We start from the raw sequence: 288358 nt of genomic DNA on the forward strand, positions 1-288358 counted from the left end.
AATGATCTTATCGCTCGAATAGGTCCACAGACGATGCAATCGCCATCACACTGCACACTGCCCTATCCCATCTGGACAAGAGGAATACCTATGTAAGGATGCTCATTGACTTCAGCTCTGCATTCAACACTATAGTACCCTCCAACCTCATGATTAAGCTTGAGACCCTGGGTCTCGACCCCACCCTGTGCAACTGGGTCCTGGACTTCCTGACGGGCCGCCCACAGGTGGTGAGTGTTTATTTAACAACATCTCCACCCCGCTGATCCTCAACACTGGGGCCTCACAAGGGAGCATTCTGAGCCCTCTCCTGTACTCCCTGTTCACCCACGACTGCATGGCCATGCACGCCTCCAACTCAATCATCAAGTATGCAGACTACACTACAGTGCTAGGCTTGATTACCAACAATGACGAGACAGCCTACAAGCAGGAGGTGAGGGCCCTCGGAGTGTGGTGTCAGGAAAATAACCTCTTACTCAATGTCAGCAAAACCAAAGAGATGATCTTTGACTTCAGGAAACAGCAAAGGGAGCACCCCCCTATCCACATCGACGGGACAGCATTGGTGAAGGTGTAAAGTTTTAAGCTTCTCTGTGTACATATTACCGACAAACTGAAATGGTCCAAGCACACAGTTTGGTGAAGAAGGCGCAACAGTGCCCCTTCAACCTCAAGAGGCTGAAAAAGGAGGCTTGTCACCGAAAACCCTCACTAACATTTGCAGGTGCACAATTGAGAGGATCTTGTCGGGCTGTATCACCGTCTGGTATGGCAACTGCACCGCCCACAACCGCAGGGCTCTCCAGAGGGTAGTGCAGTCTGCACAACACATCACCAGGGACAAAATACCTGCCCTCCAGGGCACCTACAACACCCAATGTCACAGGAAGGCAAAAAAAATAATCAAGGACAGTAACCACCCTAGCCATGACCTATTCACCCCGGTTCCATCCAGAAGGCGAGGTCAGTACAGGTGCACCAGAGCTGGGACAGAGAGATTGAAAAATAGCTTCTAACTCAAGGCCATCAGATTGTTAAACAGGCACCACTAGCACAGAGAAGCGGCTGCCTACCTACAGACTTGATATCACTGGCTACTTTAATAAATGGAACACTAGACGTTTTTAATGTCGAAAATGACTGTTGTAGCTGGAAACAGCTGATTTTTATGGAATATCTACAAAGGGGCCCATTATCAGCAACCACCACTCGTTTGTTCCAATGGCTCGTTGTGTTAGCTAATCCAAGTTGATCATTTTAAAAGGCTAATTGATCATTAGAAAACCCTTTTGCAATTATGTTAGCACAGCTGAAAACTGTTTAAAGAAGCAATAAAACTGGCCTTCTTTAGACTAGTTGAGTATCTGGAGCATTTGTGGGTTCGATTAAAGGCTCAAAATGGCCAGAAACAAAAACTTTATTTTCTCACCAGTCTATTCTTGTTCTAAGAAAGGAAGGCTATTCCATGCGAGAAATTGCAAAGAAACTGATGATCTCGTACAATGCTGCGTGCTACTCCCTTCACAGAACAGCGCAAACTTGTTCTAACCAGAATAGAAAGAGTGGGAGGCCCCGTTGCACAACTGAGGAAGAGGACAAGTACATTAGAGTGTTTAGTTTGAGAAACAGATGCCTCACAAGTCCTCAACTGGCATCTTCATTAAATAGTACTCACAAAACACCAGTCTCAATGTCAAAAGTGAAGAGGCCATATCTCAGACTCGCAAATAAAAAGCTAATATTAAGATGGGCAAAAGAACAAAGACACTGGACAGAGATATGGCTTTTTCTTTGCAACTCTGCCAAGAAAACTGTGGGTTCCATCGAGGTCTTTTGAGCTGAATTTCACTTCATGGATGTTGATGACATTACATACTGTCAGTGGCGGTTCTAGGTTGTATGGCTCCCTGGGCGAACTCCCCCCTTCAGCGTCACCCAACCTCCCTGACTGCCCCCCCAAAGAAACACCATTCTGCACTACCCGTAATTTTTATTCAGACATTTGGAACAACACAAATCATTTACAAAATATTTACAAAATAAGACTCATAAATATCAAAAAGAAGTAACAAAGACAAATAGAAACAAATTTGCATTGATTTGGCACTCGAGCATCAATACATTACCCATCCCCCAACACTGTCAACCAAGAGTCAAGACTACATTACCCATCCCCCAACACTGTCAACCAAGAGTCAATACATTACCCATCCCCCAACACTGTCAACCAAGAGTCAAGACTACATTACCCATCCCCCAACACTGTCAACCAAGAGTCAATACATTACCCATCCCCCAACACTGTCAACCAAGAGTCAAGACTACATTACCCATCCCCCAACACTGTCAACCAAGAGTCAAGACTACATTACCCATCCCCCATCACTGTCAACCAAGAGTCAATACATTACCCATCCCCCAACACTGTCAACCAAGAGTCAAGACTACATTACCCATCCCCCAACACTGTCAACCAACAGTCAATACATTACCCATCCCCCAACACTGTCAACCAAGAGTCAAGACTACATTACCCATTCCCAACACTGTCAACCAAGAGTCAAGACTACATTACCCATCCCCCAACACTGTCAACCAAGAGTCAATACATTACCCATCCCCCAACACTGTCAACCAAGAGTCAAGACTACATTACCCATTCCCAACACTGTCAACCAAGAGTCAATACATTACCCATCCCCCAACACTGTCAACCAAGAGTCAATACTACATTACCCATCCCCCAACACTGTCAACCAAGAGTCAATACTACATTACCCATCCCCAACACTGTCAACCAAGAGTCAAGACTACATTACCATCCCCCAACACTGTCAACCAAGAGTCAAGACTACATTACCCATCCCCCAACACTGTCAACCAAGAGTCAATACTACATTACCCATCCCCCAACACTGTCAACCAAGAGTCAATACTACATTACCCATCCCCAACACTATCAACCAAGAGTCAAGACTAAACCAATTCACCTTGGTGGTGTGCAGACTGGTATTATATTATTCTTAATGATTTCGCACAAACCAGAAAAAAATGCATCAATATGTCTGTGAAACTATATATTATGAATTATGAATGAATATTAGTATTATGAATGTATTATGAATAGCATTATAATAGTATTATGAATAGTTATGAATCGTTATCAATGTATGGATAGTTATGAATTGTATTAATATTATTATTATTATAATAGTATTATGAATGAATTGGGGTTTATTTGGTAGCATTTGGTAGTGGGACTGATTTTACTAATTGCATTAGTACTGTACAAAGTTAGAGGTGTACGATTTGATACATTCCCCCGCTCCACCTACCCAGGGCTTCCAATGGCGAGACCTGAGGTCAACCTACCCCTACCCCCCTCCCCTCCTCGTGCAAATGTCATCATTCTGAATATGTTTTGTGCCCCGTGCCGCCCCTGGGCGGCTGCCCATGATGCTTGTACCTAAATCCGGTACTGCATACTGTAAACATACATAATTTCCCCCGTGATTCATACAGCTAACATTACCCAATAGCCTATGAGCTGAGAACATGGTCAGGTTATTACCTCTCAGGAATAATATTAACACTACAGATATTATTACTTCTCTTTGTATAGCCGGTATATGATAAATCACTCTTCACATTTACAGTACAGCTAATGTAACTGGCTACCGAGACCATGCATTTTCTCACAACCACTGTTTCAGTAATTCATGCAATCAGGGTAGCTATACTGAGGCCATTTCAAGCTGTCGAGTGTGGAGTATCTGTAATGATCTTCGTCTGTTGTTCGTAGAAAGTCAGACCGAAATGCAGCGTGTAGGTTACTCATGACTTTTAATGAAGCTAATACGGTACATGAAATAACGGAGAAGAAAACAACAAACGAATGAAACTAATACAGCCTATCTGGTGACAAACACTAAGACAGGTACAATCACCCACCAAATACAATGCGCACTCAAGCTACCTAAATACGGTTCCCAATCCGAGACAACTAGAATCAGCTGACTCCAATTAGGAATCGCCTCAGGCAGCCAAGCCTAACTAGACACACCCCTAATAATACACACTCCCAATTAATACAAACACAATACGAAATAACAACATATAAACCCATGTCACACCCTGGCCTACCCAAACATATAACAAAAACACAAGATACAATGACCAAGGCGTGACAGTATCAAGGCTTATGCTTGAGACTTGGTTTTCTATCCACATTTTAGATGTGCATAATCACACATTAAAACATTCACACTGAGTATCCATTCAAGAGCTTCAAACCGGATGCATCATTGTAGATAAAAAATGCTACTAATTAGAATTAATTGATTTATTTCCATCGACAAGTATGAAACAATAGTCTAATTCAGCCATTTCCACAAAGCTTATATGATTAAACACTGTATGCAGTCTTTAAAATAGACAACTGGGATGCAATGTAAATTCCTATGAGAAGTCACAGCTTGTTCCTGGCGACAATTGCACATTGCCCCCCCCCCCCCCCCGCTCCAGGTGTTATAGTCTACAAACACTTACACATTTCAAGTTTCCATGTAAATAACATCTCATGCGGATTTGGAGATTTCATTTTTTCCCAGCCTTTCCATAGACCAACATCGTGTGTGTGTTCCACCAGTAGACTCTAAACCTTTAACGGCCCTGCAGAAATCAAATAAACATCATTTAAAAAAAAATCCCCATCAAAATCATTCGGTTCAAAGAGTTTTTAACATGAACAATATCTTGTGTGGATTTGTGGATTTGTTACTTTTGTGGCCTTTCCATTCATCAACATCATGCGTCTGAATTCACTATATGGCAGTATAAAGGGCAGCAACCTCAACGACAACATGATTAAGAGGAGTAGGAGGGTTCGTGACTACAACGATTAATTATTATAAATCAGAGTAATTCATTTGGCTTTCAAATTCAAACATTTGAACAGTTTATTTTTTTAAACTGAGACACTAAATCCATGATTTCCCCTGGGTTGGGCCACGGACTAGAAAAACAAAGGGCCTTATAAAATTCCCCTTATAGCTTGATAGCATTGTTTGCTGTACACCTGTAAAAATCGAACAAATGATGACTGGTAATTATGTGGTACTACAACATAAAAGGGAGTCTGGGGTGTGCTGTTGTTGTGAGAATGGCTTTACCTTGAGATGACCTTGTTGAGTTCTCTCTTTGATTCTCAACCCCTTGCTGCATATTGGAGAGTGTGGATATTGGCTACACAGTAAATATCTGAAGTAATTGCATTATTTACATGAGAATAGTTGGTCTCATAATGCAAATTAAACAGGGCTGTAACAATGTTCTAAAGTAAAGAACCAGTCACCACAAGAAGTCATACAGGTCAATACCACAACCAGCTTTTTTATATAAGTGCTATTGTAAACAACATACACAACTTTAACACAAAAGCAACCCTGGCAGTCACACATATAGAACATTTTGTTTTGTACGGGATCAATCAAAACAAAAAGTTGCGAGCACCAAGTAAAGTAGCCTGGAGGAGGAGTAGAACTCTGTCCCCTCCCTTTGGAAAGTCTGGAGCATCTCAAAGGAGATGAATAACAAGGACGGTTAGAAATGTCCTGCGGAGGACCCATCAGACCGTTTCAGCGACAATCTATTTGCTCAGTGTCAGTCGGAAATATTACATTGAGGAGATAAATCTCTCAGCTGTCAGTCCCGACTGATGATCCAGTTATGTTTAAGACAACCACCGTATACCGTGGTTACTTCAACACTTAAGATTTTTAGAACTGTAAAAATGTTAACATTTTTCTTAAGTGTTGAAGCATTTGGTATGCAGATGAATAATTTCATAATATTGAGTGATCATCTCTGGACTGTGACCAGAAATGGTGTTGTGTTTGACCTTGTGTTTGACCCGTGTTTGACCTCAGCTATCTCAATGCATTTTACAGCATATAAACTACAGGACAAGAGAAGTAGCACTGAATGCCAAACTAATACATCTTCTTATAGCAACAGCAGTGCACTTACATGTCTCTTTTCAAAAAACTTTCACTTGTATTCTTTGATTGAGGTATTGTCCGGAAATAAATACTGTTTTTAGAGTGAAACGTACATTTTATTGTATGGACCTAATAATTGTGCTTATCAGATATTCCAGTAATGTCATTGGAAAGTCCTAAATATTTCAGAGGCACTTAAATTGGTTATGGAAATGAACTGAATAATTAAGATCAACAATTGCAGATTGCGCAAGAGCTAGCAATAAACAATAGCATGAGAAGTAGAAGCATGACAAGCTGAGAACCCTGTCACTGTCGGTGTCTATTGTACAATCCTCTCATCTGCCTTACTCCACTAATGTGGGTAGTAAAAGTTCAACTTGCATATTCTTAATTGAAGGATATATATTTGTACTCACAACCTTTTATAAAAATAGCACATGAAGAAGGTAATTGTAGCCTCTTAATATTAGAAACCCTTTCTTTGGATCACTTCTCCATCTGCCTTGCCATCCCATCACATTTAAATATCAGTGAGATGGGTAGCAACTCTGTGTCAGTAAATACAGCTCAGTAATTGGTGCCCTATTTTGCCACCTCATGCATAAAACATGAGTCTTTACTCTTGTACTGCGTCTTTAAGTTCCTCGTCTGGTACCTCGTCATAAATGGTCCATGGAGAGATTTATCATATATTTGAAGTGGAGCCTCCATGGAGGATCAGCTTCATGATAAATACCATATTTATAATGGCTGGAGAAAGATGGTGACAGCTGATAATTTACTCTCTTGGTGTCTGACGCAATGCTGACTCCTGGTTGGGAGGAGTGATGGATCTTTTCTAAATCCATCAGGGGGAATGTAGTGATTATTGATGAGTAATGTGTGAAATACTATGGAGACAAGTGGATCTTTTGTTTAGGTGCTGTTGTCTACTCCCGACAGATGGCTTACATTGACGAAAGCATATGGGCCAGGAAATCGCAGAGTCGTCGAGGGTTACTTTAGTCTATGGTTCTGGGGATGCAGGGATACACATTTGTCTTCTTGCCCAGCATGAATACCTAGTTAAACTAATCCAATTTTCATCAAGCCCTCACTGTTAAATCTTGCAGTCCCCCAAAAGGTCAAATGTGTCATTATTTTGAGTACTTTGTTCAGCAGCTACTTACAAAAAAAACACACAAACTACCATGATTCTGTGTTAACATGGAGGACTGAAAAATTATCCGTCTTTTGTATACTAGTGGCGCATGGCTGAAAATGTTGACTCAATAGTACACTTTTCACAAAGATGTAGATGTATTTACCCTGACAATATCTAGAAATGGAGTCACAGCAGATTGGGCCCCTCGAGTGCGTGGCAGCCACTATAAAAATAAAAAAAAATACTGAAACATTTGAATACATATTTAGCAAGGGCACTCATATTGCCTATATTGGTGACCATTTTAGGTACTACCGGATATGTCAGATTAGCTAAATTGTCAATTTGTCAGCCTCTGCGTATCACAGAAACACAACACTTTGAATGAGTAGCAGACACATGTTCATGACAAGTGGCAATGGATTAAGTTGATCAAAATAAATGTTAAAGTCATGAAAAACTTATATTTGAAAAATCTAGATTGATTATATGGGGGAATGTAAACCATTTACTTGTGTTACAAAATGTTTTTTTTTTATGAAGTGGTACTGCTTAGGGGTAAAAAAATTAACCACAGTTGTCTCCTTTAAGCAAAATATGTTGTTGCTTTTAAGCTTAACTTTAAATTCAATCAATTAAATATCGCTGGCATTTCTTCTGAAGAAGGTGCCACCATTTTGTTATTGATGCTAGACTGAGCGGAAACACCTCCGTGGTTTTTAACCTTTACTATGTGATAGATAAATCTCTTTTATTAGACTTTCTGTCATAACACAGGCAGTTGACCCCTGTGTTTATCATTGACCCCTGTGTTCTTGGCAGCAGGTCAGTTGCCCTTTACAAGGGCCTTTAAATCTGACTTTATGTGCGGATCTTAAAGAGACCAATCTGTTAGTGCAGAGGTTCCCGAACCTTTTATAGTCCTGTACCCCTTCAAACATTCAACCTCCAGCTGCATACCCCCTATAGCACCACGGCCAGCGCACTCTCAAATGTTGATTTTTGCCATCATTGAAAGCCTGCCACACACTCACTATACATTTATTAAACATAAAAATGAGTGAGTTTTTGTCTCAACCCGGCTCATGGGAATTTAAAAAGAGCTCTCATCGGACCAGGACACAAATAATAATATACTAATAATCACTCGTTTTGCTCTTTATTTAACCATATTACATATAAAACATTTGTTGGTGATTAATTCACCACAGGTTAATGATGGTGAATAACTCACCACAGGTTAATGATGGTGAATAACTCACCACAAGTTAATGAGAAGGGTGTGCTTGAAAGGATGCACATAACTCTGCAATGTTGGGTTGTATTGGAGAGAGTCTCAGTCTTAAATCATTTTCAACACACAGTCTGTGCCTGTATTTAGTTTTCATGCTAGTGAGGGCCGAGAATCCACTCTCACATAGGTAAGTGGTTGCAAAGGGCGTCAGTGTCTTAACAGCGCGATTTGCCGAGGCAGGATACGCGCAGCCCAATCCAGAAATCTGACAGGGGCTTCAGATTAAGTTCAATTTTCACAGAACAGCTTGTTGCAATTTTGATGAGGCTCTCTTGTTCAGATATCGTTAGGTAGACTGGAGGCAGAAATAACGAATCCAGTTGTTTGTGTCATCTGTTTCGGGAAAGTACCAGCGTATTTGCGCACCCAACTCACTCAGGTGCTTTGCTATATCAGATTTGACATTGTCCATAAGCTTTAGTTAATTTGCACACAGACAAAAATCATACAATGATGGAAAGACCTGTGTGTTGTCCTTGTTAATGCAGACCGGGAGGAGCTCCAACTTCTTAATCATAGCCTCAATTGAGTCCCGCACATTGAATATAGTTCAGGAGAGTCCCTGTAATCCTAGATCCAGATCATTCATGTGAGAAAATCACCCAGATAGGCCAGTCGTGTGAGAAACTCGTCATCATGCAAGCGGTCAGACTGGTGAAAATGATGGTCAGTAAAGAAGACTTTAAGCTCGTCTCTCAATTTAAAAAAACGTGTCAATACTTTGCCCCTTGATAACCCGTGCACTTCTGTATGTTGTAAAAGCGTTACATGGTTGCTGCCCATTTAATCGCATAGTGCAGAAAGTACACCAGAGTTCAGGTGCCTTGCATTAACAAAGTTAACCATTTTCACTGTAGTGTCCAAAACGTCTTTCAAGCTGTAAGCCATTCCCTTGGTGGCAAGAGCCTCTCGGTGGATGCTGCAGTGTACCCAAGTGGTGTCGGGAGCAAGTGCCTGCACGCGCCTTACCACTCCACTATGTTTCCCTGTCATGGCTTAAGCGCCATCAGTACAGATACCAACATGAGCAGCAGCTACGTCTGACTACATACGGACCGTTAGTGGAATTCCCACGAGGGAGTAACGGTTAATGTGATTGGAGGTTAATTATTTGACTAGGCTACCTGTATTTTGACATTGATGTTATTTTGCTGAACACCAGATGGTTTCATTTTATTTTTAGCAGTGAAACAAAGTTATTTAGGCGGGAAAAAAACTCACCTAAATGTACAGCCCGGTTGGAAAATATAAATGGACTTTTTAGAAATGTTTTTAAAAATTCCCCAGTTTGGGAATAAATGTATTAGAGGATACATTTTCCCATTGTTGTTCATCATATCAAAATGGTGGACTGTTCTGTTGCCCCCTTCAAACTATATATATTTTATTACTTGATACCAAATTATCTTTTGGCATTCAGGACTTTCTGTACACATTTATAATTTACAGTAAACAGAAAGCCTTTTATGAGGCATAAGGGTTAAATGCAGAGGATGCAAACATGGTAACCTTGTTCATCCAAGGCTGTGGCATTAAACTTTTAATTACATTTCCTCTAAACCTGTGGACTGAATAACCCCACAAAATAAATACTAAACAGCCTAATAGTAGTCTCATGGGCTCTGTGTATAGTCAACTTACTATTTGCCATCCATTTTCTATGGTGTGACATTCTCTTTGACGAGATATAGGTCTATCCCAGCAGCGGCGCTGCCTTATGAATGTGGAATCACATTTGGGTGACAATAATGGCACACTTGTTTATTTCCAGGCTTCTTCTTGGAGATGATTTACAGTAGCATAATAAATGACCAGTGGCATGAATCACATTGTAGCGTAATGAATACTGTGAGTCACATCTCAAGCCTGATAATGCTGAGGTTTAAGACTAGGGCTGGATTGTCTTAGCTCTTAGCTCGATTCCAACAATACAAGAGTGTGTGTGTGTGTGTGTGTGTGTGTGTGTGTGTGTGTGTGTGTGTGTGTGTGTGTGTGTGTGTGTGTGTGTGTGTGTGTGTGTGTGTGTGTGTGTGTGTGTGTGTGTGTGTGTGTGTGTGTGTGTGTGTGTGTGTGTGTGTGTGTGTGTGTTTCCGTGTGTGCGTGCTTGTGTGTGTATCCATTAGACCTGCATTTGTTTCCAAAAACTGCATTTAATCCTCTGTTGTCGCTGCGATAACTAAAATAACGTTGGTCTTGGAATAGCTTTCCTTTTTTCAGCTGATGTGGAACATATCTTTGCTGGCTTACCTCCTACAACATTAATAGTCTAGTCTATGATTGATGACCTCAGCTTTAGCTGCTTTGCTCCCATTCATCACCAGCAGCGTAGGAAGATGGGACCCAAAATCTTTTTTTCCTTCTTTTTTTTCGGTCCCTTCTTTTTCCCTCTTTGACATGAATGGAGCCGGAGTGGCGTTATGTGACAAAGTAGTCACAAAAACGCTTGTTGATTTGATCGAGTCGGGCTTGTTGGTAAACATGCTGTTGTTGTCCTACAGAGGCAGTTTGCCGCCAATGAATCAGTTGCTGTCATATTGTTTCTGGTATGAATTATGTAGAATTAATGTATCTGCTGTAGTACTATAGTTTGGTCTGACAGGGATACATTTATCACATTATACACACATTGTAATAGGTATAATACAAGTGTTTACTGAATGATTTATAATAGCTACAGAATCAAATCATACAAAGTAGTGATATTACTGAAGTTATTCAATTGTGTAGATTGGCAGTTCAGTATATACCAACCTGGACTCAGCGGTGGACATAACGTGGAAAATGTAAGTCTGTCTCTCTCCATTTTGTTTGATATGTTACATTACATGTGGTATGTATTATTTTGTGGATGTCCATCATATATTTTGTTTGATACGTTACAATCACAATTCGTATGAAAGATTATGAATTCCAATTTCCTATTACTAATGTTAGCTAGGTGGCTAAGTGCCTAATGTTAAGCTAGGCTAGGGGTTTGAGGAAAAGGGTAGGGTTAAGGTTAGGTTTAGGAGTTAGGAGTTAGGTTAAAGGCTTAACTTAGGTCAAATGTTTCCCCTGACAGAGCTGGTGTAACTGAGTCAGGTCTGTAGGCTTCCTTGCTCGCGCACGCTTGTTCAGTTCTGCCCACACATTTTCTAGGGGATTGAGGTCAGGACTTTATGGTGATGGACACTCCAATACATTTACATTTACATTTAAGTCATTTAGCAGACGCTCTTATCCAGAGCGACTTGACTTAGTTGTCTTTAAGCCATTTTAACACAACTTTGGAAGTATAATTGGGGTCATTGTCCATTTGGAGGACCCCTTTGCAACCAAGCTTTAACTTCCTGACTGATATCTTGAGATGTTGCTTCAAAATAACCACAACATGGTGCTGCCACCCCCGTGCTTCACAGTTGGGATGGTGTTCTTCCGCTTGCAAGCATCCCCCTTTTTCCTCCAAACATAACGATGGTCATTAAGGCCAAACAGTTCTATTTTTGTTTCATCAGACCAGAGGACATTTCTCCAAAAAGTATGATCTTTGTCCCCATGTGCAGTTGTAAACCGTAATCTGACTTTTTTATGGTGGTTTTGGAGCAGTGGCTTCTTCCTTGATGAGCGGCCTTTCAGGTTATGTCGATATAGGACTCGTTTTACTGTGGATATAAATTATTTTGTACCTGTTTCCTCCAGCATCTTCACACGGTCTTTTGGAGTGTTCGGCAATTGATTTGCACTTTTCGCACCAAAGTACATTCATCTCTAGGAGACAGAATGTGTCTCCTTCCTGAGCGGGTATGACTACTGTGTGGTCCCATGGTGTTTATACTTACGTACAATTGTTTGTGCAGATGAATGTGGTACCTTCGGGAATTTGGAAATTGCTCCTAAGGATGAACCAGACTTGCGGGAATCTATAATTTTTTCTGAGGTCTTGGCTGATTTCTTTTGATTTTCCATGATGTCAAGCAAGCAGGCGCTGAGTTTGAAGGTAGGCCTTGAAATACATACACAGGTACACCGCTAATTGACTGAAATGATGACAATTATCAGAATCTTCTAAAGCCATGACATAATTTTCTGGAATTTTCCAAGCTGTTTAAAGGCACAGTCAACTTAGTGTATGTAAACTTCTGACCCACTGGAATTGTGATACAGTGAATTATAAGTGAAATAATCTGTCTGTGTCATGTTTTGTCTTATATCATCTTGTCATTTTGCTTTTCCTTCTGTTCGTTTCCCCCTGCTGGTCTTATTAGGTTCGTTCCCTTTTTCTATCCCTCTCTCTCCCCCTCCCTCTCTCTCCTCTCTCTATCGTTCCGTTCCTGCTCCCAGCTGTTCCTATTCCCCTAATCATCATTTAGTCTTCCCACACCTGTTCCCGATCCTTTCCCCTGATTAGAGTCCCTATTTATTCCTTTGTGTTCCGTTCCTGTCCCGTCGGTTCCTTGTTTAGTATTCACCATGCTGTGATTGCGTTTCGCCCTGTCCTGTCGTGTTTTTGCTGTGATTGTGTATCGCCCTGTCCTGTCGTGTTTTTTTGCCTTCATCAGATGCTGCGTGTGAGCAGGTGTCTCTGTTACTTCCTGGCCTGCCGAGCCTCCAGAACCTAGGGTTAATAACCCACCTTGCTACTCCGGGCAGCCCACTGAGTGCCGCTCCTTTCTCACGCAGTGTGAGATTGTGTTCTCTCTCCAACCCAACACATACTCTAGAGAGAGAGCTCGGGTTGCTTACGTCATTTCACTCCTTACTGGCCGGGCTCGAGAATGGGGCACAGCTATCTGGGAGGCAAGGGCTGATTGCTCTAACAAGTTCCAGAACTTTAAAGAGGAGATGATTCGGGTTTTTGACCGTTCAGTTTTTGGTAGGGAGGCTTCTAGGGCCCTGGCTTCCTTATGCCAAGGTGAACGGTCCATAACGGATTATTCTATTGAGTTTCGCACTCTTGCTGCCTCTAGTGAGTGGAACGAGCCGGCTCTGCTCGCTCGTTTTCTGGAGGGACTCACGCAGTGGTTAAGGATGAGATTCTCTCCCGGAGGTTCCTTCAGATGTGGACTCTTTGATTGCTCTCGCCATCCGCATAGAACGACGGGTAGATCTTCGTCACCGGGCTCGTGGAAGAGAGCTCGCATCAACGGTGTTTCCCTGCTCCGCATCGCAACCATCTCCCTCCTCTGGCTTTGAGACTGAGCCCATGCAGCTGGGAGGGATTCGCATCTCGACTAAGGAGAGGGAACGGAGGATCACCAACCGCCTGTGCCTCTATTGCGGAGTTGCTGGACATTTTGTTAATTCATGTCCAGTAAGAGGCCAGAGCCCATCAGTAAGCGGAGGGCTACTGGTGAGCGCTACTACTCTGGTCTCTTCATCTAGATCTTGTACTACTATGTCGGTCCATCTACGCTGGACCGGTTCGGTTGCTACATGCAGTGCCTTGATTGACTCTGGGGCTGAGGGTTGTTTCATGGACGAAGCATGGGTTCGAAACATAACATTCCTTTCAGACCGTTAGACAAGCCTACGCCCATGTTTGCCTTAGATGGTAGTCATCTTCCCAGTATCAGATTTGAGACACTACCTTTAACCCTCACAGTATCTGGTAACCACAGTGAGACTATTTCTTTTTTGATCCGTTCACCGTTTACACCTGTTGTTTTGGGTCATCCCTGGCTAGTATGTCATAATCCTTCTATTAATTGGTCTAGTAATTCTATCCTATCCTGGAACGTTTCTTGTCATGTGAAGTGTTTATTGTCTGCCATCCCTCCCGTTTCTTCTGTCCCTACTTCCCAGGAGGAACCTGGCGATTTGACAGGAGTGCCGGAGGAATATCATGATCTGCGCACGGTCTTCAGTCGGTCCCGAGCCAACTCCCTTCCTCCTCACCGGTCGTATGATTGTAGTATTGATCTCCTTCCGGGACCACTCCTCCTCGAGGTAGACTATACTCTCTGTCGGCTCCCGAACGTAAGGCTCTCGAGGATTATTTGTCTGTGTCTCTTGACGCCGGTACCATAGTGCCTTCTTCTTCTCCGGCCGGGGCGGGGTTCTTTTTTGTTAAGAAGAAGGACGGTACTCTGCGCCCCTGCGTGGATTATCGAGGGCTGAATGACATAACGGTTAAGAATCGTTATCCGCTTTTTATGTCATCAGCCTTCGAGATTCTGCAGGGAGCCAGGTGCTTTACTAAGTTGGACCTTCGTAACGCTTACCATCTCGTGCGCATCAGAGAGGGGGGACGAGTGGAAAACGGCGTTTAACACTCCGTTAGGGCATTTTGAGTACCGGGTTCTGCCGTTCGGTCTCGCCAATGCGCCAGCTGTTTTTCAGGCATTAGTTAATGATGTTCTGAGAGACATGCTGAACATTTTTGTTTTTGTCTATCTTGACGATATCCTGATTTTTTCTCCGTCACTCGAGATTCATGTTCAGCACGTTCGACGTGTTCTACAGCGCCTTTTAGAGAATTGTCTCTACGTAAAGGCTGAGAAGTGCTCTTTTCATGTCTCCTCCGTTACTTTTCTCGGTTCCGTTATTTCCGCTGAAGGCATTCAGATGGATTCCGCTAAGGTCCAAGCTGTCAGTGATTGGCCCGTTCCAAGGTCACGTGTCGAGTTGCAGCGCTTTTTAGGTTTCGCTAATTTCTATCGGCGTTTCATTCGTAATTTCGGTCAAGTTGCTGCCCCTCTCACAGCTCTTACTTCTGTCAAGACGTGTTTTAAGTGGTCCGGTTCCGCCCAGGGAGCTTTTGATCTTCTAAAAGAACGTTTTACGTCCGCTCCTATCCTCGTTACTCCTGACGTCACTAGACAATTCATTGTCGAGGTTGACGCTTCAGAGGTAGGCGTGGGAGCCATTCTATCCCAGCGCTTCCAGTCTGACGATAAGGTTCATCCTTGCGCTTATTTTTCTCATCGCCTGTCGCCATCTGAGCGCAACTATGATGTGGGTAACCGTGAACTGCTCGCCATCCGCTTAGCCCTAGGCGAATGGCGACAGTGGTTGGAGGGGGCGACCGTTCCTTTTGTCGTTTGGACAGACCATAAGAACCTTGAGTACATCCGTTCTGCCAAACGACTTAATGCCCGTCAAGCTCGTTGGGCGTTGTTTTTCGCTCGTTTCGAGTTTGTGATTTCTTACCGTCCGGGTAGCAAGAACACCAAGCCTGATGCCTTATCCCGTCTGTTTAGTTCTTCTGTGGCTTCTACTGATCTCGAGGGGATTCTTCCTTATGGGCGTGTTGTCGGGTTGACAGTCTGGGGAATTGAAGGACAGGTTAAGCAAGCACTCACGCACACTGCGTCGCCGCTGGTCCTAGTAACCTCCTTTTCGTTCCTGTTTCCACTCGTCTGGCTGTTCTTCAGTGGGCTCACTCTGCCAAGTTAGCTGGTCATCCCGGTGTTCGAGGCACTCTTGCGTCTATTCGCCAGCGCTTTTGGTGGCCGACTCAGGAGCGTGACACGCGCCGTTTCGTGGCTGCGTGTTCAGACTGCGCGCAGAAGAAGTCTGGTAATTTTTTTTTTTCTGCTTCTGCTCCTGGTCTTGCTGGGTCTCAGTCTGTTCCCTGCCATCGCATCTCTCCTGTTCTTGTTCCTGCCCTTGCTGTGTCTCAGTCTGTCCCTAGTTCTCATTTTTTTTTTTTTAGAGTAGTACCCTAGTTTCCCTTTTTATCGTTTTTCGTTACGGTCCTGAGGAGAGGAGTTGGGTTCTTTCTCGGGACGTGCTGGACCGTTTGATCTATGATTTCCTCCGTTGCCGCCAGTGTTCCTCCTCGAGAGCGCCAGGAGGCGCTCGGTGAGTGGGGGGGTACTGTCATGTTTTGTCTTATATCATCTTGTCATTTTGCTTTTCCTTCTGTTCGTTTCCCCCTGCTGGTCTTATTAGGTTCGTTCCTTTTTCTATCCCTCTCTCTCCCCCTCCCTCTCTCTCTCTCTCTCTATCGTTCCGTTCCTGCTCCCAGCTGTTCCTATTCCCCTAATCATCATTTAGTCTTCCCACACCTGTTCCCGATCCTTTCCCCTGATTAGAGTCCCTATTTATTCCTTTGTGTTCCGTTCCTGTCCCGTCGGTTCCTTGTTTAGTATTCACCATGCTGTGATTGCGTTTCGCCCTGTCCTGTCGTGTTTTTGCTGTGATTGTGTATCGCCCTGTCCTGTCGTGTTTTTTGCCTTCATCAGATGCTGCGTGTGAGCAGGTGTCTCTGTCTACTACGGCCTGCGCCTACCCGAAGCGACCTGCAGTCTGTGGCCGCTTCTCCAGTTATTCCCCTCTACAGACTAGAGGATTTCTGTTATTCCCTGTTTGGACTTAAATAAACTCTGTTTCTGTTAAGTCGCTTTTGGGTCCTCTATCACCTGCATGACAGTCTGTAAACAATTGTTGGAAAAATGACTTGTGTCATGCACAAAGTAGATGTCCTAACCAACTTGTCAAAACTATAGCTTGTAAACAAGAAATTTGTGGAGTGGTTGAAAAACAAGTTTTAATGACTCCAACCTAAGTATATGTAAACTTCCGACTTCATCTGTATCTTCCCGTCCACCCTGAACTTTTTGATGTTACCATACCAAACTTAACAAATTATACTCATTTGAGTATCTCGGATTTACATTTACTATGTTACGTCTAATCTATGCGACCAGCCTGTATATACAGACCAATAGGGAATTAGTTAGCCCAGCGCCCTTTAGCAGAAAGGTGGACGATTCGATTCCGGGGCTGAGCTCTAGAAGAAGGGTGGAATTGATCTGGTATCTGGATTTCTGCTGGGTTCACCTCCTCAAGACATTCCACTACCGTGGGGCCCTTGAGAGAGGCCCTTAACCCTACCATATGCTCTCCATCCAGGGGCATTGCAGCTTGACCCTGTGCTTTTCTCAACTGTATGTGTGCTGTCTGGGGACTGAGGGTTGAGGACGGAGCAGAAGATTTCCGTTGTTCGCTGTAACTGGGACAGTGAAGTTGTATTGTATTCCACATGTAATAATAGTTTCATGTATAGTTTCATTCATAACTCTTTGTGAGAAACTGTCAAACGGTTCAATGGTGTTACGTTTGGAATGCCCCCTACCAGCTCAGTGTCACACACTCAAACGCTTGACTGACGCGCTGTCATTCACGTTTGACATAATCTCCAGGGCGCCACATGAAATAAAGGTTTTGATCATATTTATTTAAGAAAAAAACAGTGTTACAATCATTAATTCCCCCCCAAAAAGCAATTTGATTTAGTCTGTTGTTTAGTATTCCAACAGGTAATCTGGACTTCTTTGTAGCCAAAATACTGCAGTCTAATGGCTTATGTTAATTACCAATACATGATCTCGTTTAATTATTTCTTCTGTTTTCTATACTGACTTTAGTTTAGACTGGTGAATCAAAGTTGGTGAAAACTCCTGACTGTCCAATTGAGGTCAATGAAGATTTAATAAACATTCAATGTTACTTCACGATTCCACTTCTTTCAGATCTGGCGATTTATGAAGAGCTAAAAATAGAGAGAGGCAGCTATTTAAGAGTGACTCCAATAGGGTTCAAGGTTGATTTAAAACATTCTTTAGCCCCTGATTCCAGTCCCTCAGATCTGTCCACTTAGGAAAAGCTAAAAAGGAAAATGCAAAGAGACGCAGCTATTTAAGAAGATTGGGGCGTGGCTGCTCTAGTTCAATAACAGCTAGTGTGACCTCTACAGCTAAATTCAGTTAGGCCTTTTAATTACGGCGTTTGGATGACACGGCTAATGATTATCTGTTAGCGCTGCCAATGTGATATAGATTGAGTTAGCCCCAGAGACACAGGGCGATAATGCATCTGTCTGATGCCTGTGTAGACGTGGTGAGGGCTAGCGGCCACCTCGGTAGCAACAGAGGGAACTGAAAAACACACTTAATGTGGTACGATTATGATGCAAAGATGTGTCACTGAATACAATCTTGTCTTGGCTTCTGAGGATGTCAGCTGTTGATATGACTCAGATGTGTGATATAATTAGAAGAAATGGAATGATTTGAAAATGTTGGAAGGATTAGAATTTGAAAGTGATTAGAACATTTTTTATATACCAAGACATGAAAGCTGACTTCATTGTGTGGTTCTTGTCATTTTCCGGTGACAACAAAACAATAAACCTAATTAAACTTGATCATTTAAACTGTAATATTGTAGCGGACAGGGGCCAGGGAAGTGAACCTGGGTCATTGCCGTGAATGGCAAATACCATACACATCACACCACTAGTGTTATTCCGCTTGATTGGAATTTGTTAAATGGCTCATATAGCGTGTAGCACTACTCAGCCCAAACACCCTTCCGGGCTATGCTATTCCAATGGCCTTCACAGCCGCCATCCCACTTCTGACACCAATGTAGCAAACGGCAGGGCAGGATCCTGCGACTCTGCTGTGAATGGGAAACAACCTACGCGTCGTGCTTGTAGGGTTAACACACTTGGTGGGAATAGTAACATGGCTCATATAGCGAGGATCGCTACAAGATGACAGATCTTTGTTTTATTGACAGAAGCACATTTGTTTTTTGAGCTGTGCAAACCAAGACCTGTTGACTTGAGTTTTGACCGCTTGTGCAGAATAGTCATCTGACATTCCTTCTCTGGGTGTCAAAACAATATCCATAACTGTTCTTTAACCTTGCTACTTGCAAAATAATACTGCTAAAAGACATAATCTATTTTAGCTTTGAGATATCACCTGCCTTGGCTTCTGCTCTATTTTGTAGGTAAACAATTTTTTACTCAGGTGTTGACCATTTCCCCAGGAGAAGAGAAATTCTTGCAAGATCATCAATTGGTTTCTTGAAGGAACAGTCTGTTTATGTTCTTGAAATTACACAAATTGAGCGTGTATATTGGACCAACTTGACTTCACTCTATTTGGAGATGCATGCTCAAAGCAAAACTTGTGATGAGGCATATTAATTGATAGTAATTATCTAATCCAAAGAGGAGAGGGTGGGTGCAGAAAGAGAGAAATAGGAGAGGGGGGGCAGAAAAAGAGGAAGGGGTAGAGAGAGAAAGAGGAAAGGCAGAGAGAGAGAAAGAGGAGAGGGGGGGCAAAAAAAGAGGAACGGCAGAGAGAGAGAGAGAGAAAGAGGAAGGGACAGAGAGAGAGAAAGAGGAAGGGGCAGAGAGAGAGAAAGAGGAAGGGCAGAGAGAGAGAAAGAGGAGAAGGGGGGCAGAAAAGAGGAAGGTGCAGAGAGAGAGAAAGAGGAAGGGGCAGAGAGAGAGAGAAAGAGGAATGGGTAGAGAGAGAGACAGAGGGAGGAGGGGCAGAGAGTGAAAGAAAAGAGAGAGGAGGGGCAGAGAGAGAAAGAAGAGAGAGGAGGGGCAGAGAGAGAGAAAGAAGAGGGAGGAGGGGCAGAGAGAGAGAAAGAGAAGGAGGGCAGAGAGAGCAAAAGAGAGGAAGGAGGTGGGGCAGAGAGAGAGAGGAGACGGGGCAGAGAGAGAGAAATAGGAGAGGGTGGGTCCATAGAGAGAGAAAGTGGAGAGGGAGGGGGCAGAAATAGGAGAGGTAGTGGGAAGAAAGAGAGAAAGAGAAGAAGGGGGGCATAGAGAGAGAAGAGGGTGGAGGGGCAGAGAGAGAAAGAGAAGGAGGGCAGAGAGAGTGAAAGAGAGGAAGGAGGTGGGGCAGAGAGAGAGAAAGAGAAGGAGGGCAGAGAGAGCAAAAGAGAGGAAGGAGGTGGGGCAGAGAGAGAGAGGAGACGGGGCAGAGAGAGAGAAATAGGAGAGGGTGGGTCCATAGAGAGAGAAAGTGGAGAGGGAGGGGGCAGAAATAGGAGAGGTAGTGGGAAGAAAGAGAGAAAGAGAAGAAGGGGGCATAGAGAGAGAAAGAGGGTGGAGGGGCAGAGAGAGAAAGAGAAGAGGGTGGAGGGGAGGCGGAAAGAGAGAAAGAGAAGAAGCAGGGGGAGCATAGAGAGAGAGAAAGAGGAGAGGGGGCAGAGAGAGAGAGGGGGGAGGGGTGCGGAAAGAGAGAAAGAGAAGCAGCAGGGGGAGCAGAGAGAGAGAGAAAGAGGAGAGTGGGAGCAGAGAGAGAGAAAGAATTTAAACTCTTGGAATACACTACAATGTAAAACACTACAATTGAAAATACACTACGATGTAAAACACCCTTAACAAATGTTGACAATGTATAAATAAACTGTTCATTGTTGGCATTAACCCAATGAGTCCCACCGTAACGCCGGCTCTCTTTGGACTTCTAACCCCTTTTAAATAATGTGTGTTTGAGCTACAGACTTATGGGATGGACCATTGGATGAATCTATTACTTGATTAATGAGGTCTGAGCTGGAACGGTGTTTGAGAGACAACGGTGGATACCGTAGAGTCTGAATGAGCTAAAAACTATTACAGTAAAAGCTATCTATTAAAAACTGACTCTCATAATCATGCACATGTAACATGTTTCGCTCACAAGACTTGTCTTCCACATAGAAGATCATAGGAAATCCCATGATGTAGTGTCTTATAATACTGTAATGAGCTTATTAAATTCCCGGCGCCGACAGAGATGGCCGCCTCGCTTCGCAGTTTTTTGTTTTTTTTACGTGTTATTTCTTACATTAGTACCCCAGGTCATCTTAGGTCTCATTACATACAGTCGAGAAGAACTACTGAATATAAGATCAGCGTCAACTCACCATCAGTACGACCAAGAATTTGATTTTCGTGACGAGGATCCTGTGTTCTGCCTTTCAACCAGGACAACGGAATGGATCCCAGCCTGCGACCCCAAAAAAAACGACTCCGTAAAAGAGGGAAAAGAGGCGGTCTTCTGGTCAGACTCCGGAGACGGGCACATCGTGCACCACTCCCTAGCATTCTTCTCGCCAATGTTCAGTCTTTTGACAACAAGGTTGATGAAATCCGAGCATTCCAGAGGGACATCAGAGATTGTAACGTTCTTTGATTCACGGAAACATGGCTCACTGGAGAGACACTATCGGAGGCGGTGCAGCCAGCGGGTTTCTCCACGCATCGCGCCGACAGAAACAAACATCTTTCTGGTAAGAAGAGGGGCGGGGGCGTATGCCTTATGGCTAACGAGACGTGGTGTGATCAAAGAAGCATACAGGAACTCAAATCTTTCTGTTCACCTGATTTAGAATTCCTCACAATCAAATGTCGACCGCATTATCTACCAAGAGAATTCTCTTCGATTATAATCACAGCCGTATATATTCCCCCCCCCCCAAGCAGACACATCGATGGCTCTGAACAAACTTTATTTGACTCTTCGCAAACTGGAATCCATTTATCCGGAGGCTGCATTCATTGTAGCTGGGGATTTTAACAAGGCTAATCTGAAAACAAGACTCCCTAAATTTTATCAGCATATCGATTGCGCAACCAGGGCTGGAAAAACCTTGGATCATTGTTACTCTAACTTCCGCGACGCATATAAGGCCCTGCCCCGCCCTCCTTTTGGAAAAGCTGACCATGACTCCATTTTGTTGATCCCTGCCTACAGACAGAAACTAAAACAAGAAGCTCCCACGCTGAGGTCTGTCCAACGCTGGTCCAGACTCCAAGACTGCTTCCATCACGTGGACTGGGATAAGTTTCGTATTGCGTCAGATAACAACATTGACGAATACGCTGATTCGGTGTGCGAGTTCATTAGAACGTGCGTTGAAGATGTCGTTCCCATAGCAATGACTAAAACATTCCCTAACCAGAAACCGTGGATTGATGGCAGCATTTGCGTGAAACTGAAAGCGCGAACCACTGCTTTTAATCAGGGCAAGGTGACTGGTAACATGACCGAATACAAACAGTGCAGCTATTCCCTCCGCAAGGCTATCAAACAAGCTAAGCGTCAGTATAGAGACAAAGTAGAATCTCAATTCAACGGCTCAGACACAAGAGGTATGTGGCAGGGTCTACAGTCAATCACGGACAACAAGAAGAAAACCAGCCCAGTCACGGACCAGGATGTCTTGCTCCCAGGCAGACTAAATAACTTTTTTGCCCGCTTTGAGGACAATACAGTGCGACTGACACGGCCTGCAACGAAAACATGCGGACTCTCCTTCACTGCAGCCGAGGTGAGTAAAACATTTAAACGTGTTAACCCTCGCAAGGCTGCAGGCCCAGACGGCATCCCAGCCGCGCCCTCAGAGCATGCGCAGACCAGCTGGCCGGTGTGTTTACGGACATATTCAATCAATCCCTACACCAGTCTGCTGTTCCCACATGCTTCAAGAGGACCACCATTGTTCCTGTTCCCAAGAAAGCTAAGGTAACTGAGCTTAACGACTACCGCCCCGTAGCACTCACTTCCGTGAAGTGCTTTGAGAGACTAGTCAGGGACCATATCACCTCCACCCTACCTGACACCCTAGACCCACTCCAATTTACTTACCGCCCAAATAGGTCCACAGACGATGCAATCTCAACCACACTGCACACTGCCCTAACCCATCTGGACAAGAGGAATACCTATGTGAGAATGCTGTTCATCGACTACAGCTCTGCATTCAACACCATAGTACCCTCCAAGCTCGTCATCAAGCTCGAGACCCTGGGTCTCGACCCCGCCCTGTGCAACTGGGTACTGGACTTCCTGACGGGCCGCCCCCAGGTGGTGAGGGTAGGCAACAACATCTCCACCCGCTGATCCTCAACACTGGGGCCCCACAAGGGTGCGTTCTGAGCCCTCTCCTGTACTCCCTGTTCACCCACGACTGCGTGGCCACGCACGCCTCCAACTCAATCATCAAGTTTGTGGACGACACAACAGTGGTAGGCTTGATTACCAACAACGACGAGACGGCCTACAGGGAGGAGGTGAGGGCCCTCGGAGTGTGGTGTCCGGAAAATAACCTCACACTCAACGTCAACAAAATTAAGGAGATGATTGTGGACTTCTGGAAACAGCAGAGGGAACACCCCCCTATCCACATCGATGGAACAGTAGTGGCGAGGGTAGTAAGTTTTAAGTTCCTCGACATACACATCACAGACAAACTGAATTGGTCCACTCACACAAACAGCATCGTGAAGAAGGCGCAGCAGCGCCTCTTCAACCTCAGGAGGCTGAAGAAATTTGGCTTGTCACCAAAAGCACTCACAAACTTCTACAGATGCACAATCGAGAGCATCCTGGCGGGCTGTATCACCGCCTGGTACGGCAACTGCTCTGCCCACAACCGTAAGGCTCTCCAGAGGGTAGTGAGGTCTGCACAACGCATCACCGGGGGCAAACTACCTTCCCTCCAGGACACCTACACAACCCAATGTTACAGGAAGGCCATAAAGATCATCAAGGACAACAACCACCCGAGCCACTGCCTGTTCACCCCGCTATCATCCAGAAGGCGAGGTCAGTACAGGTGCATCAAAGCTGGGACCGAGAGACTGAAAAACAGCTTCTATCTCAAGGCCATCAGCTTGTTAAACAGTCACCACTAACATTGAGTGGCTGCTGCCAACACACTGACACTGACTCAACTCCAGGCACTTTAATAATGGGAATGATGTAAATATATCACTAGCCACTTTAAACAATGCTACCTTATATAATGTTACTTACCCTACATTATCCATCTCATATGCATACGTATATACTGTACTCTATATCATCGACTGCATCCTTATGTAATACATGTATCACTAGCCACTTTAACTATGCCACTTTGTTTACATACTCATCTTATATGTATATACTGTACTCGATACCATCTACTGTATCTTGCCTATGCTGCTCTGTACCATCACTCATTCATATATCTTTATGTACATATTCTTTATCCCCTTACACTGTGTATAAGACGGTAGTTTTGGAATTGTTAGTTAGATTACTTGTTGGTTATTACTGCATTGTCGGAACTAGAAGCACAAGCATTTCGCTACACTCGCATTAACATCTGCTAACCATTTGTATGTGACAAATAACATTTGATTTGATTTGATTTGACATAGTTGCAGTCACAAACTCCAAAATCCACAGTTGGATATTAATTTCCCACTGAGCAAACAATTTCTGTACTTACAGGATTCATATAAATTCATTTTTCTCAGGTTTTTGCTTTGGCAGGTCTTATTTTTTACATTTGTCAATAATACTCATGAATGCAACCGTTTATGTGAAATTGTTTAGTGTTGTACTGAAAAGAAAATGGTAAAATACTTCATTGTGAGGCTAAATATAAAGGCTGGATATGTAGATAAATGAAAGTCAGATAAACTAAAAGCCCATTTTTGCTGGGGTCTCAAGACTAAGATAGTTAAGGGGAGAAGTTTTTTTCATCCCATAATTTGCCTTTTCTTAATTATTAATGAAAGTCATTAGAATTGCTGCCGGCCTGTGGGTAACTGTATTTGTACATCCCCCCAAAAAACTATGTTTCCTGGCTACGTTGTGTGTGTACTCGTGTGGATGGTAACATTAAAAATGCTATCTAATTTGGGCAGGGAAACCAATAAGTTGTTGCTATTCCTGAGTCAACATTTAGTTTTGTGTCGATGTCTGGAATGCATTTGATAATGTTCTCTGAACTTTTGATGAGAGTCATACTTTTAATTGATTGCACCAGGTTGGTTAGCATATGATTTTCTACCCTGCTGTCCATTGTAGGCTGCTGTTTATGGGTAAGACCCATATTAAAGTACATATGTTGGATCTTAAATTGAGCCAGTTTTCAACAGCAGAAATATAATTGTATTATGCAGATAATAATGAATGGACATTTTTGTAGGGGTTGATGCATTTTTCAAAATGTAAATCTTAAATTTCATACATTACAGGAAAGTTATCCAGCAACCGGGTGATTAATGTAAGATCCTACATCTGTATTAGCCTTATCAAACTATAGGTCAGAAAACATACTGTACATCATTGCATGCATTCTGAGGTACTCTAGTGAAATTTCCGGTCACAAATTGTAGACTTGTTAACGTGCTGCTGTGTGGTTTGTTGCTAACCTGAATTTGCTACCTGACAACTTGCGGTTAATAACTTTTAATTACCGTTTTATATTTGACATTTTTTCCCCTCGCTCAACTTTTTCACCCTGGATGATTTATCTGGACGTGATTCGTCAAGTAGTTACACCAACGATGTTAGGATGAAACATTCAGAGGTCAACAAGCGCAACATAGCTTCAGCGTGTAAATTAGCTAGAAAGATGTCACATTGAGTAATTGTCTCTGGACCCCTCCCAGTCAGGGGGAGTGATGAGCTCTACAGCAAAGTCTCACAACTCAATCGCTAGTTGAAAACTGTTTTCTGCCCCTCCCAAGAGATATAATTTGTAGATAATTGTCCCTCTTTCTGGGACTCACCCACAAACAGGACCAAGCCTGGCCTGCTGAGGAGAGACGGACTCTATCCTAGCTGGAGAGGTGCTCTCATCTTATCTACGAACTAACTAACTACCCTAGCTCCACAATGAGATAACCAGCCTGCCAGTGGAGTCTGCCGCTAGCAAAGTCAGTGTAGTCAGCTCAGCTATCCTCATTGAGACCGTGTCTGTGCCTCCATCTAGGTTGGGCAAAACTCAAGATGGCAGTGTTCGCCTTAGCAATCTCACTGAAATAAAGACCTCAATTCCTGTCATTTTTGAAAGAGAATGTGACATCTCACATCTCAAAATAGGGCTACGCAATGTTAGATCTGCCTCTTCCATGGAAGTTATAGTCAATGAACTAATCACTGATCATAATCTTGATGTGATTGGCCTGACTGAAACATGGTTGAAGCATGATGAATTTACTGTGTTAAATGAGGCATCACGTCCTGGTTACACTAGTGACCCTATCCCCCGCGCATCCCGCAAAGGAAGAGGTGTTGCTAACATTTGCGACAGAATATTTCAATTCACAAGAAAGAAAAATGACTGCGTTTTCTTCTTTTGAGCTTCTAGTCATGAAATCTATACAGACAACTCAGTTTTTATAGGTACTGTTTACAGGCCCCCTGGGCCGTTTACAGCGTTTCTCGCGGAGTTCCCTGAATTCCTGTCGGACCTTGTAGTCAAATCAAATCAAATTAATTTGTATAGCCTTTACTACATCAGCTGATATCTAAAAGTGCTGTACAGAAACCCAGCCTTAAACCCCACACAGCAAGCAATGCAGGTGTAGAAGCACGGTGGCTAGGAAAAACTCCCTAGAAAGGCCAAAACCTAGGAAGAAACCTAGAGGAACCAGGCTATGAGGGGTAGCCAGTCCTCTTCTGGCTGTGGCAGGTGGAGATTATAACACAACATGGCCAAGATGTTCAAATTTTCATAAATGACCAACATTGTCAAATAATAATAATCACAGTAGTTGTCGAGGGTGCAGCAGGTCAGCACCTCAGGAGTAAATGTCAGTTGCCTTTTCATAGCTGATCATTGAGAATATCATTACCGCTCCTGCTGTCTCTAGAGAGTTCCAAACAGCAGGTCTGGGACAGGAAGCACGTCCGGTGAACAGGTCAGGGTTCCATAGCCGCAGGCAGAATAGTTGAAACTGGAGCAGTAGCACGGCCAAGTGGACTGGGGACCGCGAGCAGTCATCATGCCAGGTAGTCCTGAGGCATGGTCCTAGGGCCTAGGTCCTAGAAAGAAAGAAAGAAAGAAAGAAAGAAAGAAAGAAATATTTTCTGGGTCAAGGTTTGGCTTTTTCAAGAGAGGCTTTATTACTGCCACTTTTAGTGAGTTTGGTACACATCCGTAATTTTATTTCTAATGATCATGAGGGCCACACCTCAAAGAAGTTAATGCATGTATTACTGCTAAAGTGAAAGCCATCCTCAGTTGGGGAATGCTGCTTTTTAGTTAGCTTTGCAACAGTATCAAAAATACATTTGGATTGTTCTTATTTTCCTCAATTATGTTGGAAAAATAGGATGATCGAGTAGCAGTGAGGGATCTTCGATACTCCACGGTACTATCTTTCCAAGCTAGTCGGAAGACTTCCAGTTTGGTGTGGCGTCATTTCCGTTCCAATTTTCTGGAAGCTTGCTTCAGTCCTTGGGTATTTTCTGTATGCCAGGGAGCTAGTTTCTTATGACAAATGTTTTTAGTTTTTAGGGGTGCGACTGCATCTAGGGTATTGTGCAAGGTTAAATTGAGTTCCTCATTTAGGTGGTTAACTGATTTTTGTCCTGCAACATCCTTGGGTAGGCAGAGGGAGTCTGGAAGAAGATAATTTATAGCACGACTTTGATGATCCTTGGTTGGGGTCTGAGCAGATTATTTGTTGCGATTGCAAGCGTAACAAAATGGTGGCGCGATAGTCTAGGATTATGAGAAAAAAACGTTAAGATCCACAACATTTATTCCATGGGACAAAACTAGGTCCAGAGTATGACTGTGGCAGTGAGTAAGTCCGGAGACATGTTTGACAAAACCCACTTTGTCGATGATGCCTTTTGGAATGGGTCTGTGGACTTTTCCATGTGAATATTGAAGTCACCAAAAATGTGAATATTTTCAGCCATGACACAACACATTAATTCAATTTTGTGTCAGACTTCAAAAGCCGTGCTATAAATTCTCGCACAACTCAAAGATTCCTATATTCCCTTCCAGACTCCCTGCACCTACCGAAAGACGTCAGAGTACAAAAATTAGTTAACCACCTAACTGAGGAACTCAATTTAACCTTGCATAACCTCTCTGGGATATAGAGGAACGCTAGCGTCCACACCTGGCCAAAAGCCTGTGAAAATGCAGAGCGCCAAATTAAAAAAATTCTAACTTTCATGAAATCACACATGCAAGATTCCAAAATAAAGCTACACTTGTTCTGAATCCAGCCAACATGTCAGATTTCAAAAGGATTTTCGGCGAAAGCAAACGATGCTATTATCTGTGTCACGACTCCGACCGAAGGTGGCTCTCCTTCCCGGGGGGGGGACATTATTTCTGATCGGGGCCCCAAGTTCACATCCCGAGTATGGAGGGCGTTCATGGACTGTCTGGGGGTCTCGGTCAGCCTGACCTCCGGTTATCACCCCGAGAGTAATGGGCAGGTGGAGAGGGTGAACCAGGAAGTGGGTAGGTTTCTGCGGTCGTATTGCCAGGACCGGCCAGGAGAGTGGGGAGGATACATCCCCTGGGCCGAAATGGCCCAGAACTCACTACGCAACGTGTCCCCCTTTCAGTGTGTGTTGGGGTACCAGCCAATCCTGGCACCATGGCATCCGAGCCAGACCGAGGCTCCTGCAGTGGAGGAATGTGTGCAGCGCTCCAAGGACACCTGGAGGAATGGGTGCAGCGCTCCAGGAATTCCTCCAACAATCTAGTGGACGGCAGAAAAGGAGTGCTGACCGCCACCGCAGTATGGCCCCCATGTTTGTACCAGGGGACAGGGTATGGCTCTCGACCCGGAACCTGCCCCTCCGCTTGCCCTGCCGGAAGCTGGGGCCGCAGTGTGTAGGGCCCTTCAAAGTCCTGAGGAGAATAAACGAGGTGTGTTATCGATTACAACTCCCATCGTATTAACCCCTCGTATCATGTGTCTCTCCTCAGGCCGGTGGTAGCTGGTCCCCTGCAGGACGGTGAGGTGCCGGAGGTCACTCCCCCCCTCTGGACATCGAGGGTCCCCGGCATACATGATATGGGCCATTCTGGACTCGAGAAGCTGGGTGAGAGGCCTGCAGTACCTCATGGACTGGGAGGGGTATTGTCCGGAGGAGAGGTGCTGGGTACTGGTGGGGGACATTTTGGATCCGTCAATGTTGAGGGATTTCCATCGCCTCCATCCGGATCGCCCTGCAACTCGTCCTCTGGGTCGAAGTGTTGCGGCAGCCGCGCGTCAGGGGGGGGGTACTGTCACTACTCCGACCGAAGGTGGCTCCCCTTCCCGTTCGGGCTGCGCTCGACGGACGTCGTCACCGGCCTACTAGCTGCCACTGATTCTTTCCTCCCCCTCCTTAAGTGTTTATTGGTTACACCTGTTTTTAGTTTGTTGTAATTAGTCGGGCTTTATTGTGCGGGACTAATTATTGTAACCTTTGTGTTTGGTGAAGACAAGCGTGTTGGTTTATGTTTGTGGAGTTTGCTGGACAGTCCCCCGTGTCTGGGGCATTTGTTTTGAGCACCCAGTGTTTTGTGGGGTGGCCGTTGTTCCCTGTGTGTGCATTAAAAAAGCACTATATTGAACTCTCTGCTTCCTGCGCCTGACTTCCCACTCACGACACCCAGAACGTTACAATCTGAGGGTAGCACATCCATAAACAAAGAGAGAAAACATATTTCAACCCTGCAGGCGCGGCACAAAACGCAGAAATAAAATTATAAATCATGCCTTACCTTTGAGAAGCTTCTTTTGTTGGCACTCCAATATGTCCCATAAACATCACAAATGGTCCTTTTGTTCTACTAATTCCGTCGATATATATCCAAAATGTCAATTTATTTACATTTGATCCAGTAAAACACCGGTTCCAACTTGCGCAACATGACTAGAAAATATCTCAAAAGTTACCTGTAAACTTTGCCAAAACATTTCAAACTACTTTCGTAATACAACTTTAGGTATTTTTTAACGTAAATAATCGATAAAATTGAAGATGGGATGATCTGTGTCCAATACAGGAGGAAAACAAACTGTAGCTAGCTTTCAGGTCACGCGCCTCTAACAAAGAGTCTCTTCACTCTAGCCTCGTTCTGAACAGTGTTACTTCTTCATTACACAAAGGAAAAACCTTAACCAATTTCTAAAGACTGTTGACATCAAGTGGAAGCGATAGGAACTGCAAGAAGGTCCCTTGGAAATATGGATTCCCAATGAAATCTCATTGAAAAGGGAGTGACCTCAAAAAATAAAATCTGAATGGTTTGTCCTCGTGTTTCACCTGCCAAATAAGTTATGTTATACTCACAGACATGATTCAAACAGTTTTAGAAACTTCAGAGTGTTTTCTATCCGCCCAACAACCTGCCCGCTTGACCCTATCCCCTCCTCTCTTCTCCAGACCATTTCCGGAGACCTTCTCCCTTACCTCACCTCGCTCATCAACTCATCCCTGACCGCTGGCTACGTCCCTTCCGTCTTCAAGAGAGCGAGAGTTGCACCCCTTCTGAAAAAAACTACACTCGATCCCTCCGATGTCAACAATTACAGACCAGTATCCCTTCTTTCTTTTCTCTCCAAAACTCTTGAACGTGCCGTCCTTGGCCAGCTCTCCCGCTATCTCTCTCTGAATGACCTTCTTGATCCAAATCAGTCAGGTTTCAAGACTAGTCATTCAACTGAGACTGCTCTCCTCTGTATCACGGAGGCGCTCCGCACTGCTAAAGCTAACTCTCTCTCCTCTGCTCTCATCCTTCTAGATCTATCGGCTGCCTTCGATACTGTGAACCATCAGATCCTCCTCTCCACCCTCTCCGAGTTGGGCATCTCCGGCGCGGCCCACGCTTGGATTGCGTCCTACCTGACAGGTCGCTCCTACCAGGTGGCGTGGCGAGAATCTGTCTCCTCACCACGCGCTCTCACCACTGGTGTCCCCCAGGGCTCTGTTCTAGGCCCTCTCCTATTCTCGCTATACACCAAGTCACTTGGCTCTGTCATAACCTCACATGGTCTCTCCTATCATTGCTATGCAGACGACACACAACTAATCTTCTCCTTTCCCCCTTCTGATGACCAGGTGGCGAATCGCATCTCTGCATGTCTGGCAGACATATCAGTGTGGATGACGGATCACCACCTCAAGCTGAACCTCGGCAAGACGGAGCTGCTCTTCCTCCTGGGGAAGGACTGCCCGTTCCATGATCTCGCCATCACGGTTGACAACTCCATTGTGTCCTCCTCCCAGAGCGCTAAGAACCTTGGCGTGATCCTGGACAACACCCTGTCGTTCTCAACCAACATCAAGGCGGTGGCCCGTTCCTGTAGGTTCATGCTCTACAACATCTGCAGAGTACGACCCTGCCTCACACAGGAAGCGGCCCAGGTCCTAATCCAGGCACTTGTCATCTCCCGTCTGGATTACTGCAACTCGCTGTTGGCTGGGCTCCCTGCCTGTGCCATTAAACCCCTTCAACTCATCCAGAACGCCGCAGCCCGTCTGGTGTTCAACCTTCCCAAGTTCTCTCACGTCACCCCGCTCCTCCGTTCTCTCCACTGGCTTCCAGTTGAAGCTCGCATCCGCTACAAGACCATGGTGCTTGCCTACGGAGCTGTGAGGGGAACGGCACCTCAGTACCTCCAGGCTCTGATCAGGCCCTACACCCAAACAAGGGCACTGCGTTCATCCACCTCTGGCCTGCTCGCCTCCCTACCACTGAGGAAGTACAGCTCCCGCTCAGCCCAGTCAAAACTGTTCGCTGCTCTGGCCCCCCAATGGTGGAACAAACTCCCTCACGACGCCAGGACAGCGGAGTCAATCACCACCTTCCGGAGACACCTGAAACCCCACCTCTTTAAGGAATACCTAGGATAGGATAAGTAATCCCTCTCACCCCCCACCTTTAAGATTTAGATGCACTATTGTAAAGTGACTGTTCCACTGGATGTCATAAGGTGAATGCACCAATTTGTAAGTCGCTCTGGATAAGAGCGTCTGCTAAATGACTTAAATGTAAATGTAAATGTAATCTTCTAATGCATATCTTATCTTCTGGGGATGAGTAGCAGGCAGTTTAATTTGGGCACGCTTTTCATCCAAAATTACTTATGCTGCCCCCTATCCTAGAGAAGATAATAATACCCTAGATGCAGTCGCACCCCTAAAAACAAAAGAAAATTGTCATAACGAGCTCCCTGGTATACAGAAAATACCCGAGCTCTGAAGCAAGCTTCCAGAAAATTGGAACGGAAGTGGCGCTAAACCAAGCTGGAAGTCTTCAAACTAGCTTGGAAAGACAGTACAGTGCAGTTTCGAAGAGCCCTCACTGCTGCTTGATCATCCTTTTTCCCCAACTTAATTGAGGAAAATATATAATTTATTTTTGATACTGTCGCAAAGGTAACTAAAAAGCAGCATTCCCCAAGAGAGGATGGCTTTCACTTCAGCAGTGATACATTCGTGAACTTCTGTAACGTCCGTCGTTGGAAGGAGACCAAAGTGCAGTGTGGTAAGTGTCCATGATTCTTTATTTACTCAGAACACCAAACAAACAAGAAAAGAATAACGAACATCACGTTCTGCAGGCTTCACAGAGGTAACAAAAAACAAGATCCCACAAACACCAAAAGGAGAATGACAACTTATGTGATCCCCAATCAGATACAACGATAAACAGCTGCCTCTGATTGGGAACCACACTCTGCAAAAAACAAAGAAATAAAAAACATAGAAATAAATTAACTAGAATGCCAGCCCTAGTCACACCCTAATCAAAATAGAGAATAAAAGCCTCTATGGCCAGGGCGTGACAACTTATTTGACAAAAAGATCATAATCATGCTTCAACATAGAGATGGTGCCAGGTTTCCTCCAGACGTGACGCTTGTCATTCAGGCCAAAAAGGTTCATCTTGGTTTCATCAGACCAGGGAATCTTGTTTCTCATGGTCTGAGAGTCCTTTAGGTGTATTTTGGCAAACTCCAAGCAGGCTGTTATGTGCCTTTTCCTGAAGAGGGGCTTCCATCTGGCCACACTAGCATAAAGGCCTGATTGGTGGAGTGCTTGGTTGTTTTTCTGGAAGGTTCTCCCATCTCCACAGAGGAACTCTGGAGCTCTGTCAGAGTGACCATCTGGTTTTTGGTGAACTCCTTGACCTAGGCCCTTCTCCCACAATTGATCAGTTTTGCCGGGCGGCCAGCTCTAGAAAGTGCTTGGTGGTTCAATTTGATAAAAATGTTTATTTCACCTTTATTTAACCAGGTAGGCCAGTTGAGAACAAGTTCTCATTTACAACTGTGACCTGGCCAAGATAAAGAAAAGCAGTGTGACAAAAACAACAACACAGTGTTACACATGGTGTAAACAAACCTACAGTAAATAACACAATATGAATATATGTGTGGAAATGAAGTAAGGAGGTAAGGCTATAAATAGGCCATAGTGGAGGAGTAATTACAAATTAGCAATTAACACTGAAGTGATAGATGTGCAGATGAGGATGTGCAAGTAGAAAACCTTGTGTGCAAAAGAGCAGAAAACAAAAACTAATATGGGGATTAGGTAGGTAGTTGGTTGGATGGACTATTTACAGATGCAGCGATCGGTAAGCTGCTCTGACAGCTGATGCTTAAAGTTAATGAGGGAGATATAAGTCTCCAACTGCAGTGATTTTTGCAATTCGTTCCAGTCATTGGCAGCAGAGAACTGGAGGGATCAATCTTCTTCCATTTAAGAATGATGGCCACTGTGTTCTTTGGGACCTTAAATGTTGCAGACATATTTTTGTACCCTTACCTAGATCTGTGCGCCGACACAATCCTGTCTCAGAGCTCTACTGACAATTCCTTTGACCTCATGGCTTGGTTTTTGCTCTGACATGAACTGTCAAATGTGGGACCTTATATAGACAGGTGTGCCTTTCCAAATCATGTCCAATCAATTAAATTGACCACAGGTGGACTCCAATCAAGTTGAATAAACAACTCATCAATGATCAATGGAAACGGGATGCACCTGAGCTCAATTTCGAGTCTCATAGCAAAGGGTCTGAATACATCTGAATAAGGTATTTCTATTTTATGTTTTTTATACATTTGCAAAAAATTCAATCTACACAGTATATGGGGTATTATGGTGTAGATTAATGATGAACATTTTACATTTGATCAATTTTAGAATAAGGCTGTAACATAATAAAACGTGGAAAAAGTCAAGTGGTCTGAATACTTTCCGAATGCAAAGTATAGGCCTAATGAGAGAAATGTCTTCTCCTTTCTTTGCCCAGCAAAAATGTTGCCTTAATTTCATGCAATTATACTTCACTTTATATGGCTGGAGACATAAGCTGTATATATTTTTTTAATTAAGGCACAAATTAGTAGCCTACTATGCTGATGCTGACAAACAGATCAGTATAAACAACCTTGTCTTGAACACAAATAATTTAATCTAGGCCTCGAAAAGGGGAGACACAAATTGTACAATATCACCATCTAGACAGGAAGAGGAAATGATCGTCTTTAAAAACCTTTCCAGTGGTACTGATCTAATGATAAAGACTGAATATGTCCTCTGCTGGTGCCAATAAAATAGGCCACTTGTCGCTCAATTCAGAGTTAAGAATTTTGATAAGGAGAGACAAACTAGAGAGTGTTTTCTTGTATTTCCACCAAAAACCATTTGCTTTCTAAACTATGTTTTTCCTAAGATTGTATGTTGAAAAAATGTAATGGGCCTAGGGCTATTTTACTGCTTTTCACTGAGAGCTGTAACTCAACAATCAGCTATTTGGTAAAGTAGGCTATTTGTCAGGCATGCTGTTCAAATTGCAGGCTTAAAACAATCCACAACTCATTGCTTTGTAGTATTTTGAATTATTGTATTTATTTCTGTAAAGGCACCAGTCATTAAATATATGTTTTTTAATTCAATTTAATTCAGGGAAGCTTCCCCTAGTTTATTTGATGCACCGCCTATGCCGACTTCAACAACACAACATGACATTAAGGTGAAAGTAACCGATGAATATCTGTCTCAAATGCCGACATCAAAATCAAAACAATAGGCGCCTTGCCTAAACGACTGACTGGTTATTTAACCACTATCTCTGCTCTCTGAAAGAAAGGCGCACAGGGTGGTAGCTTCACTCAGAGTGATCTACATGGTATTTTAATAGAGATTGGAATAAAGTAAATTATTACTTTTTTTTGTAGCCTACTTTTACGTTGATTGTCATGATCTGAGATGGACATGCCCATCTGATGCCCCTGCTTGAACTTAACTCTGTGTGCCTGGCTTCTGATCTCCGCTCATATCCAGCTAAATGCCAAGGCGGAGATAATTTACGCATTGTGACCGTCGCCGGTCCAGCTACACCTGGAGGAATTACAACTGGATACCCGTACGCATAGAGCTGGGTCCGAGATGGGTGACAAGCTTTGGAACTAGTCCGGGTGGAGTACTAACCAATTACTTGAGTACTAAGCGACACCCAACATGCAGGTGTTTACGAGGATGACACGAGGTTCACTGACGATGGAGTTACAGTAAAAGTCGCTCTGGAAGATTCATCTGGACTTAGTGAAAACGAGAGAGCGAAGCGGTCCCGAACTCCCGAGTATAGCGTGTCTGAGGACTGATGGCCCCGACTTGGAAGGAGAGACCTCGGATGAGCGAAGGAGTCCTGGTCCGTTACTGGACGGAAAGACTGGGCCGATTCAAGTGGAACACGAGGAGAGGAGAGGGACTTCCAGAGGAGAAGCCTCAGGCATCAGATGAGATTATCCCAAACTAACCAGCACTACTTTCGCCTTGACGGGGGACACAATCATGCAGTGGTTTGCTGTTTGGGACAAAACCGCAGTGTAAGTGATGATTATTCACCAAATGCGTGTGGTTTTATATTATGACTGAAGGGAATTATGTCCTGCTGTCCAAGCTGTGTTGCGCACGGAAAACTCGCCTGTTTTAGCGAGTTCTTTGTCCACTGTAATAGGTGTATTGGTTCAGTTGGGCACATAGCCCAAATACTGTGTTTCGCCATATCCTGAATGAAGCATTCGGGACCACGTTGGACTGGTCTTGCGCACCAAGAGATGCGTGCTTGCTGCAGACTTAGTGACCGTGCATACAGATTGCTTCACATAGCGGTTGAAAAACATTCACTATACAGTAGGTTGCAGGTAGGCTAGGCTACTCTGACAGGTGAATTCCAATATTAGTTTGAGTGTAATATGTAATGAAAACGACTGCAATAAATGCTAATCCTAACTTGTCTTCTGTTTTGCAATAGATGTGTTTGCTAACAGGCTACATAAATTATACCTTGCTTGGGGTCCAATTTAATTGATTGGGCAGAGGTGTAAATATTTTTGACGGGGCAATAAATTATTCTAACTCTTTGCTTGTAATCAAATTTCCATGAGAAGGAAAGCCTATGTTGTCATCTGAATTGCTTACTAGTTCTTACCACTTCTACCTTCACAATTCCTTTACAAAAGCTATAGATTATGCCTAGTTGAATTATTCGATTCTATGCCGATGAATTATGTGGACTTTGTAGGAGACGATCATTAAGCATCCTAAAAGCAACATCTGCAGTGGTGTATTATTGTAGGGATACAGAGCCTGAGACAATGGTCTCTAATGGAATCAGAGGCAATGACATCATCTAGTGAAGGATCTCGTCTTTAGCAAAACATCCGCAGCACTTATAACACTGTTGTAAATATGCCTTCTTATTATCAATATATGATGGCCAAGCGTGAAATTACATTGATTGGCAGTCTGTAATAAGTGTGCTTACACATTCAAACAGAAGCATAGTTAAGTAATATTTGATTTTGGTCCATAACTGTTGCATGTTGTTCTTCCACCAGCATCTGTCAGTCTACATAAGGGTATTCATTGGTGATGCACTACAACCCGTCTCATCCTCTGTGAGTGAAGACAGCTTGTACTTTTTAACTGAGGTCACAATTGAACGTGTTAGGCCATGTTAATGATAGGACCTGTCCCTGTTCTGGCTAATACTCCAGGTTTCTAATAAATACATGGTTGTTATGACGCAGATTATCCATCTTCCAGTAGCAGCCAGATCATTCCATCCCATTTATTTTGAATACTGAAAATATAGTGAAAAGATTTAATCCCCCAAAATGGGATAGAGGCCTTCATTTGAAACAGGATAGTGAAGCAAAATGAATAAAAGTCATTTCCACAACCATGAAGATTCAGAGTAGAGAAAACCACTGGGCCCTTTTATCATTCTTACATGTTCATTTGTTGTTGTGGCTGCTCCTTTTTGCTCGAATTCATTTGGATGAAGGAGGAAAACAACTAATCTAACAGTTTCCGTCCTCTTGTCTGGAACGATGATGACATGCTGCATGAACTTGTTTTTTAATCCATTTGGGGGAAGTGTGTGTGTCTCTCTCTTTGTGTGTGCACTCGTGTGCCTTTAAAACAGGGTTGCTGGGTGTCCTTGTGCAATGTGAAACTGTGCAGATGTGCGTTCTTTGACAGCTAAGCTAGATATAACATTAGCGACGAAGATGGCTGAATTCAGTTAACCACCACCAGCACCATTCCTCGCCATGCAAACATCCAGTCCCGTGGAATAACTGGCTTGAACGTTTTAACACTTATCTCGAAGCTATGGACTTTTCTACAGTCTCCGACAAGCGGAGGACAGCAATGCTCCGTCACTGCCTTGGTACAGAGGGACAGAATATTTTCAGTGCGCTTAGATCGGCTCCTACATTCACTGCTGCAGTCAGCCTCCTATGGAACCACTTCCCCGGGAAAGAGCGTGTGCTCCTCCAACACTACCGGTTACGGAAAAGACACCAACGCCGGGGTGAGTCCATTCAAAGCTATGTGGCTAACGTGAGGGATTTGGCTAGCTCTTGTAACCAACTGTGGGACACTTCAGGACGAGATCATCAGGGAACAGCTGATATAGAGGGGACGTTATGTGAAATGACAAGGGAGAAACTTATTTTGGAATCGGATCATTTACAACTTGATGGAGATAGCACTCCAGGTTGAAACGGCTTTGGAATGCTCTACTATGCTAACAGACAGCTCTGCAGCATACACTCTGCCTCCAGCCATTCTCACACAGCAGCTTCAGCTCGAGCAGGCGCACTACAACAATCACGCACTGCGCACTCCCTCCCACGTCGATAGCTGCATGGACATACACCGACATGCCCGTGCAGCAGGCACACAGACACACAAACAGAAGTAGCTGTGGCAACTGTTTATTTCATTTCACCTTCATTTAACCAGGTAGGCTAGTTGAGAACAATTTCTCATTTGCAACTGCGACCTGGCCAAGATAAAGCAAAGCAGTTCGACACATACAACAACACAGAGTTACACATGGAATAAACAAACATGCAATCAATAATACAGTAGGACAATCTATATACAGCATGTGCAAATGAGGTAGGATAAGAGAGGTAAGGCAATAAATAGGCCATGGTGGCAAAGTAATTACAATATAGCAATTAAACACTGGAATGGTAGGATGTGCAGAGGCTGAATTAGCAAGTTGAGATACTGGGGTGCAAAGGAGCAGGATAAATAAATAAATGCAGTATGGGGACGAGGTAGATTGGATGGGCTATTTACCGATGAGCTATATGTACAGGTGCAGTGAACTGTGGGGCTAGCTCTCACAATTCAAGGGCTTCAAACTGCCCAGCCCGTGGGAAAATATGCAAGAACTGTTCAAAATACAATCACTTTGCTAAAGTGTGTCGTTCTGCCCCAGCTACTAGCTCCACCCAGAACAGGCCCTTATTTTCATCTTGCTCTCAACATAATTACACTGACATCCGAACCATCGCCACTAAACATGTGCCATTCAATATATGAACCGTACAGCTGGGTGAGTTGGGTTTGCCTTTGCTACTGGATACTGGCGCTGCAGTGTCATTGCTCAACCTTGCAACTTACTACACATTTTTCTGTCACCTACCACTCTAACAGCACTCCACTGCCCTGTGTGAGTATGGTAGATCCAAGAGACATTGCAGGCACCCTCCAGGTACCAGTACACTGTGGTGCCAAGCACCTGCCATCATTTACATTTCATGAGGCAAAGCGGGGTGCCAACCTCCTGAGCCTCGACGTCTTCACAGGCTTGGGGTTCACACTGAGTGATGAGTGGATCAGCTATCCAACAAGTTACCGGCACATGGCAACAGAACTGGCCAACTCTGTTTGGTAGACTGGGCTGCCTCACAGTTTTTACTCACAGGCCCCACTTTGACCCCGTCTGCCCCACCATTGTCAGCTGTGACGCCTCAGTTGGAGCACTATGAGCTGTCCTTTTACAGCTACAGAATGGCATTGAGAGGCCCGTCACCTTCGCCTCAAGGGCCCTGAGCCCAACTGAACAACAGTACTCTGTGGGCGAACGAGAAGCACTGTGTGGCAATGAGAAGCACCTGTGTCTGGGCGTGCAAAAGGTGGCACCTCTACCTATACGGCCGGCTGTCCACGCTCCGAACTGATCACCAGTCCCTCACAACGCTACTGTCAGCATCAGGAACTGGCCACAAGCCACTTCGGCTGCACAGATGGACCGACCGCCTCAGACAGTATGACTCTCAGCTGAAGCATTGGGCAGACCTCCTCTCACGCTCATTTGACGCTCCTACTCCGACCGTCTTGTCAGACGACAACGAAACACATTACCAATATCCCACTGTATCTTCAATAGGAGCTGAGTTGAAAATCGACCAACCTCAGATTTCCCACTTCCTGGTTGGATTTTCTTCTCAGGTGTTTGCCTGCCATATGCATTCTGCTATACTCACATACATTATTCAAACAGTTTTAGAAACTTCAGAGTGTTTTCTATCCAAATCTACTAATAATATGCATATTCTAGCTTTTATGTCTTTGTAGCAAGCCTTTTACTCTGGACATGCTTTTCATCGGGATGTGAAAATAATGCCCCCTACCCCAAAGAAGTTAAGGGTTAATGTTTCTTTCTTGCAGGCATCACTCTAGGTTCTTGCCCGATTGACATTTTTACATATGGTACCAGTCTCTGGTTTTAGACAGGGGGGAAATGTATGGTATGACGCGCTGTTTGTCATACTGTACGTTGTTATGGTTTACAACATTGTGCTGCATTACGGATGGATGGGTTGTCAGAAGACTTAGAAAATGTATATTTGTGTCTTTCTCAAAGCTTTTGGCTACGGCTGTACACTGCTGCTACTCGCTGTTTGTTTGTTTGTTACCTATGCATAGTCCCTTCACCACCACCTACATGTACAGATTATCTCAACTAGCCCGTACCCCTGCACAGTGACACGGTACCGGTGCCCCCTCTATATAGCCTCGTTATTGTTATTCTTATCGTGTTGCTTATTATCATACATTTTTATTTTAGCCTACTTGGTAAATATTTTCTTCATCTTGAACTGTACTGTTGGTTCAGGGCTTGTAGGTAAGCATTTCACTGTAAAGGCTACACTTTGGCGCATGTGGCAAATAACGTTTGATTTGATTTGATTTGGTAGATCTTAGAGAACAATTATGACCTGGCCCGACCAGAGAAAGTTCACCAAGGTAAAACGAGGACCCTTGATATAATTCCATCGTCTTTCACAAGTTTCTCTCAAACAAGTCCATTAACTAAATAGAAATTACATTGGTGTAGACAATCTTAATAAAGCAACTGAACAAATTGCTGAACACAAACACACAGCTCGGTGCTAGCCTGAAAAGGTTGGGCCAAGTGCCCCATTTGGAATCCCGGCCAAGACGTTAGCTCTGGGGGGCAAGTCAAGATGAATCCTCTGTCTAGTCGTAGCGGCGCATGGCGTCTTGCCACTAAGCTTCACTGGTTCCACTGCGGAGAGGAAAGGGCTGGGAAAACACATTTGTAAACACAAAAAAGTCCCTTTGGAAGAGGGCATTATTTATGACACCCCACCCTATCTTCCTCTCTTCCCTTATTCCTTCAGAGCAGTTAGTTCCACCATAGCGCTAGGAAGCAAAATAGTGCCACTTTATATCCATTAGCATCACTAAATGGAAGGGATCCAAGGGGTGAGAAGAGACACAGACAGGGCTAGGAACAAGCCCCTGTGTACCTCCTAAATCATGTTCCAGGCCTGCATGGATGCCAAAGCTGTGTTTAGCTATGCCAACCAACTACGCCACCCTCTCCTCACTGTTGGGGGGTGCAATAAGGGGGTTGGCAAACAAAAATATTATTCCAGATGAGTGGATGTTTTTGAGTAAGAAAATTATTTTCAGTTCATTTCAGTTTAGGTCAAGATTTTCTAAGTTTAGTTCAGTTTATTTCGAGGGGAAGAATCCATTTGTACCAGGATATTCCTTTGTTCGGGTTGAGGAGCCACGTGATTGAGTCTACTAAATGTACTGCAATTATTGAAACAAATTATCCAACTATGGTCTATACAGCATGCCTACGGTATGGCAATTAGGACTAACGGCCTAAATATTGCAGGCGACAGTTACTTACTGAATGTGTATGAAAGACTTCCACATGTACAGTAGCCTTACAAAATGGGCCTCTTAGAGTAATGAATTCTCTCCATGAGGTTTCTTACATTAAAAACCACTCACAGAATATGCAAATCCATATTTAGATTTTCCCTACTGGATGTATGAAGAACAATGAGAAAACCGTGTGTTGCATGATGAAAAAATAACATAAAGAGAAAATAATTGACATTGATCACGCCAAGGCTGGCAGATTTTCGTGCAATATTGACAAACATGTAGATATTTACTACCAGTGAAGTGCGTTACTGGAAGCATCTTCATGGCTTTTATGATAATAACGATCAGCATGAGGCACAATAATGGCGGCCATTTTAAATCCACACTGGCAGGAAGAAGAAATACTGCCATTATAGTTATAAACACCACTGAGACTGAGAGACCCGACACTCAGACCATCTCTCTCCCCATAGGGAGTCTAGGCTAGTATCCACCCAGAGCTCAGGCACACACACGGACAGACAGATAGACAAAGAAGAGACCACATTATCCTTGTCTACACGCTTCAGAGGACACAACCTGTCTTGGGGAACATAACACCACTACTACCCAGGTCATCCTAGAGGGAATAGTGGTAAAACACACCACAGCACAGCTCAGGCAGCACAAGCAGAGCAGGGCATTCTGGGAGAGGTAGGGAATAGAAGAGAAAAGGAGGGAAAAGCAATGGTGGCACAATGACAAGTGAGTGAATGCATGGGTGCAGTCAGACTAGACACAGTCACCCACCCACCCCCGCCACACACACACACCAACCCTAAGTTAGAGTTAGAGGACTTCAGGCTCCATCAGGCCATACTTGAGGGCTTAATTCAACACCCATTCAATCATGGTCTAAAACCCAATGAAGATAAAGTAGCCCAGTACTCGTGTCTGAGAGCTGGAGAAAACATGCTTGAGTAGGCAGTCAGTCCCCCTCACCTGGCCATAAGAAAATATTTCAAAACCAATGCCAGTTTCCATCTTCAAGATCATTATTAAAGAGGAAACGGAGGCAGGAAGGAAGGTTGAAGTAGACAGGACTGTTATACAGTGCCTTGCAAAAGTATTCATCCCCCTTGGCGTTTTTCCTATTTTGTTGCATTACAACCTGCAATTTAAATTTATTTTTATTTCGATTTCATGTAATGGACATACACAAAAGTCACAATTTGTGAAGTGAAATGAAAGAAATAACTTGTTTCAAAACAACAACAAAAATGGAAAAGTGGTGTGTGCATATGCATTCACCCCCTTAGCTATGAAGCCCCTAAATAAGATCTGGTGCAACCAATTACCTTGAGAAATCACAAAATTAGTTAAATAAAGTCCACCTGTGTGCAATCTAAATGTCACATGATCTGTCACATGATCTCAGTATATTTACACCTGTTCTGAAAGGCCCCAGTGTCACGCCCTGACCTTAGAGATCCTTAAGTCAGGGTGTGACTCGTGTGGGAGAATCTATGTTTTCTATTTCTTTGTTGTTTTCGCCTAGTGTGGTTCCCAATCAGAGGCAGTTGTCTCTGATTGGGTATCATATATACACGTTTGGGTTTTGTGGGGAGTTATTTTCTGTTTAGCTGTTTTGTTGCATGACAGAACTGTGCGCGGTCGGTTTTTTCTACTTTGATATTTTGTTGCGGTGTTCAGTTCAATGAACGCCTACCACGCTGCACCTTGGTCTACTTCTTCAACCCACGAGAGCCGTTACACCCAGAGTCTGCAACATCACTAAGCAATGGGCACCACCAAACAAGCGGCACCATGAAGACCAAGGAGCTCTCCAAACAGATCAGGAAAAAGTTGTGGAGAAGTACAGATCAGGGCTGGGTTATAATATGTTTTATATCAGAAGCTTTGAACATCCCACAGAGCACCATTAAATACATTTTTTGAAAAATAATGGCACCACAACATACCTGCCAGGAGCTGACCGCCCAACAAAGCTCACGGAGCAGGCAAGGAGGGCATTAATCCGAGGCAACAAAGAGACCAAAGATAACCCTGAAGGAGCTGCAAAGCTCCACAGCGGATATTGGAGAATCTGTACATAGGACCACTTTGTGGCCAGAAAAAAAAGTATCTTAACCAGTTGGATTTAGGGGGTGCTATTTTAATTTTTGGATGAAAAACGTTCCCGTTTTAAACCAGATATTTTGTCACGAAAAGATGCTCGACTATGCATATAATTGACAGCTTTGGAAGGAAGACACTCTGATGTTTCCAAAACTGCAAAGATGATTTGGTTGCTTTTGTTATTTTCGTGAAAATGTTGCCTGCTGCCAGCAGAGCCTAGCATAGCATTATGCCATGATAAACTTATACAAATGCTTGTCTAGCGTTGGCTGTAACGCATATTTTGAAAATCTGAGATGACAGTGTTGTTAACAAAAGGCTAAGCTTGTGTTTGAATATATTTATTTCATTTCATTTGCGGTTTTCATGAATAGGAAAAGTTTATAGGGGTACTTATGTGTGTTATGCTAATGCGTTTGAGGCTATGATTATGCTCCCGGATACTGGTTAAAACCTGTTGCGACTCTAGGGGCAGTATTTTCATTTTTGGAAAAAAAAACATTCCCGTCTTAAACGGGATATTTTGTCAGGACAAGATGCTAGAATATGCATATAATTGACAGCTTAGGATAGAAAACACTCTAACGTTTCAAACTGTAAACATATTGTCTGTGAGTATAACAGAACTGATGTGGCAGGCGAAAGCCTGAGAAAAATCCAATCAGGAAGTGCCCTATATTTTGAAAGCACTGCGTTCCAATGAGTCCCTATTGAGCTGTGAATGTGCAATCAACCAGCTTATGCTTTCTATGTATTCCCCAAGGTGTCTACAGCATTGTGACGTAGTTTTACGCATTTATGTTGAAGAATAGCTGTAGGCGGCTACATTGCGTAAGTGGTCACCTGATGGCTCCCAGGGTGACTCTTGCGTAAAATACAGAGGTAGCCATTACTCCAATCGGTCCTACTGAAAAACTAATTGTCCCGACGGATATATTATCGAATAGATATTAGACAAACACCTTGAGGATTGATTATAAACAAAGTTTGCCGTGTTTCTGTCAATATTATGGAGCTAATTTGGAGTATTTATTGGCCATTTCCAGACGATTTCTCAGCCAAACGTGAAGAACAAATGGAGCTATTTCGCCTACAAAAATAACATTTTTTGGAAAAAAGGAACATTGGCTAGCTAACTGGGAGTCTTGTGAGTGACAACATCCGAAGCTCATCAAAGGTAAACGATATAATTTGATTGCTTTTCTGATTTCCTTGACGAAGTTACCTGCTGCTAGCTGGACAAAATGCTTTGCTAGGCAATCGATAAACTTACACATGCTTGTCTAGCTTTGGCTGTAAAGCATATTTTGAAAATCTGAGATGACAGAGTGATTAACAAAAGGCGAAGCTGTGTCTCAATATATTTAATTTGTGATTTTCATGAATAGGAATATTTTCTATGGGAAGTCAGTAGATGTTAAAGGGAGAAAAAAAAGCCAACACCTTTGGTGTTCGCCAAAAGTTGTGGTAGATGCCATTATTGTGCCTCATGCTGATCGTTATTATCATAAAAGCCATAAAGGGATGTTCAGCCTTGATAATTTATTTCATCCATCAACTCGTTTTTTAAGTTGATGCTTCCAGTAACGCACTTCACTGGTAGTAAATATCTACATGTTTGTCAATATTGCATGAAAATCTGCCAGCCTTGACGTGATCAATGTCAATTATTTTCTTTTATGCTATTTTTTCATCATGCAACACACGGTTTTCTTTGTTCTTCATACATCCAGTGGGGAAAATCTAAATATGGATTTGCATATTCTGGGAGTAGTTTCTTACATTAAAAACCTCATGGAGAGAATTCATTAAATATTTGGCATGTTATCAATGAAGTGAGCTGGCCTTCTGAAATGTTCATAAGCAAACACACACACACACACACACACAGTAATTGCTCTAAGAGGCCCATTTTGTAAGGCTACTGTACATGTGGAAGTCTTTCATACACATTCAGTAAGTAACTGTCGCCTGCAATATTTAGGCCGTTAGTCCTAATTGCCATACCGTAGGCATGCTGTATAGACCATAGCTGGATAATTTGTTTCAATAATTGCAGTACATTTAGTAGACTCAATCATGTGGCTCCTCAACCCGAACAAAGGAATATTCTGGTACAAATGGATTCTTCCCCTCGAAATAAACTGAACTAAACTTAGAAAATCTTGAAATGAACTGAACTCAACTGAAATGAACTGAAAATAATTTTCTTACTCAAAAACATCCACTCGTCTGGAAGAATATTTTTGTTTGCTAACCCCCTTACTGCACCCCCCAACAGTGAGGAGAGGGTGGCGTAGTTGGTTGGCATAGCTGAACACAGCTTTGGCATCCATGCAGACCTGGAACATGATTTAGGAGGTACACAGGGGCTTGTTCCTAGCCCTCTCTGTGTCTCTTCTCGCCCCTTGGATGGCTTCCCTTCCATTTAGTGATGCTAATGGATATAAAGTGGCACTATTTTGCTTCCTAGCGCTATGGTGTAACTAACTGCTCTGAAGGAATAAGGGAAGAGAGGAAGATGGGGTGGGTGTCATAAATAATGCCCTCTTCCAAAGGGACTTCCTCTTTTCACCCCTCCATCCCCTCCCCTCTTCATTTAATTTGTGTTTACAAATGTGTTTTCCCAGCCCTTGTTTCCTCTCCACAGTGGAAGTAGTGAAGCTTAGTGGCAAGACGCCATGCGCCGCCACGACTAGACAGAGGATTCATCTTGACTTGCCCCCCAGAGCTAATGTCTTTGCCAGGATTCCAAATATGGCACTTGGCCCAACCTTTTCAGGCCAGCGCCGAGCTGTGTGTTTGTGTTCAGCAATTTGTTCAGTTGCTTTATTAAGATTGTCTACACAACTTTAATTTATTATTTAGTTAATGGACTGGATCGAGAGAATTGTGAAAGACAATGGAATTATACTAAGGGTCCTCGTTTTACCTTGGTGAACTTTCCCTGGTCGGGCCAGGTCATAATTGCTCTCTAAGATTCATCAAATCAAATCAAACTTTATTTGCCACATGCGCCAAAGTGTAGCCTTTACCGTGAAATGCTTACTTACAAGCCCTGAACCAACAAAAGGTACAGGGATTGGACTGCTGAGTACTGGGGTAAAGTCATTTTCTCTGATGAATCCCCTTTCCGATTGTTTGGGGCATCCGGATAAAAGCTTGTTCAGAGAAGACAAGTTGAGCACCACCATCAGTCCTGTGTCATGCCAACAGCAAAGCATCCTGAGAGCATTCATGTGTGGGGTTGCTTCTCAGCCAAGGGAGTGGGCTCACTCTCAATTTTGCCTAAGAACACAGCCATGAATAAAGAATGGTACCAACACATCCTCTGAGAGCAGATTCTCCCAACCATCCAGGAACAGTTTGGTGATTAACAATGCCTTTTCCAGCATGATGGAGCACCTTGCCATAAGGAAAAGGTGATAACTAAGTTGCTCGGGGAACAGAACATCAATATTTTGGGTCCATGGCCACGAAAGTCTCCAGACCTTAATCCCATTGAGAACCTGTGGCCAATCTTCAAGAGGCGGGTGGACAAACAAAACCCCAGAAATTCTGACACCTTCAAGCATAGATTATGCAAGAATGTGCTTCCAGTCAGGATGTGGCCCAGAAGGTAATTGACAGCATGCCAGGGCGGATTGCAGAAGTCTTGAAAAAGGGTCAACACTGCAAATATTGACTCTTTGCATCAACTTCATGTAATTGTCAATAAATGCCTTTGACACTTATGAAATGCTTGTAATTATACTTCAGTATTCCATCGTAACATCTGACAAAAATATCTAAAGACGCTGAGGCAGCAGACTTTGTGAAAATTAATATTTGTGTCATTCTCAATTTTTGGCCACGACTGTACAAGGGGGGGGGGGGTCAATGTGGGGGGGCAGGTAGCATGGTGGTTAGAGCGTTGGACTAGCAACTGAAAGGTTGCAAGATCGAATCCCGAGCTGACAATGTAAAAATCTGCCGTTCTGCCCCTGAACAAGGCAGTTAACCTGTTGTTCCTAGGCCGACATTGAAAATAAGAAATTGTTTTTAACTATCTTGCCTAGTTAAATAAAGGTAAATTGTCCTTTGGTGAATTTCATGAATTTTTCAGCAGTCTAATGACTTGGGGGTAGAAGCTGTTGAGGAGTCTTTCAGTCCTAGACTTGGCGCTCCGGTACCGCTTGCCGTGCGGTAGCAGAGAAAAGTCTATAACTTGGGAGACCGGAGTCTCTGGCAATTTTGTGGCCATGGACCTTTCCTTTTATGGGCTTTCCTCTGACATTCCTATTATATAGGGTCTGGATGGCAGGAAGCTTCGCCCCAGTTATGTACTGGGCCGTATGCACTACCCTCTGTAGTGTCTTACGGTCAGATGCCGAGCAGTTGCCATACCCATGCAACCGGTCAGGATGCTCTCGATGGTGCAGCTGTGAAACCTTTTGAGGATGTGGGGGCCCATGATAACTATTTTCAGTCTCCTGAGGGGGAAAAGGTTTTGTTGTGCCCTCTTCATGACTGTCTTGGTATTTTGGACCATGATAGTTCATTGATGTGGACACCAAGGAACTTAACTCTCGACCCACTCCACTCCAGCCCCGTCGATGTTAATGGAGACCTGTTCGGCCCGTCTTTTCCTGAAGTCCATGATCAGCTCCTTTGTCTTGCTCACATTGATGGAGAGGTTGTTGCACTGGCACCACACTGCCAGTTTTCTGACCTCCCTATAGGCAGTCTCATCGTTGTCTTGATCAGGCCTACCACTGTTGTGTCATCAGCAAACTTAATGATGGTGTTGGCGTCGTGTTTGGCGGTATGCAAATTGGAGTGGGTCTAGGGTGTCCGGGAGGATGCTGTTGATGTGAGCCATGACCAGCCTTTCAAAGCACTTCGTAGCTACCGACATGAGTGCCACGGGACGGTAATCATTTAGGCAGGTTACTTTCGCTTCCTTGGGCACAGGGACTATGGTGGTCTGCTTGAAACATGTAGGTATTATACTCTGTCAGGGAGAGGTTGAAAATGTCAGTGAAGACCCTTGAAAGTTGGTCCGCGCATGCTTTGATTACACGTCCTGGTAATCCATCTGGCCCAGTGGCTTTGGAAACGTTGACCTGTTTAAAGGTTTCGTTCACATCGGCTACCGGGAGCGTTATCAGAGTCATCCGGAACAGCTGGTGCTCTAGTACATGCTTCAGTGTTGCTTGCCTCGAAGCGAACATAAATCGGCATTTAGCTCGTCTGGTAGGCTCGCGTCACTGGGCATCTCGCATCTGGGTTTGCCTTTGTACTCCGTAATAGTTTAAGCCCTGTCACATCCGACGAGCATCAGATGTGTACCGATGAATCATACCACAATCTTAATCGTGTATTGATGCTTTGGTGGTTCGTCTGAGGGTATAGCAGAATTTCTTATTAGCGTCCGGATTAGTCTCTCGCTCCTTGAAATCTAGTTAAATGTAACTACAGTTGGCTTATCAGCATTTGAGAGCCACCAGAGGAGGTTTGTGCAACCTTAATTGGGGTGGATGGGCTCATGGTGATGGCTGGAGCGGAATCAGTGAAATGTTATCAATTACAACTCTCTCTGGTCCAGACATTATTGTGATTTGTCTTCCCGTCAGCAGCCTCCATTGATTTACCACACATTTACCAAGTATGCCTGCATTGATGCCTGCTTTACAACACATTCAGGGTCAATTGCAATCACATTACATAGTACTTGGTTCTGAAACTAAATATAATCTAAGACTACAGAAGTCCCTAAAAGCCTTGAGGCTCATGTCTCCTCCATGGCTCAGAGCTACCCATTGGATGAAAGGCTTTGAAGGTCAGCCAATAATCAAGCTAATGGTCTCATTATGTTTCCTGTACCATTGCCATGGTAGCGGTACTAGAGTAGGCCTTGGTGGAAGGATACGTTAAGACTGTTTGACTTGAGTAGTAATACGCTTGGCCACTGATCCCGTTCTGCTGTACAAGGGTGCCGACAGAGCACCGAGCCGAATGTCTTTCAGGTGTGTGTGTGTTAGAGAGTCTGTGTGTGGGTGTTAATTAGATTTATATAAAAGACCGTCAAATGTAATTTAGTGTCATCTTCATTCTATTAAACTCCTTTTTTCCACAGGGTCAAGATAAAGTAGCGGCTGACCGTGACATTGTCTCTAGTTCTCTAACAGCTGATCCCAGTACAGTTTAGATGGTAGTGGTTGGACTGCATGGTGCAGTGTAGTAGGTAGATCGACGCAGGTGGTATACGCAGCATGCTCCCCATGGGCATAGATTCTTGACCTTTACCGCCTGCTTTTTTTTAGACAAAGTGGGATACTTTGTAACGTGGATCTCTCTTGGCATTTCCTGAACATTATCACACTAGGCAGAACGAGATGAGTCATTCATGATGTCAGAGGGGATGTTGAGGGAGGAGATCACCTACCTCTCAATCTCTCGTTCTCTTCTCACTCTCTCTCTTTCACCCGTTCATCTCTCTGTATCTCACACACACAAACACTCTTTCCCTCCCCTTCCTCTTTCTGTCACTCTCTCCCTCTCTTTCTCACTCGGTCAGGTGAATGGTGTCATGCTTGTGAGGGGTTGCCGTTGGTGCAGACTAATAATGACACATTATACCCCAGGACACACACTCAATTAACACACTGTCTAATTAGAATAATCTAGCGGTTTATCTATGAAAAAGACTGCGAGTGGTTGTAAAACTGGGCCACGCCACATTAACTTTACTATCCCCTTCTCCTTCCCTTTTTATTCCCATTTATATTTTAATGATAATAACCTGCTCAAACATTGGCCATTACCAAACATATTGCGTAAGCATCTTTCATTTAGTGGAGGGAAATGGATGCGGCTCAATGATAGGCAATCAGTCCGGGGAAGCAAGAAGTATGTGACTTTGAACTCCTGTCTCTCCATTGTATTTGCTAAAGGAAGACTCCATTTCTATTTGTATCTCTCTCTCTTTCTGATCTTGACTATACTCATGAAAGTAGCCTCTAAAATAAATGATAGTCAAACAACTTTTCTCCTTCTCCCGAGCCTGCTATTTACTCACGGAAATGGATCTCTTTTGTATTTGTATATCTTATTTTACACTATTGTTTCTTTCTTTACTCCACCCGCTCTCTGCATTCACACATTTACATTTTAAATTTTTAAGAGAAGTAAAGACGAGCTTGGTTTGAAACCTAATAATAGAGCAGTGCTCAGTAAAACAGAGCGAGAGCGAGATATCATAGATATCAATGCATTATTCATTTGCCATTTCTTTAGATGAGTTTTGCTGAGTGAAAGGGGCATCAAAACATGAGTTGCTAGGTTTAACACGTTGGAATAGTTTTTTACAAACTGTGGGATTGTTATGAATGAAAAGGGCCTTGAGTTATCTCTGATCATGTAACCAGACCAGGAGCTACTCTGAGCCCTTGTGATAGCCAAAACTAAGTGCATAAAGTAATAATCCGGGCCCTTGTTAATTAGACCCCACAGTTTAATCAAGTTAGGAAACGTTCAGGGGCCTAGTCATGAAAACACTTTGTTGTCAATGTGAATCTTATGAAGGCCTTGTGTGAACAATGCCCTTAGGTAAGGTGTTAATTGCTTCTAAATCTCTTTGATATGTAGGCTAGCACCTGTCTGCTCCATTGGACAACAGTCTATTTCTACCTCCAGACAGTCTACATATACGCAGAGAGTTGTTACCGATTTACTTTTGTATCTTGCCTGTCTAGGCATTCATCTCAAATGGCACCCTATTCCATATGTAGGGCCCATTGAGCTCTGGCCAATAGTAGGGCACTATATAGGGGATAGGGTGTAATTTGGGACTCAACATAGCAGGCGTCAATACAAAGACAAGGAAATTGCCAGATATCCTGGTATGTCTGGGTGTGTGCCTTGAAGTTTCCTCAGTCCCCAGATTGATTATAAATAGCCACTACCACTGTTGCTATTGAGTTGTAAGGCCATAATAGACTCACACACAGACAGATATTCACACAGACACAGAGGGACATTATCAGCTGGAGTTCGCTCAAGTTTAATATCCCTAGTCTCAACCACCATTGTCTCAGTCTATTTAAATAGCTTCCTCTTGCTCTCTGTTTCCTGTCTCAGGCCGAGGTTGTTTGTTTACCATTCCCGTTCACAGCTCACTCGCCACATATGAAAATATTTATGTGCGCCAAATTGAATTTCATGATATATGGCTTGACAGATAGGGAAGCATTTGTAGGGCAGGCCGTCTATGAATGATGATGGAATCTAACATTGTCCTTCTGTGTAAACCTAACTGATTAATGTAATTTAACCTTGTGTAATACCCTAGAGGCAGTGGCACCCCTAAAAACAAAACTTTTGTCATAAGAAACTAGCTCCCCGGTATACATGAAACACCCAAGCCCTGAAGCAAGCTTCCAGAAAATTGGAACAGAAATGGAGCTACACCAAACTCTGAGTCTTCCGATTTAGCTTGGAAAGACAGTATCCTGTAGTATCGAAGAGCCCTCAGTGCTGCTCGATCATCCTATTTTTCCAACTTATTTGAGGAGAATAAGAACAATCCTACATTTATTTTTTATACTGTCGCAAAGCTAACTTAAAATTGCCCAAGAGAGGACGACTTTCACTTCAGCAGTGATAAATTAATTAATTAACTTCTTTGACCGAAAGATCATGATCATTATAAAGCAAATTACAGACTCTTCTTTAAATCTGAGTATTATTCCAAAGCTCAGTTGTCCTGAGTCTGCACATCCCTGTCACGACCTAGGATCAAGGGAGATACTCAAGATTTTTAATATTATATCTCTCGGCACATTGATGAAAATAGTAATGGCCTCTAAACCTTCAAGCAGCATACTGCACCCTATTCCAACTAAACTACTGAAAGAGCTGCTTCTTGTACTTATCCCTCCTATGTTGAACATAATCAATTTCTCCCTATCCACCGGATGTGTACTAAACTCACTAAAAGTGGCAGTAATAAGCCTCACTAGAAAAAGACAAACCTTGACCTAGAAAATATAAAAATCTATCTGCCAATATCAAATCTCCCATTCCTCTCAATTAAAAAAAAGCTGTTGCACAGCGACACACTGCCTTCCTGAAGTCTAGTGATGTATACGAAACGCTTCTAGCAAAGTATACGAAACATGGTGGTTTTAGACCCCATCATAGCACTGAGACTGCTCTCGTGAAGGTGGCAATTTACTTTTTAATGGTGCCAGACCATGGCTCTGCATCGGTCTTCGTGCTCCTAGACCTTAGTGCTGCCTTAAATACCATCGATTATCACATTATTTTGGAGAGATTGGAAATTAGTCTACATGGACAAGTTCTGGCCTAGTTTAGATCTTATCTGTTGGGAAGATATTAGTTTGTCTCTGTGGATGGTTTGTCCACTGACAAATCAACTGTAATTTTTGGTGTTCCTCAAGGTTCCGTTTTAGGACCTCTTTCACTATATATTTTACCTCTTGGTGACGTCATTTGGAAACATAATCTGAACTTTCACTGCTATGCAGATGACACACAGCTGTACATTTCAATGAAACATGGTGAATCCCAAAAATTGCCCTCCCTGGAAGCCTGCGTTTCAGACATAAGGAAGTGGATGGCGGCAAATGTTTTACTTTTAAACTTGGACAAAACATAAATGCTCGTTCTAGGTCCCAAGAAACAGATCTTCTGATGGATCTGACAATTATTCTTGATGGTTGTACAGTCGCATCAAATAAATCTTTAAAGGACCTCGGCGTTACTCTGGACCCTGAACATATCAAGACTCTTTCAAGGACTGCTTTTTTCCATCTACGTAATATTGCATGAATCAGAAAATGTCTATCCAAAAATGATGCAAAAAAATCAATCCATGCTTTTAGTCACTTTTAGATTAGACTTCTGCAATGCTCTAGTCAGTGCTAAACACAGCTGCTAGAATCTTGACTAGAACCAAACAAATGTGATCACATTACTCCAGCGCTGGTCTCTTTACACTGGCTTTCTGTTAATGCGACCTTTTTAAGTCTTTATTGAAGACTCATCTCTTCAGTAGGTCCTATGATTGAGTGTAGTGTGGCCTCGGTGTGAAGGTGAACGGAAAGGCACTGGAGCGAAGAACCACCCTGGCTGTCTGCCTGGCCGCTTCCCCTCTCTCCACTAGGATTCTCTGGCTCTAACCCTATTACAGGGGCTGAGTCACTGGTTTACTGGTGCTCTTCCATGCTGTCCCTAGGATGGGTGTATCACTTGAGTGGGTTGAGTCTCTGACGTGATCCTCCTGTCCTGGTTGGCACCCCCTCTGGTTCGTGCCGTGGGGGAGATCTTCGTGGGCTATACTCGGCCTTGTCTCAGGAAGGTAAGTTGGTGGTTGAAGAAATCCCTCTTGGTGTGGGGGCTGTGCTTTGGCAAAGTGGGTGGGGTTATATCCTGCTTGTTGGGCCCTGTCCGGGGTTATCATCGGAATGTGGCCACAGTGTCTCCCGACCCCTCCTGTCTCAGCCTCCAGTAATTATGCTGCAATAGTTTGTGTGTTGGGGGGCTAGGGTTAGTCTGTTATAACTGGAGTATTTCTCCTGTCTTATCTGGTGTTCTGTGTGAATTTAAGTATGCTCTCTCTTTCTCTTTCTCCCGGGGGACCTGAGCCCTAAGATCATGCCTAATGACTCCTTACTGTCTCCACTCCCCCTGGTCGTGCTGCTGCTTCAGTTTCAACTGTTCTGCCTGAGGCTATGGACTCCTGACCTGTTTCACGGACGTGCTACCTTGTCCAATACCTGCTGTTTTCAACTCTCTCTCTCTCTTTCTCTCTCTCTCTACCACACCTGCTGTCTCCAACTCTGAATGATCGGCTATGAAAAGCCAAGTGACATTTACTCCTGAGGTGCTGACCAGTTGCACCCTCTATAACCACTGTGATTATTATTTGACCCTGCTGGTCATCTATGAACATTTTAACATCTTGGCCATGTACTGTTATAATCTCCACCTGACACAGTCAGAAGAGGACTGGCCACTGCTCTTAGCCTGGTTCCTATTTAGGTTTCTTCCTAGGTTCTGGCCTTTCTATGGAGTTTTTCCTAGCCACTGTGCTTCTACATATGCATTGCTTGCTGTTTGGGGTTTTAGGATAGGTTCCTGTATAGTACTTTGTGACATCTGCTGATGTAAAAAGGGCTTTTTAAATACTTGATTGATTGGTGATATTGTAAGCATTGTTTTAGCAAGTGCAGGATAAGTTTGAATGGAATTGGTTTGTTTGGTTTTGTTTTGGCTTTGTGTTTTTGCATAAACTTTGCATAAACTGCAGACATTTAAGTATGACAGCATGGCTATAGTTTGTTTATGCTTGACTTAACCTGTATTGAATTCAAACTGTATGTAGGATTGTACAGTGGGATACTATTTTACAGATAGTGTATGCATACAATATATAGGATTGTACAGTGAGATCCTCTTTTACAGATAGTGAATCCATACTGTATGTAGGATTGTACAGTGGGATCCTCTTTTACAGATAGTGAATGCATACAATATATAGGATTTTACAGTGGGATCCTCTTTTACAGATAGTGAATCCATACTGTATGTAGGATCCTCTTTTACAGATAGTGAAAACATACTGTATGTAGGATCGTGGTCCTTCTGTAGCTCAGTTGGTAGACCATGGCGCTTGTAACGCCAGGGTAGTGGGTTCGATCCCCGGGACCACCCATACGTAGAATGTATGCACACATGACTGTAAGTCGCTTTGGATAAAAGCGTCTGCTAAATGGCATATATTAGGATTGTACAGTGGGATCCTCATTTACAGATAGTGAATCTATACTGTATGTAGGATTTTACTGTGGGATCTTCTTTTACAGATAGTGAATCCATACTGTATGTAGGATTGTACAGTGGGATCATCATTTACAGATAGTGAATCTATACTGTATGTAGGATTTTACTGTGGGATCCTCTTTTACAGATAGTGAATCCATACTGTATGTAGGATTGTACAGTGGGATCATCATTTACAGATAGTGAATCCATACTGTATGTAGGATTGTACAGTGGGATCATCATTTACATATAGTGAATCCATACTGTATGTACGATTGTACAGTGGGATCATAATTTACAGATAGTGAATCTATACTGTATGTAGGATTGTACGGTGGGATCCTCATTTACAGATAGTGAATCCATACTGTATGTAGGATTGTACAGTGGGATCATCATTTACAGATAGTGAATCTATACTGTATGTAGGATTGTACAGTGGGATCCTCATTTACAGATAGTGAATCTACTGTATGTAGGATTGTACAGTGGGATCCTCATTTACAGATAGGGACTCTATAGGGGTCAGAACCAAAGCCCTACACGAGATATGGAGATGTGAACTCTGTGCCACTCTGTAGGCTACACATGTATTGACATATACGTATGATGGATCAGATAGACAACACATGGGTTCTACTTCTAGATTCAACCCCCTTAGTTCCCTCAATTTCCCAATCAGATTCCCTGCGCTTATTATCTAATTGTAGAATATGGCTGAGGCATTGTGAGAATGTGTGCTTGAGGTTGTGTTTCTCTGTTTTTCTGTTGTGTATGTGTGATATGGAATGCTAGCGTTTGTGGTCCTCTTTGTCTGTTTTCCACTCCACTGAATGCCGTCCCATGATGCTACAGTTCAACAAAGCAGGAAATGATACTTTGCAGAGCCACCATGTTTTCAGATCTTTCAAATGTATTTGTCTCTCTCTCTCTCTCTCTCTCTCTCTCTCTCTCTCTCTCTCTCTCTCTCTCTCTCTCTCTCTCTCTCTCTCTCTCTCTCTCTCTCTCTCTCTCTCTCTCTCTCTCTCTCTCTCTCTCTCTCTCTCTCTGTGTCTGTGTCTGTGTCTGTAGTCAGCAGATGTACTGTGAGGTCTATGAGAGTGGCTTTTGTTGCAAGGTTTGAAATATTAATTGGTTTTATGGTTAAACTGGCTTCACTATAAATGTTTCCTAGTTTGCCTTCTGTATTGACTGTGTTCATTTTTACATCTTTGTAGAAATAAAAACCCTGAATTGTTTACCAATCTATTCAATGAAAACTAGAATGTAACTCTACGAAGTCCTACAGCAGGCGTACAACAGCATCATAACACCTAGGACTGGCATGGTAATTGTACAATTGTGTAACCGCAGCTTATGAATGAAGACTGTCATGAAAATAAAATAATTGTTCTAACTATTTGAATACATCTGAAGGTTATTGAGGGTCAAATATCATACCCCCAAGACATGCTAACCTCACACCATTTGTAACAGCGTTCGTCTGTTGAAGGAGAGTCGGACCAAAATGCAGCGTGGTGGTTACTCATGTTCTTTAATAAAAGTGAACGAGACATGAAATAACTATATATATTACAAAACAACAAACGGAACGAGAACCTATACAGCCTGTCTGGTGAACAACTACACAGAGACAGGAATAATCACCCACGAAAACACTCACAGAATATGGCTGCCTAAATATGGCTCCCAATCAGAGACAACGAAAAATCACCTGACTCCGCCTCAGGCAGCCATAGACTAATTAGTCACCCCACAAAACCCCAAGACAAAAAACACACCACAATAACCCATGTCACACCCTGGCCTGACCAAATAAATAAAGAAAACACAAAATACTAAGACCAAGGCATGACACCATTACAATAACAGGGGAGCTTAACATGTCTTGGGCAAATGATATTTGACCATATGTAACTTTCTCAGTCATTATTCACGATTCATTCAGGATTATCTGTAAATATGGTAGCATCCACATGAATGTAGAAGTGTTTCGAAATATATTACATTCTTATTTACAATAAAAGTGACTCCTAAAATACACTACATTATTTAAGATTAATTTCTATTTGGCACTAAATCTGAAACACAACCAAAATGACCTGCAAATGCATCCAGGTTTGTAGAGTCACAAGCTTGATGTAGTCATTGCGTGCTAGGAATATCGGACCAAATACTAAACTACTTCATTTTTTTTGACTACTTTATTTGTTAGAATCTTTAGGGGTTCTATAGTTTTTACCCCTACATTAATGAGAAACATAATTTACTTTATCTCTTTCTCTGATCAATTGTATTTAGTGTAAGAAATATAAATGTCACGTTCTGACCATAGTTCTGTTATTTTATCTTTGTTTTAGTATGGTCAGGGAGGAGGACGAGGTTCGTTACAACAAAACAAATCCAACTGTTTTTAACAGCCAATATATTTTATTTAGTCATTGTTCATCTTCATCAAAACTGTTGTCAAGAATACAAGTGAGGTTCCAGTGGCTCGGATCAGCTTGGCAGTGGTTGACAAATAACCAGGCCCTCTCTCACCCACAGAAGGGGGGGGGGGGGGCTGTTCAGCTTTTTAACATATTGGAGCCTCCGTACAAGGAATCTAAGACAGAATTAGGCCTTGCTTTTGAATTTAGTCTATATGAATTGTGTAGCAGATTACATTAAACAACATTAGAGCCGTAGGCAGGATTTGTTAAGGGTGTGTATGTTTCAATTTGAACACGATACTAGAAATATTGCCTCCGGTATACTGAGTAAGGATCAGTGTAGGGTGATTTACTACATTTCTAAGAGCTAGGGCATATTGGGCTATCCGATTTTTAAGACATTTGAGAGAGATATCTGTTGGTCGAAGAGCGATAATGCTTTGCTATCTCTCTTCAGTAGTGTAAGTAGACCACAGAGTATTTCTTTATGATACTGCGTGTTCCAGAAAACATTTCTAGCAAAGAAACGCCAATTGAGTTGAACGTGAGACATCATTAGTAAACCCGTTCCTGAATTGAAGGACCTGTGTGTGCGCTTGGAAGTTAACATTTCCTGTACAACAATGGCTAGCTCTGAATTCGATGCTAAGCTAACAAAGGGAAAGGAGACATTTCCCTTTGTTCACAGCAAAACCCCACCCTTTGCGAGAATCCCTTGTGAATTCAGCTTTCAGGGTTAAGTGACCCCTTCTGCTGAAGAATCGCCAGTAATTATTTTGTGAAAAAAAGCAGAACTCATTGAAGTCGCTGATCGAATAATTTATGAGAGAACCCAGGTGAGAAAGATGGAAAAATTGATCTCCGAGCAAGCCGAGGAAATCTCATCACTGAATCTCTCGCTCCGCACTCAAGACCTCTACCTGCAAACCATGACATATAAGTATAAGGCTGAACAGAGCCAGTGTTACAATCACGTGTCTAAAATAAGTGCTCTAAGCACCCAAGTGGAACACCCTTAGGTACCATCTGGAGGAATTCCAGAACAGTCACACACTAAAGCGTGACTACCCAACCAAGCTCGCAACTGGAGCTCGGTGAAGCTGACAAGGTTTCAGACTTTGCCTATCTTAGGTGTACATCACTCTTCTCTTCTTGGCCATTCGGCACAGTCATTTAGCGCCTCCTCGCCAACAAAGCCAAAGCTTGGCTTCTCCTCTTGTCCTTTCGGACACAATTTCCCCACAGGATGAAGTCAACCCTCTCCGTGCACTTGGCATGGAACGCCTTGACAAAATTGTCAAAAACTTTTGCACCTTTGATCCCGTTCCAGGATAGCCAAACGACACTAAGACGTTCTTAGCAGACATAGAGGACGCCTTGGATGGCTACCCGAACTACTGACAGGATTTACTTGTTGAAGCGAATGTCGAATATACACATGACAAGGTTCATCCATCTACAACAGCAACACATGCAAAACGACTGTGCGAAACTGGCCACGGCTTTGAATATAGAATTCAGTGCTCCGGCGACTCACAAAAAACGACAGCTTGCTGACTAACACTGTCAAATTAGCTCGGAATAAACACCCACAAGCATATTATCACAGGCTTCGTTCAGCTTACTTTGGCATACTCACTGAAACAGGAATGGAAGAGCTGTTCTCTCTTTCTTTCTCTCTCTCGGAGGACCTGAGCCCTAGGACCGTGCCCCAAGACTACCTGACATGATGACTCCTTGCTGTCCCCGGTCCACCTGACTGTGCTGCTGCTCCAGTTTCAAGTGTTCTGCCTTGTTATTATTCGACCATGCTGGTCATTTATGAACATTTGAACATCTTGGCCATGTTCTGTTATAATCTCCACCCGGCACAGCCAGAGGAGGACTGGCCACCCCACATAGCCTGGTTCCTCTCTAGGTTTCTTCCTAGGTTTTGGCCTTTCTAGGGAGTTTTTCCTAGCCACCGTGCTTCTACACCTGCATTGCTTGCTGTTTGGGGTTTTAGGCTGGGTTTCTGTACAGCACTTTGAGATATCAGCTGATGTACGAAGGGCTATATAAATAAATTTGATTTGATTTGTTCCCATTCAAACAAATGTTTCTGTCAAACATGTATCCCCGCTTCATTAACTACTTGCACCCTACAGACCACGTTGGTTTGCCAATCTCATAACTCAGAGCTTGAGGTCACAGCATCTGAGGCATCAAAAAAAAGAGAGCCACGCGAAGAGCCCTGAAATCTCGGTTTTGAACATTTATCAGGAGTACTCACTCCAGATAGAGGATGCGTTAACAGAGATAGGAGCATTGAGTGATGACGCACAACAAAGGTATCTACCATGAAACCACGATACCAGTAACCACTATGGTCAAAATAGCTGTGAAGTATGTCTCCAGCGAAACGACTACCGCTACAATCAACCTGATCGCTACATTCCTGCACCCAACCCACACAAAGTGTCATGGCACAAGGGTAACAAAAGGTTCAATGACGATCGAAGCATAGAGCAATACTCTCTAGAAGCTCTGCTAAGAGAAGCACCAAAGCACCAACATTTTGAGACAGTGGAAAAAGACAAGTCACTATGACTAGATGTGGAATTTCCGGACAACAGGTTCACCGAAATTAACACCTTTAGCGAGGATGTCGACAATCAAATTACTCCCACTCTCTCGAGACCCTAAGTCAAAGATGCCATACTCCGAAACAGTCCTGCAAGACTGCTTAACCTGTGACACACTAATTGATACAGACTTGACAATTTCGCTCATCTCTCAAAAAATGTTCCATGATCTCAAAAGTTCTTTGAACCCAGCTAAATGCTGGTTAAAAACTAAACGATGCGACACTAAACTTCACCTCTCACAATGAGACTCATGCTGAAAGTACACTTCCAAGACGTATCGCTTGTTTACCCTGTGTATGGTACCAGCCTCGAAACTGAACATCTGCTACTCGGAGCAGACATGATGGATCGTTTGGTCCAACTGATGGATTGTAAACGCAACCAATTGTGGTCACAGGTAATCTTGCCATCTCCACTGACCACGCGTCTTCTCCTGACTGCAACACAGTCATCCACAAGGGGCATCTGTCGACAGCACCCCTTGCAAAAAAATAGGTTTCGGCACCTCTTGGTGCAGAATCTGACTCGAGCAGATATTACGATATCTAGTCACATTCAATGAGTAAACCTGATTGACTATTATTTTCATGATTGCGAGCCTACAATCTCTGCGATTGAGCAACTTCCCTCCTCCTTGGAGTCATACAATACTGTAGCTAAGATTAACTTAGATTAACTACAGTGACACTTCCGCGTGCACTGCATCTGTCTCAGGAAACAAAGCATCAACGTGCAGAGTGGACGCTGCTTCCGATGATACATTTTACACTTTGAGAGGGACTGAAACACCTTTCTATGGAACTAACGGTGTCAGTTCCGCCACTGACCCAATGTCTCCCACTGGTGAAACGGTGTTCGCAGACAGATATCCTCGTCTCAGTTCGCAGGTACTGGAAGGGTTGCCACATGTGGACGCGGTGGTGACTGGCAGACCACAACAGCCACTGAGCGTTTTGAAGCACAAACATCAGGAGATCTGGATGAAAGATTACAGCCAATCCAGTAACAACGCAGATGCTGACAACTTGTATAAAGGGTCCAACCTTTTCTTTTGTGCCTTGGACACCAACACCTGAGACACAAAGGCGGGGGAGGATACTAGCCCAGACTCATGATGAGCCTTGTTGAGGCTGGTGGGGGGAGGTCGAGACTACATGCAACACTGTACGAGGCCGCCCGATCAGGAAACAAATCTAGTTATAAACTTCCCCATAATAACGGAGAGGAGCGGATAAGCCCCTTGACGGGGATAACCTTAGAATACATCTGAGATATGACTGAGGTGTACAACACTGGTTGTAAAAGAAGTCCAGTGGACTTTCCACCTCCAAAAACAAATGGTAACAGTAATATTTCCTTGCCATGTTATTAAGTTTTCATCCAACACGTTGTCTATGCGATATGAAGATGAATGAAACTATTTCTGTTAGATATGAAAGTGATTTTAGGAGTCATTAGAGATAACTTCTAATCATATCCTTTGCACATTGTGTCAGACGGACAGAGCCGCCCCCTTTGGCCAGAGTGTTTAAAAGAACTGGCTGAGAATTAACATCTCAGACCAGAAAACCGTGAGGCCGTGGTCCACATGTTGAAATGGTTAGATACTCTGAAGCTCTCAACACGAGGTGAAGAAAATGAACTTACCAGACCAGGACACCGCCTGTCTGCAGCTACCAGTATAAAGTGCTTTGGAACTTTGACTATCTACCCGAGGAAGAGGAGAAGGAAACTCCCCTCTCAGACAATCACTGGTACGGCTAAGTAACTGACCTTAAGAAACAGCCCAATGGAGACCGGACAACTAAGAAGAAGGACAGTGTGACCTCTGGTGGACAATCAGAGCATGTACAAGGGGCCCACAGGAAAGGCTCACCAAACTACATTCTTCCGAAGGAGGGCTCGTAATGACAGAGAAACGATGAACGGCATTCAACACGTAAATACATATATTATTTCCAGTGGTGGAAAAAGTACCCAATGTCATATTTCATTAAAGGTATAGATTATTAGAACGTTGCTCAAGTAAAAGTCACCCAGTAAAATACTACTTGAGTAAAAGTCTAAAAGCATTTTCTTCTAAATATACTTAAGTATCAAAAATAAATGTAATTGCTAAAATATACTTAACCTCTCTGGGGTAGGGGGCAGTATTTTGACATCCGGATGAAAAGCGTGCCCAAAGTAAACTGCCTGTTACTCAGGTCCAGAAGCTAGGATATGCATATGAGTGGTTGATTTGGATAGGAAACACGCTACAATTTCTAAAACTGTTAAAATAATGTCTGTGAGTATAACATAACTGATATGGCAGGCGAAAGCCAGAGGACACACCATCCCCAAACAAACAAAAAATTCAGCTTACCACTATTTTCAATGGCTAGAATTTTAATAATGAGGTCCTCCCAGATTGCAGTTCCTAGGGCTTCCACTAGATGTCACCAGTCTTTAGAAAGAGTTTCATGGCTGATTTTTGGAAAAATGAGCCAGAAATTGTAGTTATTCTATGTGGCTCCCATTTTGGCTGTAGTGTTTCCAAGCGTGTGGAGAAAAGCGCATTCTTTCTTATTTAACTCCAGTAATGAACATACCATTCGCTGTCTTAAATGTTATTGTTTATTTGCGTAAGATATCTAAGGTTTGATTATAAACGTTATTTGACTTGTTTGGAAAAGTTTATTACTAACGTTTGGGATTCATTTTGTATGCATTTTGATGGAGGGAAACTGAGTGGATTTTTGACTGAAGCGCACCAGCTAAATTGAGTTTTTATGGATATAAAGAAGGACATTATCGAACAAAAAGACCATTTGTGATGTAACTGGGACCTTTTGAAGTGCCAACAGAAGAAGATCTTAAAAGGTAAGGCATTTTTTATATTGCTATTTCTGACCTTTGTGTGATTTTTATGTTTTTGTATGCGGGGCCCTGTCCTCAGATAATCGCTTAAATGGCTTTCGCCGTAAAGCCTTTTTGAAATCTGACACAGCGGCTGGATTAACAAGAAGTTAAGCTTTATTTTGATATATAACACATATATTTTCAAGAATGTTAAATATTTAAATAGAGTATTTTTGAATTTCACACTCTGCAATTTCACCGGATGTAGGCCAGGTGGGATACCACCGTCCCACGTACTTAAGTATCAAATAATAATAATTTCTAATTCTTTCTTTTAAGTAGAGCAGACGGGACCATTTTCTTGTTTTTAAAATGTATGGATAGCCAGGGGCACACTTCAGCACAATTTACAAAAGATGCATTTGTGTTTGGTGAATCTGCCAGATCAGAGGCAGAAGGGATGACCATGTGTTGTCTTGATAAGTGTGTGAATTGGATCATTTTCCTGTCCTGCTAAGCATTCAAAATGTAACGAGTACTTTTGGGTGTCAGGTAAAAATGTACGGAGTAAAAAGTACATAATTTTCTTTAGAAATGTAGTGAGTTAAAAGTAAAAGTTGTCAAAAAATATAAATAGTAATGTAATCTACAGATACCCCAAAAAACTACTTAAGTAGTACTTTAAAGAATCTTTACTGAAGTTCTTACATCACTGATTATTTCTTATGCCAAATGGGCGGTGAATTGTGTGCAAGGTATATCATTAATGTGAGGACAGCACTACAATGTATCCCTTTGTATCTCTCTTCCCCCCTCCATCTAACTTCACGTTGTAACAAGCCGTCATATCTTGTCAATCCACTAAGGACCTTTTGTCTCATGTAAGTGTGCATGTGTATTCTTCGTTATTATTTAGTTTGCTAGTAAATTAATAAGTAAACCAATGTGGTACGCAATGATCAGTAAAGCTGGGGTTCTTGCAGATCCAAGAAGGTTGCGACAGTTCATATTATGATAATAATATGAGGTAATGAATAATAAGTGACTGTGATCGATATATAATTTTTATATCTTTCGAGTTCAGTTCGGAAGATGGTAACTCTATAAACACCTTCTTCCTTGATGCCTCAAATTTCTAATGAGTTAATTGTTACATGATTAATTTAATCGGGTAACAATTAAACATGGTTATTGGATTGAATAAATAACAGTCGTCAGATTAATGAATGTCACTTAACGACACTGTCAATCATTTTGAACCCCATCGTATAAATGTTTTATTTTAGAATGGAGACAGCGGTCATTTAGCTGACAGAAAAAAACGTCACTCTCACAGCCCTAACACCCAGTATATACAGTAGCATCATGTCTTTTAAACAGTAAACAGATGCCAGTTTCTGGTATGAGATCACCTCCAGAGGTTTGCTACAATGTGGTAATCCCAACCCCCCTCAACATGTCAGTGAATGGTTTGACTCAGCCCTGTCTGACCTCACGTCAGCGGTTTATTGCCCATCACTCTGAGCTCGGGGAGGGGGGTGACGGCGTGTCACCGTGGCCTTTGTACCTTTCTTTGACAACTTCAAGCACCCTCAAGCTGCAGCGATAGCGGCTCATACAACTCATGAATATTTCAGATGGCATGGCGATGACATAAAATATTATATTTATTTACACCCAGGAAGGAAGATATTTTAATGCCTTTCCTGTTGAGGTATTGGCACTGGAGTAATAAGAAAAGGCAGAAAGAAGGTAAATATGCAAATAGGAAGAAAAATGGTGATTTATATAATCCGCTTTAACCTCTGTCTTCTTCTAGGTTAATCCTGAGTCGTTACAGTACCAGGAAAGTTTTTTTCTTCAAATCATAGCAGCCTTGACTAATCTCTATTCTACACGGGGCATGTCAAATGTCAGGCAGAGTTCAAATTAAGTATAAATTGAATTCTGCATGTACAGTTGAAGTCGGAAATTTACATAGATTTTAGCCACATACATTTAAACTCAGTATGGGCTTGCAGAATTCCTGATATTTAATCCTAGTAAAAATTCCCTGTCCAAGGTCAGTTAGGATCACCACTTGATTCTTACAAAGTGAAATGTCAGAATAATAATAGAGAGAATGATTATTGTCCGCTTTTATTTCTTTCATCACGTTCCCAGTGGGTCAGAAGTTTACATACACTCAATTAGTATTTGATAGCATTGTCTTTAAACTGTTTATCTTGGGTCAAACATTTCAGGTAGTTTTCCACAAGCTTCCCACAATAAGTTGGGTGAATTTTGACCCATTCCTTTTGACAGAGCTGGTGTAACTGAGTCAGGTTTGTAGGCCTCCTTGCTCGCACATGATTTTTCAATTCTGCCCACAAATTTTCTATAGGATTGAGGTCAGGGCTTTGTGATGGCCAGTCCAATACCTTGACTTTGTTGTCCTAAACTATTTTTTCACAACTTTGGAAGTATGCTTGTGGTCATTGTCCATTTGGAAGACCCATTTGCAACCAAGCGTTCACTGACTGATGTCTTGAGGTGTTGCTTCAATATATCCACAATTTTCCTGCCCCATGATGCCATCGACAATGGGGCAAAAAAGTATTTAGTCAGCCACCAATTGTGCAAGTTCTCCCACTTAAAAAGAAGAGGCCAGTAATTTTCATCATAGGTACACTTCAACTATGACAGACTAAATAAGAAAAAAAATCCAGAAAATCTCAATGTAGGATTTTTTATGAATTTATTTGCAAATTATGGTGGAAAATAAGTATTTGGTCACCTACAAACAAGCAAGATTTCTGGCTCTCACAGACCTGTAACTTCTTCTTTACGAGGCTCCTCTGTCCTCCACTTGTTACCTGTATTAATGGCACCTGTTTGAACTTGTTATCAGTATAAAAGACACCTGTCCACAACCTCAAACTCCAACCTAGGTGTATGTAAACTTCTGACTTCAACTGTACATGAATTGGCTGTACTCTCCAAGTCCCCAGATGGATCCAAGTCCCCAAAAGGACGAGGAACTCAGGAAATAAATTGTCTGTGGATTATTGAATTCCATCTTTCCCTCCCTTTCCTTCCACTGCTTCACGTTTGCCTGTCAAGCCTACTATTTGGCTCGCTTTATCTCACAATCAACGATATCTGATATTATTAACAGCGTCGACGCAATCGGAATACATGCAATTAAACTTATGAATTTGGCCCATATTGGGAAATATGCAATATGTGGGAACATATGGGCCAGAGAGAGAGAGAGAGAGAGAGGTTGAGAGACCTGTTGGACAAAATTGAGACTTAGGTTCTTGCTTCGGTTCATGTCTAACAACATCCATACATGTGGAAAAAAACATCAAACTCTCTGTTGGGAGCCTCCCCCAGTTCACAAGTAATGAATCTGGTCATTTATCTTCGGGCCTCTTGCAGCTATGTCATCATAAATCTGCTATGGGGATGTGAGATGAATGGTGATGCATTATAATACTGCATTAGGGAGTCAAGATGGAGGAGGCTTTGCAGTCCCCCTCCCACTATATGATTACAAGCCAATGCATTGGCCATGGGTCCTAAAGCTTGAGTTCCAATTAAGTTTCTAGTTTGGAATACACATTTTCAAGTCTAAAATGGAATAAACTGCTTTATTTATGTTCTCCCTTCCCAGCGGAAAAGACTGGTTGAGACTACGTCATTAAAAGCGTCACTATGACATTCGTTCAACCAGATTTCTCCAGTTTGCCCGCTGGATTCCTTCTAAGAGTTTTGCATCCTTTTCTCTATTTTATTTTATTTCACCTTTATTTAACCAGGTAGGCCAGTTGAGAACAAGTTCTCATTTACAATTGCAACCTGGCCAAGATGAAGCAAAGCAGTTCGACACATACAACAACACAAAGTTACACATGGAGTAAAACAAACATACAGTCAATAATACAGTAGAAAAATACGTCTATATACAATGTGAGCAAGTGAGGTGAGATAAGGGAGGTAAAGGCAATAAAAGGCCATGGTGGCGAAGTAAATACAATATAGCAAGTAAAACAATGGAATGGTTGATTTGCAGTGGAAGAATGTGCAAAGTAGAGATAGAAATAATGGGGTGCAAAGGAGCTAAATAAATAAATAAATAAATACAGTAGGGAAAGAGGTAATTGTTTGGGCTAAATTATAGGTGGGTTATGTACAGGTGCAGTAATCTGTGATCTGCTCTGACAGCTGGTGCTTAAAGCTAGTTCGGAGAGTTTACAGTCTAACCAGACACCTAGGTATTTGTAGTTGTGCAAATATTCTAAGTCAGAGCCGTCCAGAGTGGTGATGCTGGACAGGCGGGCAGGTGCAGGCAGCGATCGGTTGAAGAGCATGCATTTAGTTTTACTTGTATTTAAGAGCAATTGGAGGCCACGGAAGGAGAGTTGTATGACATTGAAGCTCGCCTGGAGGTTGTTAACGTCTTTGAGATAGGGGGCGCTCTTTTAATTTTTGGATAAAAAACGTTCCCGTTTTAAACAAGATATTTTGTCACAAAAAGGTGCTCGACTATGCATGTAATTGACAGCTTTGAAAATAAAAAACTCTGACGTTTCCAAAACTGCAAAGATATTATCTGTGAGTGCCCCAGAACTAATAGGGAATCTGGTTGATATCCCTTTCAGTGGCCAATAGGGGTGCATAGGAAGACAACGGTTTCAAAACATTAGTCACTTCCTGATTGGATTTTTCTTAGGCTTTTGCCTACAATATCAGTTCTGTTATACTCTCAGACAATATTTTGACAGTTTTGGAAACTTTAGAGTGTTTTCTAGCATCTGGTCCTGAGAAATAGGCGGTTTACTTTGGGAACGTTATTTTTCCGAAAATGAAAATAGTGCCCCCCAGTTTCAAGAGGTTAACACAGTGTCCAAAGAAGGGCCAGAAGTATACAGAATGGTGTCATCTGCATAGAGGTGGATCAGAGACTCACCAGCAGCAAGAGCGACATCATTGATGTATACAGAGAAGAGAGTTGGTCCAATAATTTAACCCTGTGGCACCCCCATAGAGACTGCCAGAGGCCCGGACAACAGACCCTCCGATTTGACACACTGAACTCTATCAGAGAAGTAGTTGGTGAACCAGGTGAGGCAATCATTTGAGAGACCAAGGCTGTCGAGTCTGCCGATGACGATGTGGTGATTGACAGAGTCGAAAGCCTTGGCCAGGTCAATGAATACGTCTGCACAGTATTGTTTCTTATCGATGGCGGTTAAGATATCGTTTAGGACCTTGAGCGTGGCTGAGGTGCACCCATGTCCAGCTCTGAAACCAGATTGCATAGCGGAGAAGGTATGGTGGGATTCGAAATGGTTGGTAATCTGTTTGTTGACTTGGCTTTCAAAGACCTTAGAAAAGCAGGGTAGGATAGATATAGGTCTGTAGCAGTTTGGGTCAAGAGTGCCCCCCCTCTTTGAAGAGGGCGATGACTGCAGCTGTTTTCCAATCTTTGGGAATATCAGACGACACGAAAGAGAGGTTGAACAGGCTAGTAATAGGGGTGGCAACAATTTCCAGATTGTCTAGCCCGGCTGATTTGTAGGGGTCCATATTTTGCAGCTCTTTCAGAACATCAGCTGACTGGATTTGGGAGAAGGAGAAATGGGGAAGGCTTGGGCGAGTTGCTGTGGGGGGTGCAGTGTCGTTGACTGGGGTAGGGGTAGCCAGGTGGAAAGCATGGCCAGCCATACAAAAAAGCTGATTGAAATGTTCAATTATAGTGGATTTATCGGTGGTGACAGTGTTTCCTATCTTCAGTGCAGTTGGCAGCTGGGACGAGGTGTTCTTATTCTCCATGGACTTTACAGTGTCCCAGAACATTTTTGAGTTTGTGTTGCAGGAAGCAAATTTCTGCTTGAAAAAGCTAGCCTTGGCTTTTCTAACTGTCTGTGTATATTGGATCTCTGGACTGTTTGAGAAAGAGAGAGAGAGGGGGGGACAGAGAAGGGGAGAGAGATAATGTCAGGTAACATTGGAAACAGACAGCCCATTTCTGATATTTTTTTATACTAACTGGTCATTTGACCAATCACATCAGATCTTTTCACATCAGATATTTTTCGGAGCTGATCTGATAGGTCAAAAGAACAATTTGTGAAAAAATTACCAGAATTGGGCGGTCTAAATACAGCCAGTGGGGGAACAAATCAAATATTATTCATCACATGCTTCATAAACAACAGGTGTAGGCTAACACTGAAGGGGGGATGTGGTAATTGAGGTATAGTCGATAGGTACATATTGGTAGGGATAAAGTGACTAGGCAATAGGATGCGGTGTACAGTCTGTCTCCGCCCCGGGAGGCTGTAGTGGCGTAGGATCCTGGCCTGGGGCATGATCACTACAGGAGAGAGGGAACAATGTTTTAGAACTGTCCTGGTAATTAAGCACCGTTGTACAGAGTAAACCTCTCTCCTCTCCTCCGCTCAGTTCCTCTGATCATCCCTCCATCTCTCCCCCTGTCTCTCCCTTTCTCTTCTGTTCTCCCTCTTTTTCTCTTCTCTTTCTTTCTTTCTCTCGTTCTCTTCTGCTTTCTCTATTTTAAACTTTCTCTCTTTCCCTCTGTTTTACACTCTCTCTCTCTCCCTCACTCTTTCTCTATTTCTTCCCCCGTTCTCTCAATCCGCTCCCCTCTTTTTCTAAGTGGGTAAAGGAAAGGAGGCCAAACAAAGGGTATTAATTTAGCCTTGTAATTAACGAGGACCTTCAGGTTCTTGCTGGTATATTTGATACGTCTTCAAATTCTATGAAACTCCTGCTTTTGCATAAAGGTACCTTGCAGTTAATTACTGAATGTTAATTAATTTGGAGTTATACTTCACCATTTTTAGATCAAGGTCAGTGATTGGTATATTGGGGTTACTGGTGACTGAAGTGTCACCACGGTTTTTAATCATGCACTGATACCTGTTTGATCTACATAATGGTGTGCTGTAGTCAGGGGTGAATTGGGACAATAATTCATCAGCCATTCAGCCATTTTATCCATGTGCTCTTTCTACTGTACGTTTATTGGCACCCTTTCCGTTTTACCATCTATGATCTTGTCTGTCTCTTTGCTGATGCCGGTGATGCGTTTAACTTTGAATGTGAGTTAGTATAACAGAGAAATTACACAAAAAAATCAAGAAAAAAATATATAATCAGGCCCATATGAAAATATTTTTGTTTCGACCAGCCCACCCAACAAGAAAATGGTCCAGCACATCTGGCATTTGCCAGACTTGCCAGATGGCCAATCTACACCTGGCTGTAATATGTCTATGTGGTGTCTTTGATGATACTGATGTTGTATTCGTTTATAGAGTACTGCATGATATCTACATATTTCCTGCTTATCTCCACTTCCTACAACTGACTCTAACGAGAATGTATAGGCCTAGATTCTAATGTTTCGAGCCATAGATAATGGTATGATGCTATAGTTTCATGTTATCCATCCAACGTGGAGAAAAACTGACATTACGGCGATATACTCAATCCAGTGATGTTCCCTCTTTGATGCCATAGCAGTACATGACTGTTGGCACTCAGAACTTCTTAAACTGTATTTATGAAGGAGGGAGAGAGAGAGAGAGAGAGAGAGAGGGAGTAAGAGAGTCCTGTGGGAAGTAGCGAGGGAGGTTGTAGTTGATAGTTCCTCTAACCCCCTGGAGGACAGGTACAACATTGCAATGTGGCTTTTCACTCCTGTTGTGAACTGTACTGGTCCACATACAACATCTTGGATACAGGATGATATTACAGTAGCTCTTACATTCTGTAAGGGTTTCACTCTGTCTTGATCACTGTTATGTAATCCTGGTCCTGGGGACCCACAGTATGTGCAGGGTTTTGTTCCAGCCTAGCACTAACACACCTGATTGTACTAATCATCTAATCACCCTTGTAAAGTTAAATCAGGTGATATAGTGCAGGGCTGAAATAATAGTCTGTGTGTCTCCTTGGCCAGAATGGGACAACATTGATCTAGATAGTACACCATGGTATTATAATCATACATGGATGACATTCTGTTATTTGTTCCAAACACCTGGCAGACACTAATTCAGTTTAAACCACAAAGTTGTTGCATATTTGTGTCATTTGAACCATCTTGCTATGGCCAGTGGGGAAAGAACAGGGTTCAGGAGGTCACAGGTTAATATGTGAGAGCTTGTTGGGTTCTTGTTTTTACCAGGGAGTTATGGAACAATGTAATAAGTGAGGAGTGTGTTTAGTTGAATGAAAATGAATGGATTGTGTATATTCTGGATAAGGAGGCCTATAAATCATTTCAAATGATTTTCACTGTCTTCGTTCTTGATTTTGTAATGTGCAGTATGTTTGTAATTCACACCTTATCCTCCCTCAATTACTCCCATGTCTCATTTTGCAACCAACTGAAATAACCACACTCATTTCACACTAATGACTGAGCACTCATTCTACATGGGCTTCAAAAGGATTCAAAAAGCCCCAAACTAGCAGAGAACTCATGTTTACACAGGCTTCATCCGAGATGGCATCGTATTCCCTACATAGTACACTATTTTTCACCAGGGCCCAAAGGGTTCTGGTCAAAAGTTGTTCACTATGGAATAGGGTGCCATTCAGGATGCAGTCACAGTGTGAAAAGTTCACCTCTTTCTGAATCAGTGGGCTGATTCATGTGTTTTAATCTGCAATTTGAATTGGTTGGTGCTGTGATGTGAAAAGACTATGATCTTCCAAATGGCCATATCAACAGTGGGGCAAGACTTATGCTGTTTGACGTAAATGCTTATGGGTGTTGGGCAAGGCCACATGAATGGACTTGCCCAATGCTACAATAATGATATGCCAATAAGAATTGTAAATACCATCTGGCATTGTAAAGACCACACACACATAACATATATATTTTTTCATACTAGTACTATGCTTCCTAAACACTGTCCACTGTCATTACTCTTGCTCAGCACAACATAACAGCATGTGAAGCAAAATTGCACCCCAAATGCTTTTTAACATTAAACCATTGTTCCTTTGAAACAATATAGCCAACAACAACCTACCTCTTAATACATGGAATAATGTGTTTGCCTGTAGCTTTTTATGTTCTTATCACTGTCACTTAATTAAACCGAAAAAAATGTTCCTCATTCATTCTCCATGTTTACAGATACAAACCCCAGAAATACAAACTGCATGCAGGCTTTGAGTAGAAAAAGGATGGTTTGTTAGCTTAAAGAATTTCTCCCTTTGTTATCTAGACCAAACAAAATGAACGCTCCCAGGAGAACGCGCTAGCAACAGCAAGAGGATGTCGGTCCTTGGGGGCAGAATCCTAATGAATGGGAAATAAATATATAATTGTAATATATATATAGATATATAATGTGATCTCTTCATTAATTGTAGCAGGGAGACTGCTGAGAAGAGAGTTTTCTTCCCACATCGCACCAACACTGCCACCCTCTTATCATATGGGAGGAATTTGAGGAAGGAATGGGGGTTCGAGGGAAGAGGGTGGGTGTGTGTCTGTGTATGCACGTGAGGTAAGTGGACTCATTGGCATATTGGTTCATCTCTGGAATTTGTGTATCTTTTCCTCAAAATAGTTGCCAAATTATTATTTACCTGATATATTCATATGGGTATTTTTACCTTTTGAGATGTTTGTTTACTTTGCTGTTATGAAGTGTTAGTGTCTGGAGTATTGATGTTAGATACTGTATGTGGTATTGTGATGGTAGATACTGTATGGGGTACTGATGGTGGATACTGTATGAGGTATTGATGGAAGATATGGTATGGTGTATTGATGGTAGATACTGTATGAGATATTGATGGAAGATATTGTATGAGGTATTGATGGTAGATACATTATGGGGTATTGATGGTAGATACATTATGGGGTATTGATGGTAGATACATTATGGGGTATTGATGGTAGATACAGTATGGGGTATTGATGGTAGATACAGTATGGGGTATTGATGGTAGATACTGTATGGGGTATTGATGGTAGATACGGTATGGGGTATTGATGGTAAAGACTGTATGGGGTATTGATGGTAGATACTATATGAGGTATTGATGGTGGATACTGTTGGGGGTTATTGATGGTGGATAATGTATGAGGTATTGATGGTAGATACAGTATGGGGTATTGATGATAGAGACTGTATGGGGTATTGATGGTAGATACAGTATGGGATATTGATGGTAAATACTTTATGGCATTGATGGTGGAGATGCTTGAGAGATGGAAAATGTATTGACATGGGGAAATGTACAGAGATATGCATAGATAGGTCAAACTCTTTTTGAAAATTGTTGTCACATTTCATAAGCCAACCATATTCTGTTAGACATTGTTGAGATCAGTCTGCAGTCTATTGCTGCCATCAGTCTTCCATTGTTGTCATCAGTCTGACATTGTCATCACAAAGTGCTCTAAGATCAGCTGGTGACCACTACAGTAGCTACAGCTAAAGTAGACCATAACACTATAAGTTTGATGTACTCTAGACTAAAGGACTAAGTGACCCAGATCACACATTCACAAAGCAACTCAGCACAATGTTGATCTAGGATCAGCTCCCCCCTCTTAATCATTGTGATTTTAAAGGCTAAACTGATCTTAGATCAGTACTCCTACTCAGTGGTGTAAAGTAGAGTACTTACGTAAGTAAAAAAAATACTATAAAGTACTACTTATGTAGTTTTTGGGGTATCAAGAAATACAAAATTGTTACAGTTTTCTTCCTGGGAAGGAGAGGAGGACCAAATTGCAGCATGGTTATGGTTGAATATATATAACAATATACATATGGTTCCCAATCAGAGACAACGATCAACACCTGCCTCTGATTGAGAACCGCTCTAGGCAACCATAGACTTACCTAGAATACTACACTGAACACAACCCCATCAATCTACAAAACCCCTAGACAAGACAATAATCATAATCACCCATGTCACACCCTGGCCTAACCACAATAATAAAGAAAACACAGAATACTAAGGCCAGGGCGTGACACAAATAAAGAATTGTGCATTCGGGTTTTCTTAATATAAGGTATTTCAAATTATTTCTACTTTTACTTTTGAAACTTATGTTTTATTTGAGTAATTCCATTTATTTTTATACTTATGTATATTTATAAACAAACACTTTTAGACTTTTACTCAGGTAGCATTTTACTGGGTGACTTTCACATTTAATTGAGTCATTTTCTATTAAGGGATCTTTACTTTTACTCAACTATGACAATTTAATCATTTTTACACCACTGCTCCAACTCTGATATGCTTTGTTTACACGGGTCCAGGAAACTAGTCCAACAAGTAAACACTGTTTTCCATGATCCGTCTGTTTCTTTAAATACCAATTTGTATTCTTGGCGTGGGTGTAAGACAAGGCTGGCAGTGCTTTGCTCTTAGTCTGGCATAGTGGGCCTTCAATCTGGGGGCATATCCACTTAGTTTCACTAGGTGGTGAAGCAATTAACTATACACAGTGAAACTGGCATACTTCTCTTCATTTTAAATCTTCTCTGTAGACAAATAGCTACATTGAAGCAAAGATGTGAAGGAAAACGTAATGTGAATGAGGTTTATTGACATGTAGATTGACATCAGGGAGGCAATTAAAGCCTACAAAACAACAAAATAATGTATTTGAAAAAACTTCTGTGAGTTTCCATACATTGAATGACTAGAGTATGTATTATGGACACTTTGCAGAAACCCACTTTCTTTCAGACTCGGAAATAACAATGTTTATCGCTGACTGTTGGCTTCCGATGGGCTGCATATAGGCTACATTCAAGTTGACAAAAGAGACCTATAATATACCGAGCCAAAGATAGACTTTTGCCGTGACAATCTGGTTAGTGGTTAGCTCCATTAGTGTTAGTGTGTTCTTGAGGTGTCGTATGCAGATCTCCTGTGGACTGACACATTGTTAGTTATTGACTCCCCTCCCCTTAGGGCCCTTCAGCGGGTGGCACTTATTGCCTAATGTATCTCCCCACTTGAGGAATATCTCTTCTGAAAGGGCTGGCTAGCTGTGATAATGTCATATAAATTATTCCTGTGCTCACAGACACAGAATGACATACATGTATAATAAGATTCTAAGGAAATTCGTTGGAATCGTAAACCAAGATTCTAAGGAAATTCGTTGGAATCGTAAACCATCTTGGCAAGTTATCTGCTTATTTTATTTTCAAGGGAAATCACGCTGTTTATGAGTCAACTTTGCCTCAGTGGCAAGATTGTTTTCTTTTATTTGTTGTTGTTGTCCCTTGGTGTTACGACGTCCGCCGAAGTTGGTGGCTCTCCTTGTTCGGGCGGCGTTCGGCGGTCAATGTCACCGGCTTTCTAGCCGCCACCGATCTACGTTTCTTTTTCCATTTGTTTTGTCTTGATTGTATACACCTGGTTTCCATTATGTTATAATTCATTCCCTATTTAACCCTCTGCTTCCCACATGGGTTTGTGCATGTTTGTTCTTTGTTAAGTGGTCGCTCTTTTGTGTCGAGCTGGAATATTTTCCCTGTATGGAATTAGTTTGTGATTTATTAGAGTAAAGTGCATTTTACTTTACTCTAATAACTGCTGCACACTGACACTTGACACTGGGTGCCCTTTGTGCTTCTGAAGTTGTCCCTTAATCACTATATAGTGCATTATACTTTTGACCAGGGCCCAAAGGGATCTGGTCAAAAGTAGTGCACTTCATGGGGAGTCATTTGGACAGCCCTTTGACTGACAACACAATCTTATTTACAACAACGCCATGGGGAATAGTAACAGGGGAGAGGAGGGGGATGAATGAGCCAATTGGAAGCTGGGGATGATTAAGTGGCCATGATGGTATGAGGGTCAGATATGGAATTTAGCAAGGACACCAGTGTTAACACCCCTACACTTATAATATGTGCCATGGGATCTTTAGTGACCTTAGAGAGTCAGAACACCCGTTTATGGTCCCATCCGAAAGACTCAGGGCAATGTTACCAATCACTGCCCTGGGGCATAGGGATCTCCTTAGACCAGAGGGAAGAGTGCCTCCTACTGGCTTACCAACACCACTTCCAGCAGCATCTGGTCTCCAATCCAGGGACCGACCAGGACCAGCTCTTCTTAGCTTCAGAGGCAAGCCAGCAGGATTACTCAGTCAGTCACCTCAGTGAACATTTTATTTTCCCGTTATGCTCGGCGGTGCAAGTGCACACAGAGGACTAACAATGGGCTTTCTATTGACTCCCCACACTGATTAGCTTGATAATTTAATTCAAATGGAATAATCACCAAAAATAATGAACAATTAAACACAGTATTTTGAAGTACTGTGCTTCATTTGTCTTTTTAAAAGCTGTTAATTGGTACACATTTAATTGTACATTAATCATGGTTCTAAAGCCGAATCAGATGTCCAATCATATGTAGGCAACAGTAACATCATACCATAATTCAATCTACTGCATACGACCTTAATATGACCACTGTTTTGTTGCTGAGAATTTTGAGCTTTGTTATTTACATAAATTCACTGAAAATCCACACTAGCACATGGTTATATCAACAGTATTGCACTTTTCATGCAGAATTCTTTTGGCCAGCTTCTAGCTAAACACTGATCAAGCAACATTGTGGACTAAACGTTAAAATCCTGTTTCTGCAGGATTATTTTGCTGTGACTGAATATTGGTCAAATTAATATCCTACATCTGTATGGAATCCTTTGATGACGACGTGTCGTCTTGATGTTTCTGATTCACAGCGTCTAATTAGGTTGTAAATGTCTTTACTGTAGCAACGTTTGTTTGATTCCAACACATCCAGTACATCTAGTACGACACTTAAAATGATGTAACCTTTTAAACCCCTTCTCTTGTCTAAACTCTTGAACAATCATCCTCATTAAGCAAACAACACGTGGTACATGAGCTGCATTGGATCAGGCTTTCATTTTGCAACATGTTCTAAGACAAATCGCTATATCAAGGACTTGATGGTTATATAAGGTGGTTGATGGTTACTTTTGCCCTGGCTGGAAAAGTTTTTATTTGTTCCCTATCGGTTTGTACCTTTTATATTCAGAGAGGTGGGAGGGAGTTGTTTAACCTCCTGTTCTTTAGAGTTGCTGCATATTACATACAGTATAACTGGCAGTTTTATTTTATTTTTCATTTATGCGCTGTGATGGCTGTAGCGCTAGACATAGACAGGGGAGAGTATTTTCAAATGGCTCTCACAGGGATTCAATTAAACAACTCAACAGAGACGGAGGATAGAAGAAGAAAATAAAATGTCCCTCCCGCGTGCTTGCAGAGGGGTCATCCTCTCTTTCATTGTTTGTGTTTTCTCCTCCTAATCTTCTTTCTTTCCCTCTCTATCTCTCCTCCTCCTACTTCTCCTCTCCTAATACTATGTACTTAAAAGGATCATACAGACACAAGCTCCCCTGGAGTTTTGACTGAACACTCTCTCCTCTTTGATTGTTTGGCACAAGCCAGGTTCTTTTGAATTACGGCAACTCGGCTCATTAAAAGTCCGACTAGAATGTATGTGTCAAAGTCTACTACTCAACTGGGCTGCAGGTCTCTACTCTACAGAAAAAAATGACATCTCTGTATCTCTCACTCTCTGTTTCTTTCAGATTGGCCGTCTCTGTTCCCATTCAACTCGGTACGATGTAGTTGTGATTATCCTGGACTTTTGTGTTTCATCTCCTCCCCCTCTGTAGGCCCGAGGAGAAGCCTGGTTTAGAGTTGTGTGAGGTGGATGGTAACATCTAAATGGTACATCTAAATATTTTAAAAACAAGAGACAGCGACAGGCACTTCATCATTAGATAACCACTGACAGGGGACTCATGAAAAAAATGTCAAATTCTCCCTCTTCCTAAAATAGTCCCAACGCAGTTCAGCCCGCATACTGTTGTCCCCAGTACCGATTCAGTTTGGACCCATAGTCAAGCCCTCTGTCTTATATGATGTAGGCCTAATGGACTGGGTATGAAGTTGACATGAAATGAAACAATGGAAGTGGTGGTCATATTGACAACATCATGTTGTTCAAGGATGATGATCTTGAAAATGATGCTTTCTATAAGATCCTTGCACTTCTATGTTGCAGTTCAGAAAGGGGGGCCTAAATACTGTCCTTATTAGGTAATATCATGCTGAACTAATATAACCTGGCCATGATCCCAGTCTCCAGGGTGTCTCATGGAGAGTGGGATATGCAAAAAACACATTTACAATTCACACGTGTATTAATACACTTGTACATGTGTGAAATAGGACGAATATCAGCATCCACCGAATTATTATTAATCTAATATCACGTAGTATTAGATGTACTGTATTCTTAAGAGTGTATTCTATTCTCTCACTGCAGAAAAAAAAATCATACTGGCCTTGTTCATTTATCAAATGAGGGGCCAGGAAAAAAATCTCAAGAGTGTTTTCTCCCGCCAAGGATAGGATGCTTAGAAGACAAGTACAGAGTTAAGGCATTTTCTTGGTTGATATCATCCCTAGTAAAATATAAATACAATAAAAAGGTACCTCTGTTCTTTTGCCTTCCTCCGCTTTTTGAAATGGGTCTGGGTCTGCGTGCTGTGTGAGAGTGAGTCTTCCCCCTAGAAAACACTATTCAGGCAATATTCCATAATTGGTTTCAGAGATAAGGTGTCCCTCATTCACAATGGGGATAACTCAATCCCTGATCTTGTTAGAGAGCTTTTAGGGCATAGAGAGGATCGACAGAGTCTCAGTCCAGCCTTTTGTTTTTATCTCACGGACACCATCTTCTCTCTGATGGCTCACCTTAAACCCCATAATGGGCTGGGGAAAGATTACATTAAGCATTCTGCTACAAATCAGATGAAAAGATTGTTCTGCTAGCCAGCCACATACAATGAGACGAGGACAAAACGGCACTGTCTGACTGTCTGCTCGCTCAGATGTTTACAGTTTCTTCACACATCTTTCTGAACTACAGTAATTTGAGCTAGCCAAGTAGCAGTACAGACCAGCATTGCTTTGGGGGTTGCAATTCAGTCCTTCAGTTCAACCATTGTGACTTGTGTGTAAAATAATTGTCAGTGCTTGCCCATGGTCCTGTGAGGTCCCCTCTTATGGGAGTTATTAAGGAAATTGGAATCATTATTTCATCAAGCAGATGAAATGTTTTCAGGTTTTGTGGCCAGGGCTTGAAATAAAAATCGATGCGGTGGATATTGAACCGTGGCCTCCCCTGAGAGAGCACAGAGATCTGACGATGCCTTAAATACCTGCAGTGTATTGATGACTGGATGTAACGGCTCTCTGTCAATTACACCAGACTCAATGCTGATGTATAGTATCACATGTGTAAAACACGTATAGGTGATTATGTTGGTTCAGAAGCACCACTGAACATCATAATAATTGTGTTTATATTTTTTAAGTACATTTAAGTACCCATGGTTACCACCTACTTTCCTAGTAAATACTTGGTAAATACCACTGGAAATAGTACCGCAATATAAAGTACCAATAATTGGTCAGAAATCTGTTTTCGAGGTCTGTTTATTGAAGCAGTTTTGGGTCATTTTAGGAAGTCTAACGATTCTTAGATCAAATCAAATTTTGTTGATCACACATATTTTAGCAGATGTTCTTGCAGGTGTAGCGAAATGCGTAGTGTCGACTGTAGAGAGACACCTATCTTTGTCCCACCCACCCACACCTCCCTTCCTTTTTAAGAAACTTCTTACTGTACAGGGGGGTTCTGAGGAGAGAGAACGTTTGTCTCCGGTGCAAACCTGATCAGTTGGTATACTCACATAATCTGTTTTTCAGGAATCATGTGGTTGTATATTTCACTGGACAATCTTTGACAATAGTGGTTCCTCCTTTAAAAGTTGTGAACCCCCCTTCCTATCACAGACCAGATGTGCCCTAACGACCAAGGGGTAGCTTGCTACTCAATGTAATAAAGTCATGACTTTTGAAATATGTTACCTTACACGTTGTGTGGGTTGACAATATGTTAGCTAGCTACCTAATGTAAGTAGTAATACATCAAACTTGCCAGTATATTAACTATATAGGCTAACTAACTAACTAACTAACTACCCAATGTTAATTGACTTGATTATTTTTGGCATTCTGAGTTTAGCTAAATGGTATAGTTTCTCATTGGACATTCTGGTGCTTTCGTAAATTTGTGTAACAGTTTTGAGTCTGTCCCTTTCCTCACCCCTTTCAGGGCTCAAACCAGGGACCCTCTGCACACATAGACAACAGCCACCCTCGATGCATCGTTACCCATCACTCCACAAAAGCCACGGCCCTTGCAGAGCAAGGGGATCAAATACTTCAAGGTCTCAGAGCGAGTGACATCACTGATTGAAATGCTATCAGCGCGCACCCCGCTAACTAGCTAGCCATTTCACACCGGTTACACCCGACTTGAAAAAAAATAGAAATATACACATTGTGAGATGTTTGGCGAAATAGACAGACATGCCTATATTTCCCCCATAGGAAACAATGGGAAGGACGCAGAGTTCCAATATTATTTTTCTTGTTTACATTTTGTTGTTTACATTTGAACTATAAAACAACATGAGCAGGTCTCATTGCCAACAATAGAGAAGCAGGCCGTTGTCACGCCCTGGCCATAGAGAGGCTTTTTAGTCTCTATTTTGGTTAGGCCAGGGTGTGACTAGGGTGGGCGTGCCATGTTCTTTTTTTCCATGTTTTTGTTATATGTTTTTTATTTCTGGTTTTGGCCTGGTATGGTTCCCAATCAGAGGCAGCTGTCAATCATTGTCTCTGATTGAGAACCATACTTAGGCAGCCTGTTTTCCCACTATGGGTTGTGGGTAGTTATTTTCTGTTTAGTGTGTTTTGCACCTGACGGAGCTGTTTCATTTGTTTCTTTTGTCCCGGTGTGTTTACGGACATATTCAATCAATCCCTATACCAGTCTGCTGTTCCCACATGCTTCAAGAGGGCCACCATTGTTCCTGTTCCCAAGAAAGCTAAGGTAACTGAGCTAAACGACTACCGCCCCGTAGCACTCACTTCCGTCATCATGAAGTGCTTTGAGAGACTAGTCAAGGACCATATCACCTCCACCCTACCTGACACCCTAGACCCACTCCAATTTGCTTACCGCCCAAATAGGTCCACAGACGATGCAATCTCAACCACACTGCACACTGCCCTAACCCACCTGGACAAGAGGAATACCTATGTGAGAATGCTGTTCATCGACTACAGCTCGGCATTCAACACCAGAGTACCCTCCAAGCTCGTCATCAAGCTCGAGACCCTGGGTCTCGACCCCGCCCTGTGCAACTGGGTACTGGACTTCCTGACGGGCCGCCCCCAGGTGGTGAGGGTAGGCAACAACATCTCCTCCCCGCTGATCCTCAACACGGGGGGCCCCACAAGGGTGCGTTCTGAGCCCTCTCCTGTACTCCCTGTTCACCCACGACTGCGTGGCCACGCACGCCTCCAACTCAATCATCAAGTTTGCGGACGACACAACAGTGGTAGGCTTGATTACCCACAACGACGAGACGGCCTACAGGGAGGAGGTGAGGGCCCTTGGAGTGTGGTGTCAGGAAAATAACCTCACACTCAACGTCAACAAAACTAAGGAGATGATTGTGGACTTCAGGAAACAGCAGAGGGAACACCCCCCTATCCACATCGATGGAACAGTAGTGGAGAGGGTAGCTAGTTTTAAGTTCCTCGGCATACACATCACAGACAAACTGAATTGGTCCACTCACACTGACAGCGTCGTGAAGAAGGCGCAGCAGCGCCTATTCAACCTCAGGAGGCTGAAGAAATTCGGCTTGTCACCAAAAGCACTCACAAACTTCTACAGATGCACAATCGAGAGCATCCTGGCGGGCTGTATCACCGCCTGGTACGGCAACTGCTCCGCCCTCAACCGTAAGGCTCTCCAGAGGGTAGTGAGGACTGCACAACGCATCACCGGGGGCAAACTACCTGCCCTCCAGGACACCTACACCACCCGTTGTTACAGGAAGGCCATAAAGATCATCAAGGACATCAACCACCCGAACCACTGCCTGTTCACCCCGCTATCATCCAGAAGGCGAGGTCAGTACAGGTGCATCAAAGCTGGGACCGAGAGACTGAAAAACAGCTTCTATCTCAAGGCCATCAGACTGTTAAATAGCCACCACTAAGATTGAGTGGCTGCTGCCAACACACTGTCATTGACACTGACCCAACTCCAGCCATTTTAATAATGGGAATTGATGGGAAATGATGTAAATATATCACTAGCCACTTTAAACAATGCTACCTTATATAATGTTACTTACCCTACATTATTCATCTCATATGCATATGTATATACTGTACTCTACAACATCGACTGCATCCTTATGTAACACATGTATCACTAGCCACTTTAACTATGCCACTTTGTTTACTTTGTCTACACACTCATCTCATATGTATATACTGTACTCGATACCATCTACTGTATGCTGCTCTGTACCATCACTCATTCATATATCCTTATGTACATGTTCCTTATCCCCTTACACTGTGTATAAGACAGTAGTTTTGGAATTGTTAGTTAGATTACTTGTTGGTTATCACTGCATTGTCGGAACTAGAAGCACAAGCATTTCGCTACACTCGCATTAACATCTGCTAACCATGTGTATGTGACAAATAAAATTTGATTTGATTTGATTTTTATTTAGTGTTCAGTTTATTAAAAATAATGATGAACACTTACCATGCTGCATCTTGGTCCTCTCCTTCTTCCACCAACGGTCGTTACAGCCTTGTGACGTTGAACAGTAAGCTGGGAATGGAACGTTAGGAAGGCAAGTTGGTGAAACGGTTCTCAATGGAACTAATAGGAGCTGGCAGGGTGAAAAATGCACTAAAATAAGGCCTGTTTTTTAGTGATTAGTTCAAAACGATGGCAAGCTTGCAAGGCCAGGAACGCTCAAATCAACCCTAGTCCTCAGTGCTAACGTCCAGTGTGTGCTCCGAGAGCGAAATGGTCTGAATTTACAAACTGACAATTTTCTCTGAATGGAAACACCATAATATGTATCAAATTAATTAAGCCAAATTTATTCAAATCAATTCCGTAAACTATGTTATTAGAAAAAAGTTTTTAAATTCTCTGGTAATGCCAATATGGAAAACTATCAAATGCTTCTCAAAGATGCCCCCTGGTTGTCAAACTAGCAATAACATGTAGTAACAGAAGAAATGGTTGAGAATGAAATGCCACAAAATCCTGCAGCAGCACGCAAGTTGTGCCGCAGTATGACAACTTTTAAAGGAGGAACCAATGTAGCTATGAAGGGCTGGACCTTTGGGATTGGAGCCCAGTTGGTACCCAGTTGATTTGATTTGACGGTAGAAGGGAAGCTCTACGGAGAGAGAGACGGTCTGGTGGTACAGATCGACCCCTGTTGTCAGTCTGTTGTCCCAAGCAGGCAACTCTCTCTATCTCCCTTAATTGCCAAACAGGGTAGAAAGTGTATCACAGGTTATACTTTCCAGGAGGGCAAACTATGACAATGCTGTTCTGTACCCTGTGTCATGGTTCCATGTTCTGCACAGGCAGTCATGGAGAATATTTTGTTTTGTAACATTTCAGATTATAAGCCCCCACCCCATTCTCCCTTAAAAGGATAGCAGTAATAATGTCACAATGTGTCAATGTGCAGTGACAACAATGTCTAAGTGTTTAAGAAATCATAACATACCATCTGATTCCATTCTTAGACTGTGAAAGATAATTTGCTAGATATTTTTAGGTCCAAGGGTTATCTGTACATTTTACCCGGGTGTCACTCGCCATGCAATCGCTTTGTCTCTCTTGAATGCTTGTAAATTATAATTTTGGTCTCTGAATCAGTCATTATATTCCATCATACACATTATGTGTGACAAAGAGAGGATTGAGACACGAGGTCTCAGACAGTTTACATCATTGTACTCCACCACCTACAATACAACTCTCTGTGCAAAGTGAGATGTTATGCTAATTCAAAACAATGAATCAGCTGAACACAACACAGATCTTGATTAAGAGGTTCAGTGCTGAACTTTTAGTTTAGAATAATAGTCACCGCATTAATGTACTTCGGAATCTCAGAAGCATGAGTGACAAGGCATGTTACGGGGTTCATTGCCATGTCATGCTAATTGCTAATGTTTTCCAACCATGTAAACAAATTAAACACACATAAATTGTGCTTTAATGGGTGTGTCAATGTCGTAGTAAGCAAAGCTGTCAGCCATCATATGCATGCATTCTCAAAATTAGGGTTATATTAATTTAGAATGGACATTTTGACTCACACAAGGGTCGCCATTGTAGAAATGGCTTCCATCTAACCATTAAATATGCAATATGCAGAAATTTCTCTGCCATTTACTGATTGCTAAAATTCAAATAGTTCACAAAATGTCAGTTTATGTGACAAAACAAGCAAGTATAGTGCATAGAATCATTATAGTATCTAAACTAGTGATGCACCGATATTACATTTTTGGTCGATGCCGATATCCGATATTTTCCTTGCCAAAAAAAAAGAAACCGATAAGTGATATTTAACAGTTTTGTGGCCTTCTAAGCATTCTAATACAGTTAAATAGTTAAAACACACACATGGACACAGTGGTCTACGCTACTGCACTGTCTACGCTACTACCACTGAGTGTATGAGGCGTCACTACAGTCCCCGGTTCGAATTCAGGCTATATCACATCCGGCTGTGATTCGGAGTCCCATAGGGCGGCGCACAATTGACCCAGCCTAGTCCGGATTTGACCGGGGTAGGCCGTCATTGTAAATAAGAATTTGTTCTTAACTGACTTGCCTAGTTAATTAATGGTTACACACACACACCATACTGAACAAAATATATTTGGTTGGCATTTACGTATGTCGCCATTACCAGCAAAACATAATCAGAACATATTTCTTTCATTTACTTGCTGTGCTGTTTTGTTGTTCATTTGTTCAGTAATTTCATTCTCAACCAGGATTTCTATGGAACGCCGTTTGGGTCTTTGCGTGTCAAAATATACAGTATATCACAAAAGTGATTACACCCCTCACATTTTTGTAAATATTTGAGTATATCTCTTCATGTGACAACACTGAAGAAATGACACTTTGCTACAATGTAAAGTAGTGTGTGTACAGCTTGTATATTTGCTGCCCCCTTAAAATAACTCAACACACAGTCATTAATGTCTAAACCGCTCGCAACAAAAGTGAGTGCACCCCTAAGTGAAAATCTCCAAATTGGGCCCAATTTGCCATTTTCCATCCACGGTGTCATGTGACTCGTTAGTTTTACAAGGTCTCAGGTGTGAATGGAGAGCAGGTGTGTTAAATTTTGTGTCGTCGCTCTCACACGCCCTCATACTGACTGGTCACTGGAAGTTCAACATGGCACCTCATGGCAAAGAACTCTCTGAGGATCTGAAAAAAATAATTGTTGCTCTACATAAAGATGGCCTGGGCTATAAGAAGATTGCCAAGACCCTGAAACTGAGCTGCAGCACAGTGGCCAAGACCACGCAGCGGTTTAACTGGACAGGTTCCACTCAGAACAGGCCTTGCCATGGTCGACCAAAGAATTTGAGTGCACGTGCTCAGCGTCATATCCAGTCTTTGGGAAATAGACGTATGAGTGCTGCCAGCATTGCTGCAGAGGTTGAAGGGGTGGGGGGTCAGCCTGTCAGTGCTCAGACCATACGCCGTACACTGCATCAAATTGGTCTGCATGGCTGCCGTCCCAGTAGGAAGCCTCTTCTAAAGATGATGCACAAGAAAGCCTGCAAACAGTTTGCTGAAGACAAGCAGACTACAAGCATGGATTACTGGAACCATGTCCTGTGGTCTGATGAGATCAAGATACACTTATTTGATTCAGATGGTGTCAATTGTGTGTGGTGGCAAAGGTGAGGAGTACAAAGACAAGTGTGTCTTGACTACATTCAAGCATGGTGGTGGGAGTGTCATGGTCTGGGGCTGCATGAGTGCTGCCGGCACTGGGGAGCTACAGTTCATTGAGGGAACCATGAATGCCAACATGTACTGTGACATACTGAAGTAGAGCTTGATCCCCCCCTTTCGGAGACTGGGCCGCAGGGCAGACTTCCAACATGATAACGACCCCAAACACACCTCCAAGTTGACCACTGCCTTGCTAAAGAATCTGAGGTTAAAGGTGATGGACTGGCCAAGCATGTCTCCAGACCTACACCCTATTGCGCATCTGTGGGGCATCCTCAAACAGAAGGTGGAGGAGTGCAAGGTCTCTAACATCCACCAGCTCCATGATGTTGTCATGGAGGAGTGGAAGAGGACTCCAGTGGCAACTTGTGAAGCTCTGGTGAACTCCCTGCCCAAGAGGGTTAAGGCAGTGCTGGAAAATGATGGTGGCCACACAAAATATTGACACTTTGGGCCCAATTTGGACATTTTCACTTAGGGGTGTACTCACTTTTGTTGCCAGCGTTTTAGACATTAATGGCTGTGTGTTGAGTTATTTTGAGGGGACAGCACATTTACACTGTTATACAAGCTGTACACTCACTACTTTACATTGTAGCAAAGTGTCATTTCTTCAGTGTTGTCACATGAAAAGATATACTCAAGTATTTACAAAAATGTGAGGGGTGTACTCACTTGTGATATACTGTATACTATTTAACATGATTTGACGTGTCAATTAAGCTTGTTCACCATTTTTTACGTAGTTATTACACATTGATTACACTATCATTCATATTTCATATGTCACAATAATTCATAGATACGTATGCTATAATGCTGGTGCTGGTAAAGTTATCTCGCGCACCTACAGTGCTGGTCATAAAAATATATGTATATATTTAGCTCATAGATGCAAACAATGTTCTTCCCCAAAAACATGGCAAAACAACATTCTGTTTCAGTAGCTATAGTTAGCTAGCTAACTAAATAGCTAGGTGTCAACATCTAAAATAACCCTAATTTATAAGACAGTTCTTATTTGATAAATGGTGGTCGGACCCATCTATGTGAAGCTAGCCACAATAAGGATTAGCCACACGGTTAGCCTTCAAAATAGAAAAGTATGGCATAATTCTACTATTTGTATTCATTTGCATCACTGTCAATGACAAACTTTTATTTTGAAGGCTAACTGCAAATTCCACTATTATGCCTGATCCTTATTGTGGCTAGCTTCGCAACACATAACCCGGTCCGGTCGAGCGTCACAAGCCAGATGAAGCTAACTGGCTGCTTACAATGTTAGCTTTGGGCAACAGGGTTCAAATCAAATCAAAGTTTATTTGTCACATGCGCCGAATACAACAGGTGAGGACCTTACAGTGAAATTCTTACTTACAGGCTCTAACCAATAGGTATTAGGTGAACAATAGGTAAGTAAAGAAATAAAAACAGTAAAAAGACAGTGAAAAACAGTAGCGGGGCTATAAAAGTAGCGAGGCTACATACAGGCACCGGTTAGTCAGGCTGATTGAGGTAGTATGTACATGTAGATATGGTTAAACCAAGATGGCGTAGCAGTGAAGACGTGTTTGTTTGTCCTCTCATGTACTTTTGTATTTTTTTGTATATATATTTCAATTTATTTTCAATCTCTTTTCGATTTTTTATTTGATTATACCTTCCGGTAACCTGCCTCGCCCAATGTGATACGGAATCGCTATTATTTTCACGAACCTTGTTAGCCACTGCTCGTGGCTTTTACCTTCTGCATAGATACCAGCCCTGTTTTTAGCCTGGATAATACTCGCTAGTCTACCAGTATCGTACTGTCTCTCCACAACAACGCCGTATTCCTTCCGTAATCCCTGGACCACTACTTCTGATCTTCACAGCTAGTTTGCAGCTAGCTAGCTCACAGCTTGCAGATAGCTAGCTCACACCGTGGCACCCAGTACCGAAGCTATCCCTGAGGCCCACCTCCCGACCTACTCAGCTGTTCACCCGAACCCCACTCATACACGGCTAGAGCCCAATACTCCACCGGATCCTTGTTGTTAACTCTGGACCTTGGCACCGGATCTCCGCTGCTACCGATTGGATATAGTGGCTAACGCCACTGCCACGAAGCTAGCACCAGTTAGCCGTGAGCCAGGAACGTCTCCCGGCTAGCAAACTAAATTCCACAATACGTCTTTCGCCATCTGGCTTGGATTCTCTGTCGACATGGCGCCCCGCCGCACCCCCACGACTGGTCTGCCGATGAATACTCCATCCACTGTGCCTTCATCCGGCCGCCGTCGGAGCAGACACTCCTAATAGCCCAGGGTTACTAACTTTAAACGCTGTGTCGCTAACATAGTGGCGGCTTCCCTATTCCATCTACTGCTGCCCCCTGGACACTGATCACTTGGTTACATAGCTGATGCCTGCGGAACTGTCCATTAATCACGGTACTCCATTCTGTTTATTTATTTTTTTATCTGTCAGCCCCAGCCGCGAACTCAGGCTCTGTGTGTAGCTAATCCAAACCCTCTCTGCCTAGTCATTGCCATTTTACTTGCTGTAGTTGTTTTAGCTGATCAGCTGTTGTTGTCTCACCTGTTTTAGCTAGCTCTCACAATCAACACCTGCGATCACTTTATGCCTCGCTGTATGTCTCTCTCACATGTCAATATTTACATTTACATTTAAGTCATTTAGCAGATGCTCTTATCCAGAGCGACTGCCTTGTATACTGTTGTTCAGGTTAGTTATCATTGTTTTAGTTTACAATGGAGCCCCTAGTTCCACTCTTCATACCTCTGATACCTCCTTTGCCCCTCTCCCACACATGCGGTGACCTCACCCATTACAACCAGCATGTCCAGAGATACAACCTCTCTTATCATCACCCAGTGCCTGGGCTTACCTCCACTGTACCCGCACCCCACCATACCCCTTTCTGCGCATTATGCCCTGAATATATTCTACCACGCCCAGAAATCTGCTCCTTTTATTCTTTGTCCCCAACGCTCTAGGCGACCAGTTTTGATAGCCTCATCCTACTCCTACTCTGTTCTGCGGGTGATGTGGAGGTAAACCCAGGCCCTGCATGTCCCCAGGCACCCTCATTTGTTGTCTTCTGTGATCGAAAAAGCCTTGATTTCATGCATGTCAACATCAGAAGCCTCCTCCCTAGGTTTGATTTACTTACTGCTTTAGCACACTCTGCCAACCCCGATGTCCTTGCTGTGTCTGAATCCTGGCTTAGGAAGGCCACCAACAATTCTGTCAAGATAGAACTGCCAAAGGGGGAGGAGTTGCAGTCTTCTGCAGAGAGAGCCTGCAAAGTAATGTCATACTTTCCAGGTCCATACCCAAACAGTTTGAACTTTTAATTTTAAAAATTAATCTCTCCAGAAATAGGTCCCTCACTGTTGCCGCCTGGGAACGAATTGAAAAATCATTGAAGTTGGAGACTTTTATCTCCCTCACCAACTTCAAACATCTGCTATCTGAGCAGCTAACCGATCACTGTAGCTGTACATAGTCTTTCGGTAAATAACCCACCCAATTTACCTACCTCATCCCCATATTGTTTTTATTTATTTACTTTTCTGCTCTTTTGCACACCAGTATCTCTACCTGCACAAGACCATCTGATCATTTATCACTCCAGTGTTAATCTGCTAAAATGTAATTATTCACCTACCTCCTCAGACTCTTTTTTTATTTTTCTACTGTGTTATTGACTTGTTTATTGTTTACTCCATGTGTAACTCTGTGTTGTTGTCTGCTCACACTGCTATGCTTTATCTTCTCAACTAGCCTACCTGGTTGAATAAAGGTGAAATAAAAAAATAAAAAAGTGACTATGCATATATAATGAACAGAGAGTAGCAGTAGCGTAAAGTGTGGTTGGCAGGTGGTGGGTGGTGGGACACAATGCAGATAGCGCGGTTAGCCAATGTTTGGGAGCACTGGTTTTTCAGGCCAATTGAGAAGTATGTAAATATGTACATGAATGTATAGTTAAAATGACTGTGCATATATGATAAACAGAGAGTAGCAGCAGCGTAAAAGAGGGGTTGGGGTGGGGGGGCACACAATGCAAATAGTCCGGGTAGCCATTTGATTACCTGTTCAGGAGTCTTATGGCTTGGGGGAAAAACTGTTGAGAAGCCTTTTTGTCCTAGACTTGGCACTCCGGTACCGCTTGCCATGCAGTAGTAGAAAGAACAGTCTATGACTGGGGTGGCTGGGGTCTTTGACAATTTCAGGGTCTTCCTCTGACACCACCTGGTGTAGAGGTCCTGGATGGCAGGCAGCTTAGCCCCTGTATCATTTTTGACACGCAAAGACCCAAACGGCGTTATGTATGTCGTGAAGCTAATAGCAGTGACGCTATTATTGTGTAACTCTGGTAGGGTAACATCTGAAGAATAGAGCATTTGGTAGTGTGTACCGGTGCTCGACCAGTCGGTGAAAGCCAACATCACCCACGGCAGAGAACAGTTGATTGTCAAGGGCAATGGATTCCATTATCTTGGCTTAAATGGATTTTGCCTTTGAGTTGTCTAGCTGGAAATATCTTACTCTTTCAAATGATTGCTCGACTTGTTGTCTGCTCGATCCACACAGCAGACATTGTGGGATATGTTAGGAATGCTGTGTTGAACGTGTAGCACCAAATTGTATGTGCCATAAATACGTAATGTACTGTACCTACGTTATATAGGTATGATTGGTTTCGCTCATAGGTGTTAATCTAGACATCAGCCGATACCGATGTTGGCATGTTTAGTTAATATTGTCCGTTTCCGATATGTTCACCAATATATTGTGCATCCCTAATCTAAACCACTTTGAAATAAAGGTTCCATAACCCCAAATCTTGTATTTTCAGCTGTTTGAAGCTGGTGTACACAACCTGAGGTAAAAAATGCACAAATTTTACTTAAGAACATGAAGCATAGAAATAGCATACATAGAACAGATCTACCGCTTCTTAGACTTGCTTTCAATGAGAATGCCAATTATTCTATTTGAGTTTGGTTGGGTCGACTAAAAAAGTGTCATATTGCTGCTTTAAAGATTTAGCAGCATTATCTAATTACTTCAGTATGCATCTCATGTTTCTTTTAGCAATTACAAACTGAGAATTAGCAGTGTTCAACATTACCTCATCTCATATTGATAATGTTAGAGCATGTCACAATGAGCTGGAGTAGTGTATCATGATTGTCTGGCCATCATGGAGAATATGCCAATGAACTCCCTCACTGACAATGAGATAATTAATTGCAGTGACACTCATCTCCTAACAGCCATTTGTCCACATGTTCATTTGAAAATATTTCCCCACGGAGGCAAAAGACAAGATGCCAAATTATATAGATTATCGAAAACATGACGTCCAGCTAGAATTATAACCCCCAAACCAATAAGGACATGACTTAAACTCATCATCAACTAAATTATTGAGAGAAGGTTGACATTGCCATCCTAAGCCTATTACTTCTCTCCTCAAATCTAAAATAAGTCCCCACAGGAGGTTTTGAAGAGAAAAAGGGAGAGAGGGAAGATTTTTTTCTCTTTTAGGGTTCCTATAAGAGGTCTGGCCACAATGATCAAGAGCCATTTAGTTGTAAAGACATCACTTCTGATGCAATCTGTGTTTTCCTTCAGTAAGAAATGAAATCCCACAATGCACTGTAATGAGACATGGGGAGAAAGTTACCTGCATCTCAGTAAAAAACAACATTTCTTATATTCACATTGAGTCCCGTACTCACATGGTAAGGGTTATTTTGTCGTCCTGACATCCTGAACAAACTTTATCTAAAGGACAATTGTGTCAGCAAGTAATTTAGACAAATCAACTACTTTCAAATTGGACCTACTTCAAATCTGTTGAACAACTCTAGTTTTCTGAATCAGCTGTGGGTGATCAGCCAATTATCAAATTAATATGTCAATCTGAATAAGCAGTTTATTTTTCATAGTCAGGGTTAAAGCGCTGAGTGTCAACAGTCAGTTCTGGAGGCAAAGAATGTGAATAATAGTCATTGTTGCAGTGATACAGCAAAAAATAATTTAGTCAGGCACCAATTGTGCAAGTTCTCCCACTTAAAAAGAGGAGATGAGAGGCCTGTAATTTTCATCATAGGTACACATCAATTTTGACAGACAAAATGAGAAAAAAAAATCCAGAAAATCACATTGTAGGATTATTTATGAATTTATTTGCAAATTATGGTAGTACATAAGTATTTGGTCACCTACAAACAAGCAAGATTTCTGGCTCTCACAGACCTGTAACTTCTTATTTAAGAGGCTCCTCTGTCCTCCACTCGTTACCTATATTAATGGCACCTGTTTGAACTTGTTATCAGTATAAAAGACACCTGTCCACAACCTCAAACAGTCACACTCCAAACTCCACTATGGCCAAGACCAAAGAGCTGTCAAAGGACACCAGAAACAAAATTGGGAGCAATTATTAGGAAATGGAAGACATACAAGACACTGATAATCTCCCTCGATCTGGGGCTCCACGCAAGATCTCACCCCGTGGGGTCAAAATGATCACAAAAACGGTGAGCAAAAATCCCAGAACCACACGGGGGGACCTAGTGAATGACCTGCAGAGAGCTGGGTCCAAAGTAACAAAGCCTCCCATCAGTAACACACTACGCCGCCAGGGACTCAAATCCTGATGTGCCAGACGTGTCCCACTGCTTAAGCCAGTACATGTCCAGGCCCATCTGAAGTTTGCTAGAGAGCATTTGGATGATCCAGAAGAATATTTCTGGATTTTTTTCCCTCATTTTGTCTTTCATAGTTGAAGTGTACCTATGATGTAAATTACAGGCCTCTCATCTTTTTAAGTGGGAGAACTTGCACAATTGGTGGCTGACTAAATACTTTTTTGCCCCACTGTTGATGAGGAGGAATCCTCATCAGAAAGTGAAAAACAAGTGGAGAGAGGGGAGACGGAAGTGGAGCAGGTGGTGGGATGGAGGGAACAGGGGAGAGAGGAGACGGTTGGAGAGATGAGAAAGAAGAGAACTAATTGGATAGCACCTCCGACGGGTATTGATGGTTCATATTGTGTAAGAGTTGGGAGAAAATATGAGTTGAGGTGTTGAGATGTGTGATGAAGGTGGGATGACGAGGGGATCTGGAGAGATGGCAATCAAAACTGAAGAAACTTGATTGGATCTCCTGCGTATTGGTTTCGGAGGGAATGCAGCCCGTCTGCCGGCTTTCAACCGGCCGGGGGGATCCTGAGAGTGGGAGCAGGAAGCAGAGGTGTGAAAAACAAAAGAAGTCTGTTGAGGATGCAAAGAGAAGACCACATTGGCTATGACAAAAGTGTGGGTACACCAACTAAAACACAATGATGAGGATATGATAGGAGCGGATAGAGAGGGAGTGAGTGAGTGGGCCGGGGTTCAAGGTTGTTGCCTGGAAAGTAGTAGAGTGTTGTTAGAAGTGAAGAAGGACACAGTACTTGAGGCAAGAAAGGCAATACAAGTGTTTTGACATTATAACAATGTGATGTAACATTTTCTTACACTATTGGATAGAGAAGGTTCTGAGGAAACCAATTAACTTGTTGAAATGGTTTGTTTGCCCAGGCTTATTGTGCTGTTAAAGACAGTACATGACAGTTTATTAAGATGTATTCTATTAAACAGGCCTTAAAAAAATGTATCAGCCATTAAATGCCTTCACCATATTACCACCATGGATTTTGATTCACAATACATTCTGGGTCCTTCTCTCATCTCCTTTTTACAACCACAAAGTATAGTGCTCTTACACATGGAGAGAGAGAATCTTGGGTCTCAGCAGTTGTAACATGAAAGTCGTTTTTGTGAACGTAATGGATTCATTAATGTTCTACTCACATTCAAGCCCAAGGCAATGTTTAGTCACTTCGTTAAAATGGGACACAAACGGACAGTCCTGTAGTTTCTGCTCCATTTGACTCTGAGAAGTTCAGCCGGAATTGTCCTACTAGAGCTACACTAAAGATCCAGTGTCTTTGAGATTCTTTACTGGAGAACAAGGGTGATATGAAATTACTACAACTCATGAGAGATGTGAAGCTAAACAGTTAACATCTATGTGTAGAAATATATCTGTTTCTTCAAAATTCTCAACTAAAGAACCATGCTGATATAATCAGTACATGAATAAAGAGCAAAACATTGCCTTGCTTGAAGTCTCTTTGCTGAAGAACTCTGATTATGCAAAATGATCACAACTCTCAACTTATGAAAGATTGAGAATGACACGTACAAGTGTGTACCGAGAGTTCATTATGTCTCTGACGATTCCACTTTTTTATTTATGACAGGGAAAACAGAATGCATTGACATTCCCATTTCCAAGCCCTTGGTAAACGGCTCACACCATCTGTTCCTAAATCCAATGAATTACCTTTCAGTGGAATACATGTTGAAATGCCATGGCTCCCAGTTTGCCAGACGCATGGAGCTTCCAAAGCCTTTCTCTCCGTGTTCCTGACATGGTTTGGGCAGGAAGCCGACAGTGACAGAAAGTTGTTGTATGGAAGTGGCTTGGTTTCATATCTCTCAGATTACATTGTAGAATTGACTTGGGAGTGTAAGGCTGCGTAAGACCATAGACATGCAAGCTAAACCTGCCCTTGATGTTGTCTTGGTGTTATCTCAAAAGTCTACATTTAATCCATTAAGTCTATCATTCTCTGAATCAGTCTGATCATTAAAACAAAAAAATACTGTATCTTGGCAAGACGCATCTCAAGAACTTCAAATGTGTCTGAGCTTGTAAATAGACTTCTAAGAATCTGTATTGTGTGTTTTTCATATCAGAGTGTAGCTCTGTAGAAATATAGAGTGGGTTTAAGGTCAATTTCAACTCTAGATGGAGATATTATTTTGTCATATTGAAACACAATATTAACACAATATTCACTCTTTGAAATTGACAAAGGAGTAGAGGGGAAGGGAGAAACTACTCAGAGAGGATGTAAATGTGGTTTAATGTGAGAGAGGACAGCAAGAAGGTGGAGGACACTCTCAGGTGGTTGGTTGGTAGAGATGAACAGGAGGAGAGGAGTCTGTGACCAGCATGATAGAAGGACAGAGGGAAAAAACAAAGAGCGGAAATAAAAATAAAAAAACATGTTGAAGAAGTACACAAGTATCGTCTGCATAGGAGTGATAGGAGGCAACTGGGAAAGGCAGCGAGATGGCCCAGTGAGTGGGCGTCGAGTAAGAAAAAGCAGAGGGCCGAGAGAGGAGCCCAGGGTTACAACGGTGCACTGAGGGTAATGAGCAGTGATACTCCCCAGGAAGCCAGAGGAAGTGAATGCCATTGCAGGCGTGCATTGCAGGAGTGCATACAGCCTACTGGCAGGTTCAGAGGTCTGCGCCACAGCGGGAAATTGAGAGCAAAGACCAAAACATTTTTTATTTTTTTTTGGTTTTCAAAAACAAGTGTGAAATGTTTGTTCTGTATATCCCTGTTTGATGAAGGACATAGAGGTCAAACTCACCCTTGGATATTTCCCCCCAGTATTAAAGTGATGAATGGCAAATACATCACTGAGATTTCATGAAAATAGAAAAGCTCCAATGAAATCAACCATCTTGAGCGATTCCCAGAGTGCTTCCACAGCAACAGTAACAACAAAGGAATGCAAGCATTAATTATATTACTGTTTCAAACAAAGTTGTGAGTAGGACCTATTTTTCTCACAGTCCTGGACTCTGGTGACTTCTCGCGTAGGGATTTGTGCAAAATATTCTGCACAAGTAGACATACTTTTTAGAATATGAATTCGTCATCAAATGGTCATAAAGGCATTATTTTTTAAAGTTAACATTATTATCAGGTTACATGGTATTATTGTTCATAATCTTCACAATTCTATAATGACATTCAATATTCATTCTCCATTGTTTTTATTTTAAACAGGCACTGATGCAAAGTTAGGGAGGTGTGATAGCACCATCAAGGTCCACATTGAGATGTGAAAATGATCAATGCAATTGACTAAATGACAGAGAGGAACATATCCATTAAACCTCTTGTGGGACAGGTGTTAGCTTGAGTGACAAGTCACAATTATACCCTGACTAACAAGGGACACTCACCCAGAGTAAAACGAACTGACGCAAAAATGTTTTATTCTGTGAAAGTCGGTCACTGTAAATCACAGTGTTGAATTCGTGTTTTAGTGACAGCAGAACCTAGAAGTTACTCTAAAACTCTTTAATCTACATTGAATACCTGCAGCCTTCTTTACACTTTTGTTGCTGATATCACTTCTGAATGCGTACTCATTGGGATGAAACATGTTCATACTGATGTCAGCTGCTTTGGAAGTGTTGCAGTCTCACAGTCACGCTGACTGGTTGCACTTGCCCTTTTAAGGCGCTCCTCTCTTTCTGTCTCTGTCTCGCAGACTTGGAAAGCAGGTGTTTGACAGCTGATGGCTCTAGCTGAGTCGGGAAAAGAACGCTCCAGATCCCAGTAAAGAGGTACACGAGAGGGATTGTGTCCTTCATTTGACTTTAACACAAAAGTCTTTAAACAAAACTGTTTTGATTTTGTCTTGGATTTTCTTTGTTTCTTCTACTTTCAGGCTAAAGAGAAGCAAGTGTCTCAGAAAGGTCTCATAAGGTGTTTTCAATAGTTATTTTTTGTTGCCTTTAATCTATTTCCCCATCTGGTTGAATGTACACAATGTGTTTTATCAGTATACGCATCTTTGCTGTGTTTCCAGACTCGAAAACCAGTGACATTTAAATTAGACGATCATGGGATATTGAATGGCTGTTCTGTGGATAGTATGGGCTTAGGGGGTAATGCCATTTGACATAAATCTCTGATCCACATCAAAAAGAGAATAATCTATCCTTCATACTGCATAATACACCCTTAGTTATAATAGGTGGAAATGTTGAGGGCTGTTATGATGTCAAATAACTAAACAAACTCCATCCTCATCTGTCATTACACAAATATAATTATTCAAATGGTTCCATTGTGCATCACACTTTGTTATTGGACTCGAACCAGGAATCTACAGTACAACATATTCTGCTGTGAAGAAGTTTTTAAAAAAGAAGAAAAAAAGAGAAAAACAAAGAGTAAAAAAACAATGTCAGATTACTGTATCTTGGCTAGTCATCGTTGAAACCTGGTTAAGAACACATGATGATAGAGGAGAGTCCCAGACGGTCTCTTTGTGAAACAGTGATTGTCTGTGGCGTATGGACATCAGATGAGGATACACACTAAGTAGACACACAAAGTGGTTTTCCAAATATCTCTATGACTCCTTCCTTGTTCGTACATTTAGTTGTCAAGGAGTAATGACTGAAGGTGATTTAGCTGCAGGCTCTTAAGTAACTAACACTCCCTTGACCCAATTGGTTATTTTAACATCAAATGAATACCCTCAGACTTTCGGAAGTATTTGGAGTATTCATTAAGGTATAGTAGTTAAGTGGTTAATTATTTATATGTCAAACACATGCAAATATTTATATATATAATATTTATAATATTATATATAATATAATATTTTTTACATGTAATTCTGTATTTGGAGATCAATGGAGGGCAAGTCATTTCCAGATTGATGTGTGATGTTGTACAGGTGCACTGATGCATTCCCATTCTCTGCCCTAGTTTATAACTCCTTTGTGGCTGATGTGTTTCTTAAGGACATGAATATTGCTTTGTGAGGCAGCCTCTGTGACCTAGACACAGACACCTACTCCATTTGAACACACACAGACATTTAACAATGCATTTAAGAACACACGAGCATGCGCACACACACACACACACACACACACACACACACACACACACACACACACACACACACACACACACACACACACACACACACACACACACACACACACACACACACACACACACACACACACACACACACACACCCTCCATTTAGAATCTCCTCCATATCCTTGGCATTATGAGGTAATAAACACAGTTTCTCTTCCCACAGAACATGCAGATTCATCTTAATAATGTTCCATTTTGTGTAATATTTAACCTCAATTTGTTAAAGTGCAACTCCACCACTTTTCATCATCTCCAGCACCAAACCGGTGTCTACATACCGTATGTGATAACCCAGATAACCCAGATAGCCCAGAAGTAAAGTCCTAAAAAATGGCTTCTCCATGACATCACAGGGTAGGATTAAAAGTAAAAACCTGTGATTTGCTCCCCACGTCACTGCATATCTCATAGTGTTTGAAAATCACTGTTTTTAAAATGCTCATAAACTTTGATGACATCATCGGGTGAAACTTTTTGAATGTTCATTTTCTTCTACAAAACGTAGAAATGCACTTTTTTTCACATATTTTGACATTAGTATTGTGTAGTAGATATTGAAAATGTGGTGGAGTTGCCCTTCAACTTTTTTATTTAATAAAGAGGCCAGTCGAGAGAGGAAAAGGTTAGATATGGGAGGATGAGAATAAGTACTTTGCTATGGCACACAACTAACATGAGTGAAATCCAGCGGAGCCATGAGCCAAGGCGGGAAGAATGATGGATTGCGTCGAGGTTAAAAGCAAAGGAAGTGAAGAAATATGTTTTAGCTGCAGAATAGAGTTAGAAGGATCCATTTAGTACTTGAGGGTGGGTTCACAACCTCTTTCATTGTATAGTCCCAAACTCTCCCCATCAACCACCCACTGCGGCAAGAGTGGTCAAGGTTTGCGGCCTTGGTCAGGGGTCTGTTTTCCTAGCCTCTGGTCCAGCAGAATGAACCCGAACAGTGGAAGGTTGCCAGATTGGATTTGTCTGAAAACCCCTTTTGTGCTGTGCTGGTGGTATCGGGGTAGTCAGGGTGTTCAAAATAAAATAAATGACCAGGATGGTTGCGTTTCCACGGAGTTCTACTAGTCTCTACATAGTGGAATATCAGAGGAATTTCAATTGCCTGAGCAGCATGGGAGCTGGAACTAGGAATCAAATAATATAGGGGAGTTGGCATCGAAATGACAGAGATAGTTTGTTTCTGAAATAGTCTTGTTATCTGCACATAGTCATTATACATCCATTTTCTGTCACTGGTAACTGTCTTCATGTGATAACTTAAACTTCGATGAACGTAAGATCATCCACCACTTTTCTGCTTTCGTAGCCTCTTACAGATTAGATCCTTTTTTTCAATTTTCTCCGAAAAAGACATACGCAAATCTAACTGACTGTAGCTCAGGACCTGAAGCAAGGGTATGCATATTATTGATACCATTTGAAAGGAAACACTTTGAAGTTTGTGGAAATATGACATGAGTGTCGTAGAATATAATACATTTGATCTAGTAAAAGATAATACAAAGAAAAAAATCATGTTTATATTTTTATGTTCCATCATCTTTGAAATGCAAGAGACCTGCACGAGCCTGTGGATTTCTGAACAAAACGCGCCAACCAAATGGAGGTTTTTGGATATTAAAATGAACTTTATTTAACAAAAGGAGTCTCGTGAGTGCAAACATCCGAAGATCATCAAAGGTAAGCGATTCATTTTATTGCTTTTCTGACTTTCGTGACTAATCTACTTTGCTGCTAGCTGTTTGTAATGTTTTGTTTGCTGAGAGAGATGTCCTAACATAAACGCTTGGATAGCTTTTGCTGTAAATCTTTTTTGAAATCTGACACACCAGGTGGATTAACAACAAGCTAAGCTGTGTTTTGCTATATTGTACATGTGATTATGAAAATAAAATGTTTTGTCATTTAATTTGAATTTGGCGCTCTGCAATTCAGCGAATGTTGACGGAAATGATCCTGCTAATGGGATGGGTGTGCCAAGAAGTTTTAAGGAACATATTCATACCGAAGTACCTTAGAACACCTCACAAAACAACACGATTGCCATTCAAGATTAATAAGACTGCATATCAGATATCATATTTAGCATCATGTTACATGTCCTTAATCACTGTAACTGTACTGCCTTTCACTTTCCATCAGCGGTTTCTGATCTGAATTTGACCTTCAGACTAAAGTTCAGCCTAGAAGCTGGTAGGAGCTTGTAGTCCGTCAGGCTTGATGAGGTGTCATTAGAGAGAGTTAGAGTGATTAATATCTTCAAATGGAAGTGTGGCGGTGAGAAAAGGCAACGTTTCCCCCTCAGACAGACGTCTGTATTAATAAAACATTAGTAGGAATAAATCACCAGCTCTTTCTGTGCCCTCGGAGGTAAGTCCTAAAAGAAAAAACTCCTGTGAACTTGTACCCACGTCACATTTCAACAAACATCTGTTCCGTCCTTGATTGCTATGCAGCAACACTTCTTCTGTGTATAATTATTTCCCCGCCTAGCTATGTTTTTCATGCATCGATTTGACATTTCAATCATTTGTCAGTTGCACACAGGTTTCTAAAAACATTTTCATTAATTTGGGTGTGAATGGAATCATTATGCTAGTGGGTGACACAATGTTTTAACAGCTCTCTGGCGGTGATATTGCAGGAGCTTGTCATTTTGTTTACTGCGAAAGCATTTGGAGGTAATTAGTTGTGCAAATATTTCCGATTTAATCTATATTCATTGTCCTGACTTGCTGTCTCATTGTATTGTGCCTTTGCATGATGAACAGGGCAGTAACGATGAGGAATTAAATTCTGTCTGCACAGCACCGTTCTGAATCTAAAGTAGATTCACACACCAGCTGAAACAATTACAATGTGAAATTGTAAAACTTCAAATTCATGTGTAGCCTTCTTAGCTATGTTTCTCATACATTACACAGGATAATTTCCTTTCCTATATGGATAATGTTGGCTGTGTGTCCTGTATAATAATGTTTTTAAAGTAATGTTCAAGGTACTGTAATAGAGGTAAGTAAATGTGATTCTTGTTTTATTAAAGCCTATGTCCAATAGCTACAATAGAAATGGACCGAGTGTACCCTCAAAATTCACAAAATAAAATATCCTGATTATTAGACATGTCACACATTACATCTGAGGTGTGCATACAAAGAGGAAATGACAACAAAACCTTATCCTCTATAATTTCCTATTCCATTTGTATTCATCAGGCCTCTCAAATCCTCAGTGACAGAAAATGACTCCCACTGGTCTCTCTGAAAGGATGATCGTCATCAGAAGTTCATCACAGTGTAATGATGGGGATGAGAGTCGGTACGAAGCAGGGAGGAGGGAAGCCATAATAGAAAGAGATTGGAGTGGTGGCTACACTGGCAGAGCTCACAGTTCACTGTAATGTAAAAAATACATTGTTGGAGAGGTGCCACCATACATTAAATAAAGTGCAATCCTGTACTCGCTCACTAGGTGGGTTAATATGGCAATCTTCATGAGGAGGGGACTGTGGCAAACCCCCGTCTGGGAAAACAATGGGCCTCATTCAAATACAACCCAATCAGAGAAGCCATCAACCAAACACTCGCTCCTACACACACACACACACACACACACACACACACACACACACACACACACACACACACACACACACACACACACACACACACACACACACACACACACACACACACACGCACGCACGCACGCACGCACGCACGCACGCACGCACACACACACAAAGACGCACACACAATCTGAAAAGCCATGAAATGGCATCTAGATTTGAGTTTTTCCAAACCATTGAAAATATGTTTTCCTGAGGACCTCTGTCTTTTTAAGTGACGTTGGTTGACTTTTATAGAAGCAGGCAGGTAGAGAGGGATCGTGGAAGAGAAGGGATGGAAGAAGGCTATTCGTCCCTTGTCACAAACAATTCCATTGAGTTACAACTAGTAACAGCTGATATCCATGTACTGTACCAAACTGATTCGGGTCATGAGTTTGTCCTCGTCTGCTGTGGTTTGCTCTGTAAAAAATTATCCACGTCACTGTGAACACATGGCATTTCACACTGTCTATACAGAGTCATCAGAGTACTGTGCTGTGTCATGAACATTCACATTCATGCTGGAAACATTGACTTCTCACTCTCCAAATGGAAAAGTATAGGCCTAGTATATTTCTACTGGGGATGGTGAGAACAGCTTGTTGGACACACACACACACACCAGAGTCCAGTGTCCCCACAGCGATGCTCTATTACCTGTAGACTCCTAATCTGAGATGACATCATACAGTAGATTTGGCACGGCCACGCAGAGAAGTGTCCCTCACCATGGGATAAAGAGCTGTGAAGATTAACCTCAAACCACAAAGGAGTTCCTTACTGAGTGTCAATAAGGCTGTTCAAAGGGTCTTTCTCTTAACGCTTATAAGGTTATTTAGTTTTACACTGTTTACTAGAAGTGCGAAGGCAACATAAGAGGCTGTTTTGCTCATATAGCAATGTCCTTAAAGGCCAAATGGGATTGGGTTGAGTAAACGCATGTTGCCAAGACAAATTTCCAAGACAAATTTCTTCAGCCTCCTGAGATTAAAGAGGCGCTGTTGTGCCTTCTTCACCACACTGTCTGTGTGGGTGGACCAATTAATTTTGTCAGTGATGTGTACGCCGATGAACTTGAAGCTTTCCACTTTCTCCATTGCAGTCCCATCGATGTGGATAGGGGGGTGCTTCCTCTGCTGTTTCCTGAAGTTCACGATCAGCTCCTTTGTTTTGTTGACGTTGGGTGAGAGGTGTCTCGTCATTGTTGGTAATCAGGCCTACTGCTGATGCGTCATCTGCAAACTTGATGATTGAGTAGTTTGAGGCGTGCGTTGCCACGCTGTCATGGGTGGAAAGGGAGTACAGGAGGGGGCTGAGCATGCACCCTTGTGCGTGCTCAGCGTTGAGGATCTGCGAAGTGGAGGTGTTGTTTCCTACCTTGCCCACTTTGTGGCGGCCCGTCAGGTAGTCCAGGACCCAGTTGCACAGGTCAGGGTTCAGAACAGGGCCTCAAGCTTAATGATGAGCTTGGAGGGTGCTAGGGTGTTGAATTCTGAGCCATTGTCAACGATTTGTATTCTTACATAGGTATTCTTCTTGTCCAGATGGGATAGGGCATTGCGATGGAGATTGCATCGTCTGTGGATCTATTGGGGCGGTAAGAAAATTGAAGTGGGTCTAGTGTGTCGGGTAAGGTAGAGGTGATATGATCCTTGACTAGTCTCTCAAAGCACTTTATGATGACAGAAGTGAGAGCTACGGGGCGATGGTCATTTAGTTCAGTTACCTTTGCTTTCTTGGGTACAGGAACAATGGTGGACATCTTGAAGCAGGTGGGAACAACAGACTGCGATAGGGAGAGATTGAATATATCCGTAAGCACTCCAGCCAGCTGGTCTGCACATGCTCTGTGGACGTGGCTACGGATGCCATCTGGGCCAGCAGCCTTAAGAGGGTAAACAAGCTTTAATGTCTTACTCTCATTGGCCATGGAGAAGGAGAGCCCACAGTCCCTGGTAGCTTGTTGCGTCGGTGGCACTGTGTTATTCTCAACGTGGGTGAAAAAGGTGCTTAGCTTGTCCAGAAGCAAGCTGGTTTTCTTTTGTAGTCCATGATTGCATGTAGAGGCTGCCACATACGCCTAGTTTCTGAGTGTTTGCATTTTGTCTCGATACTGATGTTTTAGCTGTTTGATTGCCTTACGGAGGGAATAACTACACTGTTTGTATTTCGGCCATATTCCCAGTGACCTTGCCATAGTTAAATGCTTTTTGTGCGAATACTGCAATCTATCCATGGTTTCTGGTTGGGTAGGTTTTAATAGTCATAGTGGGTACATGGTCTCCTATACAATTCCTGCTCAACTCAGTCACCGTATCAATGTATTCGTCTCTGTTTTTCTCTGAGGCTACCCGGACCATATCCCAGTCCGCGTGATCAAAACAATTTTGAAGTGTGTATTCCAATTGGTCAGACCAGCGTTGAATAGTCCTTAGCACGGGCACTTCTCTTTTCAGTTTCTGCCTATACGAAGGGAGGAGCAAAATGGAGTCATGATCAGATTTGTCAAGTCCCAGTCTCAAATCTCTGGAAGACTAAAACAGGTTTACCTCAAGAATTTCCCTATATTTAGCGCCATCCAGCATTCCTTCAATTCTGACCAGTTTCCCCGTCCCTGCCGATGAAAAACATCCCCACAGCATGATGTTGCAACCACCATGCTTCACTGTGGGGGTGGTGTTCTCAGAGTGATGAGAGGTGTGTGCCAGATATAACATTTTCCTTGATGGCCAAAAAGCTACATTTTAGTCTCATCTTCCATATGTTTATGGACTTCCACACATGCTTTTTCGCAAACACCAAATGTGTTTGCTTATGTTTTTGTAAAGCAATGTATTTTTTCTGGCAACTCTTCCGTAAAGCCCAGCTCTGTGGAGTGTACGGCTTAAAGTTGTCCTATGAACAGTTATTCCTATCTCTGCTGTGGAGCTTTGCAGCTCTTTCAGGATTGTCTTTGGTCTCTTTGTTGCATCTCTGACTAATTCCCTCCTTGCCTGGTCCGTGAGTTTTGGTGGATCGTTGGTTAGTTTGTTGTGGTGCCATATTCTTTCCATTTTTTTAAATAATAGATTTAATGGTGCTCCGTGGGATGTTCAAATTTTCTGATATATTTTTATAACCCAACCCTGGTCTGTACTTCTCCACAACTTTGTCCCTGACCTGTTTGGAGAGCTCCTTGGTCTTGCTTGGTGGTGCCCATTGCTTGGTGGTGTTGCAGACTCTGGGGCCTTTCAGAACAGGTGTATATATACTGAGATCATGTGACAGATCATGTGACACTTAGATTGCACACAGGTGGACTTTATTTAATTAATTACGTGACTTCTGAAGGAATTGGTTGCACCAGATCTTATTCAGGGCTTCATAGCAAAGGGGGTGAATACATATGCACGCACTACTTTTCCGTTTAAAAAAATAATAATCTTTTGAATTTCACATCACACCAATTTGGACTATTTTGTGTATGTTCATCACATGAAATCCAAATAAAAATCAATTTAAATTACATTAGGAACAACGAAAAGGGGGGGTGAATACTTGTGCAAGGCACTGTACGTGGCATGCTGAAAATCAAGGAGCACAGCACACAGGACCATGTCGAACGAATCACAGCCACTAAAGAGACTTAATAGTCTTAATTCTCCTCCCTCCATATTACATCCTTTATTTTCTAGTTCATACTCAGAGTTATACCGTTAACTGGAGCCTTTTAAGAACAGGAGGCCTGATATTTAGGTATTTTGACGTGCCTAAGGAGATAATAGTAGCTTGGAGGATTGTAATTTGAGCCGGTTAGTTGTTGCAGACGTGTTATTTACATGAAAGGATTGCAGAAGCAGTGAATACCTACTTTGGAAAAAATATTTCAAAGAGTGAGGTGAAATGATTTTAGAAAATGACATGTTCTTTGAATGGGGTTGAGTTTGTTGTGGAATAGAATTTTCAAAAAAACACAGAGACCTTAGAAGAAAAATAAAAGAACACTGTGGTTTATCTTGCTATGGAACAAAAAATAGACCTGTACTCTTCCATTATTCAACACTATACTTTCTCAAATATGCATTTACGTGCCTTAATATGTTATTTTAGCTCCAGTTGTACTTGTCAACAGAGTAGAAATTGTCCAGCTTTTTCTTATTAGCTAACTTCTGAAATAGTCACATTTTTGTTTTTGAGTGCTCTTTTGAGAATAAAGAAAAGCTACTTAACGTATGAACGTTGTCAGATCCTTCGGAGCCCAATCTTGTTAATAAACAACCTACAGTATGTTCCAATTCTCTCCACTGCTTAAATCTCAGATGAAGAGGGAGAGAAGAAAGGAGCAGATCTCTCACACCATCTTATTATCATGCTCGATTGAATTGCTAAGTGAAAAGGCTGTTTTATCAAAATTAGAACATGGGCCCATTTGGGTTTTATCTTTTCCCCTCCAAGGCTGTGACCTTTTAGACTTATAATTGGTTAATAAAGAGTCTCTCTAACACACGAGTATTGCAACTTCACTAGATGACTGTTCAGTTAGAGTCCTGTAAAGATACCTGAGGTTTAACTTACCTTTATATAGTTCTCTTGTAGGACGAACACTTTACTATAGTATTCAAGCAACTTTCTGTATCACGGAAATAAATGTTTTAAAAGGTTCATATGCTCTTTAGTGCTCATAGACCTACAGTTTGGGTAACCACTAAATATCTCTCCAAAGCTCAATGGTATAGACAGTACAGTTGGTACCATAGCCTTCAGCTAACCCGACTTATTTCTTTATGCAGTTGTGATGGATCAAATATTGAACCTTGGTCATCTGCATGACTCAAGAGCAGACTGCATAGCCTTCAGCTCTAGGGGCTAACTAATCGGTCTTTAGTGGCTGTCCCCACTACACTGTAGCAATAACTGACCTCAAATCTGCACAAATCAACATAGCGCTAGCTGTGAACCTCCATAGTGATTGCCCTACAACCCTGCGAGTGTATCCCAGGCCTAGTCCGCTTTTCTGGGGTGTCTTTTCACTGAGCTACAGTATGCTGCCCTAATATGGACACCATAGTAATATTCAGTATAATATTTTTGTTGATTCTGGCTTAGTTGTGTTTTTAATGAGAAAAAATAGTCCTCTAATTGAACAATAAATTATTTAAAATCTCCTAAAAATTAAAAAACACTTTGCTTGTTTTCTTATTCCTAAGGTTTATTTTTTATTTTATTTTAGGTTTATTGTAAATATGGAGTTAGATATTCATGTTCTGACATTAAAATAGTGTACAGATTTGCCTTCAGGACCATGTCTCTCAACAGGGGAAGATAATGGAAATGAATCTGTGACAGACAGACAGACTATGTTTCCTGTAAGTGTATTAAACACACTGTTTTCATCCCCTCTGTGATTCGCCAACATCTCTCATCGTTTACTCTGGAAAGACATAATTATTAAAAAGTGCAGGGAGCAACTACTGCCAAAGCTATTCTCCAAAATGGCTGATCAATCATAAACAGACACAAATAGCAATAATGGATGGCATCGTGGCTGGTGGGATGGTGGGAAAGGATTGGCACGGTAACGCACAACAGCCATTGTCTACCTCCCTGACACTGCCTTATAAGAATGTTAATGCTGGCGGGTGGCCCCCGCCAAGTCAAGCCGCGTTATTAGTGGGCCGTATCACATTGAGCCAATGGATCACTTGGTTGATGGATGACAGTGACCATTCCCCCCGGGGTCACTTGCTGAGGGAGAAACCATATCTCAACGCAGGCCTCTAAAAGGACAACATATTGCATTTTTAATTGCACCTGACAGATGTTATGACTACACCGGCACACTATCGGTAACACTCCACTTTGAAAAGGGTCATCTTTATTTTTTCCAACTCCTCCTCCATATTGGATACAGCTAGGTGACTGACAGGAAGAACAAAGTTGAAAAAATATAATTACAATTTTAAGAGATGCGGCTCAGAGTTAATCAGGTGCCCTGCTGTCGCCTCATCGTGTCACCTCTGAGGAAGATTGACAATGACACACACTGGTATGCCTGTTGTGAAGAAAGACTCCCTTCTTCTTTCCCTCACCTCTTCTCTGCCTGACAGGTGGAACAGAGAAAAATACCAGAACTGTGAAAAAGAGAAGTTGAAAAAAGACAAACTCCAAACTAATTCCTGTCCCTCATTTGATGAATAAAGTAGAAAATGTCTCAGTAACCACAAATGATATGTCAGTGGTTAAATTAAATGGGAACGTGAAAGTGTTTGGGATTTGTTCCAGGAGGTGTTCGGTCAGAGAAGATGTTGAAGATTAATCTAATTGCACTTTGAAGACCGTATTTATACCATTCCGTTGTCTTGCTACTTCTATTGTAGTGAACTCTCCACTTATGACCTTGTTCTTAGACACTAGTCTACTTATGTCTTCTACCCTGATGAACACTGTGCATTAGACCATACCAACGCCCCAGTATATCTCCAAACCTGGTCTCACATCACCCTGCATTTTCTCTGGCACCTACTCTTTACTTTCTTGTATTTTAGTCCTTTACTTTTTTAGTATTTGTCCTGTGATTAATGTACCATGAGAGACATTAAAGTCTCTGGCCAGAGGTTCACGGTTCAAAGTTGAAGGTAGAGAAAAGGATGGAGGTAGAGAAAAGGATGAAGGTAGAGAAAAGATATCTCACCACTCAAGACTGGAGATAAGATGGAGTCAGAGAGAGAGAGAGAGAGAGAGAGAGAGAGAGAGAGAGAGAGAGAGAGAGAGAGAGAGAGAGAGGGAGAGTGTCTGGGTCGGCCAGGCCTGGCTTGTGCTTTTATCCTTCTTCCTCAGTGTGCACGTTCAAACCCCCACCAAGGATTCTACTGTGCAGCCAGATAGCGTTTGATTCGCTTGAATTACCTCAAGGGCTATCTCCAGCCTGAGAGACAGTTGCACCATGGGAAGGGAAAAAAGGGTGACCATAATGTAAGGTAAGAGAAAGACACAGCTTGTGCCCTCACTCTGGAAATGTCAAACATACAGAGCAGAGAGTATTGAAAGAACACTTTTGATGACACGTAAGTTCGCATTAAGTTAGCTTTTCCAGAGTTCCTGTTTGCCAGGGATTAGGGTTGCATTATTCTGACTCTAATCTGAAATGGAAAAGGTGTTAATGACAAGTGATTATGAAGTGGAATGCGACCACAAAGAATTCAGATCAAGATGGAAGAATGTGGTGTTGGGATGTGCCACTTAATGGGAACATGTGGAAACTAGTGCATTTCAGTTGGTGTGAAAGGTTACATCTTACAAATATATACGAAAAGCAGCTATTTCTCTTGAGATGGTTTAGTTAAATGAAAATAAATATTGACTGTGTTGTGTATGTTTCAGGTGTATTTGTGTAATAACCTATGACAGTGGTGTGATCAATCAATCACATTTGAAAAAACAATAGTAGTGATAGATGAGAACGCTGTCATTCAACATTTCATGGGAGGTCTTTAATTAAAATTCCAAACAGATAAGCACCTCCATTCCGGTTTAACGAGCATTCACTAAATGTACATTGATTTTAATTAGGCCTCCTCCTGGCAGTGTGTAACTAACTCAACTCCCTTCTGCTGGAGGGAGAGAGAGAGGGAGAGGGAGAGAGAGAGATGGGCTGAGGGAGGTGTGGAGAGGGGGAGGGAAAGAGGGAAAGAGGGAGGGAGGGCTGTGGGGTGATAGAGAGAGGGAGGGACGGAAGAGACAGAGGAAGGGAGGGAGAGAACGAAAGGATATGATGACAGAGGAGAGAGGCTTGGATGAGAGAGAATGAGCAAGAGGGGAGAGAGGGATGTGTGGGAGGGAGAGAGATAGAAATGAAGGGAGGACAGAGGTGGGCAGATAGAGGTGGAGGTAGGAGGAAAAATTGAGTTTAGAAGGGAAAGTACTAGCGAGAAAGAGGCAGCATAGGGGAGAGGCATGGGTAGAGGGAGAGGAGTGTTGTAGGACAAAGTAGGGAGGTGTCACATTCTGACCATAGAACTTTATTATTTCTATGTTTATTCTATGTTTTCTATTTCTTTGTTGGCTAGGTATGGTTCCCAATCAGAGGCAGCTGTCTATCGTTGTCTCTGATTGGAGATTATACTTAGGCATATTTTTTTCCCCACTTGTTGTTTGTGGGATCTTGACTATGTATAGTTGCCTGTGAGCATATCTGTAGCGTTTCGTTCGTTTATTGTTTTGCTTTAAGGTTCACATAGCAATAAAGATGTGGAACCCAGATCATGCTGCGCTTTGGTCCAGTTATTATAATGATCGTGACAGGAGGGAGATAGAGGGTAGGAAGCAGAACACCATAGGGCAACCTTGGCTTGGCTACCTCCCTAGTTCTAATCACACTCGTTGGATCGTACGCGACAGGGACCACTACAGTAAGATCACACCCGTTTGTTGATACGTGTGAAAAGGTTTAGAACACACAACCTTCTGATCCAGAGATATGGGATAGGATTGTATGTTCGATGCCAGTCGTAGACACTGTTTTAAATTGTTTTGTTTGAACCCTATCCAAAACCCTTACCATTACCTTAACCATTCAGAATGAGTGACTAAACTTAATCCTTAACTTAGAAATGTAACTAAGGCAATAAGAATCATCATCCCTATAATGGTGAACAGGCAAAGCTCCATCCAGACCTACTCTTTCATACTGTGTTAAGCACTCATTCTGAATGGTTAACCCTATCCCAAACCTTAACCCATGGGATTACACCCATCCACCACCCTGGTCCACAGCCTGTCCTCGTATAGCTCCTCCCACCAGCCTCCATTGGTGTTTGTGTGTGTGTGTGAGACCGTTGGCAAAAATTGTTAAAGCTGCACATTATATTCATGTGTTACATTTTAATGGGAGATCTCCCACCGTTTCCCCTACCACCTGAGCCTGCGTAAACATGCTACCGAACAGACTATTTAACAGCCAGCACATCCCCTTGTTTCAGGCAGGGTTTAGGCATAGTGCTACAAGCTCATGTTGCTTCTCTCTGTCTCTCCCTCTCTCACGCACACACCCACACACAAATGTACTCTATGTACACACACACATACACAGACACTTTTTTTCTCTCACTATTGATTTATTTAACCATTATTTTACCAGATGAGTTCACTGAGAACACATTCTCATTTACAGAAACAACCTGGGGAATGGTTACAGAGGAGAGGAGGGGGGGGGGGGTGAACCAGCCAATTGTAAGCTTGAAGTAATTGTGTGGGGGCCATTTGAAAGGTGCTTAGTAAATGCAATTACTGCCAGCTCTATAGCATACATGTCAGTCAAGGCAAATCATGACATGAAAAGGGATCCTGTTTTCCAACGACAGTAGCTAAATAGAACACACACACACCACTCGGGTAGAACCATCAAACCTCTCTTTTTGTGGTGTGTGTGTGTGTGTGCCTGGATAGAGCCATCAAACATCTCCCATCTCCCTTTCTCATAATCAATCCTCTCCCTCCACTTGATGTAGTAGTTGCTTGGCCGCTGACACATTACTAAAAGGCTGGGGGCCTTAATCACTTTTGGATGAAGATAAGCGTTTCGTTCGGCTGCCATTTTGGTGTCATCTGCTCTTAGGTTTGCTTTTTTGGGGATCTGGACAGTCAGATGTCAGTCATAGCCTTTTTTTGTAGACTTCCTACTTGAGGAAGCATTGGATTCCAAAAAAAATGTTATTTAGCGCCTCTGAGGTTTTGAGGTCAAAGTCCAAATGTAAAAGGCCAGAGACATCAGGTAGGTTCCCTTCTCTAAGCGACACAGGCCTTATTATGTATAGGCACTGACCTGTGACACATCAGCCGGCCTGTGAGTGAGCCCACCCTGAAAAATGATGTCATTTGGAACAATGTCACTCCTCACCCCTGCCTGACCCCATGATGGCCCATTGGGAGTTGGGGATGGGAGGCATTTCTCTCTCTCTCTCTCTCTCTCTCTCTCTCTCTCTCTCTCTCTCTCTCTCTCTCTCTCTCTCTCTCTCTCTCTCTCTCTCTCTCTCTCTCTCTCTCTCTCTCTCTCTCTCTCTCTCTCTCTCTCTCAGATTCAAATGGTGCTGTTCCTGGGCCTTCAGAGTAGAGTGTACCAGATCAGTAGTGTGGTTATGGGGGTTAAACAGTGTAGCTACATTCTAAGTATGCAAAATAGAATAGGTACTGAAGTCTTTGAATGAGAGGAATTACTGTGTAAACAGGTAGAGGTCTCATTAACATACACCTATACAGGTGTCTCAAGAAAAATATATTAAAACAAACGGTCAACTAATGTTCCCCACACTACGTTTATGTTTTAATGATTTTTCTTTGACATGTTCTATAACACAGCTTCTGTATAGTTAATTCAACCATGATGCGACACTGTTGTCACATGCAGCACCAGTTATCCACAAGGACACATTCTGAGGTGTTATTTTATTAGCCAGCGTTTCCGCCACCCAGCACAGATTTAACACTCCTGAGGGACTAGATACTCATTCAGGCTAATACAGTTAGACTTCTGACTGGCTTGGAGGAGTGGTGAACTAGCGACCTATCATTAGCGCGCCACATAGCTAAAGTCAGCATTCAAAATTGCGTTTGGCACTTTGTATTGCTCTTTGTGGCCATGGACATTTTGTTATGCGAATAATATATTTTGCAATGCAACCAGGGTGTTCGGAGGGTAACGCCGCTGACATTTTCTTCCATTCATTGCAGGCCAATTGGGGTGAGTGTACTTGAAAAATGGCCGCAAAGTGAAACTTAGTTCTTTACAGTTTGTGCCATTCTGTATTGCATTGAATCAATTTTCAGTCAACGAAACAGGGCCAAAAAAAGATTGGCATTATGTAAACCAACTTATGTTACAAGGATATGCTGAAAGGTCAGTATTTTTCAAAACCGCCCCTCATTTATTGCTTTCACCATTTGTATTTAGTTTGTGGTTCGGCGAGCAGGGCATTCTCTGAGACATGATTAAGATTTTCATGAGGGTGATACAAGCTGACACAACAAAAGTATCCTCTGGGATTTCAGCTGGTGTCCCAGTTATTTGATGTAAATTTTCTATTCATGCTGTCATGGAGGGGAACTGCTTCCTGTCTGTGTGGTGCCACCCCCTGGCAGAGGAGAGCGAGCTTGTCTTACGACATCAGGCCCCTTCAGGAACTTACACACACACACACTCTTAAGCAAGAACATGCAAGCGCACACACACACACTATCAACACTCCAAGAAAAACTCAGTTTTGCTTTGCATTTTACAAGCATAGCATGAATCCAATTTTCTTATTTTATGTTATTCTTCTTCTCTCTCTACACTGCCCTCTGAAAGTGTAATCTTGCTGCACCCGAACCATCTGCTCACAGTCTTAGGAAGAGGAGAGTGTTCCCGGAGTGGTGGCACCATCTCTCAGAGAGAACCATCAGTGGCTCCCCAGTGAGGTCCAGGCCAGTCCTTGGGGCTCTTAACCTTTATGGGATCGGTGTTTCCCCCGACAGACGGTTGCGCTAAAGTGGTCTAATGTGATTAGCATGAAGTTGTAAGTAACAAAAAATAGTTCCCGGGACATAGACTTATCTTATATGGGCAGAAAGCTGAAATTCTTGTTAATCTAACTGCACTGTCCAATTTACAGTAGCTATTATAGTGGAAGAGCACCATACTATTGTTTGAGGAAAGCGCACAATTATGAACTTGAAAATGTATTAATAAACCAATTAGGCACATTTGGGCAGTCTTGGTACAACATTGTGAACAGATATGCAATGGTTCATTGGATCAGAATAATATAATAATAATAATAATATATGCCATTTAGCAGACGCTTTTATCCAAAGCAACTTACAGTCATGTGTGCATACATTCTACGTATGGGTGGTCCCGGGGATCGAACCCACTACCCTGGCGTTACAAGCGCCATGCTCTACCAACTGAGCTACAGAAGGACCACATAGAACTTTGCACATACAATGCTGCCTGGGCTGTAATAATACATTATGACCTTTGTCTTGCATTTCAAATACGTATTTTTTTAATTCTATGATCTTTTACCATATCTAATGTGTTATATTCTCCTACATTAATTTCATATTTCCAAAAACTGCAAAGTATTTCCTTTCAAACGATATCGAGAATATGCCAATCCTTGCATCGGGTCCTGAGGTACATGCAGTTGCGTATGTCATTTTCGGTGAAAATTTAAATAATGGGTCTAATCCTTAATGATCAAATTCCAGCGTCAACCTCGAAATTAACAACACAACCCGGAGGTGGTAATGTCAATCATTATTGACACTGTGACCATCTGACTGTTGTGGCATTCATATAAAGACAGTGTTGTCTCACCAGTATCACTCTTTATTTGTCTCCTCCATCTTTGTTTGTCTCCTCTGCTGGGGTGGCAGCGTAGCCTAGTGGTTAGAGTGTTGGACTAGTAACCTGTAAGGTTGCGAGTTCAAACCCCCGAGCTGACAAGGTACAAATCTGTTGTTCTGCCCCTGAACAGGCAGTTAACCCACTGTTCCCAGGCCGTCATTGAAAATAAGAATATGTTCTTAACTGACTTGCCTGGTTAAATAAAGGTAAAATATATATATATTTTTAAATATAAGTAAAACAAAGTCAAGGTATTGGAGTGGCCATCACAAATCCCTGACCTCCATCCTGTCACGGCTTTCTTCTGTTGAAGGAGAGGCGGACCAAAACGCAGCATGGTTATTATTCATGGTTCTTTAATAAAGAAACTATACATGAATAGACTAACAAAACCAAGAAATGTGAAAAACCAAAACAGCCCTATCTGGTGCAAACACAGAGACAGGAACAATCACCCACAAATCCCAACACCAAACAGGCGCCTAAATATGGTTCCCAATAAGAGACAATGACTAACACCTGCCTCTGATTGGGAACCATATTTAGGTAGCCTGTTTGGTGTTGGGTTTTGTGGGTGATTGTCTCCTGTGTCAGTGTTTGTACCACACGGGACTGGTTTTGGGTTTTCACATTTATTGTTTTGTAGTTTGTTCATGTATAGTTTTTCTTAATAAAAAACCATGAACTTCAACCACGCTGCGTATTGGTCTCTCCTTCGACAGAAGAACCCCGTTACAATAGACAATGTGTGGGCAGGACTGAAAAAGCGTGTGCGAGCAAGTAGGCCTAAAAACCTGACTCAGTTACACCAGCTCTGTCAGGAGGAATGGACAAAATTCACCCAACTTATTGTGGGAAGCTTGTAGAAGGCTACCCAAAATGTTTGACTCAAGATAAACAATTTAAAGGCAATGCTACCAAATACTAATTGAGTGTATGTAAACTTCTGATCCACTGGGAATGTGATGAAAGAAATAAAAGCTGAAATAAATCATTCTCTCTACTAATATTCGGAAATTTGCGGAGCCCCTAGTCCAACTGTACATGCTTTAGGTTCCTCCTTTGTCCCACCTCCCACATATGCGGTGACAACACCCAGTATAACCAGCATGTCCAGAGATACAACCTCTCTTATCATCACAGTGTCTGGGCTTACCTCCACTGTACCCGCACCCCACCATACCCCTTTCTGCACATTATGCCCTGAATCTATTCTACCACGCCCAGAAATCTGCTCCTTTCATTCTCTGTCCCCAACGCACCAGACAACCAGTTTTGCTAGCCTTTAGCCGTACCCTCATCCTACTCCTCCTTTGTTCCTCAGGTGATGTGGAGGTAAACCCAGGACGTGCGTGTCCCCATGCACTCTCATTTGTTGACTTCTGTAATCGAAAAAGCCTTGGTTTCATGCATGTTAACATCAGAAGCCTCCTCCCTAAGTTTGTTTTACTCACTGCTTTAGCACACTCCGCCAACCCTGATGTCCTTGCTGTGTCTGAATCCTGGCTTAGGAAGGCCAACATAAATTCTGAGATTTCCATACCCAACTATAACATTTTCCGTCAAGATAGAACTGCCAAAGGGGCCAATCTACTGCAGAGATATCTTGCAAAGTTCTGTCATACTTTCCAGGTCTATGCCCAAACAGTTCGAGCTTCTAATTTAAAAAATGTATCTCTCCAGAAATAAGTCTCTCACTGTTGCCGCCTGTTATAGTCCCCCCTCAGCTCCCAGCTGTGCACGGGACACCATATGTGAATTGATTTTCCCCCATCTATTTTCAGAGTTTGTTCTGTTAGGTGACCTAAACTGGGATATGCTTAACAACCCAGCATTCCTATAATCTAAGATAGATGCCCTCAATCTCACACAAATCATCAAGGAAACCACCAGGTACAACCCTAAATCCGTAAACATGGGCACCCTCATAGATATTATTATCACTCCAGTGTTAATCTGCTAAATTGTAATTACTTTGCTACGATGGCCTATTTATTGCCATACTACCTCATGCCATTTGCACACACTGTATATAGACTTTCTTTTTTTCTATTTTGTTGACTGCACGCTTGTTTATTCCATGTAACTCTGCGTTGTTTCTGTCGCACTGCTTTGCTTTATCTTGGCCAGGTCGCAGTTGTAAATGAGAACTTGTTCTCAACTATCTTACCTGGATAAATAAAGGTGAAATAAAAAAATATATACAAAAAATTCACATTATTAAAATAAAGTGGTGATCCTAACTGACGTAAGACAGAGAATCTTTACTCGGATTAAATGTCAGTAATGGTGAAAAACTGAGTTTAAATGTATTTGGCTATGGTGTATGTAAACTTCCAACTTCAACTGCACATGGGTAGGATCTTTATTTGGATCAGGAAAATACTTCTGCAGCAACAGGAATGTGAATTATTATATGGATTATAAAGATACATTTTTTAGGTGCTCATACAATTTTCTTAAGGAAGAAATCTAGTTTGAAATTTCAAAGTGGAAATGGACAAACTACATATGTCACGCCTTGGTCATAGTGTTTTGTGTTTCGTTATATATTTGGTCTGGCCAGGGTGTGACATGGGTTTATGTTGTGGTATTTCGTATTGGGGTTTTGTAGTTATTGGGTTTGCGGCTGAGTAGGGGTGTTGCATAGGCTTGGCTGCCTGAGGCGGTTCTCAATCAGAGTCAGGTGATTCTCGTTGTCTCTGATTGGGAACCGTATTTAGGTAGCCTGGGTTTCACTTTGTATTTCGTGGGTGATTGTTCCTGTCTCTGTGTAGTTTCACCAGATAGGCTGTAATTAGGTTTCACGTTCCATTTTGTTGTTTTGTATTTGTATCTGTTATTTCATGTACCGCGATTCATTCATTAAAGACATGAGTAACCACCACCCTGCATTTCGGTCCGACTCTCTTTCGACAAACGAAGAACGACGTTACAACATAAGCCTTTTTAAACGTCAAATACAAGTTTAACATGTCCTACAGGAGTGCATAGGGTTGACTTGGGATTCAGTGATAGATAAAAAACCCACTGAGTTCTCTGGTCTTCTGTTTTGATATCAAGTCTGACCACTGGGTCTCTAGAATATGGTCAGCCATCTTGGTCTGTGATTCACCCGTCACTGTGTACAGTGGATTATCAATGACCCCCTTCCCTCCTCGCTCTCTTTCCCGCTCTACAAACCGCTCAGATCAAAGCTATCTGAACAGAGAGACGGACTGAAGGATTGTGCTTGTCAGGGGCCAAGACTGGCAGCACTGAGGGATCGAGAGAGAGAGAGAGAGAGAGAGAGAGAGAGAGAGAGAGAGAGAGAGAGAGAGAGAGAGAGAGAGAGAGAGAGAGAGAGAGAGAGAGAGTTCAAAGTGGGATACAGGTTGGCAATGTGCCCGTTGTCTAGTGTCATGTTAAAGACAGAGCCAAAGGGACAATCATAACATGCCAATGTATAAACAAACACCTGTTATTGGTATTAATTCTGGTTTTGATTGTTTTTTATGGAATACGTAGGTTGGTGTTCTAAGAGAATATAGATTAAGTTTGCCCAGTCGGTCATGTCTTCTAAGAGAATATAGATTAAGTTTGCCCAGTCGGTCATGTCTTCTAAGAGAATAACCTGTGGCATACTTAAATGTTTCTGTTTATTATCTAATAGCTTTGAGTTAAAGGCTTATTACATACTTATAACACCTGTGATGTGTTTTTTTGTTTCCAGTTGTTCCTGAATCTGACCAAACTCAAGGACTTTCACCTGGGGAGTGTTACAGAGAGCACCTTGTGGAGGTAAGACTAGTAGCCTTTCTTCATATCTCCTTCTCTGTCTCTCTCACTTCCTCGCTTCCTCTCTCCCTCTTTCTTTCCCTCCCTCCTCTGACACGTATTCAGAATCATCATAGGAACAATAGTGCAGTCTCTCTACACCCTCTTTCTCTTTTCTACTCTCTCTCTCCCCTCCATCTTTCTCTCCCCTACCCCTTTTCTCTTTCTCTCTCCCTCACTGCTTTGTACAAGACTGCTAGATAAATCAGCATTGCACTACTAAGCATTGGGCAGGGTTCCTCAGGTGAAAGAAGACTAGTCTCTACTCTTTGAAGCTATAAGCCATAACCACCATCAATATATTTTAGTACCGAAAAGGTTGTCTTCATTCATTACTTTTGTTGCCGTTTTTCTTGTCGTTTTGCTAGCGGTGACTGTAGTGGTGACACAGCAAGAGCTTGCAGTCCTTTCAGGCAATTTGGTGTGTCAATACAATGAAAGTTTAATGATTCTTGTAAGATTATAGTGATGCAGCTCCTGCGTGTGTTTATGGAACCTGTTGTATGTGCCAGGCTGATGACAAGGAAGAGAGAGGGGGAAGGAGAGAGAGGGAAGGAGAGAAGGGGAGAAGAGAGGGACTCAGTGATTTTGTTTAGGGTGTGGTTGTGGTGGAGAGAGAGCGAGAGAGATGAAAAAATGAACAGACTTTCCTAATTTAATGTTGTGTTTTGTTATTCCAAGACCTACATTTAATGAAAACTATAAAACCCTATTTTTGTATCTGTTCAATTCATATTTATATTATTATCTGTATGTGTTACACATAATACTGCATCATGTTTGACTCCAGTACAGACTCCAGTAATTTGACTTGTTTAGATTGCCAGCTAAAACCCTTTATCTGTATGTGGCTATGGGATTTCAAGGTTAATACCTCTCTTCAGAACACAAAACAAATCTGCCCTGTTACGCTCGTTGTTTGAATGAGGAGACCAAGGTGCATCCTGGTAGGGGAACATCTTACTTTATTTCAAATGAACACCAAAAAACAACAAACAAAACTAATGTAAAGTTCTGCAGGCTACACAGCAACTATACAAAATCAAAAAAAATCTGCCTAAGTATGATCCCCAATCAGAGACAATGATAGACAGCTGCCTCTGATTGGGAACCATACCAGGCCAACATAGAAAATACAGCATAGATTGCCCACCCTAGTCACACCCTGACCTAACCAAATAGAGAATAAAAAGGCTCTCTAAGGTCAGGGCGTGACACTCCCTTCATGTTTGAGGAGGTTTTCAGACAGATATTCAAACTAAAATAAGTCTGACAATGACAACTGGTATGTAGGGTTTTTCCTTGAGGCTAGAGAAAGCGAGCTGGTTTACTCTTTGAATATCTGCGAAGATTAGCAGTGTTCTTTAATGGTCCCGTACTGTTGAATGTCAAGGTATGAGTCAGTTGCTGGAAAATCAAAGTGACACAAAATCTTTCAAAATAGATATCCAGTATCTAACCTAAGACATTGTTCAATCGCGAAGCTCTGTTTAAGTAGTTACAGAGCAGAGAACAATCTGCTTCTGCGAGTCAGTCTCCAAGAATAATCCAAAATGAATTGTTTTAGAAAATATATATTTCAACATTCACCGACAGTGAAGCTCTTCAAAATGAGCCACAGGGGAGGAACAAGGATAAATAAGCCAGGTGTTTTTGTCAGCATTTAAAGTAATTGAAGTCAGATGTAGTCATTAAGAAGAGTAAATAGTCCAGGGTGTTAGGAGAACATTGACATCCCCAAGCCTCTGAGATGTGACCTGGCATTCATTCAGCCGAGTCATATCCCTCCGCCGTGAGAAGGCAGTTAGAGCAGTAACCCACCCGTTGTATGAGACATGTCCTGCTTGGCTGGGTTTCTGATACGTCACTGTGACGTTTGCCACAGTGCTGGGATTCCGAATATACAAAACAAGGGCACAAAATATCATATCCGACTTTGTTCATATGAGTCCTGTTGGGACCGAGAGACAGAGAGGGAGGTTGAGAGAAAACGTGTAGAAAAAGAGTTAGAGAGAGATCAATCTAAATACTAGTCAGAAACTTCCAGAACATGATAGTTCATAACCATGAATCAACAACTGATCGTACTCATAAACTTTGCTCTGTTTCTCTCTGTCCGTAATGTTAATTGTTAATTGAGATCACAGCTATGCTAAGAAGATTTTGGGTCCGGAGAGACCGTTAGTCTGTTTATACCACGGCGTCCATGCTGTTGGCCCACATGGCAGGACAGATGTTGACTTTTCAATAAAGGTCAAGACACCAGCCAATGCCTTCAAGTATCTGAAAGTCAGCCTGTCAATTTTAATGAAGGCCCTGACCTTAAACTATGGAAGAAGATCCTTAATTCCTGTGAATAGTATTCAATGGACGGGTCCCATATCTCAATGGGATGATTTGGGGATGTGAGCGAAATGAAGCCAGACTGTACCGTCTACCCCAACAATGATCATCGAATTCTTGCAACAATACTTTCTTTTAAGTTATTCAGATCTGCCTCCTCTTTTCATCTAAGTCTTCTGAGTATCTTCCCTTGGCGGTTGAGCAGTTTATTGCTCCTTAATTATTTAGTCTTATTAAATAGGTGCACAGGTATAGAAACAGAGAAGCTTTTGATGTACATTGTGTGATGATTTGCGTATTAAACACCCAGGTGGGATATTTCATTAGCATGTGATCAATGGGGAATTTGCTTTGGTGTACCCTTTTCAACTTTGTGTAGGTAGCCAAAAATGATCTCCCATACTGGAGATTCTAGCTCCTAAGGGCATTTATAGTGTGCTAACTGAAGAAACACTCACAGTATGTACCTTGTCACTTAATCACTCAGTCGGAAGTCTGGAGGGAATTCAGAAAAGTCATGTCATCGGCTGTGCTACTGCAGCAGAGCAATGTGATGTAAAATTACAGCCTACAGATGCCTGGATGCCAGATGCTGAAACCTCTTAGAGATGATAATAGATAGATATCTTAGATATCCCTGACTCCAATCCAACTCAACAGGACCAACATATCGTCCAGGAGTAGTAGTAATCTGCTCATGTCAGTGTTCTATGAATATCTTCCCTACTGAAATGTTTCATAGTTCAACACATTGTGAAGCTCTCCTGCTGTGAATTGTTGCGTGTCCATTCAGTCCCTAAATTGTTCGAGAAAGAAAACCTTTAAACATGACTGGATAGGCAGCTATCAGATAGGCTGCTATGTCCACTAAGAAAAAGGTAGCTTCAGTGGCTTGCAAACGTTTTCACCCCCCTGGGCATTTTTCCTATTTTGTTGCCTTACAACCTGGAATTAAAATAGATTTTTCTGGGGGGGGGGGGGGGGGGTTGTATCATTTGATTTACACAACATGCCTTCCACTTTGAAGATACAAAATATTTGTTATTGTGACACAAACAAAAGATTTAAAAAACAGAAAACATGAGCTTGCATAACTCCCCCCCCCTAAAGTCAATACTTTGTAGAGCCACCTTTTGCAGCAATTACAGCTGCAAGTCTCTTGGGATATGTCTCTATAAGCTTGGTACATCTAGCCACTGGGATTTTTGCCCATTCTTCAAGGCAAAACTGCTCCAGCTCCTTCAAGTTAGATGGGTTCTGCTGGTGTACAGCATTCTTTAAGTCATACCACAGATACCACCATGCTTCTCTGTATGGATGGAATTACGGGGTGATGAGAGGTGTTGGGTTTGCACCAGACATAGTATTTCCTTGATGGCCAAAAAGCTACATTTTAGTCTCGTCTGACTAGAGTACCTTCTTCCATATTTTTGTGTAGTCTCCCACACGCCTTTTGGCAATCACCAAATGTGTTTGCTTATTTTTTCTTTAAGCAATGGCTTTTTTCTGGCAACTCTTCCATAAAGCTCAACTCTGTGGTGTGTACAGCTTAAAGTGGTTCTATGGACAGATACTCCAATCTCCACTGTGGAGCTTTGCTGCTCCTTCAGGGCTATCTTTGGTCTCTTTGTTGGCTCTCTGATTAATGCCCTCCTTTCCTGGTCTGTGAATTTTGTTGGGCGGCCTTGTCTTGGCAGGAATGTTGTGGTGCCATATTCTTTCATTTTTGAATAATGGATTTAATGGTGCTCTGTGGGATGTTCAATGTTTTGGAAATGTTTTGTAACCCAACCCTGATACTTCTTCACAACTTTGCCCCTGACCTGGTTAGAGAGCTCCTTGGTGTTCATGGTGCCGCTTGCTTGGTGGTGCCCTTTGCTTACTGGTGTTGCTGACTCTGGGGCCTTTCAGAGGCAGGTGTAAATTTACTGACAGATAATTTGCCACTTAGATTGCACACAGGTGGACTTTATTTAACTAATTGTGTCACTTCTGAAGGTAATTGGTTGCACCAGATCTTATTTAAGGGCTTCACAGCAAAGGGGGTGAATACATATGCACGCACCACTTTTCCTTTTTAATTACATTTTTTACATTTTTTTGAAACAAGGAATTTTTTTCATTTCTCTTCACCAATTTAGGACTATTTTTGTGCATGTCCATACAATGAAATATCCCAAAAAATATATTTAAATTGCAGGTTGTAGTGCAACAAATGGTAAAAAAAGCAAAGGGGATGAATACATTTTCAAGGCACTGTTCGTGGAACTCAGAAGGCATCAGTGCCATTGTGAAAGGTATACAGTGTATTGGGAATGTATTTAGGTCCCTTGACTTTGTTTTCTTAAGTTTCAGCATTATTCTAAAATGGATGATTATCATTTTTTTCTCATCAATCTACACACAATACCCCATAATGACAAAGTGAAAACATGAAGATATATATTTTTTACACAAGTATTCAGACCCTTTGCTAGGAGACTCTAAATTTGGCTCAGGTGCATCCCTTTTCCATTGATCATCCTTGAGATGTTTCTACAACTTGGAGTCCACTTGTGTTAAAATTCAATTTAGAATAAGGTTGTAATGGAACAAAATGTGGGAAAAGTGAAGGGGGTCCGAATACTTTCAGAATGCACTGTACTCTGGGGAACGACTTTGGCTGGCTAGACACACAGGTCTTCTGAAGGTAACGTCTAGTGAGTTGGAGTGGAGATGACGCAGCAGCAGAGAGAGAGAGGGATGAGAGAGACATAGATAATACATAGAAAAACAGAAAGGCTGAATTGGGCCATCCCTTCCATCTTTGCCTTTCCATTTACACCCTCCTGTCCCCCATCCCCCACTCCCAATGGGCCATCATGGGGTCAGGCAGGGGTGAGGAGTGACATTGTTTCAAATTACATCAGTGCCTATATATAATACGGCCTGTGTCGCTGAGAGAAGGGGACCTACCTGATGTCTCTGACCTTATACAATTGGACTTTGACATTACCTCAAAACCCCAGGTATCCAATACTTCCTCAAGTAGGAAGTCTACAAAAAGGGCTTCAAAAAAGTTTTCAGAACGATTCTTGTATTTTGTAGAATATCTATGTTATTCATATTGTGTTATCGCCAAAGTGCATACAGTACATTCCATATCAGAGCAACTCAGTCTTGATTATTCATGAACAGCTGTCAACCAGGACTCAGCTGAAAACACAGGATTTGCCAACATAGTCCTTTGGGTCAACAGATAGGCTTCAGTCCATGGCATTGTAACGATTTGAAGGAATCCCTTGATTCATCTACATCTTCCGTTTTCTGAAAATCTATATTGTGTTTGTAGTCATTTCAATGGGCACATCCTTCTCCCCTCCCACTTCCTGGGGTCTGTTACATTAATCACTCATTCTATTATAGAAGAGGTCATTTATATAGCTCCTTTCTCACAATATTTAAATTCAAACCTTTTCAAATTAATGACATACTCTTGGGTTCCCCCCTCCTATCCTGAAGCACACAATAATTGACGTTCTGTCATAACAGTAAATGGTTGGATTTCGTCACCAGCTCTAACTGCCAGCAGGCTTATATTACAGGTTTTCAACACAATAGCGACAGAAGAGCAGCTCCCATTTGAAGCCGCAGCTCTCGCCACCACGTGTCAGTTATGCAGGCAAAATCATTTTACTTCTGAGCATGAATGCGTGATTCATTCTTTGTTTTTTCGTGTGGCACAGAAGTTGCCGTTCGACTTGTATGACCTTCTGCCTCGTTGATGAGATACTAGTTTATTTTTGGATTTTTGTTTAAACCACTGGACTGGTCATGAATCCAAATTGGAAATGGGGTCTTTATCATTTGTCCAAGGATGTACAGGCCAGTGTGTACTTGTATAAATTGTACACAGACCAGTGCATGCAGACTGCACTGTACATGTTGCCTCAGATTTTAGTCTACCAGGCCTACAAGTCATGCTGTGTGTGGCCTTAGAAGTAATAAATTACATAAATACTACAAGAAATGTCACTTCCTGACAACCGTTGTGAGGGATCCTGATTGGTTGTCTGTGGTTGCTAGTGGGTGATGTGGGCCTAGGTGGGTGTGTTGTTTTTGATTTGCCTACCAATTGTCCCTACCACATGAAAGTGAAACCTCACCGCAATGGACGCCAAGGACTTAAATCCATTGAGATTGTGGATGGACTTTTGCCAAAGCTGTGACAGAGTTCTGAGAGCATTCTCAGGGGACTGAAAGAAGGTAGCAGGGATGTGTCGAGAGAACAACGCCAGCCGGACTTATCTGATCCCTGTGAACCTGACCTGGAAAACAACATTATCCATTTCAATGAAAGAGATTAGTCAGAAAGTTGCTTCTTCCCCCTTCCTGAAGTTTTGGGAAGTTAAAAAAATATATTTTTTCCTTCTTTTTTTCTTTACTTCCTCCTCTTCAGATCAACTCATCCCACCTCCTCACGATGCCTGAGTTATAATTTCCACATGATTGGCCCTGAAACTACTTATAGAGAGGGAGAAGGAGGAAATAGATCAAGGATGTAAGAGATGGAATATTGCTTCCTCTCACTTTCACTGTCTCTGAGAGTTCTACTTTTTTCTGTCTCTTTGGAGAGTTGCTGGAAACAACAAAACACATTCCTTTTAATGGGAACGCAGCAGGATGTAAGGCCGTCAATATGTTTGATAGTACAATATCAAACACTCCTTTTAGAAAGCATGAGTTAAGACATCTTATATTTCCCCATTGCCTTTCAGCCATCGTATTTAACCCCAGATCCCAGCCTGAAAAACAACCCTGGTTGCAGTGAAACAATTGCATGTGTGCCATTCATTCCACAATGTTGTTTATACTCGGCAGTGAGGGGGGAATTATTACATTTTGAATTCTGCATACAGAGTTTGATGCCCATCAGTCAACCAGAGTTATGGCTAGATATAAATCAAGAGTTTGTTTGTGCCCCCTCGTTCATTACGGCATGGCTTTGAAAAGCCAGGCAAGATTCCGTACAATCATTGTAAATGCTAAAGTGCTGTCATGACTGTCCTGTGAGGATCCGAATGGGTCTGATCAGCTTGGCAATGGATGACAGTAACCAGACCTTCTCTCACCCACAAAAGAGGGGAGGAGGGAACTGGGTCGGTTTGACAGCTCACACCCTGTCATAAATGAAAGGAGAGGAGATCTACGGTCTCCATCTCCTAAATTCCACAGAGAAATGTGCTTTGTCTACAGAGGTTTCCCGCCAAAATTCTAACACGTTCTAAACCAAATACTAGAAAAATGTTCTTAACACAAGGTGAGGAATAGTCAGTGGTGAGCTATAGAGAACTAATGTCATATGGGTGGTATTCTGTGATGTCATTAAAAAGGTTATAATGGAAATACTGTAACTTGAAAACTATATACACTACATGTATGAAGTCTCCATTCTTAACATTGTGTATGAAATATGAAAAATGATGAAGATAGTTTTGTTAGGAATGTGATTTTATGATCCATACGAGAATCTATCTCCTATAAACTGTGCATAGTAAGTAGCCACACCCGAGTAAGGTCAGATAGTGTGTCAGCCTGACAGAACCATCCACTTTGGCCAGAGTGCATAAAAGGATTGGTAAAGAAATTAACATTAGAACAAACACAAAACGTGAAGCGGTAGCTACGCATTTGAAATGGTTGGAACTTTGAACCTCAACATGAGGTGAAGAAAATAAACTCATCTCCCAGTCCAGGAAAGATGGGGAGCAGCAGCCCATGTTTGAACTCATAATATCAACACAGGGAAGAGTTGAGAAGCTCACCTCTCAGACACTCACTGGTACAGCTGATTAGCTGTCCTAAGTTAAGTATCTAGAAAAGTGAATTTAAGTGGGACCACTGTATTAGTCTTCTCAAATCACCATAGTACGCTACTCTCATCAACCAAAGGGAACCGTCGACATGGCTGGTTAGCCTATCTTCCAAGGAGCATCTTCCAAAATGAACAACAGTAGAAGACGGGAAAGGAGAGACTCCTTTCGGACAATCAGAGTCATAAAAGCGTGCAGATTCTCGATTGGATTCAGGTCTGGACTTTGACTTGGCCATTCTAACACCTGGATATGTTTATTTTTGAACCATTCCATTGTAGATTTTGCTTTATGTTTTGGATCATTGTCTTGTTGGAAGACAAACCTCCATCCCAGTCTCAGGTCTTTTGCAGACTCCATCAGGTTTTCTTCCAGAATGGTCCTGTATTTGACTCCATCCATGTCAGGACCCGGTTACGAACCTGGGTCTCCGGAGTGAGAAACAGTCACTTAACCAACTGAGCCACGAATAGTCGGCAGAACCCAGAAGATGAGGCAGACACAGCAGTACTTGAGACGGTGTATTTAATGAAGTAAAAAGTGAAGTTCTTCAGGAAAACATGTAACTCCACAACCTCAAAAGGAATTCCACAAGAACAAAGGTAATCCTCCAAGACAAAAAGGTAAATCCACAAGGTGGAAGTTATAGCATAAAAAGCCTCAAAAGATACTCAAAAATAAATAAACAAGAACAAAAAACAGAATTCCACAAGAGAGTCTACCGGGATCAACAAGAGTTCACAGAGTACTAGGGCTGGGTGCTAACATACAAACACAGAGCAAAGAACTGAGGAAAACTAAGGGTTTAAATACAATCAGGGGAAACGAGGCACAGGTGCAAATAATAATGGGGATCAAGGGAAAACAAAAGGTCAAAAGGCACAATGGGGGCATCTAGTGACCAAAAACAGGAACAGCCCTGGCCAAATCTTGACAATCCATCTTCCCATCAATTTTAACCATCTTCCCTGTCCCTGCTGAAGAAAAACAGGTCCAAACCATGATGCTGCCACCACCATGTTTGACAGTGGGGATGGTGTGTTCAGGGTGATGAGCTGTGTTGCTTTTACGCCAAACATAACGTTTTGCATTATTTCCAAAAAGTTCAATTTTGGTTTCATCTGACCAGAGCACCTTCTTCCACATGTTTGGTCTGTCTCCCAGGTGGCTTGTGGCAAACTTTAAACAGACACTTTTTATGGATATCTTTAAGAAATTGCTTTCTTCTTGCCACACTTCCATAAAGGCCAGATTTGTGAAATATACGACTGATTGTTGTCCTACGGACAGAGTCTCCCACCTCAGCTGTAGATCTCTGCAGTTCATCCAGAGTGATCATGGGCCTCTTGGCTGCATCTCTGATCAGTCTTCTCCTTGTATGAGCTGAAAGTTTAGAGGGACGGCCAGGTCTTGGTAGATTTGCAGTGGTCTGATAGTCCTTCCATTTCAATATTATCGCTTGCACAGTGCTCCTTGGGATGTTTAAGGCTTGGGAAATCTTTTTGTATCCAAATCCGGCTTTAAACTTCTTCACAACAGTATATTGGACCTGCCTGGTGTGTTCCTTGTTCTTCATGATGGTCTCTGCGCTTTTAACGGACCTCTGAGACTATCACAGTGCAGGTGCATTTATACAGAGACTTGATTACACACAGGTGGATTGTATTTATCATCATTAGTCATTTAGGTCAACATTGGATCATTCAGAGATCCTCACTGAACTTCTGGAGAGAGTTTGCTGCACTGAAAGTAAAGGGGCTGAATAATTTTGCACGCCCAATTTTTCAGTTTTTGATTTGTTAAAAAAGTTTGAAATATCCAATAAATGTCGTTCCACTTCATGATTGTGTCCCACTTGTTGTTGATTCTTCACATAAAATACAGTTTTATATCTTTATGTTTGAAGCCTGAAATGTGGCAAAAGGTCGCAAAGTTCAAGGGTGCCGAATACTTTTGCAAGGCACTGTATGTTCTGACAGATAAACACTCTGACAGCTTGTACAATGCTGGTCCCCTTCCTGAGATGAGATATGCTGATGGCATCAGATACTATTAAAAGCTTTATTTGCTGCCTTTGCCCTTGACCCCTTCCTCTACTGATGCATTCTCTAAATTATTTTTCTCCCTCTTCATTTTCTCCTCCCTTTCGTTCGCTTTCTCTTTCCCCTCAACTATTCACTTTTTGCTTTTTTAGTCTGTTATTGCATGACCTTTTCACCTTACCTCTCTTCATCTGTCTCTTATTAATTTATATGTCCAGTCTCTCTGCTATCCAGCACTATCTATCAGAGCAATGATGGTAAGGCATTGCCCAATTCATGCCCATTGCGGTTTGTCTCTGCCAACCAAATCTCAGTCGCTAAATTCTCATCTCTCATTTTCCTGTGTCGTCCAGAGGTCTCAGCATCCATCCAGACAGTTGGTTCATCGGGTCTAGGATCTGGTGTTTGGACCCATATTACATCTGTCATTCCCCTGCAGTCTGGCTAGGAACAAAAATAACCTGTAGTATCTCAAACAATAGCTGTAGAAATGTTTCACTGTGGATTCAGACTTTGTGTTCCGACTCCTTTAAGACTGGATGCCGGGGCTTCGTCTATGTTCAGAACAATGTTTAAGCATATCAGTCAGAGGAAAGATCATGTTTAGACCCTGAAGGCTTGATCTTGCCTCAGGGTTTTCAGCTAAGAACTTTTCTGTTTTTTTTCTCTCTCACAGTTGCAATGTCAGGTAAAGTTGTTTATTTTTGTTAATCCCACTTCTGACACTAACAACCCGACAATGTCAAAGTTTTGGGCCCCGGTGGAATTTGTTGACAGGGTTTTTCCAGATATTCTTCCTAGCTAGTCTGTTTGGTGTCTTTGTTGTTCAATCACACAGTTACTATCTCTTTGGTTTGGTCAGTGGCCAGCCAAGTCAGCTGCAAGAGACCTCAGTCTGTGAGCTAGCGATGCAGGATTGATCACCAACCGATAGTTTCCCGGCTGGAATAATACATGAGGACCTCTGAGTCGGTTGTGCTCCTGAACACCCCAGTCTATATCTCTTGTTTTTGTGTGTTACCGCAGACTGAGGTGATTTTGTTGGGAGTTTGGTCCCACTCTCGCTTTGAAGTACTGAGCTTTTTCCTCTCTCCCCAGAGCCGAGTCTCCACACAGTGCCTCTGCACACCAACCACTTAATTGTTCTGCTTTACATGCAGACACCTGGAAAAGCCTGACAACAATGTCTAATGTGATTTGTGGTCACAGATTCTTTTTTTTACTATTCAGTTGATGTTCATGGAGAAACATACACATTGTTTTCTCCCTCTCTTTCACACCTCTCTGAAATGGATTTAGTTACAAAAAAGCCCCCCACTTTATGTCAGAGCAGATGGAACCTGGTTAAAACACTGGGGGGGTTTGAATTCCGAGAAAACATCAGGGATTCTGGTATTTCCCAGGACTGTTACATATACATTTTACATATTCGGCAAACTGCAGTATGAGGTAAATGGTTTTAGTGTTCATTAAACATCTCTACAGGAATCTTGAAACAAGATTTAGCCTCACTCTGTCTTTCCTTTTAAAATCCAAATCAAATCAAATGTATTGGTCACATACACGTGTTTAGCAGATTTTATTGCGATTGTAGTGAAATGCTTGTGTTTCTAGCTCCAACAGTGCAGAAATAAGTAATAACTAACAATTTCAGAACAACACACTCAATACACACAAATGTAAGTAAAGGAATGGAATTAAGAATATATAAATATTTGTACGAGCAATGTCAGTGCGGCATAGACTAAGATACAGTACAATAGAATAGAATACAGTATATATATACATATGAGATGGGTAATGCAAAATATGTAAACATTTTTAAAGTGACTTGGGTTCAATAATTAGTGTCCAGTGATTATTTCAAGTCTATGTACAGTATATAGGGCAGCAGCCTCTAATGTGATAGTGATTGTCGGGGCACTGTGTTATCCTCAAAGCAGGGGAAGAAAGTGTTTATCATGTCTGGAAGCAAGACGTGGATGGATTTCCCTTTGTAGTCTGTGATTGTCTGTAGAACCTGCCACATACGGCTTGTGTCTGAGTCGTTGAATTGCGACTCCACTTTGTCTCTATACTGACGTTTTACCCGTTTGATTGCCTTACAGAGGGAATAAATGCACTGTTTGTATTTGGCCATATTCCCAGTCACCTTGCCATGGTTAAATGTGATGGTTCGCGCTTCCAGTTTTACACAAATGCTGCTATCTATCAACTGTTTCGGGTTAGGGTAGGTTTTAATAGTCACTGTGTATTGTCCCTCAATGTATACTATAACACAACAATATTACTTAGAACTTCGATATTTATCTATTTCACTGTAGGTGTATTATTATTATTATTGTAGTCGGAAGCAAATGGTTGCATTGCTTGTTCCTGGAGTGAAGCTCATAGTAAATGAGAGTTTAACTAAAGGTGTTAAGAGAAGTTTTATTTTGTATCAAACTGTGTACAATTTGATTTTTTTATTTATTTTATTTTTTTATGGTTGATTAATGCTTGATTAAACGCCATCAAGCAGTCTGATATACCTTCAAGAACTAACTTCTTTACTGTGGTGAAAGCATTTCATCACTAATATCCACACTACCTCAGGGTTTCTTCCTCAATGCAGGCAGACACAACAACAGCAGACAATGTAACTACTGCTGTACCTAACCCCCTCTCAGATAGCAGCAGTCTGAAATATTCATTGACTATCTTCCATCAAGTCAAAACCCCATTAGTTTCAGATGCTTGGGAAGCGTTGTGATATTTTATAAATTGCTACTCCAACTAAAAGGGTGAGTATTACCTATTTACTGAACTGCTGAAGGAACTTAAGCTACATTTAGCTTCAAATTTAAATTATCAAGGTAATTGGCATTTAGCCTTTTTCTCTGAATCTCCGTTCACTGGCAACAATGCCTCTGGCTCTCTCTGTCTCACTCTCCCTCAGCAAATTTATACTCCAGACCAGAACCTAGACATAAACACCTGGAGACCAAACACCAGATAAACAACCGTCTCAGTGGACAGGGGCTGATGAGGATGAAATTACTGAATAAAAAATGAGGAAAGAGGAGAAGTGCCTATTGTATGGCGGTGTAGCCAGGTTTAAACACTGCAATTGCATGCATATTATGAGTACAGCTTCCGTCCCCGCAGACACTCATGAATATGTAGTGATTGTTAGTTTTGGAAAAACAAAAAAGGCGCCTCAATAATCAGGAGGCATATGTGTTATGGTTTGGAGGTTTGATTGATTGCATTTCTGACTGATTGTACAGTCTGTCTGTGACACTCTCACACCAGAGCCTTAGTACTTGAGGATAGAACTAAGTGGTGAAATGTAAAATGGATGTATAGCCTACATACAATACCACACAGGAGCTTGCTATCTCTTCAATTTATACTTGACAAGCAACTCAGTGTCTTCGCTGTAATGTCTCTGCCTGCCGCATGAGGAGACTCAGACAATATAACGCAGCCCTTGGGGGCTCCCTAGTGCTCAAAGGCCCGTTCCACATTATATTTCCCTCTCCAATCAGTCATCGCCTTGTTCAATTCCCCAACTCTCTTTTAATATCCTGTAGAAGCTGTCAGCATACCCTCATGCAAGGTCTGTCTTTCTCGTTATTCTACTTTGCAATCATCGTGACCATCTCTCCCTGGCACTCAGGAAAGAGCTGGAATGAAAAAAAGATCTTATTGTAATTTCACCTGAATCTCTATTACTGGCAGAGCTGCCGACTACGCCATCAGGAGAAAAAACCCAGAAGAGTTATAAAATAATAATCTGTTGGCACATCCATATTTAAATATTATTTCATTTTAAAGTAGTTATCGGGAGAACCTATCCGTTATTAAAGGTGTTAGGCCCCCAGATGTCTGTGAATGGTTTGTTTACCTTAGCACCTATCAATGATTGGTTAACCTCTTTCATTCTGCTGGCGCAGGGGTTATAACACAGAATGTTTTTTGCCCTGTGCAACATGGTCGTATATATTTAGTTTACATGTTATAGGATCAAAGCCCTTGAGCACCCTAGTTATAAGGGTGAGAAAGCCAAGTACTGTAAGGTGTACAATAACAGGGCTATTTCATATGACATGGTTCAAAGTCAAGATCATTGAATTTGGTCATAAATCTATCTTAAGATGTGGCTGTGGTTGGAGGCAGGTGTCGGTAAATAAGTCTGTATATCTGTCTATTTATACATTGAACTGCCTGTCTGTCTGTATTTCTCTGTCTAAACATATATTTTTTTCATTTACAGATCAACAGACTGTGACTCCACCTATGAGAGGATGAATGACAAAGTGGGATCTAAGACTGTGCTGAGTTACCTGTATGTCTGTCCATCCAACAAGAGAAAGGTAAGACAAACTTCAAATGAGTGATTTTCAATAACACAAAAATGATTAAGACTTAGAGGAACTTAATTACATTTAGTTGAGTTAACTAGAACTGAATTGTTCGTTGTCCATTCTCTGCTGCCGCTATTTGTTCTTTCTGATCAAATCAAATGTTAGCTCGAAGTGAAGGTTAGACGGCAGACTGACTGTTAAAAAATATGTTTTACGGTTTGAATAAATGTTTTCTATCAAGCATTTAAATTTGTGAGAATCCCAAAGTTGAATGACCTTATTTAGCTTACATTGCCTTGTTCTGGCATCTTGCCTGCACTTAGGAAAGTAAATTCAAGTGTTACAAGCAACACTTACTCATACTGTAGTTATAGCCTCAGAACATTTACCATGACACAACACAGAGACCAGAAAGACCTGTTAGAAATAGAAAACAAATTGTTGGTATGTAGATAAATGCTGAAGCAAAACTAATAAAATAGAAGGTGCATCTTCTCTGACCCTGTGAACATTTTCACACTAGCTGTCCGGACTTGATGATAGTCCCTATAGTCTACTTGAATGTAGAGTATTCAGCACATTTCCCAGATACTGGGCTGACCAAGTCAAAGACACACAGGACAGACAGCAGATCTGCTAATAGCGCCTTGTCGTTTATCTATCATGGTGATAGACTGAGGATGTTGCAGTTTGGTTCACCGCAGTTAGGGAATTACATCGTAGTAAAAGCTAGTCGTGAGATCCTAGGATGTCCGGATGCCCTCGTTCGAGCCACGCTTTGTAAACAACCGCCATTCACCTCTGACTTCAACCGACCCACATTCCTCCTAACCTTATCTCTGATCTTATTCATTATGGATGGTCCCAACTCTCTCTTGGATAAGCTGGAACTTGTTTTTTTCCTCATTGCATTCCAGTGGCAGAGCTTGGCATCTGTGTGTCTAGCGTGGGGAAATCAGGAAGACAGTTATCTCTATCTCTGTTGAGATGAGGCAGTAATGACCCTTCAATCACCATGGCAATGCATTTGTGAATTTAATGCCTCAAGAGTGTCTTTTCTCACACGTGAATATAGTATGACAATTGATTTCCGCACAACAAGATTCTGTTAACGTCACTGACTATATTCTCAAGTTGTCTAAAGGAACAGATCCAGAGGCTTGACCTTTCTAAGAGCAGGTTATATATTTGAATGATGATGCTGCCATTTATCTTCAAGCTTTTAAAGAAGACACCCATCATGAATTGTCCTTATGCATGTTCAGCCTTATTCCGAGGTCTTCTGCACGGTTTGACTCACAACCGCTGCTAATAATGAAGAGTCGCATTCTAGACGTATAAATAGAATTAATAGACATAAAATGAATAGACAGAATTGAATGAATTATATTTCTATGGTTGTAGCTAGACATGTTGTTATCCCAATTCACCAGAAAGATAGATAGAACGCAATTGATCTATGTTCGACATGATTCATCTGCTGTGAGGCATCATCTCCTCCGCTCCTCTCTTTGTTTGCGGTCATCAGATGGCTCGAGCTCCATCCAACAGCAGGCTGCAGCCCCTCAGACAATAACTATCGTACTCTTCGCATGACAATTAGCTCGGTCACTGGACTCCCACCGACTAGCTGATAATAAGCAGACAACAATGTAGAGGTTATCCTAATAGCCTGTATTAATCTAAGCTTTGTTACTGACCTCACTCCTCTTTGTTCCCAGGAGACGCATTGGTGATCAATTGCAAAGTGGATGTGGAGCGAAATCTTATTTACCTGCCGATTATATTTTTGATAATGTGAAAGTTTTTGACGATGATGTGAGCTGTTATGTAAGCGTCCCTCGTGGAACTTAGTGCCTGTTAAAACTGATTCAGGAACAGATCGACATGCCCATATCCATATGGATCTACATAAACAATCTCTGAAAGGAAATGAATGACATCTACTAAGAGATGGGTTATGAGACGTTTTTGCCCAGTTATGTGTCAGATCTCCCCAAGGAGATGTGGGTGTGGAGTCAGGCGCAGGAGAACCGAGTTCCAAAGAAAGTGTGTTTTATTTTAACAAGCTCAAAAGGAAAACCAACAGGACTCAGGGCTATAGAAAATACACTGGAACAATCTCCACTCAGACACAGTCCAGGGAAACCCCCCCCATAGAACAAGAGCGAAAAAAACGCACCCCAACCTCTCTGACAGTTCAACGAAAATAATACCGCACAAAACCCCAAAGGAAATGTAAAATTAAATACCCCCCCCCACACCTAATTAACCAAAGTGAAACCAGGTGAACACAAAACAGACATAACCAAAAGAAAAGCAAAAGGGATCGGTGGCAGTTAGTAGGCCGGCGACGACGACCGCAGAGCGCCGCCCGAACAGGGAGAGGACCCACCTTCGGTGGAAGTTGTGACATTTGTCCAATACATTTTTCTACATTTTGTAAGATAAATTATGTTTAAATATATGTACATACACAATAGGTAGAACAAGTATTTGAGACACTGCCGATTTTGCAGGTTTTCCTACTTACAAAGCATGTAGAGGTCTATCATTTTTATCATAGGTACACTTCAACTGTGAGAGACAAAAATCCAGAAAATCACATTGTATGATTTTTAAGTAATTAATTACCATTTTATTGCATGACTTAAGTATTTGATACATCAGGAAAAGCAGAACTTAATATTTGGTACAGAAACCTTTGTTTGCAATTACAGAGATAATGTGTTTCCTGTAGTTCTTGACCAGGTTTGCACACTGCAGAAGGGATTTGGACCACTCCTCCATACAGACCTTCTCCAGATCCTTCAGGTTTCAGGGCTGTCACTGGGCAATAAGGACTTTCAGCTCCCTCTAAAGATTTTCTATTGGGTTCAGGTCTGGAGACTGGCTTGGCCACTCCAGGACCTTGAGATGCTTCTTACGGAGCCACTCCTTAGTTGCCCTGGCTGTGTCTTTCGGGTCGTTGTCATGCTGGACAAACCAGCCACGACCCATCTTCAATGCTCTTACTGAGGGAAGTTGTTGGCCAAGATCTCGCGATACATGGCCCCATCCAACCTCCCCTCAATATGATGCAGTCATCCTGTCCCCTTTGCAGAAAAGCATCCCCAAAGCATGATGTTTCCACCTCCATGCTTCACGGTTGGGATGGTATTCTTGGGGTTGTACTCATCCTTCTTCTTCCTCCAAACACGGCGAGTGGAGTATAGACCAAAATGCTATATTTTTGTCTCATCAGACCACATGATCTTCTCCCATTCCTCCTCTGGATCATCCAGATGGTCATTGGCAAACTTCAGACAGGCCTGGACATGCGCTGGCTTGAGCAGAGGGAGCTTGCGTGCGCTGCAGGATTTTAATCCATGACGGCGTAGTGTGTTACTAATGGTTTTCTTTGAGACTGTGGTCCCAGCTCTCTTCAGGTCATTGACCAGGTCCTGCCGTGTAGTTCTGGGCTGATCCCTCACCTTCCTCATGCCTTGTGCAGGTCTAAAATTTAATCCCTGATGTCCTTACACACCTCTTTGGTCTTGGCCCTTGTGGAGAGGTTGGAGTCTTGTTTGATTGAGTGTGTGGACAGGTGTCTTTTATACAGGTAACGAGTTCAAACAGGTGCAGTTAATACAGGTAATGAGTGGAGAGCAGGAGGGCTTCTTAAAGAAAAACTAACAGGCCTGTGAGAGCTGGAATTCTTACTAGTTGGTAGGTAAACAAATACTTATGTCATGCAATAAAATGCAAATTTACTTAAAAATCATACAATGTGATTTTCTGGATTTTTGTTTTAGATTCCGTCTCTCACAGTTGAAGTGTACCTATGATAAAATTACAGACCTCTACATGCTTTGTAAGTAGGAAAACCTGCAAAATCGGCAGTGTATCAAATACTTGTTCTCTCCACTGTATTTTTTTTAAAAGTATGTTTATTGTTGAATATGTCACATGGCAAATAATATTTATCGTGCAGGAAATTAAATCAGGGTGGTTAAAGATGAATCATCTTTGGCAGTTAATTAATACATTTCTAGACTTATCCAATTCCTTTTATTGTCAACATTTAAAGTGTATGTTATGCCTTCCAGTAAATGGAACAGTGATATAGGGGATATACAGAGTACAGCTATACACACAGCTACACAACAAGCCCTCAATAGAGATATGTCTTAATATGAAATGTATTACAGTAAATATAAAGGGAGCCTGGTTGAAAAGGACTCACCTAAATTATTATTAGAGAGCTGAGAAACATTCAGTGTCTCCTTGTTCAGTGGTGAAGAAACACTGATCCACGCAGACCCTTCAATGACTTGTAGCATTTGTGCTTTCCCCTCTTAAGTGGCGAGAGAGAGAAGGGGTCAGACAGAAGAATCAAAAATGCAAGGTGAAATGCAATTTCCACTCATAATAAATGCTGTCGCTTAATACAATATTATGAGAAATGATTAGACCTGACGTTAGAAACTATAAATTACATGTGACAAGGCCCTGAGACACTGGGAGAAATAGAGGGGCCCTTCGAGGTCCCTCGTCCCTCAGTGAGGGCAATGAATGGCAAAATTGGAAGGTCAGGCGAATAACAAAAACAAATCGAAGGAACATTTCAAAAAAGAAAGAAAAACTGGCACAGAATCCGCAGTCAATTTATTGACTTTAATAAAAAACAATTGATCTAAATCACCACAAGAGAGGATTCCTAGTTAAATCTGGAGAAAGGGGGTGGTATTTTTGTCAGAGACAAATGTACTGCTGTTTTTCCCATTCAAATCTGATGCAGGGAAAGAAAACAGTTGTTTGTGCTGTGACACTATCCAAGTCACGCTTTTCCCTTCTCCTTCTTCTGTCTGGGTTTAGTAGTTTATCGTCATTAAAGCCAGGTGTCAGGTTAATGTCTTATTGCATTACATCACAAAGAGAAAGCCTATCTGAGCTATGTATGTCTTATTAATCAACATGTCTATGGATTACTTTGAGAAAAAAGGCCCTGGTTCTATATAGTGGAAATGCTTTTTAGGAATATTTCTGTGTTGTGACAGTAATGATCTGTAATGAAAATGTCTGTTTTACTTCCCCCACAAATACATTATATTATACCAAGATATAGATACAATGTAGTATTTAATATTATATATCATACAGGCTTCCAAACAAAGTGCTTTATCTTAATTAAGTTGTATCAACATTGGGTACTTTCACAGTATCTTTGGTTTTAAAGTTTGAAAATCTACTCTATTTTGCATAATTGTAATTAATATGTATATTTGCATTGCTTTTATTGTTTTAGTTTTACAGATCTTGCTCTGTTATTACTTTCTCAAGTGGCTAATTTCTAACAAATATGCAACAAAACATTTACATTTCCCCTGAATTCATGACGAAATGAAAGTAGAGACTGTATAATTCCTAGCATGGAATTAGAATTCCCGCCATTGTGGTAACATAGAGCATTCCACAAAGACATCATTCTTTATTGCACAAGTACTTGTTCTTTTCTCATCACAGATGTAGATATTGTTCAAAACAAATTGCAAATTGCCTAGACAGGTAGTCACGCATGGTAAACGCAGAGTTGTGGCACTTGCACCAAAGTGCAGACCTGTGAGCTCACTGGAGGAGGCCAAAAAACCATGGCGATAGAGGCACATTTGTAAAATGAAGTCCAATACAAAGTGAAGGTGTAGTGCTAGCAGCAACTTGATGAATGCCAAGCACTAGACCTGGAGTGTTGACATGGTGACCCCTTCACTCTCTCTCTCTTACTCCTCTGTATCACTCCCTCTCTCTCCTTCTTTCTCTCTCAACCTTCCCCTCAATCTCTACTCATAACTTCCCTCTCCATTTTTTCTCAATTCCTCTCCATCGCCTTCCTCTCTCACCCTCACCCCTCTTCTCTCTCTCAATCCCACCCCCCTCTCCCTCTCTTCCAGATAGTGGTGCTGACAGACCCTGAGTTTGAGAGCAGTGTGCTCGTCAGCTCGGATGAAGGAGCGAGCTATCAGAAATATCTTCCTCAGCTTCTACATCCTAATCCTTCTGCTCCATCCAACACAGGAGGACTGGGCTCTAGGCTACAGCCACGACCAGAAGGTGAGCTCCATGTCATATTTCCACCAGAGTTGGCTGTTTGATACAGTACGCTTTGGATTTGGAACTGTGATACACAGTCGGATAAAGCTCCAAGCTGTTGATGTTTTATCTTTGTTGATCCCGGTTCCAAAGGCGCTGTAATGTTTTATTGAATAGTCTTCTGTCGTCTCAAATGGTTCATTTACCTTCTTGCAGTTTTAATTAGAATATTGATTGTTGTTACATGTTTGATGGTACTTTAGTTCGACATTACCTCATGCTGTGGAGAGCTCTGTACCCCCGTTTCACACAGAGGTCACATCCTTTATAACCCCCTGTATAGAAGACTTGACACTATGGTCATTGAATATGACCTAGCTACCAAGATGGCTATCACAACGGGGGAGAATGGTTACGTTGGAGGAGGGTAGAGACCTATGACTGAAATGTGTGGATTCAGAGGTTGTCACTGTGGGGAGGTCCTAATGAAAAAATAGTTTCTACACAGTCACTTCGATCAGATGCAATTTTACAGTTTTCATTTGCTAAGCTTTCGGTCTGTGATGGCCTACTTTGGAGAATGCGGACTATAAGAGTTTGTAACACAAAACACCAACCCTATAGATGTTGGTGATATTTTGTTTTCTTTAAAAGGATGGGCCTTTGTGGACATGGAACACTCTTAGAAGACATACCTTTGTGGACATGGAGACAACATACCTTTGTGGACATGGAACACCCTCAGAAGACATACCTTTGTGGACATGGAACACTCTCAGACAACATACCTTCTGGACAATAGGACACTCGCAGTCATCATACCTTTGTGGACATGGAACACCCTCAGACAACATACCTTTGTGGACATGGAACACTCTCAGACAACATACCTTCTGGACAATAGGACACTCGCAGTCATCATACCTTTGTGGACATGGAACACCCTCAGACAACATACCTTTGTGGACATGGAACACTCTCAGACAACATACCTTTGTGGACATGGAACACCCTCAGACAACATACCTTTGTGGACATGGAACACTCTCAGACAACATACCTTTGTGGACATTAAACTCTCTCAGAAGACATACATTTGTGAACATGGAACACTCTTAGACAACATACGTAGAGTTCTGATGAAATGATTCCTTAAGTACTGATGCAATGTGGAATCCAATGGTGATTAGTAAATTAGATAATGAAGTATATTTAGTTGGGAGTCGATACAAGTGCAACTTTAAAACAGTCTGTCCTGTACTGATAACATATTGAGTTTTCTTATATTCAAACAGCTGTGTCTCAAGCTTTGTCAGATCACTTTATTACTTGTCTTCAGTCTTTTTGTATTCAATGCAGGCCAATCTCTGTCTCTTTACTATATGTCTGGAGTAAACTGTTCTATTTCGAGTTCTAGAACTCTGGGTGACCTCTTGACTCTTATCTCAGAACGTGTGCTCAGTGTGAAGACATGATTACTATGGATGTAGCTGTTCCCCTCTCTCTCTGACTAAGGGCGATACAATTAAGAGCGTCTGTGACACGTCTCAAAAAGTAAAGTTCCCTCAGCACCAGTCTTTTAATACAAGTGTTCTCTGTGTTTAATACCCTTATACCCTGTTTGCGTATGTCAAGAGGAGAACCCCAGGTGTCTGACATAACTTTGTTATCCCCAAATAATGTTCCTGTCAGCCCCCTGTAGTCTCCCACTCAGACGCACAATGTCAGATGAAGAACATCAGTCTACCGCATTCTGTACAACAACCAAATCAGATAGTTGACATGTTGGAGATGCATTTATTCACACTTCCTTTCAACCTTTGAAAAAAAGTGATTAAAAAATCTTTACCAACAGAAACAAGTCACATTTCTTCACACAGTCACCTGCATACACTATTTGCAGCCTAGTCACCCAGCACCACAATTCTCCAGTCTCTGACTCACCTGCTCTACAGTGCATATTGGGATTTGATTGATCAAATCAAATCAAATTTATTTATATAGCCCTTCGTACATCAGCTGATATACATTGCGGGCAACCCAACACACTGCCTAAGCCCCATTTTAATTGAATGCCAAACAACTCATTATGTGGTTATTCGTAATACCTGCCACTGGGGGAAACAATCAGTATTGCCAGACAGCGCCGCAAGAATAAAATGTCAGTGTTTCTCAGGTATTTTTGTGACTTCTCCAGTCTCTGACTCACCTGCTCTACAGTGCATATTGGGATTTGATTGATCCCTTGTCTGCATTAGGTTGTTGCCTGTTACAGATAGCAGGATTACTGTCATTAGTCAAGTGGGGGAATGATGGCTCAGAGCCCAATAGATTATAATACAATAGACTATAACCAAAGGGTATTGTGGAGGGGGGGGTCTTCCTGCCGAGAATAAAGCTGGAAAAGGTATTGTGGAGGGGGTCTTCCTGCTGAGGATTAAGCTGGAGAAGTTGTTGTGGAGGGGGTCTTCCTGCTGAGCATAAAGCTGGAGAAGGTGTTGTGGAGGGGGTCATGGATTAATTTTTCTGTTTTTTGGACAGAAAGTCCAATGTTAGTTTGTCCTCGAAATGGTCTTGATATGTAGAAAGTTTCCTTCACAGTTTTATTTGAGACGACTGTACAACCATTAAGATTAATTGTCAGATTCAACAGAAGATCTCTTTGTTTCTTGGGACCTAGAACAAGCATCTCTGTTTTGTGGTGCTTCACCATGTTTCATTGAAATGTACAGCTGTGTGTCATCCGCATAGCAGTGAAAGTTTACATTATGTTTTCGAATAACATCCCCAAGAGGTAAAATATATAGTGAAAACAATAGTGGTCCTAAAACAGAACCTTGAGGAACACCGAAATGTACAGTTGATTTGTCAGAGGACAAACCATTCACAGAGACAAACTGATATCTTTCCGAGAATAAAGCTGGAAAAGGTATTGTGGAGGGGGGTCTTCCTGCTGAGGATTAAGCTGGAGAAGGTGTTGTGGAGGGGGTCTTCCTGCTGAGCATAAAGCTGGAGAAGGTGTTGTGGAGGGGGTCTTCCTGCTGAGGATAAAGCTGGAGAAGGTGTTGTGGAGGGGGTCTTCCTGCTGAGGATAAAGCTGGAGAAGGTGTTGTGGAGGGGGTCTTCCTGCTGAGGATAAAGCTGGAGAAGGTGTTGTGGAGGGGGGTCTTCCTGCTGAGGATAAAGCTGGAGGTGTTGTGGAGGGGGGTATTCCTGCTGAGGATAAAGCTGGAGAAGGTGTTGTGGAGGGGGTATTCCTGCAGAGGATAAAGCTGGAGAAGGTGTTGTGGAGGGGGGTCTTCCTGCTGAGGATAAAGCTGGAGAAGGTGTTGTGGAGGGGGGTCTTCCTGCTGAGGATAAAGCTGGAGAAGGTGGTTTTTTGGAGGATGTATATGTAGCTTTAGGGATGCAATCGCACAAACACACATGGGTTTACAGACAAACACACGCAAATACACACACACACACCTGTTCGACAAACATACCAAAGCTGAATGCATGCATACATACACACAACCACAAAACTTAGACAGAGAAGACTAAACTAGAAAGCACAGGCCTGGTGGAACTCAAACTCAATAGGATGCAGTTTTGGCAGCGCTGGCACAATGATGCAGAGAGAACAGGGGACTGAAATCAAAGGGAAATTATGGATACAGCGAGGAGAGATAGAGCGGGAACAGAGGGGAGATACTCTTTTAGTAGAATAGCAGATATACATTGTCACAACAGCAGATGGATGGAGGTGTGCTGTTAAATTGCCAATGTGCAAACAACAAGGAAACAGATTGTAGCGTGTGTGAGAAACTTGCCATACACCTGTGTTCCTTTGGTGATATTGTGGATGTGTGACATCCTCTTGGTTTCTCAGCATGTCGGCCTATTTATATTGAGTGCAAAGCCCCAGTTGATGGACTGCCACTTCAATTCAATCCACAGGTTGTCAATGGGGTTCCCGTCTGGAGACTGGGAGGTTTATTGGAAAATCTTGATTTTGTGGTCAAATAACTATTTCTTTATGGATGTTCATGTGGGCTTGGAGTTATTATCTTGTTGGAAGATCCACTTGCGGCCAAGTTTCAGCCTCCAGGCAGAGGCAAACATGCTTTTTGCTAAAAATGCTCTTGTACTGGATAAAGTTCATGATGCCGTTGACCGTGCCCCAGGACAAGTGGAAGCCAAATATCACCATTAGAATCAAAGATCCACCACCATATTTTACAGTAAGCATGGGGTTCTTCTCTTCATATGGATATTTCTTTAGACACCAAACCCACTACTTGTGTACGTGGCCAAAGAGCTTTCTTTTCATGTCAACCAACAAATGTAAATGCCTAGAGATGGCTAAATGGCAAAGGGCACCTGATTTAGACCCTGTGATACGGTCAGATCACGTGAAAATAGAGCTCGTTGGCATAATTACTTTTTTTTGTATTTTTTTGTATTTGTATTGTTTATTTCATACTGTATTTTTTGCTCATCTTCGTCAAAGGTGCCTGTATGTATGACATCCTTTTGTCTTTTTAGGATGGGCAGCTTCTGTATTGCATTCCAAGCCCCAGTTGCAAGGCTAAGTTAGGCTACTGTCATACAGATACTGGTTTATTGAGCATTGGGTTATGTCTTATGAGTAGCCCTCCTTGCTGTTGGTGAAGACCACTCGTCCACAGGGTGTGTTTAGAACTCCTATCCAATCACCTGAAGGCTTTTGATGTTTCAGAGACGTCATAACCTTTATGTGGAGGAGCTGTCTGTTTATTGGTATTCGTCCGTCAGGTCGTGTGTGTGTGTGTGTGTGTGTGTGTGTGTGTGTGTGTGTGTGTGTGTGTGTGTGTGTGTGTGTGTGTGTGTGTGTGTGTGTGTGTGTGTGTGTGTGTGTGTGTGTGTGTGTGTGTGTGTGTGTGTGTGTGTGTGTGTGTGTGTGTGACAAGGGAGTGGGAGTGAAGATTATGAATTAAAGACTGGGGAAGAGGGAGATTGATGTTGAGTAAAGCATGGTTGAAATGATATTACAGTTTTTCTCAATTGCTTTGGCTCAATCGATTTTTGCATTTTTTTAACAATAATTTCACAACTCTGAACAATTAGTTTCTTGTCCACACCAGATGTAAACTTCTTATTAATTTAAGCAAATTGCACAGGTTTTGGCACGTGTGCAAAAGAGTAAGTACAATTGTTTACCATTTGCCCAATAACAACATGCACATGGCTTGCTGATGAAAACTGACCAGTTGATTCTCAGTGAAACTGTCATGCTCTTCACAACTTCTAAAAATTATTTCATCGTGTGAGCCATCACATGCAAAATTATCAGTGGGCCAAAGCGTATTTAGTCAGCCACCAATTGTGCAAGTTCTCCCACTTAAAAATATGAGAGAGGCCTGTAATTTTCATCATAGGTACAGTTCAACTATGACAGACAAAATGAGAAAAAAAATTAGGTTTTTCAATGAATTAATTTGCAAATTATGGTGGAAAATAAGTATTTGGTCAACAACAAAAGTTTATCTCAATACTTTGTTATATACCCTTTGTTGGCAATGACAGAGGTAAAACGTTTTCTGTGAGTCTTCACAAGGTTTTCACACACTGTTGCTGGTATTTTAGCCCATTCCTCAATGCAGATCTCCTCTAGAGCAGTGATGTTTTGGGGCTGTTGCTGGGCAACAGGGACTTTCAACTCCCTCCAAAGATCAGATCTGGAGACTGGCTAGGCCACTCCAAGACCTTGAAATGATTCTTACGAAGCCACTCCTTCGTTGCCCGGGCGGTGTGTTTGGGATCATTGTCATCTTCAATGCCCTTGCTGATGGAAGGAGGTTTTCAGTCAAAATCTCACGATACATGGCCCCATTCATTATTTCCTTTACACGGATCAGTCTTCCTGGTCCCTTTGCAGAAAATCAACCCCAAAGCATGATGTTTCCACCCCCATGCTTCACAGTAGGTATGGTGTTCTTTGGATGCAACTCAGCATTATTTGTCCTCCAAACACGACGAGTAGAGTTTTTACCAAAAAGTTATATTTTGGTTTCATCTGACCATATGACATTCTCCCAATCTTCTTCTGGATCATCTAAATGCTCTCATGTATTGGCTTAAGCAGGGGGACACGTCTGGCACTGCAGGATTTGAGTTCCTGGCTGCATAGTGTGTTACTGATGGTAGGCTTGTTACTTTGGTCCCAGCTCACTGTAGGTCATTCACTAGGTTCCCCTGTGTGGTTCTGGGATTTTTGCTCACCGTTCTTGTGATCATTTTGAGATCTTGCGTGGAGCCCCAGATCGAGGGAGATTATCAGTGCTCTTGTATGTCTTCCATTTCCTAATAATTGCTCCCACAGTTGATTTATTCAAACCAAGCTGCTTACCTATTGCAGATTCAGTCTTCCCAGCCTGGTGCAGGTCTACAATTTTGTTTCTGGTGTCCTTTGACAGCTCTTTGGTGTTGGCCATAGTGGAGTTTGGAGTGTGACTGTTTGAGGTTGTGGACAGGTGTCTTTTATACTGAAAACAAGTTCAAACAAGTGCCATTAATACAGGTAAAGAGTGGAGGACAGAGGAGCCTCTTAAAGAAGAAGTTACAGGTCTGTGAGAGCCAGAAATCGTGCTTGTTTGTAGGTGACCAAATACTTATTTTCCACCATAATATGCAAATTAATTAATTAAAGCCTACAATGTGATTTTCCAGATTTGTTTTCTCATTTTGTCTGTCATAGTTGAAGTGTACCTATGATGGAAATTACAGGCCTCTCTCATCTTTTTAAGTGGGAGAACTTGCACAATTGGTGGCTGACTACACACTTTTTTTCCCCACTTTACATGTATATTCCATAAATATCTGACAATGGAAGAAGCTGGTCGGAGAGTACAGTCAAATGTAAACAGGTCCACAGTGTTATAAACCATGGTCTGACAATGGAAGAGGCTGGTCGGAGAGTACAGACTAATGTAAACAGGTCCACAGTGTTATAAACCATGGTCTGACAATGGAAGAGGCTGGTCGGAGAGTACAGCCTAATGTAAACAGGTCCACGGTGTTATAAAATATGGTCTGACAATGGAAGAAGCTGGTCGGAGAGTACAGTCAAATGTAAACAGGTCCACAGTGTTATAAACCATGGTCTGGGAAGAGGCTCTACAAACTAATGTAAACAGGTCCACAGTGTTATAAACCATGGTCTGACAATGGAAGAGGCTGGTCGGAGAGTACAGCCTAATGTAAACAAGTTCAGAGTGTCATCAATTGGAAGAGGCTGGTCTGAAAGATGTTCTGAAAGAGCTGCAAAACCTAGACCCGTACAAATCAGCTGAGCTTGACAATCTGGACCCTCTATTTCTGAAACTATCCGCCGCCATTGTCGCAACCCCTATTACCAGCCTGTTCAACCTCTCTTTCATATTGTCTGAGATCCCCAAGGATTGGAAAGCTGCCGCAGTCATCCCCCTCTTCAAAGGGCAAGACACCCTGGACCCAAACTGTTACAGACCTACATCCATCCTGCCCTGCCTATCTAAGGTCTTCGAAAGCCAAGTCAACAAACAGGTCACTGACCATCTCGAATCCCACCGTACCTTCTCCGCTGTGCAATCTGGTTTCGGAGCCGGTCACGGGTGCACCTCAGCCACGCTCAAGGTACTAAACGATATCATAACCACCATCGATAAAAGACAGTACTGTGCAGCCGTCTTCATCGACCTGGCCAAGGCTTTCGACTCTGTCAATCACCATATTCTTATCGGCAGACTCAGTAGCCTCTGTTTTTCTAATGACTGCCTTGCCTGGTTCACCAACTACTTTGCAGACAGCGTTCAGTGTGTCAATTCGGAGAGCATGTTGTCCGGTCCTCTGGCAGTCTCTATGGGTGTGCCACAGGGTTCAATTCTCGGGCCGACTCTTTTCTCTGTATATATCAATGATGTTGCGTTTCCTTGATCCACCTCTACGCAGACGACACCATTCTGTATACTTCCGGCCCTTCCTTGGACACTGTGATATCTAACCTCCAAACGAGCTTCAATGCCATACAACACTCCTTCCGTGGCCTCCAACTGCTCTTAAACGCCAGTAAAACCAAATGCATGCTTTGCAACCGTTCGCTGCCAGCACCTGCACGCCCGACTAGCATCACCACCCTGGATGGTTCCGACCTAGAATATGTGGACATCTATAAGTACCTAGGTGTCTGGCTAGACTGTAAACTCTCCTTCCAGACTCATATCAAACATCTCCAATCTAAAATCAAATCTAGAGTCGGCTTTCTATTCCGCAACAAAGCCTCCTTCACTCACGCCGCCAAACTTACCCTAGTATAACTGACTATCCTACCGATCCTCGACTTTGGCGATGTCATCTACAAAATAGCTTCCAATACTCTACTCAGCAAACTGGATGCAGTTTATCACAGTGCCATCCGTTTTGTTACTAAAGCACCTTATACTACCCACCTCTGTGACCTGTATGCTCTAGTCGGCTGGCCCTCGCTACATATTCGTTGCCAGACCCACTGGCTCCAGGTCCTCTACAAGTCCATGCTAGGTAAAGCTCCGCCTTATCTCAGTTCACTGGTCACGATTGCAACACCCACCCGTAGCACGCGCTCCAGCAGGTGTATCTCACTGATCATCCCTAAAGCACCCAACACCTCATTTGGCCGCCTTTCGTTCCAGTTCTTTGCTGCCTGTGACTGGAACGAATTGCAAAAATCGCTGAAGTTGGAGACTTATCTCCCTCACCAACTTCAAACATCTGCTATCTGAGCAGCTAACCGATCGCTGCAGCTGTACATAGTCTATTGGTAAATAGCCCACCCAATTTTACCTACCTCATCCCCATACTGTTTATATTTATTTACTTTTCTGCTCTTTTGCACACCAGTATCTCTACCTGTACATGACCATCTGATCATTTATCACTCCAGTGTTAATCTGCAAAATTGTAATTATTCGCCTACCTCCTCATGCCTTTTTCACACAATGTATATAGACTCTCTTTTTTTCTACTGTTATTGACTTGTTAATTGTTTACTCCATGTGTAACTCTGTGTTGTCTGTTCACACTACTATACTTTATCTTGGCCAGGTCGCAGTTGTAAATGAGAACTTGTTTACAACTAGCCTACCTGGTTAAATAAAGGTGAAATAAAAAATATAAAGAAATATATTGTACAGGGAATTTTACTGTACTTCAATGATGCCTGTATGTACTTCTTGAAGTTGTAGATAGTTTTACGTAACATTTCTGATTCTAGAATAGGCTAACATTATATTTGTTTTCTGTGTTACTATATAGAGAATAACGGAACTGGAAACGTGAAGACGTGAAATGACCCACATTCTTGTTTTTGTGGACGAGGCTGGGTTCCATCTGGCCAAAGGCAGGAGGCGTGGCCGCAATCTCATTGGACACCGAGTCACAATTGGCACACCAGGCCAACGTGGGGGCAATATTACAATATGTGTTGCCATTTTGAGAATGGTGTGAGCACACATTCCTCACATTGGGCCCTGTAACACCCAACTTCTCCTGGCCTTCCTAAATACACTTTACAGAGATCTAATACCAGAACACGAACGAGGTTTAGTTAGACCAGATTTGCCAAATGATGTAATTGTGTGGGATAATGTCAGCTTCCAGCGAACCAACATTGTTAGGGAAAGGTTTGCTGTGCATGAAAGGATAACAATGGAGTTTCTTCCACCATCCTCCCCATTCCTGAATCCGATAGAAGAGTTTGTTTTCAGCGTGGAAAGTATATGACTATCGGGCACAAGATCAGATGTCTTTGTTAGATGACATGAATGCTGTTTGTGAGGACATCACAGGCGATCGTTGCAGGGGATGGTTGTGCCACGCAAGTAGATTTCTCCCCTGGTGCATCACAAGGGAAAACATAAGATGTGATGTTGACGAAAATCTCTCGCCAGACAAACAAGAGCGACAGGATGTCCACCAAGAAGATGGGAACTTGTCGTGCTACGTACTGTGAGGAGGTACAATTTATTGTTTTTAACAGAACAACCGCAGGTTTTCTGTTGTGTTTTTAATTTTTTTTAGCATGGATGCCATTTTGTGGCAAATTGTCTGTTCACTATACATTGCTTTATATATAAAAATGCAAGTGTGAATTTTCTGTTTACATGCTACAAAAATGTACTTACTGTATACATACAAATGTGCATATCCTTTTTCTGTGTACTACAGTATTGTACAGTATTGACTTTTCCCAGTAAACTTTAACCTACTGTTGATATCGGTATCTAAAAAGCTCAGTGTGATACAATAGCATTCAGCTAGACAAAATGTACATTCTTGTATTGTGAAGTAAGCAGTCAGTGTCAACTATAAAGTAGAACAAAACTTAAATGTTTTATGTAACAAACATTTCCACGGTTGACTGCAGTGGTGAAAAAAACAACGAAACATTTTGACCAGTACGGCTCACACAATGACAAAGAAAAACCTTTCTTTTTGGTGGCATTGGCCAATTTACTGACACAATAACTAGGCTTTGAAGAATGAATTAAATGTTTTGGGTGAGTTTTTTTGCAGACATGCAATAGAGTTGTAAAGTCCCATAAAACAGTTGTGACAATTGCACTTACAGAAAGTTAAGACTGTCTCAAAAAATTTGCCAAAGTGATTGAGAAACTGTAAACAAAGCATCTATTTCAGTTAGAGGTGTTCTTTATTTTACAGCTGTTATTTGTTGCTTGCAGTGGAGGAGCTGATGTCAGCTGATCGGTTTTTTTCAATTTGTTTTGAAACAGGGCCTCCAGAATATATTCACTTCCTTCTCTCAGTTATTGGCCCATATTACAGTGACAGTGAGGGAGAAACACGGTTTGCATACGTCCCTTCCGGGAGCTGGCACTGATGGTGATCTGACACTTTATTACACCTCTCCCACTCCCTCTCTTGTTTCTCCCTGTCCCTGCCTTTTCAATCCCCCTCTTCTCGTCCGCTGCAGACAGAAGTCAGTGTGTATCTCAGTATCTCGGCCAGGTACAAAGCATTTACCTTTGCAAATAGGATCAGCTGGGTATCAGTGCCAGAGCTGCCATCCTTCCATCATTATTCTGTGGGGAAGACATAATAGTCGACTTGATGGATTCTGCCTCGCCTCTTAACTACAGTCCAACAGCCTCGTTCTGTGGCCGGCTCCACTTTCATATGTTGCTAACATAACCCGCTCTGCATTTTTTTCTTGTTTATTAGTATGATAAAGTCTCCCTCTGAGGGAGAGCGATAGTGAAAGGGGCAGCCATTTAAATCCATTAGTGTTTATGGTCGTTTGAAGCTGCCAGACAACGGTATTGGTTTCCTCATCTGTTAGAAATAGGGGATTATCAAAGCAGCTTCCTCTTTCAGTGGAATGTTGATGTGGACTGGAGTTGGACTATACTGGAGTTGGACTATACTGGAGTTGGACTATACTGGAGTTGGTCTATACTGGAGTTGGTCTATACTGGAGTTGGTCTATACTGGAGTTGAATAATACTGGTGTTGGATTATACTGGAGTTGGTCTATACTGGAGTTGGAATATACTGGAGTTGGACTATACTGGAGTTGGACTATACTGGAGTTGGTCTATACTAGAGTTGGGCTATACTGGAGTTGCTCTATACTGGAGTTGGTCTATACTGGTGTTGGGCAATACTGGAGTTGGACTATACTGGGGTTGGTCTATACTGGAGTTGTACCATACTGGAGTTGGATTATACTGGAGTTGGTCTATACTGGAGTTGGTCTATATTGGAGTTGGACATACTGAAGTTGGATTATACTGAGGTTGGACTATACAGGAGATGGTCTATACTGGAGTTTGACTATACTTTTTCGATACAGAATACTATACTTAGTCGCAGTAACGCAGGGTTGGTCTGTGCTAAAACTTCCAATCAGATACTAAACCTGGGTGATTCTGCCTCATGGACTGTAGATTTGGACAGCAAGACAAATTGAACCAGCAAAGCTGTACTCTACATTATTGATTTTACTTTTATAGAGCATCAATTCCAGTATATCTAACCTGTAGAGTTATACTACACACCTGGTTGTAATTATCTACGTTTCCAATTACATTAATAACCAAACACAATCAAACGCCCAGACAATGCTTATTCATTAGCATTTTCATTCTCTCTCAGCTGCAATTCCTTTCCCACATACAGTGGGGCAAAAAAAGTATTTAGTCAACCACCAATTGTGCAAGTTCTCTCACTTAAAAAAATGAGAGAGGACTGTAATTTTCATCATAGGTACACTTCAACTATGACAGACAAAATTATTTTTTAAAAATCCAGAAAATCACATAAGTATTTGGTCACCTACAAACAAGCAAGATTTCTGGCTCTCACAGACATGTAACTTCTTGTTTAAGAGGCTCCTCTGTCCTCCACTTGTTACCTGTATTAATGGCACCTGTTTGAACTTGTTATCACTATAAAGGACACCTGTCCACAACCTCAAACAGTCACACTCCAAACTCCACTATGGCCAAGACCAAAGAGCTGTCAAAGGACACCAGAAACAAATTTGTAGACCTGCACCAGGCTGGGAAGACTGAATCTGCAATAGTTAAGCAGCTTGGTTTGAAGAAATCAACTGTGGGAGTAATTATTAGGAAATGGAAGACATACAAGAGCACTGATAATCTCCCTCGATCTGGGGTTCCACGCAAGATCTCACCCCGTGGGGTCAAAATGATCACAAGAACTGTGAGCAAAAATCCCAGAACCACACGGGTGGATCTAGTGAATGACCTGCAGAGAGCTGGGACCAAAGTAACAAAGCCTACCATCAGTAACACACTACGCCGCCAGGGACTCAGATCCTGCAGTGCCAGACGTTTCCCCCTGCTTAAGTCAGTACATGTCCAGGCCCGTCTGAAGTTTGCTAGAGAGCATTTGGATGATCCAGAAGAAGATTGGGAGAATGTCATGTGGTCAGATGAAATCAAAATATAACTTTTTGGTAAAAACTCAACTCGTCGTGTTTGGAGGACAAAGAATGCTGAGTTGCATCCAAATAGCACCATACCTACTGTGAAGCATGGGAGTGGAAACATCATGCTTTGGGGCTGTCTTTCTGCAAAGGGACCAGGACGACTGATCTGTGTAAAGGAAAGAATGAATGGGGCCATGTATCGTGAGATTTTGACTGAAAACCTCCTTCCATCAGCAAGGGCATTGAAGATGAAACGTGGCTGGGTCTTTCAGCATGACAATGATCCCAAACACACTGCCCGGGCAACGAAGGAGTGGCTTTGTAAGAAGCATTTCAAGATCCTGGAGTGGCCTAGCCAGTCTCCAGATCTCATCCCCATAGAAAATCTTTGGAGGGAGTTGAAAGTCCGTGATGCCCAGCAACAGCCCCAAAACATCACTGCTCTAGAGGAGATCTGCATGGAGGAATGGGCCAAAATACCAGCAACAGTGTGTGAAAACGTAGACTTACAGAAAACTTTTGACCTCTGTCATTGCCAACAAAGGGTATATAACAAAGTATTGAGATAAACTTTTGTTATTTACCAAATACTTATTTTCCACCATCATTTGCAAATAAATTCATTAAAAATCCTACAATGTGATTTTCTGGATTTTTTTTCTCATTGTGTCTGTCATAGTTTAACTGTACCTATGATGAAAATTACAGGCCTCACTCATCTTTTGAAGTGGGAGAACTTGCACAATTGGTGGCTGACTAAATACTTTTTTGCCCCACTGTATATACACTTAGACATACATTCAGTGCCAGTTTTATTTGGACTTGGGGAATCTTCGATGCCCTTGAGGTTTAGAACCTACAGTATTTGTTTAACTTTGCCCGAGATTGGCTCTTTAGGACAACATTTGTAATGTACTAATTGGAAAGTCATTGCACCAATAGTGCGGTGGAAGGACCAAAGATGTGTTCACCCGAAAATAATGCTCGCCCCGTCCACTCCCCCACCTTTCCCCTAATGATCGTAACTTGCCCAGGAGCCTATAAATCGTGAACAGTAGTGAAACTAAGTGTCTAATCATTATGTGGTCTCCACCTATCCTCTCTCATAGAAAATCTACCATATGTCTTGAGAATTAGGGGCACAATCTCTTTTCCGTAAGCTTTTTATATATATATTTTTTTTTACTAAAATGACATCCTTGTGCCATTTTGTGGTCTTTGGCGTAAGGGGGTAAATTGAATTATGGTGACTGTCGTTGGATGGGCCCATTTTGGGTTGTGGTATAATGCTGTTGCTGTTAGTTCATTCACTATGTGTTAGGCAGTCCCATTGGAGGTCCATGGCACGATGGTTGTCACGTTAACAACTGCATGTGCATTCATAACATGTCTCTGTAGGGTTTTTAATAGGTTCATCGTGCCACCACGGAGACATAAACCAATATGTCTATATATACAAATATATAGTCCCAAGCTTATTGTAAAGCTGAACTCCCCATAAGGTGAAACAGTGCCACTGTTCCTCCCAACACATGTGTTATTGCTTTTGTTGAGTTGAAGTAACTGAGGAGATGAACATCCAGCATCGCAGTAGAAATAAATCACAGTACATACTCTGCTGTTCTATTGTGCTTGCAATGACATCAGAGAAAAACAAAACAGTACTCATTGTTTGAAGTAACTTTGATGTTGTAACATTGCAGATGGACATGGCAGTTTCATCATTAAGGATGTCAGCTTTAAATGCAAACCTATTGTTTAGTAGTAATCTACCATACAAAATGCTATATAGCAACATCACCCTTTCAATATGGCATATTCCATGTACTCTTATGTTTAGTATTGTATTGAGCATGGAAACAAACATTGTAGATAATATGTCACAGTACAGCCTACCTTGTAGTATACTTGTTTGTGGGATGCAGGTCATTGTTGGAAGGAAATATCCTCTGAAACCCAGCAGGATATGACATATTGTTCAACTGTACAGTACAATTACCAAGCAAGGTGACCTGGAAGTGTAAGAATAGTGATTTTAAGAAACATCAGGGTGCATTTTGGATGGGGGAGCAAATTAATATCATGGGGGATGAATAATGAAAGAGGGAACACCCCGAAATGTACCTTTTACTTTTTGTTTCTCATCCTGAGTGGAGTGATGGATGGACCCCCTTCTACCATCCTCTTTCTGTTATTCAGATAAAGTCATGAACAGGAGTTGAGTGCAGCCCAGAGCAAACCATATACTTCAAGGGCATGTGAAAATGTCAGGGGATAGTTTGGCTTCTCCTGGTTTCACATGGATCATACTGAACAAGTGCGGCCCACATCTGGATAAACCCGCGTCAGTCTGTCAGGGTCTTAGGATTTGGAGGTATTATCAGTCTGGATAAGAGAGGCAGGCTGGGAAATGAGAAAATAACACTCTGACTCTAGAGAAAAATGGGCACGTAACTTTTGTGGCAGAACTAAGTTGTGTTGCGAGGAGGCTCAGGGAGAGGTAAAATGTTGCTAATCGCTAAGGTGTTATATCATCAAAATCACATATACAGTTGTTCTCTTGACACTTTCTACCTCATAACCTTGTCGATTAGGCTTCTCAAACAATTGTCACTTGCCATTGTTTTTGCTTTTCAAAACACACAGGCACCAAATGAATGTGACGAATGTTGCTAGCAGAACAAATCATTTTTCTCCATTCCCTTCTCCCAGGCGGGCAGCTACCAAAAAACAAATCAGGAAATGGTAGGAATCAGCCTTGTTGATTGTGCCATACAGTCCCTCCAGTCCTTCTATAAGAAAACATTGCTTGGATTAATCCACCCTAATGATGCAAATTGTATGCGGTTAAATATATTCCACACAGAATCGTATCGCCACTAAACATTAGCCCAAATGCAATGGGGGACATCCATCTCCATAAAGTATGCAGAGCGAGAAAATAAATAGAAAAAATACATTATTCAGGATTTTCTGTCCTCATTTGCATTACATTGACTCTATAAAAATGAATTAGCATTTCCAATTCTGTGGTAATAATAGTAATATGTGGGATATTGCCTTCTGTGGATGGGTTTCAGCTCTGGTCGTTGGAGGAGTCTCCTTCAGATAAGCTGGTTTAAATCAATCCTTGTCTAATAGGAGTCAGTGAATTTATAAATCCCAGAGTGCTTTCGCTTACAGGATCGTCTCTTGTCATTGTAATCCGTGGCTGACACCTTTCTGCTGCTCAATACTGATTCTTCATTCTAAAACCTCCCGTTTCTGACATCGACAAGACTTAAATAGATGTACTGTAATACAGAGAGAGAGAGCAGTAAACCATTTGTCTGATTTAAGAGCTTGTGTTGTGTTAGCAGAAGCAACATCTGCCCCTTATGTGTGTTCCCAGAACTGTAGTCAGGTAGTAAACCTTTAGTATCCAACTGTGGTTGTATTATATAATATGGTGCAGACTCTGCAATGGAACACACTGTATGACAAAATGGCTTCCTTACGTCAGCAGTTTCACTCCTCCATAAAAACTGATCCTAAAAAGTTAAGGTTGATCTTGAGTCAAAATGGCCTCCCCAGTCTCCACCACTGCAGTGCATAGGCCCACTTTGACATAATGTGACCAGCAAAATGCTGTGGAATCAGATCCCAAAATGGTTCCTCCAAATTAAAAACTTCAAATTAAAAATGTCTGTTCTGTGTTTTGTTGCACCGTTCAGGACTGTTCATTTGTCGTGTATTGTTTTCTTGTTTCAGTATTCTTCTTTATTCTATTACAATGAATACTTACCACGCTGCGCATTGGTCCTCCGATCCTTATCGCTACTCCTCCTCAGAAGAGGAGGAGGAGATCCGTTACAGGTCTCTTTATTCAACTGTGGTTGTATTATATTATGTGGTGCAGACTCTGCAATGGACCCCAACGTATGACAACATGGCTTCCTTACATCAGCAGCTTCACTCCTCCGCATGATCTGATCCTCGAAGGTTCATCTTGAGTCACCACCCACCTTAGGATCTGGATGCGACACTGCAAAGTATTGCTGAGCCAGAGACTAAATTGATGCTTCTCCTCCTCCTTTCCCCCCTTTTCCTCCTTTTCCACCTCCTCCTCCTCCTCCTCCACTGAGGTGCATTTCACAACTCAATGTCCCTCCAGATGGCAATATCAATGTCCCTCCAGATGGCAGGTATCTTTAGTGCTCAGCCCACTTGTCAGCTGAAGCTGAAACAGGTCGGCTCCCCTTGCAGTTGACTGGACCCAGCAGGTTCTCTCAGGACACCTTTAATGGACTTTAATTTGAAACACACTGTCATGACAATGCAGACCTCCATTTTGCCTTTCACAATGGACTAATAAGTGCCCATATTGCCTTTAGCAGTGAACTAATAGTGTCATTTTCTCTGCATTTACCTCATAGCACTTCACAGAGCAGTTATTCCTAATTGGATAACAATGCAGACATACCAAGCCTAAGTACTTAGTTAGGTATTATTAATTTGCCTTGTGAATCACCACACATTTTTTCACAGTCTAGACATGTAGAAGCAATATACTTACACATCCACACACATTATTCCACCATAACATGAACCTTTTAAAAAATGTCTTTACACACCACTAAACTACACCTATAGAAGGTGGATGGGTTTATAGGCGGAGGTTATTGTTGACGAGTTTGCAGAGCGTATCCAACCGAGCGGAATAGATGACTGAGCTCAGCAGCCATCAGTCCTCCCCAACAGAGACTACACATTTGGTGACATTGTGAACCAAAGCAGTTGCAGGGCCATTTGAACGGCTGCTATCATTTGTTATTTAACTGCGGTAGTGCAGATGTTTGCCCCGTTAAGATCCATTGAGGGACGGTGGTGGGTAATACGTCACCGCAATGCGAGAGGGAATTGGTATTGGTTTACAGGAAAGTGGGCTCCATTAGCGTGTGAAGTTCATCTCATGAGATAATTGTTTTATTTGGCAAGTTCACACTACTGGCAACATGTGATTTTCCGCTTACATGTTTAGCGATACGGTTGCTGTATGAGAATACATGCTGTTGCCATTGCAGCGTGTTTCATTTTTACATATGTCATCGACTGTCATCTGTGAGGATGTAATACTGTGCTGCAATATGTATTACAGGTCTATAAGTCTAGAAGACTGTGATTTAAACCTAATGCTACAGATATTGACAGATCAGCCAACCATAATATTCTTACTGCAGTGACAGCATGGCATCCATCAAACCTGGTGAACATCCATACAGTATCATCAGGTCCAATTCCATTTCCAGTATTTGTTCAGCAATTTCAAACATAACTGTCAAATTAACTACATCTACCTCTGGATTTTATTACAGAGTGTCAGCTGTAGTATGGACATAGTATACATTTACATTTACATTTAAGTCATTTAGCAGACGCTCTTATCCAGAGCGACTTACAAATTGGTGCATTCACCTTATGACATCCAGTGGAACAGTCACTTTACAATAGTGCATCTAAATCTTAAGGGGGGTGAGAGGGATTACTTATCCTATCCTAGGTATTCCTTAAAGAGGTGGGGTTTCAGGTGTCTCCGGAAGGTGGTGATTGACTCCGCTGTCCTGGCGTCGTGAGGAGTTTGTTCCACCATTGGGGGCCAGAGCAGCGAACAGTTTTGACTGGGCTGAGCGGGAGCTGTACTTCCTCAGTGGTAGGGAGGCGAGCAGGCCAGAGGTGGATGAACGCAGTGCCCTTGTTTGGGTGTAGGGCCTGATCAGAGCCTGGAGGTACTGAGGTGCCGTTCCCCTCACAGCTCCGTAGGCAAGCACCATGGTCTTGTAGCGGATGCGAGCTTCAACTGGAAGCCAGTGGAGAGAACGGAGGAGCGGGGTGACGTGGAGAGAACTTGGGAAGGTTGAACACCAGACGGGCTGCGGCGTTCTGGATGAGTTGAAGGGGTTTAATGGCACAGGCAGGGAGCCCAGCCAACAGCGAGTTGCAGTAATCCAGACGGGAGATGACAAGTGCCTGGATTAGGACCTGCGCCGCTTCCTGTGTGAGGCAGGGTCGTACTCTGCGGATGTTGTAGAGCATGAACCTACAGGAACGGGCCACCGCCTTGATGTTGGTTGAGAACGACAGGGTGTTGTCCAGGATCACGCCAAGGTTCTTGGCGCTCTGGGAGGAGGACACAATGGAGTTGTCAACCGTGATGGCGAGATCATGGAACGGGCAGTCCTTCCCCGGGAGGAAGAGCAGCTCCGTCTTGCCGAGGTTCAGCTTGAGGTGGTGATCCGTCATCCACACTGATATGTCTGCCAGACATGCAGAGATGAGATTCGCCACCTGGTCATCAGAAGGGGGAAAGGAGAAGATTAATTGTGTGTCGTCTGCATAGCAATGATAGGAGAGACCATGTGAGGTTATGACAGAGCCAAGTGACTTGGTGTATAGCGAGAATAGGAGAGGGCCAAGAACAGAGCCCTGGGGGACACCAGTGGTGAGAGCGCGTGGTGAGGAGACAGATTCTCGCCACGCCACCTGGTAGGAGCGACCTGTCAGGTAGGACGCAATCCAAAGCGTGGGCCGCGCCGGAGATGCCCAACTCGGAGAGGGTGGAGAGGAGGATCTGATGGTTCACAGTATCGAAGGCAGCCGATAGATCTAGAAGGATGAGAGCAGAGGAGAGAGAGTTAGCTTTAGCAGTGCGGAGCGCCTCCGTGATACAGAGGAGAGTGATACGTCATTATCATTTCCAAATGGCACCCTTTTCCCTATGTGGCTCTGGTCAAAAGTAGTGCACTATATAGAGAATAGGGTGCCATTTTTTAAATTTGATTTAGCTAGGCAAGTCAGTTAAAAACACATTTTTATTTACAATGACGGCCTACCCCGTCCAAACCCTGAACTGGACGGCGCTGGGCCAATTGTGCACAGCACTATGGGACTCCCAATCATGGCCAGATGTGATAAAGTCCAGAATCAAACCAGTGTCTGTAGTGAGTCTTAGACCGGTGTGCCACTCGTGAGCCCAAAGCATATTGACAGTGGTGGGATTCAAACCCACGCCCCCGGAATAGACTGGAGGCTTAATCCAATACCTTAGACCTCTCGGTCACACTATCATGTCATTTGGGACTGAACACGCTCTTATTTCTATAGAACATACAAGGGGTGACGTAAAGCAGTAGATTGTGCTCCGGAGCAGAGACATCTTATTCCCCAACACCCAGGCAGTTCAAACAATCCAGATGGTTCATTTGCATACACTTTCACATACTCCCCCCATAGGATCGTCTCCAGCACCTCCGTGTTGCATTCTCCTGGCTCCATAAATTCCACCCCAAAAAAGAGTCACACCCCCCGCCAATGCACTGTCAACCAGTGCGGTTTGATTCAGAATACTATACATACATGCTTAAGGAACTCATATGAGGCTTAATTAGGTGTTGTAAAAGTGACTTACAGTGTTTGTTTGGGACACGGGGGCTATAATACGTCATTATCATTTCCATATCTCCAAATGTACTATTTCAGCTGGGAGGAGATTCTGTCTTTATTTCTTAGGGTGCTGTTGGGGTGTTAAAGGCCCAATGCAGTCAAACATGTGATTGCCTATGTTTTATATGTACAGTATGTCCACATTATTAGGTTGGAATAAGACTGATAATGATGATTGATAATGCCCTTTTAGTGTAAGAGCAGTTTCAATAGACTGCCTGAGATTTCAGCTGGTGTTAGTGTGATGGAGTTTTGGCCTTCCTGGTGACATTGAGATAAAAATGACTAAATTGGACCTTTAATGAATGAGGTTGTTTTGGTGGCGAAAGAGAAGCCAGTTGAGCTATCTGGCTTCCAGGGTTCAGATGAAAGAAGGCAGTAGGATAATTGGAACCCCAGATAACCTTTCTGTGACTCCAGTCTTGTTTTTCCTACATATCTTTGACCACAGGGGCAAGAACATCAGTGAAAAGAATATTAAAGTTGAATAACTCTGAATGAAACCCCAAAACAACGCTAGTATGTAGCCTGAAGTACAGCAACAACAAAAGTAACAATTTCTGATACTATAACTTTAAAATTCAAAATGCACTCGCACATCTGAGCAATCTTTTTTGCAGGTGCATGGTAACAGTTCATAATAAGCTTACGTATCGACCTCACGGCCTTCATCAGAGCATTTGTGAGTTTTTTTTAAATTAGCATCCTTATGTACAGCTCGAAAGGGGTTGAAGGCGAAGGAAAATAAATAAGTGCTACCAAATATAACAGTATGTGTTTCATAAATATTTGAATAAAGTGTGTAAATTGGACGTGTTAAACACATCTGTAAAACCACAAAGAGTTTTCATTAATCATTGAGTACATCGTACGAAACACTTCAGAGTAATCTTAAATAGGGGCAGAATTAATGTTCAAATTCACAACATAACATACATAGGCGTTTTATCATTAGGACATTGAGGAAATAATGTCTGGAGGGTGAAAATTCCAAAATATTATCTTTTACACAGAGTATTATTAATATCACCTCCCCTGTCTGATATCTTAACTTTCTCTATGTCACACAATCTAAAGGTAGGTGTGAACATTTCTGTCATCCACATACAGGAAAATGGTTCCAAATAAATGACATTATTACATGTTCCACCACCCATGTTATTTACATTATTAAATGTCATGTGGGCTGTACTATGTAGGTAAAACCTCTGGTTCTCTCATACAGAGAATCAGTGAACATAAAAGTTCAATCAGGTGAAACGACAGGGATTATCCAGTCGCAGTACATTTTAATGACCTAAAGCCTGACATTTCTACCTTATTACGTCTTATTTACACACTTTATTTGAATATTTATGAAATGCATTATGTTAATAAATTTGGTTGCACTTATTTGTTTTTCCTTCGCCTCCAACCCCTTTCAATGCGTGGAACGGATGTGGGTGGGGCGAGGTCTACATAAGGCTGCTAATTAAAAAAACTCACAAAAGCTCTGACGAAGGTAGTGATGCCGAAACGTAAGCCTATTAAAGATCAATGATACTATCAAGAGCAGTGTACCATTTCCTTTTTCCTTCATCGTGATACTAAAACTTTGAAATACCATTAGATTCCTTCTAAACTTGATCTGCTACTGTATGAAGTTAATAAATAAGTAGAGTTAATTGTTGCCCTGTAGCACACTGTAAATTAAGCCTCCTGTTACTAATCGGAAGCACGAGTCAAACACATTCTGCCATCTGCCTTGCAAATGACTGCCACTTTAGCCCAGGGCCCGTACAGAGCTCACAGTAGGCTAAACATCCACAAGACCCAGACTGTTGTCAAATGATCCCTGTTTCCTCTATGTCAATCAGGATCCAGACATGATGGACAGAATGACAGTGATCCTAGTCATCACCTCATATCCACTACCATAATGAATAGGTAGTGATAGTACAGTGTTCACGAGCATGTGTTGTACAGCTAATAAAAGAGACCATGTTGAAGGGATGGCTGTTAAGATTGAACGCATAGTGTATAACAGCTATTGTCATGTTTGTCATTTATTGTCATGTCTTGTCCCTGTGCTCCCCATGCTATTCGTTTCCCTCTGCTGGTCTTGTTTGGTTCTATCCCTCTCTCTCCCCCTCCCCCTTTCACTCTCTCGCTCTCTCTTCTCTCTGTCGTTCCGTTCCTGCTCCCAGCTGTTCCTATTCCCCTAATCATCATTTAGTCTTCCCACACCTGTTCCCGATCCTTTCCCCTGATTAGACTCCCTATTTATTCCTTTGTGATCCGTTCCTGTTCCATCGGTTCCTTGTTTTGTATTCCATGCTGTAATTGCGTTTCGCCCTGTCCTGTCGTGTTTTTTGCCGTGATTGTGTATCACCCTGTCCTGTCGTGTTTTGTGCCTTCTTCAGACGCTGCGTGTGAGCAGGTGTCTCAGTTGACTACGGCCTGCGCCTACCCGGCGACCTGCAGTCTGTGGCCGCTTCTCCAGTTGTTTTCCCCTCTACTATCTAGAGGATTTCAGTTATTCGGTTTTGAGCATTAATAAACTCTGTTTCTGTTAAGTCGCGTTTGGGTCCTCCTTCACCTGCATAACAGAAGGAACCGATCAAAGAATGGACCCAGCGACTTCTGACGCTCGTTACACTGCCGTCGAGATCCAAGGAGCCATGCTCGGCAGACACGAGCAGGAATTGTCCGCTGCTCGCCAGGCCGTGGAAAACCTGGCTGCTCAGGTTTCCGACCTCTCTGGACAGTTCCAGAGTCTACGTCTCGTGCCACCTGTTACTTCCTGGCCTGCCGAGCCTCCAGAACCTAGGGTTAATAACCCACCTTGCTACTCCGGGCAGCCCACTGAGTGCCGCTCCTTTCTCACGCAGTGTGAGATTGTGTTCTCTCTCCAACCCAACACATACTCTAGAGAGAGAGCTCGGGTTGCTTACGTCATCTCACTCCTCACTGGCCGGGCTCGAGAATGGGGCACAGCTATCTGGGAGGCAAGGGCTGTTTGCTCTAACGATTTCCAGAACTTTAAAGAGGAGATGATTCGGGTTTTTGACCGTTCAGTTTTTGGTGGGGAGGCTTCTAGGGCCCTGGCTTCCTTATGCCAAGGTGAACGGTCCATAACGGATTATTCCATTGAGTTTCGCACTCTTGCTGCCTCTAGTGAGTGGAACGAGCCGGCGCTGCTCGCTCGTTTTCTGGAGGGACTCCACGCTGTGGTTAAGGATGAGATTCTCTCCCGGGAGGTTCCTTCAGATGTGGACTCTTTGATTGCTCTCGCCATCCGCATAGAACGACGGGTAGATCTTCGTCACCGGGCTCGTGGAAGAGAGCTCGCATCAACGGTGTTTCCCTGCTCCGCATCGCAGCCATCTCCCCCTCTGGCTTTGAGACTGAGCCCATGCAGCTGGGAGGGATTCGCATCTCGAATAAGGAGAGGGAACGGAGGATCACCAACCGCCTGTGCCTCTATTGTGGAGTTGCTGGACATTTCGTTAATTCATGTCCAGTAAAAGCCAGAGCTCATCTGTAAGCGGAGGGCTACAGGTGAGCGCAACTACTCAAGTCTCTCCATCAAAGTCCTGTACTACTTTGTCGGTCCACCTACGCTGGACCGGTTCGGGCGCTACATGTAGTGCCTTGATAGACTCTGGGGCTGAGGGTTGTTTCATGGACGAAGCATGGGTTGGAAACATGACATTCCTTTCAGAGAGTTAGATAAGCCTACGCCCATGTTCGCCTTAGATGGTAGTCATCTTCCCAGTATCAGATTTGAGACACTACCTTTAACCCTCACAGTATCTGGTAACCACAGTGAGACTATTTCTTTTTTGATTTTCCGTTCACCGTTTACACCTGTTGTTTTGGGTCATCCCTGGCTAGTATGTCATAATCCTTCTATTAATTGGTCTAGTAATTCTATCCTATCCTGGAACGTTTCTTGTCATGTGAAGTGTTTAATGTCTGCCATCCCTCCCGTTTCTTCTGTCCCTACTTCTCAGGAGGAACCTGGCGATTTGACAGGAGTGCCGGAGGAATATCATGATCTGCGCACGGTCTTCAGTCGGTCCCGAGCCAACTCCTTCCTCCTCACCGGTCGTATGATTGTAGTATTGATCTCCTTCCGGGGACCACTCCTCCTCGAGGTAGACTATACTCTCTGTCGGCTCCCGAACGTAAGGCTCTCGAGATTATTTGTCTGTGTCTCTTGACGCCGGTACCATAGTGCCTTCTTCCTCTCCGGCCGGGCGGGGTTCTTTTTGTTAAGAAGAAGGACGGTACTCTGCGCCCTGCGTGGATTATCGAGGCTGAATGACATAACGGTTAAGAATCGTTATCCGCTTCCCCTTATGTCATCAGCCTTCGAGATTCTGCAGGGGCCAGGTGCTTTACTAAGTTGGACCTTCGTAACGCTTACCATCTCGTGCGCATCAGAGAGGGGGACGAGTGGAAAACGGCGTTTAATACTCCGTTAGGGCATTTTGAGTACCGGGTTCTGCCGTTCGGTCTCGCCAATGCGCCAGCTGTTTTTCAGGCATTAGTTAATGATGTTCTGAGAGACATGCTGAACATTTTCGTTTTTGTCTATCTTGACGATATCCTGATTTTTTTCTCCGTCACTCGAGATTCATGTTCAGCACGTTCGACGTGTTCTACAGCGCCTTTTAGAGAATTGTCTCTATGTAAAGGCTGAGAAGTGCTCTTTTCATGTCTCCTCCGTTACTTTTCTCGGTTCCGTTATTTCCGCTGAAGGCATTCAGATGGATTCCGCTAAGGTCCAAGCTGTCAGTGATTGGCCCGTTCCAAGGTCACGTGTCGAGTTGCAGCGCTTTTTAGGTTTCGCTAATTTCTATCGGCGTTTCATTCGTAATTTCGGTCAAGTTGCTGCCCCTCTCACAGCTCTTACTTCTGTCAAGACGTGTTTTAAGTGGTCCGGTTCCGCCCAGGGAGCTTTTGATCTTCTAAAAGAACGTTTTACGTCCGCTCCTATCCTCGTTACTCCTGACGTCACTAGACAATTCATTGTCGAGGTTGACGCTTCAGAGGTAGGCGTGGGAGCCATTCTATCCCAGCGCTTCCAGTCTGACGATAAGGTTCATCCTTGCGCTTATTTTCTCATCGCCTGTCGCCATCTGAGCGCAACTATGATGTGGGTAACCGTGAACTGCTCGCCATCCGCTTAGCCCTAGGCGAATGGCGACAGTGGTTGGAGGGGGCGACCGTTCCTTTTTGTCGTTTGGACAGACCATAAGAACCTTGAGTACATCCGTTCTGCCAAACGACTTAATGCCCGTCAAGCTCGTTGGGCGTTGTTTTTCGCTCGTTTCGAGTTTGTGATTTCTTACCGTCCGGGTAGCAAGAACACCAAGCCTGATGCCTTATCCCGTCTGTTTAGTTCTTCTGTGGCTTCTACTGATCCCGAGGGGATTCTTCCTTATGGGCGTGTTGTCGGGTTAACAGTCTGGGGAATTGAAAGACAGGTTAAGCAAGCACTCACGCACACTGCGTCGCCGCGCTGTCCTAGTAACCTCCTTTTCGTTCCTGTTTCCACTCGTCTGGCTGTTCTTCAGTGGGCTCACTCTGCCAAGTTAGCGGGTCATCCCGGTGTTCGAGGCACTCTTGCGTCTATTCGCCAGCGCTTTTGGTGGCCGACTCAGGAGCGTGACACGCGCCGTTTCGTGGCTGCCTGTTCGGACTGCGCGCAGACTAAGTCGGGTAACTCTCCTCCTGCCGGTCGTCTCAGACCGCTCCCCATTCCTTCTCGACCATGGTCTCACATTGCCTTAGACTTCATTACCGGTCTGCCTTTGTCTGCGGGGAAGACTGTGATTCTGACGGTTGTCGATAGGTTCTCTAAGGCGGCACATTTCATTCCCCTCGCTAAACTTCCTTCCGCTAAGGAGACGGCACAAATCATTATTGAGAATGTATTCAGAATTCATGGCCTCCCGTTAGACGCCGTTTCAGACAGAGGTCCGCAATTCACGTCACAGTTTTGGAGGGAGTTCTGTCGTTTGATTGGTGCGTCCGTCAGTCTCTCTTCCGGGTTTCATCCCCAGTCTAACGGTCAAGCAGAGAGGGCCAATCAGACGATTGGTCGCATACTACGCAGCCTTTCTTTCAGGAACCCTGCGTCTTGGGCAGAACAGCTCCCCTGGGCAGAATACGCTCACAATTCGCTTCCTTCGTCTGCTACCGGGTTATCTCCGTTTCAGAGTAGTCTGGGTTACCAGCCTCCTCTGTTCTCATCCCAGCTTGCCGAGTCCAGCGTTCCCTCCTCCGCTCAAGCGTTTGTCCAACGTTGTGAGCGCACCTGGAGGAGGGTGAGGTCTGCACTTTGCCGTTACAGGGCACAGACGGTGAGAGCCGCCAATAAACGCAGGATTAAGAGTCCAAGGTATTGTTGCGGCCAGAGAGTGTGGCTTTCCACTCGCAACCTTCCTCTTACGACAGCTTCTCGTAAGTTGACTCCGCGGTTCATTGGTCCGTTCCGTGTCTCCCAGGTCGTCAATCCAGTCGCTGTGCGACTGCTTCTTCCGCGACATCTTCGTCGCGTCCATCCTGTCTTCCATGTCTCCTGTGTTAAGCCCTTTCTTCGCACCCCGTTCGTCTTCCTCCCCCCTCCCGTCCTTGTCGAGAGCGCACCTATTTACAAGGTACATAAAATTATGGACATGCGTTCTCGGGGACGGGGTCACCAATACCTAGTGGATTGGGAGGGTTACGGTCCTGAGGAGAGGAGTTGGGTTCCGTCTCGGGACGTGCTGGACCGTTCGCTCATCGATGATTTCCTCCGTTGCCGCCAGGATTCCTCCTCGAGTGCGCCAGGAGGCGCTCGGTGAGTGGGGGGGTACTGTCATGTTTGTCATTTATTGTCATGTCTTGTCCCTGTGCTCCCCATGCTATTCGTTTCCCTCTGCTGGTCTTGTTTGGTTCTATCCCTCTCTCCCCCCTCCCCTTTCACTCTCTCGCTCTCTCTTCTCTCTGTCGTTCGTTCCTGCTCCCAGCTGTTCCTATTCCCCTAATCATCATTTAGTCTTCCCACACCTGTTCCCGATCCTTTCCCTGATTAGACTCCCTATTTATTCCTTTGTGATCCGTTCCTGTTCCATCGGTTCCTTGTTTTGTATTCCATGCTGTAATTGCGTTTCGCCCTGTCCTGTCGTGTTTTTTGCCGTGATTGTGTATCACCCTGTCCTGTCGTGTTTTGTGCCTTCTTCAGACGCTGCGTGTGAGCAGGTGTCTCAGTTGACTACGGCCTGCGCCTACCCGAAGCGACCTGCAGTCTGTGGCCGCTTCTCCAGTTGTTTTCCCCTCTACTATCTAGAGGATTTCAGTTATTCGGTTTTGAGCATTAATAAACTCTGTTTCTGTTAAGTCGCGTTTGGGTCCTCCTTCACCTGCATAACAGCTATACACTGTCAGACTGGCCAAGACACTGTAAGACTGGCCAGGACACTTTCAAACTCGCCAGGACACTGCCAGACTGGCCAAGAAACTTTCAGACTGGCCAAGACTCTGTCAGACTGGTCATGACACAGTCGAACTGGTCAAGACACTGTCAGACTGGCCAAGACACTGACAGACCGGCCAATACCCTGTCAGACTGGCCAAGACACTGACAGACTGGCCAATACCCTGTCAGACTGGCTAACATCCTGTCAGACTGGCCAAGACAATGTCAGACTGGCCAATACACTGTCAGACTGGCCTGGACTTGTTAGACTGGCCAAGACCCTTTCAGACTGGCCAGACTCTGTCAGACTGGTCAAGATACTGTCAAACTGGCCAACATCCTATCAGACTGGCCAGGACACTGGCCAATTTGACCTGGCCAATTTGACCAGGACACTGTCAAACTGGCCAGGACACTATCAGACTGGGTGCGACACTGTCAGACTGGCCATGACACTGTCAGACAGGCCTGGACTTGTCAGACTGGCAACGACCCTGTCAGACTGGCCTATATACTGTCAATTTTGCAAGGACACTGTCAAACTGGCCAATACTCTGTCAGACTTATCAAGACACTGTCAGAATGGCCAAGACATTGTAAAACTAGACTGGTCAGGAAAATTTTAGACTGGCCAAGACATAATCAAACTGGCCAAGACATTATCAAACTGGCCAGGACGCTGTTAGACTGGCCAGGACACTGTCATTCTGGCCAGGACACTTACAGACTTGCCAAGACACTTACAGACTGGCCAAGACACTCTCAGGCTGGCCAGGACACTGTCAGACTGGCCAAGACACTCTCAGATTGGCCAGGACACTGTCAGACTGGCCTAGGCACTTTCAGACTGGCCTAGACCTGTCAGACTGACCACGACACAGTCAGACTAGCCTATACACTGTCACTTTGACCAGGACACTGTCAACATCCTGTCAGATTGGCCAATACATTGTCAGACTGGTCAGGACACTGTCAAATTGGCCAATACACTGTCAGACTGGTCAAGACACTCTCAGACTGTCCAATATCCTGTCAGCTTGGCCAAGACACTGTCAGACTGGCCAAGACACTCTCAGACTGGTCAATACACTGTCAGACTGGCCAATAAACTTTCAGACTGTGTGCTAAAAGTTAAAGCACTTAAGCACTTGTGGAGACATGACTTACATCTTGTGATGCATCAGTCACAGTAATATGCTCACATTCTCTCATAACAAATCACCTCCAGATATACATTTTCAGACTGGTGAAGACACTGTCAGATTATCCAAGGCACTGTCAGACTGGCCAACATACTGACAGACTGGCCAGTACCCTGTCAGTCTGGCCAACATCCTCTCAGACTTGCCAGGACACAGTCAGATTGTCAAGGACACTGTCATACTATCCAAGACACATACATACTGGCCAAGACACTGTCAGACTGGCCAATACACTCTCAGACTGGCCTAAGTACTGTCAGACTGGCCTGGACTTGTCAGACTGGCCACTATACTGTCAGACTATCCAGTCGGACTGGTCAAGACACTGTCCGACTGGTCAAGACACTGTCCGACTGGCCAGGACACTGTCAAACTGGCCTGGACAAACCAAACTGACCAAGACTGGCCAATACACTGTCAGACTGGCAAAGACACAGTCAGACTGGCCTGGACACTGTCAGATTGGACAAGACTCTCTCAGACTGGTCAAGACACTGTCAGACTGGTCAACATCCTGGTAGATTGGCCAAGACGCTGTCAGACTGGTCAGTACACTGTCAGCCTGTCCAATATTTTGTCAGATTGGCCACAACACTGTCAGTTTGGCCAGGATCCTGTCAGCTTGGCCAAGACACTGTCAGACTGGTCAAGACACTCTCATACTGGTCAATACACTGTCAGGCTGGCCAAGACATTGTCGGACTGGCCAGTACACTTTCAGACTAAGTGTGCCAAAAGGTAAAGCACTTTGCCTTGTGGAGACATAACTTACATCTTGTGATGTATGAATCACAGTATTATGATCACATTCTCTCATAACAAAGCACCTCCAAATATTAAATCCAATATTCCCATTTTACTGATATCAGTCATATGGCCAATGTTAAAATAAAGCCCATGTATTCTCTCTCTTAAAGTCCAAGGCATAGCTGTAAACGTTCTGACTGGCTGGCTGCAGACAATATAAAAGCTGTTGTTGTCTGGTAAAAGAGGCCTGTGTTAGATCTTGGAGCCTTGATTGTGAATCAGACTGCGAGATGCCCGCTATTTGTGGCCCCAATGCACCATATGCATAAGTGATAATGTTTGTGCTCTGATAATGTTCTTCATTTTCTGATAATGTTCTGCAGAATCCACATTAGAATAAATTATTCTTAAAATGAAGACACAACACATGCTGTGTGACGTTCTTCGTGCCCTCATGCTGTCATGTTTTGTCATTTATTATCTTGTCTTGTCCCTGTGCTTCCCATTCTATTCGTTTCCCTCTGCTGGTCTTATTAGGTTCTTTCCCTCTCTCTATCCCTCTCTCTCCCCCTCCCTCTCTCACTCTCTCGCTCTCTCTTCTCTCTATCGTTCCGTTCCTGCTCCCAGCTGTTCCTATTCCCCCTAATCAATCATTTAATCTTCCCACACCTGTTCCCGATCCTTTCCCCTGATTAGAGTCCCTATTTCTTCCTTTGTGTTCCGTTCCTGTCCTGTCGGTTCCTTGTTTAGAATTCACCGTGCTGTGATTGTGTATCGCCCTGTCGTGTCGTGTTTTCCTCAGATGCTGCGTGGTGAGCAGGTGTCTGAGTCTGTCTGGTTCGAGTGCCTTCCCGAGGCAACCTGCTGTTCACCTGCTGTTCAAGATCGAGTCTCCAGTTGGTCCTCGTCATTTCGAGTGAAAGTTGTGTTTTTTGTTTGTATTCACTTTTCTGGATTAAAGACTCTGTTTTCGCCAAGTCGCTTTTTGGTCCTCTTTCACCGGCATGACAGAAGGAACCGACCAAGGAATGGACCCAGCGACTTCAGACGCTCGTTACACTGCCGTCGAGATCCAAGGAGCCATGCTCGGCAGACACGAGCAGGAATTGTCTGCTGCTCGCCATGCCGTGGAGAACCTGGCCGCTCAGGTTTCCGACCTCTCTGGACAGTTCCAGAGTCAACGTCTCGTGCCACCTGTTACTTCCTGGCCTGCCGAGCCTCCAGAACCTAGGGTTAATAACCCACCTTGCTACTCCGGGCAGCCCACTGAGTGCCGCTCCTTTCTCACGCAGTGTGAGATTGTGTTCTCTCTCCAACCCAACACATACTCTAGAGAGAGAGCTCGGGTTGCTTACGTCATTTCACTCCTTACTGGCCGGGCTCGAGAATGGGGCACAGCTATCTGGGAGGCAAGGGCTGATTGCTCTAACAAGTTCCAGAACTTTAAAGAGGAGATGATTCGGGTTTTTGACCGTTCAGTTTTTGGTAGGGAGGCTTCTAGGGCCCTGGCTTCCTTATGCCAAGGTGAACGGTCCATAACGGATTATTCTATTGAGTTTCGCACTCTTGCTGCCTCTAGTGAGTGGAACGAGCCGGCGCTGCTCGCTCGTTTTCTGGAGGGACTCCACGCAGTGGTTAAGGATGAGATTCTCTCCCGGGAGGTTCCTTCAGATGTGGACTCTTTGATTGCTCTCGCCATCCGCATAGAACGACGGGTAGATCTTCGTCACCGGGCTCGTGGAAGAGAGCTCGCATCAACGGTGTTTCCCTGCTCCGCATCGCAACCATCTCCTCCTCTGGCTCAGAGACTGAGCCCATGCAGTTGGGAGGGATTCGCATCTCGACTAAGGAGAGGGAACGGAGGATCACCAACCGCCTGTGCCTCTATTGCGGAGTTGCTGGACATTTTGTTAATTCATGTCCAGTAAAAGCCAGAGCTCATCTGTAAGCGGAGGGCTACAGGTGAGCGCAACTACTCAAGTCTCTCCATCTAAATCCTGTACTACTTTGTCGGTCCATCTACGATGGACCGGTTCGGGTGCTACATGTAGTGCCTTGATAGACTCTGGGGCTGAGGGTTGTTTCATGGACGAAGCATGGGTTCGGAAACATGACATTCCTTTCAGAGAGTTAGAGAAGCCTACGCCCATGTTCGCCTTAGATGGTAGTCATCTTCCCAGTATCAGATTTGAGACACTACCGTTAACCCTCACAGTATCTGGTAACCACAGTGAGACTATTTCTTTTTTGATTTTTCGTTCACCGTTTACACCTGTTGTTTTGGGTCATCCCTGGCTAGTATGTCATAATCCTTCTATTAATTGGTCTAGTAATTCTATCCTATCCTGGAACGTTTCTTGTCATGTGAAGTGTTTAATGTCTGCCATCCCTCCCGTTTCTTCTGTCCCTACTTCTCAGGAGGAACCTGGCGATTTGACAGAGTGCCGGAGGAATATCATGATCTGCGCACGGTCTTCAGTCGGTCCCCCGAGCCAACTCCCTTCCTCCTCACCGGTCGTATGATTGTAGTATTGATCTCCTTCCGGGGACCACTCCTCCTCGGGGTAGACTTTACTCTCTGTCGGCTCCCGAACGTAAGGCTCTCGAGGATTATTTGTCTGTGTCTCTTGACGCCGGTACCATAGTGCCTTCTTCCTCTCCGGCCGGGGCGGGGTTCTTTTTTGTTAAGAAGAAGGACGGTACTCTGCGCCCTGCGTGGATTATCGAGGGCTGAATGACATAACGGTTAAGAATCGTTATCCGCTTCCCCTTATGTCATCAGCCTTCGAGATTCTGCAGGGAGCCAGGTGCTTTACTAAGTTGGACCTTCGTAACGCTTACCATCTCGTGCGCATCAGAGAGGGGACGAGTGGAAAACGGCGTTTAACACTCCGTTAGGGCATTTTGAGTACCGGGTTCTGCCGTTTGGTCTCGCCAATGCGCCAGCTGTTTTTCAGGCATTAGTTAATGATGTTCTGAGAGACATGCTGAACATCTTTGTTTTTGTCTATCTTGACGATATCCTGATTTTTCTCCGTCACTCGAGATTCATGTTCAGCACGTTCGACGTGTTCTACAGCGCCTTTTAGAGAATTGTCTCTACGTAAAGGCTGAGAAGTGCTCTTTTCATGTCTCCTCCGTTACTTTTCTCGGTTCCGTTGTTTCCGCTGAAGGCATTCAGATGGATTCCGCTAAGGTCCAAGCTGTCAGTGATTGGCCCGTTCAGGGTCACGTGTCGAGTTGCAGCGCTTTTAGGTTTCGCTAATTTCTATCGGCGTTTCATTCGTAATTTCGGTCAAGTTGCTGCCCCTCTCACAGCTCTTACTTCTGTCAAGACGTGTTTTAAGTGGTCCGGTTCCGCCCAGGGAGCTTTTGATCTTCTAAAAGAACGTTTTACGTCCGCTCCTATCCTCGTTGCTCCTGACGTCACTGGACAATTCATTGTCGAGGTTGACGCTTCAGAGGTGGGCGTGGGAGCCATTCTATCCCAGCGCTTCCAGTCTGACGATAAGGTTCATCCTTGCGCTTATTTTTCTCATCGCCTGTCGCCGTCTGAGCGCAACTATGATGTGGGTAACCGTGAACTGCTCGCCATCCGCTTAGCCCTAGGCGAATGGCGACAGTGGTTGGAGGGGGCGACCGTTCCTTTTGTCGTTTGGACAGACCATAAGAACCTTGAGTACATCCGTTCTGCCAAACGACTTAATGCCCGTCAAGCTCGTTGTCGTTGTTTTTCGCTCGTTTCGAGTTTGTGATTTCTTACCGTCCGGGTAGCAAGAACACCAAGCCTGATGCCTTATCCCGTCTGTTTAGTTCTTCTGTGGCTTCTACTGATCCCGAGGGGATTCTTCCTTATGGGCGTGTTGTCGGGTTAACAGTCTGGGGAATTGAAAGACAGGTTAAGCAAGCACTCACGCACACTGCGTCGCCGCGCGCTTGTCCTAGTAACCTCCTTTTCGTTCCTGTTTCCACTCGTCTGGCTGTTCTTCAGTGGGCTCACTCTGCCAAGTTAGCTGGTCATCCCGGTGTTCGAGGCACTCTTGCGTCTATTCGCCAGCGCTTTTGGTGGCCGACTCAGGAGCGTGACACGCGCCGTTTCGTGGCTGCTTGTTCGGACTGCGCGCAGACTAAGTCGGGTAACTCTCCTCCTGCCGGTCGTCTCAGACCGCTCCCATTCCTTCTCGACCATGGTCTCACATCGCCCTAGACTTCATTACCGGTCTGCCTTTGTCTGCGGGGAAGACTGTGATTCTTACGGTTGTCGATAGGTTCTCTAAGGCGGCACATTTCATTCCCCTCGCTAAACTTCCTTCCGCTAAGGAGACGGCACAAATCATTATCGAGAATGTATTCAGAATTCATGGCCTCCCGTTAGACGCCGTTTCAGACAGAGGCCCGCAATTCACGTCACAGTTTTGGAGGGAGTTCTGTCGTTTGATTGGTGCGTCCGTCAGTCTCTCTTCCGGGTTTCATCCCCAGTCTAACGGTCAAGCAGAGAGGGCCAATCAGACGATTGGTCGCATACTACGCAGCCTTTCTTTCAGAAACCCTGCGTCTTGGGCAGAACAGCTCCCCTGGGCAGAATACGCTCACAATTCGCTTCCTTCGTCTGCTACCGGGTTATCTCCGTTTCAGAGTAGTCTGGGTTACCAGCCTCCTCTGTTCTCATCCCAGCTTGCCGAGTCCAGCGTTCCCTCCGCTCAAGCGTTTGTCCAACGTTGTGAGCGCACCTGGAGGAGGGTGAGGTCTGCACTTTGCCGTTACAGGGCACAGACTGTGAGAGCCGCCAATAAACGCAGGATTAAGAGTCCAAGGTATTGTTGCGGCCAGAGAGTGTGGCTTTCCACTCGCAACCTTCCTCTTACGACAGCTTCTCGTAAGTTGACTCCGCGGTTCATTGGTCCGTTCCGTGTCTCCCAGGTCGTCAATCCTGTCGCTGTGCGACTGCTTCTTCCGCGACATCTTCGTCGCGTCCATCCTGTCTTCCATGTCTCCTGTGTCAAGCCCTTTCTTCGCACCCCCGTTCGTCTTCCCTCCCCCTCCCGTCCTTGTCGAGAGCGCACCTATTTACAAGGTACATAAGATCATGGACATGCGTTCTCGGGACGGGGTCACCAATACTTAGTGGATTGGGAGGGTTACGGTCCTGAGGAGAGGAGTTGGGTTCCGTCTCGGGACGTGCTGGACCGTTCACTCATCGATGATTTCCTCCGTTGCCGCCAGGATTCCTCCTCGAGTGCGCCAGGAGGCGCTCGGTGAGTGGGGGGGTACTGTCATGTTTTGTCATTTATTATCTTGTCTTGTCCCTGTGCTTCCCATTCTATTCGTTTCCCTCTGCTGGTCTTATTAGGTTCTTTCCCTCTCTCTATCCCTCTCTCTCCCCCTCCCTCTCTCACTCTCTCGCTCTCTCTTCTCTCTATCGTTCCGTTCCTGCTCCCAGCTGTTCCTATTCCCCTAATCAATCATTTAATCTTCCCACACCTGTTCCCGATCCTTTCCCCTGATTAGAGTCCCTATTTCTTCCTTTGTGTTCCGTTCCTGTCCTGTCGGTTCCTTGTTTAGAATTCACCGTGCTGTGATTGTGTATCGCCCTGTCGTGTCGTGTTTTCCTCAGATGCTGCGTGGTGAGCAGGTGTCTGAGTCTGTCTGGTTCGAGTGCCTTCCCGAGGCAACCTGCTGTTCACCTGCTGTTCAAGATCGAGTCTCCAGTTGGTCCTCGTCATTTCGAGTGAAAGTTGTGTTTTTTTGTTTGTATTCACTTTTCTGGATTAAAGACTCTGTTTTCGCCAAGTCGCTTTTGGGTCCTCTTTCACCGGCATGACACATGCGCCGTGAAGTTATGTTTTTGTAGATTATCTGACACGTTCTCAAACGCTTACATGGTTTACCTACCTAGCTTAGGCACAACAATCATGACTCTCTTTTTCCGTCTCTCTTTCCTGGTAAACCACATGTTCTACTTTTAAAATACTGAATTTGGTGTCAGTGTTTTGCCTTCTAAAGTGCATAACTGTCACGCCTGCTCCTGCTCTCTGGCACACGAAGGTGCCAGGCTGCCTTTCATTACGCATACCTGTCACCGACATTACGCGCATCAGAGCTCATTGGATTCACCTGGACTCCTTCACGTATTTATTGCTTTCCCTATATCTGTTTGTTTACCTCTGTTTCATCCCGGTGTCAGCAATATTGTCCTTTCCGTTTCCCTTGTCCAGACGCTGTCCGTATTCTGTTCCTGTCCAAGGTTATTAAATGTTCACTTCTGGTACCTGCTTATCGCCCCCAACGTCGACCCTTACAATACAAGCCTCAAAACACAATGAGGTACATACCGCCATATAGATTTCTATTTCAATCCACCGTTCCGTGAATAGATGTTTGGAACCAACAACTGTTTACTCAATCCTTTAACCACCATTTAGAGAAGTTTCCCTGGCAGCTCTCACTCTCTCAGTCTTTTGGCTGTCGCCGGGCAGGACTCATCAGTGGCTCTTCATCTAGTGGGTGTTTTGATTAATCGACTCGAGTGGGAAACTATGAAGCTCACTTTCTGACAGCTCTGAGCTTCAGACTTTAAAATATCATTGGCCTGATGAATTAGTGCAGCTTCAGCTCACACAGTGGCATTATGTCACTATCCAGAGTGATGAGAGACTAGCCTGGCCTAACTTCCTGCTCCACCTGGCTGCCACCATAGACTCCTACTGGGAGGAACATGGCTCCGCCTGCCTGCCACATGCAGGATCCTATGAGGTGGAAGATGGCTTGGGACCTCTATTTAATTACTGAGGTTGTAGCTGCAGGATCAGATCTGGTACCAAGCCAGCGAAAAATAACATGATGATTATGATGATGACAGTTTAGTAATTATTGTGTGTGTGCATAACAAGTTGTTTGCATACAGAGCTTATGGCAAGGTGCATCTGGTGTTTGATGATTGTTGACCTTTGTGATAGTTCGGCCTTCTGTGTGTCTATACTAATATGTTTGTAGCACCTATGTTAAGGTGCATCTGGTATTTGATGATTGTTGACCTTTGTGATAGTTCGGCCTTCTGTGTGTCTACACTAATATGTTTGTAGCACCTATGTTAAGGTGCATCTGGTATTTGATGATTGTTGACCTTTGTGATAGTTCGGCCTTCTGTGTGTCTACACTAATATGTTTGTAGCACCTATGTTGAGGTGCATCTGGTATTTGATGATTGTTGACCTTTGTGATAGTTCGGCCTTCTGTGTGTCTACATTAATATGTTTGTAGCACCTATGTTAAGGTGCATCTGGTATTTCATGATTGTTATCCTATGAGCCAACACTGATAAAAGACACTGCCAACAACAAACACTATGGATCCAGTTTAGCTAAACATGATAATACAGTAGCTAACTGAGTTTCTGTACATCATGGTTTTCTATTTAGCAAACAATTTAACATACGTTGCAGCTGTTGCCTCTAATTACTACGTTCTCTGTGAAGTTGACAGATGAATTTGCTTCCATCGAGAAATGGCACAGTAGGGTTCGTCGCACCCTATTTGAGGAGGACGGGCTGGTGGTAATGGCTGGAGCGGAATCAGTGGAATGGTATCAAATACAACCAACACATGGTTTCCATGTGTTTAATTCCATCCCATTTACTCCGTTCCAGCCATTATTATGAGCCGTCCTCCCCTCAGCAGCCTCCACTGAGAAATGTGTGTCCTTTTATTGGAGTTAAATGTCAGATTTCCACTCTGATAAAAGTAGAACATTAGCAATGAGTTTGACTGGGGCCACCGACTCTGTCTGTAGGACTAAAATAACAACTAAAACAACAACAGCCAGCAGGATGCAACATAGGTACCATCAATCAGTGTAATGGAACAAAATACTCCCTGTCATTATGCACCCAGGAAGTGGGAAATGTAATTAGACCAATGAAATTAGGCCATAGGCACTACTATACCTGATTGTCAACAGGGCAATATATTTAATTTTTGGACACGTATATTCATAACTTACAGTAGCATTCTGGATTTGTATTATTCTTCTGATATATAGGGGCTAGAATCAAATGTTTTCCCAACCTATGGTTTCCATTTGTTTGATGGATAATTTGATATATAAGCACTCCACTTAATTTGTTCACCAGGAATCCACCAAGGGTTTTTGCTGTTCCAGGAAAAGCAAGACATAATGTTCAACCTATTTTTCACCAAACATATTGGACTTGAAATGCTATATCTATACATAGTGCTAATTTACATTTGGAAATGGGAACAGGGTAACACGTGTTAGGTTCTGAACGGGCAGAGTAAAAACTCAAACCAAGTTTATTCACCCACTGGGTCATACAGCTGCAAAGACAAAGACATGTTTATATAAGCACATATATTTATACCCTTCTAATAGGCGTGGTCAACTCCTTACAGATATAGACAACCATACATCTCTGTTGCTAGGCAGGAATTGAACCGGTTCCTCTCACTGGGGTAGTCACAGCCCTGCCTGTTACTAAAACCTTTGTGGGTGTGAAAGTGTGTGAGTGAGATAGGACTGCAAAAGGAGAGACATTGTGGTGGGCCTCTTTGTCCCCCCTCCCTGAGGTTACTTCTCACTTCGTCTCTTGATTTGACCTCGAGACGCATCCCTCACTCCTCCCTAGTTCCGCAGCCGGCCTGCCTTATTAGAGATGACCAATTGCCTTTCAAACTCCCTCCTCAGAAACATGGAACAGAGGATGAAGTTTCTACCCTCAGTAACTTTCCATTTTCCTTTCCTTATCTACAATTCATTGACCCCAACACATGCATTCCTTATACATGTAAAGTTATCAATGAGTTCTAGTCTGGTAACATGAATCAGTACATTTCAAGATCAAATCAAACACACCCAGTCTCATAACACATTATGACATGGTCATAACCATGTCACAATATGTCAAGTAAAGTGTTACTGGAAACGGGATAGGGCCTATATGTAATTTGGGAGCCTATATGTTAACCCGAATGGTCTGAGTTATAATGACGATGGCGGTTTAAAGCTATGTCAGCCTATCTAGAGTGTCATTCATCAAGAGTGTCACGCTTTATTGTCCTGGGTACGCATTTCCCTGGTGTTATCCGGCCTTGACTCAAGCCCACTGTCACTTTACTTCCTGTATTGTGATAAGTAGACTGATATGTTCTCTATCTCTCTATTCTTTCTTGTTGTACACATCCTTGGACAAATAGCAGCTGGTTCATGAGCATGTGAACATGTGAACAGGTTCTTCCGGCGCCGACAGAGATGGCCACCTCGCTTCGCGTTCCTAGGAAACTATGCATTTTTTTTTTGTTTACGTGTTATTTCTTACATTAGTACCCCAGGTCATCTTAGGTTTCATTACATACAGTCGAGAAGAACTACTGAATATAAGATCAGCGGCAACTCACCATCAGTACGACCAAGAATATGTTTTTCGCGACGCGGATCCTGTGTTCTGCCTTACAAACAGGACAACGGAATGGATCGCATGCAGCGACCCCCCAAAAAACCGACTCCGACAAAGAGGGAAACGCAGCGGTCTTCTGGTCAGACTCCGGAGACGGGCACACCGTGCACCACTCCCTAGCATTCTTCTTGCCAATGTCCAGTCTCTAGACAACAAGGTGGATGAAATCCGAGCAAGGGTAGCATTCCAGAGGGACATCAGAGACTGTAACGTTCTGTGCTTCACGGAAACATGGCTCACTGGAGAGATGCTATCCGAAGCGGTGCAGCCAACGGGTTTCTCCACGCATCGCGCCGACAGAAACAAACACCTTTCTGGTAAGAAGAGGGGCAGGGGCGTATGCCTTATGGCTAACGAGACATGGTGTGATGAAAGAAACATACAGGAACTCAAATCCTTCTGTTCACCTGATTTAGAATTCCACACAATCAAATGTAGACCGCATTATCTACCAAGAGAATTCTCTTCGATTATAATCACAGCCGTATAATCCCCCCCCCCCCAAGCAGACACATCACATCGATGGCTCTGAACGAACTTTATTTAACTCTTTGCAAACTGGAAACAATTTATTCGGAGGCTGCATTCATTGTAGCTGGGGATTTTAACAAGGCTAATCTGAAAACAAGACTCCCTAAATTTTATCAGCATATTGATTGCGCAACCAGGGGTGGAAAAACCTTGGATCATTGTTACTCTAACTTCTGCGACGCATATAAGGCCCTGCCCCGCCCCCCTTTCGGAAAAGCTGACCACGACTCCATTTTGCTGATACCTGCCTACAGACAGAAACTAAAACTAGAGGCTCCCACGCTGAGGTCTGTCCAACGCTGGTCCAACCAGGCTGACTCGACACTCCAAGACTGCTTCCATCACGTGGACTGGGATATGTTTCGTATTGCGTCAGATAACAACATTGACGAATACGCTGATTCGGTGTGCGAGTTCATTAGAACGTGCGTTGAAGATGTCGTTCCCATAGCAACGATTAAAACAGTCCCTAACCAGAAACCGTGGATTGATGGCAGCATTCGCGTGAAACTGAAAGCGCGAACCACTGCTTTTAATCAGGGCAAGGTGTCTGGTAACATGACCGAATACAAACAGTGCAGCTATTCCCTCCGCAAGGCTATCAAACAAGCTAAGCGTCAGTACAGAGACAAAGTAGAATCTCAATTCAACGGCTCAGACACAAGAGGCATGTGGCAGGGTCTACAGTCAATCACAGACTACACGAAGAAATCCAGCCCAGTCACGGACCAGGATGTCTTGCTCCCAGGCAGACTAAATAACTTTTTCGCCCGCTTTGAGGACAATACAGTGCCACTGACACGGCCTGCAACGAAAACATGCGGTCTCTCCTTCACTGCAGCCGAGGTGAGTAAGACATTTAAACGTGTTAACCCTCACAAGGCTGCAGGCCCAGACGGCATCCCCAGCAGCGCCCTCAGAGCATGCGCAGACCAGCTGGCCGGTGTGTTTACGGACATATTCAATCAATCCCTATACCAGTCTGCTGTTCCCACATGCTTCAAGAGGGCCACCATTGTTCCTGTTCCCAAGAAAGCTAAGGTAACTGAGCTAAATGACTACCGCCCCGTAGCACTCACTTCCGTCATCATGAAGTGCTTTGAGAGACTAGTCAAGGACCATATCACCTCCACCCTACCTGACACCCTAGACCCACTCCAATTTGCTTACCGCCCAAATAGGTCCACAGACGATGCAATCTCAACCACACTGCACACTGCCCTAACCCATCTGGACAAGAGGAATACCGATGTGAGAATTCTGTTCATCGACTACAGCTCGGCATTCAACACCATAGTACCCTCCAAGCTCGTCATCAAGCTCGAGACCCTGGGTCTTGACCCCGCCCTGTGCAACTGGGTACTGGACTTCCTGACGGGCCGCCCCCAGGTGGTGAGGGTAGGTAACAACATCTCCTCCCCTCTGATCCTCAACACTGGGGCCCCACAATGGTGCGTTCTGAGCCCTCTCCTGTACTCCCTGTTCACCCACGACTGCGTGGCCATGCACGCCTCCAACTCAATCATCAAGTTTGCGGACGACACAACAGTTGTAGGCTTGATTACCAACAACGACGAGACGGCCTACAGGGAGGAGGTGAGGGCCCTCGGAGTGTGGTGTCAGGAAAATAACCTCACACTCAATGTCAACAAAACTAAGGAGATGATTGTGGACTTCAGGAAACAGCAGAGGGAACACCCCCCTATCCACATCGATGGAACAGTAGTGGAGAGGGTAGCAAGTTTTAAGTTCCTCGGCATACACATCACAGACAAACTGAATTTGTCCACTCACACAGACAGCATCGTGAAGAAGGCGCAGCAGCGCCTCTTCAAACTCAGGAGGCTGAAGAAATTCGGCTTGTCTCCAAAAGCACTCACAAACTTCTACAGATGCACAATCGAGAGCAATTTGCATAAATCCGGGGTCTGCTTTTCATCACATATCCTAAATAATTTGCTCAACCCATCCTTGATCCAACCCCATCAAGGACTTTAAACTCTGGCCCTTAATATTAGTACCATGGTCAACCTCAAGTCATGCTTACAGACAATACGTTTATCAGTCTCACTCTGCTACATCACACTGTAGGAACGCCATATCTGTCCAAGATAATTCACTACACCCAATACAATGACATAATAGGGTGATATACATTACAGTGACTTGAATTATGTGGCACAGTATTTCCTGTGTACAGTGCCTGACTAAAGAAATACCATGTTTAGGTTGCTGCATATTCACACTTTTGTGACAGATACTACTTTCTGGTAGAATAACAAATCCATAGCGTCTGGGTGTTGCTGTGGGGTAGCTAAGGGTAATCTGACAATTTGTGACACATCTCTGGGGAGATCGTCCTCACATGGAAAGGCATTGCTATTTTATTGCCATCATTGTTGAGATAACGCTGAAATGAGACGTCTATATCTGGAGTGGAATACCTCTGCTGAGACACATCTCCCTCTGTTTATTGTCTTCTTCCCTCCTTCTCTCCTCCCGATCTTCTCCCTTCCACTCTTTAATCCAGGTCTGTATCTGGTTCACATGAAGGCAGACACCCCTATTGGACATGAGTAGCACCACACACGCACACACACACACAGGCAGGCAGGGCAGGGCAGGGCAGGGCAGGGCAGGGCAGGGCAGGGCAGGGCAGGGCAGGGCAGGGCAGGGCAGGGCAGGGCAGGGCAGGGCAGGGCCCCACATTCGCAGTCCGACTATCAGCCCTCTAACGATAGAAGAGAGCGAGAGTCTGTCAAGGAAAAAATTCCACCCTGGGTTTAGAGCATCGTGTCCCAGGAGAGTGACAGTGGATTACCTCATTTATAAATGCAGTGCACGATATTTGATTAATATGGCCTTTTCCTCTCATCCCTCTCACTCTGGGAGTGTCAGCTCCATAACTCGCCACGGCAATGCCACCCAGGGTCCTCCATAGGTGAAATTGTGAGATTGTTTATTCTAGCTACAGATTCTGCTGCTGCTGTTGTTAGAGCCCCGGAATCAGAGACAGTTTAGTTTTCTGTACACAGAGAATGATCATAGTTGATCATGTTGAATAGTGACAAACCTACAAATTGACATACTGTAGTGTATGAAACCATCACCATTATAGAATGGAAAAGTATTAAGACCCCTTGACTTTTTCCACATTTTGTTACGTTACAGTCTTATTCTAAAATGGATGAAATTTACAGACTACACAGACAATATGCTATAATGACAAAGCAAAAACAGGTTTTATGAAATGTATAAAATCAAAAATACAGAAAAAAAAATCACATTTACATCAGTATTCAGATCCTTTTATGAGTACTTTTGAAGCACCTTTGGCAGCGATTACAGCCTCAAGCTTCTGGGGCATGCCACCATGAGCTTGGGACATATGTATTTGGAGAGTTTTTCCCATTCTTCTCTGCAGATCCTCTCGTGCTCTGTCAGGTTGGATGGGGATCATCTCTCTATTTTCAGGTCTCTCCAGAGATGTTTGATCGAGTTCATGTCCGGGCTCTGGCTGTGCCACTCAAGGATATTCGGAGACTTGTCACAAAGCCACTCCTGCATTGTTTTGGCTGTGTGCTTAAGGATGTTGTCCTGTGAACCTTCGCCCAAGTCTGAGGTCCTGAGTGCTCTGGAGCAGATTTCATCAAAGAGCTCTCTGTACTTTGCTCCCATTAATCTTCCCCTTGATCCTGACTAGTCTCCAAGTCCATATCGCTGAAAAACATCCCCACAGCATTATAGTGCCACCACCGTGTTTCACTGTAAGGATGGTGCCAGGTTCCTCCAGACGTTACGCTTGGAATTCAGGCCAAATACAGTAGTTTCATCATGGTGTCATCAGACCAGAGAATCTTGTTTCTCATGGTCTGAGAGTCATTTAGATGCCTTTTGGAAAACACCAAGTGGGCTGTCATGTGCCTTTTACTGAGGAGTGGTCCAGCTCTAGGAAGAGTCTTGTTAGTTCCAAACTTCATCCATTTAAGAATGATGGAGGCCACTGTGTTCTTGCGGATCTTCAATGCTGCAGACATTGTTCAGTACCCTTCCCCAGATCTGTGCCTCATCACAATCCTGTCTTGGAGCTCTACAGACAATTCCTTCGACCTCATGGCTTGTTTTTTGCTCTGACATGCACTGTCAACTGTGGGACCATATATAGACAGGTGTGTGGCTTTCCAAATCAGGTCCAATCAATTGAATTTACCATATTGGACTGCAATAAAGTTGTAGAAACATCTCAACGATGATCAACGGAAACAGTTTGCACCTGAGCTAAATTTAGATTTTTACAGCAAAAGGGTCTGAATACTTATGTACGTAAGGTATTTCTGTTTAGTATTTTTAATACATATTTTGTTTGTCTTTATGGGATATTATGTGTAGATTAATGAGGGGGAAAAACAATTAAACCAATTTTAGAATAAGACTGTAACGTAACAAAATGTGGAAAAAGTCAAGGTGTCTGAATACTTTCCGAATGCACTGTATATATAAACAGTCAGTACACTGTCACACGTTGAACACAATCTCCTCTATTGCATGTCCATCACAAACCATACAAAAGTGCCCTCAATTTCAATTCATACAGACATATAGACTCGGTATCCAGGCATCCTCACAGTCCCAGGAATAGGGGGCATGATCCACAGCTGGATGAGTCCAGATATCCAGTAATCTCTATCTCCTCATCTTGCAGGTATACAGTATGTAACATGCCAGGCTCCAACGTGCTCAGAGTACAACAGAAACTATCCCTTCCCTGAATACATCGACATCAGCTCACTGGTTGTCCAGGATGACTATATGTTTATTCAGGTAAGGCTCTGAGAATAATATATTGTACCATTTTGTATGTAGACCATGATGCATTGCATAGGACGTGCATCATTAGCCTTGAACGATATGGGCATGTGTTCTGTATTACGCACAACTTGGCTTTGCTTGGACTGGGAGCGTATTTGCATATTTTACAGCACCACATGCAACAATTAGTTGATCCTGAGGTGTGAGGAAATGGTATGATAGAGCAATTCAACTGTAATTCATAAATGTTTTAAATATTTATGATTAATTGTGATGTTGACACATTGTATTAATGGCAACATGTTCTTGGTGAGAATAGATATGGGGACCACTGAAAGACAACTTTATTAATTGTTCATTTTGCAGTCTGAACATGTAAATTGTATTCATGAACAGTTGTTATGCTGCACGTATATTTTATTTCTATCTATTTCCATAAATTCTATTGTCAAGAAACATTCTGTGTAAAGAAAAGGCACATGAGTAAAATATGCAAACCTTCTGTTTGAACCTTCATTCGAGAGTCTGCATTTGCACACTATTCTGATTCAGATGTGAAACCTAGGGAGTTTTATATTCTTCCACACTAGTCTCCAATATGTCATATTAATCTTCATTTGTGAGAGAGAGAGACATCTGAAATGGTAATTTGATCAATTCTAAGGAGCGCTAGTGCAGTTTTGGGGTTATCTTTTCATTTCTCTCCAGCCATCTGCATAGTATTTACTTTGACATTGTGCAAATGAGGATGCATGAATTTAAAAGTAAACAGGAAAATAGGAATAATTATCCCGCCATTCGAGTCCAGTATAAATAACTTTTCCATCCATATTGAACTCCAAAGGCCTACCTAGTTGTTTGAAGTATTTGAAGGGGAGAGATATGGATGTATTTCTATTAGAACATGAACTAGGGCCAGAAGTTTTTCTAGGTCAGGTCACATGTTCACGTAAAGCTCCTTGTCCTCAGTATTTCAATTAGAGCCAATAGTTTTCCCTTGAGCAAGTGGCTTGACCAGGAAAACTCTAGCCTCTAGTAGCCTATGTCAGGGGTTCAAGAAGAACTCAAGAAGATTCCAACTTCTGGCGCCGACAGAGATGGCCGCCTCGCTTTGCGTTCTTAGGAAACTATGCAGTATTTTGTTTTTTTAATGTATTATTTCTTAAACTGTTACCCCAGGAAATCTTAAGTCTCATTACATACAGCCGGGAGGAACTATTGGATATAAGAGCAAAGTCAACTTACTAACATTACAACCAGGAATACAACTTTCCTGAAGCGGAACCTCTGTTTGGTCCACCACCCAGGACAATGTCTCGGATAAAAGCAAGCGACCGAAAACAACGGCGCCGCAGATGGAGCGGTCGTCTGGTCAGGCTCCGTAGACGTTCAAATCGCCCACCGCTTGGTTTGGGAGACCGTGGAGGTACGTGTTTGGTTTGCATATTTTGTTTGAGTTTGATAGGCCCAGTATTGGTTGCCTTTGTTGTTTGGGTTGTGTGCTGCGTTGGAGAGAGTATAATGGTTAGTTTCCAGGCCCTGCCTAGCCTGGAAACGTTTGTTCTACTTTCTGTTGGGACTTCAGTCTGAGGTGAGTAATCGGCTGTGTACCTCGGTGGGAGATTTGGGTAGGGTAGTGGAACATGCTACCCGGAGCTATAGCCTTATTCCCCTGATAGGCTTAGCGACATGTTTTATTTTTTGGAATATGTTGGGCATGGTTAATGTTTGTTATTTTTGTGTGGTGTCTGTGGACTGAGCAGTTGTCTCGGGGGCACATCGGTGGCTTGGTGGAATTTGCCAGCATGCTGGGGAGTTTTTCCTTGCCAGCGGGCTACAGTGCGTAAATTCCCACTGCAAATCCGCACAAAGACTAGGGTTGAGTTATTGTAGGTTTTGGGGAAGCTCCATATCTCATCTCTCTTCTGTAGTGCTCAGGGTGATTGTCAATTCTCGGGTTGTGGTCTGGTGTGCTCAGCAGAGGGGAAGAGCGAGACTTGTTTTGTGTGACTATGGCTTCTTATGTAGATGAGTTCATTCGCTTTCCATCGGAGGAGTTGTTAGATTTGGGTACTAAAGAACAGCTGTTGAAGGTCGCTGAACACTACAAGGTTGAGATTAGTGATAAACGTCTAAAGAATTCTATTAGGTTGATATTGAAGGCCAATCTGATGGAGAGTGGTATTCTTGAAGTTACCACTGTGCCAGCCTCTGCTGAGAATTTGTTGTCTCCCCATAACGTTACAATGGCCATTCCATCGGTTAGTCCGAGTAGCCTTCTATTTGTACAGCAGAAAGAACTGCTTCTGTTACAGCTGGAGCATGATCGTGAGAAGAGAGAGCATGATTGTGTAAAGTATGAAAAGGAATTGGCATTTAAACAAGATATGGAGTGTGCTAAAATCAAGTTGCAACAAGAACGTATAGAGTTGGTTAGGGAAGGAAAGATCTCAGGGGAGAGTTTGTTTTGGGAAGGTGACCCAGATTTACCTAGGGATAGTTCTTCTTTTGGTCGTGCCCCAGAGACATTTGATATTGTTGGGAACTTACGGTTATTGCCTCAGTTTAACGAAAGGGACCCTGAGACATTCTTTTCGTTGTTTGAGCGTGTTGCTGATGCTAGGAGTTGGCCTGATTCTGACCGCACTTTAATGTTGCAGTGTGTGCTAACTGGTAAAGCACAGGAAGCATATTCAGCTTTTAGTGTACACGATAGTGCCAATTATGATAAAGTTAAAACAGCTGTGTTACAGATTTATGAATTGGTCCTGAAAGGGATGATAAGCAGACTCATGTTGAGTTTGCGCGACAATTATCTTCACAGTTTAATCGCTGGTGTTCCGCCTCTGCAGTTGTGACTTTCCAAGGGCTGTGTTATCTGATTATGTTAGAGCAATTTAAGGACAGAATTCCTGATCGTATTGCCACGTATATTAACAAACAGAAAGTAAAGAATGTCGCTGAAGCTGCGGTTTTGGCGGACGAGTATGTGTTGACTCACAAAAGTGTCTTTGCAGAGCCTCGTATTCGGAAAGAGTGGGGGCGTTCGGATAGATTTGGGCTTCGCTCACCGAGATACTTTGGTTCACGGGCAGAGTTCTATTCAACTGGGGTTGAGCCTGACTCCCATGGTAAAGCTGACTTTGGGCAGGAGTGTCACTACTGTCAAGGTTCAGGTCATTGGAAAAACGAATGTCCACTTCTCAGGTCAAAGGGTGCTTACGATAAAGCTAAGCCTACCGCGTTAGCTGCACCTGTTCCACATCAGTTCACTTATGACTCATTTCCTCACGCCCAGGAGAATGTGAAAGTCCATATTGATCCAGACTATTTACCTTTCATTACAGAAGGTTTTGTGTCTATGTTAGGAAGTAAAGACCTAGTGCCAGTGAAGATCCTGAGAGACACAGGTGCCTCTGAATCATTTGTGTTGGAGTCTGTGTTACCCTTTTCTGCTAAGACTGATTCGGGGAATAGTGTTCTAATTAGGGGAATAGGTTTGAACACTCTGTCAGTTCCATTGTATAAACTGATGTTGGATTGTGAGCTGGTGAAGGGTGAAGTAGTTGTGGGGGTGTGTCCTTCGTTGCCTATTGAGGGTATCGACATTATCCTTGGGAATAACTTGGCTGGTGAGCGTGTATGGCCTGTCGTGTTTCCATCTCAAGTGGTTTCCACTAAGCCGTCATTTGTTGGGATTCCTGATGAGAGTCTACAGAGTTTCCCCAGAGGTGTTCTCTGCGTGTGCAGTGACACGTTCTATGAGCCATGGCGAACTGGTCACTGCGCCGACTAATGATAATAATACAAAGAAGTATGTCACTGTTTTCCCTGTTATCCCGTTATCTGTAACCCGCTCAGATCTAATCAATGTGCAATGGGATGACTCCACGTTAGAAGAGTTGCGTGACCAAATTGTGCCTGTAGAACAGTTGGGAGATGTCGCCCATGGCTATTTTCTTCAAGAGGATGCCCTGATGAGAAAGTGGGTGTCTCATGATAGTTGTTTTCTGGGGGAAGCAATTAGTCAGGTTGTTGTACCAGTTAACTTCTTGCGTCGAGCAATCCCGTATCCGGGAGCGTAATCATAGCCTCAAGCTCATTACCATAACGCAACGTTAACTATTCATGAAAATCGCAAATGAAATGAAATAAATATATTGGCTCACAAGCTTAGCCTTTTGTTAACAAACACTGTCATCTCAGATTTTCAAAATATGCCTTTCAACCATAGCTACACAAGCATTTGTGTAAGAGTATTGATTGCTAGCATAGCATTAAGCCTAGCATTCAGCAGGCAACATTTTCACAAAAACAAGAAAAGCATTCAAATAAAATGATTTACCTTTGAAGAACTTCGGATGTTTTCAATGAGGAGACTCTCAGTTAGATAGCAAATGTTCCGTTTTTCCAAAAATATTATTTGTGTAGGAGAAATCGCTCCGTTTTGTTCATTACGTTTGGCTAAGAAAAAAAAGGAAAAATTCAGTCATTACAACGCCGAACTTTTTTCCAAATTAACTCCATAATATCGACAGAAACATGGCAAACGTTGTTTAGAATCAATCCTCAAGGTGTTTTTCACATATCTATTCGATGATAAATCCTTCGTGGCATGTTGGTTTCTCCTCTGAACCAAATGGAAAAATGCACGCAGCTGGAGATTACACAATAATTTCGACGGAGGACACCAAGCGGACACCTGGTAAATGTAGTCTCTTATGGTCAATTTTCCAATGATATGCCTACAAATATGTCGCAATGCTGCAGACACCTTGGGGAAATGACAGAAAGTGTAGGCTCATTCCTGGCGCATTCACAGCAATATAAGGAGATATTGGAACACAGCGCATTCTAAATCTGGGGCACTTCCTGTATGAAATTTCATCTTGGTTTCGCCTATAGCATTAGTTCTGTGGCACTCACAGGCAATATCTTTGCAGTTTTGGAAACGTCAGAGTGTTTTCTTTCCAAAGATGTCAATTATATGCATAGTCAAGCATCTTTTCGTGACAAAATATCTTGTTTAAAACAGGAACGTTTTTTATCCAAAAATTAAAAGAGAGCCCCCTAAATCGAAGAAGTTAAGCTTCGTGAGTTGGTGTTGGAAACTTCCCACAGCGATGTTGCTGGACATATGGGGGTGAGGAAAACCTACAATCGCATTTTAAGACATTTCTTTTGGCCTAGATTAAAGAGGGATGTTTCTGACTTTATAAAAACTTGTCACACCTGTCAATTAACTGGTAAGCCAAATCAAGCTATTAAAACGGTACCATTGTTTCCTATTCCTGTACTCAGCCAACCTTTTGAGTATCTGATTTTTACTGTGTGGGTCCTCTGCCTCGTTCTAAAAAGGGTAGCAGTTACCTGTTCACTGTGATGTGTCAGACCACTAGGTTTCCTGCTGCCTATCCTCTCCGATCTATCACGACTAAATCTGTGGTCATTCAGAGTGATCAAGGATATAATTTCACCTCTAATCTGTTTAGTCAGGTTCTTCAACAGCTCCATATTAAACACAATTTGTCTAGCGCCTATCACGCGAAAAGTCAAGGAGCACTGGAACGTTTCCATCAAACGCTTAAGTCTTTGTTGAGAGCTTATTGTACTGAGATGGATAAGGATTGGGAGGTGGGGTTGCCTTGTTACTGTTAGCCACGAGGGAGGTTTCACAGGAGAGCACAGGTTTCAGTCCAAATGACCTTGTGTTTGGACATAGGGTGCTTGGACTTTTATCTGTTCTCCAGGATGACTGGAAGTCTCCCGAGCCTCCTCAGTCCCTGTTAACGTATGTGTGTGTTTTCCGGTGACGGCTCTATGCCGCTGGTGAAATGGCTAAAGAGAAGTTATCATCTTCACAGGTGAGGATGAAGGGCATATTTGATCGCCGAGCTGAGCCTTGTCACTTTAGTCCGGGTGACCAGGTTCTTGCTCTGCTGCCAATTGTTGGTTTTCCTTTTCAATCTAAGTTTCAAGGTCCATATACAGTGGTGCGCCAGTACACTGAGCAAAATTATCTAGTTGCCACTCCAGAACGGAGGAAAGCACACCAGCTGTGCAATGTAAATCTGTTAAAACCCTATTATGCATGTTCCTCTGAGACTGAACAGTGGGATTCTACAGAGGACGGTAAACCTGTTCTTTTGGCTGATACCGTTGTTTCCTTGGGTTCTTGTCGTGCTAGATCTGTGCATGAGGAGGAAGATGTTCCTGATCCTGACGATTGTATATTGCAGGGTAGATTGACAAATTTAGAAACACTGGATATTTTAGACCGTCTTCTCACTCACCTACCTGTTGATTGGCGGAAAGAGATGTTTGGTCTGCTTCAGAGATTTCCAGGTTTGTTTTCTGATACACCTACACATACAAACTTAATAGAACATGATATTGACATTGGAGATGCTGACCCCATTCGTCAGCGGTTCTATAGAGTTTCTTAAGAGAAACTACGTTGTCTGGATGCTGAGGTCAAGTACATGCTGGAGAGTAAGATAGCAGAGCCTTCTTTCTCCAGTTGGGGTTCTCCCTGTATCTTGGTCAGTAAACCGGATGGAACAAACCGATTTGGTACGGACTACCGTAAGGTAAACAGTCGCTGAAAAGTGGCAGGTGCCCTGTGCAACTGAGTCCTGGAGTTTCTGACGGGGCGCCTCCAGGTGGTGAGGGTAGGAAACAACATCTCCACTCCGCTGATCCTCCACACTGGGACCCACAAGGGTGCGTTCTCAGCCCCCTCCTGTTCAAACATGACTGTGTGGCCATGCACGCCTCCAACTCAATCATCAAGTTTGCAGAATACACTACAGTGGTAGGCTTGATTACCAACAATGATGAGACGGCCGACAGGGAGGAGGTGAGGCCCCTCGGAGTGTGGTGTCAGGAAAACAACCTCACACTCAACAAAATAAAGGAGATGATCGAGGACTTCAGGAAGCAGCAGAGGGAGCAGCCCCTATCCACATCGATGGGACAGTGTGGAGAAGGTAGAACGTTTTAAGCTCCTCTGCGTACACATCACGGACAAACTGAAATGGTACACTCACACAGACAGCGTGGTGAAGAACCTCAGGAGGGTGAAGAAATTTGGCTTGTCACCAAAAACACTCACAAAACATTACAGATGCACATTCGAGAGCATCCTGTCGGGCTGTATCACAGCCTGCTACGGCAACTGCTCTGCCCACAACCGCAAGGCCCTCCAGAGGGTAGTGAGGTTTGCACAATGCATCACCAGGGGCAAACTACCTGCCCACCAGGACACCTACACCACCCGATGTCACAGGAAGGCTGAAAATATCATCAAGGACAACAACCACCCGATCCACTGCCTGTTCACCCCGCTATCATCCAGAAGGCGAGGTCAGTACAGGTGCATCAAAGCAGGGACTGAGAGACTAAAAAACAGCTTCTCTCTCAAGGCCATCAGACTGTTAAACACCCACCACTAACATTGATGACTCAAAACTCGAGTCAAATCGCTAGTCATTTTAATAATAAAAAATTTGATGTAATAAATGTATCACTAGCCACTTTAAACAATGTCACTTTATATAATGTTTACATGTCCTACATTACTCAACTTATATGTATATACTGAACTCTATACCATATCCTACATATTGCCTATGCCGTTCGGCCATCGCTCATCCATATATTTATATGTACATAATGTTATTAATTCCTTTACACTTGTGTGTATAAGGTAGCTGTTGTGAAATTGTTAGATTATTTGTTATATATTACTTCATGGTCAGAACTAGAAGCACAAGCATTTCGCTACACTCGCATCTGCTAATCATGTGTATGTGACAAATACAATTTGATTTGATTTGAACTCCTAGCCCTACATATGATCCCTCGGAAAAACATCTAGTTATAGCCAACACAGGGCCAAAACTTCTTCATAGTCAGGTCACATGTTCAGGAACAATTCTGGCCCTATACATGATTGGAATCATCCTGCCAGAACACAGTCTGAGAATAAAGATCTGTTGTCTACCAGATCCCTCAACCATGTTTGACCATATTCTCCCTAACTAAACCCACAACCACTCAAACTAAACCTCTGACTGAATCTTCAATTCAGGGAACCTACAGTTTTCTTGCATTGTTTCACAGACGAATGGATTCAGCAAAAAGGGGAAAAGAAACACCCATCATCGCAATTTCTCTTTCAGTTCATATCTGCCCCGGGTTACTCTCCATCAATTGTTTGCTTTTTTGTTTGCAGTTGCAGGTAGAACTGTTTCTGGCGAGTGTTCACTGTGCCCACTGATCTTCCCTCTCCAATTATTTATGTATCTCTCTCTTTCTTCCCCCCTCTCTCTCGGTCTCTCTCTCTCTCTGTCTTTATCTTTCTCCCTCAAGCCCTCCTCCCCTCTCGTTCTCCCTCTCACCTCACCTTCCGTCCCTCCAATTGAGCAGTACACTTAGAAGCACACTAAGAGGCCTAATTGGTTCTGTCATATAATAATGAGCCTACTTACATTTACATTACATTTAAGTCATTTAGCAGACGCTCTTATCCAGAGCGACTCACCTCCCCATTTTATGCAGAAAGCCTATCAACTTGTTTTGTGGATAAATTCTCGATTAATGGAATTACGAAAGAGGAAGTGGGATTAAATAAATTGCTCCTTAGTGCTGAGGCTAGGATAATCACACTTTTTTCGACGACAAATAGTTTTCCTATCCTGAGAGTCTCCGAAGCCTGTGCTCTAATTACAGGTTTCTAACACTTTCTTCCCCGCTGGCGGTGTTTGTACTGCATAAGCTAACAGCAGCTAACAGCTCGAGTGTTTGCTTGCTGAGGCGCTGGTATCATTAAGGACGACTTTCCTAAGACAGGCCACTGATCATTGCTTGAGAAAGTTAAAGATTCCTCTTGACAGAGAGTAATGAGGCTATTGATTGTCCCTACGAGATATTTACCCAAGTCTAACTCTTAAACCACAAAGGGCATCGACAACAGGAGAGGACGTGAGAGGAGCAGTTTCCTCTGTATGCTAGCTAGGAGAGTTTGTTATTTTCTCAATAGTAAAGTCCGGAAATAGCCATTTACATTTCTTATGCATCAATGTTCCTCTCTGACAATGAAGTGTACATCTTTACATCATAAACAATATCACCCATGGTCACTTGGGTGAAGGTTGCAAGTTAGGTAATGATTGATACATTTCTGAAGGTTTTAGATTAATCCAAGTAGTTAATTCATGTTGAAAACAGTGAGTCACAGATGTGCAGCATGGACGAATGATACAAGTGAACACAAAGGGAATACTCAGTGTCTTGGCTCAATGTGTTCCAGGTTACTACAGCAGGACAGGCCAGCTACTATGTGTCCTAGCAGAGGGATCCATTCCTCAAACTCAAACTGCTGAAATATTCTCTGCCTAAGGTAAGCAACATTCATGTTACAGGGATAAACGCATGCCTCCGGTGAATGGCGGTGATACATACAGTTGATCAATTATACATATAGAATATTTGTATTTTATTTTGCACAATGTTCTTATTTTTTAACTCTGCATTGTTTAGAAAGGGCTTGTAAGTAAGCATTTCAAAGTAAGCATTTCAAGGTAAGCATTTCAAGGTAAGCATTTTCAAGTCTACACCTGTTGTATATGGCACATGTGCCAAATAAAATTGTATTTGATTTGAAGTAATTAGCAATGTCACCCCTTGATTTCTCCCTTCAACAAAAGGATTTAGCTAAAGAAATAACTGTAGCATTACAAAAAAATCATACATTTACATTTTAGTAATTTAGCAGATGCTCTTATCCAGGGCGACTTGCAGTTTGTGCATTCATCATAAGATGGCTTGGTGAGACAGTCACATATCACAGGCATAGAAAGCACACCTTTCCTCAATAACGTAGCTGTCAGTAAAGTCAGAGTTGGGGGGGGTCAAGTGCGAGTGATGGTTAAGTTTATTTATTTTTTTAAAGGTGAGGAGGAGGATTATTTATGATACTGATTGAAGAGATAGTATTTCAGAAGATAGGCAGGGACTCTGCTGTCCTAGCTTCAGTGGGAAGCTGGTTGCATCATTGGGGAGCCAGGACAGAGAAGAACTTGGACTGGGCTGAGCACGAGCTGCCCTCCTGTAGGAGTGGGAGGGCCAAGAGACCTGAGGTGGCAGAATGGAGTGTTCGGGTTGGGGTGTAGGGTTTGAGCACAGCCTGAAGGTACGGAGGGGCAGTTCCTCTTGCTGTTCCGTAGGCAAACACCATGGTCTTGTAGTGGATGCGAGCTTCAACTGGAAGCCAGTGGAGTGTGCGGAGGAGCGGGGTGACATGAGAGAACATGGGAAGGTTGAAAACCAGGTGGACCGCTACATTCTGGATAACTTGCAGGGCTTTGATGGCACAAGCGGGGAGCCCGGACAACAGTGAGTTGCAGTAGTCCAGACAGGAGAGGACAACTGCCTGGATTAGGACCTTCACTGCTTACTGTGTGAGGTAGGGTCGTACTCTATAGATGTTGTAGAGCATGAACCTGCAGAAGCGGGTCACTGCTTTGATGTTTGCAGAGCACGACAGGGTGTTGTCCAGGGTCACATGTACTTTGCACTCTGGGAGGGTAACACTGTGGAGTTTTCAACCGTGATGGAGAGACGTGATGGAGAGATCTTTGCGCAGGCAGGCCTTTCCCAGGAGGAAATGCAGCTCCGTTTTGTTGAGGTTGATCTTGAGGTGGTGGGCCGACATCCAAGTTGAGATTTCTGCCAGGCACGTAGAGATGCGTGTCACCAGCTGGATGTCAGAAGGGGGAAGGAGATAAGTAGTTGAATGTCATCCACACTGCAATGATAGGAGAGACCATGTGAGGATATGACAGAGCTGAGTGACTTGGTGTATAGAGAGAAGAGGAGGGCCTAGAACCGAGTCCTGGGGAACAGCAGTAGTGAGGGTACGTGGTGCAGACACAGATCCTCTCCACGTCACCTGGTAGGAGCGGCCTGCCAGGTAGGGTGCAATCCAAAAGTGTGCATAGCCTGAGACACCCAGCCCTGAGAGGGTGAAGAGGAGGATCTGATGGTTCATGGTGTCAATGGCAGCGGATAGATCTAGGAGGATGTGAACAGAGAGAGAGTCAAGCTACGAAAGAGCAAAATGAGATAATCTGTAAATAACTAGGTAAGATACGCAAGTGAGAGACTGGTGTGAAGCCCTCCTTTCTGTCCTTGAATAACTCCGGGGGAACAACTGGGCAGATCAGTCTTTGTTTCGGCGACGGTCTTAGTTTTGCGAGAAAACCGCCACGGACACGACCACCGCTTATAGCTGCTGCTGAAAAACCAGGGGAGACTGAAAACCTAACAATAGTTGCTAATTGCCTAGGAGAGGTTGAGAGCACACCTCCCTGTACTACTCAATGGTGTGTTGTCTCATAGTATGTGGTTTCACTCATGTAGTCTCACTCTTCTATTGCAGCTGTTAAAAGACATTGTATGTTGTGTGGAGTACATTGGCAGCTATAGTATTAAACATTCAATATGCACACGAGACCTGATCGAGACCCAACACTTACTCGGCAGCTTGTTACAACCCCAACCCACAAGATCCATCATCTCTTCATAAATCCTCATCCTCTGTCACCAGGACCTCCATATCTTCAGCACAGACGAGCACCAGGTATTCGCGGGGCGGTGCAGTAGTGAAACCAGAATGATACCTACAACCTGTACCTCTCCGATATCCGGGGCATCCTCTTCACCCTGGCCATGGAGAACGTCAAGACCACCCGTGGCAACCAGATGCTGGACCTGTATGAGGTAAGTGTTCAAAGTGTGTGTGTGTGCGTGTACATGTGTGTATGTTCCTATGTCATCACATTAACATTCATTGTGGATTGTCCCTACTTTTTTCCCCTTCTTTCTCAGGATGAATCCCCAGTTTATCACCCAGACACTGGAAGGTGTGATGGAGGGAGGAAGAAGAGTGAGATATGGGTCTGATCTTCAGAGTCAGAAGTCATTAACAATGATACTACTCAAATAAAATTGAATCAAATTTTACTTGTCACATAAGCTGAATACAACAGGTGTAGATCTTAACCAACAATGCAGTTCAAGAAATAGAGTTAATAAAATATGTACTACTGTAAAAAAAAAAAAAAAGTAACTCAATAAAATAACAATAACGAAGCTACAGTCGTATGAAAAAGTTTGGGCACCCCTGACAATTTCCATGATTTCCATTTATAAATTATTGGGTGTTTGGATCAGCAATTTAATTTTGATCTATTGAATTACTGATGGACACAGTAATATTTCAGTAGTGAAATGAGGTTTATTGGATTAACAGAAAATGTGCAATATGCATCAAAACAAAATTAGACAGGTGCATAAATTTGGGCACCCCAATAGAAAAATCACATCAATATTTAGTAGAGCCTCCTTTTGCTAAAATAACAGCCTCTAGACGCTTCCCATAGCCTCCAATGAGTGTCTGGATTCTGGATGAAGGTATTTTGGACCATTCCTCCTTACAAAACATCTCCAGTTCAATTAGGTGTGATGGTTGCCGAGCATGGACAACCCGCTTCAAATCATCCCACAGATTCTTAATGATATTCAGGTCTGGGGACTGGGATGGCCATTCCAGAACATTGTACTTGTTCCTCTGCATAAATGCCCGGGTAGATTTTGAGCTGTGTTTTGGGTCCTTGTTTTGTTGAAATATCCAGCCCCGGTGTAACTTCAACTTTGTGAAGAATTCTTCAACATTATTCCCCAAAATCTGCTGATATTGAGTGGAATCCATGCGAACCTCAACTTTAACAAGATTCCCAGTACTGGCACTGGCCACACAGCCCCACAGCATGATGGAACCCCCACCAAATTTGACTGTGGGTAGCAAGTGTTTTTCTTGGAATGCTATGTTCTTTTGCCGCCATGCATAACGTCCCTTGTTATGACTAAATAAATCAGTTATTTCAACTTTGTTTCATCAGTCCACAGCACCTTATTCCAAAATGAAGCTGGCTTGTCCAAATGTGCGTTTGCATACCTCAAGCGACTTTGTTTGTGGCGTGTGTGCAGAAAAGGCTTCTTCCGCATCACTCTCTCATACAGCTGCTCCTTGTGCAAAGTGCGCTGAATTGTTGAACGATGCACAGTGACACCATCTGCAGCAATATGATGTTGTAGGTCTTTGGAGGTGGTCTGTGGGCTGTTTTTGACCATCATTCGCCTTTGTCTCTCCGATATTTTACTTGGCCTGCCACTTCTGGCCTTAACAAGAACTGTGCCTGTGGTCTTCCATTTCCTCACTATGTTCCTCACAGTGGACATTGACAGCTTAAATCTCAGCGATAGCTTTTTGTAGCCTTCCTCTAAACCGTAATGTTGAACAATCTTTGTTTTCAGGTCATTTGAGAGTTGTTTTGAGGCCCCCATGTTGCCACTCTTCAGAGGAGAGTCAAAGAGAACAACAACTTGCAATTGGCCAAACCTAGCATCGAATCCCGGATTGAACAATCATTTAACACAACATTAACTATTCAGAAAATTGTCATTTGCTCTCAGAGTTGTTTGTCATCTCAGATTTTCTAAATATGCTTCTCAACCATTGCAAAACAAGCATTTGTGTAAGAGTATTGATAGGGTAACCAGTAAAGAATTCAAATTAAATCATTTACCTTTGAATAACTTCGGATGTTTTCAATGAGGAGACTCTCAGATAGCAAATGTTCCGTTTTTACAAAAAATATTATTTTATTTAAATTTTATTTTTTTGTCGACTAATCACTCCGTTTTGTTCATCACATTTGGGGAGGGAAAAAAAATATATATATTAAGTCATTAAAACGCGAACTTTTTTTCAAAATGAACTCCATAATATCAACAGAAACATGGCAAACCGATGTTTAGAATCAACCTCAAGGTGTTTTTCACATATCTATCGACGATAAAATCCATCGTGGCAGTTTACTTTCTCTTCTGAAGAAATGGAACGCGCATGGACCTACAGATTACGCACACAGGACACCGGGCGGGACACCAGGTAAATGTAGTCTCTTATGGTCAATCTTCCAATGATATGCCTACAAACACGTCACAATGCTGCAGACACCTCGGGGAATAGACAGAAACCGCAGGCTCATTCCTGGCGCATTCTCAGCCATATAAGGAGACATTGGAACACAGCGCCTTCAGAATCTGGGGCATTTCCTGTATGAAACTTCATCTTGGTTTCGCCTGTTGCATTAGTTCTGGGGCACGCACAGATAATATCTTTGTAGTTTTGGAGACGTCAGTTTTGTCTTTCCAAGGCTGTCAATTCCATGCATAGTCGAGCATCTTTTCGTCACAAAATATCGTGCTTAATACGGGCACGTCTTTTTATCCAATAATGACATAGCGCACCCATAGATTGAAGAGGTTAAATACCTTTTCTCATGACTGGATGCACTTGTTTATGAAGTTCAAGGCTTAATGAAATGACCAAACCAAATGTGTGTTCCAATTAATCAGTGCTAAGTAGTTACAGGTATTCAAATCAACAGAATGACAAGGGTGCCCACATTTTTGCATAGCCTATTTTTTTTAGATTTAATTTCATACAACTTTTAATATTGCTACACTAAAAGTCTTTGTCTGGCCAGTACCCCAGTACTCAGCTTTTATTAGAAAATGAATGGCATGTGATCATTTTCAGTGACGACAGAGTAAATTATTATGCAGCCTCAGAGGGGTGCCCAAACTTTTTCATACGACTGTATGTACATGGGAAGGTATCAAGTCAATCTGCGGGGGTACAGGTTAGTCAAGGTAATTTGGACATGTACTGTAGGTAAGGACAAAGTACTACTCCTGATCCTTCTAAATATGTGTTAACGGTTTACAAAAAACAGGCTTAGTATTAAAGTTAATTCTCATACCGAGTGAGTAAAAATCATCTTGCTAACCCAACCCTCCATCCCGCCATCTCCTCCTCCCTTCCTCCCTCTGGCTTTTCCTCCCTCCTACCACTCACTTATTCAAAAGCTATTTATAGCTCTAAGTAGGGAATTGGTACTTCATCATTGGGCTGTCGTTGATTTGTTGGCCTACCACTCTGAGTATTAATTATGTTAGGCAAGTCAGGATGTTCTGTAATATTCAGTGTTGAAGTTCATACCTTTGGGAGATGGATTGAATCAAGAACCTAGAAAAATGTTTTGACTGAAGGAAAGATTGTCCAGATTGAATCCAACTGACATTCAAATTACTCCCATCAGCCTAAAGTGGGAAGCAGGATTTTTTAAATAACCGTATATAATTGATTTGAGAGTGCGAAAGACATTAAAAAAAAGAGAGTGGGAAAGAGAAAGTGAGAGAATACTGACGAGAAGCAATTCATTATTTGACGAGAGCAGGGAGAACAGCAAAAGACTGTTGCTTTCACTCAGTCTCTCTGTTCCCTGTTGAGCTCAAAGTACTTCGTGGCCATTGGGCTTGAGGCCATTGGGCTTCTGAAGGCCAACACTCCAGGGTATGTCACAACAATACTTGGGACTCCGAAAAAGTACTTTGGTACTCTATTTTTCAGAGGAATTCAGATGAATAGTCTGTCTCTTAAAGAAATGTTAAAGATTAAAGTGAAATGTTAAAGCGATACATACAGCATAACTTTACAATAGTTTGTGATTAGCGCACGCATGCTTACACAGAGGGTTAAACTCATACTGAATGGAAAACTGGATTTGGGTCATTTCAATAAGTTTTACTCACTCGGTATGAAAATCAACTTTAATACTATGCCCGTTTCTGTAAATCGTTAACACATATGTTAGAAGGACCAGGAGGAGTACTTTGCCTTTACCTACAGTACACGTACAAATTACGTTGACTAGCCTGTACCCCCGCCGATTGACTTGGTACCTTAATATTAAATATAGACTGATGTGTGGATCCAACTACATAGACAAAACAAACAACACAACAACTTTCAGCACAGTAGCACTAGTATGATAAACGAACACTGAGAAACCAGACTTCCCTCAGTACATGCACTCTGTCTCCCTGTAGACAGCCTTTTACAATCTTTCAATATGCATTAATGAAGCTTTCTGCAATCTATTAGAAAGTTGGATCCACTGCTGAATCAGAGAATTGGGAGGAAATGGGGGGGAGGGTTTAAGAGTGTTGGCAGAGAGCTAAAACACACACACACACACACACACACACACACACACACACACACACACACACACACACACACACACACACACACACACACACACACACACACACACACACACACACACACACACACACACACACACACACACACACACACACACACACACACACACACACACACACACAACCCGCTAGGCTAACATAAATGATCATCATCCTCATGACCATTAGATATTACTGGAATACTGGACGGTGTTGTTTTGCCTACATAGATGTTCCCATACGCACGCATACAGGTAACTGCCTAAATAAAGGAAACACCAACATAAAGTGTCTCAATAGGGAAGATGGTTTACATCATTTGCATGCTCATCAAACCATTCAGTGACCACTTGAAAGTACTACTTAAGTCATTTTTTTGTGGTATTTATACATTACTTTTACTTTTACAACTTTTACTTTTACTTCAGGTAAAGAAAATTACTCCATTCTCCATACCTTTTCCCTGACACCCAAAAGTACTCGTTACATTTTGAATCCTTAGCAGGGCAGAAAAATTATCTTATTCACACATTTATCAAGATAACATCCCTGGTTATCACTACAGCCTCTGATCTGGCGGTGTCAGAGTCCTTTAAGAACAGTGGGTTTGGAGTCAGGCGCAGAGAGCAGAGGGTTTGAATAATTTAATATTTAATTACCAAAAAAAACGGTCACGCCAAAAACACAAGGCGCATCAACTGACCGGCCCATACACAGGACCCAAAATGTCCGGAAAAAAATGTATATAATAGAACTTCCACAAACTAACAGTATAACAATACTGCACATATCTAGGTGGGCCTAACAGGCTTATATAGACAAAAATCATGAAACACAGTAAGGAGCCACCTTCGGTGGGAGACGTGACAGGCGGATTGGACTCACTCAACACATGCTTCGTTTGTAGATGATGTCTGAGTGTTGGAGCATGCCTCTGACTATCTGTCAATTAAAAAAAAAGGTTTGCTCTATATAAGGAATTTGAAATTATTTGTCGTTAGTATATTTAAACCCAAACAGTTTAATACTTTTACTCAAGTAATATTTTACTGGGTGACTTTTACTTTTTGTAATTTTCTGTTTGAAGATGGAGCTGAAGAACATGGCTGACATTTGACATTCTCCCAACCAATTGTGCTATTTTATGGGGGGATTTTGTAACTAAGTGCAACTAAGTGCATTGTGCAAGAACTGCCGCTTTCAAGGAGCGGGAGGCTAATCCGGACGCTTACAAAAAATCCCGCTATGCCTTTAATGCTCGCTTTGAGGCAAGCAACACTGAAACATGCACGAGAGCACCAGTTCTTCTGGATGACTGTGTGATAACGCTCTCGGTAGCCTATGTGAACAATCCTTTAAACAGGTCAACATTCACAAAGCCGCTGCGCCAGATGGATTACCAGGACGTGTACTCAAAGCTTGCGCGGACCAACTGTCAAGTGTCTTTACTGACATTTTCAACCTCTCCCTGACAGAGTCTGTAATAGCTATATGTTTCAAGCAGAACACCAGAGTCCCTGTCAGAGTCCCCAAGGAAGCGAAGGTAACCTGCCTAAATGATTACCACCCCATGGCACTCATGTCGTAGCCATGAAGTGCTTTGAAAGGCTGGTCATGGCTCACATCAACAGCATCGTTCCGGACACTCTAGACCCACTCCAATTTGCAGACCACCCCAACAGATCCACAGATGACGCAATCTCAATCGCACTCCACACTGCCCTTTCTCACCTGGACAAAAGGAACTCCTATGTGAGAATGCTGTTCATTGACTACAGCTCAGTGTTCAACACCATAGTGCCCATGAAGCTCATCACTAAGCTAAGGACTCTGGGACTAAACACCTCCCTCTGCAACTGGATCCTGGACTTCCTGAAGGGTAGGCAACAACACGTCTGCTATGCTGAGCCTTAACACCCGGGCCCCTCAGGGGTGTGTACTTAGTCCCATCCTGTACTCCCTGTTCACACACGACTGCATGGCCAAACACAACTCCAACACCATCATTAAGTTTGCTGACGACACAACAGTGGCCTGATCACCGACAATGATGAGACGGCCTATAGGGAGGAGGTCAGATAACTGTCAGTGTGGTGCCAGGACAGCAGCCTCTCCCTCAATGTGAGCAAGACTAAGGAGCTGATTGTGGACTACAGGAAAAGTCGGGCCGAACAGGCCCCCATTAACATTAACGGGGCTGTAGTGGAGCGGGTCGAGAGTTTCAAGTTCCTTGGTGTCCACATCACCAACAAACTATCATGGTCCAAACACACCAAGACAGTTGTGAAGAGGGCACGACAAAACTTTTTCCCCCTCAGGAGACTAATAAGATTTAGCATGGGTCCCCAGATCCTCAAAAGGTTCTACAGCTGCACCATCGAGAGCATTCTGACCGGTTGCATCACCGCCTGGTGTGGCAGCTGCTTGGCATCTGACTGTAAGGCACTACAGAGGTTAGTGCAAACTGCCCAGTACATTACTGGGGCCAAGCTTCCTGCCATCCAGGACCTATATAATAGGCTGTGTCAGAGGAAGCCCATAAAATTGTCGGAGACTCCAGTCACCCAAGTTATAGACTGTTTTCTCTGCTACCACATGGCAAACGTTACCGGAGCGCCAATTCTAGGACCAAAATGCTCCTCAACAGCTACGTCTGGTCAGGGGAGGGAGGTGCCCCGTCCCACCTCATTAGCCATGTCTATCCCAGGTTGCCGTGTTTCTCTGACGATGTCAACCGTGGTGCCTATTAGTGCCACATATACTGGATGGACCCCTGAGGCCCCTCAGGAAGTTTGAAACAACTGGCGGCCCTCAATGTCTGCTGCAGTATTGGTCTTATTTAAAGCACAGTCGCCAGGTTTTCCCCCATCACACTACCATCCTGGATGGGTTATCGTAGGAAGACAGTTTGACTCTCTCTCTCTCTCTCTCTCTCTCTCTTGCTCTCTTGCTCTCTGTCTCTCTCTCCAGTCTGATGTCTGCTGCTTCTTGTATCCTAGTGCAAGACGCTGCCTTGTTGAGTGTTATTCACAACCTTGTCACAGACAGTACTCTAGTGTTCTCACATCTGAAGTGATGTTGATGAGATGTCAGAATCAATAGAGAACAGGCCCAGAGGATGAAAGTTTCCCAATCTTTAAAACATGTTTTTTTGTCTCCCACAACCTTTCTGCCCCTGTTTTGTAGTTGTTAGAAAATGAAACAGTTCTATTCTGGTTTGTTTTGTGTGTTGTGTTTTCCTTCTACACCACGTCGCTGTAGACTGTAAGTAAACCCAAGACACGTGACATTGTTGTTTTCTCGTCAAGTTGTTAGGCCTCCACACTTTGAAAGTCAGAGAGTGTTATGTTTTTTATTTTTCTGTTCAGCAGAACGTGTGTTAAATGTAGTCAATTATATACAACCTGAGATTCTGCGACTGACTGTCTATGGAGACTATTCACTACGCTGATCTTCCATGAACCCAGTTGACTCACTGTAATTGAGAGCATCGGGTCTCGTATTCAGAGAATTAATGTTGATCAAAGGTCAGATCCCCCGGTCCATGTAATCTCATTTAAAAGTCAAAACGGATCCTAGATCAGCACTCCTACTCAGAGTTACACTGAACAGTGCCTTCATTTAAGTATTCTGACCCCTTGACTTTTTCCACACTTTGTTACTTTACAGCCTTATTCGATAATGGATTGAATAAATAAAAATCAACCAACAATCTACAAACAATACCCCATAATGACAAAGTGAAAACATGTTTTTAGACATTTTTGGAAATCTATTAAAAATACAAACAGATGTACCTTATTTCAAGGAGCGGGACACTAATCCGGACAGTTATAAGAAATCCGGCTATGCCCTCAGACGAACCATCAAACAAGCAAAGTGTCAATACAGGAATAAGATTGAGTCCTACGACACCGGCTCTGACGCTCGGCAGGTGTGGCAAGGCTTGAAAACTATTACGGACTTCAAAGAGAAACCCAAACGCGAGCTGCCCAGTGATGCAAGCCTACCTGTAACGGTTTTCTTGAGTTGAAGGAGAGGCGGTCCAAAACGCAGCGTGGTTATTATTCATGGTTCTTCAATGAAGAAACTATACATGAATAGACTAACAAAACAAGAAATGTGGAAAACCAAAACAGCCCTATCTGGTGCAAACACAGAGACAGGAACAATCACCCACAAACCCCAACACCAAACAGGCTACCAAAATATGGTTCCCAATCAGAGACAATGACTAACACCTGCCTCTGATTGAGAACCATATCAGGCCAAACATAGGAATAGACAAACTGGACATGTAACATAGAATGCCCACTCAGATCACACCCTGACCAAACAAAAGATAGAAACAGACAAAACAAACTATGGTCAGGGTGTGACAGTACCCCCCCCCCCCCAAGGTGTGGACTCCGGCCGCAAAACCTGAACCTATTGGGGAGGGTCTGGGTAGGCATCTGTCCACGGTGGCGGCTCTGGTGCTGGACGTGGCCCCCACTTCACCATAGTCACCCTGACCAAACAAAACATAGAAACATACAAAGCAAACTATGGTCAGGATGTGACACTACCAGATGAGCTAAATGCCTTTTATCCTTGCTTCGAGGCAAGCAACACTGAAACATGCACGAGAACACCAGCTGTTCTGGACGACTGTGTGATAACGCTCTCGGTAGCCGATGTGAGCAAGACCGTTTAACCTGTTGGTACTAGGGGGCAGTATTTTCATTTTTGGAAAAATAACGTTCCCAAATTAAACGGGATATTTTGCCAGGACAAGGTGCTAGAATATGCATATAATTGACATCTTGGGATAGAAAACACCCTAAAGTTTCCAAAACTGTCAAAATATTGTCTGTGAGTATAACAGAACTGATTTTACAGGCGAAAGCCTGAGAAAATCCAATCCGGAAGTGACTCATCTTTTAAAAGCCCTGCGTTCCGATGTGTCCCTATTGAGTTGTGAATGCCCTATCAACCAGATTACGCTTTCTACGTATTCCCCAAGGTGTCTACAGCATTGTGACGTAGTTTCATGCATTTATGCTGAAGAATACCCGTAGGCGGCTTCATTGCGCAAGTGGTCACCTGCAGCTCCCAGAGAAATTCTCGTGTAAAATACAGATGTAGCCATTATTCCAATCGCTTCTACTGAGAAACCAATTGTCCCGGTTGATATGTTATTGAATAGATATTTGAAAAACACCTTGAGGATTGATTATAAACAACATTTGCCATATTTCTGTCGATATTATGGAGCTAATTTGGAATATTTTTCACCGTTGTCGTGACCGCAATTTCCGGTCGATTTCTCAGCCAAACGTGAAGAACAAACGGAGCTATTTCGCCTAAAAAAATAATATTTTGGGAAAAAATGAATTTTGGCTATCTACCTGGGAGTCTCCTGAGCGAAAACATCCGAAGTGCATGTAAAGACTCTCAGACCATAATAAACATGAACTATTTGGCCTGAATGCCAAGAGTCATGTCTGGAGGAAACCTGGCACCATCCCTACAGTGAAGCATGGTGGTGACAGCATCATGCTGTGTCAATGTTTTTCAGAGGCAGAGACGAGGAGACCAGTCAGGGGATCAAGGCAAAGTTGAACGGAGCAAAGTACAGAGGGATCCTTGTTGATAACCTGCTGCAGTGTGCTCAGGTCAACGACCCTAAGCACACATCAAAGACATCGCAGGAGCGGCTTCAAGACAAGTCTCTGAATGTCTTTGAGTGGCCCAGCCACAGCCTGGACTTGAACCCAATCGAACATCTCTGGAGAGACCTGAAAATAGCTCTGCAGCGACGCTCCCCGTCCATCTTGACAGAGCTTGAGAGGATCTGCAGAGAAGAATGGGAGAAACTCCCCAAATACAGGTGTGCCATGCTTGTAGCGTCATAACCAAGAAGACTCTAGGCTGTAATCTCTGCCAAAGTTGCTTCAACAAAGTACTGAGTAAATGGTCTGAATACTATTACAGCCACACCCGTTACTGACAGGTGTTTAAAATTGAGCGCACAGCCTGCAATCTCCATAGCTAAACATTGGCAGTAGAATGGACTTATGGAAGAGCTCAGTGACTTTCAACATGGCACCGTCATTGGATGCTACCTTTCCATCAAGTCAATTCATAAATTGGCTGTGCTGCTAAAGGTGCCTCGGTTAACTGTAAATGCTGTTGTGAAGTGGAAATGTCTAGCAACAACGGCTCAGCAGCAACGTGTAGACCACAGAAGCTCACAGAACAAGACCGCTAAGTGCTGCAACACTCACTACTGACTTTGGAAGCAACGTCAGCACAAAAACTGTTTGTCGGGAGCTTCATGAAGTGTGTTTCCATGGCCTAGCAACTGCAGAAAATCCTAACATCACCAGGTGTAATGCCAAGCATTGGCTGGAGTGGTGTAAAGCTCACTGCCATTGGACTTTGAAGCAGTGGAAACATTCTCTGGAGTGATGAATCACGCTTCACCATCTGAAACGCAGACAGCGAGCCAGGCCTAATTGCCTAACATCAATGCTCGACCTCACTAATGCTCTTGTGGCTGAATGGAAGTAAATCCCCGCAGCAATGTTCCAACATCTAGTGGAAAGCCCAGAAGATTGGAGGGGGACCAAAGGGGGGAACTACTCCTGAGTAATGAACATGATTTTGGAATGAGATGTTCGACGAGCAGGTATCCACATACGTTTGGTCATGTAGTGTATGAGATGGGATTTGTTGCATCCCAAATGGCCCCCTATTTACTAGTAGCCTACACTACTTTGGAGGCTGAGCCCTATGGGCCCTGGGTGGCATTTGGGATTCATTTGATGTGTTATTGTGTTGTGAATCTGTTCCAGGATCATTTTTGATGAGGGGCTGGCGTGGACCAGCTTCTCCTTGGTGCCTCTGTTCGTGGACGGGATGCTGGCAGAGGCCGGGACAGATCATGACATGAGTAGGGACGATGGAGGATGAGGGATGAGATGAGTAGTGACGAATGGTCTAGAGATGGGGGCATGATGTTATTTTGTCCTCCGTTCTTTTGGGACCCTGTTCCTTTTGGTGAGGAGGGAGCGGGGGTAGCGAGAGATGGAGAACTGGAGGGAGGATGTGTTTCGACTCACTGTGCCGGGACACTGTTGTTTTTTTGAGGGGGGAGGGATTATTGGAGATGGAGGGGGAGAGAAATTGAGGTATGACGTGTTTAATCTTTCTTTCTTCCAGTCTTTTGGTGAAAGGGAGGAATTATGTAATTTCTCTCCTCGTTCTCTTGGGAACCCTGTTCCTCTTGGAGAGAAGGTATGAGGGGATGGGGAGGAAAGAATATAGGAGTGGGAGGGAGGAATTTTAATTAAACGAATACTAATGTCTCGTCTTTATTAACAGACGTCTAAATGGAAGATGAGGACTGATAGACACATTTAACAAGGAATATTCAATTACTCATAGACTTGAGGTAATTGTTGATGCAGTAGTTTATGTGTCGGGGGGGCTAGGGTCAGTTTGTTTATCTGGAGTACTTCTCCTGTCCTATTCGGTGTCCTGTGTAAATCTAAGTGTGCGTTCTCTAATTCTCTCCTTCTCTCTTTCTTTCTCTCTCTCGGAGGACCTGAGCCCTAGAACCATGCCCCAGGACTACCTGACATGATGACTCCTTGCTGTCCCCAGTCCACCTGGCCATGCTGCTGCTCCAGTTTCAACTGGCCTGGGCCCTAGGACCATGTCCCAGGACTACCTGACATGAGGACTCCTTGCTGTCCCCAGTCCACCTGGCCATGCTCCTGCTCCAGTTTCAACTGTTCTGCCTTACTATTATTCAACCATGCTGGTCATTTATGAACATTTGAACATCTTGGCCACGTTCTGTTATAATCTCCACCTGGCACAGCCAGAAGAGGACTGGCCACCCCACATATGCTCTCTCTAATTCTCTCTTTCTTTCTCTCTCTCGGAGGACCTGAGCCCTAGGACCGTGCCCCAGGACTACCTGACATGATGGCTCCTTGCTGTCCCCAGTCCATCTGACTGTGCTGCTGCTCCAGTTTCAACTGTTCTGCCTTATTATTATTTGACCATGCTGGTCATTTATGAACATTTGAACATCTTGGTCATGTTCTGTTATAATCTCTACCCGGCACAGCCAGAAGAGGACTGGCCACCCCACATAGCCCGGTTCCTCTCTAGGTTTCTTCCTAGGTTTTGGCCTTTCTAGGGAGTTTTTCCTAGCCACCGTGCTTTTACACCTGCATTGTTTGCTGTTTGGGGTTTTAGGCTGGGTTTCTGTACAGCACTTTGAGATATCAGCTGATGTACGAAGGGCTATATAAATAAATTTGATTTGATTTGATTTGTAGCGCTAACCACCCCTGTCGAGTTATATTGTGTACCCATCCAGTTGCCATGTTCATTATGAAGGAACAGCGAGGTTATCTTACTTTGGTTTTCAAGGTTTTTCGGACACTTTGGCTCGGACCTATGGCTAATCTTCAACAGGGAATGTGTCATGCCTGCTCCTGCTCCCGTTCCCCCTCCATGGCACTTGAGGGCGCCAGGATACCCGTCATCATACACACCTGTTACCAACATTACGTGCAGCTGCTCTCATTGGACTCACCTGGACTCCTTCACTTTGTTGATTACCTCCTGTATACCTGTTCCTTGGTTGTGTTCCTGTTGTCTGCATTGTCCGTATGGTGTTTATGTGTTTCTGTCCAGACGCTGTTCCTGTTCCGTTTCGTGTTGTATAGTGTTTGTTATGTGTTCCTGTCCAGTACCTGCTTCTCATTTCTGCGTTGATCCTTTCAGAATGTGGAAACCACTACAAGAAACATCAGGGAGTTATTTTTGTTTTGTTGGTGACGCCGGACCCGGGGCAGCCGCCGAAGTAACCAGAGGTGCCCAACCCAGCCCATCAGGCTTCCACACCCTAGCTGGCTCGAGAGGTTTCCTTGCCATGGTTGCCTCGGAAGACTCCCATCCCATGTCATGCTTCAGCCGGCTCGTTGGGCTCCTATGCCTCAGCCGGTCCATGAGTTTTCTTGTTTTGTTGGCGATGCCGGGCTTGGATTCCGGCGTCGATGGAACCAGGGGTGCCTAAAATGGATCGTCGGGCCGTCATGCCCAAGCTGGCTCCAGAGGTTTCCTTGCCTCGGTTGGCTCGGCAGGTTCCCATCCCACGTCATGCCTCGGCCGGCCCATTGGGTTTCTACGCCGCAGTGCATGGTATCTGAAGCAATTAGCTTAAGAAATCTATGGATAGTAGCCCATAATTGCCTCTGTCAAACAGGTAAAACTCTAATTTATTGAATAGGAAGAAATAGGCTCCAACACAAAGCCCTTTTGTTGTTAATAGCATAAAACAAATTAAACTGCTGCTGCTACATATTAACGTAGGTTATGTAAATAGCTTAAATATGGCTTATAGTGAAGTCAACAACTCTGATAAATAGCTTCAATATGGGCAACAAAATATATTGTTTTATTAAAATCCATTATATCAGTAGCAAGCTTACTTCCGGTCCTCCTTTTAATCTTTGATTTCTCCCTCTCAAACTGAACAGGGCATCAGTAGGCCTAGTCTGCGCAGACACAGATATATAATTTTTGGGACAAATTCAGAAGAAGCCTTTGACCCGCCTCTTAAGGGGCCACCTTAAGAGCATTCATTTGTTAGGCAGCACAAGAGAGTTTATATCCGCAAGAGCAGGGCAGGCCTGGGCTCATGATTGGAAATGCCTGTCCATTGCAATGTGTAACGCAGTGAACCTAGTTTTTTATACACCATCCCAGCAGTGCAAAAAACTCTGAAGTACAATTTCTTAGAAATATAACTTTACCCTGTGATTCTCCTAGCATGCTCTTCATATAGCCTAGACCTATAGCATATAGTATATTCTATGGATCATTTGATTGTGACCACAGTTGTGGCACTTATTGCGCACCAGAGAATCAGGGATGATTCGGGCACACATCTAGATGCTAAACACAGCAAAAAAAAGAAATGTCCCTTTTTCAGGACCCTGTCTTTCAAAGAGCATTTGTAAAAATTGGTTGTTAAGACACTAACAGCTTACAGACAGTAGGCAATTAAGGTCACAGTTATGAAAAATTAGGACACTAAATAGGTCTTTCTACTGACTCTGAAAAACACCAAAGAAAGATGCCAGGGTCCCTGCTCATCTGCGTGCCTTAGGCGTGCTGCAAGGAGGCATGGGGACTGCAGATGTGGCCAGGGCAATGAATTGCAATGTCTGTACTGTGAGACGGCTAGGACAGTGCTACAGGGAGACAGGACAGACCGCTGATCGTCCTCACAGTGCAGACCACGTGTAACAACACCTGCACAGGATCGGTACATCCGAACATCACACCTGCGGAACAGGTACAGGATGGCAACAACAACTGCCCGAGTTACACTAGGAACGCACAATCCGGCTAAGACAGTGCTACAGGGAGACAGGACAGACCGCTGATCGTCCTCACAGTGCAGACCACATGCTCAGACAGTCAATGCTCAGACTGAGAGAGGCTGGACAGAGGGCTTGTAGGCCTGTTTTAAGGCAGGTCCTCCACCAGACTTCACCAGCAACAACATCCCCTACGGGCACAAACCCACCGTTACTGGACCAGACAGGACTGGCAAAAAGTGCTCTTCACTGACGAGTCATGGATTTGTCTCACCAGGGTGGATGGTCAGATTTACATTTATTGTCGAAGGGATGATCATTACACCAAGGCCTGTATTACTATTTCCCCAAAAAATAGTAAACCCTCCCCCTGACTGAAATTGAAAAAGCATGCTCCTCCCCCATTTTCCTCAGGGTAACAATGTTTTGACATGGTAGAAAGCGTACTTTCAGTGTTTGCATAGTTCAAATAAGCTCAATAGGTTAACATAAGAATGGTTTGACTTGCTGTTCTATGCTAATTTGACATTTGAAAATGACATACTGTATTCCCATGTGCGTTCACTATATGGATTAATATCCTGTATGTGTTTCACAGGGCGAGCCGTGTGTGATGGGCCAGAAACAGAAAATATGAAACGCAGAATAGGAAACTATTGCATGCTGGGAAAAGACTACACCGAAGTTCTCTCTGCTGAGTTGAGTATCTGTCGGGCACAGGACTTTGAATGGTACTTATAGTATACTAGTATAATAACTCACAATTTGCAGTATAATATGACACATGAACACATGTCCTAGAACATCTTATCACAAATAATTTATTTTTCAAATCTAAACATGACTAGTTAAACAGAAGTTCAGCATTCATTGTCCATAAAAGAGAGAGACATGTTGTATGATGCTTTGTATATGTTCTCCCATTTAAGCCAATTTTGGATTTAATACTGTCACGACTCCCACCGTAGTCGGCCGCTCTCCTTGTTGGGGCGGCGTTCGGCGGTCGACGCCACCGGTCTTCTAGCCATCGCCACTCCACCTTTTATTTTCCATTTGTTTTGTCTTGTTTTCCCGCACACCTGGTTTACATTCCCTCATTACTCTACGTGTAGATTATCCTCTGTTCCTCCCCATGTCTGTGTGTGGTTTTCTTCGTTCGTTACATGTATGACACTACAGGCTGGTTTTGCGCTGGGTTTTGTTATCCCGTGGTTTTGTTATTTTGTACAATGCTGTGTGATTTTGTGCACTATCGCTTGTTCCTTGGGCCAGAGTGTTGAGCAGTTGCGTCCGGCTGTTTTCCTCTGCCCGATTAAAGTGTTTCTGTTCACTCATCTCTGCTCTCCTGCACCTGACTTCCTTTGACTAGTTGCGCACACTCTGACAAATACATATTTCAGGATCCCATTAATTTGGTTCATTTTCGGTGTCAGTGCTCTCTCTGTTTTAAATCTTCTAAAGGCAGGGAAGAGGAAAGCAAAGATACATTTGTATATAAATGCCAGCGGTGTCAGGTCAGACTGTATGAGTTTCAATTAGAATCCATTGAATCCTGTGATAGTTGTTTTAAATTATTTTGGTACTGAAATTATTATTTGATACATTTCACAAACTTCCTGACTACATGGCTTCTCTCTCTCTCTCTCTCTCTCTCTCTCTCTCTCTCTCTTGCACTACAGCTGGTGATAGAGACATTGAAATTAAAAAATGTAAAACAATCTCTTTGAGAAACGTTCCGAGTGAATAACAGTAGAACTTTATTACATAACTGGGTGACAATGCATCGGCCTGTTGTTTTGTTGTTAAAGGTTAAATACTGAACAAACATATAAACGTAACATGCAACTTCAAATCATTTACTGAGTTACAGTTCATATGAGGAAATCAGTGAATTGAAAAAATATATATTTGGCCCTATTCTATGGATTTCACATGATTGGGAAATACAGATGTGCATCCGTTGGTCGCAGATACCTAAAAAAGAAATGGGCCTCACAATGGACCTCAGGATCTTGTCACGGAATTGCTGTGTATTCAAATTGCCATTGATAAAATTGACTTGTGTTTGTTGTCTGTAGCTTATGCCTGCCCATACCATAACCCCACAGCCACCATGGGGCACTCTGTTCCCAACGTTGACATCAGAAAACGGCTTGCCCACACGACGACATACGTGGTCTACGGTTGTGAGGCTGGTTGGACATACTTCCAAATTCTCTAAAATGACACTGGAGTTGGCTTATGGTAGAGAAATCATCATTAAATTCTCAGGCAACATCTCTGCATGCCAATTTCACGCTTCCTCAAAACTTGAGACATCTGTGGCTTTGTGATGTGCGATAAAACTGCACATTTAAGAGTGGCCTTTTATTGTCCACATCACACGGGGCACTTGTGTAATTATCATGCTGTTTAATCAGCTTCTTGATATGCCACACCTGTCAGGTGGATGGATTAATTTGGTAAAGGAGAAATGCTCACTAACAGGGATATAAACAAGTATGTGCACACCATTTGAGCTCAGTCATGTTTTTGTACGCGTGGACATTTATGTAATCTTTTATTTCAGCTCATGAAAGATGGGAACAACATTTTACATGTTGTGTTCATATTTTTATTCAGTGTACATACATAGATATCGGTAAGGTTCTGCTTTTCTTTTCTTGGTCAACCTTGTGTTCTGTTTCTTTGTGTTCTGGAACGTAGCCCTGTCGTTAATTTTTTGTTCATTGATTTCACCTGTGTACGTTTCTCACCTGGTCTCATCAGCTCCATATTTAGTTCAGTTCTTTCTGTTTACATGGTTGTGAGGTATTGTTTGTTTTTGACTGACTACCTGTGTTTGACCATTACCTGCCTGTGACCATGATTCCTGCCTTCTGCAAAGGCTCACTAAACAGCTGCCACGCTCTGTGCATGAATCTACACCTTTTTCCTCCCTTACAATATAATAATAATAATAATAATATCACACTTTATATATTCTGTTAATAATAAGTGAGGAGAGATTAGTATTAATATGTAACTTAAACAACCTAGGAGTCTGCATGACTATAATGTACTAAACTGGACACCATATTTTTGTTTGACTTAATGGAAATTAATTGAATCAATAAATTACCAAAGCTGTGGTGCTGTTATGTCCTTAACTGGACACTGTAGCCTCATTGGACTCACTTGGTCCCTTATAACTATTATCCCAACCAACCAAAACACCATAACTTCACTTGACAGCCTGTCAATAAATTGGGGGAGTTTCCTAATCACACTGAGGCCAGACCAGACCATAGGGAGTCCTAGACGGACCTCAGGCGTTGTTGCTTCCTGTTAGTTCAGGCTAGGTAATTAATTGATAAATCAATGACAGTGTCATAATTAGAATCGGCACTTGCCTAACCTGCTTTGCCTGATGTAAATCACTTTGTGATTGGGAGGTAGCTAACGTCAGCCGGTGGAAGTCAGCCAACCCTGACCTGGCTGCCTGTGTTGACATGGAGTCCCCCAGGGCTCAGTCTTCCTACCTCTGCTGATCTGGAGCATTTGTCAACCTCAGCTCAATCAATATATAATAATGAGGCAAAGATTATCTATTATTTGTATTATGCTGAGGGGATAGGAAAGGGAAGCTGTAACATATAACACAGTAATACTGTATGTCCTTGGGATCAAAATCATATCAAATTGTATTTATCACGTGCTTCGTAAACACCAGGTGTAGACGAACAGTGAAATGCTTACTCACGGGCTCTTCCCAACATTGCAGAGAGAAAAATATAGAAAAGTAATAATAAATACCTTTAGCAATGATAACTTGGCTATATACACGGGTACCAGTACCAAGTTGACCTGCAGATGTATGAGGTAATTGAGGTAGATATGTACATATACAGCAGGTAGAGGTAAAGTGTTGATATTGATCACATTCTGTATGTGATTTGTTATAGTGATTATGGTTATGAACGGTGTAGAGAAGGGAACTGTCTTCCAGCGTTCTGGTTCAACCCAGCTGTTGTATCAAGGAGCTGCAGCCAAGGACAGAAGTACCTCAAAAGCACAGGGTGAGTTGCACATAGGGACACTATTTTGTAGCGTTTCTATGTTGTCTATTCTAAGTGAAAGCAACCCTTCTGTATATTTCTGCTCAATGAAAGGTAAAATATCTTTCCGTTTTTTAAAAATGTTTCCCATTACATTTTTAAAGCATTATGATGGTCATATTATGGTCCATTTTAAAACCCTGAATAGGTATCACGCATTTCAAAATTCCCCAAGGTTAATAGTCAAGTTTTGTCTAGGAGTTAGTAAGCATTTTGGAGTTTTGTCAAAGTGAACAACAACTACTGTACATCTTGTGTCAGACATTACATTTCAGGGTTAAAAGTTATGTTTTTCTTTAGTAACTCCTAAGCATTTTTAAGTTTAGTCAAAGAATAGCAAGTCTTGTTCACTTGCTCTGTCACTTCCACAATCACTTTGAGGTTAAAAATAAAACGTTTGCGATTTCTAGTCAAGCTTCGTTGATGAACGTGACCAGTACCTTAGCCTTGTTAACTAGTGGTGTCATGAAGAAATCACCTCAGTAAACCATACTAAACATGTTCTAACTCATTCATATGGTCTCTTCTTAAGGTACCGAAAAGTGGTGTCCAACAACTGCGTCAAGGGAGTCAAGGACATGTACACACACAGGAAGCAGATGTGCCCCAACAGGGCTCCAAAAGGCCTTTCTCTCTCCCCCAGAGAGGGCAAGCTTACTGCCGACCTGCACACCAACGTCATCTTCCTGGTGCATCAGGATGAGGTAGGGCTGGGCCAAAGCCAAAATGGCTTACTTTTTGTATATCATTATTCTGGGCCTAGGAGCCCAAATGGACGTATTTTGTATACATTACTGTTATGAGTTGCATTGATTTTTACCTTAAGCCATGGAATTAAAATCTATGTGTTTTGTGTATTCATGCATAGTTGCAAAAGTAGCCCTTGCATGTGGTGCACAACTCACTCACTGTAGGCCTGTTACTGAGTGAAGTATGGATATGTTTCCCATGTTCGGCATGGATGTTTCTCCAGAAATACGCCTGAAATGATTTCCCTCTTATGTCATCCCATATACCCCAACTCCTGAAAGTTTTAATAGTCACTTGCAACATACTGTCACCCACACACAGCTACAGAACCAAGCCCTGAGCCGAGAGACCTTAAAGAGAGATGCACCCCCGGAGACCCTGTTATAGAGTGATAGACTCAGAGTAGCCTCCTTCTAGAGCCAGGGCCTTGCCTTGATCCCCTCACTCCCTTGACACTGTTCAACCACCTTATATTAAATTCAGGTGGAAAAAGTGCCGTAGCGCTCTGCTCGGTGGGGTGGTGCTTTCCCCCTGCACTGCAACTAAGAAGTAAGTGTCTTTCCCACTAGGTCTCTCCCGGGCCCACCTGACATATTACAGTGTGATGAGTTGAGGAATTGAGGGTCTATTTCTTTCATTAAGTAATGATTCCTCTGATAGATGGAAAGGGGGAAGGAAAGAGAGAGAGAAGTGGGGGAGGACTTATGCATTCGGGAAATCCTTCATTCCCATTGAATTCAGACTTTAATTTATATTCATGAAGCCCGAGATGGAAATATTTCTTGGTGAGAGCAAATGGCCCTAAATATTTAAGTGGTATTGCTCCTGTACCTCAGGAGTAAATGTCAGTTGGCTTAGAGTATCTTTACCGCACCTAATGTCTCTAGAGAGTTTAAAACAGCAGGTCTGGGACAAAGTAGCACATCCGGCACATCCGGTGAACAGGTCAAGGTTCCATAGCCACAAGCAGAAGTGTTAACTGGGGGCAGCAGCACAACCAGGTGGACTGGGGACAGCAAGGAGTCATCAAGCCATGTAGTCCTGAGGCTCAGGTCCTCCGAGAGAAGACAGAAAGACAGAGAGAGATGGCGAAAGAGAGAAAATTTGAGAAAAAGAGAATTAAAGTAGAGCATTGCAGTAATCTAATCTAGAAGTGACAGAAGCATGGTTACATTTTTCTGCATCATATTTGGACAGAAAGTTTCTGATTTTTGCAATGTTACGTAGATGGAAAAAGGCTGTCCTTGAAACAATCTTGATATGTTCAGGGACCAAAGTAACGCAGAGGTCCATTAAAGTTTTATTTGAGACGACTCTACAACCATCAAGATTAATTGTCAGATTCAACAGAATATTTTTTTGTTTCTTGGGACCGAGAACTAGCATCTCTGTTTTGTCCGAGTTCAAAAGTAGAACATTTGCCGCCATCCACTTCCTTATGTCTGAAACACAGGCTTCCAGGGAGGGCAATTTTGGGGCTTCACCATGTTTCATCAAAAAGTACAACTGTGTGTCATCCGCATAGCAGTGAAAGTTCAAATTATGTTTACGAATGACATCACCAAGAGGTAAAATATATAGTGAAAACAATAGTGGCCTATGAACGGAGTCTTGAGGAACACCAAAATGTACAGTTGATTTGTCAGAGGACAAACCATCCACAGAGACAAACTGATATCTTTCCGACAGATAAGATCTAAACCAGGCCAGAACCTGTCCGTGCAGACCAATTTGGGTTTCCAATCTCTCCAAAAGAATGTGGTCATCGATGGGATCAAACGCAGGTCTAGGAGCACGAGGACAGATGCAGAGCCTCGGTCTGACGCCATTAAAAGGGTAATTTACCACCTTCACAAGTGCAGTCTCGGTGCAATGATGGGGTCTAAAGCCAGACGGAAGCGGTTCATATACATTGTTTGTCTTCAGGAAGGCAGTGAGTTGCTTCGCAACAGCTTTTTGCAATCTTTTTTGAGAGGAATGGGAGATTTGCTGAAGTGAAAGCCATCTTCTCTTGGGGAATGCTGCTTTTTAGTTAGCTTTGCGACAAGGTTAAATTGGGTTCCTCAGTTAGGTGGTTAACTGATTTATGTATGTCTCCTTGGGTAGGTGCAGGGAGTCTGGAATGGCATCTAGGAATATTTGGGTTGTCAGATAATTTATAGCACTGCTTTTGATGATCCTTGGTTGGGGTCTGAGCAGATTATTTGTTGCGATTGTAAACGTAATACAATTGTGGTCCGATAGTCCAGGATTACGAGGAAAACCATTAAGATCCACAACATTTATTCCACTGGACAAAACTCGGTCCAGAGTATGACTGTGACAGTGAGTAGGTCCGGAGAGATGTTGAACAAGTCGATGATGGTTCCGAAAGCTTTTTGGAGTGGAACTTTGGACTTTTCCATGTAAATATTGAAGTCACCAAAAATGTGAATATTATCTGCCATGACTGCAAGATCCGATAGGAATTCAGGCAACTCAGTGAGGAATGCTGTATACAGCCCAGGCCTGTAAACAGTAGCTATAAAAAGTGATTGAGTAGGCTGCATAGACTTAATGACTAGAAGCTCAAAAGATGAAAACGCAGTTGTTGTTTTTTGTAAATAGAAATTTGCTATTGTGATTGTTAGCAACACCTCCACCTTTGCGGGATATGCGGGGGATGTGGTCACCCGTGCCTTATTTAACACAGTGAATTCATCAGGCTTAAGCCATGTTTCAGTCAGGCCAATCACATCAAGATTATGATCAGTGATTAGTTCATTGAGTATGACTGCCTTGGAAGTAAGGGATCTAACATTAAGTAGCCCTATTTTGAGATGTGAGATATCACAATCTCTTTCAATAATGACAGGAATGGAAGAGGTCTTTTTTCCAGTGAAATTGCTAAGGCGAACACCACCATGTTTAGTTTTGCTCAACCTAGATCGACGCACATACATGGTCTCAATGGGGATAGCTGAGCTGACTACACTGACTGTGCTAGTGGCAGACTCCACTAAGCTGGCAGGCTGGCTTACAGCCTGCTGCCTGGCCTGCACCCTATCCCATTGTAGAACTAGGGGAGTTAGAGCCTTGTCTATGTTCGTAGATAAGATGAGAGCACCCCTCCAGCTAGGATGGAGTCTATCACTCCTCAGCAGGCCAGGCTTGGTCCTGTTTGTGGGTGAGTCCCAGAAAGAGGGCCAATTATCTACAAATTCAATCTTTTATGAGGGCAGAACACAGTTTTTAGACTCTGCTGTAGAGCTCATCACTCCCCCTAACTGGGAAGAGGCCAGAGACAATTGCTCGATGCCGACACATATTTCTAGCTGATACACCCGCTGAAGCTATGTTGCCCTTGGTGACCTCTGACTGTTTCATCCTAACATCGTTGGTGCAGACGTTGATAACAATATCCCTATACTCTCTACCCTCACCAGGTGAAGCCTTAGCCAGCACCATCTTCAAATTAGCCTTAATGTCGGTAGACCTGCCCCATGGTAAACAGTATATGGTCACTGGATTATTCGTTTTAAGTCTAATACTACGTGTAATGGAGTTGGCAATGTCTAGGGTTTTCAATTTGTCAGAGCTAATGGTGGGAGGCTTCGGTGTCTCAGACCTTGTAACAGGAGGAGAAGAGAACAGAGAAGGCTCGGCCTCGGACTCTGACCCGTTGCTTAATAACCTGTTTAATAACAGCGTTTGCATTAAGGAGAAGTATATCTATAATTCTGTGCATAATACTTGTATCTTTTATCAAAGTTTATTATGAGTATTTCTGTAAATTTATGTGGCTCTCTGAAAATTCGGCGGATGTTTAGGAGGCACAACATTACTTACCATAAAGTGCCAATGTTATCTGAGATTTTTGGATATAAATATGAACTTTATCGAACAAAACATACATGTATTGTGTAACATGAAGTCCTATGAGTACCATCTGATGAAGATCATCAAAGGTTAGTGATTCATTTGATCTGTATTTCGGCTTTTTGTGACTCCTCTCTTTGGCTGGAAAAATGGCTGTATGTGTTTTTGTGACTAGGCTCTGACCTAACGTAATCATATGGTCTGCTTTCGCTGTAAAGCCTTTTTGAAATCGGACACGATGGGCAGATTAACAAGAAGGTCAGCTTTAATTTGGTGTATTGCACTTGTGAAAGTGACATATTTCGAAAAAATATGTTTTAATTTCGCGCTCTGCCTTTTCAGCGGAATGTTGTCGAGGGGTTCCGCAAGCCGGAATAATTTTTAATGGGGAGAACCGGTTGAATGTTTCTGTCGGCTGAGCATTCCTACAGCATTTCCTTGCAGAAGCCATGAGAAAGTTTTCCAGCTGCGGGGACTGTGTGAGGGGATTTATACTACTATCTATACTTATTGGTGGCACAGACGCTGTTTCATCCTTTCCTACACTTAAATTATCCTTGCCTAACGATTGCATCTGAAGTTGAACTTGCAGCACGGCTATCCTCGCCATAAGAGCATCGTTTTCCTGTATATTATGAGTACAGCAACTGCAATTAGAATCCATAATGTTAATGCTGCTACTTAGCTTTGCCTGGTGGAGGGCCTGATGAAGCACATCCAGATAAAGCATCCGGGATGAAAAAGTTGAATGAAAAAAGTTGAGCGAAAATGAACAAAAATATATAAAATGGGAATTAAAAAGTAAAAACCGTAAAGTTGGCAGGTGGCAAAGTAAGATTAGCAACAAAGTGCACGGCAGCACGTAAACAGGTCTACAATTACACAGCCAAATTAACAGAGAAAACATTTATTATAAATTCAAGAGAATAAACCATTAATTAAAGTACATTTTAGGAGTGGCGTGTAACACATTGTAAGACTCAGAACATGACATCAAAACCTGTTCAATAATGTTAATGAACAGTAACACATACTGGTTAAAACAATTAAAATTAAAATAAGCTTAAAGTTTTTTTTAAAGGTGTATGTGTTTAACCAGTTCATAACATGTAATATGAATGTCAGAATTAATTAACAATAATTAATCTAGTGAACAATAACTCATTAAACTGTGTGTGTGTGTGTGTGTGTGTGTGTGTGTGTGTGTGTGTGTGTGTGTGTGTGTGTGTGTGTGTGTGTGTGTGTGTGTGTGTGTGTGTGTGTGTGTGTGTGTGTGTGTGTGTGTGTGTGTGTGTGTGTGTGTGCGCGCATGTGGCCTATCAGTGGGAAAGCTGCAGGTGTTTCTTCAGTTTGAAATCTGGGGTGATAGTTGACAGGGCAACTCGGAGGTCATGCTGGCTGTCCAGTTTGTTTCTGCTTTTACTTTTCAGCACGGCCATAGCAGAGAAGCCACTTTCACACAGATAGGTAGCTGAACGGTAACATGATTATGATTGCATGACAGGCGAGAGCAGGATACTCCCCCGCTAAGCTTCACCAGAACTGTGGCAGTGTCATTTCCGGGACACACATGCTTAGTCCAAGATAAAATGACAGCTCCACCAGCTGATCCTCTTCGTTGCTCGGCAACGTGACGCTTCCCTGAAGTTAGACTGATCGAGACCCCAGGATGTTCCATGAACGCCCTCCAGACCCTAAACGTAAACTGACCCCTATCAGACACTATACCCTTAGGCACCCCGTAGTGCCGGAAGAAGTGTGTAAACAAGGCCTCCACAGTCTGTAGGGCCATAGGGAGACCGGGCAGAGGGAGGAGACTACAAGACTTAGAGAAACGATCCACAACGACCAGGATCGCGGTGTTACCCTGTGAGAGTGGAAGATCTGTCTGAAATCCACCGTCAGGTGCGACCAAGGCCGCTGTGGAACAGTCATGGTGCATACATTCTACGGGGTGTAGCTTACTACCCTGGGTAGGTGCTCTAGAGCCATACACTGGGCTTACCTCTGGGTAGGTGCCTCAGAGCCATACACTGGGCGCACACCGAGCAGGAGAAAACATAAACCCTCTTTTTTCATAAGGCCACTGTCGTGGAATTATCAGAATTTGTTGGTAACATTTGTAAGATGTTTAATATTCATCAAATGTGTGTAAGTTACTTCTCATCAGAATGGTATTTTTGTATAATATAGTGGTGGCCATTGGCAGTTATCTGTTCTATGTCAGGACTAAGTTACATGGGCCGCTGAGAGGGGAGAGGTCAAAGTGTCATCATGTGTAAACATATCTTTTCGGTGTGGCCGTGACTCCCTACTTTTCTCATGGGGGGAAAGGAGGGTGGAATCATTCTATGCTCCCTCTTTGTTGACCTGTAGGGTCACTCTCCTCTCCGTGAGTTTGTCCAGGAGTTTGTATTTAGAGTGGGTTGTATATAAATGACAATTTGATATGGAGCACTTGGTTTATTGGTTCTGGGGTTTGGGAAAGGAGACAAAGCTGAACGATGAAATATGTCTATGCTGTCTGACTATGTGTGTCTTTGCTATTAAAGGAACTCAGTTGCATTGTAAAGGGACTCTCAGAAGATTCAATGGGAGACACTGAATTTATCTGAGAGTCACAAGATTGTGATAAGAGCTCATATAATTAAAGATGGACTTTTATAACTAACTCTGACGTGTGTGTGTGGTTTGCTCCCATGATTTGGTAAATAGAGGGAATTTCCACGACACCACCAGTACCTCCCGCTCAAACAGCGCACTGTCCGACCGATCCCAGGATGAACAGGGGAGGGTGACGTGTGGGCCCAAAAGATCAACAGGTCACAAACAGCAGATGGGACGTACAGACGCCCAGCGGGCCACTAGACGGGAGCAGGCTCTGCACGTAACGCCTCCTCAATGTCCGTGTCCACCTCCCACACTACCGGCTCCACCAGGCAGGAGGCAGGGAGTATGGGAGTGGGATCCATGGGCTGCTATGAGAGGTGCTATCTGACCAAAACCCTGGATAAACCTCCGGTAGTAGTTGGCAAACCCTAAGAACCGCTTCACCTCCTTTACCTTGGTGGGAGTCGGCCAATAACGCACGGCTGAAATGCGGTCACTCTCCATCTCCACCCCTGAGGTGGAAATGCGATACCCTAGGAAGGAGACGGACTGTTGGAAGAACAGGCACTTCTCAGCCTTGACGCACAGGTCATGCTCTAACAGATGACCAAGCACCCTGCACAGCAGGGACACATGCTCGACACGTGTAGCGTAGTATATCAAAATGTCATCAATATACACCACCACACCCTGCCCGTGCAGGTCCCTGAAAATCTAGTCTACAAAGGCTCTGAATACTGATGGCGCATTCATCAACCTGTACGACATGACGAGGTACTCATAGTGCCCAGAGGTGGTACTGAAAGCTGTCTTCCACTCGTCTCCCTCCCGGATACATACCAGGTTGTAAGTGCTCCTGAGATCTAGTTTGTTGAAGAAGCGCGCCCCGTGCATTGACTCAATCACTGTGGCTATGAGCGGTAGCGGGTAAATATACCTCACAGTGATCTGGTTCAGACCCCGAGAGTCAATACACGAGCGCAGACCTCCCTCCTTCTTCTTCACACAAAAGAAACTCGAGGAGGCGGGTGAAGTGGAGGACCAAATGTACCCCTGACGCAGGGATTCGGAGACATATATTTCCATAGCCTCCTTCTCCGCCTGTGAGAGGGGATGCACGTGACTCCTGGGAAGTGCAGCGTCTACCAGGAGATTTATCTCACAATCGCCCCTTCGATGAGGTGGTAATTGAGTCGCCCTCTTTTTAGAGAAGGCGAGAGCCAAATCGGCATAAACAGGTGGAATGCGCACGGTGGAGACCTGGTCTGGACTCTCCACCGTAGTGGCACTAACAGAAACCCCTAAACATCTACCTGAGCACTCTTGCGACCACCCCGAGAGCCCTCTGTGGCCAAGAAAAGGTGGGGTTATGACAAGCTGACCAGGGTAGGCCCAGCACCACGGGAAACGCAGGAGAGTCAATAAGGAATAGACTAATCCTCTCCTTGATACCCCCCTGCGTCACCATGCCCAAAGGAGCACTGACCTCCCTTAACAACCCTGACCCAAATGGTCAACTATCTAAGGCGTGAACAGGGAAAGGCACAGCCACGGGAACAATGGGGATCCCTAAACTATAGGCTAACACTCTATCAATAAAATTCCCAGCCGCGCCTGAATCAATGAGTGCCTTATACTGGGAATGAGGGGAAAACTCAGGGAAAGTGACATTCACAAACATATGTGCAAAAGAGGGCTCCGGGTGAGAATGGTGCCGGCTCACCTGGGGTGACGCCAGAGCGCCCTGCCTGTTGCCTCGATCCCCAGAGGATCAAACCCGGCACCGAGCGGCAGTGTGACCTCTGCGGCCACAGATGGTGCACGAGCTGGAACCCACTCTGGTCTCCCTGCGCATCGCCCCTCCCAGCTCCATGGGTATCGGAGAGGGGTGAGGGAGGATGGAACCACCAGATCCCGATCAAAACGTCCGCGGGTAGCCAGCAGGTTGTCCAGCCGGATGGACAAGTCCTCCAGCTGGTCGAACATGAGGGTAGTGTCTCTGCAGGCCATACCGTGCCAGCAGCCAGGGTCCTATACTCCAGGGCAAACTCCTGGGCGCTCCTCGTCTCCTGCCTCAGATGGAAGAGGCGCTCACCCGCCGCTCTACCCTCGGGCGGGTGATCAAAGACTGCCCGGAAACGGTGGGTGAACTTGCTTGGTGTCCAGATGCCTTTTCATTTTGAAGGGTTTCATGCTCTTATTACCTAACAGCTCGTTGCATAGGACGTCTAAACTCACCCTGCCTGTCTTCAATATATGTAAAATAATATTTGATGAAGTTGGGGATGTATTTTCTTTTCTTGACGGGAACCCGGTTGTCTGCCTTGTTGTTGACATGAAGAGGGAGCTGTACGTTTAAAAAACTTAAAACCCATGATTTTACTCTGACAGCTAGCCTACATGAGTTAAATGATAGCTAAATATCCACATGTGCAATGCCTGCAGGACACATCTGCATAGTTAGCTATCAATCAAGATAGCTGTCAGAAGAAGATCTGTATTATCTGATTGGCCGTGCCACATTTAAAACCAAACAATGTTGCAGAGTGACATTTTTATTGGATCAGTTTGTGTGTGGCGGTGTGTAGCGGTAACGTTGTGAAAGTAAGCAACAATATCTGGTAATACTGTATCCTTTCAAAATGTTTCAGTGTGGCGGTTACCTTTCAAAATATATTTTTTATTAAACGTTTTATATTCTTGTAAAAGTCCCACGACCCCTTAAAATCTGACCTCACAAACCCCCCATTCAGAATCCCTGGTTTACACCATCCTTAGTGTGTTGACATTCACCTGAACTAGAATACAATACATTGCTGTCCAGACCATGACGTTTACCCTATTATTCATTTTGGATTTGGTGGCCCTCTGAGTCACACATGTAGCCACGGACACAAAGCGTACATGCAGATTAGCTAGTGATCACAGGACACGTTGATAGAGAACTAGAAGTGTCCAGAGAGTGTCAACAACGGACAACAACAAAAACCTGAGTGACATCGACGCCACCGAAGACCTAACCCATTCCGAATGACATTGATTGTGGGCCATTACAGTTCCACACAATCGCCTCCACTGTTATCCCTTTTCTTCCATTTTATTCTACCTTTCTTTATTCATCTTATTCATAGTTGATCATTTTCTGGGTATAATGGTGAGTAATATACCCCCAGAAGCCTTTCCCAACACAAAGCCAACCTTACCGTATTTTCTCACACTCTGCTTCGCTTGAAAAGAAGCTAAACAGATAGTGAATAAGCAGAGAGAGAGAAAGAGAGAGACAAAATAATCGGTTTTACATTTAGCTATTGTTGTGTTTGTTGCTGGACCGGAGACCCCTTGTGCTAATGCAGTGTAACAAATGAAGATGCCAATTGCTTGCTCGCAGGGTATGGGCGGGATAAGTGGGTGAGTTTGGTCACAGCAGCAGCTGGAGCCCCCAACAACACGTGTGGTGTGTGTGTATGTGTGTTGATCCTAGGGAAGTGCCAGATGTATCCCACCTGATTAGACCTGCTGCAGATACTCTAGTGACAGAGTACACACACACAAACACACACAGACAGAGAGAGAGAGACACACCTCATTAGCAGTAACAGGCAAACACACTGCTCTCACGGTGGGGCGGAACATGATGCAACCCCAATGTTGGGCTGGTGATGACTGCTTGTGTCTGTGTGTGAATGTAGTCCAGCAGTCTGTTGACTAGTGTACCTGCCACCCTTACTGTCTCTTCATTATTACACTTCCTTGACCTCCCTGTGGTTCTCTCTCTCCTACACACACACACACACACACCACAGGAGTCAGACACTCCCAGTGGTGTTATGTAACATGTCAGACTCAGGATGCACGCTAATGTAGGTGTCACAACACCGGCTGTTGGACTTTGACAAAAACAAAGAATGATTCCCTGCCTGTGCCCATGCATGCTGAGTGCTAATTACAGAGTGGTACAGTGGTTTTGGGGCATTGTATTAAACCCCATTTCAACAATGATATGTATTTAAGTCTAGAATAAACACAAGTACAAGCATCTGGCTGGGCTCTCAAATACAATGGAATTGTTTTTTTAAAATAATAATAGTGTTTGGGACACTTTCTTCTTTTGTTCTGTCTTTCCTTCTTCATCTTTAGTCTTTACTTTAAACTTGACTTGTTTTCCAGGGTGACTCAATGAGAACTAACATCCAACTGGATTTCAGAGATGGCATGGCAGTCTCCTAATCCAACCTGAGCTGGATTGGAGAGGGGATCAGACACAAGACGGATATTCCATTTCTCGGCCTTGGCGGAAAACACTCTGGGATTTGATTCCACCACAACCTTGTATCTCCATGTTATATGGACGTCACCTCTATACATTCATCTATTGTGTCAGGTCTATTCAATTCCAACCATTGAGGACTGAAGTACATTTTGTTTCAGTTTCTACTGTACATGGTAGATAATTGGTCAGTTACTGTGATGTCAGCCAAAGATTGGACACAGTGGTCGCTCACCTGGTGACCAAGGTTTTAAATCAGTCCCTGATTGGAGGGAAAGGATAGAAAACAATAGTGCTGGGGTTCTCAAGGATCATAATTGAATATCTCTGCCTCATATTTCTCTGTAAATATCCACCTTACTAAATATACAGTAGTGTACAATGGAGCCAGTTAAAGCCAAAGTACCAGAATGCTCTGCACATAGTACAGCACTTTGATGCTCTCTCGCTCTTTTCATCTTGTAATGAACAAGCCAGCCAAATGTCAAGTACATAATAGTGACAAATATAACATGCTTATGTCTAAAAGGCTTCAAGAATTATCCAGCTCTTTCAGGTGCAGTGTTTGAATTGCCCCCTTGTCTCTTGATTTGAAAAGTGAGGCTTCCGTCAATTAATGAAGGTGCCATTTTGAGGTCATTTACAGCAGAGAGAGAGTGCAGGTGATGCTTTTAATGCTGGCCAAGCACGATGCCACCACAGTTTTCCAATTGGAATTTGTTTATCCCCAAACACAACCTGTCCAAAAGACTCACATCACACACGCACCTGCACACACACACACACACACACACGCACGCAAATACATATGTGCATAAACACTTGAAAGGGACACAGATACACACACTTTCTCTCTTTGTCACACACACACACAGACAAAGACAGACAGACACTGCATGCGTTTGAAAGTTCGGATTAGGATAACGATTAGTCTCAGTTAAAGAGGATAAGAGTTAACAGAAGCTCAGCCAGAGTTTTACTGTTTAAATACCGTATTATATCTCTCCGCTATAGGAACCTTCACCACTTAGATCATGGTAATGCCAGGTCCACCCACGTCAGCTCCCATTACGGTCTCAGCATGGCAGACTACAGTTGTACTCATAAGGCATCCCGTCAAAAACATGATAAAGCGTGTTTTAAGTCTAGAATAAATCTTGTTCTTCAACTAAATTCCATCAAAACTATAAAACATTATGACAGTTATGATAATTGTTGAGGAAGTTTTCATTTACCTTCCCTTTTCAGCTAAATTAGTCTTAATGAGAAGAAGATCCCACACACTACCCCAGTGATCATGATAAGTGATACTGGCAAGCGCAGTGTGTCACACCCTGATCTGTTTCACCTGTCTTTGTGGTTGTCTCCACCCCGCTCCAGGTGTCGCCCATCTTCCCCATTATCTCCGGTGCATTTATACCTGTGTTATCTGTTTGTCTGTTGCCAGTGCATCTTGTCTTGTCAAGCCTACCAGCGTCTTTTCGCATACTTCTGTTTCTTGTTAGTTCTCCCGGTTTTTGACCATTCTGGCTGCCCTGACCCTGGGTTCCCTCTTCTATGCTGAGCTGGGTTTGGTGCCTCAGTATGTTGGGAAGGATCTGCCATCAGAGAGCTGCCTTCCGTTCTGTACCTTATGGACTGCCCTGGATTACCCACCCCTGCCTACCCTGGATTACTGACCGCTGTCTGCCATGACCCTGAGCATGCCTTCCATTCTGTACTTTACGGACTGCACTGGATTACTGACCTCTGCCTGACCTCAACCTGTCATTTGCTTGCCCCCTGTTTCGTAAATAAACATTTGGTATTTCGAACAGTCTGCATCTGGGTCTTATCTTGAGGTCTGATAGTATGAACTGGCCCTGACTGACCCAGCAGACTCTGACCAGCTCCGCAACAACGTCTCCTCCCAAGGAGCCACCATTGGACAGACCTTGGCCGAACCCCATGGCCGCGTTTAGGATACATTGCTGGAACAATTCTGCGGGTTATCGGTTAGGCAGCCTAGCATGATGGTAACCTCCCAGCCCCTCAGTAACCCGGCTCAGTAACCTTGCTTCTCTCCCGTTCACCCTGGCTTCCAGAGAACCCAACGTACTTCCGCCGAAATGCTTTGCTAGAGAGTCGGAAACCTGCCGGGCGTTTCTCGCTCAATGTTCCCTAATTTTCGAGCTGCAGTCCTCCTCGGGGGAGAGTATGCCCGGAAGGTACTCCAGCTTTGTCAAAACTCCCACAATGTGGCAGGCTATGTGGTGGATTTCCACACATTTGGCGACTGAGAGTGCCTGGAACCCGGAATCCCTGTTCAACATGTTCCTGCACGGATTATCGGAGGAAGTTAAGGACGAACTACTGACGGATCTCGACTTGTTCATTGCCTTGACCATCCGGATGGATGGGTGGCTATGGGAATGTAGGAAGGAGAAGAGATCTGATTCCACCTCGCCTCCAATGCATCCCGGATGATTCCGGGAAATCAAATCAAACTTTCATTAAATCACACATGCAAGATAGCAAATTAAAGCTACACTTGTTGTGAATCCAGCCAACATGTCAGATTTCAAAAAGGCTTTTCAGCGAAAGCAAACAATGCTTTTATCTGAGGATAGCACCTCCGTGAACAAAGAGAGAAAGCATATTTCAACCCTGCAGGACCGACACAAAACGCAAAAATAAAAATATAATTCATGCCTTACCTTTGATGAGCTTCTTTTGTTGGCACTCCAATATGTCCCATAAACATCCCAAATGGTCCTTTAGTTTGATTCATTCTGTCCATATATATCCAAAATGTCCATTTATTTGGCATGTTTGATCCAGAAAAACACCGGGTCCAACCTGCTCAACGTGACTACAAAATATCTCAAAAGTTACCTGTAAACTTTGCCAAAACATTTCAAACTACTTTTGTAATACAACTTTAGGTATTTTGTAACGTAAATAATCAATAAAATTTAAGACTGGATGATCTGTGTTCAATACAGGAAGAAAACAAACTGAAGCATGCTTTCTGGTCACGCGTCTCTATCTAACAGTACACTTCAAGTGACCCTCGTTCAAGATGGCCGTATTTCTTCATTACACAAAGGAATAACCTCAACCAATTTCTAAAGACTGTTGACATCCAGGGAAGCGGTAGCAACTGCAAGTAGGTCCCTTAGAAATCTTGATTACCAATGAAATCCCATTGAAAAGAGAGTGACCTCAAAAAAAAAAGACCTGAATGGTTTGTCCTCGGGGTTTCACCTGCTAAATAAGTTCTGTTATACTCACAGACATGGTTCAAACAGATACTAATAATATGCATATCTTATCTTCTGGGGATGAGTAGCAGGCAGTTCAATTTGGGCATGCATTTCATCCGGACGTGAAAATACTGCCCCCTGTCACCAAGAAGTTAATGAAGTTGACTATGATAGAGGTGGAGCCGTCTGTTCAGACATCTTATTAGTATGTCACAAGTTATTAGCTTAGCTGTACTGGTTCTAAGTCTTATGGGAGGATGTAGGGTTTTACTCAAGTCAGAACCTCTGACTACTCTAAGTGAGAAGTTCAAGGAGAAGGTATCAAAGTGTGATCATCCATTTTGTCCATGTTCCTTCTTCCTCCAGCCGATGATCAGCTTAGATGGGAGCATCTCGTACACCTTCACCAGCGAGGGAATGAACACTGTTACGGTCCAAGCGTCTTCAGAAAACGCCATACTGCAAGACACCAAGACGATAGCAGTACAGGGTAAGGATCAGTATGACCTCTCTATAATCAAATTATTCTGCTTGATGTAATACAATTAGCACATCTAGCAGTCATCTCACTTTGTATGCAACAGTTGAAAGTACTTCAAATTTGAATATGTAAGGATATATGCAAAAGGGGAACATTTCCATCTGAGAAAGCAAGCAATCATCTCCTCGTGTCAAATCATGAGCACACTCACACACTCACACTCACACTCACACACACCAACATCCCTGTCAGCTTTCCCACCCATCAGAAGACAGTTAGAGGAGGGACACAACCAGAACAAAGGACAGTCGGGAATGAAGAGGATACCTTGAGAATAATGCACCTAGATCAGGGTCTGAATTAACGGTCTGTTTCTGTTTCTCCCCTGGGTCTCTCTCTCTTTCTGACAGAGTTCTTCAAATCTCTGCTTTTATCTTTCTCCGGAAATCTGGACTAGTGCAACCCTGACATCCCAGAGTGGAGACAGGATGTGGGGAGAGTCATTATAAGGCTCTGCTCCAAGTACGTGTGAATTCCTTCCTTCTCTCTTTTTCTCCCTCTCTCATTTTTTTCTATCCGCTCAGACACTTCGGCGTTCGTCCTCGGGCTGTCCCGTGATTCGTTATCACACAGGTGCGAGAGGCTCAGCTTCTTCTTCCCAAGGCGAGACAGCTTGATGAGCACTAATAACTTATTTTCAGAAGTCAAAGCGATGAAATGCGTTCTTTGGAATTAGCCTGTAATGAAGGAGATCTTAGGCATTACCGTGACATTGGATGTGCATAATAACGGCTGAGGAGAGCTAGCGCTGATATGACACAGTTAAGTGTGTTATTCTTCCACTTTGTGTGGAGGTGAAGGCCTATAGCGTGCGACTTGTGGCCTCTCTGTGTCTTCAACTCCACAGTGGATTTGACATGAGAAGTGACTCAGGTGAGCTAGGCTGAGAGCCAGTGGAGGGAGCTACTGTGATAGAGGTCAAAGTGAGGCTTTGTGAGGGATAAACTGCACTTTGTCACTTGGGAGCCACATAGTATGTTCATGGCAGTATAGTATAGCACCAGTCAATTGAATTGTGTTGAACTGAGGGGCTCACTCAGTTATAGAAAGCTCTGGATCTAGCTTGGGCTATTAATTGCTAGCCTCAATATAGTGTTACAACACTATATTTGTATACTCCTGTCATGTTCTGATCTTTATTTCCTTTGTTTTGTCATTATTTAGTATGGTCAGGGTGTGAGTTGGGGTGGGCAGTCTATGTTTGTTTTTCTATGATTTTTGGGATTTCTATGTTTCGACCTAGTATGGTTCTCATTCAGAGGCAGGTTTCATTAGTTGTCTCTGATTGAGAATCTTACTTTGGTAGCCTGGGTTTCACTGTTTGTTTGTGGGTGATTGTCTATGTTAGTTGCTTGTGTCAGTTCTCGTTATAGCACAGTTCTCATTATAGCTTCACAGTCATTATTTTGTTTATTGTTTTTTTATAGTTTGTATTCAGTGTTCAGTGCTTTCTTTTATTAAAAAATCATGCCGTGACAGAATCACAAACCAAGGACCAAGCGGCGTAGTAACAGGCAACGGCAGCAGGAGCAGCGCAAGAAGGAGGAATGGACAAGGGAGGACGTTTTGGACGGCAAGGGCTGCTACACATGGGACGAGATCCTGGCGGGAAAGGATCACCTCCCTTGGGAACAGGTGGAGGCAGCTAGGAGAGCAGAGGCAGCCTGAGAGAGGAACCGGTGATACGAGGGAACACGTCTGCCCGAGAGGCAGCCCCAAAAATGGGGGGAGGGAACAAGGGGAGTGTGGCCAAGGCAGGTAGGAGTCCTGCGCCAGCTTCCCGTGCCCACCGGAGTGAGAGAGGGCGTCGTACTGGTCAGGCACCGTGTTATACTGTGGAGCGCATGGTGTCCCCAGTGCGGGTGCATAGCCCGGTGCGGTACATCCCAGCTCCTCGTATCGGCCGGGCAAGGTTGAGCATAGAGCCAGGTGCCATTAAGCCGGCTCTACGCATCTGGTCTCCAGTGCATCTCCTTGGGCCGGCATACATGGCACCAGCCTTACGCATGGTGTCCCCGGTTCGCCTGCACAGCCCAGTGCGGACTATTCCACCTTGCCGCACTGGGCGGGCTATGGCGAGCATTCAACCAGGTAAGGTTGGGCAGGCTCGGTGCTCGAGACCTCCAGTACACCTTCTCGGGCCAGTCTATCCAGTGCCACCTCCACGCACCAGCCCTCCGGTGGCAGCCCCCCGCACCAGGCATCCTGTGTGTGTCCAGAGCCCAGTACTCCTTGTTTCTCCTCCTCGCACTCGCTCTGAGGTGCGTGTCCTCGGCCCAGTACCACCAGTGCCAGCACCACGCACCATGCCTACAGTGCCCCTCGTCTCTCCATCGCCGCTAGAGCTTTCCTCCTCTCCAGCGCTGCCGGAGCCCTTCAGGCCAGAGGCGCCAGAGCCCCTCAGGCCAGAGGCGCCGGAGTCTCCCGCCTGTCCGGTGCTGCCGGAGTCTCATCTTCATACGACAATCGTGACAACTCCTGCTGTTCGCGTTCAGTTCACCTTCAAGATGAAACATATTCCATCGTGTCAAAGTAAATGACTCCCCACGATAAAGCAAAGATGAGGAGAAGAAGAAGGGGCATCAACATCGCAATTAAAGTCAGGTCCCATTAAACTGCACTGTTGCCATACTACAGTACAGCTATATGGCTGACAATAGTGGCAGCCAGGCAGGGAAGCACTTTTGCTCCTCAGCTGATTCCATCCCACCGCCTAATAGAGGTTTGAATGGGGAGTTTCTCCCAGCCACCGTACACCTGCATTGCTTGCTGTTTTGGGTTTTAGGCTGGGTTTCTGTACAGCACTTTGTGACATCAGCTGATGTAAGAAGGGCTTTATAAATACATTTGATTGATATGATTGAGTTCAGTAATAAGTTATTCCATTTCCTCCCCCGAAAATATGGAAGTTGACCGAAGGCTTCCTCTCAGGATCCAAACAGTGACTGTTTGCAAATTCATTTATTTTAGTATGTTACACAGAAGCCCCCTGCTGGTTTCACCACCAACTGTTAATTCACCTCTGTGTGGTGCAAGAGGTTAACATGTCCTCTTTTTTCCCCAAGAGAGAGCACTTCTACTGTGAGGAAGCTGCTCCAAAAGCATTTGCTGTTAAAATATTAAAGCAACAAGATACAGTCCTGCAGAGGTGGTTTTTCAGTCAAATTTTGGCTTGGACAATGTTCTCTCCAAAACGTTTACTCATCTGACTGTATGACTCACCTACTCTCCTCCCTTAACCCAGATCAGATTTTTCACTTCAACCAATGACTTTGGGGAGCTTAAAATGCCAGCAGTACCCAAGCACACAGAGCCAGAAGGCTTTTTAGACTACCGATCGATCGCAAAGAGAACAAACATGGCCTGAGTGTATTGATTTTTACATTGCATCCCACCCCCTTCCTTTTCCCTCTCCCATTCCTTCCATGACTATTTCCCCTCATTGTGAGTCATTCCCTTGCTCTGTATTTGTCCACTATTTTGCTACTCAAATAGTGATTTTAAGGCTGATAATAGATGTTCGTCAAGTGTATGTGACTCGTCTACTATGTCACTCCATTGTCCGCCGATAGGGCCATAGAGTACCCATAAAAACATTAGTGGCTTTTAAAATGGACACTGATTGCTGGTTGGAACTCGTGCCTCGCTGCTAAATCCAAAGTGGATGAAGGCCATTATAAAGAGAAACATTTAGTAGTAGCTATTTTGAAGGCGGGGAGAAACAGGCAAGACGTACTTTTCCCATCGAGAAAGAAATACACTTTTACGAAAACATGGAGTTTGAGATTGGATTGAAAAAAGGATAACACTTTATTTGACACCAAGGGTCATAACACATTAGGACACGGTTATAACCATGTCATAGGAGGTCATAACACATCAGGACACGGTTATAACCATGTCATAGGAGGTCATAACACATCAGGCCACGGTTATAACCATGTCATAGGAGGTCATATCACATCAGGACACGGTTATAACCATGTCATAGGAGGTCATAACAGCTGAAACAACTTGTCATAAACTGTGTCATTACATATTGTGTTATTTTAAGGCTGGTTATGACACCTACATAAGAGTGTCAAAACCCGCTAAACCTACTACACAAAGCAAACCGTTCCATTACACCGTAGCCTACTTGTCAACAGTATGTTTATGTTATGTTACATTTTCTAAAATGTACCATATTAAATTGCAAACACACATTGATGTCAGACATGTACCTACCCCAATGCTCTGTTGCTCATGACTAGGATGAATGCAGGAGGAGATTTCAGGAGCAGGACAAGACACCCACTTTGTGACTGATGACTGACATAAGAGCACGTATGTGATAGGTCTATCTGGCTTACATGATTATCATAGTTATTATGCTTCTTAACAGTGTCATGAAGTGTATTTTCTTAGTCAAAGTAAAGTTACACCGGATTGTCATAATGCTTCATGACAGTGTGTATTTTCAGTAAGTTATTCAAAATATGATGAAAAATATTCATTACAACAGCATCCAAGGATTTAACTCTAAATTGTATTATTTATTCAAATGTGTGTTTTCCCTGCCAAGAAGCTTCCTTTCCCCTGGATGCAGCAGATTAACATAAATCAGAAGAGTATTCTACAATGCAGTGACAATGCTAACGAAAGCTAAAAACCTAAACTTCATACTGTGTTGTTATGTGTTAATAACATTTACACTACGTTACCCAGCAGGCTATGCGGAAGGCAGGTGTTTGAAAAATGCCTTGCATGGCTAAACATGGAGTTTTCTTGCTGAAGTACATGTTCATTGAAAGTAGTTAAACCTACGCCCCTGTTTGTCATTATATAAGGAACAAACATAACACATACCACATATACTGTATATGGCAATAGCAAACACGTTCACACTTTCTCAAATACATTACAATCATGTTTTCTCAATATTTTCATAACATAGCTAAAGCTAGCTCTCAACTATTCATGTAGCTAGCTACTTAACAGTTAGCTACCATCAAGTTAGTGTTTGTTTAGCTAAGGTTAGCTCCCATACCACTAAGTATGGTGGTGTTCAAAACAATTAATTACATGCATGCATTGTTGAAGCAACAACAGTACATCTGATTCACTCTCTCTATATAGTGCTATTTGTACAAATGAATTATAGAAGTCGTCTGTATTAAATGTAACAAAAACCCGTGGACAACTAACAACATTAGATAGCTATTGTAGGCGCTAAGTATACATGTATATAATGTTGTGAACAAAAAGATGTGATTCCAAAATATGGATTTTTGTTGTTGCTGTAAGTGTAATAATATTAGCCAGATACGCATATCACATACATGACTGTCAGTCATATGTTCCAAAGAGGGTATTTTGTCCTTCTCCTGCATTCATCAAAGTCATCAGCAACGGAGCATTAGACTAGGCACATGTTCGATAGCAATGTGTGTACAATTACAATGGTAGTAAAATTGCCAATTTTAGGACATTTTATATACCGTACTATTTACAAGTAGAATGGATTGGTTTGCCTTGTGTGGTAAGTTTTGTGGGCTTTGACACTTACATGTAATCGCTCATCTTTTCAGTTTGCTGCAGCTAGCGACTGGAACGAGCTGCAACAAACACTCAAACTGGACAGTTTTATCTCAATTTCTTCATTCAAAAACTCAATCATGGACACTCTTACTGACAGTTGTGACTACTCTGTGTGATGATTTGTTGTCTTTACCTTCTTGCCCTTTGTGCTGTTGTCTGTAATCAATGATGTTTGTACCATGTTTTGTGTTGCTACCATGTTGTTGTCATGTTGTGGTGCTACCATGCTGTGTTGTCATGTGTTGCTATCTTGCTATGTTGTTGTCTTATGTCTTTATGTAGTGTTGTCTCTCTTGTTGGAATGTGTGTTTTGTCCTATATTTATATATATATTATTTAAAAAAAAATAATCCCAGCCCCTGTCCCCGCAGGAGGCCTTTTGTCTTTTGGTAGGCCGTCATTGTAAATAAGAATTTGTTCTTAACTGACTTGTAAACATATACAGTACATGTCAAAAGTTTGGACACACCTACTATAAAGTAGTATTAATATTGACTTGTCATCTATTGGTTTGGTGACATATTGATGCATTGTTTATCTGGAGGTTGCATTGGGTTATTACCACATGTTGGTTAAGCCAAAAACTTTTTAATTGTCACCTCCCTCTCCTTTGATTTCAAACATGTTAAATATGTATATTATCTAAGGGCAGTTTTTTTATAGTATAATCAGCGCCACATTCTTCCAGTTTATTACACAGTATGTGTTGCACTTTATTTGCGACACTTGTCATTGTAAAATACTTGCTTTTACCATAATTTTGCATTTACCTCGGGAATATGAATGTTGCTCAGCACATTGTTTTTAATTGAAGTAAAGGCAACCATTTGAAAATAGCAATGTCACACTATCACAGTCTTTTAAATGTAGGATATTAAAAACAGGGCAGGTTCTCATAATGCACTATCGTTGCCGTGGATCTACCCATAATCCATAGCCGGATTTATTTACTGTTGAATAAACTTGGCGGTGGAGTCATCCCTTGTCCCAGCTCTGTTGTTTTGGGCCTACACTACATCATCACACAAATCAGACAAAATAAATACAATTTGGTGCTGCATACTTATTATTATTATTTGATTTTTTCACCTTTATTTACCAGGTAGGCCAGTTGAGAACAAGTTCTCATTGACAACTGCGACCTGGCCAAGATAAAGCAAATCAGTGCGACAAAAACAACAACACAGAGTTACACATAAACAGACGTTCAGTCAATAACACAATAGACAAATATATGTACAGTGTGTGCAAATGTAGAAGAGTAGGGAGGTAAGGCAATAAATAGGCCATAGAGGCAAAATAATTACAATTTAGCATTAACACTGGAGTGATGTACAGATGATGATGTGCAAGTATATATACTGGGGTACAAAAGAGCAAGAGGGTAAGTAATAATATGGGGATGAGGTAGTTGGGTGTGCTATTTACAGATTGGCTGTGTACAGGTACAATGATCGATAAGCTGCTCTGACAGCTGATGCTTAAAGTTAGAGAGGGAGATATAAGACTCCAGCTTCAGTGATTTGTGCAATTCGTTCCAGTCATTGGCAGCAGAGAACTGGAAGAAAAGGCAGCCAAAGAAAGTGTTGGCTTTGGGGATGACCAGTGAAATATACCTGCTGGAACACATGCTACGTGTGGGTGCTGCTATGGTGACCAGTGAGCTGAGATAAGGTGGGGCTTTACCTAGCAAAGACTTATAGATGACCCGGAGACAGTGGGTTTGGCAACGAATATGTAGTGAGGGCCAGCCAATGACAGCATACAGGTTGCAGTGGTGGGTAGTATATGGGGCTTTGGTGACAAAACATATGGCACTGTGATAGACTACATCCAGTTTGCTCAGTAGAGTGTTGGAGGTTATTTTGGAAATGACATCGCCGAAGTCAAGGACCGGTAGGATAGTCAGTTTTATGAGGGTATGTTTGGAAGCATGAGTGAAGGAGGCTTTGTTGCGAAATAGGAAGCCGATTCTAGATTTATTTTTGGATGGGAGATGCTTAATGTGAGTCTTGAAAAAGAGTTTACAGTCTAACCAGACACCTAGGTATTTGAAGTTGTCAACATATTCTAAGTCAGAACTGTCCAGGGTAGTGATGCTAGTCGGCGGATAGGTGTGGGCAACAATCGGTTGAAGGGCAATACGGGCCACTGGAAGGGAATAGTTTTTAGACAATGTAGTGGCGCCAAAACTCTTTATTGTAAAGTGTGGTCCTGTATAATACCATTTTGTTTTCATCAAATTGATTATAGTAAAGCACATGCATTTATGATACGTAACCCTATTGTAGCAGACTGTTGTGATGTAAAATATATATCTCAACTGTACTCCATGGGTGTTATTAGTGACACAATAATATACAGTCTGGGATCAATATTGGCAATGAAGCAAGAAAATCTCCAAGACATTCCAAGATTAGCCTTTATTGTGTTGCTCTGTTCTTATGTTTAATGATTGTCTTCCTCTACCCTCTGTTACAGCACCCTTGGTGGATTCCATGCCGAGACACAGCAGTTCAGCCATGCTGATGCTCCTATCAGAGTATTCCTTGGTTTTATCAGTGTTTCTCATCTACAAATTCAAGAGGTGTGTACTGTACTGTGTGATTATATCCTTGAACACTATATCGCAGCACTGCGCTAATCACCTGTCATCATCATTAGTAATGCATATTATAATAATATGCTCGATCAGTAGGACCTGCAGCAATCCACAGTGAACTAAAGATGTTCCTTTGAAGTAACTTTTCTAATTTTATTTAATTTTAAATACTGGGGTTTCACTGCAATGTCTTATCAAAAGCTCTTAAACTGTTGTTTCACATGTGGCTGACTCATTGGTGCCTTTGTTTCCTTGTTTCCTTGTTTCCTTGTTTCCTTCTGAAGACACACTACTCCCTTTTCTTACCAGTTAATTCCATGTAAAGAAACAATGTAGACTTTATAAACACTACGTATTGTATACACTGCAGGTCAAAAGTCAACATTGTTATACATGGAGATACGACACACACTGTATGTGTTCAGGTCCAATACAATTAGCTTCGACAATATATGTGTAATATTAGGGTCTCTTTCTCAACAAGGAAGTTCAACGTCACCGCATCAGCAACTTGCTAATAACACAATAAACAACGTTTTATCAGACCATGTATCTTACGTTTAACCCTGGTGTCCATCTCCTTCTCCATGACTTCTTTGGGTGTAGAGAATTCACTGAGGGTGATCTTATGCGTGCTGTCGCTCTGGCTGACCGAACAATGTATATGTTAATCCAGGGGATTGTTCTGCAGATTGGTAAATGTAGACAGACAACAGCCAAGTTACAATAGGGAATGACTATTTAATGATGGTCCGTCCCTTCGGCAGCATTTCTCAAAGATTTATATTCCACTTTTTGTTCAGAGTTCTTTGACAATACTAAATTAACCCCTGGACGTGTTCTCATCATGAAGTCAATAGATATCTAAGACAATCTATCCATCATTAAATTCCCATACGACATCAATGTCTAATTGTGATATAAGACTGTAATCTGAATGCATGTACATGTAGCATAAAAATCTTTCTCCATTTATATTTATGATTAGAAATATGTGTTTCATCCACTCGTATTGAAAGTAATTTTGTTATTTAATTGTTTTGCTTTGTCGTGTGTCACATTTCAATACATTTGTTTCCTCTTTAGATTCATGTGAGAATTTCCATATCCATAATTGATGCGTTTTACGCAGATTCTTTCACCATTTTAATAATTCAGCTACTAACAGCCAAAGCAATTTAATGATATTTTTTTCTTCACATAACATCACTGACTCATGTATATGTGCTTCATGTATCCAAATCACTCTAAATCTGTTTATTGCAGTAAATCTACAGTTTAAAACTTCTTCAGGATTGGTGCGATTAACATGAGGTTGTAAGTAACAAGACCATTTCCCAGGACATATGTCACACCCTGACCATAGAGAGCCCTTGGTTCTCTATGGTATAGTAGGTCAAGGCGTGACTGGGGAGTGTTCTAGGTTATATATTTCTATATTAGTGCTCTTGGTATGGTTCCCAATTAGAGGCAGCTGATGTTCGTTGTCTCTAATTGGGGATCATACTTAAGGGTTCCCTGTTCCCACCTGCTATGTGGGATATTGTTTTTGAGAGAGTGCATGTAGCACCTCAGTACTGCACGGTCGTTGTTTGTTTCTTGGTTAGTTTCACTAAAGTTCACTAAGTTTCACTAAAATATAGATGTGGAACTCCAATCACGCTGCGCCTTGGTCCGTCTCTCCACACGATCATGACAGAATATCCCACCAACACTGGACCAAGCAGCATGTGACGGAGATAAAGGTGTTTTGGAACAGGGAGGAGATCATTGGAGGACATGAGACCCTTCCTTGGCGGAAGGGGCATGGAAGGACAGCGACGACACCGTTGACCACGGCCACAGAAACCCCAATATTTTTGGGGGTGGGAGGCACATGGAGCTGGTGGTCGAGCAGCGGAGAGTGCCAGAGCCTGTTTGGGAGTCGTAGGAAGAATTTGATGAAAGATTCCGGAGAGAGGTGGTAGCGATGAGAATGCTGCAGCACAGGCTTGCTGAATAGCGTGACACCAGTCCGGTGCAACCTGTGCCGGCTCCACGCATCAGGCCTCCAGTGTGCCTCCCCATTCCGGTACATCCTGTGCCTGCTCCTCGCACTTGCTCTGAAGTGCGTGTCACCAGTCCGGTGCAACATGTACCGGCTCCACACACTAGGCCTCCATTGCGCATTCACAGTCCAGAGCTTCCGGTGATGGTTCTCAGTCCATAATCTCTTGCGACGGTCCGCAGTCCGGAACCTCCTGCGACGGTCCGCAGTCCGGAACCTCCAGCGACTGTCATCAGCCCGGAACCTCCAACGATGGACAACGGCCCCAAGCTTCCCAGGAAGGTCAGCGGCCCCGAAAAAGCGGCCTAGAAAAAGCAGAGGAGATTCGCAATAGGTTTCTAAGAAGAGGCTATTCTCCACAATGTGTGGATGAAGCTCTTAATTTGGCATGGGGGAAAACGCGAGGTGAACTGCTAAACACTCTGTAATGTTCACAACTACATATACTTTGAACTCACAAAACTTGGGAGATGCTGTCAAGAAACACTGGCATGTTTTATCATCGGACCCAACTTGGCGTGCTGAATTTAAGAATCCACCACTTATTGTATATGGGAGAGGTCGCAATTTATGCAATAAATTGGTGCATGTCAACTGCCAGCCACAAAAGAAAATCAGCCAGGCCCTTTTACGACCTCTACCAAATGGTAGCTATAAATGCAGAGGATGCGCACAGTGCAACAATATGATGAAGTGTGAATATTTCTGCCCCCCGCTTACAGGAAAACAGTTTAAAAAAAGACATTATTAGGGGCTCCACCATCATGTTATCTACATGATTAAATATCCATGTGGGCTGTGCTATTATCGGTAAAACCTTCCGCTCTCTCAAACAGAGAATCAGTGAACAGAAAAGTTCAATTAGGAGAAAGGACAGGGATTATCCAGTCGCAGTACATTTTAATGATCTAAAACATGACATTTCTACCTTTGAATATTGTGGCATAGAGACATTCAAGATATCAGACAGGGGAGGTGATATAAATAATACTCTGAGCAAAAGAGAATGTTTTTGGATCTTCACCTTCCAGACATTGTTTCCTAAATGTCGTAATGTGTATGTTTTGTTGTATATTTGAACATGAACTATGCCCCTATTTCAGATTACTCTGACGATCTTCTTGTGCTGTACCCAATGATTTATGAAAACTTGTTTTGTAGGTCATTGTGGTTTTACAGATGTCTTTAATACACTTTATTCAAATATTTATTAAATAAATCCTTTGACTCCATCATGCAAAGGTGCTAATTTAAAAAACTCACAAAAGCTCTGAGGCCGTGAGGCTGATACGTAAAGCTTAATAATGAGCAGTGATACTATCAAGAGCAGTGTGCGGGTTCCTTCTTTTTTCTCAGATGTAAATACTAAACACATATACAAGATGTATTATCCCCCACATAATTCAACTTTAGTTAGAGGATTTGCATTTAAAGATAATTTAATGTAAATTAAATTATTTCTTTGCAGTAAAAACAGCTTTGTGAAATGTATTAGCACAAATCTTAAAACAAAGACAAAAGAAAAAGGAAAATCGTACTTTGCTGCCACTACAAAATAACTTATTCTTCCCTCTCACCTGTCTTCCCTTTTCTCTTTTTTACATCCATGGTGGTCAGCACTCCATGCTTATTGTGTTTGTTGACAGCTTTACATGATGACCACACTGCTTGTGTCGCATGCGTGAGCTTTATTCAAAGCAAAAAATAATTTTTCCCTCTCACCCTGTCTTCCCTTTTCTCTTTTTACATGCATGTTATTTACACACTGCTTGTGTCGCATGCGTGAGCTTTGCAAATAATTTTAGACATGCATGTTATTCACTTATTGCACCACACCGCTCGCCAACTAGCTTCTGCATTGCCAAGGGCTAAAATAGAAGTCAGTTCTATTTGTGACGCTGTGGCGCTGCAAATCCTGCTTCTCCCATCTCGTCATTGGTTTATAGAAGCAGATACCCACGTGCCATATCATTGGTTATACCCACATGGGTGACTGACGAACGGAGGTCGGTGGTGGTAATACACCTTTTATGAAAGTTAGTTGCCAATCGCCATATAAGTTCAAAGAAGAAAAAGCCTGGAAGGAGGAGAGATGACTAGATGATTTGGTTGAGTGTCTTATGTGTGGATTAATTGTCGGAGTAAAGGACCTTGTGCATTTCAGGTAAAATAACAACTCAACGTTTATATCCCAGGACAAATTATCTAGCAACAGCAATCTTGCTAAATAGGACAAATTAGCTAGCAACTGCAAGCTAGCTAGCTAAATTGCCATAAATGTTTAATGCTTTTTGACCTGTCCCCAAAATAATCTAATTGGTTCAGAGTTTGTTTTAATATTTTAACCTGCATGTCTTGATCACTTTTGGTGTGGGGGGGACAAAATCCATTTGCGCATGATGGCGGGTACGGTGTTAGGCTATGTCCCCTTTAGCCATAGAAATACATTTCATGGAAAATTGCCCAAAGAGAAAAAAAATTATATGTCATCATATAATGTTTTTGTTGTAAATAAGAGGATAGACGAGAGGAATTTTGTCCTGCAGTAACAGATCCATTTTTTTCTTTATATTCAAAAACCTCAATAAGTCATTATCTAATAGTATTATACCAGCAGACCTACACCACTAGGGGTGTATAAAATCACTGACATTTAAGATTGTCAAAAACATTAGCCAATAACAGTTTTTTTTATTTTGCTTCTACAGTGTAATTTCCAATTAATTTCCAATCCCCAATATATATATTTGTAAATATAGATATTGTTTTAAATATACAAATATTTTTTAAATATATTTTCCCAATTTATTAATTTACCTTAACCCTGCCACCCCTCCCCTATTTGGAGTAAACTAATTCAATATATTTCCCTCTTTATTATTTTCCCCTAACCCTATCACCCCCTCTCCTAATTGGAATAAACTAATGGACAACTATACTTAGGCTTCCCACTTCCAACATATATACATACTCCATATATTTCAGACAGTATGTTGTATTTTAGTTATTTTGTTTGCTTTTTGTTCCAGCCTTCAGCTACACTCCATCTAATGTTTCACAAAAGTTCTGAACCTTCCTATTCTCATATTTTCTACAGATTGTAAATTAAAGATAAACACCTTTTGCTAAGAGCATTATTTTATTATTCATTGATTGACTATGACTTTTCAAATCACCCAGCAGTGCTATTTGCAGAGTTAGCTTCAAGTAAATGTTAACATTTTTCAGCCATTCCTGAACCTGCGACCATAAACAAGCTACATCTGGGCAGTCCCCCAAAAAATGATCTCATGATTATGTCTCTTTGCATCAAAATCTGCAGCGCTGGGATGGTTGTATACCCCATACATATAACGTTCTATTGGTTGCAAGAAGTTTTGAATCCGCCATCATGGAATCGGTACATCGTAAATCTCCTCCCGGTTATTTTCCAACCTGTTATGGAGCAGCTGTGGAGAAAAAAAAAATAGGTGAAATGGCGTTGGCTCTCACCCATTAGAAACCCAATAGCAAAGCTTACTGCTAAATAGCCAACGAATTGGCTACACTGATTTTCTGATTTTACCCTTGTATTTTATTTCAATGTTCTCTATGCAAGCTCACAGAACAATACACACTCACGCACACTGACACCCCAACACACACGTAACATGCACACACACTTATACTGACTCTAGACACACAAACTCATGTACAATCATCATGTACACTGCTGCTACTCTGTTTATCTTATATCCTGATGCCTAGTCACCTTACCTCTATACATATGTTCCTCTATCACTCCAGGAATCCCTGCACATTGTAAAAATGGTACAGACCCTGTATATGGCGTACTTCTCTTATTTATCATGTTTTTGTTGTGTTATATTTAGTACTCCATTGAAATTGATTACTGCATTGTTGGGTTTACAGCTGGCAAGAAACACATTTAACTGTACTTGTGCACAGTACATTAATAAAACTTGAAACTTAAGACTAAGGTGTGCAAATGCACACTTCTGACAGGTAATGTCTAGTGTTTATCCTCTTCACATGGACACACAACCCAGTCATCCAACTACACCAAGAGAATCATTGGAGGAGAAGACTAGATATTGCATTCTTAATTGCAGTGTCCCGAACATCGAGTCTCAGTGCATGTTTAAGTGTGCCGTTCAGACTTAGTGCAGCCCAATTTGGAAATCTGCTGTCGACTCGTTAGAAGTCGATTATTTACTCAATAACCCATTAGTCAGTCAGCAGAGGAGAGCAGAGGGCAAGACGAGAGTATCGAAATTCATAAATGTTGTAAACATATGGAAATAGTGTGGTTTTGACGTTGCACTTGCTTACAACATCTGACAAATACTTGTAACAAGGAATGGCAAGGGGGTGGCGCAAATCCCCAGTTATCTAGGAGGTTAGACCCCCCCACATTATAGTAAGTAGGATACCATTGAATGCTATTGCCCGTTCCCACAAATGTTACAGGTTGTATACATACATACCAAACACATGTTGTGTAGTATTATCTGACAAACCTCTCAGAGCACCAGTGATAAGACCCTACCACTCACTGAAAAACATGTTGTTTCTCATTTTCCCTCTCACACAATTAAAACATAATTGTTTAATGTTTATCACCCCTGCATCCTTTTGAAGTAGGTACATACCTTTAGCAGGCCCGGTCGCTCTTTCTACAACTTAAAGAATGAATCACCTTGTAAAATTTGGGAGGCACACTATTGACGAAATGGAAATGAGATGCTGACCCAGCAAGCATCACTCAACTCCAAGATTAATTAACAATTTGAGCCCCCATGTCCCCCTAATCAGTCTTTCGTCGACTATAACTCAAAGGACTAGTCACAGTTACCAGCCCTTTCAAGCTTAACATCCTTATCATTTATCGCCCTCCAGGTCCCCTCGGAGAGTTCATCAATGAGCTTGATGCCTTGATAAGCTCCTTTCCTGAGGACGGCTCACCCACCTCTCACAGTTTTGGGCGACTTTAACCTCCCCACGTCTACCTTTGACTCATTCCTCTCTGCCTCCTTCTTTCCACTCCTCTCCTCTTTTGACCTCACCCTCTCACCTTCCCCCCCTACTCACAAGGCAGGCAATACGCTCGACCTCATCTTTACTAGATGCTGTTCTTCCACTAACCTCATTGCAACTCCCCTCCAAGTCTCCGACCACTACCTTGTATCCTTTTCCCTCTCGCTCTCATCCAACACTTCCCACACTGCCCCTACTGGATGGTATCGTTCGCTCTCTCTCCCCCGCTACTCTCTCCTCTTCCATCCTATCATCTCTTCCCTCTGCTCAAACCTTCTCCAACCTATCTCCTGATTCTGCCTCCTCAACCCTCCTCTCCTCCCTTTCTGCATCCTTTGACTCTCTATGTCCCCTATCTTCCAGGCCGGCTCGGTCCTCCCTCCCGCTCCGTGGCTTGACGACTCAATGCGAGCTCACAGAACAGGGCTCCGAAGGCCGAGCGGAAATGGAGGAAAACTCGCCTCCCTGCGGACCTGGCATCCTTTCACTCCCTCCTCTCTACATTTTCCTCCTCTGTCTCTGCTGCTAAAGCCACTTTCTACCACTCTAAATTCCAAGCATCTGCCTCTAACCCTAGGAAGCTCTTTGCCACATTCTCCTCCCTCCTGAATCCTCCCCCCCCCCTCCTCCCTCTCTGCAGATGACTTCGTCAACCATTTTGAAAAGAAGATCGACGAAAGTCAAACAACACCGCTGGTTCTGCTCACACTGCCCTACCCTGTGCTCTGAAAGATGAAATCTCGGTCTTGTGAAACAACCTGCCCGCCGACCCTTCCCCTCCTCTCTTCTCCAGACCATTTCCGGAGACCTTCTCCCTTACCTCACCTCGCTCATCAACTTATCCCTGACCGCTGGCTATTCCGTCTTCAAGAGAGCGAGAGTTGCACCCCTTCTGAAAAAACCTACAATCCCTCCGATGTCAACAACTACAGACCAGTATCCCTTCTTTCTTTTCTCTCCAAAACTCTTGAAGCTCTCCCGCGAATGACCTTCTTGATCCAAATCAGTCAGGTTTCAAGCTAGTCATTCAACTGAGACTGCTCTTCTCTGTATCACTCTCCGCAGAATGACTCCAAGATGAATTAACAAACCTGAGACAGGTTCTCACCACTGGAGGGCTCTGTTCTAGGCCCTCCCTATTCTCGCTAAACCAAGTCACTTGGCTCTGTCATAACCTCTGCTCTCATCCTTGCTAGATATCCCTAATGTCTTCCCCGGGGAAGGACATCACGGTTGACAACTCCATTGTGTCCTCCTCCCAGAGCGCTAAGAACGCGTGATCCTGGACAACAAAATGACAGGTCTTCACACAGGAAGGCGTCCTAATCCAGGCACTTGTCATCTCCCGATTACTGCAATCTGTCTCCTCCTGTGCCATTAAACCCCTACAACTCATCCAGAACGCCTCACAACAAGGGCTCTGTGGTGCTTGCCTACGGAGCTGTGAGGGGAACAGCACCTCAGTACCTCTGATCAGGGCCTGCTATACACCAAGTCAGGAAATTCATTTTCATTAAAGGGGTTTTTCACACAGAATTATCACTGACGACACATTTTATTTTTTACTTTCTCACCAGTGAAGAGCATTGGGATGGTTGTGGGTGGAAAATAACTGAATCTTCACAACAATGTGCTGTGAATGTAAGCTGTGAGGGGAACTCAGTACCGTTGGTGGTAGGAAGAGTAGACCAAAAACTGCGCAGCGGAACAAACTGGAAATCACCACCTTCCGGAGACACCTGAAACCCCACCTTTTAAGGAATACCTAGGATAGATAAAGTAATCTTCTCACCCCCCCCCCTTAAAATATTTAGATGCACTATTGTAAAGTGGTTGTTCCAAACAAAATAACAAAAGTGTAAATGACTAATTCATTTTCATTAAAGGGGTTTTTCACACAGAATTATCACTGCACAGTTTGGGATGGTTGTGGGTGGAAAATAACTGTCAGGCTAAGACACTAAACAGAAAACAAAAAAAAGGGCTGCCTAAGTATGATCCCCAATCAGAGACAACGATAGACAGCTGCCTCTGATTGGGAACCACACTCGGCCAAAATAAAGAAACAGAAAACATAGAATTTCCCAGCCGAGTCACACCCTGGCCTAACCAAACATGAGAATAATAAGGATCTCTAAGGTCAGGGCGTAACAGTGAAGTAGATGGTGAAATGCTTAACAACTTTTAATGGACTGAGTTATAACAACATGCATCTAAATGATGAAATACCTTCAGAAAGTATTCACACCGCTTGACTTTTTCCCACATCATTGCTAAACAACCATTTTCAGGTCTTGGCATAGCTGTTCAAGCAGATTTAAGCCAAAACTGTAACTCGGCCACTCAGGAATATTTACTGTCTTCTTGATAAGCAACTCCATTGTAGATTTGGCCTCATGCTTTCAGTTGTTGTGCTTCATGAGATTCCTGGACTCCATCACCTTCCTGATTATTTCCCCTATATCTGTCACTCCCTTTGGTTGTTATTGTTTATGTTCCTTTGTTTCATGTCTGTACGCTACTCGTGTTTCTTGTTTTGTTCCATGTTCTATTTATTATTAAATTCAACCCCTGTACTTGCTTCCCATACACATGACAAATTCACTGCTCGAATGAGGGACCATACATAAAATTGTATATGTGGGTTACAGAGATGAGGTAGTCATTAAAAAATAACATTATTATTAATAATAATAAACACTATTGTTCCATACAACCTATGTGACTTGTTAAGAGACCCAGATGCAGACACATGAGGCAGATGGTTCAAGTCTCAGAGGTTTATTGAATATAAAGGGGTGGCAAAAGGCAGGTCGCAGACAGGCAGGGGTTCGAAATCCTGGAAATAGTTGACAGACGTAGACAGCAGCCAGTCTCAGGACAGACAAAACAGGTCGTAACTAGGGAGACTAGAACAAAAACCAGAAAGAGGAAAAAACAGGGAGAAAACCGCTGACACGACATGATGGGATAAGATGAACTGGCAACAAACACAGGTAGAATTAGACAGGGGATGAAGGGGGGATATGGGAGACACCTGGTGGGGGTGGAGACAAGCACAAGACAGGTGAAACAGATCAGGAGGTGACAGGGCTGAATACTTATTGACTCAAGACATTTCAGCTTTTCATTTGTAATTAATAATAAATAAAAATGGAAAAACTCTTCCATTTTGACATTATGGGGTATTAAATCCATTTTAATTGTCTTTGACAATTTTCAGGGCCTTCCTCTGACACTGCCTGGTGTAGAGGTGCCTTGGGGTCAGAGGCAGAGTAATTGCCGTACCAGGCAGTGATGAAACCAGTCAGGATGCTCTCAATGTTGCAGCTGTTGAAACTTTTGAGGATCTCAGGACCCATGACAAATCTTTTTATTTTCCTGAGGGGGAGTAGGCTTTGTCGTGCCCTCTTCACGACTGTCTTGGTATGTTTGGACCATTCTAGTTTGTTGTTGATGTGGACACCAAGGGCTCTCAACCTGCTCCACTACAACCCCATTGATGAGAATGGGGGTGTGCTCAGTCCTCCTTTTCCTGTAGTCCACAATAATCTCCTTAGTCTTGGTTACGTTGAGGGATAGGTTGTTATTCTGGCACCACCTGGCCAGGTCTCTGACCTCCTCCCTATAAGGTGTCTCGTCATTGTCGATGATCAGGCCTACCACTGTTGTGTCATCTGCAACTTAATGATGGTGTTGGAGTCGTGCATGGCAATTCAGTTTTGGGTAAACAGGGAGTACAGGAGAGAGCTGAGCTCTAGTGTTGATGATCAGCGTTGCAGATGTGTTTTTACCTAACCTCACCACCTGGGGGCGGTCCGTCAGGAAATCCAGGATCCAGTTGCAGAGGGAGGTGTTTAGTCCCAGGATCCTTAGCTTAGTGATGAGCTTTGAGGGTACTATGGTGTTGAACGCTGAGCTGTAGTCAATGAATAGCATTCTCACATAAGTGTTCCTTTAGTCAAGGTGGGAAAGGGCAGTGTGAAGTGCAATAGAGATTGCATCATCTGTGGATCTGTTTGGGCGTTATGCAAATTGGAGTGGGTCTAGGGTTTCTAGGTTAATGGTGTTGATGTGAGCCATGTGAGCTAACCTTTCGAATGACTTCATTACTACGGACGTTAGTGCTACGGGTGTGTAGTCATGTAGGCAGGTTGCCTTTGTGTTCTTGGGCACAGGGACTATGGTGGTCTGCTTGAAACATGTTGGTATTACAGACTCAGACAGGGAGAGTTTGAAAATGTCAGTGAAGTTGGTCAGCACATGCCCGGAGCACATGTCCTGGTAATCCATTTGGGCCTGCGGCCTTGTGTATGTTGACCTATTTAAAGGTTTTACTCACGTAGGCTACGGAGAGCTTGATCAGACAGTCGTCCGGAACAGCTGATGCTCTCATGCTTGCCTCAGTGTTGCTTGCCTCGAAGCGATCATAGAAGTGATTTAGCTCGTCTGGTAGGCTTGTGTTACTGGGCAGCTCGCGGCAGTGCTTCCCTTTGTAGTCTGTAATAGTTTTCAAGCCCTGCCACAGAAGACGTGCATTGGAGCTGGTGTAATATGATTCAATCTTAGCCCTTTATTGACACTTTGCCTGTTTGATTGTTCGTCGCAGGGCATATTAGGATTTCTTGTAAGCTTCTGTGTTTAAGTCCTGCACCTTGAAAGCGGCAGCTCTACCCTTTAGCTCAGTGCGAGTGTTGCCTGTAATCCATGGCTTCTGGTTGGGGTATGTACGTACAGTCACTGTGGGGACGATATCCTTGATGCACTTATTGATAAAGCCAGTGACTGATGTGGTGTACTCCTCAATATAATTGGAAGAATCCAGGAACATGTTCCAGTCTTTGATAGCAAAACAGTCCTGTAGTTTAGCATCTGCTTCACCTGACAACTTTTTTATAGACCGAGTCACTGGTGCTTCTTGCTTCAATATTTGCTTGTAAGCAGGAATCAGGAGGATAGAGTTGTGGTCGTATTTACCAAATGGAGGGTGAGGGAGAGCTTTGTACGCGTCTCTGTGTGTGGAGTACAGGTGATCTAAAAAAAAAATCCTTCAGTTTCCCTGCATTAAAGTCTCCAGCCACTAGGAGCGCCGCCTCTAGGTGAGTGGTTTCCTGTTGGCTTATTTCCTTATACAGCTGACTGAGTGTGGTCTTAGTGCCAGTGGCTGTCTGTGGTGGTAAAGAAAAAGCCACTAAAAGTATAGCTGAAAACTCTCCAGGCAAGTAGTGTGGCCTGCAATTTATCACAATATACTCTACTTCCGGCGAGCAAAATCGAGAGACTTCCTTAGATTTCGTGCACCAGCTGTGGTTTACAAATATGCACAGACCTCCCCCCTCATCTTACTAGAGTGTGCTGTTCTGTCTTGCCAGGACAGGGATATATATCCCACTAGCTGAATATTCATGTCGTCATTCAGCCACGATTCCATGAAACATAGGATATTACAGATCGTACCTCGTCTAATTTATTGTCCAATGATTGCATGTTGGCGAGTAGTATTTATGGTAACGGCAGCTTTCCCACTCGCCTTCTCCGGGTCCTGACAAGGCATTCAGCTCTTTGTCCTCTGCACCTGCTTCATTTCCTCTTGCAAATAACGGGGATGTCGGCCATGTGGGATGTTTGGAGAATGTCCTCTGCGTCCTACTTGTTGTAGAAAACATCTTTGTCTAATCCGAGGTGAGTGATCTATGTCCTAATATCCAGAAGCTCTTTTTTTGCCGTAAGATACGGTTGCAGAAACATTATGTACAAAATAAGTTACAAATAACCTTTTGAGAGGGACTCTCGGATTTCGCAGATGCCGTCCTGGAAATAACTCCACTCGTCAAGCTAAGAGAGACTTGATTTAGAAATTGAAAATGAAATGGTTTGTGGCGTATCCATTCTAGAGATTCTGATTGAGCCTGACAATGTTTGAGGAGAGAAGATTTGTTCTTATAGGTATTCATATGATTGTAAATAACAGAGGGCCCTACAATACTGAAGCGACTAAACAAACAGTATGGAACAGAACACGCTTTCATTTGATCCTATATCATGAATATAGTTATTCTAAGCCAGGTGGTCAGTACTTCAGGCTATTCATTTTCAGGCACTTCCAGAAAAACTCTGAAAATGGAAAAGTGAGACAGTGGACTGTAGCTCTTTTCTTATTCTTCTTTAAAGCATGTAATGCATTCCCTGGTATCTGGCATCATGCACTGCCAGTTTGAACCTGGTGGATATGGCGGCTCACTTCGGCCTTTTATACCAGAACCCATGACCAATCAATCAAATGTATTCATAAAGAGCTTCTTACATCCGCCGATGTCACAAAGTGCTGTACAGAAACCCAGCCTAAAATCCCAAACAGCAAGCAATGTAGATGTAGAAGCACGGTGGCTAGGAAAAACTCCCTAGAACGGCAAGAACTAGGAAGAAACATAGAGAGGATCCAGGCTCGGAGGGGTGGCCAGAGAGAAAAGAGAGAAAGAAAGAGAGAGAACATACTTAAAGAAGTCACCAAGCCAGGTAGTCCTGAGGCTCAGGTCCACCAAGAGAAGAGGGAGCATACTTAAATTCACACAGGACACCGGATAAGACAGGAGAAATACTCCAGATATAACAGACTGACCCTAGCCACCCGACACAAACTATTGCAGCTTAAATACTCGAGTCTGAGACAGGAGGTGTCAGGAGACACTGTGGTCTCGTCCAACGATACCCCCGGACAGGGCCAACCAGGCAGGATTTAACCCCACCCACTTTGCAATAGCACAGCCCCCAAACCACTAGAGGGATATCTTCAAACCGCCAACTTACTACCCTGAGACAAGGTTGAGTATAGCCCACGAAGATCTCCCATACGGCACGAAACCGAGGGGTGCACCAACCCGGACAGATAGATTACGTCAGTGATTCAACCCACTCAAATGACGCACCCCTCCAAGGGACGAAATGGAAGAGCACCAGTAAGCCAAAGAATCCCAGTGGAGAGAGGGGAACCAGCCAGGCAGATACAGCAAGGGCAGTTTGTCACTCCAGTTCCTTTACGTTCACCTTCACACCCTTGGGCCAGACTACACTCAATCATAGGACCCACGGAAGAGATGAGTCTTCAATGAAGACATAAAGGTTGAGACTGAGTCTGCATCTCTCACCTGGACAGGCAGACCATTCCATGAAAATTGAGCCCTATAAGAGAAAGCCCTGGCTCCAGCTATTTGCTTAGAGATTCTAGGGACAATAAGGAGGCCTGTGTCTTGTCACCGTAGCTTACGTGCAGGTATGTATGGTAGGAGCAAATCGGAAAGATAGGTAGGAGCAAGCCCATGTAATGCTTTGCAGGTTAGCAGTAAAACCTTGAAATCAGCCCTAGCCTTAACAGGAAGCCAGTGTAGAGAAGCGAGCACTAGAGTAATATGATAAACATTTTTGGTTCTAGTCAAGATTCTAGCAGCCATGTTTAGCACTAAATTAAGTTTATTTTGTACTTTATCCTGGTAAGCGGAAAGTAGAGCATTGCAGTAGTCTCATTTATTTTTCTGCATAATCTTTGGACAGAAGGATTCTGAGTTTGGCAATGTTACGTAGATGGAAAGAATTGCTGAAATCATGAGGTGAAAGATATATGTAACGTTGGCCAAATCTTCTGGAGTTGGATTTACTTTACAGCTGAGATATGAAATGTGAAGAATTGACTTTCATTTTCCAATGTGTAAATACACTCCAGCCTTGCTCCAGGCTTCTATTACCCAACCCACAGGTCTATCAGCAACCATCGACCCCATTACAATGTATTACAGGTCTTTTAGGCTATGTTTAGACAGGCAGCCCAATTCTGATATTTTGTCCATTCTTTTTTAGAGCTGATATGATTGGTCAAAAGACCAATTAGTGGAAACAAGATCAGAATTGGTCTGCCTGTGTAAACGCAGCCTAATAGACCCGTAAGGAATTGTAATGGGGTCCCAAGGTAAAATGGAGAAACAGGCCCCAAGAATAATCCAACCCTAGGTATACTGCTCAGAAGGCTTTCCCCCCGCGAGTCAAGACAAATGGCCCTTGTTTATGCCAGGCTTTGCCGTCCAGCGGTATTCATTTCATGTCTAAATTGGCCCATCTGCCAACTACACCAGAAAACTGAAAAAGTGTAATAAACTGTAATCGATGACGAGCCTTTATTCGCTATTAAGTGACAGAGTACTTTTATAGTGTGGTGAAATGCCAATCCCTTGAGGGGACGGTGGCTTTGGAGATGACAATGCTTGCCATATTTCTTGACAAGGGTATTTGATCAAGAGCAAATATTCTGCCTCCAAACAATTCTTCACCGCTTATTCAGCTCTTACCGTCTACAGGCGGCCCGAGGATAACATAAAAAAACGTGGCCACTTAGACGACGTTCATTGTTGATGTTCGAGTGGTAGCGGGTGTCACACGGCGCAGATGTCAAATTAGAGACAATTTACCTGTTAGTGTCCAAGGAATAGCGAGGGAGCAGATCAGAAGGGGAGGTGGCATCCCATGATATTGTGAAGTCATTCTGTCACCGTCGTTATAATTAAACCAGTGCCTCGTAGGAGTACCTCTTACTTGTTTGGGTTCAGGAAGGAGGCACGCAGCAACTTCGCTACCATAGTGAAGTAGAGAAAATATTCTGAAGAAATATAACATCTCTAAAATAACAAGATACAGTACAGTATCTACAATAACAAGATACAGTATAGTTTTATTTTTATTTATTTATTTCATTTATTTCACCTTTATTTAACCAGGTAGGCAAGTTGAGAAAAAGTTCTCATTTACAATTGCGACCTGGCCAAGATAAAGCAAAGCAGTTCGACAGAGAGTTACACATGGAGTAAAACAAACATACAGTCAATAATACAGTATAAACAAGTCTATATACATAGTGGCACGCCCTGTAGTAGGTCAGAGCGTGACTAGGGGGTGATCTAGTATATCTATTTCTATGTTGGTGCTAATGTGGTTCCCAATTAGAGGCAGCTGTTTATCCTTGCCACTCAGTAGACAATGGACCTGATCTGACAGCTCAGAGCCTCTGCTCTTTTCTGTCCATAAAAAACAATTGGATTGGTGGAAGAGGCAGGGCAGTCCAGGAGCAAGGAAGCAGGGTGTGGTCAAGCAAGGCATCCCCCGAGGCTAGATGCCCTAAGGTTTTTATCAGAACGGGCGTAGATTAGTTTCGCCTTTTTTCTTTTCCCGACATGAGTTCATGGTGTTTTACTTTAAAAATAAAATAGAAGTATAAAATAAACATTTAAAAATAAGGGATAAAAAACGTCATTAAAATTATAGCTCACAACTGTTCAGGGGGAGAGGGGTGGGGGCGCTAAGGAGTGCTTTCACATATATCTACACATTTTCATACACACACAAATGATTGTAATTTTTGTATTTTCATTTTTTATTTTATTTTCTATTTTTGTATTTGTATTTGTATTTTTTAAATTAATTGATTTATTAATTAACTAATTTATTTATTTTTTCTCTCCTTTCCTCTCTTCTAGGTCAGTTTCAGCATTATGGACATGGGTACATCTGTGGTCCATTTGGCCTGTCCCACGGCTTCCTTCAATGATGGGTTGTGAGTGGCTCTGTTGATGAACTTCTGGCTAATGATTGACTGTCTATTGTTGATTGATGTCAGTCCAGATATGCTGTTAACGTAGTGGTTGCTGATGTATCTTGGTAGTCTGTAAGCCATTTTTATTGCCATGTTTTGGACTATCTGTAGCCGGTTCATCTGCTGCGGCTGGCAGGGCGTATTCAAAGAGGGATCGGATCGAGGTGATGTAGCTGTCTTAGAATGTTATCAGTGGTTAATTTTCCTTTCCTGAAGCCAGCTTGGTGGATTCCAAGGAGGCCCATTTCCTCGGTGTGGCCGCTCAGTCTTTGGGTGAGTACTTTCTCAAACAGCTTCCCGACATGACTGAGGAGGCTGATTGGTCTATAACTTGTGAAGTTGTATGGGTCTGTGCCAGGTTTGTGGATCATTGTGACAACTGCAGATTTCCAAGGTAGGGGAAAGTAGCCTTCCGTGAGACATGCTGTGAAGAGGTTGGAAAGGAGGTGCAGGTATTCATCAGGTGCTTGTTTGATGAGTGTGCTGTCAATGTTGTCTTCCCCTGGTGCTTTGTTTTTTTTTCAGGTGAGTCTTGATTTCTTCAATGCTAACAGAGCGGGTGAGGGGATGGTCTACTGGTGTCGGATTTGAGCTGTACACTGTTTTCTGCATTTCTCTGTCGACGATGGTTTTCCAGTCTTTGTCAAAGAGAGGATCATCGAGACAAGAGTGAACATTTTGTAGGTGGTTTCTGAATAATGTTGCTTTTGATTGGGGATCATATTTAGGTAGCTATAGGTAGCTATTTCCCCACCTGTGTTTTGTGGGATATTGATTGTTTGTTAGTGTGTTTGGGCATTACGTCTTCACGGTCTTTGTAAGTTTTGTTATTTGTTTTTTTAGTTTCACTTAAATAAATGTGTGGAACTATACTCACGCTGCGCCTTGGTCCGCTCATTTCCAAGATCGTGACATATAGTATTTACAGTAACAAAATACAGTAGCTTTAACAGGAGCTTACTGTATAGCATGACTGCATTATCAGAAGATTACCCTGTAACACAAACAACTGCCTTCATCATTTGTTAAGAAGTATAGGTGACAGCAATTCACAAACATTAATCTAATTGACAATATGTATGCCCAACCTTTGTCTTGCAGCCTTTGCATGTACCATAAGTATTTTACAACAACTGTTCTAAAGCTGCTATTTGATAATGGCATGCCCGTCACTAGAGACACACACACACATATCTCCCTAATAGCTGTAGATAATGTATTCTCCACACAGTAACATTGTGACAGACAGGAATACAGCAGTACATTATTCTTCCATGTCCCATAGCAGTGCACTGTCTAAATGCCTGCAGCAGTGTAAGTAAGTGATGGCTGATTCTGATCTGCAGTGTTGGTGCTTGGGAGAGCATTGTGTACACTTCAGCCCCTGGCTGTAGCTTCTGTAGCTGGCTGAATCAGAAGTAATGTATCAAGGTTTGTTTAGTCACGACAAGCTGTCAGACGGTCCACAGTGATGTTGTTTGCTTCCTCCTTAGTGACTTCATGGCTTATGAATTAGGAGAAACTGGAGTTGCTAGACTTTGAGTAAAGGTATGTGCTGAAATTGGGCTTTTTAAAAACGTTTTTCCCCAATACTTTTGACACTGTATTTTCTCAACACTTTTTTTAACACTAACACTTGGACAACTGTAATGAAGACATAATGACCTGCATAGCATCATTTTAACACTCAAATCCCTTTTTACATCATCAGTTGTCACTTAGGGCCCGATTCCGACATAGGAAATCACGCCTTTCCTATGCACTTCTCAGTAGCTGGTATTCAGACTTACCTTATGAAGGTGTGTAAACAGGGTGGTTCTCTTGCATGTCTTGAACAAATGGAATTCAACCCCTGAAAAGCGTACCACTTGCTGAACAGATTTTCTTGTGCAGTTTTTATTCAATAGGATTTTCAGTATATTTATATTTGATCCATTCCTTTAAATACAGTGCACATTTAATTTGAATTTTGTCAACAGACTAGAATACATCAAGAAAACAGGTTCAGAAAAATAGGGATCAATGAAAGAAAGCTATCTAAATACAGGTATATTCATCTATGTTTCAACACCAACTTGTAGATTAAGAAATACTCTGATCTTGTCGATTATTTAGGCACATTTTAGGGTTAGGAAAGAATGTATGTACCCCATAATAAAAAATAAACAAAATGATGTATCTTGTTTGGAGAGCCTTTACGCACTAAATATATTCTTTAATCAAAAATACAGTGCTTTGATTCATTCAGAAAATTGCCACATTCAATTCTTTAACCCATGATTAGTTGGGTTTGTGTACATATAATTAAAATAGGGTCAATAGTGTACAATAATAGGCTATTGCCTCGTCTATTGCCTGCACTAACCATGGAACTGTGTGATGACACAGCTAATTATTGCGTCACGCTTTGGGTTCAAAATGTTGAGGCTTGGTCTGCACTCCGTTCCGTAACAATTTAAAAAGCCTTATGCTTTTTTAAATGATCAACTCTTCTAATGATCTTACCTTATGATGTAGAAAAATGCATTTATTTGAAACTATTTCAAATGATGAAACAGAACAGCACTGATGATGCATGCATTTGTAGGATTTGTGCAATGAAGAGTATTACAATGGTCTGCCCTTAGAATCATAATACATGTGGTAAAGAGGTCAATGGAACGCAGACCACGGAGATTAGCGCACATTCATCAAATCTGACCTAACAAAGTAGATAGTCAAATCCATCATGATTGATGTATTGTAACAGGCCCACAATATGGGTACTAAAGTCCAATATGCATATATGTGGCTGTTTCCGCAACTTAACATTTAGAAGTTGTCCCTTTTCAACTTTTAAAAAGCGACTGCTAAATGCTAATTCCAGGGCAATGAGGAGATTCAGGAAATTTCCCCCATGGTTTCCCGCTCATAGGGCGAAAGGAGCTTCGAGACTCCTGGGATGAAAGGTTGTACTCCACCGTTATGATGGCCTTGCATGCCGAACGATTGTCTTTCCAAAGAAATGTAGGAGATATAAATGGAATTATACACTTCCGTTCAAAATTTGGGGTCACTTAGAAACATATTTGTATTTGAAAGAAAAGCTCATTTTTGGTCCATTAAAATAACATTGAATTGATCAGAAATACAGTGTAGACATAGTTAATGTTGTAAATGACTATTGTAGCTGAAAACGGCAGATTTTTAAAATGGAATATCTACATAGGTGTAGAGAGGGTCATTATCAGCAACCATCACGCCTCAAAAGTCTGGCAGCTACATTAAATATTTCCTGCAAAACACCAGTCTCAACATCAACAGTGAAGAGGCGAGTCTAGGATGCTGGCCTTTTTGGCAGAGTTATTATTATTTATTTATTTTGCTCCTTTGCAACCCGTGTATTACTACTTGCACATTTATCTTCTGCACATCTATCACTCCAGTGTTTAATTGATCAATTGTAATTACTTCACCACTACGGCCTATTTATTTACCTTACTTCCCTAATCTTACCTCATATGCACACACTGTGTATAGACTTTTCTATTGTGTTATTGACTGTACGTTTGTTTATTCCATGTGTAACTTGGTGGTTTTTGTTTGTGTCTCACTGCTTTGCTTTATCTTGGCCAGGTCGCAGTTGTAAATGAGAACTTGTTCTCATCTCAACTGGACTACCTGGTTAAATATAGGTGAAAAAAAGAACACAGACACTGGACAGTCTGAGATATGGCTTTTTCTTTACAACTTTGCCTAAAAGTCCAGCATCCCGAAGTCGCCTCTTCACTGTTGACGTTGAGACTGGTGTTTAGCGGGTACTGCAGGATTTAAAGAAGCTGCCAGTTGAGGACTTGTGAGGCGTTTGTTTCTCAAACTAGACACTCTAATGTACAGTCATGGCCAAAAGTTTTGAGAATGACACAAATATAAATTTTCAGTTTATGCCTCAGTTTATATGCTGGTCATTTGCATATACTCCATAATGTTATGAAGAGTGATCAGATGAATTGCAATTAATAGCAAAGTCCCTTTTTGCCATGCAAATGAACTGAATCCCCCAAAAACATTTCCACTGCAGACCAGCTGACATCATGTCAGTGATTCCCTCTTTAACACAGGTGTGAGTGTTGACGAGGACAAGACTGGAGATCACTGGAGATCACTCTGTCATGCTGAGTTCAAATAACAGACAGGAAGCTTCAATAGGAGGGTGCTGATTGGAATCACTGTTCTTCCTCTGTCAACCATGGTTACCTGCAAGGAAAAATGTGCCGCCATCATTGCTTTGCACAAAAAGGGCTTCACGCAAGGATATTGCTATCAGTAAGATTGCACCTAAATCAACCATTTATCGGATCATCAAGAACTTCAATGAGAGCAATTCAATTGTTGTGAAGAAGGCTTTAGAGCACCCAGGAAAGTCCAGCAAGCGCCAGGACTGTTTCCTAAAGTTGTTTCAGCGGAGGAATTGCAGCAGGCAGGTGTGAGTGCATCTGCATGCACAGTGAGGCGAAGACTTTTGGAGGATGGCCTGGTGTCAAGGAGGGCAGCAAAGAAGCCACTTCTCTCCAGGAAAAACATCAGGAACAGACTGATATTCTGCAAAAGGTACAGGGATTGGATTGCTGATGAATCCCCTTTTCCGATTGTTTGGAGCATCTGGAAAAAAGCTTGTCCGGAGAAGACAAGGTGAGAGCTACCATCAGGCCTGTGTCATGCCGACAGTAAAGCATCCTGAGACCATTCATTGTGGGGTTGCTTCTCAGCCAAGGGAGTGGGCTCACTCACAATTTTGCCAAAAGAACACAGCCAAAAATAAAGAATGGTACCAACACATCCTCAGAGAGCAACTTCTCCCAACCATCCAGGAACAGTTTGGTGATGAACAATGCATTTTCCAGCAGAATGGAGCACCTTGCCATAAGACAAAAGTGATAACTAAGTGGCTTGGGGAACAAAACATCAATATTTTGGGTCCATGGCCAGGAAACTCCCCAGACCTTAATCCCATTGAGAACTTGTGGTCAATCCTCAAGAGGCAGGTGGACAAAAAAAATCTCACAAATTCTGACATACTCCAAGCATTGCTTATGCAAGAATGGGCTGCCATCAGTCAGCATGTGGCCCAGAAGTTAATTGACAGCATGCCAGGGCAGGTTGCAGAGGTCTTGAAAAAGAAGGGTCAACACTGAAAATATTGACTCAATGCAGCAACTTCATGTAATTATCAATAAAAGCCTTTGACACTTATGAAATGCTTGTAATTATACTTCAGTATTCCATAGTAACATTTGACAAAAACATCTAGACACTGAAGCAGCAAACTTTGTGAAAATATTTGTGTCATTCTCAAAACTTTTGGCCATGACTGTACTTGTCCTCTTGCTCAGTTGTGCACCGGGGCCATTCCACTCCTCTTTCTATTCTGGTTAGAGCCAGTTTGCGCTGTTCTGTGAAGGGAGTAGTACACAGCGTTGTACGATATCTCCAGATTCTTGGCAATTTTTTGCATGGAGTAGCCTCAGAACAAGAATAAACTGATGAGTTTCAGAAGAAAGTTATTTTGTTTCTAGCCATTTTGAGCCTGTAATCGAACCCACAAATGCTGATGCTTCAGATACTCAGCTAGTCTAAAGAATGGCAGTTTTATTGCTTCTTTAATCATAACAACAGTTTTCAGCTGTGCTAACATAACTGCAAAATGGTTTCTAATGATCAATTAGCCTTTAAAAATGATAAACTTTGATTAGCTAACACAACGTGTGTAACGGCGTTCGTCTGTTGAAGGAAGAGAGTCGGACTGAAATGCAGCATGTTTGTTACTCATGATCTTTAATTAATGAACGAAAACAAAACGATACATGAAATAACTCAATACAAAAACAACAAACGGAACGAGAAACCTATTACAGCCTATCTGGTGAACACTACACAGACAGGAACAGTTCATCCACGAAATACAAAGCGAAACTCAGGCTCCCTAAATACGGTTCCCAATCAGAGACAACGAGAATCACCTGACTCTGATTGAGAATCGCCTCAGGCAGCCAAGCCTATACAACACCCCTAATCAAATGTAAAAATGTAAATGTAATCCGCGATCCCAAATACTACAAACCCCAATACGAAAAACAACATATAAACCCATGTTACACCCTGGCCAACCCAAATATATAACAAAAACACAAAATACAATGACCAAGGCGTGACAACGTGCCAGTGTGCAGGAGTGATGGTTGCTGATAATGGGCCTCTGTACTTCAATGTAGATTTTCCATAAAAAATCAGCTGCAATTGTCATTTACAACATGAACGTCTGTATTTCTGATCAATTGGATGTTATTTTAATGGACAAAAAAGTGCTTTTCTTTCAAAAACAAGGACATTTCTAAGTGACCCCAAACCTTTGAACGGTAGTGTACATGTGGATGAACTCTCAGCTAGTTCAGCTTTGCCTGGCAGTAGAGGCAGTGCAGGAGTTGCCTTAGGAACTGGTGGTGGCAGAGACAACACAAAGAAAAAAACATTTTAATGTTCACGTTGTCTGTCACTACCTTAATCTTTCTTTTTAATAAGTATTTGAACAAGGCCAGGGTGACATTGAGAACATCAAAATGAGTTGTCAACAACAATCCAGGGAGATGAGTAAGGATGACGCAATTATCATGCAACAAAACAAAGCATTGCTTTGATATGTTGTGTCAGGAAGAGCGGAACCAGAGCGGAAAAAAACGTCCTCTGTGGATGGAGTTTCATGCATCATAACAACGATAGTTGTCACTAAGCAAACAGCTGGCTTCTTAGAATGTAGCACCACTCTTGTTACAATGTAACAAGGGACTACAGATACAGAAGCTCCACCTATTTACTTTACTGCTGAACACACACTTACAGTGGGGCAAAAAAGTATTTAGTCAGCCACCAATTGTTCAAGTTCTCCCAGTTAAAAAGATGAGAGAGGCCTGTAATGTTCATCATAGGTACACTTCAACTATGACAGACAAAATGAGAAAGAAAAATCCAGAAAATCACATTTTAGGATTTTTTATGATTTTTTTTTACAAATTATGATATGCTTTACAGCACATATGTCAGAGTCAAGGCCCGCGGGCCACATCCGGCCCGCGAGAAGGTTTTTTACGGCCCCTGGGATGATCTTGATTTATTATTAGAACCGGCCCGCAGACCGCAGCAAGCCGGCAGCCCGCAGATCTTTTACACGCACCAATACTACATTTCCCACAATGCAACGGTGACGCACCGAGCAGTAGGCTGCTTCATTTCAATATTTATTGGCACAGCAGTTGTCAGCATCACAGTAAAATTAACTTTCAGATACCCATCAAAAATGGCAAAACGGAAGGTGGACACTGAGAACCGGGGGTTTCAAACAAGGTGGGAGTCGGAGTATTTGTTCACGGAGGTAGCTGGAAAACCTGTGTGTCTTCTGTGTGGAGAAAGTGTGGCGGTACTGAAAGAGTATAATCTGAGACGACATTATGAAACGAAACACGCGGACAACAACAAGAATATGGACATGGAACAAAGGCTACAAAAGGCAGAGGAATTAAAACGAGGCCTCAAATCTCGACAGGCTCTGTTCAAAAAAGCCAAATCACAAGGCCAGGCTGCTGTCAAGGCCAGTTTTATTTTGGCAGAAGAGATCGCTAAATCAGCCCGGCCATTTACGGAGGGGGGATTTCATCAAAAACTGCATGATTAAAGTTTGTGACGAAGTTTGCCCAGAAAAAAGGCAACTCTTTTTAAATGTGAGTCTGAGCAGAAACACCATTGCCGAGAGAGTAGACCAGTTGTCCATCAATCTAAAAGAGCAGCTTGTGAAAAAGGGAAAAGATTTCATTGCATATTCCTTGGCTGTGGATGAGAGCACCGACATTTCTGACATTGCCCAGTTGTCAATTTTCATCCGCGGAGTGGACTCCAGCCTAAGCGTGACAGAGGAGTTTTTGGCTTTACGTCCTATGCATGGCACAACTACGGGGCATGATTTGTATGAAGAGGTGTCAAGATGTGTAAATGAGATGGAGCTGCCTTGGGAAAAACTCGTGGGTTTGACAACCGACGGAGCACCTGCGATGTGTGGACACAGGAGCGGACTGGTGGCAAAGATACGGGAAAAGATGCAAGAGGAAAACGCGACAGGTGAGCTGACAGCTTATCATTGTATCATACACCAGGAAGCGTTGTGCGGTAAAGCCTTGAAAATGGAGCATGTAATGAGCATCATCACGCGCACAGTTAACTTTATCAGAGCCAAAGGTTTGAATCACCGCCAGTTCAAGGCATTTCTGACGGAGTTAGAAACGGAGCATGGTGATTTGCCTTATCACACAGAGGTGCGATGGCTAAGCCAGGGAAAGGTGCTTCAAAGATGTTTCGAGCTTCGTGAGGAGATTTGTCTGTTCTTGGACAGCAAAGGGAAAGACACAACACAACTCCGAGACGAAATGTTTCTGTGTGAAATGGCTTTTCTGTGTGACATTACGAGTCATCTGAATGCAATGAACTTGCAGCTGCAGGGTCGGGATCGTGTCATCTCTGATATGTACAGTACAGTGAAGGCATTTAAAACCAAACTGACTCTGTGGGAGACGCAGATGCGGAAAGAAAATTTGAGCCACTTTCCCAGCTGCCAGACCATGAAAGAGAAGCTCTCTACCAGAGCGTTCCCGAGCGCACAGTTGGCTGATAAAATAGGTATGCTTGCCGCTGACTTTCGACGCCGATTTGCTGACTTTGAAGCACAAAAAAGCAGGTTGGAACTGCTCGGTAACCCATTTGCTGTTGACGTGGAAAGCTCACCACCAAACCTCCAAATGGAGTTGATTGACCTCCAATGCAATGATGCACTGAGGGCAAAATATGCGGCAGTGGGTGCTGCGGAGTTCGCCCGTTTCCTCCCCGACACAATGCCCCAGCTGCGCATCTAGGCTGCTCAAACGTTGTCTATGTTTGGCAGCACATACCTGTGTGAACAACTGTTTTCTTTGATGAACTTGAACAAAACATCACACAGAAGTCGACTTACTGCTGAACACCTCCACTCAATTCTGAGGATTTCCTCAGCTCAGAGCCTTACCCCGAACATTGATGAACTTGTGGAAAAGATGGGACACCACCAAGTATCACCCTCAACCTCAAACAAGTGAACATTACTGTGCAATCACATATTTAGAGTTTTTACTCAGTTCAAGTTTAAAAGTTAAAGTTTAATATTTGTTTTCACTGCATGTTACTTCTCCTTAAACAAAGTGTTGTTTTTGATTAATAGATTTTTGCACTTTATTTTATTGTATTTCAATCCAATTATATTTTAAAAATATTTCAGTTGAGTGGATGATAGAAAATTGCTATTATTGTTTTTTTCTTTGAAGTAAATTTAGCCCACTTTTGCTAAAATAGAAAATATAGGCTACTGATGGTGCCTTGAATACCGGTTTCTTTCATTTAATGTTCATGTTATGGGGATTTTTATATAAAGGAAATTTGTCTTTTGTGTCTGTTGAAAATTAAAGATTACTGACAGAGCCATAAGAAAATATTGCTTTATTTATCTGATCATATTGGAATATATTTGTTAGGTTTTCAGTAGGTTCAATTAGGTTCACTAGACTATATGCGTCATTTAAAAAATTTTCAATGAACATTCGAACAGTCCGGCCCTCGGCTTGTAGCTAAATTTTTTATTTGGCCCTCCGTCCATTTGACTTTGACACCCCTGCTTTACAGAGATAAAACATAAACCATATCACTGCAAAATACTCCCAATCTCCTTGGCTTTGTCACGTTGATGGACCTTGTACAATATACTCATTAGTAATAACAATTTGACATGTACAATAATGTGTGATCATCTTGATGATTCAGACACAAATTATATCCACGGATCATAAATGGTTGATTCCACTTTTCTCATTACATTCAAAGGGCAAACATTAGAAATAATCCCATGATGTTTTTGACTAGTGTCGTCTGCTACAAGTAGTTTAACCATTGTAAAAATGCCCACAAATTCTATGTTTTATTTCATTTCAAGCAGGGGTGGCGTTGTGTAAACCTGGTTTGATAATTGTTTTTAAATGATAACATTTAAACCCATTGTACATAAATTAACTAAATGAAGAATATGCAAGTCTGTATATATACTCTGTAAAAATGGCTGAGCTCTTTTACAACACTTGCTTATCATCTGTCCTTAATAATAACATGCACAAGTCAAGGACCTCATTAAAAAACAAAGTTAATCTCTTTCTATAAAACAAAGTTGATCTCTTTCTATAAGTAACATCTTGATTTTTAACACACTTTTAAGAACTGATAATAGGATCTCCTGTGTTCAGCATTGTAATTTTACTACAAGCACATTTCTCAAAGATTATCAAGAAAAAATCAATATATCCATCATTAAATCCCCATATGACACCAATGTCTAGTAGCGATAAGAGACTGTAAATATTTTTGCGTAATTTCAGAAAAATCTTTCCCCATTTATATTTATGATTAGAAATATGTGTGTCGTCCACTCTTACTTCAAATTACAAGTCATTTTATTATTTAATTGTTTTGTATTGTCATGTGTGACATTTCAATCAATCTGTTTCCTCTTTAAATTAATGAGGGTCATTCCATTTCCATAATTGATGCATTTTCCAGAGTTTGATGAAAATCATTTTAATAATTCAGCTACTAACAGCCAAAGTATGGCAACAGCATAATAAGTAATTGAATGATAGTTTTCTTAACATATCACTGATTCACACACGTGCCTCATGCATCCAGATCACTCTAAATCAGTTTACTACATCTACAGTATAAAGGAAATTTGAAAAGTTATTTTAAAGGAATATCATTAGTTCATCATTGATTGATGCAGGCCCTACCAAGTCTGAATGCACTCACTGTTCCAAAATGTGATTATTACGCAATAGGACAGTTAACATGCGCTATCTGCTAATTATCAATAGGCTGTTTCAACTTGTCAATTTCAAAATTATTTTCTAACAAGTTGAATTTTCTAACAACAGTTTGAATTGAGGTGTGTTCACCCTACTCCTTAATTCACATAGAATTAGCCCATTTCAGTGATGTGGACAATTTATTTTTGAGGCTTTACTGAACAGGACAAAACGTCCCTCTTCGAGGAGAGCCCTTCACCATTTTTGCACAGTTTTCCAAAAACTGACAAATTTTCTGTCTGTCGCTCGCTTGCATTGTTTTCCTTACAAATAATAACTTTGAACATGTGTGCGTTCCTATCAAAGTAAGTGCTTTATTTTCTTATCGTGTTCGGCCCCCTTGAACTTTGCAACCTTTTGCCACAATTCATGCTTCAAACATAAAGATATAAAACTGTATTTTTTTGTGAACAATCAACAACAAGTGGGACACAATCATGAAGTGGAACGACATTTATTGGATATTTCAAACTTTTTTAACAAATCAAAAACTGAAAAATTGGGCGTGCAAAATTATTCAGCCCCTTTACTTTCAGTGCAGCAAACTCTCTCCAGAAGTTCAGTGAGGATCTCTGAGTGATCCACTGTTGACCTAAATGACTAATGATGATAAATACAATCCACCTGTGTGTAATCAAGTCTCCGTATAAATGCACCTGCACTGTGATAGTCTTATAGGTCCGTTAAAAGCACAGAGAGCATCATGAAGAACAAGGAACACACCAGGCAGGTCCGAGATACTGTTGTGAAGAAGTTTAAAGCCGGATTTGGATACAAAAGGATTTCCCAAGCTTTAAACATCCCATGGAGCACTGTGCAAGCGATAATATTGAAATGGAAGGAGTATCAGACCACTGTAAATCTACCAAGACCTGGCTGTCCCTCTAAACTTTCATCTCATACAAGGAGAAGACTGATCAGAGATGCAGCCAAGAGGCCCATGATCACTCTGGATGAACTGCAGAGATCTACAGCTCAGTCGTATATTGCACAAATCTGGCCTTTATGGAAGAGTGGCAAGAAGAAAGCCCTTTCTTAAAGATATCCATAAAAAGTCATTTAAAGTTTGCCACAAGCCACCTGGGAGACACACCAAACATGTGGGAGAAGGTCAGATGAAACCAAAATTGAACTTTTTGGCAACAATGCAAAACGTTATGTTTGGTGTAAAAGCAGCACAGCTCATCACTCTGAACACACCATTCCCACTGTCAAACATGGTGGTGGCAGCATCATGGTTTGGGCCTGCTTTTCTTCAGCAGGGACCGGGAAGGTGGTTAAAATTGATGGGAAGATGTATGGAGCCAAATACAGGACCATTCTGGAAGAAAACCTGATGGAGTCTGCAAAAGACCTGAGACTGGGACGGAGATTTGTCTTCCAACAAGACAATGATCCAAAACATAAAGCAAAATCTACAATGGAATGGTTCAAAAATAAACATATCCAGGTGTTAGAATGGCCAAGTCAAAGTCCAGACCTGAATCCAATCGAGAATCTGTGGAAAGATCTGATAACTGCTGTTCACAAATGCTCTCCATCCAACCTCACTGAGCTCGAGCTGTTTTGCAAGGAGGAATGGGAAAAAATTTCAGTCTCTCGATGTGCAAAACTGATAGAGACATACCCCAAGCGACTTACAGCTGTAATCGCAGCAAAAGGTGGCGCTACAAAGTATTAATTTAAGGGGGCTGAATAATTTTGCACGCCCAATTTTTCAGTTTTTGATTTGTTAAAAAAGTTTGAAATATCCAATAAATGTCGTTCCACTTCATGGTTGTGTCCCACTTGTTGTTGATTCTTCACAAAAAATACAGTTTTATATCTTTATGTTTGAAGCCTGAAATGTGGCAAAAGATCACAAAGTTCAAGGGGGCCGAATACTTTCGCAAGGCACTGTACGTATGTATCAAATCAAACTGTATTTCTCACAGGTGCTGAATACAACAGGTGTAGGATTCTGGATTTTTTTTCTCATTTTGTCTGTCATAGTTGAAGTGTACCTATCATGAAAATTACAGACCTCTCTCATCTTTTTAAGTGGGAGAACTTGCACAATTGGTGGCTGACTAAATACTTTTTTGCCCCTCTGTACATAGATGATAACAGAGAGTAGCAGCAGCGTAGGGGGGGATACAAATAGTCTGGGTGGCAGTTTGTGTAGCTGTTCAGGAGTCTTATGGCTTGGGGGTAGAAGCTGTTTAGAAGCCTCTTGGACCTAGAATTGGTGCTCCATTACTGCTTGCCATGCGGTAGCAGAAAGAAGAGTCTATGACTAGGAAAGCTGGAGTGTTTGACAATTTTTCGGGCTTTCTCTGACACCGCCTGGTATAGAGGTCCTGCACGGCAGGAAGCTTGGCCCCAGTGATGTACTGGGCCGTACGCACTACACTCTGTAGTGCGCCAAAATTCACCCAACTTATTGTGGGAAGCTTGTGGAAGCCTACCCGAAGTTAAAGAATTTAAAGGCAATGCTACCAAATACTAATTGAGTGTATGTAAACGTCTTACCCACTGGGAATGTGATGAAAGAAGTAGAGGCTGAAATAAATCATTCTCTCTAATTCTCTCTCTTTATGTACATATTCTTTATCACTTCACACTTGTGTGTATAAGGTAGTAGTTTTGGAATTGTTAGCTAGATTACTCGTGGATATTACTGCATTGTCGGAACTAGAAGTACAAGCATTTCGCTACACTCGCATTAACATCTGCTAATCATGTGTATGTGACAAATAACATTTGATTTGATTTGAATATTATTCTGACATTTCACATTCTCAAAATAAAGTGGTGATCCTAACTGACCTAAGACAGGGAACATTTTTACTAGGATTAAATGTCAGGAATTGTGAAAAACTGAGTTTAAATGTATTTGGCTAAGGTGTATGTAAACTTCCGACTTCAACTGTATGTATGTATGTATGTATGTATGTATGTATGTATGTATGTATGTATGTATGTATGTATGTATGTATGTATGTATGTATGTATGTATGTATGTATGTATGTATGTATGTATGTATGTATGTATGTATGTATGTATGTATGTATGTATGTATGTATGTATGTATGTATGTATGTATGTATTTACAGTTTTATTCACATGTTTTCAAGTACTTAAAGTGACAAATAATGCATTCCGATTAATGCATAGATTGTAATGGACACCTATGATGTGTCTAAAATATTTTTGGGGTATTTTGTTGTTGTGATTCTAATGAACTAATGCTAATCTTTTTGTCAGCTATGTGTGGAGCCATGTTTGTTGGCATACAATACAATGTGGGTTTCACGTAAAAGTCTGTTAGACCATATATGTTATAATATGGTGAGGGAGGGTGCACTCATTGGTCGACGACACATCCCCTTCCATATGCATACTATAAACAGACACAACTCATCTTGTCTCCTCTTATTATCTTTGGTTGATGCGAGAGAAAAAAACATACATGGTAGAGCAGAAAATACCCATCGTCAGATTTCTTTCGATTTCTAGCAAGTGTATTACTCAATTATTTTGATCAAAGGTGAGCTCGCCAGTGATGTGATTATGTATACATGTCAATTGCTATTAGCTAATTTACATCCCTACATTTTCCGGTTTGGATGATTGCGTTATGATGTTGATACTTCTGTAAATGTCTGAACATTGCATCCAAAAATAAACTGGTCACATTCTGGACATTCGTTTTTTGCTAAATTTTTCTGTGAAAAAACAGTGTGGCCAGCTCAAATGCTGTCTTTTGCATCAATCGAAACTGGGCGTTTTAAATAAGCATTCTAATCACACTAGTTTGAGCGTACACTGCAGGCACCACTGTAGAATGATCACACCTGTTGGTACATGTGAAAAGGTTAACGACGATGGCAGGTGATTTGAACTGTGCTTCGATATAGTGTTCAAAGATATAATCATAATGTACTGTACATAAATCTTGAATTTGTAGATGAAAAACACTGCTAAACCCAGGAATACTACTGATAGGAGCATCAGCATGGCTGAACTGCTGTGTCTCGGGCTGGAATCCACCAAGGGTGCTGTAACAGAGGGTAGAGGAAGACAAACATTAAACATAACAAGAACAGAGCAACACAATAAAGGCTAATCTGGGAACGCCTTGGAGATGATCTTGCATCATTGCCAAAATTGATCCTATACTGTATAATATTGTGTCACTAATAACACCCATGGAGTACAGTTAAAATGTATATTTTGCATCATAATAGTCTGCTACAGTAGGGCTACATACAGTCAATGCATATGCTTAGCTTGAATGAATTTGTTGAAAACAAAATGTGTTATACAGGACCACAGTGTACAATACAGTCTAGTTTTGGCACCACAACATTGTCAAAAACTATTCCCTTCCAGTGGCCAGTAAACAGCAACAAATTGGATTTGTTTGGTCAGATTTGTATGACGATGAAGTCTAGGCCTAAAACAACAGAGCTGGGACAAGGGACGTCCCCGTCGTCAAGTTTATTCAACAGTAAATAAATCAGGCTATGGATTACGGGTAGATCCACGGCAATGATAGTGCATTTTTAATATCTCACGTTTAAATGACTGTGATAGCATGAAATTGCTATTTCTAAATGGTTGCCTTTCTCCAACTAAAAGCCAAATGATTAAAACAAGCATAGCAACACACATATTGCCAAGGTAAATGCAAAATGAATGGAAAAACAGGCCTTTTATAATGACAACTGTCACAAATAAAGTGCAACACAGCAACACTTAATGTGGAATAAAGTGGAAGTATATGGTGCTGATTATAATATTCAACACCTCCATCTCAACCTCTCTCTGGGGTATTACATTGACTTTGAAATGCATATTAATATCTATTAACAAAAGGTAGCGCACACTATATTTTCAGCTTTGTATTTTTTCCAGACCCAGCTCTGAGAGACGGCCTGTGACGTCGATTATCTTTCTGAAACATCTTGAAGGCTCTTCCCACCTTTTCTAAGGTGAGGCACTATGGTGTTCTTCTTAAAACATGTTGGTATTACAGACTCAGACAGGGAGAGGTTGAAAATGTCAGTGAAGACACTTGCCAGTTGCTCAGCGCATGCTGGCAATATACGTCCTGGTAATCCGTGCCGCCGCACAGCCTTGTGAACATTGACCTGTTTAATGGTCTTACTCACATCGGCTGCGGAGAGTGTGATCACACAGTCGTCCGGAAAAATCTGGTGCTCTCATGCATGTTTCAGTGTTATTTGCCTTAAAGCAAGCATAGAAGTAGTTTAGCTCATCTGGTAGGCTCATGTCACTGGGCAGCTCTCGGCTGGGCTTCCCTTCGTAGTCTGTAATGGTTTGCAAGCCCTGCCACATCCAACGAGCGTCAGAGCCTGTGTAGAATGATTCAATCTTAGTCCTGTTTTGATGCTTTTCCTGTTTGATGGTTCATCGGAGGGCATAGCTGGATATCTTATAAGCTTCCGGGTTAGAGTCCCGCTCCTTGGAAGCGGCAGCTCTAGCCTTTAGCTCAGTGCAGATGTTGCCTGTAATCCATGTCTTCTGGTTCAGATATATACGTACGTTCACCGTGGGGATGACGTCATCGATGCACTTATTGACGAAACCAATGATTGATGTGGTGTACTCCTCAAATGCCATCGGAGGAATTCCGTAACTTATTCCAGTCTGTGCTAGTAAACCATTTTTTTATTGATCTAGTCACTGGTGCTTCCTGCTTTAATTTTTGTAAACAGGAATCAGGAGGATAGATAGATGGTCAGGTATGCCAAATGGAGGGCGAGGAAGAGCTTTGTATGCGTCTCTGTGTGATGATAGAAATTTGGTCAAATGGATTTAAGTCCCCGGCTCCTAGGAGCGCCACCTCTGGGTGAGTGTTTTCTTGTTTGCTTTTGGCAGAATAGAGATCATTCAATGCTGTCTTTAGTGCCAGCCTCTGACTGTGGTGGTATGTAAACAGCTACAAAAAATACAGATTAAAACTTTCTAAGTAGATAGTGTGGTCTACAGTTTATCATGAGATACTCTACCTCAGGCAAACAATAGCTCGAGACTTCCTTAGATATCGTGCACCAGCTGATATTTTTGAGTGCTACGGGGTGCATAAACACTCCAGCCAGCTTGTATGCACATGCTGTGAGGATGCCGTCTGGGCCAGCAGCCTTGCGAGGTTTAACACGAGCCCACAAACCCTGGTAGTGGGTCACGTCAGTGGCACTGTGTTATCCTCAAAGCGGATGAAGAATGTGTTTAGCTTGTCCAGAAGCAAGACGTCAGTGTCAGAATTGCAACTCCATTTTGTCTCTATACTGACATTTTGCCTGTTTGATTTCCTTACAGAGGGAATACCTACACTGTTTTTATTCAGCCATATTCCCAGTCAACTTTCCGTGGTTAAATGCGATGATTTGCGCTTTCAGTTTTGCGTGAATGCTGCCATGTATCAACGGTTTCTGGTTAGGGTAGGTTTTAATAGTGTCAGTTGCTAAAACATTTCCTATACACTTCCTGATAAACTCAGTCACCATATCAGTGAATTTGTCGATGTTATTGACGGACGCTACCCGGAACCAATCCCAGTCTGCGTGATTAAAACAATCTTGAAGCATGGATTCCGATTGGTCAGAGGTAGGGAGGAGCAAAATGGAGCCATGGCATGCCTTGTAGGCATCCCAGAAGTTGGAGTAGCAGTAATTTAGTTTTTTTAGCAACACGAGTACTACAGTCTAGGGGTTGATAGAACTTCTGTAGCATTTTCTTCAAATTTGCTTTGTTAAAATCCCCAGCTACAATAATTGACATTTCCAGTTTGCATATAGTCCAGTGAAGTTCTTTGAGGGCCATCGTGGTATCGGCTTGGGGGGTAATATACACGGCTGTGACCAAATAACCAAAGAGAATTCTCTTGGGAGGTAATACGGTCTGCATTTTATTGTGAGGTATTCTAGGTCAGGTGAACAAAAGGATGTGAGTTGCTGTATGTTATCACAATCCCACCATGAGTAGTTAATCATGAAACATACACCCCCTTCGCCCTTCTTCTTCTTCCCAGAGAGATATTTATTCCTGTCTGCGCAATGAACTGAGAACCCAACTGGCTGAACGGACAGAGTATGTTACATTCCCTGATGTCTCTCTGGAAGGAAATCCCTGCCCTCCGCTCATCAACTTTATTATCCAGAGACTGAATATTAGCGGGTAAAATACTCGGAAGCGTTGGGTGGTGTGCACGCCTCCTCAGTTTAATTGTCCTGGGGGGTACGAACAAGGATCCGATTCGGGAAAGTCGTATTCCTGATCGTAATGCTGGAAATGCTGGTGAGTTTCCGCCGCTCTGATATCCAAATGTTCTTCCTGGCTGTATGTAATAATGCAAAAAAATTCTGGCCTAATAATGTAAGAAAAAACACATTTAAAAAATACTGCAAAGTTGCCTAGGGGCTAGAAGGATGTTTTTGTGCAAAAAATGGCGTGCTCAAAACAGGTGGGGCTTTGTATTTACATGAGTACTTAAACCACGCTAATGTATTTTAGAAGCTTACTTTTTATGTATTGTGTATCTAACGGTTGCATGCGAAACACTAATATTAGCTAGCCGACCATACTGTAGTTAGCTCGTTGTTGTTAGTTGTCCGTGGAATTTTTGTTTGCACAATTAGCACTATATTTATATTTAAAGTGAATCTGATGTACTATTTGTGCCTCAATGCATGCGTGTAATAAGTTGTTTGGAACACCACCATTTTAGCGATAGGGCAGCTAACCTTAGCTAAACAAACACTAACTTGATGGTAGCTAACTGCATAAGTAGAGCTAGCTAGCTTTAGTTATGTTATGACAATATTGGGAACATGGGATTTTAATTTGTGAAAGTGTTTGCTATTGCCGTAATACAGTATATTTGGTATGAAGTTTACGTTTTTAGATTTATTTAGAGGTCTCACTACATTGTAGCATACTCTATTCTGATTTCAGAGAAAGTAATGCGTCTGCTGCATCCAGGGGGAAGGAAAGCTTCTAGGCCGGGAAAAAACACATTTGAATAAATAATACATATTTCCTGAGTTATTTCCTTTGATGTTTCAAACCATGTATTTTTTTCTGCGTATTTTGAATAACTTGTGGAAAATACACACTGTCATGAAGCATTATGACCATCCTATGCCACTTTACTTAGACTAAGAAATACACTTTATGACACTTTCAAGAAGCATTATGACCATTATAATCATTTAAATCCAGATAGGCCTATCACATACATGCCCTTTTGTCAGTCATCGGTCACAAATAAGGTGTCTTGTCCAGCTCCTTAAATCTGCTCCTGCATTCATGCTAGTCATGAGCAACAGAGCATTGGGTCATGTCTGATATCAATGTGTGTGCAGTTTAATATGGTCAATTTTAGAAAATGATATATAACATAAATATACATTTTACAAGTAGGCTTCGGTGTAACGGAACAGTTTGCCTTGTGCGGTAGGTTTTGTGGGTTTTGACAGGAGTCATAACCAGCCATCAAATAATGCTATATGACACAACAGGTCTAAATATATGTGCATGACAATGTTATGAATATATAATGACAGGTTATGACACGTTTTGTCAGCTGTTATGACATATTATGACATGGTTATGACCATGTCATAATGTGTTATGGCCCTAAGTGTCAAATAGAGTTTGACCCTTTTTTAAATCCAATCTCAACCTCTGAGGTTTGCAAAAGTATATTTCTTTCTTTATGGAAAAAGTACTTATTGCCAAACAACTGTTTTCCATGGCTTCAAAATAGCTACTATTTCATGTTTTTGTTGATAATGGCTTTTAACCACTTCAGATTACCAGCAAGGCAGAGGATTCAAACCAGCAATCGGTGTCCATTTTAAAACCCGCTAATGTTTTCATGGATTCTTTATGGGGCTATCGACGGACAATGGAGTGGTGTTGTCGGCGAGTCAATTATCAAGCATAAAAGTCACTATTTGAGGAGCAAGGTAGTGGACAAATAGAGAGCAAAGGAATGACTTGCAATGAGGGAAAAGAGGCATAGGAATGGGGTTTGGGAAAGGGAAGGGGATGCAAATAAATCAATACACTCTGGCCACGTGTGTTCTCTTTGCGATCACTCGTAAGTCTAAAAAGCCTTAAGGCTCTGTGTGCTTGGTTACCACTGGCATTTTATAACCCCCAAACTCATTGGCTGGAGTGACAAATCTGATCTGGGTTACTTATAATTCACTTATAACTATCATTTCATTTTCTGAAGTAAAGTACAGTTGTTACCCAGGAAAGGAATGGGGGGTGAGAAAGGGATGCCCAGAAGCAGTGCTCTCTATTGGGGGAAAAAGAGGACATGTTAACCTCTTGCACCACACTGAGAGGTGCATTAACAGGTGGTGGGGAAACCAGCGGGGCCTTCTGAGAAAACATACTAAATTATATGAATTTGCAGACAGTCACTGTCTGGAACCTGAGAGGGAGCCTTCGGTCATCTTCCATGTTCCGCCTGGAGAGGAATGAAAAATCCGGAGAAACCGAAGATGGAATGACTTCTGAAAATAACTTAAAATAGCCTCTATTACTGAACTCTCCATTCAAACCTCTTTTCAGCGGTGGGTTGGAATCAGCCAAGGAGCAAAAGTGAAGCCCTGCCTGGCTGTCACTATTGTCAGCCATAGAGCTGTACTGTAGTACGGCAACATTGCAGATTAATGGACCCTGATTCCTTCGCCCTTATTGTGGGGTGATGTTTACCTTGACTCAATGACATTTTGTTTGAACTTGAAGGTGAACGGAATGCAAACAGCAGAAAAATACAAATACATGAAGATTTCTCTTTGAATAACTCTTTGTATGGCGGTTGTTGCACAATATCTAGTCTATGAACCCTATGTCAACTCTAGCAGTACATGGATGAAGAATTATTTTAGAGAAAGGGGGAAAGAGTGAAAGAAAGGATGGTTTGATAGGATTAAACTGCATATGGAGGAGTACATGACACATGAACTAGTGTTCATGAATGCAGTAGAGACATGAGAAACATATACCATATACAGTATCTACCGTAGGTCCTAAAAGGTTGTCTAACAAAACGTTCTGTATGAAAATAGGTGTTGTAGCACTCTATTGAGGCTAGGAATTAATAGCAAAAGCTGGAGCTTTTTTAACTGAGTGTACCTCTCAGTTCAACACAATTCAATTGGCTGGTGCCATACTATACTGCCATGAACATAGTATCAGGCTCCCAGGTGACAAAGTGCACTTTATCCCTCACAAAGCCTCACTCTGACCTCTATCACAGTAGCTCCCTCCACTGGCTCTCAGCCTAGCTCACCTGAGTCGCCTCTCATGTCAAATCCACTGTGGAGTTGGCAGCAGTGGAAAAAGTACTCAATTGTCATACTTGAGTAAGAGTAAAGACACCTTAATAAAAAGCAAATGTAATTGCTGAAATAAACTTAAGTATCAAAATTACAAGTAACAGTATAAATATGTTCTTATTACTAATATTAAGCCAACCAGATGACACCATGTTTTTTAACATACTTGTATGTATTTATTGATAGCCAGGGGCACACTTGGACACTCAGACATAATTTACAAAGAAAGCATTTGTGTTGAGTGAGTCCGCCAAATCCGAGGCAGTAGGGATGACCAGGTGTGTGAATTGGACCACTATCCTGTGCTGCTAAGCATTGAAAATGTAAGTCGTTCTGGGTGTCAGGGACAATGTATGGAGTAAAAAGTACATAATTTTCTTTAGGAATGTCGTGAAGTAAAAGTTCTCAAATACAAATAGTAAATTAAGTACAGATACTCAAACGACTTATGGAGTACTTTGAAGTATTTTTACTTAAGTACATTCCAGATGAATTCCGAAGAACGCACTTCATTGCGCCGACTTCTGAAATTAAGCTATTAGTGCTCATCAAGCTGTCTCGCATGAGAAGAAGCCGAGTCTCTCGCCGAGTCTCTCGCACCGGTGTGATAACGAATCACAGGACAGCCCAAGGGCGAATGCCGAAGCATCTCAGCGGATAGAAAAAAGAGAAGGAATTCACACTTACTTGGAGCAGAGCCTTCTTAATGACTCTCCCCACATCCTGTCTCCACTCGGGGATGTCAGGGTTGTACTCGTCCAGATTAGGGGAGAAAGATAAAAGCAGAGATTTGAAGAACTCTGTCAGAAAGAGAGAGAGACCCAGGGAAGAAACAGAAACAGACCGTTAATTCAGCCCCCGATCTAGGTGCATTATTCTCAAGGTATCCTCTTCATTCCCCACTGTCCTTTGTTCTGGTTGTGTCCCTCCTCTAACTGTATTCTGATGGGTGGGAAAGCTGACAGGGATGTTGGTGTGTGTGTGTTAGTGTGCTCAAGGGGAGATGATTGATCGCACATGTGATTTCTTAGATAATTGGGGAAATGTCCCCTTTTGCACAAATCCTGACATATTCAAATGTAATGTATCCTGAAATGTAGCATACCAACTCAGATGGCTGCTATATGTGCTAATTAGTAGGATCTTTTGATTAGGGAGATCTGAGAGAGAGAAGAGAGAGAGAGAGGCAGTACTGATCCTTACCTTGGACTGCTATTGTCTTGGTGTCTTGCAGTATGGTGTTGGCTAAAGACACTTGGACCATAACAGTGTTCATTCCCTTGCTGGTGAAGGTGTATGAGATTCTCCCGTCTAAGCTGATCACCGGCTGGAGGAAGAGGGAACATGGACAAAATGGATGATAACACTTTGATCTAGACATAATCCCTTCACCTAAAACACTTACATAAAGCCACAGAACATGAAAGAAATCCATTCCAGATGATAATAACTTCTCCTTCAACTTCTCACTAAGAGTAATTGGAACTTGACTTGAGTAAAACCTTAGAAAAAACATCCTCCCCATAAGACCTAGAACCAATGCAGGTAAGGACATAACTTATGAAATACTAATAAGATGTCAGAACAAAATATAAGATCAGAGACTGCTCCGCCTCTATCATTGTCGTTTTCATTAATAGAAGAGGTCAATGTATGTAATACCATAGACATCATGAGGAAATCTTCTTTAGGATAGGGGGCAGTATCTTCAGGTCCAGATGAAAAGCGTGTCCAAAGTAAACTGCCTGCTACTCAGGCCCAGAAGCTAAGATATGCATATTATAGATTTAGACAGAAAATACTCTGAAGTTTCTAAAACTGTTTGAATGATGTCTGTGAGTAGAGCATAACTTATTTGGCAGGCAAAATCCTGAGGACAAACCATTCAAACCAAGTCTTTTTTTAGGTCACTCTCTTTTCAATGGGCTTTCATTGGGAATCCAGATTTCTAAGGGACTTGCTTGCAGTTCCTATCGCTTCCACTGGATGTCAACAGTCTTTAGAAATTGGTTGAGGTTTTTCCTTTGAGAAATTAAGAAGTAGCACTGTTCAGAGCGAGGGTAGAGAGAAGTGTACTCTTTGTTAGAGGCGCATGACCTGAGAGTTTGCTACACTTTGTTTTCTTCCGGTATTGAACGCAGTTTTATCTCGTCTTAAATTTGATTGATTATTTACGTTAGAAAATACAGAAAGTTGTATTAGGAAAGTTGTTTAAAATGTTTGGACAAAGATTACAGGTGTCTTATGAGATATTTTGTAGTCATGTAGCGCGAGTTGGAACCAGTGTTTTTCTGGATCAAACATGCCCAATAAATGGACATTTTGGATATATATCGACGGAATTAATCGAACAAAAGGACCATTTGTGATGTTTATGGGACATATTGGAGTGCCAACAGAAGAAGCTCGTCAAAGGTAAGGCATGAATTATATCTTTATTTCTGTGTCTTGTGTCGCGCCTGGCGGGTTGAAATATGATTGTCTGTGTTTGTTTGCTGGGGTGCTGTCCTCAGATAATAGCATCGTTTGCTTTCACCGTGAAGCCTTTTTTAAATCTGACACGTTGGCTGGATTAACAACGAGTGTAGCTTTAACTTGTTGTATTGCATGTGTGATTTCATGAAAGTTTATTTTTTATAGTAGTGGATGGGCCAGACCACTGCTGTTAGGTTTACTTCCTTGTTCTTGATGGCCACAAACAGAGCCAGCAGCTGGATATGTTCCACAGAACCTGATACAAACACAGAGCAGGATTCAGACTCAGTATTGGATGATTCAGACTCCATATTGGATGATTCAGACATAGTATATACATCCAAATAATATTTTTCAGGTGCTTGGGAAAATAGCAACCTTCTTAAATAAAGAATAAGGGAAAGAAGATCTCTCACACTGAGTTTGCCAGTATCACTTATCATTATCACTGGGGTAATACTGTATGTGAGATCTTCTTCTCAATAAGACTACTTTAGCTGAAAAGGGAAGGTGAATGAAATTGTCACGTATACTCCCTCTCCGGCGCTCTAGGTCACCAGGCTGCTCATTATTAAGTACACCTGTCACCATCGTTACGCACACCAGTGCCTCATCAGACTCACCTGGACTTCATCACCTTCCTTATATCGGTCACTCCCTTTCGTTCCTTCCCCAGGCGTTACTGTTTCTGTTTATACACTGCTCGTGTTTCTTGTGTTGTCCATGTTCGTTTATTAATTCAATTATTCACTCCCTGTACTTGTTCCTGACTCCCGGCGTACATGTTGCAGTAATCTTACTCAACAAATGTCATAACTGTCTAAATGATTTATAGTGTTGATGGAATTTAGTTGAAGAACACGATTTTTTCTGGACTTAAAACATGTTGGCATTATTTTGTTTTGGTGGTGATACCTTGTGAGTAATACTGTGGTCTGCCATGCTGAGACTGTAATGGGAGTTGCTGTGGGTGTACTTGGCATTATCGTGATCTAATTTGTTTTATTTTCTTTAACCTTTATTTAACGAGGAAGGGCTCATTGAGATTTAAAATCAATTTTTGAAGAGTGTCCTGGCCAAGAAAGGCGGCACCAAGTCATTACTGTAACGGTTTTCTATGTGTGGTGAAGGAGAGTCGGACCAAAATGCAGCGTGTAGATTGCGATCCATGTTTAATGAAAAAACACACGTAAACACGAATCAATACAAAAAACAATAAACGTAACGAAAACCGAAACAGCCTAAACTGGTGCAAACTAACAGTAGATAGTTACAAAGACACTAAGGACAATCACCCACAAAACAACCAAAGAATATGGCTGCCTAAATATGGTTCCCAATCAGAGACAACGATAAACACCTGACTCTGATTGAGAACCACTCCAGACAGCCATAGAATCTGCTAGATCACCCCACTAGCTACAATCCCACTATATACCAAAACCCCAAGACAAAACACACCACAATACAAAAACCCCATGCCACACCCTGGCCTGACCCAATACATAAAGATAAACACAAAATACTTCGACCAGGGCGTGACAATTACAAAAATTACAGACAAACTACATGAAAACTACTCTAGTAAAAACCATGTCATTCACAAGAGTATAACCAAATCAAAAACAGCATATTAAAAACATTGACAGGTCAGGGAATCAGTCTCAGGATCATTCATCAGTGATTTAAAAATACCAATCGGTACAAGTTCTTCCAGTTTAAAAGTATTATGTAAGGCGTTCCAAGACGATGGCGCAGAGTACATAAAAGCCCTTTTACCAAATTCAGTTCGGACATTTGGAACAGTTAGCAGGATAAAGTCAGGCAAACGAAGAGAGTACCCACCACAATTCTGAACAATAAAAATGCCCAAATATAAAGGTAGTAAACCAAAAATGGCTTTGTAAATAAAAGTATACCAGTGCCTGAGCCTACGTGTGACTAGAGAAGGCCAGCCAGCCCTGGAATATAAAGTGCAGTGGTGCGTAAGGGTTTTTTCAGTTTAAAATAAACCTCAAAGTGCCATGGTAAAGGGTGTCAATTGATCTCAAAAACTGAGTGGAAGCAGTCATATATAAAATATCCCCATAGTCTAGTAAAGGCATAAATGTAGCTGATACTAGCCTTCTTCTTGCTTTAAAAGAAAAACAATTTCAGCTTCAATGTTTTTGTAAATTGTTGAATATGCAATAGAAAAGAGAGGCCATCATCAATTAAAATTCCAAGATGAGGTTACAACCTCAATCTCCTTGCCCTGACAGGTAGGTGAAAAGTTCAGAGGTCTATTTCTTGCATTAGAAAACACCGTAAGTTTAGTTTTGTTAGTATTGAGGATAAGCTTCAATATAATACACAAGGTATGTTGAACAGTATGAAAAGCAGTTTGCAAGTTCTGGAAAGCTTTTGTAAGAGATGAGGCACAACAGTAAATCACAATATCATCAGCACAAAAATGAAGTTGCGCATTTTGGACATTTTTGTCTAAATAATTTATATAAATAGTGAATAAAAGAGGAACAAGTACAGAGCCTTGGGGCACACCATTAAAGACCGATATAAGCCCATCAAATTGAGTGCACTGAGTTCTGTCAGACAGATATTTAGCAAACCATGCAGCGGCATGCTCTGAAAGACCTCCACTCGACAATCTCTGCCTTAGTATAGCATGATCATCTGTATCAAAAGCCTTAGAGAGATCAATAAAAAGTGAGACACAGTGCTGTTTTTTTGTCAAAGGCTTCAGTGATCTAAGCAGTGAAGTTTCCTATAGCGGAGAGATATAACACGGTATTTTAACAGTAAAACTCTGACTGAGAGTGGTGTGACTCGGCTTTCTGGCGTGTACGTCTCCGCCTGGGCTTCTGTTAACTCTTATCCTCTTTAACTGAGACTAATCTTTATCCTTATCCTAGCTTTCAAACGCATGCAGTGTGTTTGTGTGTGACAGAGAGAGAAAATATTTGTGTCTGTGTGTCTCTTAAATCTGTGTGTATGTGTGTGTGTGTGTGTGTGTGTGCATGTGTGAATGGTGTGATTCATTTGGACAGGCTTCCTAAGCTGTGTCTTGTGTAAAAAAAGATTCCAATTGGAAACCTGTTGTGGCATCATGCTTGGCACATAGCTAAAAGCTTCACCTGTGTCACGGATCCCTCCGGAACTTTCATACGCACACCTGTCCCCTATTCCCACTGATTAGTACATGCATAAGTGTGCCCTTTGGTTTCCATTGGGTGATCGATATTGTTACTATGTCCGTTGGTGCGTGTGAGTACCTGTGCTGTGTGTTTTTGGCATTCGTGGCATTGTGGATTGCGTAGATAATTACGGGTCTCGTCCCATGTGTTAATCATTGTGCGCGTATGTTATTTATTCAAGTTACTCCTCGCTCTTTTTTTTTGGTGTTTCTACCCTGTGTTTTGTTACCTGTTTGTTGGGTCTTCGTCCCCGTGCCTTTACACGGAACACCGTAATTTGGGCTTAATAAAAAAAACTATTCTGCATTCCTGTCTCCAGATTCATTTATGCCAGTGTGACAACCTGCAGTCTTTCTCCCCTGTAAATGACCTCAAAATTAAACAAAGCACGGAGAAAACACCACCAGATTCAATGCCATCAAAAATCTCAAAGCACAATGATTGAAAGTGTCATGGTGACCAGAGACAACACTTAAAAGGCACCTTCATTAATTGACAAAACCCTCCCTGTTCAAGTCAGGAGATGGGGTGGCAATTCAAACACAGCACTTCAAAGAGCTGGATAATACTTGACGCCTTTTAGACATCAGCGTGTTATATTTGTCACGATTATTTACTTGACATTTGTCTGGAAGGTCCGTTACAAGATGACAAGAGCGAGAGAGCATCAAAGTGCTGTACTATGTGCAGAGCATTCTGGTACTTTGGCTTTAACTGGCTCCATTGTACACTGCTGTATATTTAGTAAGGTGGATATTTACAGATAAATATGAGGCAGAGATATTCAATTATGATCCTTGAGAACCACAGCACTATTGTTTTCTATACTTTCACTCCAATCAGGGACTGATTCAGACCTGGGTAACCAGGTGAACGACCACTCTGACCAATCAATGACCAATTATCTACCAGGTACAGTAAAAAACAAAAAACAGAAGTACTTCAGTCCTCGGTGGCGGGAATTGAATAGCCCTGACACAATAGGTGAATGTATAGAGGTAACGTAACACGCATATACAAGGTGGTAGTATGAAATCCCAGGGTGTTCTCCACCAAGGCCTAGACACGGAATATCCCTGTGATAACATGCGTCTTGGTGAGAGGTGTAGGAGTCAGGCGCAGGAGAGCAGGGATGTCTGAGAAGCGTGTTTAATAATATAGTCCACCAATACAAAACGGCACAGAAAAAAATCCCAAAACTATGCTCTCGAATAATCAGAAACTCGTGCAAACACACGTAGGAACAAACACAGTTCCGACACTTTACATACATGTGCGTAATAGCGAAAAAAACAACAAACATCAAATACAATCGAGCGCAATACACACAAGTCTAATCCTGCACGAATTACGGCAGGTAACAGGTGCCCTATATACCCACAGAAATCAAAGCAATTGAAAACCAGGTGTGAAAAGTAACACAGACAAAACAACCAGAAACAGAAAAAGGGATCGTTAGTGGCTAGTAGACCGGCGACGCTGAGCGCCGAGTGCCGCCTGAACAAGGAGAAGAGTTACCTTCGGTAGAAGTCGTGACAATCCCAGCCGTCTTGTAAACGTGTCTGATCCTCTCTTCGATCCAGCTCAGGTTGGAGTAAGAGACTGCCATTGTCAGGACTTCCGCCGAAGTCGGTCCCTCTCCTTGTTCGGGCGCCACCGGCCTTCCAGCCACCGCCCATCCACTTTTCATTTTTCATTTTGTTCTGTCTTTGTCCTTCACACCTGGCTTCAGTCAACCAATTACTTGTTTATTATTTAACCCTCTGTTCCCCATGTTTTGTTTGTGAGTGATTGTTTATTGTACATCTGTAAGTTTTTGTGGGCTCGCTATGTTGCTTTGTAGTTTTGAGTAAAGTAGATTGATTACTCATATCTGCTGTCCTGCGCCTGACTCTCTACACCAGCTACATACAGGACCATTATAGCCGTGCCATTTCCGAAATCCAGATGGATGTTGGTTCTCATTGAATCCCCCTGGAAAACAAGTTCAGCCTCAAGTAAGTTCTACAGATGAAGAAAGAAAAATAGCAAGAAAGAAAGAGACAGAAGAGTCCCAAACATTATTACCTTTTTTCTTTATTCCATTCTATTTGAGAGCCCAGACAGATGCTTGAACTTGAGTTTATTCTAGACTTAAATACATATCATTGTTGAAATGGGGTTTAATACAATGCCCTAAAACCACTGTACCACTAGGTAATCAGCACTCAGCATGCATGGGCACAGGCAGGGCATCATTCTTTGTTTTTGTCATAATTCCAACAGCTGGTGTTGTGACAAGTCTACATTAGCGTGCATTCTGATTCTGACATGTTACATAACACCACTGGGAGTGTCTTGCTCCTGTGGTGTGAGTGGGTGTGTTTGTGTGTATATGTGCGTGTGACGTAGAGAGAGAGAACCACAGGGAGGTCAAGGAGGTGTAGTAATCAAGAGACAGTAGGGTGGCAGGTACACTAGTCAACAGACTGCTGGGCTACATTCAAACACAGACACAAGCAGTCAGCACTAGCCCAAACATTAGGGTTGCATAATATTCTGGCCCACCTTGTGTGTGTGTGTTTGTTTGTTTGTTTGATTGATTGTTTGTTTGTTTGTTTGTTTGTGTGTGTGTGTGTGACTGCTAATGTGTGTGCTGGACCCTCCTGCTCTGTCACTACAATATCTGCAGCGAGTCTACTCAGGGTGGGTACATCTGGCACTTCCTAGGATCAGCACATACAGTTGAAGTCAGAATTTACATACACTAATGTTGGAGTCATTAAAACTCGTTTCTCACCCACTCTACAAATGTCTTGTTAACAAACTATAGTTTTGGAAAGTCGGTTAGGACATCTACTTTCTGCATGACACAAGTAATTTTTCCAAGAAATGTTGACAGACAGATTTTTTCACTTGTAAATTCACTGTATCACAATTCCAGTGGGTCAGAAGTTTACATGCACTAAGTTGACTGTGCCTTTAAACAGCTTGGAAAATTCCAGAAAACGATGTCATGGCTTTAGAAGCTTCTGATAGGCTAATTGACCTCCTTTGAGTCAATTGGAGGTGTACCTGTGGATGGATTTCAAGGCCTACCTTCAAACTCAGTGCTTCTTTGCTTGACATCATGTGAAAATCAAAAGAAATCAGCCAAGACCTCAGAAAAAAATTGTAGACCACAAGTCTGGTTCATCCTTGGGAGCAATTTACAAATGCCTGAAGGTACCACGTTCATCTGTACAAACAATAGTATACAAGTATAAACACCATGGGAACACGCAGCCGTCATACCGCTCAGGAAGGAGACGCGCTCTGTCTCCTAGAGATGAATGTACTTTGGTGCGAAATGTGCAAATCAATCCTAGAACAACAGCAAAGGACCTTGTGAAGATGCTGGAGGAAACAGGTACAAAAGTATCTATATACACAGTAAAACAAGTCCTATATCGACATAACCTGAAATGCTGCTCAGTGAGAAAGAAGCCACTGCTCCAAAACCACCATAAAAAAGCCAGACTACGGTTTGCAACTGCACATGGGGACAAAGATCTTACTTTTTGGAGAAATGTCCTCTGGTCTGATGAAACGAAACTAGAACTGTTTGGCCATAATGACCATCGTTATGTTTGGAGGAAAAAGGGGGAGGCTTGTAAGCCAAAGAACACCATCCCAACCGTGAAGCATGGGGGTGGCAGCATCATGTTGTTGGGGTGCTTTGCTGCAGGAGGGACTGATGCACTTCACAAAAGAGATGGCATCAAGAGGTAGGAAAAAAAGTATGTGGGTATATTGAAGCAACATCTCAAGACATCAGTCAGGAAGTTAAAGCCTGGTCGCAAATGGGTCTTCCAAATGGACAATGACCCCAAGCATACTTACAAAGTTGTGGCAAAATGGCTTAAGGACAACGAAGTCAAATTATTGGAGTGGCCACCTCAATCCTATAGAGAATTTGTGGGCAGAACTGAAAAAGGAGGCAAGGAGGCCTACAAACCTGATTCAGTTACACCAGCTGCCAGGAGGAATGTGAAAAAAATTTGCTCAGCTTATTGTGGGATGCTTGTGGAAGGCTGCCCAAAACAGTTGACCCAAGTTAAACAATTTAAAGGCAATGCTACCAAATACTAATTGGGTGTATGTAAACTTCTGACCCATTGGGAATGTGATGAAAGAAATAAAATCATTCTCTCTACTATTATTCTGACATTTCACATTCTTAAAATAAAGTGGTGATCCTAACTGAACTAAGACAGGGAATTTTGACGAGGATTAAATGTCAGGAATTGTGAAAATCTGAGTTTAAATGTATTTGGCTAAGGTGTATGTAAACTTCCCACTTCAACTGTATACACATGTTGTTTGTTGCTCCAGCTGCTGCTGCGACCAAACCCTCCCACTTATCCCTCCCATACCCTGCAAGCAAGCACAACTAACTCCCAGCCTCACCGCAGCACATTGTAACGCAATGCAATTGGGATCTTCATTTGTTACACTGCATTAGCACAAGGGGGCTCTGGTCCAGAAACAAACACAACAATAGCAATAGCAAAATGCAAAACACTTTATTCCCTCTCTCGCTCGCTCTGCTTTGCTTCCTTTCAAGTGCAGCTGAGTGTGAACACATGGGAGGGTTACTGTGTGTGGGGGAAAGCTTCTGGGGGTATATTTCACGCCATTGTACACCGAAAATTCTAAACTATGAATAAGCTGAATAAAGAAAGGCAGAATAGAATGGAAGAAAAGGGATAACGTCGGCGGTTATTGTGTGGAACTGTAATGGCCCACAATCCTTTGCCAAAATGTCACTCGCAATGGCATCGATGTCACATCGATGTCACTCGGGCTTTTGTTGGTGTCCGATGTTCCCACTCTCTGGACACTTCTAGGTCTCTATTGAGGTGTCCTGGGATCGCTAGCTAATCTGCATGAGACTGATGATGGCCTACTGGCTAAATGTCAAGCTTTGTGTCCGTGGCTCCGTGTGTGACTCAGAGGGCCTCAAAATCCAAAATGCATAATAGGGTAAGCATCATGGTCTGGACAACAGTGCTGGTTGACAATGAGGGTTTATGTTAGTTCAGGTCCAGACACAGTAGGACTGTGTAATGTACTCTTGTTCAGGTGAATGTCAACACACAAAGGACTGTATAAATGGTGTGATGTCAGTGCTGTCGTGCTGATGGTGTGTCATACCTGGGTTCAAATAGTTTTCGCTTTCTTTAAAATGCTTTGAGTGTTTGATTGATCCTGCCTGGAGAGGTAGATGGACAGATTTTAACTTCTGGGACTATTCCATTGGTTCTGGTTGGTGTAGACATGACATGCTATAATGTAGGTAATGTACAGTAAATCTGGTTGGGGTACACATGACATTCTATAAGGTCACTTTGTGATAATGAAATCTTGATGTAGGACACTGCACATCTCATCCCTCTCTTAAAACATCAAACTTTTTCCACCTTCCTCTCTCATTTATTTTACTTTTTATTTTTGTGAACCGCCATGTTTACTACTTAGCAGTACCACACATTAAATATTTAGGCCCATTTGCTCTCCCCAAGAAATACTGCCATCTTGGGCTTCATGAATATAAATTCAAGTCTGAATTCAATGGGACTGGAGGATTTTCCGAATGCATGAGACCCAATGCCATAGAAATTCTTCACCTCCATTAGTCCCCTGTGATAGTTGTTTTGAATTATTTTGGGACTGAAATCATTATAAAATACATTTCACAAACTTTTTGACCACATGGCATATCTCTCTAATCAGAGGAGGCCTCTCTTAATGAAATAAATATATCCTTATTTCCTCAACTCATCACACTGTAATATGACAGCTGGGCCCGGGAGAGACCTCGTGGGAGAGACACTTCTTATCTGCAGTGCAGGGGGAAAGCACCACCACACCGAGCAGAGCGCCCCCCCCCCCCTTCCACCTGAATTTAATGTGAGGTGATTGAACAGTGTCTAGGGAGTGAGGGGAGCGAGGCAAGGCCCTGGCCCTAGAAGGAGGCTACTCTAAGTCTATCATTCGATAACAGGGTCTCCAGGGGTGCATCTCTCTCTAAGATCTTTAGCTCTTACTCTGTCTCTCAGCTCAGCTCCTGTAGCTGTGTGTGGGTGATGTTGTGTTGCAAGTTGCTATTAAACTTTCAGCGGCTGGTGTATATATAGTACAACATAACTGGGAACTCCTGGACAAAACTTGACTTTTAACCCTTTTAACCCTGGGGAAGCATCGGCATAAATGAAGGATGAACCGTTCTCCTTAGACCTTAGCCATCCTGAGACATCCTAATCTGTGTCCTAGGACTCCTGACTGTAGCTCTCAGTAGTACACTATGTCACTCAGTATAGATCTACTGTCTGGTGAATGACTCAGGCCTAAATAGCCAATATCACTATTCACACTAGGAGCCGTGCCAGAGGGTGTGACACCCTGACAGTGTTTCATTACAGTGGGAAGATGGGAAGATGACGAAGCATTGGACAACCTATACAGAGAGATACTGTAGCCACTGTATGTTTGAATGTGTTTTTTTACTTCTCTTTTGAAATGTGTGATACATATTCAGGATTTTTAACATGATGCTTTCCAAAATGAAATGGAAAAATATTTGGCCTTTCGTTGTGCAAAAATATACAGAAGGGTTGCCTTCAATTAGAATAGACAACATAGAAACGCTACAAAATAGTGTCCCTATGTGCAACTCACCCTGTGCTGTTGGGGTACTTCTGTCCTTGGCTGCAGCTCCTTGATACAACAGCTGGGTTGAACCAGAACGCTGGAAGACAGTTCCCTTCTCTACACCGTTCATAACCATAATCACTATAACAAATCACATACAGAATGTGATCAATATCAACACTTTACCTCTACCTGCTGTATATGTACATATCTACCTCAATTACCACATACATCTGCAGGTCAACTTGGTATTGGTACCCATGTATATAGCCAAGTTATCGTTACTCATTGTGTATATATTTTAATTGTTCTATATTTTTCTCTCTGCATTGTTGGAAAGGGCCCGTAAGTTAGCATTTCACTGTTAGTCTACACCTGCTGTTTACGAATGTGATAAGTACAAATGTATTTGATTTTGATCCAAAGGACGTACAGTATTACTGTGTTTTACGTTACAGCTTCTCTTTCCTATCCCCTCAGCACAATACATATAATAGATATTTTTTGCATTGATATTATATATTGATTGGGCTGCGGTTGACAAATGCTCCAGATCAGCAGAGGTAGGAAGACTGAGCCCTGGGGGACT

General features: G+C 42.8%; 1 protein-coding gene across 1 annotated transcript; it reads left to right on the forward strand.

The window, feature by feature from the left end:
• Nucleotides 1-35118: 35118 nt before the first annotated feature.
• On the forward strand, nt 35119-184655 carry LOC124016429 (VPS10 domain-containing receptor SorCS1-like). Its single transcript, XM_046331988.1, has 6 exons — nt 35119-35813; nt 117875-117942; nt 132474-132573; nt 138495-138654; nt 183164-183282; nt 184578-184655. Exons 1-6 carry the CDS (start codon nt 35724-35726, stop codon nt 184653-184655), a joined length of 615 nt encoding a protein of 204 aa, XP_046187944.1. The 5' UTR covers nt 35119-35723.
• Nucleotides 184656-288358: the final 103703 nt, after the last annotated feature.

The sequence above is a fragment of the Oncorhynchus gorbuscha genome, linkage group LG26, assembly GCF_021184085.1.
Source record: "Oncorhynchus gorbuscha isolate QuinsamMale2020 ecotype Even-year linkage group LG26, OgorEven_v1.0, whole genome shotgun sequence".
Classification (NCBI taxonomy): Eukaryota; Metazoa; Chordata; class Actinopteri; order Salmoniformes; family Salmonidae; genus Oncorhynchus; species Oncorhynchus gorbuscha.

What these genes read in the sequence shown, in the direction of transcription:
- LOC124016429 (XM_046331988.1), top strand. Translation starts at nt 35,724, where the DNA reads ATGAGATTATCCCAAACTAACCAGCACTACTTTCGCCTTGACGGGGGA. An exon ending in GTTTGGGACAAAACCGCAGT is followed by an intron (nt 35,814 to 117,874) that starts GTAAGTGATGAT and finishes TTTTGTTTCCAG; the next exon opens with TTGTTCCTGAATCTGACCAA. An exon ending in ACAGAGAGCACCTTGTGGAG is followed by an intron (nt 117,943 to 132,473) that starts GTAAGACTAGTA and finishes TTTCATTTACAG; the next exon opens with ATCAACAGACTGTGACTCCA.